The 271,587-nt window shown below is 50.4% G+C and overlaps 1 protein-coding gene across 1 annotated transcript; it reads right to left on the reverse strand.

The window, feature by feature from the left end:
• Positions 1-111,417: 111,417 nt before the first annotated feature.
• Positions 111,418-235,166, reverse strand: LOC144943579 (cyclic AMP-responsive element-binding protein 5-like). The gene is made up of 7 exons (XM_078871181.1): positions 234,683-235,166; positions 202,771-202,929; positions 193,588-193,695; positions 117,456-117,749; positions 115,662-115,880; positions 114,805-114,910; positions 111,418-112,675 (listed from the first exon to the last, which is right to left on the reverse strand). The coding sequence occupies exons 2-7, from the start codon at positions 202,915-202,917 to the stop codon at positions 112,506-112,508; spliced, it is 1,044 nt and encodes a 347-aa protein (XP_078727307.1). The 5' UTR covers positions 202,918-202,929; positions 234,683-235,166; the 3' UTR covers positions 111,418-112,505.
• Positions 235,167-271,587: the final 36,421 nt, after the last annotated feature.

Below are 271,587 nucleotides of genomic sequence, written 5' to 3' on the forward strand. Positions count from 1 at the left end.
GCAAGCGCGGGGCCCGGGGCGGTCGACACCACCCCCCCCCCCCCCCCGATTCGCCGTATTTATCCCCCCCACCCCAAACCCACCACGCCCCTGCCAAGTCGATGTAGCCTCATCGACTTGGGAGAGTCTTTCATCCAGCAGTGGGTCGATCATGGCTGCTGCTGCTGCTGATGCTGCTGCTGATTATTTCAACGTTTTGTATCGTCTGTGTTTTTGTTTGAGGGCTCCGCAATCATGAAGCAATTTTAAGTTAAATTTAAAAACATACTTTTAGAAAATTGCTTTAACTTTTTATTTTTTTAAATATGCCTTTGCTAGCAATTTATGATATTGCGATTTTGTTCTATCTGGAAGTTCATTTTTTATTGTTCTTGCATTTTAGCCTTTTAACAATATTTAGCTTTACCTGTACAGCACTTTCAATTGCATCTTTTGCACGAAACAGTGCTATATAAATAAAGCCTTGATTGATTTATGATTTATCCGGGCTAAACTCTCTGCCTCCGCCCCCTTGCTCCCATTACCTGCACCCGTAAATGTTAGGCCATCATCCCTCCGAAAGGAAGTAAGGAAAACACCCAGGGAGCACCTCCATCGTGGAGATGGAGCGATGGGATGTGAGGGTGGCCCTGGTGGATCGCCAAACAGGCACAGCGCTGCGGCGGCTCGGAGAAGCATTCATCCAGCAGTGGATTGACCACGGCAGGCGGATGATGGTGATCATGATGACGATCTCAACTTGCTCCCCGACGGTGGAGTCTTGAGCGGACTGTTGGGGCAAACTGCTGTCAGCGAGCACCTATTACTGGTAGGAACCACCTGGTTCCACCAGCCCACAGGGGATTATTGTGTCCGTCCGTCCGTCGTGCATCCAAAAATGGGAGGGGTCGGGCTGGGTGGAGAGGGGAGGGTGGGGAGGGGCTGGGTGGGGCTGGGTGGGGCGTGGGAGGGGTGGGGCTGGGTGGGGAGGGGAGGGGAGGGTAGGGAGGGGCTGGGTGGGGTGGGTGGGGCTGGTTGGGGGGTGGGAGGGGTGGGGCTGGGTGGAGAGGGGAGGGTGGGGAGGGGCTGAGTGGGGTGTGGAGGGTGGGGAGGGGTTGGGTGGGGAGGGTGGGGCTGGGTGGGGAGGGGCTGGTCACCCCGTGGTGCCCTTATAAAACTCAACGTTTAACCTACTCACGCCGGCTTGTGCCCGCCCTCACAGTCGGCCATATTTGCGGAATGCACCACGCCGCCGTTGACCCTGGCCATTGACCGAGCAACCCAATGTTCCTACCAGCTCCCTCCGCAGGAATGTGTTTAATGCCGGAACGGCACAACTTGTTTTTCTTGTTGTGTTGCTGACGATGAAGATGCAGATCAGCAACCGACAATGTCGCTTTCACGTGGTCAAGCCTGATACGCGCATCGGGAGCAGCGGGAGTAGTGTCGTATCGCTGCGATGTCTCCTTCGTGTCTGTGGATCGGGTCTTGCGTCGTCATCTGTCGTGTGGTCCGTCACGGATGACCACAGTCGCATACTCCTGGGTCGTGTTTTGTTTAAAATTAATTTCCCACTTGGGCATCAGGTGTCCGCATCTGCCGCTGTTTGTGCGGATGTGACGAACCGTGGCAGCCGTCGTATCCCGCGGTGCCGACGTTCTCACAACACGACGCACACAGGTACCAGTTTAAGGCCGAGTCGACCTAGGGGTAGCCCCACGACTAGTTCAGATATTCGCCGCTTGCTGTTGGCTGTGGCCGGGAAATTGAACTCGGTTGACCGGGCTCGTAGTGCGTAATTCTGATGTCTTTACATTTGAATTTTATCTTCTGATACATCCATTCCTCAAGATGAGTTCCCATCGATTACATGTTTTTGGTTTGCCAATCAATCTGGATTCGAAGCTTTCGTGACTGCAGGAATCCACACTCTTTGGTTCTGCGTGATGACGTCATACACAACCCACAGTGTTGACCCGGGTTGGGTTCTTACGCGCTGACGTCATCACGCCTTTCCCCCCCGCCCCGGTGTTGTATCCCACGTAAAAGCGCTGGCAGTGCGAGTTTATAATAATAACAACAATAGATGAATTTGGTGGCGTTCGTGCCGTTCTTATACAGAATCATCATATTTTTACAATGAACTCTATAGATCGTCATCAGAAGCGTGCTAATTCTAAACCCGGAGGACCCTGAGAAAAATCCACGCGACCACGGGGAGAGAGAGAGACACACAAACTCCAAACATACAGCAGGTTGGGATCGAACCCACGACCTCCTGTGTACCAGGTGAGGTAGTTAACATCTCGCCAAATTACATGCATTGTGAGGATCCAGGGATCGAACCCACGACCTCCTGTGTACCAGGCGAGGTAGTTAACATCTCACCAAATTACAGGCATTGTGAGGATCCAGGGATCGAACCCACGACCTCCTGTGTACCAGGCGAGGTAGTTAACATCTCGCCAAATTACAGGCATTGTGAGGATCCAGGGATCGAACCCACGACCTCCTGTGTACTAGGCGAGGTAGTTAACATCTCACCAAATTAGAGGCATTGTGAGGATCCAGGGATCGAACCCACGACCTCCTGTGTACCAGGCGAGGTAGTTAACATCTCGCCACCCTGCGGTGTTACCAAATTGAAGTGGGTCAAAATTTTTTTTTCATTATTGAGCAAATTTGGACCGTGACTGCCGGCAACACACAACGCCCTAAACTCTTCTTCGAATAACATCACGGGGATATTTAACGTCGCCCACCTCCACCCCCCCCCCCCCCCATTCTGTGATGCCAGACGCGGCATAGTGTACGTATATGCACTGAATAAACACTGCGGTATTAACTAGGGCGCCCGCGTGGGTTTGAACCGCGAACCTCATCAAAACGAGCGCTCAGCCTCATCGTCGCCAATAACTTGTTTTTTTGGAGCGGCATTTTGCTCAACAACTGCGATTGTTTCAAGAAAAAACAAATCTAAATAACAACGGTAATAATGCCACCGAGATGAGATGGAGGACGAGAGAGAGAGAGATGAGATAAATATGTAGGCCGGAGCGAGAGAGCCATTTAAGATCTTTAAAACGGAACACACACGCGCGCGCGCGCGCAAAGACTCCCACGACGATCTTCAACAAACACTCGAGATTACGATCGTGGTTCGCGGAGCAGACACGGGGGCGGCTCCGTGACGAAGACGTAGACAGCGAGGGGCCCAATTTAATTGTTTAAACTGAGAGAGAGATAGAGGCAAAGGTCCCCTCCCCACCCCACCCTCGTGTAGCCTTAACAGACTGTTGGGGCAAGTGCTGTGAGCGAGCACCTATGAAGGCCGGCACGGCACACGAGGGGGGTGGGTGGCCAGCACCGCGCCCGGCCGTCTTTGTCTCCCCCAGTTGCGATGTTCACACACCGCACCAGGTACTCATTTGAGGCTGAGTCTACTTAGGGGAGGCCCAGAACCGGTTCAGATATTTGTCACTGGTGTTGGTGGTCGTGAGCGGGAATCGAACTGGGGTTCGTTGCGCAGCGCGCCAATCGCTACACCACCGCTCCCCACAACCACACACACACACAACCACAAAGACAAAGATCCCCCGTATAGCCTTAACAGACTGTAGGGGCAAGTGAGTTAGCGAGCACCTACACACAACCACACACACACAACCACACACACAACCACACACACACACTTTGGTTCTTTCGTTAAAGTCACGTAGGTAGAAATCAAACAAAATACATCACGACGTTTCGATAGCAACACTTGCCATCGTCTTCAGGTGAAAATCGCGATAGCCGCTGCGAGCAGCACGATGTCTGCTGCCTTGGCAGCCGAAGACGATGTCTGCGATCGAAACGTCGTGATTTATTTTGTTTTATTTCTACCTACGTGACTTTACCGAAAGAACCAAAGAGTATGGATTCCTGCAGTCACGAAAGTTTCAAATCAAGATCACACACATACAACCACACACACAAAAGGCAAAGATCCCCCGTATAGCCTTAACAGACTGTAGGGGCAAGTGCTGTGAGCGAGCACCTATGAAGGCCGGAACGGTACACGAGGGGGTGGGTGGCCAGCACCACGCCCGACCGCCTTTGTCTCCCCAGTGGCGATGTTTACACACCGCACCAGGTACTCATTTGAGGCTGAGTCGACCTAGGGGAGACCCAGGACCGGTTCAGATAATCGTCACTGGTGTTAGCCGTAGAGCGGGAATCGAACCCGGGTCGCCAGGTTCATAGCGCAGCGCGCTAACCGCTACACTACCGCTCCCCTTAACACACAACCACACACACAACTTTGGCGCGGTGAAGCATCGTTTGAGCAAAGCACGTGTGGGAGGGTTCAGTGCTTGGCCATGCCTGATGAGGGAGAGGAGGGGAGGAGTTTGGAGGGGAGGGGGACGGAGGGGGCCTTTACGGAATCCCTGCACTTCGCCGTGACTCTGGGGCATAACAGGAAAGCAAGGCGCGTGTTATTCGCGGTCGTCACCCAGTGCGCCCTGGCACAAGGTCAAAGGGTAAAAGTTCCAGCCCTGCATGTGCCACTGCTCGCGGAAAGGGGTCTCTCCACCAGAGGGTGATTTAGGTCTAATCTCGATGAACGAGTCAGTGAGTAGAGGGGTGAGTGGGTGGAAGGGTGAGTGAGTGAGTGGGTGAGTGAGTGGGTGGGTGAGTGGGTGGGGTGGGTGAGTAAGTGGATGACTGAGTGGGTGGGGTGGTTGGGTAGTGAGTGAGTGGGTGAGTGAATGGGGTGGGTGAGTGAGTGGGGTGGGTGAGTGAGTGGGCGGGTGGGTGAGTAAGTGGATGAGTGAGTGGGTGGGTGGGCGAGCGAGTGGACGGATGGGTACGTGGATGAGTAAGTGAGTGGGGTGGTTGGGGTAGTGAGAGAGTAAGTGGATGAGTGAGTGGGTGGGTGGGCGAGCGAGTGGGTGGGTGAGTGAGTGAGTGGGTGGGGTGGTTAGGGTAGTGAGAGAGTAAGTGGATGAGCGAGTGGGTGGGTGAGTGAGTGAGTGGGTGGGTGAGTGGGTGGGTGGGTGAGTGAGTGAGTGGGTGAGTGAGTGAGTGGATGGGTTAGTGGGTGGGTGGGTGAGTGGGTGGGTGGGTGAGGGGGTGGGTGGGTGAGTAAGTGATGACTGAAGTGTGGGTGGGGTGGTTGGGGTAGTGAGTGAGTGGGTGAGTGAGTGGGTGAGTGGGTGGGTGGTTGGGGTAGTGAGAGAGTAAGTGGATGAGTGAGTGGGTGGGTGGGCGAGCGAGCGAGTGGGTGGGTGAGTGAGTGGGTGAGTGAGTGAGTGAGTAGGTGGGTGAGTGGGTGAGTGAGCGAGTGGGTGGGTGAGTGAGTTAACATCGTAAAGGTGTGCTGCTCACAAGCAGCGGGAAGGCACGACCACTCCCAACCGTATGCCTTGAACGCGTGAAATGTGACCACAGCATTGCACGCACAATGCTCTCCAGCGCCACATTCCGCCAAAGCTCTGCAGCCCCCTATCTATTAAGGCAGGGGTCGGCAACCAAAAAAAACAACAAGAATATAATAATTGTTTTTTTACCCTTCTATCTGGCAACAAAACTTGTTGCCAGATAGAAGGGGTAAAAAACCAATTATCATATTTTTACTGGCAAATGAGGTTCCCATAAACAAGAATATATTTTTTGTTTAGAATTCGGTAAAACGCTGAATATTTCAAGAGCCGCAATGCACTGCGTGGGTGAATACGAGACGGTGATGGTCATTGATAAATAACGTCACGAAGAAGCAGTCCTTGAAGAGCCGACTCCCGCCCATGGTAAACTGGACTTCCATAGTAAAATGCACACCCATAGTAAACCGGATTTACATAGTAAAATGGACACCCATGGTAAACTGGACTTCCGTAGTAAACTGGACATCCATGGTAAACTGGACTTCCATAAGAAAAATTGACACCCATGGTAAACTGGACTGCCATGCTTAGAGGACTTTTTTTGGAATACGGTAAAAAAAAAATAAAAACTCTCAATATTTTCAGAGCCGCGCTGCAGTCGTTAAAGAGCCACCACATGCGGCTCCGGAGCCGCAGGTTTCCGACCCGCGGTCGGATGGGGATGGTTTCGTTTAATTTGTGTGCGCTTGGGTGATTCGTTAATCTTTCTTGTATCAAGCTATCGTGCTGTGACGGTTCCACCAGAAGACGGAAGCTTGTGTTGCCTCCGAAACGTCGTGATTTTTATTTTATTTTTATTTTACTTTTATTAATTTAAATGTTTTACCTACGTGACTTTACCGAAAACAACCTAAGAATATGTCATCATTAACTCAATGAACGCTCGAGGTGCGGTAGGACAAAGCTGTCGCCCTCGTCTGCGGTGCGAACCCAAGTTTGATAGGGCCCTAACTCACCGCGCTGATTGATCGTCTTCTTAGGTTTTTTCGGTAAAGTCACGTCGGTAAAAAATTTAAATTAATAATAGTAAAATAAAAATAAAATAAAAATCACGACGTTTCGGAGGCAACACAAGCTTCCGTCTTCAGGTGGAACCGTCACAGCACGATAGCTGTATCAAGTGAGCTTGTGTTGCCTCCGAAACGTCGTGATTTTTATTTATTTTTTATTTTACTTTTATTAATTTTAATTTTTTACCCACGTGACTTTACCGAAAAAACCTAAGAATATGAATCCTTGCAGTCACGAAAGCTTCAAATATAAAATGATTGATCGTCGTTTTCCTGGTTTGGCGCGTTGGTAATCGTCGCGCCTGTGGGTAGGGGGAACATACAAATACATATCTGAATAAGTATAGACGTGTATTTATTCATATATCAGGCCCGCTATATAAATAACGCTTTTATTTAGAGGTGCGCGCCAATGGAAGTGGTTCGGCCGTGACTCATGCCGCGAGTGAGAGAGGGGATGGGACCCCCCCTCCTCCTCCCCCCCTCCCTCCCCCTCCACCCCCTCACCCCTCCTCCTCATCCACCCCCTCCTCCTCCTCCTCCACCCCCTCCTCCTCCTCCTCCACCCCTCCCTCCTCCCTCCTCCACCCCCTCCTCCTCCCCCTCCATCTCCTCCTCCACCCCCTCCTCCTCCACCCTCCTTCACCTCCTCACCCTCCTCACCCTCCTCCCCCTCCTCCTCCTCCACCCCTCCTCCTCCCCCCTCCTCACCCTCCACCTCACCCTCCACCTCCACCCCCTCCTCCTCCACCCTGCCTCACCTCCTCACCCCCCCTCACCTTCCTCCCCCTCCTCCTCCTCCACCTCCTCACCCTCCACCTACTCCACCTCCCCCCTCCCCCCTCCACCTCCTCACTCTCCACCTCCTCCATCCCCTCGCCCTCCACCCCCTCCTCCTCCACCTCCACCCCCTCCACCCCTCCTCCTCCACCTCCTCACCCTCTCTCGCTCTGACACACCGCGCCGTGGGTTTACGACGCGCGCCATAAACACGGCGAGTTCTTAATTCAGAATTCAAGATCGACATTCCAAATAAAGACAAAGATCCCCTTCTCCCTATCCATTTAGTATAGCCTTAACATGCGTTTGGGGCAAGTGCTGTTAGCGAGTACCTATGAAGGCCGGCGCGGCACACGAGGGGGGTGGGTGACCGGCACCACGCCCGGCCGCCTTTGTCTCCCTCGCGGCAATGTTTACTACACCGCACCAGAATGAGATTATGACATTTTTTTAATTCTTTATACGGGACGAATCCAATGAGATACGCAGCTCTTTACCACAGACATCCAGTGTGGACAGGTCAGCAACCGGTAATAATTTGAGGCTGAGTCGACCTAGCGGAGTCCGAGGACCCGTTCAGATAATCATCGCCGGGTTCGTAACGCAGCGCTAACTGCTGCACCACCGCTCCCCAGTCACACGCGTATTTGGGGTCACATTCTGACCGATTAAAAACAAACCATCACCTTGCCGAGCACAGCAATGAAATATGCCGGTGGTGGTGATGCTGCTGCTGCTCCTGCCAGCGATGCCCCAGCCGTGTCAATAACATCACTGCTTGGCCTTAAAATGAAAATAAATACATACATATACAGGTTGAGTGACGTTTCGGGCGGTAGCCCTTATTCATAGCGCACGTGCATTTGTTGCGCTGTGTTGTGAATGTGTGCTCTGCAGAAGGGCCATTACATGATATACTTTTTGTTTTTAAGGCCACGGTGTTAGTGTTGTATTTGTTGTTGTTGTTGTTTGAGAAACGCACTGTCTGCTTGAGCCCGCCATCATCGTCATCAAGTCTAGCGTTGTGTGAGTCTATGGGCCTCTATGAAATTCCTCTGTTGCGAGTCTATGGGTCTCTGCGTGGCTCTATGTGAGTCTATGGGTCTCACTGTGAGTATATGGGTCTCTGTGAGTCTATGTGTAAGTCTATGGGTCTCTGTGTGAGTCTATGGGTCTCTGCGTGACTCTGTGTGAGTCTATGGGTCTCATTGTGAATATATGGGTCTCTGTGTGAATCTATGAGTCTATGTGTAAGTCTATGGGTCTCACTGTGAGTCTATGAACTGATATCATCATCACATTGAACACAGCACGGCCTTAATACAAAATATATATAAAATAGGTGACGTTTCGGCAATGACCCTTCTTTGCAGTACATATGCCACACATATGGATCATATTAGCTACAAAAACCAAAGGTTGCTTGTTCTCGATTCCTTGCACAGGGGCTGGCATGGGTGGCTCCGCCACCAGCACCACCAGCACCACCAGCACCATCGCTCGCCGATCCATAAACCACGCGTCCCTTGCCATAGCCACTTTCATTAGCACAATGCGAGGCCGAGAAGTCAACGCTTATTTCCTTCAGGTGGGCAGAGCGACATATCTACGGAGAGATACACGCGGGGGGAGTGCGCTCACAGATGGGCAGGCAAGGTTTGGTCGGCAGACCGAGACACAAACAAAACAATACAATTTGGATAATCCGAGATTTCGTATCAACTCACGATTTTCGGATTTTTCGGATTTCATGCGAAGGTCAGGGAAACGTCGGCCTGCTATAGCCGCTTAGGTTTCTTGTTTTTGTTTGTTGCGGTTGCATGGCTCACAGGGCGATACCTAATAAATAAACTGAAACTGGAATGTGCCGTGCCCGCGCTGTTCGCTAAGGGGCGAGGCTCGGGTGGCAGGAGGCGAGGTTTCTAAACCGCGGGTCAAACTCATCAACCGCCGACTCACTCACTCGCCCTCTCTCCCACTCTTCCTGACTCACTCACTCACTCTCCCACTCTTTCTGACTCACTCACTCACTCTCCCACTCTTCCTGACTCACTCACTCACTCTCCCAACTCTTCCTGACTCACTCACTCACTCTCCCACTCTTCCTGACTCACTCACTCACTCTCCCACTCTTCCTGACTCACCCACTCACTCTCCCAACTCTTCCTGACTCACTCACTCACTCTCCCACTCTTCCTGACTCACTCACTCACTCTCCCACTCTTCCTGACTCACCCACTCACTCTCTCCCACTCTTCCTGACTCACTCACTCACTCTCCCACTCTTCCTGACTCACTCACTCTCCCACTCTTCCTGACTCACTCACTCTCTCCCACTCTTCCTGACTCACTCACTCACTCTCCCACTCTTCCTGACTCACTCACTCACTCTCCCACTCTTCCTGACTCACTCACTCTCTCCCACTCTTCCTGACTCACTCACTCTCTCCCACTCTTCCTGACTCACCCACTCACTCTCTCCCACTCTTCCTGACTCACCCACTCACTCTCTCCCACTCTTCCTGACTCACTCACTCACTCACTTTCCCACTCTTTTCCTGACTCACTCACTCGCTCTCCCACTCTTCCTGACTCACCCACTCACTCTCTCCCACTCTTCCTGACTCACTCACTCGCTCTCCCACTCTTCCTGACTCACTCACTCACTCACTCTCTCCCACTCTTCCTGACTCACTCACTCACTCTCCCACTCTTCCTGACTCACTCACTCACTCTCCCACTCTTCCTGACTCACTCACTCACTCACTCTCCCACTCTTCCTGATTCACTCACTCACTCACTCACTCACTCTCCCACTCTTCCTGACTCACTCACTCACTCACTCTCCCAACTCTTCCTGACTCACTCACTCTCCCACTCTTCCTGACTCACTCACTCACTCTCCCACTCTTCCTGACTCAATCACTCGCTCTCCCAACTCTTCCTGACTCACTCACTCTCCCACTCTTCCTGACTCACTCACTCGCCCTCTCTCCCACTCTTCCTGACTCACCCACTCACTCTCTCCCACTCTTCCTGACTCACTCACTCACTCTCCCCACTCTCTCCGACTCACTCACTCACTCTCCCACTCTCTCCGACTCACTCACTCACTTTCCCACTCTTCCTGACTCACTCACTCACTCTCCCACTCTTCCTGACTCACTCACTCACTCTCTCCCACTCTTCCTGACTCACTCACTCACTCACTCACTCACTCCCACTCTTCCTGACTCACTCACTCACTCACTCACTCTCCCACTCTTCCTGACTCACCCACTCACTCTCTCCCACTCTTCCTGACTCACTCACTCACTCACACTCCCACTCTTCCTGACTCACTCACTCACTCACTCTCCCACTCTTCCTGACTCACTCACTCTCCCACTCTTCCTGACTCACTCACTCACCCTCCCACTCTTCCTGACTCACTCACTCACCCTCCCACTCGTCCTGACTCACTCACTCACTCTCCCACTCTTCCTGACTCACTCACTCACTCTCCCACTCTTCCTGACTCACTCACTCTCCCACTCTTCCTGACTCACTCACTCACTCTCCCAACTCTTCCTGACTCACCCACTCACTCTCTCCCACTCTTCCTGACTCACTCACTCACCCTCCCACTCTTCCTGACTCACTCACTCACTCTCCCAACTCTTCCTGACTCACCCACTCACTCTCTCCCACTCTTCCTGACTCACTCACTCACCCTCCCACTCTTCCTGACTCACTCACTCACTCTCCCACTCTTCCTGACTCACTCACTCACTCACTCACTCATTCACTCTCCCACTCTTCCTGACTCACCCACTCACTCTCTCCCACTCTTCCTGACTCACTCACTCACCCTCCCACTCTTCCTGACTCACTCACTCACTCATTCACCCTCCCACTCTTCCTGACTCACTCACTCACTCTCCCACTCTTCCTGACTCACTCACTTACTCACTCACTCTCCCACTCTTCCTGACTCACTCACTCTCCCACTCTTCCTGACTCACTCACTCACTCTCCCACTCTTCCTGACTCACTCACTCGCTCTCCCACTCTTCCTGACTCACTCACTCGCTCTCCCAACTCTTCCTGACTCACTCACCCTCCCACTCTTCCTGACTCATTCACTCTCCCACTCTTCCTGACTCACTCACTCGCTCTCCCAACTCTTCCTGACTCACTCACTCTCCCACTCTTCCTGACTCACTCACTCGCTCTCCCAACTCTTCCTGACTCACTCACTCTCCCACTCTTCCTGACTCACTCACTCGCCCTCTCTCCCACTCTTCCTGACACATTCACTCGCTCTCCCACTCTTCCTGACTCACTTGCTCTCCCACTCTTCCTGACTCACTCACTCGCTCTCCCAACTCTTCCTGACTCACTCGCTCTCCCACTCTTCCTGACTCACTCGCCCTCTCTCCCACTCTTCCTGACTCACCCACTCACCCTCCCACTCTCTCCGGCTTACTCTCCCACTCTCTCCGACTCACTCTCCCACTCTCCCACTCTCTCCGACTCACTCTCCCACTCCTCCTGACTCACTCACTCTCCCACTCTCTCCGACTCACTCACTCACTCTCTCTCCCCTGCTCGCTTAACGGCGGGAGTGGCTCTTCCTCTGCGTCGCTTCTCCCCAGGGAGCTGCAGGTTTCGAGAGCCAGGATCCCGTGGAGTCCCCCCCCGCCGCTCCTCCCTGCCCCCCCCCAGCCCCCCCCCGCTCACCCGCCCCCCACCAGCCCCTCGGCAACGTGGTGGTGAGCGCACTGCCCAACACCCCACCCCGAGTTCGATCCCCGCTCATGGCCACCAACGCCGGTGACGAATCGATCCGAACCGGTCCTGGGCCTCACCTAGGTCGGCTCAGCCTCAAAATGAGGACTCTGATGCAATTTGTAAAACATCGCTACGAGGGAGACAAAGGCGGCCGGGCGTGATGCCGGTCACCCACCCCCTCGTGTGCCGTGTCGGACTTCATAGGTGCTCGCTAACAGCAATTGCCCCCAGCAGTCTGTTAGGGCTACACGGGGGATCTTTGTCTTTGTGTAGGATCCTCATCAAGAGCCTCTTTCCTGTTTTTCTGCACGAACGCACGCCCCTCGTGATTGTGGCAAACAAGGCCCACCTCCTGCTCGTCTACCACAACACTCCTCCCCACCTCCACCTCCTCCTCCACCTCCTCGTCTACCACAACACTCCTCCCCACCTCCACCTCCTCCTCCACCTCCTCGTCTACCACAACACTCCTCCCCATCTTTTCCACCTCCTCCTCCACCTCCTCCACCTCGTCTACCACAACACTCCTCCCCACCTCCACCTCCACCTCCTCCTCGTCTACCACAACACTCCTCCTCCTCACCTCCTTCTCCACCTTCTCCTCGTCTGCCACAACACTCCTCCCCACCTCCACCTCCTCCTCCACCTCCTCGTCTACCACAACACTCCTCCCCATCTTTTCCACCTCCTCCTCCACCTCCTCCACCTCGTCTACCACAACACTCCTCCTCACCTCCTCCACCTCCTCCTCGTCTACCACAACACTCCTCCCCACCTCCACCTCCACCTCCTCCTCGTCTACCACAACACTCCTCCCCACCTCCTCCACCTCCTCCTAGTCTACCACAACACTCCTCCTCCTCCACTTCCACCTCAACTTCCTCGTCTACCACAACACTCCTCTCCACCTCCTCCTCCACCTCCTCCTAGTCTACCACAACATTCCTCCCCACCTCCTCCACTTCCTCCTCCACCTCCTCCTAGTCTACCACAACACTCCTCCTCCACCTCTTCCTCGTCTACCACAACACTCCTCCTCCACCTCCTCCTCCACCTCCTCCTAGTCTACCACAACCCTCCTCCTCCACCTCTTTCTCGTCTACCACAACACTCCTCCTCCACCTCCTCCTCCACCTCCTCCTAGTCTACCACAACACTCCTCCCCACCTCCTCCTCCACCTCCTCCTAGTCTACCACAACATTCCTCCCCACCTCCTCCACTTCCTCCTCCACCTCTTCCTCGTCTACCACAACATTCCTCCCCACCTCCTCCACTTCCTCCTCCACCTCCTCCTAGTCTACCACAACACTCCTCCCCACCTCCTCCTGCACCTCCTCCTAGTCTACCACAACACTCCTCCTCCACCTCTTCCTCGTCTACCACAACACTCCTCCCCACCTCCTCCTGCACCTCGTCCTCTATTCCTCCTCATCCCCTGCCTCCACCACCACCACCTCTTCCACTACCACCTCCACCACTTGCTTCCCCACCTCCTCCCCACCACCACCACCACCACCACCTCCTCCACCGCCTCGATCTTCCCCACCTCCTCCTCTACCTCCTCCTCTAACCCCCTCCTCCCCACCACCACCACCACCACCACCTCCTCCTCCACCGTCCGTGCGTGTGTCGGGGTCACATCCCTGACGCTTTCCCACGCGCTCACAGGTACGGATCTCGCCCATCCCGTTTGTGGCGGAGTCCTCTTCCTGGAGCTCCTCGAGCTGCTCCTCCTGCTGCTGCTGCCGGTCGTGATGCTGATGGTGGTGGTGGGGAAAATATTTTTCGTGGGTGGCAGTAGAATAAAAAAAATTCGGAAGGGCGTTAAAATATTTTTTTTTATAATAAATATATATTTATTTTTATACATAAATGAAATGTTTTTTTTTCACGGATGAAGTGGGTTGAAAAAAAACTATTTTGGACACAGGTCACATTATTTGTTTCGCTCTCTATAACAAATCAAATATATAACAAAAACACGTATATTTTTAGATAATTACTGTGCCAAAAGCAACAACAGAGTGCAATGTTTCTATTCTCAGAGCACGCGGCTAGCTATAGACGGGCACATGCCAGGGGACACGGGGGCGCCACGGTAGCTAGGAGATGTTAACTACCTAGCCTGATCTACAGGAGGTCGTGGGTTCGATCCCGAACCTGACGCCTCTATTACTGGAGTTTACGTGTCTCTCAATCCACGTGCGTTTAAAGCATTTGGCTGCTATACATTTCCACATGATAAGCCACTTCGTTGAGTCATCATCTGTGGCCAGGTCGATTCTGAACAAGTAAACCCGTAAAAACAAAGTTTTTCACTCTAAATACTTTATATGCGTGGCGGCTCGAGCCCTCTCGTCCTCTGGCTTGAGATGGCTGCAATCTATGGGTCAGATGATTGTCTGCCAGTATTAAGCAATTGGTAATTAAATATTTAATTTGTTTTCCCTAAACAGTGTAAAAAATTTTAAAAAAAAATTCACGAAAATTAATTGTCACACACAACGAGTCTGTGTGGAAAATGTCAGCTCGATTGGATCACGGGAAGTGGGTTAAAAAACGCTACTCCGCAACGGCCTGTGGAGGGGTTACGCTCTGGGCTCTAATACTGTGACGTTCAGCCAAAGCGATGAACGAGTTCTATTTGAATATATGTTAAATATTTTTTTTTTGCCTAAAAAGTGTAAAATTTTGGGAATTTTTTTTCACGAACATTAATTGTCTGGCACAACGAGTCTGTGTGGAAAATGTCAGCTCGATTGGATCACGGGAAGTGGGTTAAAAAACGACCGAAAGATTTGCACGGTCGTAAGCAAGCAAGCAAGCACGCAAGCAAGCAAGCACGCAAGCAAGCAAGCGAACTTAATATAAAGGATTTAAAAAGAGCTACATAGCCCAGTGGGCCTTACGTGGTAAAATAAAAAAATAGCTTTTATTTTATTTTTTACACAGGTCAATCCATTGTAGTGGTTTCGACTGGCAGTGTCTCATCAGCAGTGCCAGCCTCGCTTGAATCAATGCTGGAGAATGGCTGAAATGTTACAGGCAAGACTCATCTCCGGGTATTTATGTGGGCGCAAAAAATGATTTGGCGATAAATAATTCAAAAGCAATCGCGAACAACGTGATGATTTGGCGATGCCGGTTCCGTCTTGTGGCGCGCGCATGGCAAGTTACGGTACGCGTAAATTATCCGACCAGATTTAAGTTTGTGAGCCATGTGATAGCTTCTAGGGTGGCGCGACTAATGCTGTGAAATGATGCGTGAATATCTAAACGATATGTACATACACATAAACCATTTTACATAAAGGCGGCGGTAATGACGCGGTGGCGAGATGTTAACTACTCTCGCCTGGTATACAGGACGTCGTGAGTTCGATCCCCACACCGACTCCTGCTGTATATTTTGAGTTCGCGTGTGTCTCTCTCCCCGTGGTCGCGTGGATTTTTCTTCGGGTGGTCCGGTTTTAACGTCCACGTTTAGAATCAACGTCACCCGTTTAAACACATTCCTGCGGAGGGAGCTGGTAGGAACGTTGGGTTGCTCGGTCAATGGCCAGGGTCAACGGCGGCATGGTGTATTCCGCAAATATGCCCGACTGTGAGGGCGGGCACAAGCCGGCGTGAGTAGGTTAAACGTTGAGTTTTATAAGGGCACCACGGGGTGACCAGCCCCTCCCCACCCAGCACCACCGCTCCCACCCAGCCTCACCCAGCCCCACCCTCCCCACCCAGCCCCTCCCCACCCTCCCCACCCAGCCCCTCCCCACCCTCCCCACCCAGCCCCTCCCCACCCTCCCCTCTCCACCCAGCCCCACCCATCCCATTTTTGGATTCACGACGGACGGACGGACACAATAATCCCCTGTGGGCTGGTGTAACAAGGAGGTTCCTACCAGTATTATTTTGTACCTCGCATTTCTCTCCCCGATGTTCCCACATCCGCAATGGGTTACGTTTGAGACCACGCATTTACGTGTGGCCCTAACACTTTGTTAGATATACTGCCAGGGAATATCACAGCTCCCTGCAATTTCTTGCTGCTGGCAGAAAGGCGCCTCCATCCACTCCGTGCACTTTCTAGAGGAGAGCCGCTCTAACACGGGGCAATACTCACGGCCTACTCTTCCACACGACATGGCCAGACGTCCTTTTTGGAGAAGGTGGGAAGAATACCCACGTTTTACCCCACCACCACGCACGCGCCCGGCCTGACTATGGACCAACTTACTGTGGGCGAGAGGACTTCTCCACAATTCTGGCGACATCGCCTGACGAAGCTGGTTGTAGTCACCAGTGACACGTGACAGTTACTCACGTTGTAAATGTTGCGGGTTTAACTCTGCAACACACAAGCGGTGCGCTGAAGTAGAAACGGCTCGGCGCGTTTTGTTAACGTGACAAACCTCACTAATTGGCTGTGTCGGGTGGTGGTGGGTTAACGTCTTAACGACACATCTATACTCAGGCGATCTGGCCCATGAAACATTTTATTATGAATGATATCGGTCACGAAAGCCGACTGCGTGTTAACCTGTGGGACTGAGTTATATCGTGCAGGGTAGACAGAGGCGGGTGGGGGGGTGGATAAAAACTGAGCAAACATTCTATTAGCATCTTCTTGGTTCTTTCGGTAAAGTCATGTAGAAGGGAAATAATAAAATAAGAAAAATTAAACATAATAAAATACAATTCTCACGACGTTTCGGCCACAACGCCAGCAGCCGTCCTCAGGTGAAGAACAGGTCTGTCGGAAAGACAGTGTCTGAATGAACACCACCAAGCTTGGCAGCGTATATTTAAGCTGGGTTAGGGGGGGAAGGGCGCCTTGACAAAGGAATTTGCATATCAACAGATGAATTTAGCATATTTATGGAAATGCAGATATGGGATTTGTCACTACTTGTGAAATGCGTAGGAGGTGGGGGGGGGTCTCAAAGTCATATTATGCCCGTGCATTATGTAGGATTAGCAGCAACAAAGGGAGGAGGTAGGGCTAGCAGTAATAAAGGGAAGGAATTTTAATAGTAAGTAAGCTTTAAATCGAAATTCTATTCGCAATTGAGATAAATAATTCAATCAGCTGTGAGTATAACGGCGCGTGGTTTGTATGGTCGTCAAAACATTCATCATCATCAAAGTCATCATCAATCCACCATGGAAATTCCAATGAACGAATTGACTCAAATAGGAATCTTAACAGCAATCGTCACACCCCCCCCCCATCAACGCCTGTGAATATTTGGCAGTGCCATCCTGAAAATCAAATCTAGTCTCGAGACTCAATGGAGACGTTGTTAGTATGCTCTGGAGTAGACAGGCGAAGTCATAATATTAACAAATCACTGTTACAATGTAGGCTCAAGCTGATCGTGTGCAAATGAAAACTTTGAAACTTGCATTACGAGTTGCCGAGTTGAACGTAAATTATGGGGAAACGCAATGAAAGCCAGCGAAATGAGTAAACACGTAAATAAAATCCCGCGAAATTATGCGGCGATATTCACGTCGCATTTACGTAACCACATGAAAGAGGTTTCGGGAGTTGAATGAGTTATTATTTTGTACCCCTCATTTCAGGCAGCCGAAAGCGTTTTTTTTTTCTCTCTCTCTCTCCCCATGTTCCCACATCCGCATTGGGTTAGATCTGAGACCGCATTTTATGTGTGGCCCTAATACTTTGTTCAATGTACTGCCAAGGAATATTACAAAGCACCGCTGAGAGATACAAGCCTGCACTTGCAATGCCACGTCGAATTCCTCAAACTGCTTGGCGGGTTTGTATGTGCAATGCAAGGGCTTCCCTCGCTTTACGCGGCAGTAGTAGTAGTAAGTAGTAGATGCGTTTTTAAAAAAGGCGCACAAAGCGAACTCGCGTCGCATGGATCGTGCGCAGTGACTCAACCCACAATGCACCGCACGAGGAGACAGCTGCCCGCCGAGTAACGCACACAGTACGCACACTACACACACACTACGCACACAGTACACATAGTACACACACTACGCACATAGTATACACACAGTACACACACACTACACACATAGTACACAACACAGGACACATAGTACACAGCACAGTACACATAGTACACACACAGTACATACTACACACACAGTACACACACAGTACACACACACAGTACACACACAGTACACAACACTACACACACTAAACACACGACACACACACTACACACACACTACACACATAGCACACACACTACACACATAGTACACACACACAGTACACACACACAGTACACACACAGTATACACACTTCACACACAGTACACATAGTACACACACAGTACACATAGTACACACATAGTACACAACACAGTATACACATAGTACACACAGCTCACACACAGGGCACACACAGTCCACACATGCTAATGATCTTCATAAAAATACAGCATCAGTTGATGACGGTAATGATGATGGTGGTGGTGCTGATGGTGAACTAAGTTTGAATCCCGCTAACGGCCAATACCGGTGACGATTATCTGAACCGGTCCTGGGCCTCCCCCCACCTAGGTCGACTCAGACTCAAATATCGTCACTAGGGAGACAAAGGCGGCCGGACGTGGTGCTGGCCACCCACCCCTTCGTGTGCCGCGCTGGCCTTCGTAGGTGCTGCTCGATCACAGCGCTTGCCCCTAGAGCCTGCGAAGGCTACACGGGGGATCTTTGTCTGATGGTGAAGCGCTTCATTTGGCTGTGGAGTCTGTGTCAGTGACTCATCTTCTCTCTCTCTCTGTGTGTGTGTGCGTCTCCCGAACAAGACAACGACCACCCCCATAGAGCCTGTCACAGACTGTGTTGTGTCGACAGACTTGACGAGGGGGGGCTTTCAGCCGACGAGACGAGACGTTGTCGGCTGACCCTGTGCCCGTCGTCAATATGTTGGCAGAAGTCTCCCACGGACACCGACGATGGCGGTGCCTGCCGTTCGAAAGTTGCCGTCGCCTCGGCTTCACGTAGTTTGAATTTTAAGTGTTCGTTGAGTTTGGTTTTTTTTTATTTATAAAACGGGCACGTTGCCAGAGTTGCGCGATGGGTAAGTATAGCGGCGTTGGACTTGCCGCCGTTTCGATCCGATTTCCCGGCGCGGCAGTTGTAAACAAGGGGGGACAATTCTCTTAAATCCCTAAACAAACATTTAGTTTCATTGGCATATTTTTTTTGTTTGTCAGTGATTTGCTTACATTTTCTAGACTTTGCACTGCTAACGCGTTTTTGTTATTGTTGTTGTAACGTTCGGACCCCGTGCTCCTACTGGACATTTTTATAGCTCATCGGATTCCTCCAGTCTAAATAAATATGATGATTCTACCCCCCGCGCAACCGACTCCGTCTCTGTTCACCCAAGAAGTGTCTTCTCGCTGGTGAAGTCGATCGGCAGGTCGGGGGTGTGGTGGGGTCAATTGTGGGTGCCTCGCGCCTCTCTCAACGCTGATGACGAGCGCTCGGCCCGATGCCCTTCGAGAGAGAGGGGGGGCACGCTAGAGCCCCCTCTAAGGGGGGCACGCTAGAGCCCCCTCTCGTCACGGCCCTTCCACCAGCAGTGGCGTGGGCACAGCAATTGCAGAGTCTGCACCTTTACCTTTATTATGACGACTGTGTGTGCGCGTGTGTGTATATATGTGTTTTATAACCTGGCAAATTAAACATTGGCACATTGCGGCGTCTATTTTTTTCGTTCACCCATTTCCTGAACAAGGACTCCCACGGGAATCAAAATAGATCTTGAAGGGGAAAAAGCCCCTGCAAAATAAGATATGTGTTTTACTGTCCCTTGCATTGATGGTTTTGTGTCTTAAGTGTGTGTTTTGCAATTGTCCTTTGTTCTGTTGCCCTCGTATCTATTTACGATGTCTCTCTCTGTCTCTATCTCTCTTTCGAGGTGCTGTGTCCTTTCTCAAAGACGCCGCGGTGGCGAGATGTTAACTCCCTCGCCTGGTGTGCAGGAGGTCGTGGAGTTCGATCCCGACCGTGACGCCTGCTGATGTATATTTGGAGTTTGCGTGTCTCTCTCTCCCCCCGTAGTGGCGTGGATTTTACTCCGGGTCCTCCGGGTTTTTCCCTCTCCACATTTACAATCAACAACACGCGTTTAGAGTATTTGACTGCTATGAATGTCCACACGATAAGCCACTTCGTTCAGCTATCATTTGTGGCCACGTCGCTTCTGAACAAAAAGAGCTGTATAGCTCAGTGGGTCTCACCTGGTAAAATATAAAGATATATTTGTTTTAAATCGCCTTTAGTTTAAAGATGCCGGCAACCGTGGCCTTCCATCCATTCAACTCTGTCCGTGGGATATTTACCGAAGTGCTCTGTAGCAGAGGTGTGGACTCGAGTCATGTGACTTGGACTCGAGTCAGACTCGAGTCATGAATTTGATGACTTGCGACTCGACTTGGACTTGCATAACAATGACTTTGTCCCACCTATGAGATGTGGACTCGAGTCATGTGACTTGGACTCGAGTCAGACTCGAGTCATGAATTTGATGACTTGCGACTCGACTTGGACTTGCATAACAATGACTTTGTCCCACCTCTGCTCTGTAGTACGTACTCCTCCCAGTTGCATGCAGTTGTTCAAATTGCGTTTGTAACTTAATCCGGTGTCTTCTCCCATTGCTTCTTGTACCTACACAGGGGTTCCCCCGCTTTTACGCGGCTTCGGTTCGTGCGATGTAGTGTTTGTACATGCGGCGAGTCAAATTTTCTTCCCAAAAAATTCGCTTTACGCGGTTTGAAGTCACTCACACGCGGCTTTGCGTTCGGACGCGGGACAGCACTGCTCGTGTGCTGCGTGCGCTACTGGGCAGGTAGCTGTCTCGTCGTGCGGTGCATTGTGGGTTGGGTCACGGTGCGTGGTCCATGCTACGCGATTTCGCTTCGTAAGCCCGTTTTCATTTTTTTTCTTGGAAACGCATCTACTACTGCCGCGTAAAGCGAGGGACACCCTTGTGCTTTCCAGATGAATGTACTCCCATGAAAAATAGACTTCTGGTTCTAATGGGGCTTTATCATTATCATGAATTTAAACCCACAAGCTTAGAGCTGCTACCGAATAAAATAATAATGTCACGCTTATTTGTATGCACGTTGAACTTATTTCGCACCGAACGTCGCCAACCATGCTCATCAGAGGTGAGATTTTTGTGTCGGGAGATGAATTGATACTAATCATATATCAAAACGCATGATGACTGTGGCCATGCGACCCAAGCTATGGACCGCATCGTAACCCCATAGAGATGCACAGAGACTCATAGAGACACGTAGAGGTACATTAATGATACAAGCCACTGGAGCTATGCACTTTTAAATCTAGATTTGAAAACTAATTTCTTTCCCACTGATTTTTGTGTTTCGTTTGTTGTCCTTCGCCTGCATCTCTGATTAGTTCAGTAGGCTACGTAAGGTGCGAAAGAAGTTCACCAAACATATACTACGTACATTAAACCCAAGCTACGGACCGCACAGTAAACCCACAGAGACACACAGAGACACACGGACACTCATAGAGGTTCCTAGAGATAGATTCAAGACGCCAGCCACAGCAATGCAACTGTGGACATGCAACCCGCCAGCTCCGGACCGCACAGTAAAACCCACTGTGGTGGTCTGCGCTGCTTCAACAGGAGGAGGAAGAGCGACACGACACGAACTATCTCTGCTGAAGCCCTTTCGTCGTGGTGGCGAGCAGCAGCAGACCTCGACATCGAGATCCTGAACCACCATTGCTGCTGCTCCCATCATCACGCGTAAGAGTAGAATTGTAACGTTGTTTTGTTGCATCTTTTACGTAGCTTTTCCCAAACACACAAACTAAATTACCGTTGCTATTTTATTTATGTGTATTCAGCTCAATGGTTTTGCGGTGGCATTGCAATTGTTTTTTTGCAGTGGCTGTTATTGTTGCAGGAGTCGTAAGGTCTGGCGCCCAGCACCTGCCAGGAAATGCTGTGTGTGCGTGTGTGTCTTCTGTGTGTGTGCGTGTGCGTGTGTGTCTTCTGTGTGTGCGTCTTCTGTGTGTGCGTGTGTGTCTTCTGTGTGTGTGCGTGTGTGTCTTCTGTGTGTCTTCTGTGTGTGTCTTCTGTGTGTGCGCGTGTGTGACTTATGTGTGTGTGCGTGTGTGTCTTCAGTGTGTGTCTTCTGTGTATGCGTATGTGTATTCTGTGTGCGTGTGTGTCTTCTGTGTGTGTGCGTGTGTGTCTTCTGTGTGTCTTCTGTGTGTGTCTTCTGTGTGTGCGCGTGTGTGACTTATGTGTGTGTGCGTGTGTGTCTTCAGTGTGTGTCTTCTGTGTATGCGTATGTGTATTCTGTGTGCGTGTGTGTCTTCTGTGTGTGTGCGTGTGTCTTCTGTCTGTGCGTGTGTGTCGGTGTGAGGCCTTCATAGGTGCTCGCTCACAGCTCTTGACCCAAAAGTCTGTTGAAGCCTTTACGGGGGATCTTTGTCTTCGTTATGTGTGTGTGTGCGCGCGCACGCGTGCGTGTGTGTGTATGTCCAGGCGTGGTGCTGGCCACTCCCTCGTGTACCGTCCCGGCCTTCATAGGCGCTCGCTAACAGCACTTGCCCCGACAGTCTGTTGAACGCTATACGGGGGATCTTTGTCTTGCGTGTGTCAGGGTTGGGTCACCGCGTTTCTAACGTCCAATAGACATCCCCGCCGCCGCCTCAGCCGCAGACAGACAGACACACGGACACAACTCCCAGGTAACGAAAAGTAACCGGATGGTTAACAATAATAATAATATTATTTTTAGATGTAAAGCTTTCGTGACTGCAGGGATTCATCTTCTTGGTTCTTTCGGTAAAGTCACGTAGAATGGAAATAATAAAATAATAAAAATAAAACATAATTTCTTATTTCCATTCTACGCGACTTTACCGAAAGAACCAAGAAGAAGAATATTATTGTTGTTAATAACATAATCATCATCTGCTCATATTTCTCTGCTCACAGCTCGGTGATCCGAGCATCGATGTCTTTGGCGCTTCGCTCCCACTCCCACACTATCTCTCTCTCTCTCTCGTGTGTGTGGCAGAAGTCGCAACCGGTACCCGATACCCGGCTACCCGTACCCGGCCGGGTACGGGTAGCCGGGTACGGGTAGCCGTTTGCGACCCTGGTACGGCCGGGTACGGGTAGGCCGTGAGTCACTGGTGAGTCACCGTTTGTCACTCATTTCCCAACGTCTTGTCTCTTCTCACAATTCAAGTTCCTAGAATCAACCCACCCGCGCCTGCAACATGGCTTCATCCCAGAGGTCGCAATCAGGTACCCGATACCCGTACCCTACCCGTACCCGGCCGGGTACGGGTACGGCCGGGTACGGGTACCCGTTTGCGACCCTGGTGCGGCCGGGTATGGGTACGGGTAAGGAATCAAAACCCGTTTGCGACCTCTGGTGTGTGGGTGGTGGTGACTTTGGGGGAGCGGTGGTGCAGCGGTTAGCGCTACACTGCGATACGAACCCGGCGTCGCGAGGTCGCTTCCCGCTCACGGCCACCATCCACAAGTGACGATTATCTGAACCGGTCTTGGGCCTCCCCTAGGTAGACTCAGCCGCAATTCAGTACCTAGTGCAATATTCGAACCGGTTCATCGAGGCAAGATGTTAACTACCTCGCCTGGTATGAAGAAGGTTGTGGGGTTTTGTTCCGACCGTGACGCCTGTTGCTGTATATTTGAAGGTTGCGTGTCTCTCTCCCCGTGGTCGCGTGGATTTTTATCCGGGTCTTGCGGTTTTTCCCTCCGCATTTAGAATCAACATCAGGCGTTTAGAGTCCTTGGCCGCTATACATTTCCACGTGACGATGATAAACCACTTCGTTGGGCTATCAATTGCGAAGGACAGATCGATTCTGAAAAAGAACTACGTAAAATAAAATAACAAAAAATTAAAAGTTTTTCAAGTTGAAGCACAGCGCCCGCATGTTGGGGCCACGAAGATCCCGGGGTGTATTTTATTGTATTTTCTTTTCCGAGGCGAAATGGAAATATTGTTTTATTTTCCTTTGTCTCGCGTCCCAGAGATGTTGTGGATTTTGTGGGGGGCGTGGGGGGGTGAATTATTGTCCTTGGGTCGTCGTCGTCGTTCGGTTGTATTGTCCGCAGCATGAATAATTTAATGACGGAAAGGGTAATCGCCTAATGAGAATGATGTTACAAGAGGAACAGATGCACACGATTGCAAATTATTATTTGTTTTATTGATGCTGCTGCTGCTACTGCTGCTGCTGCGTTGGCAGTGGTGCACAACCTCAAGTAAGAAGAACAACAACAAACAAACTGAACACGTTCGTGTGACGTTTCGGGCAATGACCCTTTATCAAGGCACATTGAGTGAGGCTTATCTGGCCGCATAGAGAGAGGCCTCTGTGTCCTGCTGCGAATGGTCGTTATTCGAAACGTCGCCAGAGACTCTTGTTGGCAAAGCTGTGCCGTCTTTACTATTTACGATTGTAGATGCTTGAGCTGCTTAGCAAACATTAATGTCACATCTTGAGTTAAAGCTTTCGTGACTACAGGAATCCATACTCTTTGGTTCTTTCGGTAAAGTCACGTAGGTAAAAATAAAACAAAATTAATCACGACGTTTCGAGCGCAACACAAGCGTTCGTCTTCAGGTGAAAATCGCGATATCTGCTGCTAGCAGCACGATGTCTGCTGCCTTAATGTCACACCTTCCAATTGTTTTAAAGTCCCAGTTTTCTGAGATCAAACAGTAAAAGCACGCATGAAGTTGCAATACCAAAACATAACTTTTACAGCTTATTGTTTCTTTCGGTAAAGTCACGTAGAATGGAAATAATAAAATAATAAAAATAAAACATCATAAAATAATTCTCACGACGTTTCGGCCACAACGCAAGCAGCCGTCCTTAGGTGAAGAACACCGAAAGAACCAAGAAGATGAATCCCTGCAGTCACGAAAGCTTTAAATCGAAATTTAACTTTTACAGCTGCTTGTCAATCCGCTGCTGGATGAAGGCCTCCCCACGCGCCGTATCGGTCACGTGGGTTTATTTGGGCATACTTCACCACGCTACTCGATGTGGGTTGGTGAAGAAGGGGGTCACCCAGGACCGGTTCGGTGGGTTAGTGAGTGAATGAATGAGTGGGTGGGTTAGTGAGTGAATGAATGAATGAGTGGGTGAGTGAGTGAGTGAGTGTATGAGTGAGCGAATTTATTAATGAGCGAATGCATGAGCGTGCAAATGAGTTGACTCGTGAATGAGCGAGTGTTTGCATGGAGGAGCGAATGACTGAGTGAATGAGTGAATGAGAGAGTGGGTGAGTGAATGAGAGAGTGGGTGAGTGAGTGAATGAGTCAGGCGGTGAGTGGGTGAGCGATTGAATAAGTGGGTTGTTGAGTGAACGAGTGAGTAAATAAGTGAGTGTATAAACGAGTGAATAAATGAATCAACGCGTGAGTGAGCGGACGAGGGAATGAGTCGAGTGGTCGGATGGATGAGCGAATCGGTGAATGAACGAGTGAGTGAATGAATGAGTGAATGAATGAGCGAACGAGTGTGCGCTGTAGGAGTTGGAGACGAGTCGCATCGTCTGGGTAGTTCGCGTGAACCTGTGACGCCAAGACAGTGCGGACACGGAAACGACGTCGCATTTACATTGCGACGACAGAGCGCGTGCGTTTAACGTTATCTAATTTAAGTTGAACTAAATTTCGATTTAAAGCTTTCGTGACTGCAGGGATTCATCTTCTTGGTTCTTTCGGTAAAGTCACGTAGAATGGGAAAAAAAAAACATAATAAAATAATTCTCACGACGTTTCGGCCACAACGCAAGCAGCCGTCCTCAGGTGGAGAACAGGTCTGTCGAGAAGACAGAGTCTGAATGAGTTCATTCAGTTCATCCTCATTCAGACTCTGTCTTCTCGACAGACCTGTTCTCCACCTGAGGACGGCTGCTTGCGTTGTGGCCGAAACGTCGTGAGAATTATTTTATTATGTTTAATTTATATTATTTTATTATTTCCATTCTACGTGACTTTACCGAAAAAAACAAGAAGATAAGTTGAACTACTTTAACGTTGAGTTACTTTAACGTTGAACGTTAACTACGTTATAATTCATAACAGAGGTGTGCTGTACTAGTGACGAATTGGCACGTTTTGTTAACGTGAGAAAACCTTGCTAATTGGCTGTGTCGGGTGCTGGTGACGGGGTTTCACGCGATGTAACCCCAAAAAATGAACTTCTCTTGTTGATGATATTGGTCGCGAAAGCTCCCGTGTTAATACTTTACTATTTTTATTGTTTTTTGAATCCCGAACTTTCTTTCGTTTTATTTGGTCGTCTGTGTGTCGGTTCACGGGGTTACGGGGGGTAGGGCACGAGGGTGGGGGCCGGGGTGAGGAGGGGGGTGAGATGGGGGTGGGGGCCGGGGTGAGGAGAGGGGGGGCGGTAGGGGGCGGTGGGGGGGTTGAATTTAATTTTGACTTAAAGCTTTCGTGACTGCAGGTTAAATTCATGCGCTTTGGGTCTTTCGGTAAAGTCACGTAGATAGGTTCAAAGAAAATAACAAAACAAACTAAAACTACGACGTTTCGATCGCTTGTGTTGCGATCGAAACGTTGTAGTTTTAGTTTTTTTGTTATTTTACCGAAAGACCCAAACAATATTAATTTAACATTCCAGGTTTTTTTTGTTCCCGTTGCAAGCTGTTCGACTGTTAACCACCTCATGGACCCCGGCCCGAACCTGTAAAAGCGTCTTTATGTGAAACGTCTTTTTCCACGTGGAAATAAAGAAATAAATACACGAAACTTTTTCCATTAAACAAGACTGATATATATATATATTTAATGATATATATATAATAATAGAAATATATAACAGTATATTAAATGTGTATGTAAATGTATATTAACTTAAATATATTAGGAATATATTCGGCATATATATTCAAAACGAATATTTTTCCAAAAATATTTTAATGTTTCCAAAACTTGTGGAAAAGAGTTCTAACTTATTATTTACGAGAATATCCCCCTCCCCCTCACCGCCCCGACTAAGAGGAATAAAATTGTTAACAATAAAATAGAACGATTTACGCAAAACGGCAAGTTTGTTCGTGGTTTTTTTTGCCCGTTTTACAATTTGTTGTAAGAACAAGATAGCGCAGTCGGCTACGTACGGTGCGAAAGAAGTTCAACATACATATTGCCCATAGACTAACACTACCCATAGACTCAACACTGCCCATAGACTAACACTACCCATAGACTCAACACTGCCCATAGACTTAACACTGCCCATAGACTAACACTACCCATAGACTCAACACTGCCCATAGACTAACACTACCCATAGACTCAACACTGCCCATAGACTAACACTACCCATAGACTATCACTACCCATAGACTCAACACTGCCCATAGACTAACACTACCCATAGACTCAACACTGCCCATAGACTAACACTACCCATAGACTAACACTACCCATAGACTCAACACTGCCCATAGACTAACACTACCCATAGACTCAACACTGCCCATAGACTAACACTACCCATAGACTAACACTACCCATAGACTCAACACTGCCCATAGACTAACACTACCCATAGACTAACACTACACATAGACTAACACTACCCATAGACTAACACTACCCATAGACTAACACTGCCCATAGACTAACACTACTCATATACTCAACACTGCCCATAGACTCAACACTGCCCATAGACTAACACTACCCATAGACTTAACACTGCCCATAGACTAACACTACCCATAGACTAACACTACCCATAGACTCAACACTGCCCATAGACTAACACTACCCATAGACTCAACACTGCCCATAGACTAACACTACCCATAGACTAACACTACCCATAGACTCAACACTGCCCATAGACTAACACTACCCATAGACTAACACTACCCATAGACTCAACACTGTCCATAGACTAACACTACCCATAGACTAACACTACACATAGACTAACACTACCCATAGACTAACACTACCCATAGACTAACACTGCCCATAGACTAACACTACTCATATACTCAACACTGCTCATAGACTCAGCACTGCACCTCCGATTAGCACGGTTGGCTACGTACGGCGCGAAAAAAGTTCAATATACATACATGTAACGCAGGAGATCGTGGGTTCTATCTCGACCCTGACGCCTGCTGTATATTTGGAGTTTGCGTGTCCCTCTCCCCGCCACGAGCCACTTCGTTGGGGCTATCGTTTGTGTTGGCCAGGTGGCTTCTGAAAAAAGAGCTCTACAACTCAGTGGGACCTTACCTGCTAAAAATCAAAATAGTTCATTAGTTAGTAACTCGTAGTTAGTTCCACGACGACGTTTGCGGATTGACGCGTGCACTGGGGGTGGTGGACACACAGAATGACGCGAGAGGGGGTGGCGGGGGTGGTGGGGGTGGTGGACACACAGGGTGACGCTAGAGAGGGTGGTTGATGTTTGTGTGTTCCCACTGACTGCGTCGCTGCTGTGTCTCTCTCTTTCTTCTCTCTCTACAGGAACGGCTGCTGGAATGTTTGCGAACGACGTCGCTTTCCCGACTGTGACGGAGGAACCCACACAAGGGGCGTGCGGCGTGATTCACTGGCACGGGCGATGCGGTAGAGCCGTGACTCAGATTAAACAAGTAAGGTACGAACGCAGTGGTGGCTATCCGCGCTGCACGCGTGCGTGTGTGTGTGTTTCGTTTAGGGGAGCGATAGTATAGCGAGCGGTTAGCGCTACGCTGCACTGCGAACCCGGCAACAACACCGGTGACGATTATCTGAGCCGGTCAAGGGCCTCCCCTAGGTCGACCCAGCCTCAAATGAGAACATGGTGTGATGTGTAAACATCACCACTGGGGAGACAAAGGCGGCCGGGCGTGGTACTGGCCAACCAACCCCACGTGTGCCGTGTTGGCCATCATAGGTGCTCGCTAACAGCACTTGCCCCAACAGTCTGTTCAGGCTATACGGGGGATCTTTGTCTGTGCTACGAATCCGGCAACGCGTGGTCGATTCCGGCTCACGGCCACCAACACCCAGTGACGATTATCTGAATCGGCCCTGGGCAACCCCTAGGTCGACTCAGCCTGGTGCCTTGTGCAAAAAAAAAGACATCGCCACTGGGGAGACAAAGGCGGTTTTGGGCGTGGTGCTGGCCACCCACCCAATTGGTGCGACCTGGCCAACACAAACGATAGCCCCAACGAAGTGGCTCGTGATCACGTGGAAATGAACAGCAGCCAAAGACTCTAAACGCGTGATGATTCTCAATGTAGAGGGAAAACCCGGAGGACCCGGCCAAAATCCACGCGACCACGGGGAAAGGGACGTACAAACTCCAAATATACAGCAGGCGTCAAGGTCGGGAACAGCACTTGCCCCGCACATCCTGGTAAGTCTACACGGGGGAATCTTTGTCTTTGTCTGGCTCACTGGCTCTGGCTTGTGGGCCACAGCTCCCTCTACAGGGACCGTCTTTATAGGTTCCCTGCTCATTGCACCGTCTCTCCCCACTCCACTCACGTATCCGATGAGCTCGGTTGGCTACGTACGGTGCGACAGAAGTTCAGCATGCATACATACATACATACACCTTGGCCGCAAGCTGCAATTAGCCACTCGCGTAACGTTGGCTATTTGTCATCATCATCATCAACATCATAATGATCACAACCATCGTCATCTTTGGCTATGATTAACCATCCACTGCTGACTGAACGAAGGTCGTCCCAGGCTGGTAATCCCCCTGCACGCGAAACTCCATGGCTCCATCTCTGCGGTGGTGTTCCAGAGGCAGCCTTTGATTTGGTGACTCGAGTGTGGCGATGAGTCCCCAATTCAAACTAAACCGGACAAACCACAGTCGCCCATCACTGCTTCTGTTCAGTGCCGGATTAAGCTAGTGCGGGGTCTGAAGCATATGCTATAAAGGGGTCCTCGGTAAAAAAAACTCAAACATATTAAAACACACATTTTTTACTTGCGTAGTAAAGTCATTGTATTTTTTCATTTGCCATACAGCCAGATAATACGACAAATCGCTAAGCTTAAACACCCAGTCGATCAAAAAAGTTGAAGGCAGTATAGTACTCTAGTAATAGAGCAAGTGCAGAATCACTGAACCGGAATTCGGGCGTAACACAAGCGTCCGTCATCGTCGTGATTTATTTTATTTTATACCTACGTGACTTTACCGAAAGAACCAAAGAGTATGGATTCATGCAGTCACGAAAGCTTCAAATCAAGATTGAACCGGAATTGATAGCTTGAAAGAATTTAGCCCGGGGCCCTTGAAAGTGCGGGGCCCGTAGCATATGTAGCTACTTGTGCTACTAGGATAATCCGGCACTGCTTCTTGATTCATTGATGGACAAGGGGCGTCGCGGTGGCGAGATGTTAACTACCTCGCCTGGTATGCAGGAGGTAGTGGCTTTGATACCGACCCTGAGGCCTGCTGCTGTATATTTGGAGTTTGCATGTATCTCTCTCTCCCCGTAGTCGCATAGATTTTTCTCCGGGTACTACGCCCCCCCCCCCCCCCCCCACATTTAAAATCAAAGTGTGTTTAGCGAATTTGGCTGCTATACAATTTACAAATGACGATAAGCCACTTCGTTGAGCTATCGTTGTGGCCAGGTCGCTTGTGAAAAAGACCTATACAGCTCAATGGGGCTTTACCTGGTAAAATAAAATAAAAATAGCTTACAGTCAGTTTGGTCGCATTTTCTCACATTTATTTTGATGGATACCATCGGACCCAACAATGGAACTCCATCAGCGTGGTTGCTGATGAGTGTTTTTATTATTACACGCTTTCTATTAACTCACTCTGTCTGTTGTTGTCGTTGTTGTTGTATCCTCAAATCTTGTAACTCAATTTAACACACTTCCCAATGTGGTATCGACTGCAAACTTGGTATACTTGTGTCATACTTATGACAATACTATATTCTATCATAAAAAAATAAAATATAAAAAATGTAAATATTATTTTTGAAATGTTATGTTTCGGCTTGGGTCTAATTGTCCACGGTAAACTGACGTTGCCTGCAATTGGCCACGGCCCCTTACGTTATGGCAAGCTTCGGGGCCACTTCCTGGAGTCGTGGAGTTCTTCCATTACTAGTACGGTACATTTCATTAAAGCGTGTTTTAAAAAAATATATGACTTATTCCCTTTACACGATGCACAGAGGGGATGCCTGCTTGACTCCCACGTGGGTCACGTCTCGTTCGCATGTAGTATCACGTTGAACTTCTTTCGCACCGTACGTAGCCAGCCGTGCTAATCGGAGGTGCAGTGTCGAGTCTATGGGCAGTGTTGAGTCTATGGGTAATGATTGCTAGTCAATGGGCAGTGTGTATGTTGAACTTCTTTCGCACCGTACGTAGCCCACCGTGCTAATCGGAGGTGCAGTTTTGAGTCTATGTGCAGTGTTGAGTCTATGTGCAGTGTTGAGTCTATGGGTAGTGATAGTCAATGGGCAGTATTATGTTAAACTTCTTTCGCACCGTACGTAGCCAACCGCGCTAATCGGAGGTGTGGGGGAAGGATAACACACTACACGTTATCGAGAGTGAGCGAGAGAGCGAGAGAGCCAACCAGGGCACTGGTGCTATAGCAGGGTGGTCAACGTTATGTTCTGTGTGTAATTAAATTGGATCTACTGAAACTCGCGTGTTATTGTGGCACTTTTACGATACTGTAGTTTTTGTTTACTCTCTTAAGTTTTTTTTGTTTTACTGCTCGCAAGAGTCTGAAAAACGGGGGGGGGGGGGGGTTGATGGAGAAAAATGTGTGGTCATTTTAACAAGCCCCCCAATAAAGCATCGGGCTTGTATTACAAAGAGGAGAGCCCTCTCCCTCCACCTCCACCTCCTGCTCCTCCAGATAATGTTTCTCGATTATACTGAGGCCGCTTATAAAACGGCAGCAACCATTTATAAAAGAACATCGCAAAAAAGGCCCAGAGTTCGGCACAGCCATTAATTGCCGTGACCGGCAAAAAAACAACAAAGCCTCCTCCACCATCTCCTCCTTCACCCCCACCACCTCCTGTTCTCTCCCCCTCTACTCTACCTCCACCACCTCCTCCTCCACCTCCTCCTTCACCCCCACCACCTCCTCTACCCCACCTCCACTACCTCCTCCACCACCTCCTCCTTCACCTCCACCACCTCCTCTACCCCACCTCCACCACCTCCACCACCTCCTCCTTCACCCCCACCACCTTCTCTACCCCACCTCCACCACCTCCACTACCTCCACCACCTCCTCCTTCACCCCACCACCTCCTCTACCCCACCTCCACCACCTCCACCACCTCCTCCTTCACCCCCACCTCCTCCTCCACGCTCTCCATCTCCTCCTTTATCCCTCTGCTCCACCTGCCCACCTCCTCCTCCAGAGAATGTCTCCGGATCATACTGCGGCCGCTCACAAAACGTCAAATATATAAAGAGATCCAATTTTCGAAAATCATTCATCGCAAAAAGGCCCGGACTTCGGCCCAGCATTAATTTCCGTGATCGACAAACGACGCCCCCCCCCCCGGCTGCTGTCACACGCGGGGCCAGGGGATTGGCGTAAGTTCGTCAACTCTCGCCGTGAAAGCCACGGCGCGACCGCTCGAGCGAGCGTCGCAAACATCGCCACGAGGGCGACAAAGGTGGCGCTGGCCACACAAGCCCGTCGCGTCGGCCTCAATGGGCGCTCGCGAACAGCACTCGCCCCGACAGATTCTCTCCTAATGGCACATCGTCTGTTCATCGCGTTCGCGTGCAGCGTCCCTCGGTACCTGGGGAGCGGTTTTGAAGACAAATCTCTGAGTCGGTCACAGGCACGCAGGTAGGGCCCTCCATTGGGGGGGGGGCTGGGCTAACTCACAACGTGTGGACCCCCTCCCCCCCCTCGATGCCTTCAAACTTTTCAACTAAACCGTAAGGATGACATCTGACATCGTGACGTCGAAGCGCGCCCCCCCCCTCCCACCCCCAAAGCGCGGGGCCCGGGGCGATCGCCCCGATTCGCCGTTACCCTCGGGACGGCTCTGCACGCAGGCATTCCAGACTTGGCAGGGAAGGATATTGTGGTTGATTGCGAAACGACAGCACCTCTTAATCTCGTAATTCTTAACTCGGCTCACTTCCCCACTCTCTCTCTTCTCTCTTCCCCACTTTCTCTCACTCTCTCCCTCCCCTTCTCCGCCCTGTTCATGACAGCGAGGTCAAACCGGGTCTTCGGTTATACGAAGAGAAAACAGCGTCGCTGTAGATATGTGTGTGTGTGCGTGGCTTTTACAGTTTATTTAGACAACTTTGAGGAACGGCTCTCCGGGTCGTTCCTAGTGGTAGAGTGGCCAAGATTTCCGCCATCGGTTGCCACCTTTTCCACTGTCGACCAAACCCCACACAGAATTGTCAGTCGCCACTAGGTAGGTATTTTTGTACGAGGTATATTATCAACTCTATGTAGTGTATTGTTTGGTAAAGTTAAACACAATATTACGATCAGATCTCCGTACACATCCGTTTCTGTTACTCGAACAACGGGCGCCAATTACTGGACCTTCCGGATTAAATCCGGACAGGTGGCAACCCGAGTAGGTGGCTGAGCATATGCGTGGGTGAGTCAGTGGTTGAGTGAAGTGAGTGAGTGAGTGCCGTTAGTGGGTGAGTTACTGAGTGACCTGGTAGATGGATGAGTGAATGAATGAGTGGCTGTGTGAGTTGAGTTGTGAGTGAGTGATTGGTGAGGTCGTGGTCGGGGTTGCCATCTTTTCCCCACTGTGGATCAAACTCCAGTCGAAGTTCTCAGACAGACGCTAGGTCTATGATTAAAAAAAAACTTTGCTGCCGTCTGCCTACTGTGATAAAGTTCAACACCAGTAAATTGGTCTAGATACAAATCAATTCCTGCCACCCGACACACACAGATGCCAATTCCCGGACTGCCCGGGTCAAACCGGGACAGGTGACAACCCTCCCACGTCCGACGTTTCGTTTGATATCCTCAATTAAATTCCTATCTTTTGCAGATAGATGTATCGTGGATGAATAAACACAAAACGAACTTCAAAGTCTTGCTTGAAAGGAGCACCACGTTGGCGAGATTTTAACTACCTCGCGTGGTCATGGGTTCGATCCCAACCCTGACGCCTGCTGTATATTTGGAGTTTGCGTGTTCTCCCCCTGGTAGCGTGGATTTTTCTCCAGGTCCTCCGGTTTTCCCCTCCACATTTAGGAACACGCGTTTAGGGAATTTGGTTGAAAAAAGAACTCCACGTGATAAGCCACTTGGTTGAGCTATCATTTGTGGCCAAGTGGCTTCTGAAAATGAGTTATATATCTCAGTGGGCCTTATCTGGTAAAATAAAAAAAACATGTTTATAGTTTAGTTTTATTTTATAAACCATTAACGGGGTGGAGCGACGGTGCAGTGGTTAGCATTCTGCGATGTGAACCTGGCCAACCCCGAGTTTGAATCTCCGGTCACGGCCAACATGACCAGTGTGGTGAAGTATGGTGGAGGGGGAGGGGAAGTGGAACCTTCATTCAGAAGTGGATTGACAAAACCACGCGAAGCTTAACATTGTAAACTCATAGCATACACAGTGCGTTGGCGAGCGTATATCGTGCGGAGAAAGCGGCTGACATTCGCTCGGCGCTAGCTTTTAACGTAAACGAGATCGTTAAACACGATTCAACAAATGCCGCAGTGCATTAATACAGGGCCCATTTGGCCACCCTCGTAGACGGTAGATTAACAGAAATAAATAGGCGAGCGGTTCAAAATCCGAGGCATTTAAGACGCCGTTTCTGCTTATAGTAGCATCGCTCAGAATCCGAATATTTATTTATACCGGAGGAGGAATTCGATGGGCTATGAAGCTCTGTTTCGCATATGTCCTGTAGGGCCGCGGTCAGAACGATACAACACCAAACATTACAAAAACACGATAGAAGTTGTTTTGTTTATTGTTTGTTGGAAATGTTCAACGGCTTCAGCGGTTTATTTTTTTTATTTTTGGTCAACTCGCGCTCACCAAGCGCTTGCGTGGGATACACGGCACTGGTGGATTGTGGGTAGGGCGGGGGGTGTGACGTCAACACGCACCACCGACTCAACGCAGTGGGATGCGGATGACGCCATCACGCAGGCGTGCGTGGTGACGTCACCACCGGGCATTTGCCCTGCCAGCCAGCCATAAAACCCGTTTTAATTATGCATATAATATCAAAAGTTCCTTTCTGGTAGTAGTTACTTCTGATATGAAATGCATAATACTTAAAGTATGAAGCAGATACTCGAGTGTGTGTGTGCTAAATTGGGCCCTTCTTTCAGCAGTGGTGTGAAAAGGCGTTTGCCCATTTATACGGCTGGGTAGATAGAAGCGGGAGGTTTAGGGATTTTAAAACAACATTTCTGACCATTTCAATTGCTGTGAAGAAGGGCCATTTCCCGAAACGTCGCCGGTTATGTATATACATTTTTATCATTTGAAAACTACGGTGTTATTGACGAATGTGTTGGAGAAAATTGTTAATCCATTTTCAGAGGTGTGGACTCGAGTCATGTGACTTGGACTCGAGTCAGACTCGAGTCATGAATTTGATGACTTGCGACTCGACTTGGACTTGCATAACAATGACTTTGTCCCACCTATGAGATGTGGACTCGAGTCATGTGACTTGGACTCGAGTCAGACTCGAGTCATGAATTTGATGACTTGCGACTCGACTTGGACTTGCATAACAATGACTTTGTCCCACCTCTGTCCATTTTATATGTCTTACAATGTATTATTGGACGCACAGTATTCACGCAAATGCATTCAACGCATTGTGTTTTACCGGGAGCAAAAGCTGCGTTTTTACTCCGCACACGATTGCACCAATGAATGATTGATATTCAGCCTTGCAAGTGGCGTCACGGCGACGAGATGTCAACTACCACGCATGGTATGCAGGAGGGTATAGTAGGTTCAATCCCGACCGTGACGCCTGCCGTATATTTGGAGTGTGCATGTCTCTCTTCCCGTGGTCGCGTGGATTTTGTCCGGGTCCTCCGGGTTTTACCTCTACGTTTAGAATCATCACGCGGTTAGAGTATTTGGCTGCTTCTAGATTTGAAGCTTTCGTGACTGCAAGTATTCATATTCTTAGGTTTTTTTCGGTAAAGTCACGTAGGTAAAAAATTACAAATTAATAAAAGTAAAATAAAATAAAAATCACGACGTTTCGGAGGCAACACAAGCTTCAACACAAGCTTCCGTCTTCAGGTGGAACCGTCACAGCACGATTGCTGTATCAAGTAAATGGGTAGATAGAAGCGCTTGCTGTATCCATTTACTTGATACAGCTATCGTGCTGTGGAACCGTCACAGCACGATAGCTGTATCAAGTAAATGGATACAGCAAGCGCTTCTATCTACCCATTTACTTGATACAGCAATCGTGCTGTGACGGTTCCACCTGAAGACGGAAGCTTGTGTTGCCTCCGAAACGTCGTGATTTTTATTTTTATTTTACTTTTATTAATTTTAATTTTTTACCTACGTGACTTTACCGAAAAAAACCTGAGAATATTTGGCTGCTGTTCATTTCCACGTGATCCTAAGCCACTTTGTTGGGGCTATCATTTGTGTTGGCCAGGTCGCTTCTGAAAACGAGCTGTACAGCTCAGTGAGCCTTAACCTGGTAACAAAACAAAGTTTCATTGTCAGGGGCTAAACAAATGCCTTCTCAAAGTGTCACGAAACTCTGGCAGCATCTAGCGACACGGCGCAATCAATGCCTGTTAACTCTTCCGCCCAGACCAGACAGACCAAGGTAGGTCAAGTGTAATTTCAGGGTCTGTGTGTGAGCGAGTCTGTGTGTGTGTGTCTGTGCTAGAGTGTGTGTGTATGTGTGTGTGTGTTTTATTACCGTGTGTTTGTGTAAGCGTGTTTGTGTTTGTTGCCAGACGTGAGCATGCGTGCTTGGATGCGCACGTGAGCGTCCAAATGCACTTGCAGGGCATCCAGTGCTAATTGTACCCGTGCGCATGTGTATGTACATGCGTGTATATGTGAGGAGCGGTGGCGCAGTGGTTAAAGCACTGCGTAGCGAACTCGGGTAACCCAGTTCGATGCCAGCTCACGGCTAACACCAGTAACGGATTATTTGACCTCGTACAGGGCCTTCCCATGGTTGACTCAGCCTCAAATTAACACCTCTTGCGATGTGCAGTAAACATCGGCAAGAGGGAGACAAAGGTGGATCGGTCATGGTTCTGACCACCCACCCCGTGTCGTGCCGTGCCGGCCTTCATCGGTTGCTACTCGCTAACAGCACTTGCCCCAACAGTTTGTTGAGGCTACACGGGGGGACCTTTGTCTTTGTACGCGCGCGCGCGCGTGTGTGCGTGGGAGTGCTTATGTGTGAGTGGATTGCATGGGGATGTCCCGTGCCCTGTCGCACAGCAAAGGGGAGCGAAGATGCCATTTCCAAAGTCTAGACAGCCCCACGGTTTGTTTACGAGCAGCCATATAGTGTTTCCTGCTATCCGCCGCACCATTGAGTGTTTTGTTTTGTGCGTCTGCTAACACAGCCCTCAGTCGCCCCCCTTCAAAGAGGCATTAAAACCAAGCAGACTGCCCTGGCCCCCGTGCTTAAGTTGATGGCCACGGTCACATCAAGTCCAGCCTACAGCGGTAGAGCATCACCACCACCACCAACGGCCACCACCACCACCAACGGCCACCACCACCATCAACGGCCACCACTACCATCAACAGCCACTACCACCTTCAACGGCCACCACCACCACCAACGGCCACCACCACCACCAACGGCCACCACCACCACCAACGGCCACCACCACCATCAACGGCCACCACCACCATCAACGGCCACCACCACCACCAACGGCCACCACCACCACCAACGGCCACCACCAACGGCCACCACCACCAACCTACCCCCATCGTCAACCAAGACCTCGACTGTGCCACCTGGTCGCCGACTCGAGTCCCGATTCCCGCTTCTGCTGCTGCTGCTGCCGTGACCCCATCCTGGAATCTCACCCAGAAGCGGAGGAACGCCGCTGCTGGTGCTGCTGCTGATATGCGAGTGGAGCAACGCGGACGTGCATAGACGCAAACATCACCGCACACCTCCTGGCTTTGACGATCCTCCTCCCTCCTCCTCGAAGTCACCGGGCGAACCATCAACCGCTTGAGAACATCATCGTCATCGCCAGGCCGATGTGACGCATCTCATTCACTAATTGACATTAAAAACACGCGCCATGGTGGTGCGACTGTGGCCATGCAACCAAAATGATGGACCACGTAGTAAACCCATTAACGACACATAGCGATACTCATGGAGACCCTTCTAAATGCTGTGCCATGAAGAAGGTCCGTTGCCTATAATATCGCCTCTTCAACATACGGGGTGGTCCAAAAGTCAGGGCACATAGGGTTATTTTATTTATTCCAATATTGACATTACACAATTTGCATTGCTTATTGGGTAAGTTAATGCATCTCTTGCCGTTATTAGTATCAATTTATGTTCTACCTCCTTTGGGGTAACCTCGAGTCCGTCGTTTACAAGGCTCGACCAAGAACCCCGTGAATGAATTGAGACGAGAAAACCAGAAGTGACGAACGGATTACACCCCTGTAATCTTGACAAAACAAACCCATTATCAAATTAATTTCACTCATGGATTAATGTGCACGGGAGTCAGTTTCAACATTTGTGTTTAAAAAAAATGAAACAACCGTCTATGCTTTGATAACAAAAAATAATAACCCGATGTGCCCTGACGTTTATGCTGTACGTGATTATGCATTTGAACGCGCCCGTGCAATAGAATCAATGATGTTGCTGTTATCGTTTGCTGGTGGTGTTTATCTTCATAAGAGTGAAACTGGCTTCCTTTAAGCAGGCCTGTATAATTCCGCACGTCAATATTTACCGTTTTGTTCAGTATAGTTACACAAAGCGATCGGCGCGCTACGTTATAAAATTTCGATCGCAATGTGTGTGTGTCTTGCTTGAACAGATAAGTCCTTTTTTTCTCTCTTTCACACACACATTCTCATTCAGAGTAATAGTTGAAATTGTGATAGGAGCATGATTTTTTTTTGGTTGATTTTAGAAAAAGGAAAAAAAAACGTTCGACAAACTTAAAAAAAAATCTATTTAAAAAAAATTGGCCGCCATTTTATTTATGACGGCCATCTTTGTTTAGGCGGCCATCTTTCATTTATAGGTGACCAACGCAGTTTTCTTAGTCTCATTCAGTGACCCTAGGAGATATTATATAATACGTAGCGAATTTGATGGCGCTTGTATCACCATTTTAACGACGATTCGTGTTTAGCTGCTCCACTCTTTCATTTCAGTTTCATTCATTAGGTATAACCCTGTGAGCCATGCGGCTCTTGACTCGGGTGCAACCGCAACAAAAGAAAAACACTGAGCGTGTGTGTGTACCAGGCAGCCCAATCAGCACCCTGCCCGTGTGTGTTGTTGTGTTTAGGACATTTATCTGATCAGGAAAGGGGGTAGTGGGGGTGGGGGCAGTTTGTAGCGGGCGGGTGGGGGGTAAAGACGGGAGAGAGAAAAAAAATTGAACGGAAACGTCCATAATTCCTCCTTTTTTACGCGTCTGAAAAGCCATTCTCCTCACTCCTCCAGCCCCACTGCGTGGCCGTAAAAATTGAGTGGCCATGATCTTGAGATGTCGAGTCAAGAGATTCCACCAAACGAGCGGCAGGGGCGAGGCCGAGGGGACGAGGGGTGGTCCAGCCATTTGCCCTGCCCTTTGAACCCCCCCCCTCATCACTGTAGTATTGACCCCCCCCCACACCAATGCCAGACTTACCTCCCTCCCCTTCACCCCGCTCCCCACCCCCCAGCTCCACCCCTGCCCCTCAAGCGCTAGCTTCCCACCCCAGACATTTTCTATATAGCCTTGGGCATCGCGTTACGGCAGCGTTCTTTCATTGAAAGGCCACAAGGGGCCCACTAGCGGCCACTGGTGGCCTTTAGTGAGGTCCCCTGATGTGCGGCCCCCCGACAATACAGAACATGTGAACCCTCCCCCCCCCCAATCATCATCACCGTGCTGCTGTCACCCCCCCCCCCACACCCAAAGGTTTCAAATGCGTGGCAGCCACGCATCTCACTCACTCACACTGATGATGCCTTGTGGGCGAAAGTGCTCCCCCCAATCCTCCGAGAATTAGTGAAGAACGCTGGCCTATGGCAATGGTGGTGTGTCTGTTGCGTAACGGTTGTAGGTTTGTTAACTGGTGATTTAGTACGCGACTAGGCTTGCAATTCTGAGAGGTGTCGTTCCGAGTCGATCTCCAGAGGGGGTGGGGGGGGGCAGTTGAAATAATGAGATACGTTTAGTACACCCCCCACACCAACCCTGTAGTATAAATGTGTTACACCGGAGTTTAGTCGATCGGCAGTCGCGTTTGGTGGGGTAAAGTGTGGGAAACTCACAACTCATTTTTAAATCCTTTATATTAAGTTCACTTGCTTGCTTGCTTGCGCGCTTACGACCGTGCAAATCTTTCGGTCGCTTTTAACCCACTTCCCGTGATCCAGTCGAGCTGACATTTTGCACACAGACTCGTTGTGCGTAACAATGTATTTTCGTGAAAAAAATTCCAAAATTTTACACTTCTTAGGAAAATTGTTTTTATATTTAATTACCAATTGCTTAATGGTGCCAGGCAATCATCTGACCCATGGGTGGCAGCCATCTCAAGCCAGAGGACGAGAGGACTCTAGCCGCCACGCATATAAAGGATTTATAGTGAAAAACTTTGTTTTTACGGGTTAATTTTTTTTTGTTCAAAACGGTCTGGCCAGCATCGTAAGATAGCGCAAATACACTCACTCAGCTCCCTCTAGTGGAGTCCCTTCTAGTAGCAGTGGCGTGATAAGGCAATTGCAGGGCTGCGCCTGTGCACCCATTCACACTGCTGGACGGACAGAACATCGCTCATTGTGTCAACTGCCGCTCCGGGAGACCGAACCGGCGGCCTATGAATTGCAAGTCTAGCATGCTAACATTTACACCAAGGCGACATCCCATGAATCACATTATTATATACAGCATTATAATTCGCAATAATACGATTAATGATACATTCATAATGTACAACCTTTTGATTAAAAACTAAAAATCCTATGCACATTAATTCTTTCTCAATTTCACCAATTCCATACTGTCCAGCGTGGTGAAGTATGGTCAACCAATTTTCGACACGGCGTGGCAAACCTTCATCCACCAGTGGATAGACGGGTAACGAAGGGGGGGGGGGGCGGCGCTAGAAAATCAATAGAGAGACATTAGCGCTTCTACCAGAGCCGTCCCTCGGGTACGGCGAATCAAAGCGACTGTCCCGAGCCCCGTGCTTTGGGGGGGCGGGGGGGTCTACACAGTGTAAATTGCAACGGGCCCTGTACACCCCCCCCCCCGCCCCCCTCCTAGATGCGGCCCTGACTTCCACCACTAATACGAACCACATACTTAAGAATCAGAAATGAGAATCAGAATTTGTATTAATAGTGGAGGAATCCGCTGAAAGCGACGGGGCTATGTTTCACCGGTGCCCAGCACCACGTACCTAAACCCACGCACGTACGTGTCGGTTGGAAAGCGTCCGTACCAAAAAAACTCAAAGGAAGATGACAAAGAAAACACTCCACGACTAAAATTCCCTTGGCTGTGCCCCTGACCTTGAAAATTGGTGGGTGGGGTGAGCAGGGTGGATGGGTGGGTGGGGTGAGCAGGGTGGGTGGGATAGATATTTGGTGGTGGGGTGGGTTTTTTTTGTTGCTTATCCAGACAACAGCCCAGCAGGGGCGAGCGGTAACGGAAGCCCGAAGCTTCTCATCCACAATCCGGCCACAGAGGTGGCAAAGAGCCCCCAACACGCCATGTGGCCTTACATGCCCCTGTTGTGTATGTGTGGTGTGTATGTGTGGTGTGTATGTGTGGTGTGTGTATGTGTGGTGTGTATGTGTGGTGTGTGGTGTGTGCATGTGTGGTGTGTATGTGTGGTGTGTATGTGTAGTGTGTATGTGTGGTGTGTGTGGTGTGTATGCGTGGTGTGTGTGTGGTGTGTGTGTGTGTGGTGTGTATGTGTGGTGTGTATGTGTGGTGTGTATGTGTGGTGTGTGGTGTGTATGTGGGGTGTGTGTATGTGTGGTGTGTATGTGTGGTGTGTATGTGTGGTGTGTGGTGTGTATGTGTGGTGTTTGGTGTGTATGTGTGGTGTGTATGTGTGGTGTGTATGTGTGGTGTGTATGTGTGGTGTGTATGTGTGGTGTGTATGTGTGGTGTGTGTATGTGTGGTGTGAATGTGTGGTGTGTATGTGTGGTGTGTGGTGTGTATGTGTGGTGTGTGGTGTGTATGTGTGGTGTGTATGTGTGGTGTGTATGTGTGGTGTGTATGTGTGGTGTGTGGTGTGTATGTGTGGTGTGTGGTGTGTATGTGTGGTGTGTGGTGTGTATGTGTGGTGTGTATGTGTGGTGTGTATGTGTGGTGTGTGGTGTGTATGTGTGGTGTGTATGTGTGGTGTGTGGTGTGTATGTGTGGTGTGTGGTGTGTGGTGTGTGGTGTGTGGTGTGTATGTGTGGTGTGTGGTGTGTATGTGTGGTGTGTATGTGTGGTGTATATGTGTGGTGTGTATGTGTGGTGTGTATGTGTGTATGTGTGGTGTGTGGTGTGTATGTGTGGTGTGTATGTGTGGTGTGTATGTGTGGTGTGTATGTGTGGTGTGTATGTGTGGTGTATATGTGTGGTGTGTATGTGTGGTGTGTATGTGTGTATGTGTGGGGTGTGGGGAGCGGTAGTGTAGCGGTTAGCCCGCTGCGCTAAAAACCCGGTGTCCCGAGTCCGATTCCCGCTCACGGCCACCAACACCAGCGACGATTATCTGAACTGATCTTGGGCCACTCCCCTCAGTTGACTCGGCCTCAAATGAGTACCTGGTGTAGTAGGCAAATATCGCCACTGGGGAGACAAAAGCGGCCGGGCGTAGAGCTGGCCACTCACCCCCTCGTGTGCCGTGCCGGCCTTCATAGGTGCTCGCTAACAGCACTTGTCCAACAGTCTGTTAAGGCTATACGGGTGATCTTTGTCCTTCTCTTTTTTTGTGTACAAAGATGCCCCCTATGGCCTGCAACAAACGGTTGGGGCAAGTGCTGTAAGCAAGCAGTACCTATGAACACGTGGTGATTACAAAGACAAAGATCCCCCGTATAGCTTCTAACAGACTATTGGGGCATTGTGCTGTAAGCGAGTAGCCACCTATGAAGGCCGGCACGGCACACTTGGTGGTTAGATGGTCAGCACCACGCCCGGCCGCCGCCTTTGTCTCCCCACACCGGTTTACATATTGGACGAGGGTACTCATTTGAGGTTGAGTCGACCCACGGGCGGCCCGTGACAGATTCAGATAATCGTCACTGGTTGTTGTTGTCGTTGTCCGTGAGCGGGAAGCGAAACCGGGTCGCTGGGTCCGTCGGGGAGTTCGCTAACCAGGACAAACAGCACGTGACCCAACAGTTTGTTAGGACCAGGTGCATACCGTGCACAGGTCCAAAAACACTTAACATTCCACATTTTTATGAAAAATATAAGAAAAGAGGAATGTGAAGATTTTTGACAGTTTCGTGTTTTAAAGTTATATTTATCCACAGTGAGCCTATGGTTCTCCGTGTATCGCTACGTGAGTCAATTGGTCTATACGTGAGTCGAACGGTTCCTAGTAAGCCTATGGGTCCCCGTGTGAACATATGGGCCTCTTAGTCTGTGGTTCTCTATGTGAGTCTGTGGGCCTCTGAGTCTATGGGTCGCTGTGTGATTCAGAGGCCCAGGACCGGCTCAGATGATTGTCACTGGTGTTAGGGTGGCCGTGAGCGGGAATCGAACCCGGCTGGCTGAGTTCGTAGTGCCGCGCGCTAAGCACTGCACGCCCGCTCCACGGCAACTGATTGTTTTAATCGCTCCATCTCCCAGAGGGCGCGAGGTGGGGGGGGTGGAAGGATATCCTCTCAAATTATAAATCAATCTATCACTTTAATCATTGTACGAATGTCATAAACACAAAACCGTAAAAAAATGAAGAAAAATCACCGCTTCTAAAGCGTCTATCAAAAAAAACACACGCAGCCTCTATTACTGTTATCTCTTTCGTGGCCATTCAAATATAAATAAATACATTTAGCCGCTCAACACATATCTATATTTCCACAGCTTTTCCCTCCATCAAATAATAATAATAAAACGTCTGTTGTCTGTCTCTCTCTCACTCTGTCTGTCTGCACGTGTGTGTCTGGGGAGCGGTAGTGTAGCGGCCACCGTAACACCCAGTGGCGATTATCTGAGCATCCCCCTTAGGTCAACTCAGCCTCAAATGAGTACCTGGTGCGGTGTGAAAACATCGCCACTGGGGAGACAAAGGCTGCCGGGCGTGGTGTTGCCCACCCACGGCCTCCTCGTGTGCCCTACCGGCCTTCATAGGTGCTGACGAACAGCACCTGCCCCAACAGTCTGCTCATGCTATACTTGACATTTTCATATTTTGTCTGGGGAGGGGTGGTGCAGCGGTTAGCGCGCTGCTCTGCGCTCCGATACCCCAGAGCGCCCGCCCGAGTTCGATTCCCGATCACGGCCACCGTCACACCACGCGACCATTCTCTCCGAACCGATCCTGGGCCTCTCCCTCAGGTCGACTCGGCCCAAAATGAGCACTTGACGCGGTGCGCAAAGCACAGGGGTGAGACGAAGATGGACGGGCGCGTGGTTTGTTTGCCACACCGCCCGTGCCGTCCTTCGTAGGAGGTGCCACTCGCAAACAGCACTTGCCCCCAACAGTCTATGAAGGCTATATGGAGGAGGGAGGGAGCGGGCGGGGGGGGGGGCATCTTTGCCTTTGTCTTGTTGGCTTGGCTACAGGGCCCCTCTGTTGCTCGTGCGTGGCCTGGCTCACGATAGCCGAGGAGGTCGCACGCGCGCGCGGGGGTCGGTTGGGGGGGGGGTGCCACGGGGGGGGGGGTGGGGGCTCTCTGGAGATCTCGCGATGATTGACGAGGTGAGCTCGCACATGGTTCGGTCGGTGACTCCTCGTCTCACCCCCTCCACCCACCCCCTCCAACTCCTTCACCCGGTGCGTCGCAGGCGTCCGTCTCTTGCTGTCTTGGTGCGGTTGGGTAGCGCGGCTCGTCAGGAAGGAAAGATCACCCATTGTTCACGGGGGACCCGTCTTCCTTCCACGAGTCCGCCTGTCACAGGCTGATAGCCCGAGGAAGAGAAAAAAAACACGCGCAGAGAGAGAGAGACACACACAGAGGGCAGTGGGATCCAGAGAGATCAGTTAACACCTTAATTTGACTGTTCACACCCACTAGGAAAACAACAGCGGGCTCCGCGCGTGTTGTTGTGTCTGCCGCTTGCCTCCCCGCCACGGGCCCCCTCCTCCAGAGCGCGCTGATCGGTGCCTTTGTCTTTGTGCGGGAGCGGTGGCGCAGTGGTTAGCGCTTGCACTGCGCCACGAAGTCGGCGAGCGAGCCGAGTTCGATCGGCGCTCGCGAGCAAATTTAGAGTCGGAACGTTTATTTATGCTGGAGGAATCGGGTGTCCAGTCGGGGCGGGTTGGAAAGTTAAAACAACAAACAATACAAAAATACGATCGGAGTGCAAAGTATAGGGAATCGAACTCAGATCGGCAGGTTCGTAACGGAATACCATAATCATTCCACCATGCAAGGAATCCCTAAATGAGTCTCAGGACTCTTTGGTCAGGAGGATACTGGCATCGGGATATTTGGCCAATTCCACGCGTGAGAGGTCGGGAGCAAAACTCCGCACAGATCGGCACAATAATCCATTTCCTTCCTGCCATTTCGTGGCCACATGCCAGCCCAATCATCTATTTACGAAAACAAATCCGTGGTCTTATTTTGGCGATGCCGCTATTGCTGCATTGGCAGCGGTGCACAAGCACAGCCAACAATTATAACTCAACAGATTGGTCAAAAGTATGTTTTTAAAGGGAGGCGTTTCGGGCAATGGCCCTTCTTCATAGCACGTATGTAGGATCGTATTTATAGAAAAGATCAAATTTGTTACGAGCAATTTGCCATTGTTTACCTTCCCCACACATCCGATTAGCATGGTGGGATACGTACGGTGCGAAAGAAGTTCAATATACATACATTGTAGAACAATATAATATGTATGTGCTAGAAAGAAGGGTCATTGCCCGAAACGTCTCCTATTGCATATGTTTTCCCTTTTGTGGTCTATGGCAGTGGTTCCCAGATTCTCATGGCCCGCGAAGCCACCTATCAACAACCCTCACTGGAGCGGTGGCGAAACTAACCACACGACCTTGGGAACCACCAGTCATAGACTCACACAGAGAGCCATTAACGAATATTCAGATCCATAGACAAACAGAGACAGACTCACACAGAGACTCATTACATAGAGACCCGCAGACACACAGAGACACCAACCAGTAATATACTCACACAGAGACCCATTACATAGAGACCCACAGACACACAGAGACACCCATTATTCATATACTCACACAGAGACCCATTACATAGAGACCCGTAGACATACAGACACACCCACTATTCATAGACTCACACAGAGACCCATTACATAGAGACCCGCAAACACACAGGGACACCCACCAGCCATAGACTCACACAGAGAGCCATTACACAGAGAGCCACAGACACACAGAGATACCCACTATTCATAGACTCACACACATACCCATTACATAGAGACCCATAGACACACAGAGACACCAACCAGTAATATACTCACACAGAGACCCATTACATAGAGACCCGCAGACACACAGAGACACCAACCAGTAATATACTCACACAGAGACCCATTACATAGAGACCCACAGACACACAGATACACCAACCAGTAATAGACTCGCACAGAGACCCATTACATAGAGACCCACAGACACACACAGACACCCACAAGCCATAGACTCACACAGAGACCCATTACATAGAGACCCGCAGACACACATAGACACCAACCAGTAATAGACTCACACATAGGCCCATTAACGAATATTGAGATCCATAGACAAACAGAGACAGACTCACACAGACAGCCATTACATAGAGACCCACAGACACACAGAGACATCCACAATTCATAGACTCACACAGAGACCTATTACATAGAGACCCATAGACACACAGATACATCCACCAGCCATAGACTCACACGGAAACCCACACACGTCAATATATGCTTATTCTTACTCTTTGGTTCTTTCGGTAAAGTCACGTAGGTAGAAAAAGAATAGATTACGACGTTTTGATCGCAGCGCAAGCAATCGTTATCAGGTGGGACAACCACAGCAAGTTTTTTTTTTGCTGTGGTTGTCCCACCTGATGACGATTGCTTGTGTTGCGATCGAAACGTCGTGATCTATTATGTTTCTACCTACGTGACTTTACCGAAAGAATCAAAGAGTATGGATTCCTGCAGTCACGAAAGCTTCAAATCAAGATGAAACGTATTCTTCTTCTACGTTCAAATGACCGAGAGTTGATCAGGAACATTTAAATACGTTCATGCCCAGGTTCTAGGGTAAAGATGCATATATATAGCATGGTCAGTGGCTTATCTGTAATAATTTAAATCATCGCGCTTGGCTCTGCCAATTTAATGTTTGAATTGATCAATGTTTTTAATTAAATAACTATTTATTATAAACATGTATGCGACGCTTCACCGACAATTGAGGCATTTTTTTGTGTCAATATGTATTATTCACATCCACGCTCCGAGATCGGCGATCCAGCGAGCCAGAAGTAATCCTGGGGAATAATCCTCGAAGGGTTGCCCGTTCACCGGCGGCATTTCAGATCGGGTTAAAACCAAAACAACATTTGACTCACGACATACATCTCTCTCTCTCTCTCTACACGCTGAGCTGATTGATGTGTTTCTTCCTTATGGGAAAACCCATTGGGATATGCCGCCACTAACTTAAGCAATAGGGAGTTCCCACAGGAAGTAATACTGCCTGGGATACTCCCTCGCTGGCAGAAGGGTGGGGTTGTCGGTGGTGGTGGTGGCGAGGAGACATCGCGGGAAGAGAGAGGGCCGATGCGGTAGATGGAACAGGCCGGGGCTGCCCTCTTGCGTGAAATGACGCACGCGCCTATTTTCGTTGTCACCAACGGGACGCGACCTCGGACCGCCTCAAAGACACAAAGACACCTCGTGTCGCCTTAAGGGACTCTTTTTAGGCCACGTTTGCCAGATATTAACTGCCTCGCCTGGTATGCAGGAAGATCGTGGGTTCGACCTCGACCCTGACGCCTGCTGCTGTATATTTGGAGTCTGCGTGTCTCTCTCTCTCTCTGTGGTCGAGTGGATTTGTTTTGTCCGGGTCCCTCCGGATTACCCCCCCCCCCTCCACATTTAGAAGCAACATCACGCGTTTTTTGACTGACATACATTTTCACGTGGTAAGCCACTTCATTGGGCTATCACATGTGGCCAGGTTACTACTGAAAAGGAGCAATGTAGCTCAGTGGGGCCTTACCTGGTAAAATAAAGAACAGCTTTAAATGACGCGTATTTATAAACTTACGTAAAATTCCGCACGCGCCGAATTTCATTTTCACCAACGTACACGACCTCCGACTGCCTCTAGGACGCAAATACAAAGCTACCCCGTGTAGCCTTAATGCACTGTTTTGGGGCAAGTGCTATTGGTGCTTGCAGGAGGACCATAGGGCGAGCAGGGCACACGAGGCGGGCGGGTGGGGGGGGGGCAACACCACGCACCTCCGGTGAGCAAGGTTGGCTACGTACGGTGAGAAAGAAGTTCAAACGCACACACGTACATGAACGCCTGGCCCAGCACCGGTTAAGACAATTGGTGCTGGTGGTGATCGTGAGCGGGAATCGAACTCGGGTGGCCGGGTTCGTGGCGCAGCGCGTTAACCACTGCGCCACCGCTCCCTACAGCGACCACCTCGGACAAAGACAAAGATCCCCCGTGTAGCCTGTAACAGACTGTTGGGGCAAGTGCTGTTAGCGAGCACCTATAAAGGCCGGGACGGCACACGAGGGTGTGGGTGGGCCAACACCACGCCCGGCCGCCTTTGTCTCCCCAGTGGCGATGTTTACAGCACCGCACCAGGTACTCATTTGAAGCCGAATCAACCTAGGGGAGGCCCAGGAGCGGTTCAGAGATTCGTCAGCGAAGAAGACGTTTAAATGTTAAGCCGGTCGCGTTGGGGCATCTGTAAATGGATCATCACCCTGTGTTTGGATTTTATCACTGTAACGTCCAAGTCGTTTGATATTATCCATTATGTTTATCCTGTATATCAAATTTGACATAAATCCTGCACATACGCAATGTCATTTGTTATCTCTATATATATATCATACCGTGTACATTATAGCAGAGAACACCATGTTGCTTGCGTATTTTTACAAATTATTATTTTCTGCTAATGAGTATTAATGATCGTGAGCAATCATAGAACACGATATCATGTAGGTGTGTACGATACTGCTTACGTATATTAAAGAACACACCACTATTTATGCACTGAAATACGATATACTCATGTCATCGTATAACACAACACTGGTTGTATATGTATAATACTGTGTATATCTTTTTTATATATATATAGACATCAAATGTTTACCACGTTGAGTGTAAGGTTCTGTAACGAACTATTTGACAATCTACTGACGGATCTCATTGATCTTATACGTACACGCATATATATCAAATACATTTACAGTATTCAACTTTTACTTTAATCAAAACTAAACGATAAAGTTTCGTGTGAAATGTATGCTTAACGTGATACTAACGGGACACATCTGCTGTTAGAGCTGTATGTTTTACGAGCGAGTTATAATGTTAACTAACTCGCCTGGTATGCAGGAGGTCGTGGGTTCTATCCTGAGCCTGACGCCTGCTGCTGCTGTATATTTTGAATTTTAGTTTCTCTCTCCCCGTGGTCGCGTCGATTTTTCCCCGGGTCTTCCGGTTTTCCCCCCCACATTTGGAATCGATGTGCGTTCATATAATTTGGCAACTGCTCTACATTTCCATGTGATTATGAGAAACCACTTTAATTAGCTATAATTTGTGGCCAGGTCACTTTTGAAAAAAAAAGCTTCATAGCTCAGTGGGCCTCACCTGGTAATATGAAAATAGAAATATACCGTACGATACATTGTTGTTCTTATAAATTGTCTAAATGTAATTATTATTATACTAATTATGTAAATGGCCCACAGTCGCGGTCGTCACACATATTGTTAGCACGGCAATTGTGTTAGTCACAAATTATTCGTTAGTCACACGCATTATTACGAGTGAGTTAGTAGCACATTACGAGCACGGAAGTTGTGTACAGATAAGTGAATGTTATTAAATACCTTCCGCTGTATTTCAATACGCTGGCAAACATAAAGTCAGTTGCGTAGTCTGTAAAAGACGTGGTTCCAGACATACAGTACCCTGGCGTCTACAAACTAAGTTGCCTCTGTGGTAGCAGTTACATTGGAGAAACCAAACAACATGTCTCGGACCGCATCCGTGAACATAAAGCTGACCTGAAACACGGTAGGACAAACACCTCAGCCGTGGCAGATCACTGTTACAATTCAGTGGGTTCACATGACATTGACTTCTCCAAGACAGAGGTTCTCTGCAAGCCATCTGGCTACCATGAGAGATTCGTTCATGAGGCGATCCACATATACAAACACAGAGACAATTTCAACCGAGAAGATGGATTCTGGCTCAGCAATCATTGGAAGGACGTAATAAACCACTTCGGATCTTAACTGATTGTTGTTCACGTTTATGGTGACTTTCAGACCGCAGTCCACTCACTGGCATTAACTGTGTATCTTGTGTTCTCCACAGGGAAGGCTTTATTTGCTCCGCTGCGGATCTCCTGCCACCGTTTTACCATTCACATGTGTCATTGCTTCTACATACTATTAACATGCCCTCCCTTTGTTAATGCTACCCCCCCCCCTCCCTTTGGTGCTGCTGATCCTGCATAATGCATGGGCATAATATGACTTTGAAACCCCCCCGCCCACCTCCTACGCATTTCCCATGAATATGCTAAATTCCTCTTGATATGCACATTCTTTTGTTAAGGCTCTCTTCTTCTTCCACCTCCAACTCAGCTTATATATAAGCTCCTAGCTTGGCAGTGTCTCATTCTTCACCTGAAGACGGCTGCTTGCGTTGTAGCCGAAACGTCGTGAGAATTGCTTTATTATGTTTTATTTTTCTTATTTTATTACTTCCCTTCTACGTGACTTTACCGAAAGAACCAAGAAGATCAGTTGCGTAGTTTTCATTTGAAGCTTTCGTGACTGCAGGAATCCATACTGTTTGGTCCTTTCGGTAAAGTCGCGTGGGTAGAAATAAAATGAAACAAATCACCACGTTTCGATCGAGACACAAGCGTGACTTTACCGAAACAACCAAAAAGTATGTCAGTTGCGTAGCTTTGCGCCTTTGAAGCGCATCATTATCGAACAGTTAATTATAGAAACGCAACAATCATTGATTATATTATATTACATACGGTAAGAAATATCGAGGTTATTATTATTATTCGTTTTAAAGTGGAGACCGATGTGTGAAGGAGATGTTTTTTTAATAGTTTATTTCATTGTTTTTTTAATTATTATTATTTTAATTGGATGGCCATCGAACAATGACGACCACTGCGTCGCGCGGCGCTTTCTGATGCGCTCCTGCGTCCGCCTGGAACGCTCCTCCTTATCAGAATCAGAATATTTAATCACACTGGAGGAGGAATCCGATGAGCTACGATGCTCTTTTGTTCGCTAGGGACACGGGGTTAGAACGTTACGACATCGAGCAATGTCAGCACACACGATATGAGTGAAAAGTAGAAGCATGGTAAACAAATCACCTAAACCATTGGAACCTCATTTGCCAGTAAAAAATATGATAATTTGCTGTTTTACCCTTATATCTGGCAACAAAACTGACACCTTTTTTTTTACAAGGAGTCATGTTTGCATAGACCACAATACCTGCAGCCATAATGCAACTTCAAGGACAGTGCAAATCTATCATCCGAGTTGTGTTTTTTGTTTGCATCATGGCTGCAGGTATTGTGGTCTATGCAAACATGACTCCTTGTAAAAAAAAGGTGTCAGTTTTGTTGCCAGATAGAAGGGTAAAAAAACAATTATCAAATCACCTAAACACAAACAAATACAACACTAAACCATCCCAATCCTACCAGGCAAAGCCCACCGAGGTATGAACTTATTATAGAACGGGGTAAAGTTGACACTAGATTTGAAGCTTTCGTGACTGCAAGGATTCATACTCTTAGTTTTTTTCGATAAAGTCACGTAGGTAAAAAGTAAATAATAAAAATAGGTAATAAAAATAATAGAAATAATAATAGAAATATGTATTTCTATTATTAATATAAATATGTATTTCTATTATTATTTATATTATTTCTATGAATAAAATAAATATTTAGTTATATTATTCTTTTTATTATCTATTTTTATTATTTATTTTTACGTACGTGACTATTATTATTTCTATTATTTCTATTATTAATATAAATATTTATTTCTATTATTTTTATTTTTATTTATTATTATTTACTTTTTACCTACGTGACTTTACCGAAAAAACCTAAGAGTATAAAGTTGACACGTTGCATTTCCATTCCCTTTAATATGCATATCGTGTTGATCAGATGCTGATTCAAGGCAAAGACTACATATGCACGTAGACCACATATACGTTATGTTTAAATTGTATATAGCATCAATGCACTGTTGCATGAAAGCCTCAATCACGTGGTGGGGAGGATGATTTCACCATACTTCACCATGCTGGTTCAGTGTGGCCATGCGAAGTGGGGTGGGAAGGAGTAAAACCGCTTCGGACATCACTCGCCACTGATGGTGGCCGTGACCCGGGAATCGAACTCGAAACTTGCCGAGATGATAGCGTCGTGCGCTAACCAGCACGTCTGAAACTCTCCCCCCACCCCCCCCCCCTGTTAACCGTGTCTAATCAGAGAGAAGAAAAGTCCCATGCCTGATTACTCCTTTGTGAGTTGCGCGTATGATTTACGCTGATTGAAAGTCGCTCGCATTAACGAGTTCATTGGAAGGCACCGAGACTGAGCATTCTACGCCAGTGCCTTCATTAACAGTAAAGTTGGTAACTACGTGGCGTGCGCGCGTGTGCGTTGAATAGCAGATTAGTAGGAAATGGGCGTGATTGGGATGTGATATCACCCAAGGACAAGAGGCAAAGACAAAGAATCCCCGTACAGCCTCAACAGATCGTTGGTGCAAGTGCTGTTAGCGAGCAGCAGCGATGAAGGCCGGCATCGGTGACCAGCAACACACCCGGTCGCCTTTGTCTCCCTAGTGGACATGTTTGCACACCTTATCCCGGGTCTCCCCTAGGTCGACTCAGCCTAAACTGAGTACAGTATCTGGTGCGGTGTGTAAACGTCGTCACTAAGAAAACAAAGGCGGCCAGGCGCGGTGCTGGCCACCCACCCCCTCGTGTACCACACCCTGTACTTCATAGGTGCTCGCACCTGCCCCAACTGTTAAAGGCTATACGGGGGATCTTTGTCTTCGTCCTGTGTGTGTGGGGGGGAGGTGGTTAGCGCACTGCGCTATGAACCCGGCGACCCCGAGTTCTATATGTACTGCGATTTAAGCTCTCACTTTTATGACACTTTTCTGCTTTCTGTCAGTGCAAAGATCAAGCTATACCATTCAAAAACTTCCTCTGTTTGCCCAAGGAAAAACACTTCACAATTATTGCGAGCGGAAACATTTTACGCAGCTGCATCTGGGACGCATCTAGGAGTGGGTGGTGGTGGTGGTGGTGTCTCTTTTGCGGCCGGGCGTGGTGCTGGCCTCCCACCCCCTCGTGTGCCACAGTGCCGGCCTTCATAGGCGCCGCTACTCGCTAACAGCACTTGCCCCAACAGTCTGTTAAGGCTATACGTGGGGGTGGGGGGGGGGTCTTTGTCTTTGGTGTCTCCGCTGCACGTGTCCGCGTGTGATCCATCCCTGTGGACGCAGCAGCATCACAGCTGCTAGGATTGGTGGATCGCCGCACAGTTGCTGTGACAACTTCCTTCCCGTGGGGGGGGGGGGTGTCGTGATGGACGCTGCCCCTTGGTGGACACTTACCTTGGTGGACACTGCCCCTTGGTGGACAATACCCTTGGTGGACAATACCCTTGGTGGACACTACCCATTGGTGGACACTGTCCCTTGGTGGACAATGCCCCTTGGTGGACACTGTCCCTTGGTGGACAATGCCCCTTGGTGGACACTCACCTTGGTGGATACTGCCCCTTGGTGGACACTGCCTATTGGTGGACAATGCCCCTTGGTGGACACTGTCCCTTGGTGGACAATGCCCCTTGGTGGACACTCACCATGGTGGACAATGTCCCTTGGTGGACACTCACCTTGGTGGACAATACCCTTGATGGACAATACCCTTGGTGGACACTGCCCATTGGTGGACACTGTCCCTTGGTGGACAATGCCCCTTGGTGGACACTGTCCCTTGGTGGACAATGCCCCTTGGTGGACACTCACCTTGGTGGACAATGCCCTTTGGTGGACACTCACCTTGGTGGATCCTGCCCCTTGGTGGACACTGCCCATTGGTGGACAATACCCTTGGTGGATACTGCCCCTTGGTGGACACTGCCCCTTGGTGGACACTCCCCTTGGTGGACACTGGTAGTAACATTCACCACCCCACGTCGTCCCATCCCATTCCGTGCAAGGGAGCGACATTGATTGGTGATTAGCAGGAGACAATCGCTCAAAGTTGCCATCGTGCTGTTGAGTTGCTCCGACTGCCATTGTCAGTGCAGTGAAACAACATTCATTGCCATTCTTGGTTCTTTCGGTAAAGTCACGTAGATAGAAAAGAAAAAGAATATATTATTTGTAATTTATATTTTATTATTTTCTATCTACGTGACTTTACCGAAAGAACCGAGAATATGAATTCCTGCAGTCACGAAAGCTTTAAGTCAAAATGTAACTTTCATTGGCCCCATCGCAAGACCACTCAATTCAACTTCGCAAAGTGATCGCACACCAGGGACGCTAATCTAACCACAGACATCTGTATTTGACTATCATTGCTAAACATACTTTATATATATTGTTTGTATTAATGTGAATATCATTTTTATTTGGCGACACCACGTTGGCAGTGGTGGACAATCACTAATACATAGAAACAAACTCAACACATTGGTCAATAACACTGTGGCATTTTAAGGGGAAACGTATAAAATATACGACACTTGAGGCAATGGTCCTTTTTCATATCCATGACCTTTCATCGTCATGTATGTGCCATGAAGAGGGATCATTGCCAATTGCTACCAACGTTGTCAATTAGATTACGTTTGCTTTAACTGGTAGGAACCTTCTGGTTACACCAGCCCACATGGGATTATTGTGTCCGTCCGTCAGTCGTGAATAAAAAAAATAGTTGGGGTGGGGCTGGGTGGGGAGGGGAGGGTGGGGAGGGTCTGGGTGGGGAGGGGAGAGTGGGGAGGGGCTGGGTGGGGCTGGGTGGGGGGTGGGAGGGGTGGGGCTGGGTGGGGAGGGGCTGGTCACCCCGTGGTGCCCTTATAAAACTCAACGTTTAACCTACTCACGCCGGCTTGTGCCCGCCCTCATAGTCGGTCATATTTGCGGAATACACCACGCCGCCGTTGACCCTGGCCATTGACCAACGTTCCTGCCAGCTCCCTCCGCAGGAATGTGTTGTGGTGCAGTCGTGGCAAGCTGTTAATTACCTCTCCTGGTATACAGGAGGTTCGTGGGTTCGATCCCGACGCTGACGCCTGCTGCTGTATATTTTGGAGTTTGCGTGTCTCTCTCTCTCTCACACCGTGGTCGCGTGGATTTTTCTCCTCCTGTGTCTCCCTCCACATTTAGAATCAACATCACGCGTTCGCAGTATTTGGCTACTGCTATACATTTCCACGTGATGCTAATTAAGCCCACTTCGTTGAGCGACAATATAATTTGTGGCCAGGTCGCTTCTGAAAAAAGCTACATAGCTCAGTGGGGCCTTACCCGGTCAAATGAATAACAATAGTTGTCATGGTTTAAGTTTAGTTGTAAGTTAATTTTGATTTGTTGCACGGGTGATCGTGCCGCTTAGCCACTTTACCGGCTATTTCACACCAGAGATCCGTGATTCTGCGTGAGCACAGCAGCAGCAGCAGCAGCAACAACACAATACGAGCGACGTTGCAAAGGACGAGTACACCAGGGTCCGTGGGGGGATATTGGGAAGACTCACAAACGAGGGGTTTAACGCTCGTCCACGAAACGCATGCGAGTCAAAAAAGCAGTGCAAGTTTAACATTAAAAGTGAGACACATGCGCACGTGACCTCGATGTTTTAATTTTCGATTTAAAGCTTTCGTGACTGCAGGGATTCATATTCTTGGTTCGTAAAGTCACGTATAACAGAAAAATAAAATAATAAACAATGAAACAATTACATTCTCATGACGTTTCGATTTCAACACAAGCAATCATCATCTTCAGGTGTGAAAATCCCAGCAATAATATTTTCTTGCTGTGGTTTGTGGTTTTCACACGTGATGATGATTGCTTGTGTTGCAATCAAAACGTCGTGATAATTGTATTGTTTTATTATTTTATTATTTACCTTCTACGTGACTTTATGTTTTGGTCTAACAAAGACAAAGATTCCCCGCCCCCCCCCCCCCCCCGGATAGCCTTAACAGACTGTTGGGGCAAGTGCTGTTAGCGAGCACCTACGAAGCCCGGCACGGCACACGAGCGAGTGGGTGGCCAGCACCACGCCGGGCCGCCTTTATCTCCCCGGTGGCGATGTTCACACAGCGCACCAGGTACTCATTTGAAGGCTGAGTCGACCTAGGGGCGGGGGGAGAAGGATGCCCAGGACTGGTAGAGACAACCTGTCAGTGGTGTTGTTGGCCGTGAGCAGGAATCGAACTCGGGTGGTCGCGCGACGCACTGACCGCTAACTTGTGTACATATATTATGAGATCAAGAGGATCCATAAAGAAAAGTTCAGTGCATATGCGGATAAATGTTCTCTCGATATATATATTCTGGCTTAACGATGTTGTTATTGACGCACGCGTTGAGTTGTTTTGGAATTTGTTTTAGTTATAGGGTTGGTTGAATAATTACGTTAATTCGTCTGGGGATCGATCTGTACCCGGGATATCTGCCAACAAGCTGTGTCCAGGCTTAGGACGAGTTTGAAAGCCGTATTCTCCATCAACGTCACGTGACTTTGTTGAGTCTCAGCCACCGGACATCGTACCTGCGAGCAAGCAGGCTGCCTGTCCTGCCAAGCCAATGCACTTACTTTGTACGCACAGTCAATACAATTATCCACAAGAGGTGCACAATTAAGTTTGGACGGCGCCATCCGACTCGTTTTAAATTCAGCTTTAAAACGTAAAGTAAATTTTAGCTTATTGTCGGATGATCGCGACATAGCACGGGTTAGTTTTCTTATTCTTCCTTGTCTTCTTCATCTTCCTTTAAAGGAGTGAACACAGCGGCAGCAGCGGCGGCTGATTGTTTACGATGCGGTCGATGGTTTGGGATTCGTGGCAGCATCCACTCGCAGGCAGCCGAATCTTTTGATGGCGCCATTTCGTGGCATCGTCAGGTGACCGCATCGGCCACGTGGCCCGGTCCTGATTCGGTTGACGGTCGACCCATTGGCGGCGTGCAAGGTTGAAACCCGGGAGGATCGACGGCAGGGTCGCTGTGTGAGAGATGTTTTTTTTTTGACGTCGGCCGCAGTCCAGGCTTGCTTCCATTTCTTGCGTAGTTCCTGACAGTGAGATAAATTAATTAATTACCAGCATACATTGCGCGGCGTGTTCATATGTAGAATTATTTATTCCTTCATTTTTTTTCTTCCGCGCTCACCCACCGTCCCTTCCAACCACCCACCCAGCCATTCAGCCAGCAAACCACCCACCCATCCACCCAGCCAGCCACCAAACCAGTCATCCACCCAGCCGCCCACTCATCCTGCCACCCACCCATCTAGCCTGCCAGCCACCCAACCAGCCATCCACCCAGCCAGCCAGCCACCCACCCAGCCAGCCATCCTGCCACCCACCCATCTAAGCCAGCCAGCCACCCAACCAGCCATCCATCCAGCCGCCCATCCATCCAGCCACCCACCCATCCAGCTACCCATCCATCCATGCACCCAGTCACCCACCCATCCAGCTACCCAGCCACCAACCAATTCAGCCACCCATCTACCCACCCGTCCTTCCACCCACCCATCCAGCAACCCATCCATTCAGTCACGCACCTACTTATCCCACTGCCAACCCATCAAACTACAAACCCATCCAGCCACCCATCCACAGACGTTGCCCAATGCGTTAAAAAGTTGTGTGTTTTTGTTGTTGTCGGAGGGGCCCTAGGAGCCGCAGGAGCTGTTGTGCCAGAACCCCGTGTGCTGTTCATTTCGCGTTTTTATTCTCCTACGAATTTACGAGAGAAACACTGGGTGCTGCTGCTGCCGCGCGCGAGAGAGAGAGAGCGAGTGCGCAAGAGACGGAGGGAGAGCGAGCGATGGCATAAACCAAGCGGCGATTTCCAGAACGAGCCATCTGGGCTGCTAGCACGGGTCCGCTAGCACGGGGCCTCTAGCACGAGTTCGCTAGCACGGTTCCGCTAGCACGGGGCCTCTAGCACGAGTCCGCTAGCACGGAGCCTCTAGCACGAGTTCGCTTGCACGGGTCCGCTAGCACGAGTCCTCTAGCACGGGTCTGCTTGCACGGGTCCGCTAGCACGAGTCCTCTAGCGCGGGTCCGCTAGCACGAGTCCGCTAGCACGGGTCCGCTAACACGGGTCCGCTAGCACGGGTCCGCTTGCACGTGTCCGCTAGCACGAGTCCGCTAGCACAGGTTCGCTAGCACGGGTCCGCTAGCACGGGTCCGCTTGCACGTGTCTGCTAGCACGAGTCCGCTAGCACGGGTTCGCTAGCACGGGTCCGCTAGCACGGGACCTTTAGCACGGGTCCGCTAGCACGGGTCCGCTAGCACGAGTCCGCTAGCACGGGAACTCTAGCACGAGTCCACTAGACTCCCCTCGACTCTCCGCGTTTTGAGCAATGTGGGCTCCACGAGAGAGTGTGGCCGTGAAAGTAGATTTCTGTTTTTTTGCTGTCCTTAATCTCACTGGCCAGGCCACGTGACCGTACACGTCAATATCTTCCTTCGCCAAACTCCTCGGTACCGCCTGATGATGAGGGTACATTGCACGCTTCTGGATATACAGAAAGTTCAACACATTCGCCAATGTAATATACCATACATACCAAGGGTGAGTTTTACACAGCGTAAACAACACACGTACACGGCAGATGCGTATCCAGACACCACTACACTTTTAAATAGGGCCTTACACTATTAATATTTTGCCTGCTAAATAGCAATGGAATATCGATTTTTGGTTTCCAATGTGCAGAAACCTACGCAGGTTCGCAGATGCACAGCGGACGAGTGGTTAAAGGTCACAGGTGCAGCCCTGCAACTACTTGCTCAGGCCACTGCTAGTGGAAGGGGCGTCATATTTTGGACATTTGACTGATTTGTCTCAATTCGTCATGACTCTTTGGCACTTCCAACGCCCCCTCCTTGTGAAGGTTTCCTGGCTCGAGTGTGAAAAATTGCTATCGTGCTCTGCGATGTTGAAACCTCACGTGGAGAGATGTGAAATGGTATATAAGAGGTCGGTGGGTTCGATCCCAACCACGACGCCTGTATTTTTGGAGTTTGCGTGTCTCTCTCTCCGTGGTCGCGTGAATTTGCATCCAGATCATCTGGGTTTTTCCCTCCAGATTTAGAATCAACATCACGCGTTTAGAGTATTTGGATGCTCTATATTTCCACGTGATAAGCCACTTTGTTGAGCAATCATTTGTGACAGCCTGCAGGTCGCGTCTGACAAAGAACTACATAGCTCAGTGGGCCTTACCTGGTAAAATAAATAGTTTTAGTTGAATGGACTCATTTATCTGGTGTAATAACTGTTGACTTGGTGACCTTTATTTATTAATTATTATTTTTCACGAGGTTTTTCATTCGCTTAATAGTTGCTATATGAATTGGATTTGGGCCCCTTTATATATATACAATGAATGTGCAACGTTGTTGGGATGCAATTAGCATGAATGACGCTATTTAAAATGACATCATCGTCATCCTTATTATTATTAAGGGCGAGACTAGAGAGCTCCTCCCTCTCTAGAGGCTGTAGTTGGACATACTCTGCCACACTGGCTGGCCAGACGTAGTCGTAGCAGTAGTAGAAGTAGTAGCAGTAGTAGTAGCCATAGTCACAGGGGCAGACAATCCATGTAGGGGAAATAGGCGGTCGCCTCGGGTGCAAATTTAAGTGTCGGCGCCAAATTGGAGGGGAAAAACACAAAATACAAATGAAATAACAAAGACGTCATTATTTCAATTCCCATGCGTGTACAGAGGAAAATGCGAATTCCAATTCGTTGCTCAACATTTCCGAGAATGTATTGGTTGGACAGACGGACAAACCGAATAATTGTGCCTCCGTAAAAGTAACGACAACAAAAAACATGAAATGAAATATAAGTGAGCAACATGTTTCCCAGTTAACCAAAATCCTCAGCCTAGATCTGCCCCTTGGGGGTTTAGGGGTCGTGGTGGGGGGGGAGGGGGGGCTCCGATTGCGTGGTTCTCCCGAGGGGGGCGCCAGTTGCGGGCAGCGAGTCCAGGACCGCCCCCAGCATCGTCGCGTGCTTTATTGAACCAGGAGGTTGACGTAAAAAAATGTGGAGGCGTCGTGGAAGAGGTGGAAGTACACCCACAATTTGCTCGCACCGCGCGTGACTTGCCGATCGACTGACTGCGGCGTGCGAATGAACAGATTGCGGAGAGGAGGTTTGGAATTCAAGAAAACTCGCACCGTCCTTTCAGCTGCCGCGCCGCGAGATCGAATGGAAATAGGATTGCTAAAAACGAAACTATGGTTTTTTTAAGGCCCACTGAGCTAGACAGTTCTTTTTCAGAAGCGACCGGCCTAGCACGAATGATAGCTCGACGAAGTGGCTTATCATCACGTGGAAATTCATAGCAGCCAAATAATTATCTAAACGCGTGTTTCTAAATGTGGAGGGGAAAACCGGAGGACCCGGAGAAAAAATCAACGGCACCACGGGAAGAGAGAGACAGGAAAACTTCAAATATACATCAGGCGTTAGCGTTGGGATCGAACCCATGACCTCCTGTACACCAGGCGAGGCAGTCAACATCTCGCCACCGCAGCGCCGATCGCAATTCCGGTGTTCTAACAATTCACATGAAGGCAACATATATTTTAAATATATATATACACGTACTCATGTACGTCTTGATTTATGACGAATAGATTTTATATGTATACACCACCTCAGTGGGGGAAAAAGGAAAGAAAACCGCGAGCATTTTTTTACAAGATCCACTTCGCCAAGGAGGATGCACGACCAGGCCATGGATGGCTTTATTCGAGTCTGGAATAAGATGCGTGCGCGTGTGCATTCCGTGCCGGCATTCATAGGTGCTGCTACTCGCGTGACAGGACTTGCCCCAACCGTCTGTTCAGGCTACACGGGGGACCTTTGTCTTTGTGGTGCAGTGGTGAGCGCAAACCCGGCGGCCCGAGTCACTTTTGGATTCCCCGCTCACGGCCAACATCAGTGGCGAAAATCTGAATCGGTCCGGGCCTTTCCCAAATGAGCGCCTGGTGCAATGTCTAAACATCGCCAATGGGGAGACAAAGGCGGCCGGGCGTGGTACTGGCCACCCACCCCGTCGTGTGCCGTGCGGCTACTCGCTAACAGCACTTGCCCGAACAGCATGCTAAGGCTACACGGGGGATCGTTGTATTTGTGTTTTGTCGACTCAGCCTCAAATGAGTACTCTACCCCGGTACGGTGCGTAGTAGACATCGTCACTGGGGAGACAAAGGCGGTCGGGCATGGTGCTGGCCAGCCCACCCCCTCGGCCTTCATAGGTGCTGCTACTCGCTATCAGCACTTGCCTCAAAAGTCTGTGAAGGCTACACGGGGGACCTTTGTCTTTGTGTTTTTTTCGTGGCGTTTCGCGGTCGTCCCGTTCCTTCCAGCGAAGACGCAAAACACGTGCAACATCGTACTAGCAACATTCTCTAATAAACCCAATATGTTTAAGATCTATCCCCCACCCCCTCCTTGCCCCAAAAAAAATCTATCAATCTCCGCGCATTTAGTTTCTGTGCACTCTTTCCGCCACGTTTCAACCCGATATCGCCCAGGAAGGGGGGCTCGCAGGCGACAGGCCACACGTGGTGCTCTGACTCTGCGGTGGTTCTCAACCGGGGGTTACACGGATCCCTGGGGGGGGTTACGAGGCAATGTCCCAGGGGGGTCGGCGTTAGGTGATTTTTTAAATGTGTGAATGTCCATCATGCGCGATAGTTATTTGGCGAATAATCATGGATGAATTGGCCAAATATAAAATGACGACGATACATTTTGAATCCATGTGATGACCTAGAATGATGTTAAAAGGCTTCATAAACTCGTTGATCATTAACAATGTTGGTCTCCAAGAGTAACCGGCGAGCCGCAACTATCTGTTAAGGCGAGGGGGCTTATCACGTGGAAATTCACAGCGGCCAAATAATTTAAACGCACGTTTCTAAATGTGGAGGGAAAAACCGGAGGACCCGGAGAAAAATCCGCGCGACCACGGGGAGAGAGAGACACGCAAACTCCAAATATACAGCAGCAGCAGGCGTCAGCGTCGGGATCGAAGCCACGACCTCCTGCACACCAGGCGAGGTAGTTAACATCTCGCCCGCGTGGCGGTAGTGGTTGGGGCGGGTCCACGGGCTATTGGAGTGGTGGAACGCCAAGGGGAGATATCCCGCCCGACCCGAGATGAGACGGTGGAACATTACGATCAGCCCTTAGATATGTTCCCGTCACTGTAAAATAAACCTGCTTGTGATATCCGCCTCTCCCTCTAAACAGCTCCACGTTCCATGCAGCCTTCACATCCCTCCCCATCTCCAACAATTTCCCACCACCCCTCCCCACCACCACCACCAACACGGCACCATCTCCCTCTCTTATGCTCCATCGATCAAAGAGGCAAAAGCCTCCGTAGTTATCGCCACGAGAAAACGCACCCGGGGCGCTCGTGAAACGCCGCCAAGTTCTGCCGATTGCCCTGTGTGGGAGTGAGTGTTCTCCACAAGAGCAGGGTTGTCTTTCTCCTTTCATTCGTTCGTTCGTTCGTTCCCGTTAGAGTCATTCTTGTCCCTCTGAAATTGGCCCGCGCGCTAAAAGTGAGTGCGTGATTGCGTGTGGTGCTGGCCACCCACCCCCTCGTGCACTGCCCCGGCCTTCGTAGGCCCTACTCGCTAACAGCACTTGCCCCGACAGACTGTTGAAGCCTATACTGGGGGATATTTTGTCTTTGGGCGGAGGAGCAGTGCGGAGCGGTGGCGCAGCGGTTAGCGCGCTGCGCAATGAACCCAGCTACGACCCGAGTTCGATTTCGCGCTCACGGTCACCAACACCCAGTGGCGATTATCTGAACCGGTCATGGGCACTCTCCTATGTCGACTCAGCCTCCAATGAGTACTTGGTACGGTGTGTAGACATCGCCACTAGGGAGACAAAGGCGGCCGGGCGTGGTGCTGGCCACCCACCCCCTCGTGGTGCCGTAGCGGCCTTCATAGGTGCTCGCGAACTGCACTTGCCCCAAAAGTTTGGTAAATGCTATACGGGGGATCTTTGTCTTTGGGGGAGGAGCAAGGGGGGGGGTGCTCATTTATTTATTACCTCCCTGGTCCATTTGAGAGGGAGGTGAGTCGGAGTGGCGCGTGCCTTATCAGCCAGCCATCGATGTGGTGTGCACTTGGAGAGTAGCGTGGGGGTTTGGCGGAGGCGAGGGGGGTGGTGAGGGGGAGGCAGTGACGCACTCAGCTGAGACATTTCGGTGGGGAGGCAAAACTATTTTTGTAGCAAGAGTGAAAGAAAAAAAGATTCGTGGTATAGGTGCAGCGCTGCAATTTCTTGGAAAGACGTCGACGACAGGGAGCTGTAGAGAGGCCTCGAGAGCAACGGTTTCCAACCTTTTCGTGGGCGCCACGGGGGCGAGATGTTGACTACCTCGCCTGGTACACAGGAGGTCGTGGGTTCGATCCCGATCCCGACCCTGACGCCTGCTGTGTATTTGGAGTTTGCGTGTCTCTCATCCCGTGGTCGTGTGGATTTTTCTCCGGGTGTGTTGGAGAGTAAATCGACAACATTTACATTCACAATTTGAGTATCGTGACGTTTCGCTGGTAATGTAAATGTCGTGGATTTACTCTCCAACACACCGGTAGGGGTGAAGTAGTAACTCATTGGCGCGTTGTGTACGTGACAAACCTTACTGGCTGTGTGTCGGGTGGTGGAGGGTTACGACACATTTATACTTACGCGATCTAAGCCAAAAACCTTTGTTGTGAATAATATTGGTCGCGAAAGCTACGTGTTAAACTGAACGTTTGCCAACTTCGATTAATAACACAAGGCAATGCAGGATATCAAAGTCTTCCAGAAATTATTTTTTTCTCTAAAAACCACCAGTTGCTATTCTATTCTTGCGCACGGTGACAGCAGAATATTCAGGAGCTAGATGAAAAATGTCGAGGTCTGTTGCCAAACGCAAGAAAATATTTTTTCTCAAAAATGATGTTGATGGTGGCCTAGCGCCACAGAGCGACCACAATGCAGTTCTTCTTGCATAATCGACGAAGGCCTGGGTGGTTTGACGCACGTGGTCTGTGTGTGTGTCGTTTCAAACCCATGTTGTTGTTTTTGGCGGACGCACAAACACGCGCCTGTGTGGAGATTGAGGTGTAGGGGAGCGGTGGGTTAGCGGTTAGCGCTACGCTGCCCGACGAACCCGGCTACGACCCCAGTTCGATTCCCGCTCACGGCCACGAAATATCTGAACCGGTTCATGAGCACTACCCTGAATGAGAACCTGGGGCGTACCTGGCGCGTTGTGCGGTAAACATCGCCACTGGGGAGACAAAGGCGACCGGGCCTGGTTTCTCACCACACCCAGCCCGTCGTTCGCTTAACAGCACTTGCCCCAGCAGTCGGCTGAAGGCTCTGCGGGTGATCTTTGCCTTTGGTCGAATGACGCATGAGCGCGGTTGCTCCGTTTGCTTAGCGGCGTCCGCGCTGCCAAGTCCAGTCCCGTGGGGGACGCTCAGCCGCAGCCCCCGCACGCGATCGAGAAGTGAAATTAATAAAAAAAATTATCGTTTACATTGGCCGCGAATCAAATACTTCCCAACACTCAATTCATTACCGTTTATGTATTATTGTTAGGTTTAGTTTTTTTTCTGGGGTGGGGGAAAGTAATTTATTTATCTTATTTTCGCCGTCTCCCGGCTTGGGTCAGGAGTGAGTTGGGAATAGAAATTCCACATTTCCATGGCAGGCGTGCGTCTGTTTACGATATGAGAACGCAGCTGTTGACTTCACAGCAAGGGGTGGGTCAATCCCTCAGCGCCGATTGAACTTATCTCCCTTCATATTGAACTATTTGGCTGAATATTACTCACTCATGATGATGTTGAGTATTATTTTAATATTCCTTTCTCCACTTATTTTGCAATTATAATAATAATATTATTATTATAAATCCGGGTTGTTTATCCGGTAAAGCAATGCTAAGTCCAACGACTCTTTTTTTCAAAAGGGTCCTACTGCATTATTTATTTTTATTTAAAGATATTCACAGCCAATGCACGAGTCGTCGTATATTTTCTTCACGTGGCAGGATGGAAACCGGAGCACCTGGAGAAAAAGCCACGCCTCGCGCGAGGTGGTAACACTCCATCCCCGTACAGATTGAAACAGATGGAGATTACATGGTGCGCGGAGTTCCTCGTCCATCAATGGACTGACAAATGTCTGAAAGTAATTGGATTATTCATATCATACTCCGCATATACATTACTACAAACTATACATGGCAAATATAAAGGCACATACAAATTTCCCCCGTATAGACTTCAACAGACTGTTGGGGCAAGTGCTGTACCACGCCCGGCCGCCTTAGTCTCCCTAGTGGCGATGTGTACACACCGCCACTAGGTACACATTTGAAGCTGAGTCAACCGAAGTGGAGGCCCAGGACCGGTTCAGATGACCGTTGGCCGTGAGCAGGAATCGAACTTGGGTCGCCGGGTTCGTAGCGCAGCGCGCTAACCCAGTGCGCCACCGCTCCCCAACACGCCACCACACACACACACAGCCACAGGTTCATGCCATCTTTGTGTAATTTAGCGCAAGGTGATTGTCAATTGAGAATTACATATCGCGTTGCAAACCGGGTGGAATCAAGCGCGTGGACTTTAACGAACACCGTGATATGTGCCCCCATGCTAATAAAGCAACATTTGAATTAAACAGATGCATTAATGTCGCTTGCTAGGTAATTGGGAATGATTATGTTTGGGTCATTTACATGCACTGCTTCGTCCATCTTTGCACGACGCAACCAATAATTTGCACAAAAGAATGATCATAAAATCAAGTCAACAGCCGAGCATAACGCATTATTACGGCCCTATAAATAACAGCAAAACGCACCACGTCGCAACAAAAGTGCATCGCAATAAACACTAAATATGTGCATGATTACGCGTGTGTATATCTCTCTCTCTTGTTGTTTCGCGCGTGAGAGGAGTGGTGGAGCAGTGGTTTGCACACCACCACCACCACGGGTGATGTCGTGAACGGGATCTGGACTGGTTCTTTTTTGCCTGATGACGGCCGCTTGTGTTGCGATCGAAACGTCGTGGTTTTTTTATTTTATTTTATTTCTAACTACGTGGCTATACCGAAAGAACCCAAGAGTATGGATTCTTGCAGTCACGAAAGCTTCAAATAAAGATTGGGTTCTGGACTCTTCCGGACGCAGTGGTTAGAGGTGGCAGTCGCCCACACCTCACACCCCTGCACGCGACCTGCTGCCGATCGACTGACTGCGGCGTGCGAATGGACAAATTGCGGAGAGGAGGTTTAGAATTCAAGAAAACTCGCACCGTCCTTTCAGCTGCCGTGCCGCGAGATCGAATCGAAATAGGATTGCTAAAAACGAAACTATTTTTTTTATTACACCAAGAAAGGCCCACTGCGCTAGACAGCTCTTTTCAGAAGCGGCCTGGCAAGCACGAATGTTAGTTCAACGAAGTTGCTTATCGTGTGGACGTTGCTTGGTTGGATTGATGGGGCGTCAGAGGGAGGGGGTGGGAGGTGGGTGGGTGGGTGGCAAGGGGGTGGGGAGAGAGTACATGTCGGGGCGGGTGGGGGGTGTTTAAGACATTTCCTAATCGAACCGACCGATCTATGGATTGCAAGTCCAATTTACTGGTCCTTGCATTACTATGGCATGCGGCATTGGCTCGGATTCAATTGTTGCCTTCATAAACCACGCTGGAGATTTCTTACTTGCCACGGTGGCGAGATGTTCACTCCCTCGCCTGGTATACAGGAGGTCCGTGGGTTCGATCCCGACCCTGACGCCTGCTGCTGTATATTTGGAGTTTGCGTGTCTCTCTGCCCGTGATCGCGTCGATTTTTTCCCGGTTCCTCCGAGGTTTTCTCCACATTTACAAACACGAGTTCAGAGTATTTGGCTGCTATACAGTTCTATGCGATAAGCCACTTCGTTGAGCTAGCATTTGTGTAAAAGAGCTTTTTGCTCAATGGGCCTTACCTGATGAAATAAAAAATAGTTTCGTTTACAGCGTGTGCTATGAAGGGTCATTACCCAAAACGTCGCCGGTTATTTATATTTTACTGTGTATACGGCCCATTGTCCGAAACGAAGCCTATCACGTAACTATCTACACGTATAAAAAAAAAACTCGGACAAGAAAAACCACGCGAATAAATTGAGACAAACCCATAATTGATTAATTTTCAACAGATTACATCTGCAATATTTGTTTTAGTGGGCGTATGTGTGTGTGTATATATATATTTACTTGATAGGCTTCGTTTCGAACAGTTAAATTTCGATTTAAAGCTTTCGTGACTGCAGGGATTCATCTTCTTGGTTTTTTCGGTAAAGTCACGTAGAAGGGAAATAATAAAATAATACAAATAAAACATAATAAAATACTTTATTCATAATAAAATATTTTATTTTTTTTATAATAAAATAATAAAAATAGAACATAGTAACATATTAGATTTTTATTATTTTATTATTTCCCTTCTACGTTACTTTACCGAAAAAAACAAGAAGATGAATGGACCACAGAGTTTGTGACGAATTGATTCAGTTTCATATACAGGGACTCCTCTACTTACGAACGAGTTAGGTCCCATAGGTCTGTTCGTAAGTCGATTCGTTCGTAAGTCCAACTTTACTCCTGTCGACCCCAAACATGGTGTACGGCATGCACACTAAACACGGGGAATGTCTTTAAAAGTTGTATGATCTCCTGTAGATGTAGATGCCACTGGTTCTTCACATTCTGCAGATGTAGATGCCACCACCGCCATCTATTGCACGGCGATTGAACTTTCGACTCTCGGTCCGAACAGGCAACTGGACACACCGTATCTCTGAAAGTTCGTAAGTCGAATGTGTGTAAGTCGAGAAGTCCCTGTATATAGACTGTAGATGTTCGGAAAATAGGAACGATCCGGAAAAAGAGGAAGACCTGACAGAGAACGGCCGTGAGAGTGGAGTGCCAGAAAGACGTGGCCACTAACTTGAGAATATTAGCACTACAAGAATATTGGCACTACAAGACAAGAGAGGAAAGTGGAAACAAATGACGAAATGTTGCAGGGGACACCTACGGGGCTACCTGCCCATCATGGATCACGGTGATGATGATGATGATATATAAAATCTCTCTCTCTGCAATGGATCTGTTGACTCCCCCAGTCAGGTGCTTTATGAACAAATAGCGTGGGCAGCAGGAGCAGCAGCAGGGGCAGCAGCAGCAGGGGCACCAGCAGCAGGGGCACCAACAGGAGCAGCAGCAGAGGCACAAGCAGCAGGAGCAGCAACAGAGGCACCAGCAGCAGAGGCAGCAGCAGAAGCACAAGCAGCAGAGGCATCAGCAGCAGGGGCATCAGCAGCAGCAGGGGCAGCAGCAGCAGGGGCACAAGCATTAGAGGCATCAGCAGCAGGGGCACCAGCAGCAGGGGCAGCAGCAGGGGCATCAGCAGAGGCACCAGCAGCAGGAGCAGCAGCAGGGGCAGCAGCAGCAGGGACAGCAGCAGGGGCAGCAGGAGCAGTAGTAGGGGCAGCAGCAGAGGCAGCAGCAGCAGGGGCACCAGCAGCAGGGGCACCAGCAGCAGGAGCAGCAGCAGAGGCATCAGCAGCAGCAGGGGCAGCAGCAGCAGAGGCATCAGCAGCAGCAGGGGCAGCAGCAGGGACAGCAGCAGGGGCAGCAGGAGCAGTAGTAGGGGCAGCAGCAGAGGCAGCAGCAGCAGGGGCACCAGCAGCAGGGGCACCAGCAGCAGGAGCAGCAGCAGAGGCATCAGCAGCAGCAGGGACAGCAGCAGCAGAGGCATCAGCAGCATGGGCAGCAGCAGCAGGGGCACCAGCAGCAGGGGCAGTTCCCCGAGCCCTGTAAAGCCACGCCGTGTTTATGACGTGTCCCAGTGTACCGTACTTGTCAGTGGTCGTTGAAAATAAATAATCTATATAAATTCTTCAGTCAGAGAGCATTGGCCTAACCGTTAATGTATTTGCCGTTTTACAATTGTGTGCAGCACAGAACATGCGGGCTGAGCTGCCCAGCGTGGATTAGCAAAAAATAAAAGATGCCTCCTCCTCCACGTTCGCCGTGCGATGCTCACTCGGACGGCACGCAGAGAGAGAGAGACTGGAGGAGGAGGAGGTTGTAAAATGTCCCTGTGGTTTTTTTTAATCTGGGAGGATGTCCGACCACGTGACGCACGTCTCAGTTCATCCTCGTGCATTGACAATCAACAGCGCCAGACGAGACACAGGAGTCGGGCAAGGTTCACGCAAATGCAGGGTGCAGATCCGTTGCGATATAATCATCGTCGACATCACAGCCACCGTCGATCGATGAACACCTTTCACCCTGATTGACCAACCGCCTGTCATGTATTCACTGCTTTGTGCACGAACTCACTGTCATCGCTCCATCGACTCCTATTGGATGCCCTCTCGACAAGGAGCGACAACCATCGTCACGACACCCCCCGCTCATCCTCGCAGCAGCAACAGCAGCAGCGGCAACGGCGGCGGCTTTCGGCTGCTCTGCCGTCGAACAAAGGCGGCGGTCACCGCATCGCGCGGCGCTTTCAGACGCGCTTCTGGGGCCGTCTGGAACGCACTCTTCCTCCTTGCGATACGAGGAAAGCCACGGGGAGCTGTGGCACTTTTTTTTATCTAAATCGTGAGCGGGAATCCAACTCGAGTCGCCGGTGTTCGTATGGCGCAGTGCGTTAACCACGGCGCCACCGCTCCCCACACCACGCCTCAGCCACACGTTGACAAAGATCCCCCGTACAGCCTAAACAAGCTGTTGGGGTAAGTGCTGTTAGCGAGCACCTATGAAGGACGCAACAGCACACGAAGGGGTGGATGGTCAACACCACGCCTGGCCGCCTTTGTATCCCCGGTGGAGTTGTTTTACAACATCGCACCAAGTACGCATTTGAGGCTGAGTCGATCTAGAAGAAGTCCAGGATAATCGTCACTGGCATCGACCGTGAGCGGGAATCGAATCCGTGTGGCCGGGGTTCGTATGGCGCAGCGCGCTAACTGCTGCGCCACCGCTCCCCACACCCACGCCTCACCCACGCAGTACACACACACGCGCACACGCACCGCGAGGCGCGTGAACGCATTGACAGAGTGCCAGCGATGTCGAACGTTGAACCGTGTTCATCAACGGCTGCGATTCTTGAATTCCTTAACGTGTATGTGCTACGTATGTTGAACTTCTTTCGCACCGTACGTAGCCATCCGTGCTAATCGGAGGTACGGGGGTGGGCGGCTGGGTGGCTGGGGTCGTACAACAAACTAAACACAACAACAAGAAGCAGTTCCATAAACAAATGACGTTTCATTCTACGCGGCTTGAAAGTGCTACAGCCCCGGTGGCTTCCTAATATCGGAAGGCGGAAGAACGTTCCAGACGGCCGCAGAGGCGCATCTGAAAGCGCCGCGCGATGCGGTGCAGTTGACCCCGTTTTGTTTTGTGTGTGCGTGTGTTCCGATGGGCAGCCTCACACACACAAAACAAATATGCGTCGTCAATGACTGTTTCGCGTACGGCACTGCCATCTACTGAGAGCGAGCGGCAAACTGCAGCTGGTGGCCAAAACCTCGGCGCTTCGCACCAGGGGCGTGAGACGCTGCAGCGAGGTTCCCGACAAAGTTCAAAGCCGAGTTGCGGGGGGGGGGGGCGGGGAGGTGGGGCAGCGGACAATAGAAAATAAAATAAAGATAAGATTCATAGCGGGAAGAACAAGCGAATGGAAAGAGTGGCAAAAAAATAATAACCAACCGCGCAAGAGGAGATATTGAAGAAGAAAAAACTGAAGGTAAGAGAGTAATATTAAAGGAATTAAAATCTAACAATAGGTTTGTACCCTTTCTGGCAATAAAACAGGAGGTGTTCAGATGTTCAAACATCAAATATAAATCCTTTGCAAGGAATCAAGTTGCTGCATTAACCACACACTTGTGGTGAGCATGCAAACATGCTCTCATAACACTGGTCAACAAAAAAAACACTTTTTTTTCTCGCCTGGACTTTTGCAGCTGTTTTAGACTAATTTCAAGGTGCTGATTTCAAATCTGATCTCAGATGTGCTCAATCACATCAAATGTTTATGCTATCGCCATACCCCATTTTCATTGATTTAACCCGAAATTAACTCCGTCACTTATGATTGCAAGTTGTTGCGAGTCAGTGACTGCTTTAGTGTTAAAATATGGTGCTGTATTTTTAGGATAGTGTGTTTATAATATAATTTTATGTAGATATCCACATTTATTTAATATTTTTCTTCTGCAGTTTTTATTGAAAAAACACCTTATGTGATAGCCAAACACTGATGCCAGATTTGGAATCAGCACCCCAAAATTACCTTAAACCCGTTGGAATGCCTTATGCCAGAAAAAGTGTGTTGACCAGTGTAATATATGGGCATTTGGCTTTGAAACTGATTGGCCTACACCAGAGAGAGCCTTGTTCTTTATGGCCTCGTCTCACTACCAGTGTCACACCAGAGAACGACGCCAACAAGGCGAACAGCACAAGGACAATGCCACTATCAGAGCATTTATGGCTCGGGGTGAGCAGCTACGAAATAATGGGATACCTTTCTGCCAGTATCAAAGTATGAAACTAATAATAATAATAATAACAGGTTTTTACCCTTTCCGGCAATAACACAAGAGGTGTTAAGATGTTCAAACACCAAATAGAAACAAGTTGTTGCATTAATCACACGCGGTGCTTGTGGTGAACGTGCAAACAAAACGTTTCGCGTTTCACAGCCACACTCCAAAAGCCATTTGCGCCGCCGCATTTTAGCCGGGCACGAACGGCGCTCAAATCATCGAGGGCATTTCTTCCGGCCAACCCATGGCATTCGCTTCCCTTTGATCTCCGAGGCTCTCTGCGTCCCATCGGCTATCTTGCAGCGCGTGGCTATTTCCCGCATGTTATATTTTTTTGCGACGTAGAATTGTAATGTATTACTTACTGTTAGTAGCTCAGCTTATTGGAGAGTATATTTAGTATACTGATGATACTATGCAGTTTATACTTTAGTTTTTTACGTGGTTGTTTAGTAACTGCAGCTACATACCATTAACATTCCTTCCCTTTGTTAATGCTACCCCCATCCCCTCCCTTTGATGCTGCTAATCATGCATAATGCACGGGCAAATATGACTTTGAAACCCCCCGCCCACCTTCTACGCATTTCCCATAAATATGCTAAATTCCTCTTGATATGCAAATTATTTTGTCAAGGCGCTCTTCTTCCCCCCTCCAACCCAGCTTAAATATACGCTCCAAGCTTGGTGGTGTTTCATTCTTCACCTGAGGACGACTGCTTGCGTTGTGGCCGAAACGTCGTGAGAATAATTTTATTATGTTTTATTTTTATTATTTTATTACTTCCCTTCTACGTGACTTTACCGAAAGAACCAAGAAGATGAATCCCTGCAGTCACGAAAGCTTTAAATCGAAATTTATTTCCCACTGATTTGTATTTATTTCGTTTGTCCATCGAGAACAAATGCCACGAGAGCGTTCTTACGACCCCCTCGGTAGCCAGATGATATCGCCGCGGGCCAATTGCGTGCACGCCCGCCTCGCCTGTCCACCCTGTCTATGGAGTCCTTGCGGATACATATATTTTTTTAATTGGTGAGATATAAGTGGGCATGGGTGGCTCTGAGGTCAGAGGTCAAAGCACTGAGATAATCTAAAAACTATTTTACTGAACAATTTTTTCGTACTAGACTAAACTTTTTATTTTACGAGGTCAGACCCACTGAGCTACATAGTTCTTTTTTTGGAGGCGATCTGGCCGCAAATGATAGCTCAACGAAGTGGCTTATCAAGTCGACATTTATAGCAGCACAAATATTCTAAACGCGCGATGTTCATTCTGAATGTGAAAGGATAAACCGGAGGAACCGGGAGAAAAAAAATCCACGTGACAACATGGAGAGAGATACACAAACTCGCAAACTCAAATATAGTGGCGTCAAGGACGACACCCTGTATACCAGGCGAGGTAGTTAACATGTCACCACCGTACACTGGCACCGTCGAGATCCCAGGATCGATTCCAGGTTGCAGCCACTGCCTGTGATTACAGCCGAGTTCTCAAGTCGAGTAAATTGGCGGTCTCTGAAGGCGGAGAGAACCCCCGTGCAGGGATAACGCCCTGCCCCCTTCCTCTACCCCCCCCGCCACCCACACACTTTTCAGGCACATTCTGTTCCCAGATTCCAAGTTGCTGTGTACCCTATCCTGCTCCTCGTCCAGCCCACGCACGTGTCTCGCCCATCACAATCTCCTCCTCTGCCAGATGACATCTCCAGCACTGTCACAGTGTACGCTCTATTCACAGTCTACGTGTTACATCGTGGCACCTCCTTTGCCGGTACCGAAATATGAGAGTAGGTATTCCCCTTTTTTCTGACAACAAAACAGGTGTTAAGATGTTAAAACAACAAACTGAAACCTTTTACGAGGAATCATGTCTGCATTGACCACAATACTTGTGGTCAGAATGTTAACAAAAAACATACTCTGATAATATATGCATTGTCTTTCTAGGCGTCCCCTGGTCTAACACCGTTTGAGACGAGGCTCCAAAGAAAGCTGTCTCTGGTGTGGACCAATAAGTTTCAAGGACAATGCATATATTATCAGAGTATTTTTTTTTTGCATTCTGACCACAAGTATTGTGGTTAATGCAGACGTGATTCCTTGTTAAAGGTTTCAGTTTGGTGTTTCAACATCTTAACATCTATTTTGTTGCCAAAAAAATGGGGAAAACCTATTCTCAGTCTGCATGTTGCTTGCCCTATCCCCCTCGTCCACCCCACACACGCACGTGGCTCACCCCACCTCCACACCGCAACGGAGTTCGCTGCAAGCACAGCGCTGCGTGGTACACAACCTGAGCGGCGCTTCTAGAACGAGCCATCACCCGCAGATTGCACTTCTCGTGACAAGCCCAGAGCGCATGTCGCCACTGCCGCTTTAAATCACAACAGCCAGCAACCCACCCACGCACCCACCCACCTCACCTCACCCACGCACCCACCCACCTCACCTCACCACACCCACGCACCCACTCCCCAACCGACCCATCCCACCCACGCATCCACTCACCCCAATCACACCCAACCCACCGCATCCACCCCACCGCATCCACCCACCCACCTCACCCCACACAACCACCCACCCACCTCACCCCACCCACGCACCCACTCCCCCACCGACCCATCCCACCCACCTTCCCTAACCCGCCCACGCACCTACCCCACCCACCCGACAAACATGACCACGATCATCATGATGATGATTGGGGCGCCACGGTGGCGAGATTTTAACTACCTCGCCTGGTATGAAGGAGGTCGTGGGTTCGATCTCGACCCTGACGTCTGTGTATTTGGAGTTTGCGTGTCTCTTTCCCCGTGTTTTTTTTTCTTTCCCCGTGGTCGCGTGGGTTTTCCCTCCAAATTTAGAAAAGTGCGTTTAGAGTATTTGACTGCTATGAATGTCCACACGATGAGCCACTTCGTCGAGCTATCATTTGTGGCCAGGTCGCTTCTGAAAGAGAGCTACATCGCTCAATGGGCCTCAACTGGTAAAATTTAAAATAGTTTTTTTTTCATGATGATGATCGCGATCTGATCATTACGATCTAACGATCGTGATAACGATGATGACGACGACGATGATGATGATGATGATCACGATGCTGATGACCGTGCGACACCATTCGAAACCAAACCCAACCACCCCAAAGCTCAGGACGCTTCATTTAGTTCGGAGCCGCCACATCGAGCAAATGGGACACGGGGCATCACGGGCGACGGTAAACGTCAACATTTCACGAAGCCGTCTCGTTGGCCCTTTCGCTTTCCGTGAACCGAACCATTACGGGAGCCACGGGGCATGAAGAAGTAAATCATCTTTTTATTGGCCGGTGATTCACGCTCACTTTCCTTCTCTGCCCCTTTCTCCCCTCTCTTTCTCTCTCTCTCACATACACCCTCGCCTCTCTCTCTCTCTTCCTCGCCTGCCTCTCCTTTGCCTATCTCTCTTCCTCCCACTCTTCCTCGCCTCAGTCTCTCTCTCTCTCTTGCCTCTCTCCCTGTCTTCCTTACCTTTCTCTCTTCCTAGACCCTGTCTCTCCCTAGTCAAAAGTCTCTCTCTCTCTCTCTCTTCCTCGCCTCTGTCCATCCTTTGCTCTCTCTCTATTCCCCCCTCTCTCTCTCTAACGTGCCGCTAACAATCATGATGTCTGCCCCAGTGTTCCGCAGAGCCTGAAGGAGGCAGTAACGCGTGGCATGCAATTTGATTTTTTTTACTGTAGGCAACACAAATGGAACAACATAGACGCGCGTCCCTAGGCGCTGCGGTCGTGACAACGATACGGAATGACCCGACATCTCCAAGTCTCCTCCTCCATGTGCTATGAAGAAGGGCCATTGCCCAAAACGTCGACTATTATATGCATCATTTTTTTATTTTAAAGGCGAACACGGTGGTATTGATGAATGTGATATTTGTTTGGTTGTTTACGCAATGAACAGAGGGCATGAGCGTGGTGTACACACACACACAATGCTGGCCCAGTGGTTAACGCACTTGCGCTGTGAAGTTTCCCGGTCAAGGCGAACATCTCCATCAGCAGCAGCATCAGCATCACCGGTCATGCTCAATCCACTGCTGGTTGAAGGCCTCCCCAAGCCGATCCCACCTCTTACGGTTCTGCAATGCAACACTCATCCAGCCAGCAATATTTGCAACACTCATCCAGCCAACAATATTTCAGCCAGCACCGTGATGACTCGTGCACATGAACGGATTTCAATGCTCCCGAGGGAACACGCCCGGACACACTTCTCAGCGAGCCCGAGGTCTCTCCTGGGCTGTGGTCGTCCTTGTAGAAAGAGCTGTTTCGCTCAATGGGGCATTGCCAAGTTGAAGTTCAGTCTGAGACTGTGTGTTTCCTGTTTGTTGTGTGTATAACACGTGGCAGGCTTTCGCGGCCAACGTTATCCATAATAGAGGTTTGCGGGTTAGATCGCGTAAACATAAATGTGTCGTTAAACCTTACTAATCGCTGTGTCGGGTGGTGGTGGCGGGTTTAGCGACACGTTTACACTGAGACGATCTAACCCAAAAACCTCTATTATGAATGTTGTACGTATGTATGTTGAACTTCTTTCGCACCGTACGTAGTATATTTACGCACACTACCGGTAACAAGATCTCAATACTATACCACCAATTATTATTTGTATTATCATCATAATCGTCGTTGTTGTTATCGAGTATTGAGCTCACTTTGCATGCATAGAATCGCACGCGTCACGGCAATTTATGACGTACGTTGCACGCAATGGGTCCACGTGACCTCTGCAGCCACGAGAGGCCGCTACGCGCACCGCACCAACTCAAAACCAAAATAAAAACGCGCGCACACACACTCACACTCTTTAAGCAGCAATCGTGACCTTGAATCCTGGCCGTTTCATCGAATCGCTGGTGTGTGTGTGTTTGGTTGATTGGGGAGGGGGGGTGGGGATATGGAGGGGGTTGGGGGGGGTGAATCATTACACCCCCTCTGAGCCAGACGCACCCTGGCTGAGCTTGCGAGATCTGGTGAGATCACGCAAGCCAGATTTGCTGCATCAAGTTATGCAGCAAAAAAAACCTTCATGCAGCAAATCTAGCTGTGACGGTCCCACCTGATGACGGAGACTTGTGTTGCCTCCGAGACGTCGTGATTTTATTATTTTATTTTTATTAATTTTAATTTCATTTTTTACCTACGTGACTTTACCGAAAGAACTACGAGTATGAATCCTTGCAAGTCACGAAAGCTTCAAATCTAGAATCACCACGACCACTTGCGCGCGTGTGTGATCCACCAACCATCGCTGCCCCCACGGTGCTGGACAACAGGCCACGTGTGCGGCCCACACCGCCCAGCAATCCGGGTGCGATGGTGGTGACAGTCGTGGTGGTTGTGGTGGTTGTGGCTGTTGTGACGGGGGTTGTGGTGGTTGTTAGTCGGTTGGCGGCTGGTGAATATATTATTTCAAAGTGGTGAGCGGTGGTGCAGCGGTTAGCGCGCTGCGCTCCGAACCCGGCGACCCGAGTTCGAATTCCGCTCACGGCCACCAACACCACCAGTGACGATTATCTGACCCGGTTCTGGGCTTCCCCAAGGTCGACTCAGCCTCAAACGAGTACTTGGTGCGATGTGTAAGAACATCGCCACTCGTGAGACAAAGGCGGCCGGCCCTTCGTAGGTACTGCTCGCGAACAGCACTTGCCCCAACAGTCTGCGAAGGCTACACGGGGCATCTTTGGTGGTGCTAGGTGGGGGTATGGTAAATCATTACAAAGTGGAGGGGGCCCACCCACCCACCCACATCACTGGCACGCAATGGCAACAAACCCCGGGCTATGTGACGTGGCGAGATGAAGGATTCCAGACCTCGTGACACCGTGACTGGCGCTGCGAGCATGGTCGTGCGCATTGCTTGCTGCTGCTGCTGCTGTCGATGCATACTCTTAGTTCTTTCGGTAAAGTCACGTAGGTAAAAAATGAAATAAAAATGAATAAAAATAAAACAATGATTTTATTGTTTTATTTTAAAATTAATAAAAATAAAACAATAAAATTATTGTTTTATTTTTATTAATTTTAATTTCATTTTTTACCTACGTGACTTTACTGCTGCTGCTGTCGATGCATACTCTTAGTTCTTTCGGTAAAGTCACGTAGGTAAAAAATGCAATTAAAATTAATAAAAATAAAACAATAAAATCATTGTTTTATTTTTTATTAATTTTGCATCGACAGCTAGATTTGAAGCTTTCGTGACTGCAAGGATTCATACTCTTAGTTCTTTCGGTAAAGTCACGTAGGTAAAAAATTTAATTAAAATTAATAAAAAATAAAAAAATAAAATCATTGTTTTATTTTATTAATTTTAATTTCATTTTTTACCTACGTGACTTTACCGAAAGAACTAAGAGTATGAATCCTTGCAGTCACGAAAGCTTCAAATCTAGCTGTCGATGCAGTTCGTGACCATTAGTGCCGCCATGCCCTTGAGGTATTTGGTCGCGCGAGCTGCCGAGGGTGATTCAGGAACGAGAGTTGACGAGCAGTTTGACGTTCGTGCGGTTAGCAGCAAGTTGTAGGTGATGTGTTCCCAAAACAACAACAACAATCGCACGAGGAGACAGCTGCCCGCCGAGTAACGCACACAGTACACACACAGTACACACAGTGCACACATAGTACACACACACTGCACACACAGTACACACACACAGTACACAGATAATACACACAACAGTACACACAGTACACACACACAGTACACACACAGTACACACACACAGTACACACATAGTACACACACAGTAAACACAGCAGAAACACAGTACACATAGTACATGTGCAGTACACACAGTACACACAGGACACACATAGTACACACACCACACACACACCACACACAGACACCACACACACCACACTGCATACACCACACACACCACACACACCACACACACACACCACACACACACTCCACACACACACACCACACACACACACCACACACACACACCACACACACACACCACACACACACACCACACACACACACCACACACACACACCACACACACACACCACACACACACACCACACACACACACCACACACACACACCACACACACACACCACACACACACACACCACACACACACCACACACACACACCACACACACACACCACACACACACACCACACACACACACCACACACACACACCACACACACACACCACACACACACACCACACACACACACCACACACACACACCACACACACACACCACACACACACACACACACACACACCACACACACACACCACACACACGCGCGCGTCGCCAATGAAGCTGCCGCCCGCCCTCTGCCCGACAGAATGAGACCGTCACGAACACACAAACCACCATTGCCCTGGGCCAGCAGCGTTCATCGCTAATTTTCGGAGGATTGGGGTCTGGGGTCTGTGGCCACTGTCGCCCACCAGCCACCGTCGGTGTGAGTGAGTGAGATGCGTGGCCGCCACGCACATCACAGCAACACGATGATGATGATGATGGTGGGGTGGTCACATGGGACTCGTTCGTGTGCCGATAATCATGCGATGGTGATGCGCAAAATGCCGACTTGTTGTTGTTCCTCTCCACCCCTGTCCCCCCAAACAAAAGCCAACGCCTCTCGGAAACCATTCTACAATTCGGGAGGGTAAATAAAAAAAATTGTTACTAACAATCATCAGACTCTCTGGGAACAAGCGCGTTGTTGCAGAGGCGTAGCTAGGGGGGGACAGGGGGATACATATGTCCCCGTGCGCCAAGGTAAAGGGGCGCCAAAATGAGGCTTACAACGTCACATTATAACTTATTGCGGCGGGCGCGGCAGCCTGAAACTACTGCACAAATCTACACCTCAACCTAAAACTTTATATATCCCGCCACACACAGCCTACATGTCATGTAATTACATGTTGGTATGTGATTAAACGGGGGGGCCGCCAATTTTTTAGTTCGTCCCCGGGCGCAAAATATCCTAGCTACGCAACTGCGTTGTTGTCTCCACGTCACGAGCATTCGCATCCCTCGTCGATGACTCACCAACTGCGCGCTCATTTTGTCCGAGACGGCCACAAGAGTTTGTTCTGTGTGGCGACTGGGAGGGAGGGAGGGGTGGGTGGGTGTTGGTGAGGGCTGGAGGGGGACAATGTGGTGGGAAGGGGAAAAAAACATCTGAGGTTTGTGTCACCCGCAAGAAAGTGAAGATCGAAGTGAAGATCGAGAAGTGGTTGCGCAGTCATTTTTAAGCGAAGAACTTTTTTTTTGCTTCGCCGTGGATGTGAAAATTATGGCTTTGAACTTGTACGTGAAAATGAAGGGGCCTTTTCACGAGAATGTCAGAAGACATTTTAAAGCAACCCTGCCGGTGATTAATAGCCCACTCGGTAGTAAAAGCACCTCCGGCAGAGCCGAGGAGAAAGAGAAAAAAGCCAGCGGCTTAATTGCACGGAAGATTCCAGCCGACATCCCTCCCCCCCCCCTTCTTTTTTAAAAGTTGCCCGTTCATTTTCATCCCATTTCATAATGACACGCTAAAGCAGGTCAGATTGAGTGAATTATCCGAAGGTGGTGCCTGAGTGTTACTTTTTTTTTGTCCCTCGTAATTCAACGAGTTTTTCTTTTCTTTTTTCCAGAGGGCCAGGGCGCTGGTTTGAAAGTTTAGCGAATGATCGACGTGACGAGTTCTAGCCGGCGGTTGTATCTTTTTTTTGGTGGACGGGATGTTGTCAGCTATGGGCGGGGCCACATTTCTCACCGGACATTTGCCGGGAGACTGAAAGGGTAGGCGGCACGCGACTAGCGGTAGTAGCCACCGCGACAGCGAGAAATTATACTGGATGTGGCGTGCCGGGGTGACGACATGAACTAAACTATGTTTTTTTTGTGATAATTGGTTGTTTACCCTTCTATCTGGCAACACAACTGACACCCTTTTTTTTTATAAGGAGTCATATTTGCATAGACCACAATACCTGTAGTCATAATGCAAACAAAAAACATAACTCTGATAATTATATGCACTGTCCTTGAAGTTGATTGGTCCACACCCGAGACAGCTTTCCTTAGAGCCTAGTCTCACATGAGGTTCCAATGGTATGTTTTTTTTTATTTTACCAGGTGAGGCCCGCTGAGCTGTACAGCTCTTCCTCCAGACGTCACGATGACATTGCTATGTCGTCAGCAAATCTCAAGACTTGGTGAATGCGTTCTCCGTTCGTGTTGAGGCCACCGTTTGTGCGTTCCAATTGTCAGAAGACAGCTTCCAATGTAGCTGGGAATAGTTTGGGAGAAATAACGCAACCCTGTCCGACTCTCTCCCCTTGGAACATGGATTTTGTAACCTGTCCATGCAAACTATAAGCTGTTTTCATTTTACCTGGTGAGGCCGACTGAGCTGTCTAGCTCCTTTTCAAAAGCCACCTGGCCACAAATTATAGGTCAACGAAGTGGCTTATTGCGTGGAAATTGATAGCACTCAACTAGTCTAAACGCACGTTGATTATACATGTGGAGGGGAAAACCCCGGAGGACCAGGACAAAGATCCAAATATACAACAGGCGTCAGGGTCGGGATCTAACCCACGACCTCCTGTATACCAGGCGAAGTAGTTAACATCTTGCCACCGTGCAGGCAAGGTAGGTTGCTTGTGACTCCTCGTAGCCACAGCCATAGCGACATATATAGTGGATGGGGTGAGCCGGCTTCAGAAAATGAGCCCTAATCAGGGGCAACCTCGCCTTGACTTTGCGTCACTGCATCACGTGGCACAAGGACACTTGAATTACCGACGGCACGCTACAGGTGTGCTTGTGTAACACCTGTGCACACGCGCAGATCAACGTCGTCAATTCCACCGCTGGCTGCGGAGCTCGCAACCAACCCGTGCCCAGTCGCGCGGGTCATTTGACCATACTTCACCGCTGCGGTCAGGGCGGGTTGATGCAGTCGAGGGGGTGAGATGGCCGATTGGTTCGCACGATAGCGAGAGATGGTGACGGTTATGGGGAGGCCTTCATCCAGCAGTGGATATACCACGGCTCGAGATGACGACGACGGTGGACGTGGTGGTGGTTGCGATGATTGGTACTGAATGACACCCTTCGACATGCCCTTAATGAGATTAAGCAGCGTTCACCTGCATAAAAAAAACTCTTAAAATGTTTTATACAACCCAATCAAACGCTCCCGATTATGTAAAATTATTTATGGCTTGGGAGTTGCGGTCATAATGTTCACGACTCATAGAATCGGAGTTTCCGAGACTCCCAGTGCTGACTGCCCCCCAACTACCACGCTGCGTCGTTCCGCGTTCACCAATTTCACTTCTTCCCATTCAACCACAAATGATCTCGTTCCACGCCGCACGCGCCCGATGATTGTTAAATGCTTCCCACGTGACGCGTGTAGCAATTAACGCTGTGTACCTTGATGGGGCCGATTCACATTAAAATGGAGATCTCAGTGTGTGCGCGCGTGTGTGTGTGTACACGTGTGTGTGTGTGTACACGTGTTCCACGTGTGTGTGTCACGTGTTCCACGTGTATGTGTACACGTGTGTGTGTGTCACGTGTTCAACGTGTGTGTGTGTACACATGTTCCACGTGCGCGTGTGTGTGTACACGTGTCCCACGTGTGTGAGTGTCACGTGTTCCACGTGCACGCGTGTGTGTACAAGTGTTCCACGTGCGCGTGCCTGTGTACACGTGTTCCACATGTGCGTGTGTGTGTGTACACGTGTGTGTGTACACGTGTGTGTGTGTGTACACGTGTGTGTGTGTGTACACGTGTGTGTGTGTGTACACGTGTGTGTGTGTACACGTGTGTGTGTGTACACGTGTGTGTGTGTACACGTGTGTGTGTGTACACGTGTGTGTGTGTACACGTGTGTGTGTGTGTACACGTGTGTGTGTGTGTGTACACGTGTGTGTGTGTGTGTGTGTACACGTGTGTGTGTGTGTGTGTACACGTGTGTGTGTGTGTGCGTACACGTGTGTGTGTGTGTGCGTACACGTGTGTGTGTGTGCGTACACGTGTGTGTGTGTGCGTACACGTGTGTGTGTGTGCGTACACGTGCGTGTGTGTGCGTACACGTGCACGCGTGTGTGTACACGTTCCACGTGCGTGTACACGTGTTTCACGTGCGCGTGTGCGTCACGTGAAACACACGGAGCGCAGACGACAGTGGATTATCTGGGGGAAGTTTCCCAACCAAGATCCTCCAGACTTGCTGGTTGCCTTGTCTTCACATCGAGACTCGCTGACACGGTCTTTCCACAGGTAAGCATACCTGCGTTGCTGTGACCAGTCCTACAAATTCGTTGTACAGCTGATTTGCTCAAATCCTTTCTCGTGACGCTCTACCGTGACTGTCGCCCTTACCGCCACGCCATTTACTCTTAAATAATGCAACTTCATTCATGCGATTGTGTTTCTCGAAATTATGTTTTTGGCCCCCTAACTAAATTTAACCCTCCCTCCCCCCAAAGTGCACGCAGCCTAAATTATTCGAGTATAGTGTTTATTTATATATAATTGTTATAGATTTTTTTCATTAGTTGCAGTAGTTGCATCATTATTAAACGGGCCTTTTTTGTTGCACAAAGCTACAATGATTTTCACTGGTGACCCGTCATGTATTTATCGAGACGCTGCGTGGCGCCGACATGCATGACTTTTAAAGACGACATCGGATCGCAGTTAATTTTATTGGTGTGGCACGTAAAGTCATGTGAGTCACTTATAAAAGAAATGAAACATCTCATAAAAAATTTGGGGGGCGGGGGGGGAACACAAGTGCATCTCTGCCAATGATCCCTTTGTAATTGTCATTTTTTATTGTTCACGTTCATTATCCGACCGCGTGTTAAATATTAAAAATAAGAATAGGTTTTACCCTTTCTGGCAATGAAACAGACGTCAAGGTGTTCAAACACAACATAGACACCTATTGCAATGAATCAGGAACTGCGTTAACCACACACGGTACTTGTGATGAACATGCAAACAGACACGTGGCTCTGATCATTATAATAGATGGGCATTGTCTTTGAAACTGATTTGCCTGCACCAGACGAAGCCTTCTTTATGGCCTCGTCTCACCAGCGTCAGACCTTTTGGCGTCCTCTGCTCTCCAGACTCGATTCCTTGCAAAAGGTTCAGAAATTTGGCGATTGAACATCTTAACGCCTGTTGCATTTGCCAGAACGGGGGTAAAACCCTCGTCTTATATTTTTCATATACGATGATACCGGCATCGGCGACGGTTCGAGCGTCCGCGTGGACAGTGACCGACAGCTTGGGTCAAGACGCTCAGCCCTCCTTGTCAGTCCACAGGTGGGTTGGAAGCCCTTCCCCGCACCTTCGTCTGGCTGGTGAAGGCCGTGGGATGGACGGGAACCCGGCTGGTGACGAGAGCTCGGACCTCCAGGATACCACCCCGGCATTCAGGTGTTCAGGTGTTCAGGAATTCAGGTGCACAACGACTTATTTCAACTGGGGGGGCTATGCAAGATTCGACTATGCCCCCCCCCTCTCCTTTCTCCCCACTCACTGCTACTGAAATACTCTATTATCATATTATGCAAAAATATGTTAACTTTTACCGAAATAGCTACGGATGTTTTTAGCCCCGTATACACTAATATGTAGACTATAACGAAATAAATATTATTTTTTATTGCATCGTGTATTAAGTTGAGAGGAAGACAGTCCCACAGTGACAGTATTAATAAAATCATGTTTAAAGATACAATAGTCACAATTAAGTTACCATGCGCCTTGCTTTCATGCCGGTTCGCAAAACAAGACCGGTGATTATTAACAAACACCAGCAGTAGTGCTACAAGAATTCACGCTAGGTATTTTTTTGGAAATATAATTTTTTTATATTTGTAACAATGTTTTTTTGGCATATATGGTTAATTGTTGAAATTTTTTGTTTTTATGAATTTTCTTAACAACGTTTTACTTGTGAAAAAACAAGAAGAGGTTTTAATCCTTTCTGGCAATAGAACAGTTGTGTTAAGATGTTTAAAACACCGAACTGAAAGCTTTTTCGAGGAATGATGTCTGCGTTAACCACATATACGTGTGGTGGACATGCAAACATATAACACGCTCTGGCAGGAAATGCATCGTCTTTGAAACGGATTGATCCACATCAGAGACAACTTTCTTCACAGCCTCGTCTCAAACAGTGTCAGAGCAGAGAACGCCAAAAGCGAACAGCACAAGGAAAATGCCACGCTCAGAGCATTTAGAGCTCGGAGTGAGCATCGGGGTGATTTTCATACTTCGATACCGGCAAAAAGGTCCCATCGTTGTACTTGTTGATCTGCTGATTCTGCCCCCCCCCTCCGCCCCCCCCCTTGTGGCCGACCGAGTCCCGATGCGCCATTGTCGGAGTACCAGAAGAGGTGGCTCTGCTCATTGGGGGGCCCCCAGAGATCGATCATGTAGGGGGCACGAGTCTCGCGATGAGCATTCTCTCCGTTTCAATCAGCGGTTCTTCACCTTCGCAGCAGCCTTGCCCCCCCCCCCCTTTGGCTCTCAATTGTAAAAAAAATACGTTAATAAACACAGAGGGTTTGATGAAACAAAGTAAGTTGTATCTTCTTGGTTCTTTCGGTAAAGTCACGTAGAATGGAAATAATAAAATAAAAAAAATAAAACATAATAAAATAATTCTCACGACGTTTCGGCCACAACGCAAGCAGCCGTCCTCAGGTGGAGAACAGGTCTGTCGAGAAGACAGTCTCTTTTATTTTTATTATTTTATTATTTCCATTCTACGTGACTTTACCGAAATAACCAAGAAGATGAATCCCTGCAGTCACGAAAGCTTTAAATCGAAATTTAAATTAAGTTGTACTTATGTGTCCGTGCTTAATTTGTGTTTTTGATTACATTAAGAAGAACCACCGCCTTAAATATACAGCGTGTCATCTCGCCCCATGCCGGGCCGATTTGCACGGGTGGCTTACGTACGGTGCGAAAGAAGTTCACCGTACATACGTATATTTGTATATGAGCGGCCGAAGGCTCATAGGGGGAAGAACCTAAGTATGTATTACATTTCGATTTAAAGCTTTCGTGACTACATGGATTCATATTCTTGGTTCTTTCGGTAAAGTCACATAGAAGGGAAATAATTAAATAATATTTTCATCAAACAATAAAAATTATCACGACGTTTAGACTGCAACACAAGCAATCATCATCAGGTGTGAAATCCACAGCAAGAAAACGTCGTGAGAAATTTTATTGTTTTATATTTTTTTTATTTTATTATTTCCCTTCTACGTGACTTTACCGAAAGAACCAAGAATATGTATTACATGTTGCAAATCAAAATGTATGGAGTCACCGCGTATGATTCCACGTACAATTCTTTATTTGACTGTGTGAAATGAACAAAAAAAACTACGTTCGACTCATGGTTAAAGTTCGTCACTCGCTACACTCGTTTCTACAAACGCGTTTGCGCCCCTCTAGCAAAGTCGCGAACGGTGCCGCTTGCCGTCGTAATTCCACGGCAGAATGAAAGGACGTTCCCGATGGCCGCGCCACCGCTACTACCTTCGCTCAGCTGTTCCTTGAACCCGGAACGGAGGGACCCCTAATAGGCCGTAAGGTGAAAACGTTTTACGTTTAATCCCGTTCCCATATATGGGGCACTAAATTCTTTTCGTTTTAATAAAAGGATCTATTGTTTTTGGGCGTGAAAATAAAAGTTCTCCATGTGTAATCCTGCAGTTTATTTTTTATTACTGTTCAAAGTCGGCAATAGTTCTTTCCTCGCGTAATCATATTTTGATCATCAGTGATGAGGCTTCGCGGAACAATCGTCACGTGCTTCCCGCTAGACCAATAAGGTGGCCGCTTTTTTGGGACGACAGGTAAACATTAGTCCAATATGTCTGCGCCCATGTTGTCAATATCGAGTAGCATAGGTGGGACAAAGTCATTGTTATGCAAGTCCAAGTCGAGTCGCAAGTCATCAAATTCATGACTCGAGTCTGACTCGAGTCCAAGTCACATGACTCGAGTCCACATCTCATAGGTGGGACAAAGTCATTGTTATGCAAGTCCAAGTCGAGTCGCAAGTCATCAAATTCATGACTCGAGTCTGACTCGAGTCCAAGTCACATGACTCGAGTCCACACCTCTGTCGAGTAGTGAAGAAGAGGAAATTACGGCCAGACCTCCTTCAAAAGTCCGTAAAAAGTATTTTAAACAATGCTACATGCATCTCACGTCCATAAAGAAAGAAGAAACAAGGGATTTTACACGAGGAGGGCCTGATGCCGTCGATGGCCTTGCGGGTTCACTCGACCGCGCTCCGACTCAGAAGCAAAGTGCATCCTCCGTGTTGGTCAATGCGAGTCGCGCGTTCAGAGCCTCCGGCTGCTGAGACGTGTCCACGTAACGATGGGGCACGTCGCTGCAGCGATCGTTTGGGGGCGGCCAGCTCGCTACTGAAAACGAGCGATAGAGCTCAGTGGGACCTTCCTTACCTGGTCAAATAAAAATATATAGTTTTAAAAGTACCCCCCCCGCCCCTCTCAACTCCTGTCCCTCCCATTGTATATGGCCCCTAGGACCGGGCAGCCAGAGCAGATCAACACCGTGGGGAGTCTGGGGACCTCCGGGCAGGGCTGGCATTCAAGTTCACAGACACCACCAAAGACAAATATCCCCCGTGTAGCCTCTACAGACTGTTGGGGCAAGCGCTTTTTAGCGAGTAGCACCTTTGAAGGCCGGCAGACAACACGTGGTGGTGTCTAGCCAGAACCACGCCCTGCCGCCTTTGTCTCCCACCCGCCAGTGGCGATGTTTACGCTCAAACACGGAGTACTCATTTTGAGGCCGAGTCGACCTCGAGGAGGCCCAGGGCCGGTTCAGATAATCCTCACCGGGTGTTGGGTGACCGTGAGCGGGAATCGAACTCGTAGCGCTAACTGCTACCCCACCGCTCCCCCCCCCCCCCCCCACAGACACCAGAAGCTGCAGCGGCCAGACAAAGCGATTCGCAAGAGCAGACGTCGCGTCTAGACGAGCGCGCAAACAAAACCCAAACAGCGGCAGCAACCCCCAAACGCCCCCCCCCCCCAACCATCTCCCGCCCCCGTCTGAGAGAGCAATAACGGCGACGGAGCGAAGCAAGAGGCAATTCGAGCGAAGCGCGTCGCTGTTTGTGTTGTTGTTGTGTGCGTGTGTCCACTTGCACCTGGGTCTGCCCCGTGACCTCCTGCCAGCGGGCGTTCGACACTTCACGTGGCCTCAAGGTGCACTTGGCCTGGCACAAGCGTCGTGATGACGTCACCGCCACTTAGTGGCGAATGGCGGTTGTTGTTGTTGTTGTCCACTTGCATGCGTGCCCGTAGTTTCTTATCACCCCTTCCCCTCTCGTCTCGACACCTTCGATTTAGCATGGTCGGCTACGTACAGTGCGGAAGAAGTTCAACACACGTACTGCCCATCGACTCAGCACTACCCATAGACTCAACACTGCCCATAGACGCAGCACTGCCCATAGACTATCACTACCCATAGACGCAACACTACACCATAGACTCAACACTACCCATAGACTCAACACTGCCCATAGACTCAACACTACCCATAGACTCAACACTGCCCATAGACTCAACACTGCACCCCCTATTAGCACGGTTGGTTAAGTACGGTGCGAAAGAAGTTCAACATACATACGTAAGTAAGATCACTTGTGAAAGCGCACTCTTATGAGTCCAGTCCATCACGAGTGCGCATCGATCACACATTGGAGTGGGCTCTCTGAACACAACAAAAACACCGGGTGGTTTTAGTTTGTCGCAGAACCTGGCTCAGACTCAGGGACGGATTCCCCGAGCGCGAGCTGGAGCACGAGCCGGCTGCGTGTTCCAGCCCTTCGTGCCGGAGACCCGCGAAACCTGGTGGTGTTTCATTCAGACGCTGTCTTTCCCGACAGACCTGTTCTTCACCCGAGGACGGCTGCTTGCGTTGTGGCCGAAACGTCGTGAGAATTGTATTTTAACACGTAGGCTTTCGCGACCAATATTATTCATAATCAACGTTTTTGGGTTTAGATCGCGTTATTTATAAATGTGTCGTAACCCTCCACCACCCGACACGGCCAATCAGTAAAAAAGTGTCACGTTGACAAAGGACCATTCTGGCGAATTGCCCGATGATGCTGGATGCAATTACCAGCGAAACGTCGTACTCAAATTGTAAATGTTGTGGTTTCACGCTTCAACACACCGGTGGGCTAAAGCAGTGAACTATTTGTCTTTTGTCAACGTGACACTTTTTTACTGATTGGCCGTGTCGGGTGGTGGAGGGTTACGACACATTTATAAATAACACGATCTAAACCCAAAAACGTTGATTATGAATTGTATTTTACTATACTATGGGAACCTCATTTGCCAGTAAAAATATGATAATTGGTTTTTTACCCTTCTATCTGGCAACAAAACTGACACCTTTTTACAAGGAGTCATGTTTGCATAGGTATTGCGGTCTATGCAAACATGACTCCTTGTAAAAAGGTGTCAGTTTTGTTGCCAGATAGAAGGGTAAAAAACCAATTATTGTATTTTACTATGTTTTATTTTTATTATTTTATTATTTCCCTTCTACGTGACTTTACCGAAAGAACCAAGAAGATACACTAAAACGACTCAACTATTTTCAATGTTTTACCAGGTGAAGCTCCACTGAGCTGTCTAGCTCTTTGTGAAGAAGCGACTTGGTCATCACAAATTATAGTCTTCAACTTCGTGGCTTATCGTCGCGTGGAAATGTATGGCAGTAGCCAAACACGCCGTTGATTCTAAATGTGGAAGGGGAGAAATCGGAGGACCCGGAGAAAAATCCACACGACCACGGGAAGAGTGACACGCAAATTCCAAATTTACATGGCGTCAGGTTCGGAATAGAACCCACGATCTCCTATATACCGGGCGCATACGCCGTTAGGCAGCACCAAAGAGGAAGAAATAATTAACATCTCGCCATCGTGGGTGGAGGGGCATGATGTTTTACACACCGTAGCAGGTGCTAATTTATGGCCGAGTCAACCTAGGGTAGGCCCACGACTGCTTCAAATATTCACCACTGGTATTCTTCGTGAGCGGGAATTGAACTCTGGCACGCCAGGATTCGGGGCTTATTGCGCTAACCACTGCACCACCGCTCTCCCCCCAGCCGACGTGTTCTCCCCGTGGTCACGTGGATTTTTCTCCGGGTCCTCCGGTTTTTCCCCTCCACAATTAAAATCACCATCGCGCGTTCAGAATTATTTTGCTGCCGTAAATGTCCACGTGACGACACACCACTTCGTTGAGCTATCAATCGTGAACGCCAGGTTGCTTCTGAAGCTGACGATTGCCTGTGTTGTCGTTGTGTGTTGGGTGTGCGCGTGTCCTCTCTCTCCCTCTCTCCCCGTGCTGGTGGCGTGGATGCTCTCTCCGGGCTCCTCCGGGTTTTGCCCTCCACATCTCAGAAATGTGCGCGCAGATCAGGGATCGGCAACCTGCGGCTCTTTAACAACTGCTTCGTGGCGTTATTCACGTCGCATTGACAGCGGCTCTTCAGATGTTGAGTATTTTGTTCACCGAATTTTGAAGAAGAAAAAGAAGAAGAAGAAAAAAGGGCTCTTCTTGCTATTTTGGTGACCCATGGTGTAGATTATTTGGCTGCTGCTATAAACGCCCACGTGGTGATGATGATGATGATGATGATTCGAGCCACTTCTTTGAGCCATTGTTCGTGACCAGGTCGCTTATGAAAAAAAGCGCTACATAGCTCTGTGGGGTTTTACCTGGTAGGTTACGCGAAATAGTTGACAACCGGATGAATTTCCGTTGCGGCCATTGTCAAGTTGACGTCTTCTCCCGCGGTGCAGACAGTCAACACAGCAGCGGCGGCGGCGGTGGCGGCACACACATACACGCGCACGTGAATGTCGATGTTTACCGTCTAACTCGTGCCATCCGCTAACGCCCACGAGACGGATCGCACGCACGCGCGCGCTGTGGATAATTATCGCAGCAAATTGTGAAAAAGTCACCCCCATTTGTTTTTTTGTGACTTTAAAAAAACATAAAATTCTTCGATAACAGAGAAAAAAATCTGCTCACGGGCATATGTTCAGCTGGTATTAGGGGATTGGGTTGCATTTTTTTTTGTCTTTTAATGGCTGACTTTGACTTAAAAACAACAATTGGTAAAACTGAACTGGCATCTCCATCCAAGCCAACTCTTGGCCCCATTATGTGCTATTAAGAAGGGTCGTCGCCAAAAACGTCGGCCTGTTATCAATGCCCCTTTCATGTTTGCATGGATGTATGTATGTGTGGATGTATGGATGTATGTATGCATGGCTGTATGTATGTATGGATGTATGTATGGATGTATGGATGTATGTAGGGATGTATGTATGGATGGATGTATGTAGGGATGTATGTATGGATGGATGTATGTATGGATGTTTGTATGGATGTACGTGGCCAACCGTGCTAATCGCATGTATTTTGTTGTTTATTGCGCTTGTGCATCACTTGCGATGCGGCAGTAGCAGCATCACCAAATAACAGAGTATCACCGGCGGTCTCCCATCCAAGCACGAAGCAGTCTCAACTTCCACTGAGCTTTGTGAGATCTGGCGAGGTCGAGGACATGACCTGTGATCTGGTCATCAAGAATCGGCTTCCGTTGTTTGTTTCTTTCTTTCTCAAAGGAGAGCGACTCGGTTTTGCCTCTCCACAATCAAAGCGAGAACGCGGGCATCGCTGTGAGCCACGGATGGTCACGTGATGTCACACGGAGGCATGCAGCAGGGCAATGGTTATGACTACAACGATGATGGTGACGGTGGTGATTGTAATTGATGATGATTCTGATGACGATGACTATGATCAAAACGATGCTCATATTCATGATGATGATGATGACAATTAGCGATTATTACGATTAAAATAATTATGATGACAATGATTCTGATGACTATGATCATGTTCACGATGATCATCTTCATTATGAATGAAATGATGATGATTATGTCGATGGTGTTAATGGTGATTGTCATTACAATGACAGAGAGGCCAACTGGCCCACATGTTGAAGACGTTGGTTTTTAAAAAACGACCACAACCCGTGGTGAGACAGCGACCCCTATTGGTCATCGCTGGAGAATTCAACACGTGGCCGATTCACGGCTCTCTTTCGATGCCCATCCGTGCACTCTTATCAGGTCGTCGCGCACGCACGGAGTCGACACACCAGCGAAACACCACCGTGCGAATCATCACTGGTACACGACGATCTCACCCCCGCTTCTCTGGCTCGCTGTCCGGGCAAACATCACCTGGCAATGACCCACAAAATTATTGAAAAAGTCCGCAACTCTCCGCACCTGCCGCTCCACGAGGACCTCTTCAATCCGCCAAGGATGACGCCTCCCTCACCAAGGATGACTCAGCCACCCAGCCATCCACTCACTCACCCACCCACTGAATCACTCACCCACCCACTGACTCACCCAGCCACCCACTGACTCACTCACCCATCCACTCACTCACCCAGCCACCCACCCACTCACCCAGCCACCCACTCATTCACCCACCCACTCACCCAGCCACCCACTCATTCACCCACCCACTCACCCAGCCACCCACTCACCCACTCACTCACCCAGCCACCCACCCACTCACCCACTCACCCACCCACCCACTCACTCACCCACCCACTCACTCACTCACCCACTCACTCACTCACCCACTCACCCACTCACTCACCCAGCCATCCACTCACGACTTCAACACAAATCTCACCTGGACACAATAATGTGTTCCACGTGACGCATCATTGCATGCCTAATGTCATCACCCAATATCATCAGCCGTGGTCAATTCACTGCTGGATGAAGGCATCCCTAAAATGCCTAACATTCATTTAATTTACTGTGGGTGCCACTGTGGCAAGATGTTAAGTACCTTGCCTGGAATACAGGAGGTCGTGGGTTCAATCCTGACCCTGACGCCTGGATATTTGGAGTTATCTCCGTTGTCGTGTGGATTTTGCTCCGGGTCATCTGGTTTTTCCCTCAACATTTAGAATCAACATGCGTTTCGAGTATTTGCCTGCTATCAATGTCCATATGATAGGCCACTTAATTGAGATATCATTTGTGGCCAGGTCGCTTTTGAAAAAGAGCTACATAGCTCAGTGGGCCTTACCTGGTAAAAATAAACCTAGTTTTTTTAGTTTTAGTTTATAATAAACTAAACGAATAATTATCCTCCACCACCCATCACCGACAATTCGACTGTCACGCGGACCAGTTCTGGAATCAGTAAACCAGTATTACAACTAATCTCGACTCAAAGCGTGGAAGGCTATTAACATACAATACACGTCTCCAACACCAGCTGAGATTACTCATCAATAATTATGACGTATTGCTTCGTCGTCACCAGGCCCGATACATAAGCAGCGGCAAACACTCCCCAGCCAAGTTTTGGTTCACTGCGGGATAATGCCTCCCGATCGCGGCAGACGAAACGGCGCGGCGATCTTGAAAGGCTTCGCATTTGAAAACATGTTTTGTCATTTTGACACGTACTAGGTTGTCGCGAACAATATCATTCATAATATAGGCTTTTTGGGGGAGGGGGGGGGTTAGAGTGCGTAAATATAAACGAAACGGGAGGATTTATCCACGTCTGTCTGCCTGATGCTAGTTGTAATTTACTGGAGAAACCTCATACTTCATACTCCGATTGTAAATGTTGTGGATTTGCTCTCCAGCACACAGGTGTGCTGGACTAGTAACGAATTGGCGTTTTCTGTTTGCGTGACCAACCCTTACTAAATTAGCTGTGGCGGGTTTAACGACACATTTACGCGATTATAACCTAAACCTATAAGAAACTTATTATCGTCGCCATCCTCGGCAGCAGCCGGAGATTCCCGGAAAGCCTTCGAAGAGGATGGGATGTCCAAGACAGGAGGTGAGGATGTTCACATCTCTGATGAGGTGTTTATTCTGGATGGAACCCTGATTGTGTGTTTTTTTTTACGAGGCAAAGAAATTGCCGACCAAGCAAAACCAGCTGAGCCACTTGTCGAATTCTGTAACAACTCGGCATTCCAGAAGGCACGATGCACGTGGTCAATACGGAACAGGGGTCTTTAACGTCACAAAGTGGCCCCTTTTTAAGAGCCGCATGCGGCTCCTGAGTTGCAGATTGCCCCCCCCCCCCCACTTCACTGTCAAGGGAGCCCACGAGTTTACCCCCCCCCCCCACACTCCCCACGCGTTACCCCCCCTCCCCACACTACCCACGTGTTTACCCCCCCCCACACTCCCACGCGTTACCCCCCCCTACACACACTCCCCGCGCCGTGCGTCTCTGTCGCAGGGCCGCGGCGGCAATCTCCCCGCGGTAGATTGCGACCTTGCGAGTGGTGGCATTCGATGTCGCGTAAAGCGCCAGGACTCGATTGGGGGCGATGGTGTGGGGGTGCCGCAAGGCTTCTGAGCAACGTTAAGGGGGGGGGGGGGGGGTTTTGTGTGTTTCTCACACGGCGGTCGTCGGTGTCTCGAGCCGCCATGCGGTAATGAGGTCTAATTTCAAATGGTGCGGCAGCAGTAGCGGGCGGTAGGCCATGGTCTATCCACTGCTGGGTGAAGGCTACCCCTGACATGACTTTTGTTGGTTCTTGAGGATTTGTGCTGACGATGGGGGCAGCTTGAAGGAGTGGTGGTGGACGAGGCTCGTTGATAAGCAGTTCGCTGACAACTGCGCCACGTCAGGATGTCGATTTCTTTGAAGCCTCTGGCAAGTCGCCTGTGCAGAGTTCTTGAGTTGCATAACCACCACCACCGCAGCAGCAACCAACATTCTCTCTCCTGCCACTGCCGTCATGACCGCCACTGCCACAATAACCACGCTACCAAGTGATGACCCCCCCCCACTACCGTGACCACTACCATAAGCACCACGCCCGGCCGCCTTTGTCTCCCCAGTGGCAATGTTTACACCACCGGGTACTCATTTGAGGCCGAGTCGACCTAGGGGGGAGGCCCAAGACCGGTTAAGATAATCGTCACCTGGTGTTGGCCGTGAGCCGCGTTCAGAGCGCAGCGCGCTAACCCCCCACCGCAGCCACCATCCGCACCTCCGATTAGCACGGTAGGCGACGTATGGTGCGAAAGAAATTACAACATGCCATTCCCATCGTGAGCACCAACAATCGGCACAAGCAACAAAGATCCCCCGTGTAGCTTTAACAGACTGTAGGGGCAAGTGCTGTTGGCGAGCACCTAGGAAAGCCGGCACGGCACACGAGGGGGGTGGGTGGCCAGGACCACGCCCGACCGCCTTTGTCTCCCTAAGTGGCGATGTTTACACACCGCACCAGGTACTCGCTTGAGGCTGAGTCGACCTCGGAAGCCCAGAACCGGTTGAGATCGCTACCAACAACTGTCATTCGCCACTTAAGTGACAGTGACGTCACCACGGCGCTTGTGCCAGGCTATGTACACGTTAAGGCCACGTGAAAGTGTCGAACGCCCGCTGGTAGGAGGACCGACCCAGCAAGGTGGCATGGGTTGACTGACTGAGATGACTGGCCGATGCACCACCTGTGCCCCCTACTGTGATCAGTGGCGATGTTTACTACACACCGCACAATGTACTCATTTGAGGCTGAGTCTACCTAGGGGAGGCCCGGGACCGCTTCAGATAATCGTCATTGGGTGTTGGCCGTGAGCGTGAGTCGAACCCGGGTAACCCAGGTTCGTAGCGCAGCGCGCTAACCACTCCACTACCGCTCCCCACCAACAACAACCACTAACCACCACCAACCACCTCCACCACTAACCACCTGAAACGGGACAGCGGCGATGCGGTCACAAACACAACCGGTACGAAGGGAGGCGAGGCGAGGCTGCCGTCATAATTGAATTGTCGCCGTGTCGCCAGCCCGCGAGACGCTAAATCACCCCCCCCCCCCCGATGCCCCCCCCCCCAGTCTCTCCCCCCGTCTCTCTTCCCCCGTCTCTCTTCCCCGCGTCGCTCTCCTGCACGCCACACCGCCATTCATCTCACGTATGCCCTCTGCCAACTTTTTTTTTACGGCAATTTCTTGACGGCACGATGTCACCCACAAGGCAGATACATCTGGTCTCGGGTGCACTTTATTTCAGCCCATCAATTATTACTGCCCTCGTAAACCCCACCCCCAAAAAAAGAGAATCCGGAAGGATGGAGGGGGGGTGTTTGGTGGTGTTGGAAACTTTGTGGAGCGGCAGTGGTGTAGCGGCTTGGCGCGCTGCGCTACGAACCAGGAGGCACGAGTTTGAGTCCCGCTCACGTCGTAGCCACCGACATCGGTGACTATCTGAAGCTGTCCTGGGCCTCTCTCACCCCCCCCCCCCCGGGGCGACTCGACCTCAATGAGTACCTGGTGCGGTGTGTGAACGTAGACACGCGGGAGAGAAAGGCGGCCGGGCTTGGTGTTGGCCACCCCCTCCCCTGGTGTGCCGTTCCGGCCTTCATTGGTGCTGCACGCAACAGTCTGTTATAGCGAAACGGGGGGGGGGGGGGGGGGGTGGTGTCGGGGCTGTCGCGTCTCGGGTAGAAGGGAACCCCGGGTCTTGTATCCAGGCAGTGAATATGACCGCGTGATTTCAGCCCCAGCTGTCTTGTGATGCTGTTGAATCCTTAATTGCAGGAATTATTTTGGCTCGCGGCCACGTCGATCAAATACAATACTACATTGCAGTACGTTAATAAACCTGTGCATTGGATTATTGGAACATTTCGATTTAAAGCTTTGGTGACTGCAGGGATTCATCTTCTTGGTTCTTTCGGTAAAGTCACGTAGAAGGGAAGTAATAAAATAATAAAAATAAAACATAAAATAATTCTCACGACGTTTCGGCCACAACGCAAGCAGCCGTCCTCAGGTGAAGACCAGGTCTGTCGGGGAGACAGCGTCTGAATGAATTATTGGAACATGATAACACATTCCTGCGGAGGGAGCTGGTAGGAACGTTGGGTTGCTCGGTCAATGGCAAGGGTCAACGGCGGCGTGGTGTATTCCGCAAATATGCCCGACTGTGAGGGCGGGCACAAGCCGGCGTGAGTAGGTTAAACGTTGAGTTTTATCAGGGCACCACGGGGTGACTAGCCCCTCCCCACCCCTCCCCTCCACACCCAGCCCCACCCTCCCCACCCAGCTCCTCCCCACCCCTACCCTGCACGACGGACGGACGGACACAATAATCCCCTGTGGGCTGGTGTAACCAGGAGGTTCCTACCAGTATAATGCGTGTACAGTATGTATGAACTTCGCGCCGTATGCAGCCAACCGTGCTCAGACATGCGTGCGAAGGACAAGTAAATACAGAGCGGTCCGAAATAAATTATTTTTAAAAAATATCGGATTCTAATTATTCTAATATCGAATTATCATGGATAGGCCTAGCTTTATTCTTGGTTCTTTCCGTAAAGTCACGTAGAAGGGAAATAATATAAATACATTTTTTTATTGTTTTATATTTATATTACTTTATAAACAGGACCCTGCGGGGTGGGCTGGTAGGAATAATACTAATACCGGTACAGGGATATCGACCGCACACACACGCGCACACACACGCGCACACACACGCACATACGCGCACATACGCGCATACACGTACACACGCACACACACACGCACACGTACACACACATGCACGCACGCACACGTAATGAAGTTGTGTTGCTACGCTTCCAGTTCGCCGTGAATAACGATCCGAAGCCCAATAGCGCCCATTCATCACGCCGCTCGAGTGGGCCGGACACGCACGCACGCACGCACACAGTCACACATATACACACACGCACGCACACACAGACACGCACGCAAACACACACGCACACACACACGCGCATACACACGCACACACACACACGCACGCACGCAAACACACACGCACACACACACGCGCATACACACGCACACACATACACACACGCACACACGCGCACACACACACGCACCTCTCACCTGCAAGGCAGCGGTCGCCGCTTCTCCCACATCTCTCGTCGCGGCAGCTGTAACGATGGTGCAAGTTTGTTTTTATCATCAATTCCTCCTCCACCCCTCCCCGCCACTGTTCACCCACCAGAATAAATGAGTTCGCCCATAGTCAGTCGATCACAAAGTTTCGCCGTGAGGCGCCGGAAGCGACGGCCATCTTGTTTAATTCACAGATCGCAGGGGGAGCGGGCGGCCATCTTGTCGGACAGGGTCATGCCAAGTGTTTGCAGTAGGGGGCGATGTTGATACACGGACGGACGGATGAATCTATTGGTGGTCTGGTCCACTTCGTTCCTACCAGTATTATTTCCCTTCTACGTGACTTTACCGAAAGAACCAAGAATATGAATCCCTGCAGTCACGAAAGCTTTAAATCAAAATGTAGGCCTCACCTTGTACTGTATTGTTAGTGGTGGTGCCTTACGTCGCTAAATCCCCACTCCGAGCCAGCCTCCAGCAAGCGGCGTTCCGGAAAATATCGAGCGAGAATTAAAGCCGTGAAATCGATCTCGATACCGGAGGAGAGAGACAAGTACGACGGGGCAATGCGCGTCGTCTTGAGTGGTTCATCGCGAACGTCGTCGTCGTCATTATTAGTAGGCAACTGACATAGACAGCGACGTTTAATGTCCCGAGATCACTGAACAATGAGGCAGACGAGACACACACACGGGTGGAGCAGACGTCGCTGTACAGACAGCGAGTGCATAAACGCGTTGAGCCTCGGTGGTGGGGGTGGTGGGGGGGAGCGTTTCGCGGCGTGCGCTCCGCTCGTATGAGCAGCGGCGTGGGGCCTCTGCGCATTCGTCGGCGACTCGGAGCGTCCCGGCCGCCCTGCTCAATAACGGGGCGACGCTGCCATCGCCCGTAATTGGGGTTGGAGTAGGGGGGGGGGAGCAGGGGGTGGGAGGGCAAAGCTATGGGGGCTGCTGGCACAGTCCCCATAGCTTTGGGGGCTGCTGGCACAGTCGTAACCAAGCGTCTAACCCAGTGTCTAACCAAGCGTCTAACCCAGTGTCTAACCAAGCGTCTAACCCAGTGTCTAACCAAGCGTCTAACCCAGTGTCTAACCCAGCGTCTAACCAAGCGTCTAACCCAGCGTCTAACCAAGCGTCTAACCCAGTGTCTAACCAAGCGTCTAACCCAGTGTCTAACCAAGCGTCTAACCCAGTGTCTAACCAAGCGTCTAACCCAGTGTCTAACCAAGCGTCTAACCAAGCGTCTAACCAAGCGTCTAACCAAGCGTCTAACCAAGCGTCTAACCAAGCGTCTAACCAAGCGTCTAACCAAGCGTCTAACCAAGCGTATAACCAAGCGTCTAACCAAGCGTCTAACCAAGCGTCTAACCCAGCGTCTAACCCAGCGTCTAACCAAGCGTCTAACCAAGCGTCTAACCCAGTGTCTAACCCAGTGTCTAACCCAGTGTCTAACCCAGTGTCTAACCAAGCGTCTAACCAAGCGTCTAACCCAGCGTCTAACCCAGTGTCGTCGCGTGGATTTTTGTTTGTATCTCCGGGTCCCCGCCGTATTTTGCCCCTCCCACATTTAGGAACGTGCGTTTAGATTATTATTTGGATCATTTTGCTGCGATGCATTTCCACGCGATAAGCTGCCACTTCATTTGCGGCCAGGTGGCTTCTGAAAAAGAACACAAGAGCTCAGTGGTGCATTACCTGGCAAGAAATAGTTTAGTTATTATTTTTCAGTGATTCGTTTAACTTTCCTATACTTTGCACTCCCATTCGTGATGTTTGTAATGTTTGTTGTAACGTTCTGACCTTGTGCCCCCACAACACATCTGTGGGGTAAAAATAGCTTCATAGCTCATCGTATTCCTCCAGTTAAACTAAATATTCTGGCGATTCTGAAACTAATATAATCCGCCAGAAACTGCGCAAAAAACTTCATTTGTAAATACTCAAGATCCTGCTGCTTGGACCTGCAGGTTTACAATCGTAATTTTTTTTTATCATGTTAAGAAATCCATTGATGTTTGACAAAACAAAGTAGTCGTACTTACGTGTCCGTGCTTTGCGTGTTCGATTATTTACCTTCCAAAAAAAAAGAAATGCTGGCCTTGTCTCGCACCCTCATGAAGGGCATCTCGTGCCCCCAGGGGGTGGGGGAGGGTGGGGGGGCGTGCACCCCAGGTTAAGAAGAACCACTGGCTTGGGGCCTCATTCCAGTGGCACGTGCAGTGCTGCTGATAATGATGATGAATTGCATGTAGGGGGTGGGGGGGGGGTGCTCACACAGGTGTGGGCCGAGTGCCTCGGCTGGTTCCGTTCTTGCTTATTTTTTCAGGGAGAGGGGGTAGGGAGGGGTTAGGGGTGGGGGATGGGGGGAGGGGATCCTCTGAGTTGGGCAGAAATTGTCGGAATGCCAGGGGGGGGGCGGGGTCCACGTGAGTGCCGCTCAAAGCCCCCCTTCCCTCCACCCACGTCCGCACGTGACCCACCGGCTCTTCCGGACCTGTTGATCAGAGTTTGAATGGGGGGGTGGGAGTGGGCCGGCTTTCGCGTGTGTTTTGAATTGGAATTGCATGGACCTTGTGGTGAGTTGGTTCCCGCTATCCGGGGCTGTTTTGTTACGTGGCTGGGTGGGATTTGTTTTTTGTCAGCTCGCCCCTCTGCAACTGTTTGTACTGCGGTCGATTCCCATTGCTTTAGGGTTAGGACCATGATTCTCTGCGGCTATTTTAGGGCGACGGTCGATGGCAATATGTTTTGTGGGTCGGTGGCAAGATGTTCACTCCTTCGCCTGGTATGCAGGAAGTTGTGGGTTCGATCCCGACCTTCACTCCTGCTGTGTATTTGCAGTTTGCGTGTCTCTCTCTGTGGTCGCGTGGATTCTTTCTGGGGGTCCTCCGGTTTTTCCCCTCCATTGAGACTCAACGTGCGTTTAGAGTATTTGGCTGCTGTGAATTTCCATCAGGTGTGAAAAACACAGCGAAAAAATATATCTATGGGCTCTCGATATAGGATGATGATGATTGCTTGTGTTGCAGTCGAAACGTCGTGATAATTTTATTGTTTAATATATATTTACGTATAGTTGTATTGTTTCCCTTCTACGTGACTTTACCGAAAGAACCAAGAATATGGGTGGTGGTTCCTTAATAAATAATAACGTCACGAAGTAGTTTTTTTTTTAAGAGCCGCATGAGGCGGCGGCCTGCTCCATCGCATGACCGCGGCAGGAGATGGCGACCGCTTGGGAGGAGACCATCCAGCAGCGGATAGATCACGGCCGACGACGACTTAGACGACGCCACGATGTGTGCCGCGGTGTGACACGTCGATGCCCTATGACCCGCGATGGGGGACGCCGTTAATCTCCGAGCGCGTCGACGAGCGCCATCAATCAGGACTCCACGAGAGAAGCACTTAGAGGAATGAAATCAATTAATTGTGGCGAGCTCGCTGCGGCACGTGTCGTGAGTCGCAGTGGCAGCAGAAGCGGTGGTGGACGCGTGGGTGACTTCCGTGGGGGGGTGGGGGGTGCTGAGACACTGACATACCCGCCCCGTCGAAGGTAGGTGGAGTAATGGCTCGATTCCATCCATGACCGACACTGCCACGTGTCCAAAAAAAATCAAAAGCTGACGAATAACGCTTAATGATTGCGTCAGTTGTCAAAAGTGGAAACGCAACGTGGGGAGGTTTTATTCCGTCGTAAATCAATGTTGAGGGTGGAGTGGTAACAACCGCTGCGTTATAAACCTTGCCGACCTAAGCTGGATTCCCGGTGCGTGGCCATCGTGAGTGATGGCTGATATGTGAATCGGGCTTGAGCCCCGTACGTTTTTTTTTTTTACACAAACAGAAAATAAGAAATCCCAAATTTTGTTCTCGATTGCGTTATCGGGGTCCTGCATCGAAACGTGCCCATTTGGATATGGCGCAGTGCAAGTTCTCAAGTCTTGTCGTTTTGGGAACGGCCAGTGGAAGCGGACATAGCAGAGCTACCACCGATAATACTCTTGGGGTTTTTTCGGTAAAGTCACCATGTAGGTAAAAAATAAAATAAAAATTAATAAAAGTAATAATAGAAATAAAATAATAAATCACGACGTTTCGGAGGCAACACAAGTCTCCGTCATCAGGTGGGACCGTCACAGCCAAATTTACTGTATCAAATCTAGAATTGCCACAGATAAATTGCTTCTCGACACTTGTGCTCTGACAGAGCAGTGCTCGGCACGAGACTTTTAACAAATTCTCTAAAGTTGTAATTTAGCCAAATGGAGTGCAAAAACACAGATTTACCGCGGTGGGCATCCATATGCAGCCTGTATGTATGTTGAACTTCTTTCGCACCATACGTCGCTGACAGGTGCTAATCGAAGGCGTGCAGTCCATGCCCTCCTGGGCCAGCCAGCCCCAACCTACTTTAATGAACCCGCAATCACGCGGTGCAGTGAAGAATATGGCACAATCTAACCAACACCACCAAGGGGGTAGGGGCCTTCATCCATCAAAGGCGTTCAGAGGGCTGTAAAACATTGTTATATCTAGAGACTGGGTCACGTCAAATGAATGTGGAATTTGCACCGCTTGCTCGCGGCCATAGTGTGGAGTATTCAAAGTAGCAATTCTTACCTGGTACAATACAAAAAAAACTAAACGCTCTCAAACTATTTTTATTTTGCCAGGTGAGGCCCACTGAGATTTTGTAGCTCTTTTTCAGAAGCGACCTGGCCACATGATAGCTCAAGGAAGTGTTTTGTGTGGACACTTCTAACAGCCAAATACTCCAAACGCGTGATGTTGATTCTAAATGTGGAGTGGAAACCCGGAGGACCCGCAGATGAATCCACGCGACCACGGAGAGCGAGAGGTGCAAACATCCAAATATACAGCAGCAGGCATCGTCAGGGTCGGGATCGAGCACCACGGCCTCCTGCGTACCTGGCAAGGTAGTTAACATCTCGCCACCGTGGAATCCCAAGAATAACAAAAACCCTTTACACGGACTATTCTACAACTGCTGCCTTGCCTGTGCACGTGGCTTTTCTTTTGGCAGCTGCCAACAATTTGTGACCTGCCTTGGCATCGTGGCTATTCTTAGTTTTGAAGGAAATAACTACGGGAAACAAACGGAATATGACCGATTTGCCCTCTTCGTAGGGGAATGCTGCCCGTATGCAAGATTTGCCCACCAATTGACGCCTTTGTTTTGGGTACGAGAGGTTGTCGCAATCACGTACTTCTACGTACGTTGGACTTCTTTGACACACCGTACGTTGCCAACCGTGCTAATCGGAGGTGTGGGGGTCGGAACAACGAATCACAAACAGCACTTTTAAAGAAACTAGTTTTCAATACAGACAAAAGGTGTTCAGGCATGGTGTTGGCCACCCACCCCATCGTGTACCGTGTCAGCCTTAAAAGGTGCCCGCTAACAGCTATATGGGGCATCTTTGCCTTCACATTTTTCACCGGAAGTAGCCAACCGTGTAAATCGGTGGTGCTGGGGAAGCACAAACTAAACACAAAGCAGTTCTAAAGAAATTCATTTTCAATCTAGATTTAAAAGTGCATAGCTCCAGTGGCTTTTTAATATCGCAAGGCAGAACGTTCCAGACGGCCGCTGAAGCACATCTGAAAGCGCCTGCGCGATGCAGCGACCGTCTTTTTTTCGATGGCTAGCCATGTATTGTTACATTTCGTAGAGCACAGGCTGTAAAAGGCCCAGAAGGACAGCCAGCAACAAACAGCACATTTTAAAGGTTTAACAGATGGCAGTCAACACGTTTCTAGAATTGAGGAAAATGAGTGTTACGTGAGCTTGTGGGGGAGGCTCCGGGAGGGAATTCTATAAAGTGGAACCGTGCGAGGGAAAGAAGCACAAAGAAGATTTGTTTGGTGACCTGCAAGTGTGATGGTGGTGGGTTGAGTAAGTGGGGTCGGTGAGTAATTGGGATTGAGTAACTGGGTGGGTAAGTTGGTGAGTGTGAAGCGTCAATACATTCAAGTGTAGTGGGGGGGGGGCGGCGGCGGTGGTGTAGCGGTTAGCGCACTGCTCTACGAACCCAGTAACCCGAGTTCGATTCCCGTTCACGGCCACGAACACAACACCAGCGGTGGTTATCCGAACCGGTCCTGGGCGTCCCCTAGGTCGCCTCGGCCTCATGAGTACGTGGGTTCGGTGTGTAAACATCACCACTCGGGGAGACAAAGACGCTCCGGGTGTGGTGCTGGCCAACCCCCCACCCCCTCGTGTGCCGTTCTGGCCAAAGATCCCAAAATAGAATCAGAGTTTGGGGAATTTTCCAGCCAAAGATCCCAAAATAGAATCAGTTTGGGGAATTTTTCGGCCAAATATCCCAACATAGAATCAGAGTTTGAGGAATTTTTCAGCCAAAGATCCCAAAATAGGAGCACAGTTTGGGGAATTTTTCAGCCAAAGATCCCAAAATAGAATCACAGTTTGGGGAATTTTTCAGCCAAAGATCCCAAAATATAATCATAGTTATGGGAATTTTTCGGCCAAAGATCCCAAAATAAAATCAGTTTGGGGAATTTTTCAGCGCCAGTTTCTGGGCTGCCTTTCCCTTCCCGCTTTGGCTGCAGCTTTTCCCGCTGCCTCCTGGAGCATAAAACTGGCGGCGCCTTACAAATCCCCTGCAGCATTTTATTTTATTTTGTTGACAGGGGGCGATCTGCGTAAATAAAACATACAACAAAAAAAATTAACACTCATGTTGGCCACAAGGTTGGGTCACAAAACAGCCTTTTATTTATCAAATGAGACATTTCGACGACGGAAGAGAGACAATCGACCATAGAGTCCATCGCCCCCTGCCCCCCCCTGCCATCCATCCATTGCAACAAGCTTCAGTAGGCGCGGATCCTACCGTAAGGGGGGGGGGAGGAAAGGGTGGGGGAAGGAGGAATGGGGGGGGGGGCACACACACGCAAGGCTGCTGTGTGCCCTCGCTGGCTGTCGTGAGTATATCGGCACTGTCGGTGCGGTGAGGCTGGCTGAAAGAAGGTCTACATATGCGTACTCTGAACCAGAGACTTTTTTCATGGCTTGGTTCTGGCTTTGCTTGGCAACTCTCCGATGGGAAACCGTCCACCATCCTAGTACCGCGAGGGGTCCCATCTGCCGGCCGGGATATGCCAGTAGAAAACGGGAAGACAAGGCCCCTGTTAACTCACACAGTTTGGGCCGATCCACGCTGGGCACCCTTCACCCCCAATTCCCCCCCCCCCCCCCCCCGATGGTCGTGGAGACACGGCAACGGGGTCACCCAGCGCTCGCCGCGTGTTCTTGCGTGGGCAACGCAAGAACACGCAGTCCCAATTAATGCGTGACACGAAGAGGAGATATTCAAGTAAGACGTTTCTCCTGTTAGAAGCCACCTGGGTGGCACTACGTCTAATACGGCTAGCTCGGGGGTCGGCAGCAAAAAAAAACGGAGAGCCTTCTTTTTCGAATTGGGTAAAATCAAACTAAATATTTCAAGAGCCGCAAATGCACGTGAATAGGAAACGGTGGTGGCCCTTAATGATGTCACGAAACGGTCTTTAATGAGCCACATGCGGCTCTGGAACTGCGAAGTTGCCGACCCCTGCCCATGGTAAAGTGAACTCCCATGGTAAACTCGACTTCCATCCATGGTCAGGAGTCGGCAACCACAAATAACGACAAGACACCTTTTTGTCGAATTTCAAGAGCCAGGCTGCAGTCCTCGATGATCCTCGTGCGGCTCCTGAGCCACAGGGATGCCGACCCCTAATCCAGGTCCTCTTGTTTGTTGAGGCTACAAAAAGCCCCCCCACCCCCACGGGTATTTTTCCCAGCCTTGAGGAGGGGCGGTGAGGACGCGTACAGGTGGTGGATTCGGAAAGTTCTCACAATGCCAGCCAGAGTCGGGCAGATCCATAACACATTGAGAGACCCAGAGACCCAGAACACATTGAGAGACCCATAACACATTCAGAGACCCAGAGTGCCTTACACGCAGATGAACGGACTCGCACAGAGATCCGCAGGCTCGCCTCGGGGACCCCATAGACTTACACAAGACATTTTAAACTGTGCTGGCAGTAGCTGCATCATCATCGTCGGCAGCGCTTTGCTCGCATGGAGATGCAGAAACTCGCTTTTGGACTCTTAGACTCGGGTAGAGACCCCAGTGTCCCTTGTACAGAGACCCATAGACCTATATAGAGACCCATAAACTCGGATTGGGACCCATAAACTCGCACATTCGGAGAACGTGGCATTGGCTGCGCCGTTATCACCGTTTACGCGTCCATGACTTTGCATTCCAATTTACTAACGAGCGGTCCACCTGCACGCGTCGTCAACCGAGATTAGGGGGGGCGGGCGGGGGGGCGGGGGGTAAACCCGAGGTGGACATTGGAGAGGAGCCCTCGCCAATAAGAAACATCGAACCCCCCCCCACCCCCCTCTCAAACTCGCTCTGCTTGGGGCCTTCCGGCTAGGGCTGAACAATTACAAATCGATATCGCAATTTGAAAATATGTGATTAGCAAATTGCAAAGGCTGCCATTTTTGGGGATTTGAAAAGTCCGATTACTTAATGAAATTGTTTTATTTATTATGAGAACTTTATTTAATGTAACAATTGTTCTAAGTTTGATTTTACTATTTCAATTAAAACATTTTAATAAATACGTTGGAATCGAATCTTGGAAGTTCTCATCCTTGCATTACAATGTAAAGAGCGATTCATATATTGATGGTATCATGTGGTAATGCTCCACGTTTTAAATCTATTGCAGAGTGAATGTTGAACTGAGGCATGACTTTAAACATTTTAATCGCAAATCAAATCGCAATATGTCAGACAAATCGCAATTAGATATTTCCCCAAATCGTTCAGCCCTAGTCTATACCAGCATGTGCCGAGATAGAAATTATTCTCAATGCGCCGCGGTGCGACACGGTCACGGGGTCGATTCGTACCAGAATAACGGCACGCTCGTGCAACTGATACATTCCAGTGCTTATAATGTTAGAACTGTCATTATTGTCCGTTTATTATTATTTTAGAACTGTATTATTCGTCGTTAACTTCACCGTTATTTTACGAGTACTTTATCTGGAGAGGGGGGAGAGTGGAAAAAAAAAAACACGAAATATTTTTTGCGGCACTTAAACGAGCGACGATACGATCGCCATCTCGACGATGCTTTTTGCAAACCGGGCGACGCGGGGCATACCGTGGATGCCCGTCATCGCACGGAGTGTCGCGGGCAAGCCTGTTTTTTAAACGTACAAAAACTACGTCTTTCGCGATTTACGGATGCGTGGCCACCGCAGCATTGAGTGCGTCTGCTGCACCACGGAGATGAATCTCACAATCAATATTTTGCCGGCAAGCTGTCAGGCAACGCTGCATTAGAGAAAGTCACGGGTTTATCGGCATAAGGGACTACCACCACCAGCTTACACCTTTACCTGTAAATACGCCTATATTACCGCACCCTACATCACTATAATCCTATAAACATGTTTATAGGAATATAGGGTACTACGGAGGACGTTAATGATAATAACAATAATTAAGGCGAGATTGATGTGGCGTTGCCAAAAAATGCATAGCTGGAAACGGCGTTCCGGATTGTTCTGGCTGAAAGGAAGCACCGATTCGACGCGCTGCTGTTGTATATTCACCAACCCCATGTGTCAGTGATGCAAACCCAACTTATAAAGCTTTTTTAGTTTTTCTGGATATTTTTTTTCCAGGCACAAAATATAGGATTTTTGTTTAATATATATGTTTTTGTTGTCGTAATTTTTATACATAAAACCAAAAGTCAAGTCACAATTATGTACAATATATACAAAGTAAAATCCTTCAAAAACAACCAAGACAGTCTTTGGCATTTTAAAGCGGTAAAAAAAAGCTTTTTTTTTTTGTAAGTGCTGCATCGTTTATACAGAGACGACATCAATGCCTTGCAAACGAGAACGCACGGGGGGGGGCAGGACGATGGTATATTATAACAACAAGGGGATGTCAACATTGGACTTGATAATAACAATAATACTCAAATGTCCTTAAACATTTTTTTACGCGACCGTTAAAAATGCCGCCGCCGCCGCCACCACTTTGAATACTACCCCGACAGTTTTGTACAATAATAATATATTAATATAGGCGACTTACATTGAAAAGTAAAAGTACAGTGAAAAGGACAAGTCCTGTGCAGATTTTAACGTTCCACTCTTGAAACCTTTTCGACTGTGCCCCTCCCTCGTGTCTGTGCGTGTCTGTGTGTGTGTATATTACGTGTCTATGTGTGTGTATATTACGTGTGTGTGTGTGTATTACGCGTCTGCGTACACGCAGTTAACTCTCGATTGTATCCTTGGAGGTGTTATAAAAACATTTTTATCATGATATCGGCAAAAGAGAGATGGGCTTTCACCCTTTCCGGCAACAGCACAAGGACGTGTTTAACACTTTCAACGCTTTCACGCTTCCGATTACGTCATACACGTGTACGTCATACGTTTGCGTCATACGCGTGTACGTCATCGGGGAACGGAACCGGAAGGAAAAAAAACTCAAATGACTTTATCGGTACGGACGCTCCCGCAAGGCCATGCGGCGGGAGGGCGTGTGGCACAGTTTGGCGCCAGCTATCGCAGTGCGGTTGTGTCGTTTCAGTTCTCTGCGGTGAGGAGGATGTCTTTAAAAACAACGGCGCTATGCCTCCTCGAAATTAAAATTAAGGCTAACCGCTTATGCGTTCCGAGATTCAACGGTGAACGGGAACGCACCCTGCAACTTGCAGTTGCCTCGGAATGGGAAAGGGTTTAAAAATATGCAAATAAAAGGCATCAAGTCTGCATTAACCACACATCATGTGTGCGTGTGTAAAACATACAGACATCATTAGATAATGTATGCATTGTCCCTGAATCTGATTGGCCCACACTAGAGACGGCCTTCTTTTTATGGCCTTGCCTCACCAGTGTTAGCATTGCCTTTGTGCTGTTCCACTTTTGGCGTTCTCTGATCCAGCTCTTGAATTGCTGCATCGGGCGGATCGTCAGGGCCAAAGGTTAACCAACCGTGCTCTCGATTTTTTTCATAATCTCTGATAATTAGTTTAACGCGCGCCAGTTCTATTTATCTGCTTGCTCCCCATACGTCACGGGTTTTCCTCTGCGCCCACGTGACCCGACTGGACATCTGTGAACAAAAAGAGCTTTGTAGGTCATCAGATTACTCCAGAATAAATAACTCTCCACCCACCGCAGATAATCCGAATTTCCACCGCTGGCTCAGGGCTGTCATGTAAACAGACGAGCACCAATGCCTCGATGCAAATTTTCTAAGGGAAATCACTTGTTACTTACTCAATAAGTGTTTTTGTAAAGTCGGATTTACACAAGTTTTGCATTATCTGTGTCATTTTTTGTATATTTCTTTGGGCCCATCCATTCCCCAGTTAATCAAGAGTTCACCGTGTGCACAGAGCGATAGTTCAAGAGTTTATACCATGAGCCAAGGGTATAAAAGCTAAAAGTCCGACTCGCACAAATTAATCTATTGCATGTCGACTATGGTTTCTTCATAGTTTATCACTAATGCCTCTCAGCTGTATAAGAGTTACGATCCGTATACCAGAGTACCATAGAGTCCTAAAATATAACACGGTAAAAAAAGTGCTAAAAACAAACCACCAAGAATAGACAATTTAACGCGCGCGAGCTTTCGCGACCAATATTACGATTCCGTCGCCGACCCTTTGGGTCGGGGTCGCGCAAGCACACGATGGTGTCACACCCTCCTCCGCCCGGACCACAGCCGATTTTAATCAAAGTCGTCGAGGTGAGTTGAAAGTGCCGCACTTAATAGTTGGTCTTCGGCTGCACAGTTGATGGTGTTTGGGAGCACGATCCGCAGCAGAAATACATTGGCACATTTGTTCACGCGACTTAACCCCTTTACGTACGTGTACGTCATCAAAACGACATGGGGGGGGGGTGGGGAAGAAACGAAGTAACTTTATTGGTACCGATGCTCCCACAAGGCCATGCGGGGGGAGGCAGTTTGGCACAGTTTTGTCGCCAACTAACGTATAGTGCTGCGGTCGTGCCGCTGCGGTTCTGTGCGGTGAGTCCAGTACAACGCCTCTAAAAACAAGCAAACCACGCTGCTCTAAATAAAATTAATGCTTAACGCTCACGTGCTTCGAGATTCAGCGGTGAACGGGGACTCCAACCCACCGCCCACCCTGCAACTTGCAAACGGTCTCGGAACGGTGGAGGGAAAGTGTTAATTGGCCGTGTCGGGGTGGGAGGAACATGTATCGCACACACACGATCCTACTCCGCGCCGTGATCGGACCCAAAAATCTAACGCGAATGGTAACAATAACCTCGGGGCGGTTCATTACGACGACTTATTGCGTTGAGACAGCCTCGCTCTTCTTGGTTCTTTCGGTAAAGTCACGTAGAAGGGAAGTAATAAAATAATAAAAATAAAACATAATAAAACAATTCTCACGACGTTTCGGCCACAACGCAAGCAGTCGTCCTCAGGTGGAGGAGGACGGCTGCTTGCGTTGTGGCCGAAACGTCGTGAGAATTGTTTTATTATGTTTTATTTTTATTATTTTATTACTTCCCTTCTACGTAACTTTACCGAAAGAACCAAGAAGATGAATCCCTGCAGTCACGAAAGCTTTAAATCGAAATTTAATACAGCCTCGCTCGTCAAAGTTTTTGGGGCGCTTTGCCTGGGTGGATGGACACGCCGTCGTTAGCCGGCTGGGCCCTTTATGCGATATTTTCAAAATAAAAAAAATCCAGTGTCAAGTGCAATTTTAACTTTTTTTTGCGTTGTGCGAGCGACGTCCATTACCCATTGGTAGCGACAGTAATTTTTTTTCTCCATGGAGGGACTACTGTGTGTTGTCTTGGTGTGGTCTGGGACTGCTTTGCTGTTATGTTGCTGCCTTGCGCAACCTTGGGGTATCGGTGTTCTAATGCAATTTGAACTTGTACACTTGATCTACTTTACGTATTTATTTTTAGTGAGTTGCTTACCTTTTCTACACTTTGCATCCCTATCGGTTTTTAGTTATTATTGTTTGTAACTTTCTGACCCACCCCCAACTGTGGACATCTGTGAAAAAGAGCTTAGTAGTCCACGATAAATACAGATTCTGATTTAAGTGATTGTTACGTTGAATGGTATGGGCCACGAGTGGCTGCAGGGTGGCGCTTGGTGAGGGAGGGGGGTCACGTTAACCAATCACTGCACACGTGTATGTACACACAGTGTATATACTGTGTGGCGCACGAGGGAGCAACATGTAATGCATCTACCAGCCGCCGCAGACAGTCAAAACCATTAACACATGGGTCCGTCCTGTAACCAACTCCACACCTAGCCTGGCACGTCGGTCGACCCACAACACGTGGGCCTGTCCATTGACCTCCTGCCGGCGAGTCTTCAACAATTCACGTGAAGGCCTCCGAAGTGCACCTAGCCTGGCACGAACGCCGTGGCGAAGCCACAGTGGCGAATGGGCAGCCGTTTATCGTTTTTGCAGCTTGTTCGCGTGCGTGCGTGTGTGTAATATAATCTATGCGTTCACGCACGTACATTAATATAAACTTAATTTTATTTTCAATATAAAATCGTTGTCTAGGGTTCTCTCTCTCCCCCCCCAGCTTGGTCGCTTCCTCGAAGGGCAAATCAACAGGCAGGCCCGAGTCAGCTGGTCAGGGTCATGCCCTGCGAAACGATGCTCATGCCGAGCTGCGATTGGCCGATGCGAGCCAGCTCTGTCCTGGGGTTGCCGAGTTGCGTCAGCGCAGAGGACACGTGCTGAATCACCTGCTGCTGCGAGCAACTCGCCTGCTCCTCCGTGGGGCTCTCGTCTTCTGCGGCACACACGGACGACGCATCGACACGCGGGGAAACAAAAACGCGCTTCGTTAGCAGCCGTGCGTGTTTTTTTGACATACATTGCCAACACCTGGATCACAGGTCGGGATGGGGCGGGGTGCTGCCAACTTTTTCCCGACAGATTGGAATCTTAATTTATCCTGGAGAAATCCGATGAGCTATGAAGCTTTTTTTTTTATTACACAGGTGTCCAGTCACGGCACGGTGGGTCAACGTTACGACAGCGAACCAATACAACAAAAACACGATAGGAGTGAATGGTGTAGGAAAGGTCAGAACATCTCAACGTGCAGACGTCCCCGGACGGTATGGGGTTGATGAGCGTTCACGCAAGCGAGAGGAAACCGGAGCACACGGTGAAAACCCACGGATACATTGGCGGAAATGACGCTCTATTGCAGTCGAGGGGGTGCCATCGTAACCCCTGTACAGATGGAAACTGACATGGAGATCCGTCCAATTGCTGTGCCGCCTTCCCCTGGCGAGCCAGGGGTTACGATGGCACCCCCTCGACTGCACCACGGTAAGAAGGGGAGTCTAACCAACATCTGTGCGTGCGGTGATCCACCAATCCTCGCTGCTGCATCCGCACACTGCTGGATTACTGGCAAGCCACGTGCAGTGTGTAGCCACCACCACCACCTCATTGAGCAGCGATGACAACGGCTTTTCTGGAGATGGTATTTTGTTTTATTGGGCAGCTGTTCCCAATTGCTAACAACAACGTTCATCAAGCTTAACTCCGTCACATGCTATCCCATTCCCCGTCCGTGGCCAACACCAGTGACCGAATATCTGAACCGGTACCTGGGCCTCCCCTTGGTTGACTCGGCCTAAAATGAATACCTGGTGCGGTGTGTAAACATCGCCCACTCGGGAGACAAAGGCGGCCGGGCGTGGTGTTGGCCATCCACCACACCCCCTCGTGTGCCATTCCGGCCTTCAAAGGTGCTCGCTAACAATACTTGCCCCAACAGTCTTAGGGCTATACAGGGCATCTTTGTCTTTGCTATGGATAGCCAAGAAAACAGGCTGTGTATTATCTGCGTTCCCCCCCCCCCCCGCCATAACTCCTTACACAGGGGTGCACTAAACCTTTAAGAAACGGTAATTATACTACGCAATAACAGTTTATGTGTATATATTTTTTTTTAATGTGCGTCAACACTTTCTCGTATTTAAATGAGAACGTATCATTCCGTTCCGTGTGCCGGCACTTCCATTTTTTTTGTCCGTTCCAGAATCTCGCGCTCGTTTATGACTCCGGGTCGTTAGCGAGTGCTGGTTAGCGAGCGCTGTGTGTGTGTGTGTCTCTGTGTGTGTGTGTGTGTATGTGGTTGTGTGTGTGTGGGGAGCGGTGGTGCAGCGATTGGCGCGCTGCGCTACGAACCCGGCGACCAGGGTTTGATTCCCGCTCGTGGTCAACACCAGTGACCGAATATCTGAACCGATTCCTGGGCCTCCCCTAGGTTGACTCGGCCTAAAATGAGTACCCGGTGCGGTGTTGTTAACATCGCCCACTCGGGAGACGAAGGCGGCCGGGAGTAGTATTGGCCACCCCCACCCCCTCGTGTGCTCTGCTGGCCTTAATAGGTGCTGCTCGCTAACAGCACTTGCCCCAAAAGTCTGTTATATGGGGGATTTTTGTCTTGCTGTGGTTTTAACTCCTTTCAACATATACGACCTGGATATGCTGAGCGCACGGGCCCAGCGACGGCAAAGTTGTCAGCAAGAAAAGGGCGCTGTTAAAGGTGTCAACAGGTGAAAGTTTGTACGTTGCTTGAATTGGAGGGGGCCCCATATCACTGGGGTGGAGGGCCACGGTCATCAAGGTGGAGCAATCAAGGAGTGAGGTTCAAGGCAAGAGCAATCGGAGCAACACACCGTACAGTAATACCGTAGCAACCTATGGTGGTGCCCGTCCGCGATTGCCAGAACTGTTGAAGTATTCCTGATTTCCCGCCTTTAAAATCGAGTAAGGTGACGTCATTGCATTCGTATATTATACGTGTGTGTGTGTGCGTGTTTATAATGGATGACGTTAATTTGACGGTCGGTGTGTGGCAGAGAAATTGGCGAGCGGCGTTCGTGTGAGCGGCCTTACCGTGATAGCCCTGTGCTTTTTTCATGTTACTGACAGGACAGTCCTTGTGCGCCATCAACAGCTGCTTCAGCTGGGAAACCTCGTTTCTTAACAGGGCCACCTCGTTCTGGTGGAGACACAAACGAAGACAGCATTAACAGACTGTTGGGGCAGTCGGTGCCGGATTATCCTAGTAGCAAAAGTAGCTACATATGTAGTAGCTACGGGCCCCGCACTTTCAAGGGCCCCGCGCTAAATGCTTTCAAGCTAATCAATTCCAGTAAAGTGATTCTGCACTTGCTCTGTTACTACAGTACTATACTGCCTGCAACGTTTATGAACGACTGGGTGTTTAAGATTAGCGATTTGTTGTTTTATCTGGCAAATGAAAAAAAACACTTACTTTACTATGCAAGTTAAACATTTGTGTTTTTAATATTTTTTTAAATGTAGGGCCAGTTATAACATGCTACAGGCCCCACATACTAGCTTAATCCGGCACTGGGGGAGCAAGTGCTGTTCTCCACCCATGTGCCTTGCGTGCATATCACATCACCGCTCCCAATCCTTGTCCAGACATTCCTACCGAAAGAAATATCCATTCGGCACTGCATCACTCCACCAGGAGAATAGCTCCCCCCCCCACCCACCCTCTCCCCTGGGGAATTTGATGTCGCAGAACCACTTCTCAAGTCACTGCCACAGGGGCCTTCCTTTTATCCACACTGGAGGCAGAACCCCCCCCCCCGAGACTACCACCCCCCCTCCCCATAGCCTCCCCCACCCCAAGTGAAGCCTTATCACCAGCAATTGCAGGGCTGCTCCTTTACAAAAGCTCCCTTTGTTTTTGTAAGTGGACAGCAACAGCGCGCGTGCACCTGCAGCTGCATGTTGGTCTGCGTCAGCTCCTCGGCCTTCTTCTCCAGCGAGCCCACCCACGCCTTGCGCTTGAGGCGGCAGCGAGTGGCGGCGGCGCGGTTGCGCTCGAGGAACTTGCGTCTCCTCTCGTCGGGGTCTTCGTCCAGGACTCTCCGTCTCCGCCCGCCGCCGCCGCCACCACCACCACCGCCAGGCTGCGGCGTCGCCACGAGCGGCAGCTGCGCGGAAGCCCAACAGCGACGCTCGTCACAGCGATGCATGGTAGTAATAATAATAAGTATTGTTATCACATTCTTGGTTCTTTCGCTGTCTTTCCGACAGACCTGTTCTTCACCTGAGGACGGCTGCTTGCGTTGTGGCCGAAACGTCGTGAGAATTATTTTATGTTTTATTTTTGTTTTATTATTTCCCTTCTACGTGACTTTTACCGAAAGAACCAAGAAGATGAATCCCTGTAGTCACGAAAGCTTTAAATCGAGTATTGTTATCGTTATAACGATAATTATTTTTAAATACTTTATATTAAGTTCACTTGCTTGCTTGTGCGCTTACGACCGTGCAAATCTTTCGGTCGTTTTTCAACCCACTTCCCGTGATCCAATCGAGCTGACATTTTGCACACAGACTCGTTGTGCGTGACAATTTATTTTCGTGAAAAAATGTTTCCAAAATTTTCCACTTTTTAGGAAAAAAAAAATTCATATTTAATTTAAAATACCAATGTGATAAAAATGAAACTCTTACTCAAGAAAAACACAAATGAATAATAAAATAAAACCGATGCCACGCATATAAAGGATTTATAGTGAAAAACTTTGTTTTTACGGGTTAATTTTTGTTATCGACGGTCGAGGGTAATAACGGAGGGAGCAGCAGCCGAGGAATGGAACGCTTCCGGGAGGATCGATTTTTTTTTTACAACGCTGCTTCCGACTAATCAAATCGAGTCTGGTTTCCGATGTGACGTGGCGCTGTTGATTATCTCGAGCGGTATTTTTCGTGTCGAAGTTCACCTGTTGTGAACCCTGTTTTGAATATGGATTTTTTTTTTTACAGAGAAAACGCATCGGCAAGTGGATGTTTGTACTATGGGGAAACATACGGTCCTATTTTTCCGAAGGGGCGCTGTAGAAGCGGTGACAGTGTTATAGACTTAACTTGCTGATCTCGTCAAGGGGCAGAAACCATCAGGAAAACTCCCGGTCATCCTCACAGCAGCGGTTTTTGGCTGGCCGCCGAACAAAGACGGTCATCGCATCGCACGCACTTTCAGATGCGCTTCTGCGGCCGTCTGGAACACTCCTTCGAAAGCCTCTAGAGCTATGCACTTTTAAAACTAGATTGAAAGATAACTTCTTTAGAACTGCTTTTTTGCTTAATGTGTCCTTCCCCAGCACCACCGATTAGCACGGTTCGCTACGTCCATTGAAAGATTTTCAAGACAAAGATGCCCCAAATAGCTGTTAACAGGTACCTTTCAAGGCTGGCACGGTACACAATCGGATGGGTGGCCAACACACCATGCCTGAACACCTTTTGTCTCCCCCAGTGGCGATGTTTTTACACACCACACCAGGTGTTCATTTGAGTCGACCTTAGGGAATCCCAGGATCGGCCGGATAATCGTCACCGGTGTTAGCCATTAGCGGGAAATCGAACTCGGGTCTCCAGGCTCATAGCGCAGCGTGCTAACCCCTACACTACGGCTCCCCACAATATGTTGAACATGCATAAAATGCGGACGTAATAAGCAAAGCAGTAGCGCTGTGTTAACTCCGCGTGCACGCTCGTACCTGCTGCATCGTGGGCCCGTGGTGCTGGTGGTGGGGGTTGTGGTGGTGGTGCTGCTGCTGCTGGTGGTGGTGGTGGTGCTGCTGGTGATGGGGGAGGTGCGGAGGTTGGTGGTGGTGGTGGTTGTGGTGCGGGTGGTGGTGGTGGTGCTGGGCAGGGTGAGCCACGTGGGGCTGGTGATGTAGGGGCTGTGTTTGCCCACACACGGCCATGCCCGGTGCCATCATCCCCATGGTTCCGTTGGGCAGGTGTGGAGGCGGCTGCTGCTGCTGCTGACTCAGGCAAGCTTTGAGCCTCTGAAAAGACAAATCCCGCACCTCCCATTAGCGCGTACCGCGCGCAAAGACGTTCAACGCACAAATGAGACGCAGTTAAATTACCGAAGGCAACAGACTTGCACTGGCATGTGGACGTCTCTAAGAATGGCAGGTTATTAGGCCCCGGGTGGGCATATATCGCGCGATGGGTGTGGGCGGTTAATTGGCCAGGGTGGATATGTTGTACTTCATTGTAGGAAGTAAAAAAAATCGGTTCCTGTGAAGATGCCACGTGGATAGTGATCATAGTGGATGGTGACAGCTTGGGGGGTGGGGGGGGGGGCGAGTCCTTCATCCAGCAGTGGATCGATCATGAATGATGGTGATGACGATTAACGGTAAAGGCGCAGCCCTGCAATTGCTAGGCTCACGCCGCTGCTGGCTTAAGGAAGCCCCCCCATATGGGAGGGTATCTCAGACTCAATGTTCCACAACACCGACAAGGTGGCGGTGTGATCTCCCCCTCGGCTGGTGCGCAAGGAGGTCGTGGCTGCGATCCTGGGCCCTGATGACGGTCATCGTAGTCGTCATTCACCATGATTCATCCACTGCTGGATGAGGGCCCCCAAGCAAGCAGTTGCCATCCCTCACCTCACAGCCCCGAGATAGAACGATTCCACTTCCTAGCATCTGAATGTCCAGACGATACCGATTTAAGTGAGAAGAAATAATATAAACGAGTACAAAAAATTCAATTATAATTTTAATTACAATCCTAAAATCGTGAGAATCTCATCAAATCAGTGTGTGTGGGGGGGAGGGGGGGGCGTTCTCCTCGTTTCCCCTCGCGTGGAGAGTTACCCAGACTTCCTCTGGCATTGCCCCCCCCTGCCTCACCCCCCCCCCCGCCTGCCTCACGCCCCCCCCCTGCCTCACCCCCCCCCTGCCTCACCTCACCCCCCCCTGCCTCACCTCACCCCCCCCCCTGCCTCACCCCCCCCCCCCGCCTCACCACCCCCCCCGCCTCACCACCCCCCCCGCCTCACCACCCCCCCCGCCTCACCACCCCCCCCGCCTCACGCTCCCCACCCGCCTCACCACCCCCCCCGCCTCACGCTCCCCACCCGCCTCACCCCCCCCTGCCTCACCCCCCCCCCCCCCTGCCTCACCCCCCCCCGCCTCACCCCCCCCTCCTGCCTCACCCCCCAACCCTCCACATGAAGAAGAAGATGTAGGCCACTTCGATGCTCCTGCAAGGTCGTCACCGAGCCAGAGCCAACAGCTCGGTGCGCGGCTCTTAAAGACCATTTCGTGTGACAGTCGTGCGCATGAATTGCAGCTCTGGAAATATTGAGGGTTTAACTGAAATTTAAAAAAAAAATTGTCTCCTTTGTTAGTTTGGGTTGTCGACCTCCACTATAGGGGGGTAGCTCTTCCAGAGAGAGACATCTGAGAGGTGAGAGAGGGGTGTATGAATTCCCACACTTTACCCCAGCGCACAGGAACGAGTGGAGATACAGCACCAGGGGTGTGGGAGGGAGCGAGAATATCTTGCGGTGAATGTTTTGAAAGCAGAGTAGTGGCGGCACCGGAGGGGTGGGTGGGTGGTGACCTCCAATCGTGCGGAAATTGATGACAGCTTGAAAGAGGGGGGGGGGGGGGGGCCTGTGCCCTTTACTGTAACAGGAGGACGGGGGGGGGTGGGAGTTCCAGGTGAAGGTGAGATCAGAGGGTTGAGCAAGAGCCCAGGGACTACCGCGGGGATTGTTTTAAAGACGTAACGGACTTAAAACTTCACGCGCAGCTGAAAAGGGGAGGGTGCGGGGCGATGGAGTGTAAAGAATTGATGGTAGATGCATCATCACCCCCCCCCACACACACACAAGCCCGGCTAAGAAAGCTGACAGCTGCACATGTTACATCGGAGCACAAGACTGGAAATAATGGAGCGTACGAAGAGCCCCATAAATACGCGATTGATAATAATTATCGAGGGCGAAAGTGGTGTTGGCGTGAATGACTTGAGACGTGGAGCGATGAGGGTTTGATCAAGGAAGCTTTAAAAATTCAGCCGCACCTAGTTTACACAACAAAGGCTCTTTCCTAGCAGCGTGCTTCAGCCGCACCGAACCTCACAAAAATAATATTCAGGGCCTACCTTGGCTCCTCCCACCCTCAACCAGTATATATATACAAGGACTGTTTTCTTGGAATTTCTCTCACTTGATACAGCTATCGTGCTGTGACGGTTCCACCTGAAGACGGAAGCTTGTGTTGCCTCCGAAACGCCGTGATTTTCCTTTTATTTTACTTTTATTAATTTAAATGTTTTACCTACGTGACTTTTCCGAAAAAACCTAAGAATATGAATCCTTGCAGTCACGAATGCTTCAAATCTAGGGTAAGACTGCGGGTCGGCACACCGCGTGAATGAACCCGGCGAGCCGAGTTCGATTCCCGCCCACGGCTGCCATCGGTGGCGACTATCTGAACCGGTGCCGAGCCGCCCTCTTTAGCCAATCTGCAGTGAACCAGCACGGTGAAGTGTGGTCAAAAAACCGATGTGACCAACAACATGGAGGGGGGCTTCATCCAGCAGTGGATTTACAAAGCGGTTATCATTAGTCTTTCAAAATTGTAACGTGAAAAAAAATGTTTGTATTCCGTGTGAAGATGAGTCATTGTGTAGGGAAAACCCATACGACCACGGAGATAACATGCAAACTCCAAATGAAGTGGTCAGGGATAGGAACAAACCCATGACCTCCTGTATACCATGCGAGGTAGTTAACATCGCGCCATTGACAGATGTCTCGGGCTGAGTGGTGCTAACCATCAAACAAAGACGAGTCACTCCATTGCGCGCTTTCAGATGCGCCTCTGTGGCTGTCTAAAACGCTCTTCCTTCCGAAACAAGGAAGCACTTTCAAATCATCTCAATTGAAAACTCCATTTCTTCAGAACGGCTTTGTGTGTTTCAGCCGTTGTCCCCCCCCCCCACACACCTCCGATTAGCGCGGTTGGCTACGTTCAACGCGAAAGAAGTTCGAAACACACACACACACAGCACATTGTCCCGAAAAGCCCAGGCTGTCAAAAAGCGCCTGTCGGCTCGCCACGATCGAAGTCTGCGCCTGTTGCGTCGTGGCGGCCAGCGGTGCTGGGGGAAGGTGGGGGGGGGGATTAGCAGGGGGCCCAGGTGGCCGCCTCGCTAAGCGCGCACCGCCAGCAGCGAGTCGGAAACTCCGGTCGGAGTCGCAGGGGACACGGCCGGATAATTCCCCACTCCAACTCACCACCACCCCCCACCACCGGGGGCGTATCCACCAGGCCGTCGAGCAGCCGCGGGGCTCACTGGTGGCGATGAGATCACGAAACGTCGTCACTTGCGTGGCGCTTGTGGGGGGGGGGGGGGTCTCAGGGCGAACCGGGTTTCCATTCCCGCTTATTGTCACCAACACCAGGTGAGCATTATCTGAACCGGTACCTGGGCCTCCCCCAGGTGGACTCGGCCTCAAATGACAAATTGAGTAGACCGGTGCAGTGTGTGCGTGTGTAAAATACCTCTACCGGAGAGACCAAGGCAGCCAGGCGTGGTGCTGGTCACCCACCCCCTTGTGTGGCCGTGCCGGCGTTCATAGGTACTACTCGCTAACAGCACTTGTCCCAACAGTCTGTTAAGGCTCTACGGTGGGTGGGGGGGGGGTCATTGTAATTGTTTTGGTGGTGATGACTTTGGGGTCGGACAATAGCCAACACTGCTCGGATCCCTGGGTTCGAATCCGGGGTTTCGGCCATCCAAATCCCGCTTCTCAAATGCAATGGGTGATGGTCTAGGGTACGTGGGTCAGGAATTATTGCGCAAAAAAAGTTCGTTGTTTTTTAAAAAAAAACTAGTTTGGATAGATTACCACTGGGAATTAAACATTTGAGTGTGATTGGCACTTGAATAGGTTTAGCAGGGCATTAACAGGCGGTGCCCCATTTGCGCGGATGAAGTGACCTCGGAGGTAGTTCTGTGAGGTGCTCTTCCGCGGCCGCTATCCGACACGGGGCGATGCACTGCGAGCTGCAAAACGTCGGACATCGTGTACCCACAACAACAACACCTGGGTACAATCCCGTAAACGTAGGCGGAGATCGACACGGGCATAACGGAGGAGGGGGGGGGTGTAGGTATGCAGCGTTAACAGAAATGAATGTAAATTTGCCGTCTGTTAAGACATCAATGTTAATGACGAATGAGTTGAGTTTTTTACGCTCTGGGATTGATGTCTGGGGCTGTTGCTGCTGATGCTGCTCGGTGACTTTGTCGCGAACGACGGCTCTGCCGCCCCCCGCCTGACTCTGGCGCCAACGCGGGTGAAGCCGCCGGTGATTTCTGTCCGTGTCCTGCGAAATTGTCTACAAACTCTTCGTAAATAATCCGCTACAACCCTCCCGTAAAGACTTTGCCACCCCCTTGTTGATGGCTTTAAAAAACGCCCGTCCTCACACATTGATTTGATGCGAGTTTAACGAGTTTAGGGTTAGAATGAAAATAATTGCAAAATTTTTTTTGCTTACTCTTTAAGCCGACTCGTTTGTATTTTTCTCTCGCTTCGTCTGTATCGTTTGCACATCCAGATGCTCGGAAGTGGATCGTTTCATCTCCAGGGCTGTGAGCGACGGGGCAACTGTTTCCTTGGGTTGGCCCCCTAATCCAACAGTGGACGAATCCTGGTCGACGACGACGATGATGAAGGCGACGATGATGAAGGCGACGATGATGAAGGCGACGATGATGAAGGCGACGATGATGAAGGCGACGATGATGAAGGCGACGATGATGAAGGCGACGATGATGAAGGCGACGATGATGAAGGCGACGACGAGAACCGCACGGAAGGAACGAGTGCGCGCAAAGCGTAGACGGTGAGACGGAGGTCAACCGCCTCCGCGTGCACGTGAGTGACGTTTTCACGGCACCCGCGGCCACGCCGACGGTAAAAGTTTCCGCTCGCGCGCTTTTGTGATTTGTGAATTTGTAACTTTATTTTGTCACCTTTCCCGGCCGGTCCCCCCCCCCCACCCACCCCTAACCCTGCGGTGAGGGGCGAGCCTTGCGGGGCTTGATTTACCGTGGCACTCTTAACGTCGGGATTTATCGCCGCGGTAACGACGACAAACAATAACGACAACAACGACAACAACAAAAAACCCACCTGCCAGGAAGGAAGGTATTTAAAAGCGACGCCCTCATCACCGCCGGTAAATAACAGCTCGAGAAATGAAGGAGGCGCTTGCTCCGCTGCTGCTTTAATTGAGATGCACGGCGCGGAATTCGACGGCAAGTCACGCGGTGGCTTTTATATATCGTATTTTTACGCGGGTAAAAGATGGCTTTCATTGCACGCGTTGATTTGTTTATTTACACCAAAGCACCTCCCCCCCCTCCTCCCCACCTTCGGTGATTTGCGTCCGGTAGTGAATTGGGATTTAACGCGTGGACTCCGCCAGGAGCGTGCCAAGCCGTCCAAGCCGAGATTTGCACGACGGGCAAAGCGCGCACCACGCGTGGCGTTTCTACGTTTTGCCCGCGACGCTTTTGAATCGCTTGACGACAATCGAAGGCGGAATTTTGCACCTCTCGTCGTCGTTCCACTGCTCGATTGGAGTCTTCCCCCCCACCCCACCGTGCTTGGTCGGTAACAAGGAGGGGGGGGGGGGAAGGTGACCATACTTCACCATGCAGGGGTCACTGCGGGGCTGTTACAGACGGTGCGGGATGAACCCGAACCCGGTTGAGATATCACGCGCCACCGTTCGCCCGAGGCTTGGAATCGAACTTGTGTCACTAGTTCACAGCGCAGTGCGCTATGCAAATGGCAAGCCGCGGTGGCGCAATGTCAACTACCTCACCTGGTATACAGGAGGTCGTGGGTTCGATCCTGACCCTGACGCCTGCTGCTGTATATTTGGAGTTTGCATGTGTCTCTTCCCCCTCCCCGCCCTGTGATCGCGTGGATTTTTCTCCGGGTCATCTGGTTTTTCCCCCTCCACATTTCGAACCAACATCACACGTTTAGAGTATTTACCTGCTATAAATTTCCACGTGGTCAGCCAATTCGTGAAGCTATCATTTGTGGCCCGGTCGCTTCTGAAATAATAAAATAGCTCAGTGAGGCCTTACCTGATAAAAAAGTTTAAAAGTTCAGTTTTACCTCCCTTATCGTGTTTAGGTAACGAGGTTCATGGTGCAGTGTGCCAACCACTGGACTACCGCCCCCCACCTAGCAGCTCAGTGCGGTGAGTACATTCAGACAATTACAGCTTTAAGTGCCACTTTCCCAAGACCGCAGTCGTTCGCCTAATGTGCAAATTACAACAAAAAAAATAACGTAATTATAAACACATTTTGAGGGTTTAGTGCTGTGTAATTGCAGCGATTTGCAACTCTTGGCTTGACCGAGGACAAATTGTGATCCGTTTTGAATTGCACATCAAGTGGCATTTCATATGCCCCTTGCAATGCCTCCTGAAACTCCATGCCCCTTAAATAAATACAATTGTCGAATTGACAAATCCCGGTCATTCTGAATCCACGACTGGGTGAAAGCTCTCTCTCCCTATCGTGTATGTTCTGGAGGTTGGTTGACCATACTTCACCACGCTGGTCGGTGAAGGTGGTAGGGGTATGTGGAGGCCCCAGGATTAGTTGAGATATCGCTCGCCACTGATATTAGCCGTAAATGGGGAGGGGGGGGGGGGGAATCGAACTGGGGTGGGCCGGGTTCATAGCGGAGTATCGTAACAACTGCGCCACCCTCCGAGCGTCGCGAGGCCACTTGTCAATCCACACGTGATACTCGTGATTACGCACCGCAGCAGATACTCATTCAAGACCGAGTCGACCGCTTCGGTCGTTCGCCACTGTTGTTGGTCGTGGGCGGGAATCGAACTCTGCTCGCCGTGGGCCGTAGGGCAGGGTCCTGACCGCTACTACACTCACTCTTCCCGTATATACATATGAGCAAAGAACACACGCGCTCACAATCCACGTGTACATGTAATTTTCCGCTTAAGCATATTTCCAAAAATGAGCGTGTTTCTCAACACGCACACACGCGGCCGGTTCTCTGTGTGGATGGTGATTCACGTGGGGCGGGGCGGGGTGGGATTGGCGTTCGCTTCCGCTGAACGAGAAGGCGCGCTGGGCGCTTGCTTGCACCACCGTGGCTACCGCTCTCCCGTGAACCTCGCACGCTCCTCTGGTGTGCCAACCACTCGCCCACTCGCCATGCTGCTGGTCACAATAACACCCTCGCTCATTTGCTATGACAACAGCCATCGCGATATGGAGTGCGGTTTTTTTTATAGTTTTTCTCTCTTCTCGCGAAGAACAACAGCGGCCCGTCTGAGTCACGTCGACCATCCCCGTGTCTCACACCCGTCCCACATGAACGTGTTCCACCCACTCGTGCCGCTGGCTACGTACGGCGTGAGAAAAGTTCAACGTGGATACGAGCACACCTGCCCTCAAGCACCGCCTCCGAACGCATCCACGAGCATCCGAGCCGTCCGCTCGGATGCCTCGGGGAAGGGGTACCCGCCCACCTGGCGCGACTGCTCGAGCGAGAATGCGCCAGTGATGGACAACGCTCGGACACGCTGACGACAGCAAAGGTGCAGTGGCTCATTCCACCGCCGGCAGAAGGGCCCTTCGCCTGGGGGGGGGGGGGGGGGGGAAGGTTCTAGAGGGGGCCAGATGAGTGGTTGTTTTTGGCCTACTCTGCTGCGAATCGGAAGACTCGGGATCGTAAGTTTCTTTCCCCCCCCCGGAATAAAAAGCCCGTCGAGCTAAGAAGCGCTGTCATGGGTGACTCGGCCGGCAGACATCTTGCGTACCAGGTACCAGGCGAGGGAGATGACATCTCCCCGCTGCTGCGTGGCGCATCCGGGGAGCGATCTGCTAAGCAGATTGAATTTCAAATCCGGACGATGGAGGGAGACAAATTGAGGTTCGCGATGGCGGAATACAAATCTATTTTTGTTTCCCTCCGGCAAAGGGGACGCACTGCGGCAGGATAAATGGTGCGCGATATGCCGCCAGGGAGCCCGAGGCAAGCGCTGTGGGGGGGGGGGGGAGCAATGTTCTGGACCCTGCCCATTGAATGGCGCCGTCCTCTTGGCATCTCCATCTGCGAGTGGTGGAGCGGTTTCATCCTCGGCACATTCGCAAGCCAAGCAAAACGCATCTGGCAACTGCGGCAGAGAGGGAGGGAGAAGAGCGCGCATTCCCCCCTTTTTCGGTTCGCGAGTTTCCAGCTTCGCGAGTGTCTTCACCCGTCCCCGAAAAAGAAAAAAAACGCGGTCGGCAGGAAGGACAACGAAAACCCTATTTGTAACGCACTCTTGTACGCCCCACGTGTGCATATTCACGTTACGCTATTCCATTGTTATTCATGAAGCTGCTGTCCGCGATTTTCCACCATCCGCGAATGGCATGTGGAACGTGACTCGATTGCATGGAGAGTGAAAGAAAGTGATGAGAAAGTTAGAATGTGAGAGTGAGAGAATGATGTGAGAAAGCACTGAGGCCCAATGGTGAGATTATTTTCACATACAGAAAAACCTTGGGATTGCGAGCATAATTCGTTCCGGAAACGTGTTTTGTAATCCAAAGCACTCGTATATCAGTGGTGATCACGTGACACTCTGCAGACAAAGCGTATACACACGTACTACTCGTATTGCAAGACCTCGCTCGTTTATCAAATTAATATTTATTTTAAAAAAATTGCTCGTCCTGCAAAACACTTGCAGACCAAGTTACTCGCGATCAAAGGTTTTACTGTATTTTGTAGCTTATTTAGGCAATCCATTTGTAGGCCAATATCATTCTCAGCGAACTTTGCTTTTCATGAGCATCACGGCAACGCAATCCTCGCAAACAACGAGGACATCCTGTGGGGTATGCGATGTGTGCACCTTACGCTATATATAGCAAAACGTGTGCATGCGTGTTTGATCACGTAGGTAGCAGGCCTTGGCACTCCCGCCCTCATCGTAGTCAACTCTCTCACGGATAACCGCAGCAGGGATTAAGTCGGCGACGTTTTGGCGAAACGTTTCGTGGTTTGGTCCAACGGCCCACACAGTTTTTAAAAACTTGTGCGTGTAATTTGCGTGGGCCGTAAATACGATGGAGTCTTTGCGCGTGCGATTCTAAGGACGTATCGTGAACATGCGAATCTACTTTCACTGAGCCCATTTGTATGTCCAGCTCTTGGTCCATCTACCCACTTTTCCATCCATTCATCTGTCTGTCAATCTACACATTTGTCCATATATCCAATTGTATATCCATAATCATCTGTCTATATATATATGTCTAGACATCTACCTAACCGTTTGAGTGTCTGAACCATCTATCTGTCCATTCACCTGTCGATTTGTCTATCCATCCATCTGCTCATCTATCCCATCCCATACCTACGCTCAATTATATATTATTATTCTAATAACTGCGACTCGTACTTGCTACATGCTTGCTTTCTGCGAGTCCTCATTTAATGCGGTGGTAAATGCGTTTGTGAAAAGTGCGGCGAGAATTTAAGAATGTCTGTATATCCATGGACGGCACGAATAAACAAATGCAAACAATTAAAATTGGAATCACGTTATGCGTCATAACGGTGGTCGCATTCTGCGTCCGTGTGGAAACGCACCATGGAAACCCTCCCGGGGCGAATACTGTCGTCGAAAAGCGCATCACAACCTGGCACCGACCAGCGTGCCGAAGTATGGTTAAATAACCCCTACCCACCAGCCATGCCATGGGGGAGGCCACTCATCCAGCAGTGGATGTCGAAAGAGAGAGAGCGCGTGTACAAGTGTGCAAACGCACATCGCGTATTATGACAAAACGCAACTGTTTCAGCCGACCGCTGTAACTTGGTGGGGCTAGCGGTGGGTTTTGTTGGAGCGGGGATTTCTCTGCCAGATATTAACGGATTTACATTTTTACTCGGAGTGCTCTGTGGCAATAGACCAACGTTATTGAAGTGTTGCACACTCCGTGCAATTTTCATCGCCGTCTTACCCTGAAATCCAACGAAAATAAAATTTAAATCCGTGCCATTTTACTCGCAATGCTCTGCACCTTTCTTCAATAATTCGGCAATGATTGAGGCTTAGGGGTGGGGAGCGGTGGCGCAATGGTTAGCACGCCACGCTATGAACCCAGAGCCCTCCGGCGGTTCGATTCCCAGCCACGGCGATCATCGGTGGCGAGTGATACTTGGAGCCGGGTCCTGGCACCACCCACCCCCTTCATCAAACCCGCACGGGCCCATGTGGCGAAGTATGGTCAAACCACCCCCACTACCACACAGCGCTAGTATGGGTGACCGCCACGTAGGGCAGCTTGTTTTCGGCAGCTGACGGGCAGTGTACTTCTATGCTCCCGTGTCTGCTTCCCACTTTTAACCACCCGCACTGACTGGTGCGGTGGAGTATTGCCAAGTGACCGCTCCACTACTGTGACATGTGCTGGGGAGGAGGCACCTCATTCAGCAGTGGATCGACATAGGGACTGTACGTGTACACATCGTATAGGTATCATTTCGAAAATATTTTACTTAATTTGCATTGGCCGTGTTTGACTCCGGTCCAACTCTTACAAATGACACTGTATCCTGGGGCGCCGCGGTGGCGAGATGTTAACTGCCTCGCCTGGTATACAGGAGGTCGTGGGTCCAATCCCAACACCAACGCCTGCTGTACATTTGGAGTTTGTGTGTCTCTCGCTCTCTCCCGTGAAATTTTCTCCGGGTCCTCCGGATTTTCCCTCCACACTTAGAATCAACATGCATTTAGAGCATTTGGCTCCTCTACATTTCCACACGATGATAAGCCACTTCGTTGACCTATCAATTGTGGCCAGGCCGCTTCTAAAGAATAGCTATATAGCCTTAATTGGTAAAATAAAATAAAAGTTGCGTTTTAGTTTACTCTGAAATTTCTCACCGCAGTAAAAAAAACCGTTGTATTCAAGTTGTGGCTCATTTTACGAAATGCGTCGATCGGTTCGACACGCGCACTACGAAAACTGAACCAGCGCGGTCAAGTATGGTCAAACAACCTCCACGCACTGACACGACGTGGGGGAGAAGGCCCTCATCCAGCAGTAGATCGGCACACCACACACAAAATCCCCAAAACGTTACCGGTAGGAATTGCACATCGCGAAAAGAATCCACTCGCACTTGAAGTGATAAACAAATGAGCTATTCATTGCGTTTCTCGGGCAACGAATCATAATATTTTCATCGCCCCCCCCCCGCCGAGCGTGACAAATCCCCTGGCTTATTAAGAGTCTTTGTGGCATCTGCAGCGATACGAGACGCAATGTAACACTCCGCACAGCTCACACAACAACGCACACGGCCAGCGCGCGTCCAAGGAACACAAGAGGCACGGGGCGGGATGCACGATTGGCATCCAGTGCTGTCATCGCTGTCACCGCGCCATCGTGATCTATCCACGGAAGTCATGATCTATCCACTGCTGAATGAAGGCCACCCCCACCCCCACCCCACTCCTGTCTGGCCGTCTTCGTGGCCACCTGTCCGTGTGTGACACGGCGTCACAATCATTCCCGTGAAGGTTGAGAACCAACTGGAAGGAATTCTTTACGAAACTCTCTGGTTCTTTCGGTAGAGTCACGTAGATACAACAAATAATAATAGAACGACATTTCGGTCGCAACACAAGCGTCCGTCATCAGATGACGGACGCGTGTGTTGCGACCGAAACGTGACTTTACCGAAAGAACCAGAGAGTAAAGATTCCTGCAGTCACGAAACTAAAGCTTCAAATCAAGATTGAATTCTTGACTATAAAGTGCTGTTGCTTTTGTCGGCGGGGGGGGACTTGCCGTCGAGAAAAGTGGGGGGGGGGGGTGGATTTACCGGGGAAACGATTGCCCAAAATATTAAAACACTCCGAAAGCAGAAGCCAGCCTCCCCGCCCGAACGACCATCGAATCCGTCCCTTCTATCCGTGGCTCTATGGGACGATTCGCGGACGGTCAGCACTAACGGCGGGAGTGGCGGCCAAGGACACGGAGCGCTTCCCGAGGTGGCGTCCCACCAACGAGATGGAGCGACGGAATCGGCTCGTGGGCAGGTGCCGGGTGGAGCATTATTATTATTATTATTGTGTCAGCGGGCTTGGGGGAGGCCTTCATCCAGCAGTGGATTGACCATGACTGATGATGATGACGGCGAAGGATGTATCGTTACACCCATAATATTTGACACGGACCCTCCCGCCGCTCCCCCCAAACCCTTCCCTCCCGTGGCAACTTGGCCCCAAACCTCCAAAAAAATTAAAAATTGTTCCGAAGCATCCGTGCCTACAAGCAAGTCGTGCCAGCCCTACATTAGGGTTGGCAGAGGCACCGCACCGTTGGAAATAAAGTAAAAACGAAAGTTGTGCTTCGTGAATTCTGGTCTATGGTTGAACACTGTAAAACCCCAACTCTCTAACCCATCTGTTATGCTATGGGTCTATATGTCAGTGGATCTCTCTATGCATCCGTGTGTATTCACGTGCTATTCTATGGGTCCTGTGAATATCGATGGCTTTCTGTGTTAGTTTATGCAGCTTTTACGTGAGGTTATTGGTCTGGATTTGAAGCTTTCGTGACTGCAATGATTCATATTCTTAGGTTTTTTCGGTAAAGTCACGTAGGTAAAAACATTAAAAGTAAAATAAAATAAAAATAAAAATCACGACGTTTCGGAGGCAACACAAGCTTCCGTCTTCAGGTGGTACCGTCACAGCCACGACAGCTGTATCAATGTTTTTACCTACGTGACTTTACCGAAAAAACCTAAGAATATGTTATTGGTCTGATTGAGTCCATGGGCCGCTGGGAGTACACAGCTCTGCATGCAAGTCGATGGATTTCTACGTTCGCTTATGGGTCTCCATGCGAGTCCATTGGTCTGTGTGGAATCCATGGATTTTCAGTAAGTCTGTGCGTCTCCGAGCGAGTCCACGAGGTCTCTCCTCTGTGTGTAATTCCAGTAGTCTTTATTTTAAGTCTGCGTTTATCCACGGTAGTTTACGGCCCCTATGTAAATCTACGGCTTCTACGGACACCGTAAAACCCCCCGTGTTCCAGAGATTTGGCGAGCACGCCATGGGGCATGCGATGGGATCGGTGCAACGATGGGACAGGGATTATTTCGCTAAGTGGCGTGGCCTATAGCTTAAGCCCCACCCCCGCGCCCGTCTCTTTCTTACACGAGGCACTAAACCAGGTCTTGCCCGCTCAGCACCCACTAAATAAAGACCCCCCTGTGGCATTTTTGACAGAGCAAATGGCATTTACTACCCCTCCCCTCCATCTCTTCGTTTGCCACGGCCACGAGTCATCTATCAGTGGATCAGCCTGGCGTCATTCATTCAATCAATCGTCTCGTGTCTTTTTTAATTGGGTGCGTGTGCAACAAAACACAAACAACAACAACAATAGGCGTGTCGCTCGCCGCTAAAAATTAACGGTGATATGATTGTCATCAAATCCTGTTCTATCTGCTGCTGGATGAATGACCTTCCTGTCGATGGTATTAAGTGACTGACACCAGGCACGATCTACTACCCACTGTTGGTTTGAATGGCCTTCCCTTTGCTGGTATTAAGTAATCAACATCGGCCATGACCAATCCACTGCTGGATGAAGCCTTCCCGTTGATGGTATGACGTAATCGACATGATCCACGACCTACCCATTCCTGGATGAATGGCCTTTCTGTCGATGCTATTAAGTAATCAACATGAGCCACGGCCTAACCCACTGTCAGATGAATGGTCCTTCCTTCTGATGGTATCAAGAGTGATCGTCGGCTATGATCGATCAACAGCCGGATGAGTGCCTCTCCCCGAGCCAAGGCCATCTCTCACGCTCCTGCGAAACAACGATCCATCCGGCACCTGCCCACGAGGCAACCCCTTCCCCCCCCATCGCTCGACGTCCAGCAGCGAACACACTCCCGAAACATGATCGCAACGACGACGTAACGAGCACCCGTACACCGACGTAATGAAGGCCAATATCACCCACGTGGCCATGCGGGGCCGACGGGGAAGGCGCTCATTGGCGAGCGACGTATTAAGGCCGGCGCAACGCACGCGGAGGTGGTGTGGCCGACACGGCCGGCCGCCTTTGTCTCCCCCGGTGCTGATGTTCATGCACCGCGTCAGTTACTCTTTCGCGGCCTAGTCGAACAAGGGGAGGCCCAGAACTGACGAGGATAGCACTCACTGCTGCTATCAGCCCGGCCCTCGGAATCTGAACCGAGACCGCCAGGTTTGTAATGCGGTGCGCAAACCACCGTGCCACCGCTCCCCACTCTTAAACGCAATCACACACACACACACGTTGGAAAAATTACATTAGAGGCTGTCTATTAAGGATGTATCCATTGTAAAAAAAAAGTTGATAATTAAGACAGAGGATTGAACGGCGTGGTTAAAATGTTACCTACGCATCCACTTTCATTGTTCTGATAGAATGTAGCAGACTGAATGGATAATTGTCAGACGCTCCGGAAAGTAAGACGCACCCCCAACATCAAGCTCCCTGCGCATCCATTCAAATCGGGATTCTCTCGACGGTCACTCGGAAGGTTTTTTTTCTTCCCCCGCAACCATCAGGCGCGTGCAGTGCGTCACCACTTTTGAGATTCGGATGGAAGAACAATTGGCAGACAACATTTGGAAGGGGGTGGACCGCACACGTTGGGTCACAAAGAAAAGACTGGGGGCTTCGAGAATGAGAAGTTATCAAAAGCAGAAGTTAAATTCCCGGGTGTCTACCTCGCCCGGTATACAGGGGGTCGGGGTACAATCCCAACCCTGACGTCTGCTGTACATTTGGAGTTTTGCGTGTCTCTCTCCCCGTGGTCGCGTGGATTTTTCTCCGGGTCCTCCCCGTCCGGTTTTCCCCTTTCGTTGGGCTATCGTTCGTGGCCAGGTCGCTTCTGAATAATAGCTACATAGCTCAGCGGAGCCTTACCTGGCAACAACAACAACAACAAAAGCCCGTCGAGCTAAGGAGGTATTTTATTTTCAAAGGGCTACTCGGCAGGCAGAAACTCCGAGCAGGTTGGCCTTCCACGTCCTTTTGTTCGCACTTACAGCTCAACGACAGCAGAGGGAGATGGGTCAAGAGACAAAGATCCCCCGTATAGCCTTCAACAGACTGTTAGGGCAAGTGCTGTTAGGGAGAACCACTGATTAAGATAGGCACAAGCACACGAGGGGGTGGGTGTCCAGACGCACGCCCGCCCGCCTTTGTCTCCCCAGTGGCGATTTTTTTGGACACTCCACCCCAGGTACTCACTCGAGGCCGAGTCGACCTACGTTAGGCCCAGGACCGGTTCAGATGAACGTCGCAAGTTGTTGTGCCGTGAGCGGAAATCGAACTCGGGTCGCCGAGTTCGTAGCGCGGCGCACGAATCCCCAAACAGACTACAGCTCCCAAATACAAAGACCCCCTCCCCCCAATAGCCTTTAACAGACTGATGGGGCAAGTGCTGTTAGCGAGCTGCCAATCACACACACACAAATACACGCCAAACCGACCCCCCCCCCCCCCCCTTGGCTTCGCTTGGTCTTACTCTGGCGGTCGTAACATCGAGGATGTTAAGAACGCCGGAGCAACACCGCCAACCCGTAGCTTCTCCGAGCCATAATAATCCATCCCATCCGCAAACCAAGCGGATTGTCCGAGTTTAACACGTAGTCGGATTTCGCGACCAATATCATCCATAATACGGGGTTTTTTTTGGGTTAGATCGCGTAAATATATCAACGTGTCGTTAAACCCGTCACCACCCGACACAGCCAACTAGTAAGGGTTGTCACGTAAACAGAACGTGGCCAATTCGTCACTAGTACAGCACACCAGTGTGTTGGAGAGCCAAGCCACAACATTTACAATTTGACATTTCTCTTTTCGGGTTATCTCGCCGGTGTGGCCAGCTCGGCGCACATCCAACGGCCCTCGTCGTGCTGAGCCCCCCACCCCCCCCCCCAAAGGGCTCGGCAACACGTGGTACCACTTTGGCAGGGCAGCGACCGCGCACTCAACACACCGGCGTTGTCGTTGTTGTTGTTGCAGCACTCGGAGCGTGAGCGGGTGGGTGGGCGAGTGGGCGACTGCGTGATTGAGTGGGCGGCTGCGTGAGTGACTGCGTGCGTGGGTGAATGACTGCGTGAGTGGGTGAGTTGGTGAGTGACTGCGTGAGTGAGCGGCTGAGTGAATGAGTGCGTGAGTGACTACATAAGTGAGTGACTACATAAGTGAGTGACTGCGTGAGAGAGTGGGTGGTTGAGCGAGTGACTGCGTGAGTGGGTGAGTTGGTGAGTGAGCGGCTGAGTGAATGAGTGCGTGAGTGACTACATAAGTGAGTGACTGCGTGAGTGAGTGGGTGGTTGAGCGAGTGACTGCGTGGGTGGGTGAGTTGGTGAGTGACTGCGTGAGTGAGCGGCTGAGTGAATGAGTGCGTGAGTGACTGCATAAGTGAGTGACTGCGTGAGTGGGTGAGTTGGTGAGTGACTGCGTGAGTGAGCGGCTGAGTGAATGAGTGCGTGAGTGACTACATAAGTGAGTGACTGCGTGAGTGAGTGGGTGGTTGAGTGAGTGACTGCGTGAGTGGGTTAGTTGGTGAGTGACTGCTTGAGTGAGCAGCTGAGTGAATGAGTGCGTGAGTGACTACATAAGTGAGTGACTGCGTGAGTAAGTGAATGCTTGGGTGAGTGCATGAGTGACTGCGTTAGTGAGTGGGTTGGTGAGTGAGTGGGGACTGTGTAAGTGGTTGGCCGAGTGAATGAGTGCGTGACTGCGTGAGTGAGTGACTGCGTGGCTCAGTGCATGAGTGACTGCGTGATTGAGTGGGTGGCTGAGCGAGTGACTGCGTGGGTGGGTGAGTTGGTGAGTGACTGCGTGAGTGGGCGGCTGAGTGAATGAGTGCGCGAGTGACTGCATAAGTGAGTGACTGCATGAGTGACTGCGTGAGTGCATGAGTGCGTGAGTGGGTGAGCTGGTGAGTGACTGTGTGAGTGAGCGGCTGAGTGAATGAGTCCCTGAGTGAGTGAATGCGTGAGTGGGTGGGTGGCTGAGCGAGTGCCTCGTGTGTTGTTTGAGCACACCGTGGACGAGACGAAACAGCAGCCCGTGGGTCAGACCAGAGCCCCCAACGTGGCCTGAGTAGGAATCTAACGGGGAAACTGCACCAACGCTCTTCTTTAACTTCCCAAATCCCCATCAACATCTTCTCAACATTGCTCACATTGTTGTCACTCACTCAATCACTTAATCACACACTGAATCATGCAGTCACTCAATCACGCAGCCACCCAGTCACTCACACAGTCACTCACACAGTCACTCACTCAATCACTCACGCAGTCACTCACTCATCCACCCAGTCACTCACTCACTCAATCACTTAATCATACACTCAATCATGCAGTCACTCATTCACTCAGCCACCCACTCACTCACGCAGTCACTCAATCACGCAATCACTAACTCACTCAATCACAGAGTCACCCCCACTCACTTATTTACACAGTCACCCACTCACCAACTCACCCACGCAGTCACTCAATCACCCACCCACCTACTCGCACAATCAATTATTCACCCACCCACCCACCCACTCACTCACGGAGTCAGCCACTTGATCAATCGCTAATTCACCCACTCACTCACCCACCCACTCACATCACTTCTCTTTCCGCTTCTTCGCCTCGCACTGCTCCACTCTGGAATTTCTTCCCTGCGTCTCTTTCACCAACTGACAACCTTGCTAGATTCAAGCAAACGTGCTGCACTCTTTTGGATTGCATCTTTAAAAGTGCCGTTTGTTACTGGCCGTTTGTTCGCACCTCTGCTCCGAACCCTCTGTGCCTATCCACGGTGATCATGGTAAAACAAAAAGTTGCGTGGTGGCACCGTGGTTAGCGCGATGCGCTGTGAACCCAGCGACCAGTATCGGTGTAGTCGCTATTGGTTTAGAGGTTCTCTAAAAATGTAAAATAATCAGCCACGATCAATCCACTGCTGGATGAACACCTCCGCCAAGCTGTCACCATCGCAGCCCTGCGTTGGGACAATCCGGTGTCTTCGCACGGACAAAGACAAAGATCCCCCCGCATAGGCTTTAACATACTTTTGGGGCAAGTGCTGCGAGCGAGTAGCACCTACGGAGGCCGGCACTGTGGCACACGAGGGGGAGGGGTGGCCAACACCATGGCCTGGCCGCCTTTGTCTCGCGAGTCGGGCGATGTTTGCGCATCGCTACAATTACTAAATCGAGGCCAAGTCGACCTAGGGGAGACCCAGGACCGGTTCAGATCATCGTCACCGGTTTTGGCCGTGAGAAGGAATCGAACTCGGGTCACCGGTTTCGTAGCGCAGCGCGCTAAACCGTTACACTACCGCTCCCAATGATAGACTCACGTACGCCCGCGCACACATATACAAATATCCCCCGTATAGCCTTAACAGACTGTAGGGGCAAGTGCTGTTAGCGAGCACCTATGAAGACCGGAACGGCACACGAGGGGGTGGGTGGCCAGCACCACGCCCGACCACCTTTGTCTCCCCAGTGGCGATGTTTACACACCGCACCAGGTACTCATTTAAGGCTGAGTGAACCTAGGGGAAGCCCAGGACCGGCTCAGATAATCGTCACTGGTGTTAGCCGTGAGCGGGAATCGAACCCGGGTCGCCGGGTTCATAGCGCAGCGCGCTAACCGCTACACTACACACACACATACACACACACACGGACAGCGCTCGCCTTGAGATTGCCCAGACACGGCAGTAAGTAGTCTGTTGGCTCCCTTAAAACAAGTGAATTACGACGAGGGCAACCTTTTCAAATCGAGTGGGTTCACCCCACTGCACAATTCACCCGCGCTCGCGACGCAGGGTGACCGGTGCGCCCCCTTCAAGCGTTGTCAACCCGATTTAAAGCTTTCGTGACTGCAGGGATTCATCTTCTTGGTTCTTTCGGTAAAGTCACGTAGAAGGGAAGTAATAAAATAAGAAAAATAAAAAATAATAAAATAATTATCACGACGTTTCGGCCACAACGCAAGCATCCGTCCCAAGGTGAAGACCAGGTCTGTCTGAATGGCATTCAGACACTGTCTTTCCGACAGACCTGTTCTTCACCTGAGTACGGCTGCTTGCGTTGTGGCCGAAACGTCGTGAGAATTATTTTATTATTTATATGTTTCTTATTTTATTACTTCCCTTCTACGTGACTTTACCGAAAGAACCAAGAAGACATTGCCAACCCCTCCGCGGCACGAAGGGGGGGGGGGGTGTCTCTCCTCCCCGTGTTCACAAACTACGGGTGTCACCCTCGCCCCCCCCTCCTCGCCCCCCCCTCCTCGCCCCCCCTCCTCTCCCCTCTCGCCAGAGCTGCATGACCCCGAATTAAAATGTGCCCAATTCTATTTTCGAGAAAAGTCTGACTCCCGGATGCACGTGGAGGAGGAGGAGAAGTGCGGTCCACTTACCCGCGTCGCCTCGTCCACGTCAGATGGTCCTCACGGCCGCTATCGCGACCCTGTTGCCCACGACTGAAACTAAACTAAGATTATAGACAAAAAAAATGTATCTTCTTGGTTCTTTCGGTAAAGCCGTCGGCTGCTTGCGTTGTGGCCGACACGTCGTGAGAATTATTTTGTTATATTTTATTTTTATTATTTTATTACTTCCCTTCTACGTGACTTTACCGAAAGAACCAAGAAGATGAATCCCTGCGGTCACGAAAGCTTTAAATCGAAACATTTTTTATTTCAGCAGGGAAGGCCCACTGCGTAGCTCTCTTTCAGAAGCGACCCGGCCACGAATGATAGCTCAACGAAGTGGCTTATCAACGTGGAAATGTATAGCAGCGAATGCTCTAAACGTGTGATGTCGATTCTGAATGTGGAGGGGGGGAAACTGGAGGATCCGGAGAAAAATCCACGTGATCACGGGTAGAGAGATATGCAAACTCCAAATATACAGCAAGCGTCAGGGTGGGGATCGAACCTACGACCTCCTGTCGATCAGGCAAAGGAGATAACATTTCGCCACGACTGCACCCTGGTGGGCGGACAGACACACGGACAGACACACGGATAGACACACGGACAGACACACAGCTTTCAACCCTCAGTTGGAAAGAGTAAGAAAATGGAACTGTGCTCCCATGGGCTTGATGTGTGGCCATCGATTAGCACGGTTGGTTAGGTACGGTGCGAAATAAATTCAACATACATACTGCCCATAGACTAACACTGCCCACAGACTAACACTGCCCATAGACTAACACTGCCCATAGACTAACACTGCCCATAGACTAACACTGCCCACAGACTAACACTGCCCACAGACTAACACTGCCCATAGACTAACACTGCCCATAGACTAACACTGCCCATAGACTAACACTATCCATAGACTAACACTGCCCATAGACTCAATACCGCCCATAGACTCAATACTGCCCATAGACTAACACTACCCATAGACTAACACTACCCATAGACTAACACTACCCATAGACTAACACTACCCATAGACTAACACTACCCATAGACTAACACAACCCATAGACTAACAATACCCATAGACTAACACTACCCATAGACTCAACACTACTCATAGACTAACACTACCCATAGACTAACACTGCCCACAGACTAACACTGCCCATAGACTAACACTGCCCATAGACTAACACTGCCCATAGACTAACACTGCCCATAGACTAACACTATCCATAGACTAACACTGCCCATAGACTCAATACCGCCCATAGACTCAATACTGCCCATAGACTAACACTACCCATAGACTCAACACTGCCCATAGACTAACACTACCCATAGACTCAATATTGCCCATAGACTAACACAACCCATAGACTAACACTACCCATAGACTAACACTACCCATAGACTCAACACTACCCATAGACTAACACTACCCATAGACTAACACTACCCATAGACTAACACTACCCATAGACTAACACTACCCATAGACTAACACTACCCATAGACTAACACTACCCATAGACTAACACAACCCATAGACTAACAATACCCATAGACTAACACTACCCATAGACTCAACACTACTCATAGACTAACACTACCCATAGACTAACACTACCCATAGACTAACACTACCCATAGACTCAATATTGCCCATAGACTAACACTACCCATAGACTAACACTACCCATAGACTCAACACTACCCATAGACTAACACTACCCATAGACTAACACTACCCATAGACTAACACTACCCATAGACTAACACTACCCATAGACTCAATATTGCCCATAGACTAACACTACCCATAGACTAACAATACCCATAGACTCAACACTACCCATAGACTAACACTACCCATAGACTAACACTACCCATAGACTAACACTACCCATAGACTAACACTACCCATAGACTCAATATTGCCCATAGACTAACACTACCCATAGACTAACACTACCCATAGACTCAACACTACCCATAGACTAACACTACCCATAGACTAACACTACCCATAGACTAACACTACCCATAGACTAACACTACCCATAGACTCAATATTGCCCATAGACTAACACTACCCATAGACTAACACTACCCATAGACTCAACACTACCCATAGACTAACACTACCCATAGACTAACAATACCCATAGACTAACACTACCCATAGACTCAACACTACTCATAGACTAACACTACCCATAGACTAACACTACCCATAGACTAACACTACCCATAGACTCAATATTGCCCATAGACTAACACTACCCATAGACTAACACTACCCATAGACTAACACTACCCATAGACTCAACACTACCCATAGACTAACACTACCCATAGACTAACACTACCCATAGACTAACACTACCCATAGACTAACACTACCCATAGATAGACTCAATATTGCCCATAGACTAACACTACCCATAGACTAACACTACCCATAGACTCAACACTACCCATAGACTAACACTACCCATAGACTAACACTACCCATAGACTAACACTACCCATAGACTCAACACTGCCCATAGACTAACACTACCCATAGACTAACACTACCCATATACTCAACACTGCCCATAGACTAACACTACCCATAGACTCAACACTGCCCATAGACTAACACTACCCATAGACTAACACTACCCATAGACTAACACTACCCATAGACTCAATATTGCCCATAGACTAACACTACCCATAGACTAACACTACCCATAGACTCAACACTACCCATAGACTCAACACTACCCATTGACTAACACTACCCATAGACTAACACTACCCATAGACTAACACTACCCATAGACTCAATATTGCCCATAGACTAACACTACCCATAGACTAACACTACCCATAGACTCAACACTACCCATAGACTAACACTACCCATAGACTAACACTACCCATAGACTAACACTACCCATAGACTCAATATTGCCCATAGACTAACACTACCCATAGACTAACACTACCCATAGACTCAACACTACCCATAGACTAACACTACCCATAGACTAACACTACCCATAGACTAACAATACCCATAGACTAACACTACCCATAGACTCAACACTACTCATAGACTAACACTACCCATAGAGTCTATGGGTAGTGTTAGTCTATGGGTAGTGTTAGTCTATGGCATAGACTAACACTACCCATAGACTAACACTACCCATAGACTCAATATTGCCCATAGACTAACACTACCCATAGACTAACACTACCCATAGACTCAACACTACCCATAGACTAACACTACCCATAGACTAACACTACCCATAGACTAACACTACCCATAGACTAACACTACCCATAGATAGACTCAATATTGCCCATAGACTAACACTACCCATAGACTAACACTACCCATAGACTCAACACTACCCATAGACTAACACTACCCATAGACTAACACTACCCATAGACTAACACTACCCATAGACTCAACACTGCCCATAGACTAACACTACCCATAGACTAACACTACCCATATACTCAACACTGCCCATAGACTAACACTACCCATAGACTCAACACTGCCCATAGACTAACACTACCCATAGACTCAACACTGCCCATAGACTAATACTACCCATAGACTAACACTACCCATATACTCAACACTACCCATAGACTAACACTACCCATAGACTCAACACTGCCCATAGACTAACACTACCCGTAGACTAACACTACCCATAGACTCAACACTACCCATTGACTAACACTACCCATAGACTAACACTACCCATAGACTAACACTACCCATATACTCAACACTGCACCTCCGATTAGCACGGTTGGCTACGTACGGTGCAAAAGAAGTGCAACATACATACACACGTTGCCACGGTTTACTCCATGGATGTGTACTTCATCAGAGCCCCCCCCCCCCAAGGACGCGGCTGTACCGACGGCGTGCTCATCAGCTGTCCTGCAACCTGGGCAGCCTCTCGCATGCTGGAACGTGATGAGAATCACTCATCAGTTTCGAGCGGGTTGTTCAATTAAAGATGCAGCGCCTTGAACTTTCACTTTAATCGTCGTCGACATCATCATCATCCCCACTGGTCATCATCGATCCACTGCTGGACGAAGGGCCTCCCTACGCAGTCGCCATCCATTATGATCATTCAACGAGCATAGACCGTCGCATATCCGTCCTGACCGATTGTCCAACCACAGCGAGGGCGGTGTTTTGTGCACGGTGGCCTAACATGTCAATGTTTACAGACGTCCACATATCCGGCCTCGTCACATATCCGCCTATTATACCGGTGAATCAGTGTATATATATTTTTCAGAATCTGAATATGTATTTTTGCTAGAGGAATCCGATAAGCTATAAAGCTCTTTTTCACGGGTGTCCAGTCGGGGCACGGGGGTCAGAACGTTAAAAATACAAACAGCAAAAACACGCGATATGAGTGCAAAGTTCAAATGAAAAGTAAACAAATCATTTACACTATGAGACCTCCTTTACCAGTGGCAAAATATAGTAATAGGTTTTCTCCCTTTCAACTGGTACAAAATCTGACACCTTTATACAAGGCATCATGTTTGCAATAACCACAACACAAGCAGTCAAAATGCAAACAAAAGGAAACAACTCTGATAATGATATGCACTGTCCTTGAAGTTGATTGGTCCACACCCGAGACAGCTTTTCTTAGAGCCTAGTCTCCATTGGTGTTGGACCAGATGATGCCTAAAGGCGTACAACTCAAAGACAGCGCACTATCAGAGTATTGAGAGCTCGGGGTAAGCATTTACACTATGATACCTCCTTTACCAGTAGCAAAATATAGTAATAGGTTTTTACCCTTTCAACTGGTACAAAAACTGACACCTTTATATAAGGAGACTAGGCTCTAAGAAAAGCTGTCTCGGGTGTGGACCAATCAACTTCAAGGACAGTGCATATCATTATCATTATCAGAGTTGTTTCTTTTTGTTTGCATTTTGACGGCTTGTGTTGTGGTTATTGCAAACATGATGCCTTGTATAAAGGTGTCAGTTTTTGTACCAGTTGAAAGGGTAAAAACCTATTACTACAGTAAACAAATCACCCAAACACACACAAATACAACACTAAACCATTCTCATCCTACCAGGCAAAGCCCACTGCGGAGTTCGCTTATTTTTCAGAAGCGGCCTCGCCACAAATGATAGCTCAACAAAGTGGCACCATCATTTAGATTATTTATGGTAGCAAAATAATAAAAATTTATAAAAAGAGATTCATTTCTTTGCCATCAGCAAAAACATTTTTTTTGCGCAACGCACATTAGCGTACGGATGCTCAACAATAAACCAATTTGGTGCCATGCGCTGCTAGAGTGCGGAGCGTCTTGGCACATTTGCCCTTTTTCACGTGTAAATGGAATCCGTTGAGGTGCATTGTACACGGGGCCAGGTTCGTCCAATTAGCTGGAGAGGTTTTATTCGGTACGAAACCCCCGAGTTAATTTGTCGTGCAGCAGAACCAACGGCAACCCCTTCTGTTACGAACGCGTAAACACGGCGAGGAGGGCTGTTAAACGTTCAAGCGCGCTCTCGCGACACGCATCGGCCGATGGGGAAATTTTTTTTACGTTGACGTATCTTAAATGTTTCATTATTCGCGCGCTTAACAATTTTATACGGCCGCTGTCGATGCGTTTAAGTGTGCCGTTTAAATGTTCTATTTACCGTTTTGATATTTTACACGCAAAACACAGAAAAAGTTGCATTTCCTTTCCGGGGACATGAAAAACTGCCGTAATTTTAATTTATCTTGCTTATGAAACTTGTGAAATTACACTTGCTAAATCTAGGACGCACCAATATGTGCGCGCGCGCGTGTGTGTGTGTGGTCGTGGTCATGTGTGTGTGTGGTCGTGTGTGTGTGTGGTCGTGTGTGTGTGTGGTCATGTGTGTGTGTGGTCGTGTGTGTGTGTGGTCGTTTAGCAGTTAGCGCACAGTGCTACAAACCCGATGAACCGAGTTCGATTCCCGCTCATGGCCAACACCCAGTGACAATTATCTGAATCGGTCCTGGACCTCCCCTAGGTCGACTCGGCCTCAAATGAGTACCTGTTGCGAGATGTGTAAACATCGCCACTCGGGAGACAAATTTGGCTGGCCACCAAGCCCCTTGTGTGCCGTGCCGGCCTTCATAGGTGCTAACCGGACTTTCCCCAAACAGTCTGTCAAAGGCTATATGGGGGATCTTTGTCTGTGTATTTATAGGAGAATTGTAGCATTAATGGGCTCTCATCTGGTTGAAATAGCGATCTATAAAACGTACGTTTATATAACACTTAGGATATTTAATAACTAGAACATTTTATAACTCCACATCAATCCACTGGTGGTTGAAAACCTCCCCATGCCGTGTACGCCACGGTAGGGGGTTGTTTGACCATACTTCACCACGCTGGTCAATGCAGGATAGCGCAATTGTGCAGCACTCAGGAACGGTTCAGATGCCGCTGGCTACCGATAACAGCGCACAACCGCGAATACATCTCGGGTCGTCGCGTTCGTAGCGCATCGAGCTAGTCACCAACACACTCCTACACCACTATACCAGCGTGCCAGGGTGCCAGCGTACGTGAAAACATGCCAAGTTGTAGTCATACTTCACCACGCTGGTCAGTGCAGGTTGGCAAATGGGGGACCGGTTCAGACATCACGAAATATGTTCCAGGCCGCATTAAAGACTGCAGTGGGTGGCACGTGACTAGGCACACTGGCTGCGGTGTGCCAGGTACCCAAAATGTTTCCTGTCGGCTGAACTTAAGCAACCGTATAGTCACGAGACCTCTCTGCCTCGTCATTTGATTGGAAGCTTCCAACCCCAGATGCCCACTAGGGGGAGCAGTGGTCAGAATTGTCCCAGAATTTGGATGTATTTTGTTGAACGATCGAACGTTAAGCGCCAAAAACTCTCATACCACAGAGCAAGGCCTTCATTTCAGGAGGTTCTGTCTGGATCAGTGACATGGAAAATATATTAGCACCCAGCACAGGACATTCAGTTGACCTCTCGCTATGGCTGTGGCTGATAGTCACGTGCCACCTACTCCAGGATAAAGTCTTTTTTTGTATTTTACCAGGAAAAGGCCCACTGCGCTCTCCAGCACTTTCTCAGAAGCGACCTGGCCACAAATGACGGCTCAACAAAGCGGCTTATCGTGTGGACTTTGAGGGCACCAAAAATAATCTAAATGCGCGATGTGGAGGGGAAAAACGGGAGGACCCGGAGAAAAATCCACGCGGCCACTGAGAAAGAAAGAGAGCGAGAAAGAGAGAAAGACACACAAACTCCAAATATACAGCAGGCATCAGTCTACTGGTGGCCCAGACAATATCGAGTGAGAAATCAGGCCCTTGATGAACGATGATCAGGCCACATTTTTTTGTGGTAAGGCCCTCCCCCACCATCCGACGGACAAAAGGCAAACGAAACTCCCCCACATTCAAGTGTCTCTAACACGGGGGGGGGGGGGGTCGGCATCATGCTGGCTCTTTAAGGACCTCTTTGTGACGTGGTTCACATGCAGGGCGGCACTTGAAATGTTGAGGGTTTTTTTTTTTTACCGAATTCGAACGAAATGTCTCTCCTTGTTATTTCGGTTGCCGACCCCGCTGCCCGTGGTCTGACGCGTACAATTACGATCGCTTCGGGTCACTCACTGGTGACCGAAGGGACCATATTTCTCTCACCGCCAAATGTAGCAATGCCATTCGACGTTTTATCGCTCGGAGCCTTCCCATGTATCTTCAGGGCAAGTTCCAGGAACTTTAGAATAACTGCGACTCCTGTTCATCCCGGCTTCTTAAACGGATGTCATGACATTGCAGGAACAACCAGCACCACGCCCGGCCGCCTCTGTCTCCCCCCAGTGGCGATGTTTTACGCACTGCACCAGGTACTCATTTGAGGCCGAGTCGACCTAGGGGAGGCCCAGGACCGGTTCAAATAATCGTCACTGGCGTTGGCCACAAGCGGGAATCGAACTCGGGTCGCCGGGTTCGTAGCGTGGCGCGCTAACCGCCGCGCCACCGCTCCCCACACCGCACACTCATTGACAGTCGTCGTAGTCCCCCAACTTCGTCCGTCGATGGACCCCAATTTTTTCTTTTTTTTAAATAAAATCCACAACCCTCGGCCGGCGGGGCAAAGCAACAAACCACCCCCCGCTCTCACGACGTGGGGGGACGGTGGAGAGAAGAGGGGGGGGGGGCGTGGGGCCGCGTCGCGTAACCCCAAGAAATGAAAATGAGACGTTAAACGTTAAACCCCCCCCTCCCAACACACACACACGCGGACAGACAGATACACGCGCCGGCGGCGTTGCAAGCGTCGCTGTGTGCACAGGTGGCCAAGCCATGAAGTCACCGCCACGCATGGGTGGAGGGCAGCCTGCGTGCGCGCGTGTGTGTGCGTGGGATGCTCTCCGACAGCACTTGCCCCAACAGTCTGTTAAGGCTATACGGGGGAGGGGGGCGTCTTTGTCTTTGTGGGTGGTGTGCACGCTTTCGGGAGCGGTAGTTGTAGTGGTTAGCGCACTGCGCTACGAACCTGGCGACCCGAGTTCGATTCCCGCTCACGGCCAACACCGGTGACAATAATCTGAACCGGTCCTGGGCCTCCCCTAGGTGGACTCAGCCTCAAATGAGTACTTGGTGCAATGTGTGAAATATCACCACTCGGGAGACAAAGGCGGCCGGGCGTGGTGCTGGCCACCCACCCCCTCGTGTGCAATTGCCGGCCTTCATAGGTGGCTACTCGCTAACAGCACTTGCCCCGACAGTCTGCACAGGCTACATGGGGGGACCTTTGTCTTTGTGTGGTGCGTGGCGTGTGCATTTTGTATTTTCACAAGTCGCGGCAGGGTGGAGATGGGCTGGATGCTCAATAACAACAACGTGAACCGTTTCCCAGCAGCGTCGTCAATCGCAGTGGGGGTGGTGGTGGTGGTGATGGTGGTTATATTTCCCCAACCCCCCTTCCTTCCACCCGCGCTCACTTTCCGAAAGCAGCTCCATGTGTTGAGCTCAGTGTCCAGGGATGATGATGATGGTGGTGGTAGTGATGACGATGATGCCTTGGGCCTTTCTCGGCTGTGACTCACACCCCCAGGCAGCCTTGTAACCCACGTGGGGGTGGGTGGGGGGGCCGTGACGCTGTGTGGCCCGCACTGACCCGCAGGGCAAACTTTTCAAGAATTAGCAACAACCGTGGCCAGGGCCCGTGGGGTGGCGAGAGGAGCGGCGTTGTGCCCCCGCGTCGCCTTGCGGGTTTCGCTGCCCTCATTTGTTGTTTTTGCCATATCCCTCGGGATTGTGATGATGATGATCATCATCATCGTTTTTGTTGTTATTATTCGACGCTCCAGGCAAGTCCAGACGCACGCCCACAATTTGTGGCCTCGTGCCACTGGTTTATTATACACGAATCTGTCAAGACGTGCGCATACCTGCTTGATTTTACGATTGACGCCCAATCATTTTTCTGTAAAATTCATGGGGGGGGGGAGGGGGGGTTTGCGAGTGACCCTTCACAAATGGAAAACTCAAGACAAGCCAGAGTGACGCGATTGTGGCCACGTGACCCAAACTGTGGACCGTATCGGAATCAGAATCTTTATTTAGACTGGAGGAAACCGATGAGCTCCGAACCCATAGATACACATGGAGACCTCATGGAGGTAAATTCGAGACACAAACCACAGCAGCGGGACTGCAACCCAAGCTATAGACCGCATAATAAAGTCATAGACACACAGAGACTCATAGGGACACACAGAGACTCATAGAGCTACATTCAGGACGCGAGCCACAGCGATGCAACCGTGGCCAAGCAACCCGGCAGCTACGGACCGCACAGTAAACCCCATGCGGTGGTCTGCGCTGCTTCAACGGAGGAGGAAGAGCGACACGACACGAACTCTCTCTCTCTGCTGAAGCCCTCTCGTCGTGGTGGCGAGCAGCAGCAGCAGCAGACCTCGACATCGGCATCGAACACCTGAACCATCATTGCTGATGCTGCCACTGTATGCCAGAAGAGCGTTGTGGACGATGCTTTGTTCATCTTCGTCATGGGCAAAGATCATCCCAAGCTCAAATGAGCAAATCAATAAAATCGAAAAACAAATAACAGACCATCTATGCATGAAATGCCTCGCGGGGGCGGGGAGGGAGTAACAAAAATAGGTGATTGTGACACATAGTTGCTTGAATGATGGACGGCTCTTCAGGGTGAGCGTTAGCCAATGGCTCCAAGGTTAAAACGGATGATCCGGAGAATACGGTTATAAACAGACAACATTTCTTTCTTTACTTTTCTCAACGAAAGCAGTCGCTTCGCAACTGGAGGCTTGGGCAGGACGCGCCGCCCGCCACGGCCTCAGAGAAGCGGTGACGGACGATGGGGAAAATTCACGTCCTCGGAGGAGATGGAGCGATGAAATCAGCCCGCCAGGGTGGATTGTCGCATCGGGAATTGTTGAGAGGTGACAGACGGCGTGGCGGGGAGGCCTTCATCCAGCAGTGGATCAATCACGGCCGATAATGACGATGGCGATGAATAATTATTATTCTTGTGTTTTAAATATCTCGGTTGTGTATTGCTTCCGTGCATCTGTCCTTGCGAGGCGGACAAACGGGTAAGTTATGAGAAAAAGAGGTAATGAAGCCATTACAAAATGATACTTACAACCCTGTCGGCTTCATTAAGTCATGCCTGAGAGTTGTTAACTGTAATAAAATGATAACGCGTTAAACTAATTTACAGCGCTCAGTCAATCGAGGCTTCCCACATCCCGTGCCGCTCATGGGGGTGGTTTTACCATGCTTCACCACGCCGATCGGCGTGGGTGGTTTAACCATGCTTCACCACGCCGATCGGTGTAGGGTGGTTTTACCATGCTTCACCACGCTGATCAGTGTGGGTGGTTTTACCATTTATCACCACGCTGATCGGTATGGGTGGTTTTACCATGCTTCACCACGCTGATCGGTGTAGGGTGGTTTTACCATGCTTCACCACGCTGATCGGTATGGGTGGTTTTACCATGCTTGACCACGCTGATTGGTGTGGGTGGTTTTACCATGCTTCACCACGCTTATCGGTGCGAGTGGTTTTACCATGCTTCACCTCGCTGATTGGTGTGGGTGGTTTTACCATGCTTCACCACGCTTATCGGTGCGAGTGGTTTTACCATGCTTCACCTCGCTGATTGGTGTGGGTGGTTTTACCATGCTTCACCACGCTGAGCGGTGTGGGTGGTTTTACCATGCTTCACCACGCTGATTGGTGTGGGTGGTTTTACCGGCATGGCACACGAAGGGGTGGGTGGCCAGGACCACACCCGGCTGCCTTTGTCTCTCCAGTAGCGATGTTTACACACCGCATCAGTTACTCATTTGAGGGTGAGTCGACCTAGGGGAGGTCCGGGACCAATTCAGATAATCGTCACTGGTGTTGGCCATGAGCGGGGAATCGGAACTCAGGTCGTCAGCTTTCTAGCGCAGTGCGCTAACCGCTACCGCGAGGCGAAATATACAAACACACGCGCACGTGTAAATATATATATAAATACACATGCACTGGAAGTAGTCAACATTAAATAAAAGTCACCGGCCTCTCTCGTATATGTTTCTGAAGCATGGCAGAAGCCGGACGGAACATTCCCGGATATTTCTCTCTCAGCTGCGCCAGTACAAAAAAAACCGCAGCGTGGTTATTTTTAATCGACGCGCTTTGCTCACCGCGTGCAGGTTCAGGGAGGCGTCAAACATTACGAAGCTCACGCGTCAGGCAATACCCCCCCCCCTCCTCTGCTGCGTGTTTTACACTCCGAATAACAGCCACGCTTGCCAACATTCTGAGTTGATTGTATACGTTGAGGTTTATGGAACACTCCGTTCTAATAATAATGATGATGATGCGAGGAGCGGGGGCACCGCGGTTGGCGAACCACGCGGCAAAACCCCGACGACCGGAGTTTGATTGCAGCTCAAGACCAATTACAGTGACGTATATCTGAACCGGTCCTGGGTCTCTCCTAGTGCGGTGTGTAAACATTGCCACGAGGGAGACAGAGGCGGCCTGGCGTGTTGTTGGCCAACCCACCCACCTCCTCGCGTGCTCGTGAACAACGCTAGAAGTTCATCTCAGATTAGCATGGTTCGATACATACGGTGCAAAATCAGTTCAACGTAAACACATACAACATACATACATCTCTACCGCTGGTCCTGTTCTGCATGGGCCATGCCCTGGTGTCCCCTGGTCCTGTTCTGCATGGGCCATGCCCTGGTGCCTCTGGTCCTGTTCTGCATGAGCCATGCCCTCCTGTCCCATGGCCCTGTTCTATATGGGCCATGCCCTCCTGTCCCCTGGTCCTGTTCTGCATGGGCCATGCCCTGGTGTCCCCTGGTCCTGTTCTGCATGTACCATGCCCTCCTGTCCCCTGGTCCTGTTCTGCATGGGCCATGCCCTCCTGTCCCCTGGTCCTGTTCTGCATGGGCCATGCCCTGGTGTCCCTGGTCCTGTTCTGCATGGGCCATGCCCTGGTGTCCCCTGGTCCTGTTCTGCATGGGCATGCCCTCCTGTCCCCTGGTCCTGTTCTGCATGGGCCATGCCCTCCTGTCCCCTGGTCCTGTTCTGCATGTGCCATGCCCTCCTGTCCCCTGGTCATGTTCTGCATGGGCCATGCCCTGGTGTCTCTGGTCCTGTTCTGCATGGGCCATGCCCTCGTGCCCCTGGTCCTGTTCTGCATGTGCCATGCCCTGGTGCCCCTGGTCCTGTTCTGCATGGGCCATGCCCTCCTGTCCCCTGGTCCTGTTCTGCATGGGCCATGCCCTCCTGTCCCCTGGTCCTGTTCTGCATGTGCCATGCCCTGGTGCCCCTGGTCCTGTTCTGCATGGGCCATGCCCTCCTGTCCCCTGGTCCTGTTCTGCATGGACCATGCCCTGGTGTGCCCTGGTGTGCCCTCCTGTCCCCTGGAACTGTTCTGCATGGGCCATGCCCTGGTGCCTCTGGGGCCCAAAACCCTGACGGCCGGAGGGACGAGTCCATACGGCTGCCGCGGGAGCCTTGAGGAGGCGTTCCGTTGCCGCTCTGAGCAGCCGCCCCGGTGCACACTTTCGTCATCCGTGTATGAGAATGCCTTGAAGAAACTCGATAAATACGTGTAATTTTTTCTTTCTTTTCTTTCAAACTTCATCTCTACGACCGCGGGCACGTCCGCCCGGACGGGAGGGCGGTGCGACCTCTTGTGCCGCGGCGCTTTGCCACGGTTCCACTCGAGCGCGCGTGTAAACAACGCTTGGCCGTCGCTCCGTTCGCGCAGTTGCTACGCGATCTGGCGCCCCCCCCCCCCCCCGTTCTATGTTGCACGTTGTAATTCGGCCCCCGTAGCGAATTGAGAAAATAATAATAATTCCGTTTTGAAGATTAAAATTGTTACCATCTGTTAAAAAAAACACGCAATAATTGTGTTCCCCTCCATAGAGTTGTGTACAACTATCCGTAATTATTTCTCTTCAAAATTCTGTTTCCCATTTTCACTTCTTCTCAAGCCCCGAGTCACAATCCCGCAATGCAGTCGGCTGCTCAGAGTTTCTCTCTACCCTGCGCCTCTCCCTCGGCCTCATCCACTCTCCTCGCATCTCGCTCCCCCGCACCCTCCTGTCTCGCCCTCTCTCTCTCTCTCCCTCCACTCCTGCCCTACACCATAGCCCCTCTAATCTGTGAGTCTGTGTGTAAGTCTGTGGGTCTCTGTGTGAATATATGTGTCTGTGTGTGAGTCTATGGGGCTCTCGATGAGTCTATGGATCTCTGTGTGAGTATATGGATCTCTGTGTGAATCTGTGGGTATCTTTGTTAGTCTATGGTTCTCTGTGAGTGTATTGGCCTCTGTATGAATCTCTGGGTGTCTGTGAGTGTATGGGTCTCTGCGTGAGTCTGTCCGCCTCTCTGTGAGTCTATGGGTACCTATGAGTCGATGGGTTTCTGCGTGAATCGGTGGGTCTCTTTTGAAATAGGAATGACTTTAGGCCCGGACTTGGAAGATCCCGACCGGACCAGGACTCCCTTGCAGCCGAAGGGAATGAGTGCCCGTGCTTCAAGTAAACGCACCAAGATCACTCGTGGACTCGAGCTTTGCTCTGGGGGTGGAGAGTCAGAGGAGGGACCTCAGGGTTCTTGTTGGAACGCAACGCAGGGGCGCGTAAACTACCGAGAGACACGCGTGACGACGGAGGAGGTTAAAAACCCTTTCCCATTCCGATGACTATTGGGACGAGTGCTGTTAGCGAGCACCTATTACGGGCCTGCGTGGCACACAGAGGGGGTGGTGTCTGAACACTCCGCCCGGCCACCTTTGTCTCCCCAGTGCCAATGTTTACTCGCACGCTGCAGCAGGTGTTTATTTAAGGCCGAGTCATCCTAGGTGAGGTTAGGTCCGGTTGCGATGACACTTGCCACTGATGTTCGCTATTGCTGACAATCGTTCAGATGTCACTGGCTTCATAGCACAGTGTGAAAAACCACTACAACACACACACAAATCAGAGACAAAGGACCCCCGTATAGCCTTAACAGACTGTTGGGGCAAGAGCTGATAGCGAGCAGAACCTACGAACACTGGCACGGCACACCAGGGAGCGGATTGGCCAGCACCACGCCCGGGCGCCTTTGTCTCCCTAGTGGCAATGTTTACACACCGCACCGGGTACTCATTCAAAGCCGAGTCGACCTAGCGGAGGCCCACGACCGTAACGGAGTATCTCCACCGGTGTCCGTAGCCTGCTAACCGACCACGAGTCGCCGAGGCTTCGTAGGCGAACCGACGGCGCCGAATGCTGGTGACGCGCAGGGCGGCGGCGTTGAACCCGGGTCATCGTCCATCATCGTCCTCACGCTCCATGAGCAGAGAGCACCGGAGCGTGTCGTCCACCGCTACATTGTGTCCTTTGTTTCCACTTTCGTCTGTCTCGCGGTGCCAATATGCTCAAGTTGAGGGCCACATCTTTCTGGCACCAATCTCTGACGATGTCGCCATTGTCATGCCATTCTCCGTTGGGTCTTCCTCTCTTTCAGGTTCCTTCCATTTTTCCGAACAACAACACTTTTTATTTCCCTGTACTTCTTCTTGGTTCTTTCGGTAAAGTCACGTAGAATGGAAATAATAAAATAATAAAAATAAAACATAATAAAATAATTATCACGACGTTTCGGCCACAACGCAAGCAGCCGTCCTCAGGTGAAGAACAGGTCTGTCGGGAAGACAGAGTCTGAATGACACACTCCAGGCTTGGAGCGACTATTTAAGCTGGGATGGAGGAGGGAAGGGCGCCTTGACAAAAGAATTTGCATATCAAGAGGAATTTAGCATATTTATGGGAAATGCAGATATGCGATTAGTACTACTTGTGAAATGCGTAGGAGGTTTGGCGGGGGGTTTAAAGTCATTATGCCCGTGCAATATGCAGGATTAGCAGCATCAAAGGGAGGGGATAGGGGTAACATTAATAAAGGTACTTGTCCATCCCACATATAGTGCCCAGTTTCCTTCTCAACATTGCCTGCATCATCAGGTTTGTGTTCTCGTGCGCGCAACCTTTTTTTGCAGAATTCTCCGTTGGTCACTCTTGGGGTCCAGCTTGAACCCAAAAAGCGCCCGCAGTGAAATCCGCCGCAGGCTGGGATCACCCCGCGGGGATCTCCACGACACCCCTCAGCGCGGGGGGTCGTATTTGGCGAGCGACAGGAGGAGATTTCGGGCAACGGCCGAGGCTTTGCCAAAACAATTTCCTGCAATTTATCAGCTCTGACGGCCGTGCCCGCAGAGGATGATGGGCTGAGGGGCCCTGCCCTACCCATCCGCCGGCCCGCCCCGGGTTGAGAGAGGGTTCCACGTGTCCTCGGCTTTGCACGCGTCCTCCTAGGGCCGACGCGGATCATCGTACCATGCCGCACCGCGCTTGTTGCCGCGGGGGACAGGGGGTTAAGTGGGCGGGGGGGTGGTACGGCTCACGCCGCGACCCGTTCCGTCGTGACGTGCCTACGTCTCGCTCAGAGCGCTTCGCTCAAAATCCTACACTGGATCAAGACGTCTCCTGCCCCCCCCCCAACTAAAGTATTCATTCATTGATCACGCGTAGTCAGTTGAAGGACCCGTTGCGCCAAACGTATGACCTCTTATGACAGCGTCCGCGTGAACTGCTCTTTCTGCCATATACTGGCGTCTCCAGTGATTTGTTTGATCCACGTGGGGGAAATGGAGATGGGTTTCCCGGGATCGCAGCTTCGGCACGCTAACCGCAGCACCACCGCTCCCCACCACCCCCACCAGGCCCTGCCCCCACCCATTCTAACCGATGCACGGTAATGAATGTGAAGAGGCCATCGCTTGGCTCAGCAACATTGCACTGAAGTGAATTGAAAACCCCGGTGGGCAAGGATTCATCGGGTGTAAATAGCGAACGATATTGTCGACGTTGGCAATTCATCGACTTGAGTGACATTTTTTATCGTTCCGCCTTGAAAAAAAACAACAACAACAAAAAAACTAAAAAGGAGACAAAATATTTTTTTAGAACGGAGGGGAGGCCGAGTTCACGACAGAGTGTCGACCCCTCACCGCGAATATTATCCCACTCCGTCATCTCAACGCCGCGCGGCGCTACCGCCTCGGCCGTGCCTCGCGCCGAGACGGGGGGGGGGGGTGTCCCCTCTCGAGAACATTTTCCAACATCACTCGCCAACGATGTTAGCCGCGTCGGGCGATGGAAGGCCGGTTGGCAGCGTCGACGTAACGCGGTGTGCGAACCCGATGCGTCAACGCCGCACTCCATTGTACGATAGATAATCATGGGTTTGTATCCTTTCTGGCAATAAAACAGGAGGCGTTAAGATGTTCAAACACGAAAGAGATACCCGTGTGCAAGGAATAAAGTACTGCATTAACCACTCGTTACTTGTGGCGAACATGCAAACAGACATGCTCTGATAGCATATGGCTTACACCAGCCTCACCAGAGTCTCACTGCCAGTGTCAGAGCAGAGAACGCCAAACAGTACAAAGACAATGCACGTGTCAGAGCGTTTACAAGCTCGGGGTGAGCGGCTACATCATGAGATGCACTTTTTGGCAGTATCAAAGTATGAGAAATAAAAACAGGTTTTAACCTTTCTGGAAATAAAACAGGAGGCGTTAAGATGTTTAAACACGAATGGATCCCTTTTGCAAGGGATAAAGTCGCATTAGCCACACCGTGCGTGTATATACACACACACGGAACGGTTAATGCAGACTTGTATATTACACACACAGTACGTATACACACACATACACAGAGGGTAAAACACCGATAGTTTATGTGTCGTTACGAGGAGAGGAAACGTCGTTTTTGCTCGACAACAACGACGTTCAAGAAAATTTGAAGTTGTTTTATGGAATAATAAAATGGCAGGACAACATTTAATATCGAGGTAGGGTTTTTGTGTTATTGTATTCTCTCGGATTTGAAGAATATTGTGGCGAAAGAAACACATTTAATCGGAGCACAAGTTGCAAAGTTGGAGCGCGATGTTAAATGAGCCGTGGCCCGTCTCCCTGTATCCGTTACTACCACCTCTTCAGTGTCGCTATCGCTAATTAATATCATAATTATTCATCATTATCATAATTAGACGTCTTCCGAACGTCTTCTTCCGCCGTCTCAACTCAACTCTTCAGCGTTCATTTGTTGCACGAAATAAAAGCCCGTGCAGCCAGTTACCCAGCTAGCTTCGATGGTAACGGCCCCCGCGGCAGCCGCGAGCAACAGCGTTTCCTGTTGGGGGTGGTGGTGAGGAGCCCAGCCAGCAAGCTGGAGGCCTACATTGTCTTGATAACCCATTCGCTGGTCCAACACCAATGGAGACTAGGCTCTAAGGAAAGCTGTCTCGGGTGTGGACCAATCAACTTCAAGGACAGTGCATATCATTATCATCATCAGAGTTGTTTCTTTTTGTTTGCATTTTGACTGCTTGTGTTGCGGTTATTGCAAACATGATGCCTTGCATAAAGGTGTCAGTTTTGAACCAGTTTAAAGGGTACAAACCTACTACTATAATTTGCCACTGGTAAAGGAGGTTTCATAGTGAACCCATTCGTTCTTCAGACTTGAACAACAGCCGTGCAGGAAATCGGTGTTTTGGCAACCTGTCCGTGGCGGTTGACGCCAGGGGAGAGAGAGGCGCGGCGTTAACTTCGCCGGGATAAAATTACTCGTACGAATAATTACCAGCGGCGCTGCGTAACGCTGCTGCGGCTGAACGGTGCCCTGGACATTTGTTTGTGGTTAACGGCGCGGGGTTGCGGCAGCGGCGATGGCGAGGGGGTTCCCCCCACCGTCACCCCCCCCCGTCCCCCCACCGCCCCCCACCACCCCCACCCCCCACCACCCCCCCGAGGGGGTCCGCATTCGTGAAAGCCAAGCGGCGGTGGAGATGATGATGATGATGCACAGATGCACTTGGAAATGATCCGCCGTGCTCCCCTCCCTGCGGAGTCGGTGCGTAATTAATTACGAGGCGGCGGCGAAATTACAAATCTGCCAATCGAATTCGTCTCAACTCCCAAGACGCACGTTCGTACGTACGCGCAGTTCAACTCCTTTCGCACCGCGCGTGGCCAACCGCGTTGATCGGAGGTGCCGCTTTGGAGACGATTCGCGCACGCGCATACGTGCACTTTGTGCGCCCCCCCCCCCCCATCCTTGTCAAATCCGCTGACGGATGGAGGCCTCGTCCACACGTCGTGCGGCTCAGAAGTAGTTCTGTGATCCCTCCTTCCTCGGGTCATTTGTGTGTATATACGCAGGTACGTTGACATTCTTTCGCACCGTACGTGGTCAAACCACGCTGATCGGAGGTGCGGGGGGGGGAGGACAACAAGCTAAAACACAATAAGCAGTTTTAAAGAAATTCGTTTTCAATGTAGATGATTAAAGGGTCCATAGCTCCCAGTGGCTTCGTGATGTTGGAAGAAAGAGCATTCCAGACGGCTGCGCAGTGCTCCTTAGCGCAGCATGTGCAGCGATACGAGCAATAAGAACCCCACCCCGATGTACGCGTCACGATTGTGTACAAATACATAAATACACATTCGTGGTAGAGGTGCGGCCCCGACATTGTTTGATCACGCCGCTGCTGGCTCCGAAGGCGTGTCAAGGGAACTCCTCCAGAGGGTATTTGGCCTACTCTTCCACGCTGGCCCAGGCGTCTTGGCAGAGGTGGGAGTGCACCCGCACTTCACCCTACCGCCGCACGCGACCTGCCGGTGGATTTAACCGCGGTGCGGATTCGAGCAACTTTGCCGACTGCTTTCACCGCCAAACGGGCAGATTGAATCCAACCGGCGATGTCCGGATTGCAAATCCGGTGGTGCTCACCGTATTCCCACACTATCCTGCACCGCAGCGTTCTTCACTCATTTTCAGAGGGGGGGGTGGGGAGGGGGCGGCACTTACGCCGATAAGACATCATCAGTGCAAGGGGCCGCCACGCACATCTGAAACCGTTGGGCTTTGTTGACAGCACGACGATGGCGAGGTGTTTGCACACGTTGTGTATCGTTGTTGGGGGGGGGGGGGGGGTGCACATCAGGGGGCCGCACTAAAGGCCAGCAGAGGCCCGCCAGAGGCCCACAATGAAGAGCACTGCCGTTGCGCGCCGTGACGGCAACTCTCTGCTCCATAGAGGTGAGAGTTGGCGAGTCTCTTTAAACAAGGGGTATTGATTAAAAACAAAAATGTCAGTACGTTATCATACTATTTTACTCACAATTACTTATTTATATATATATATTTATAAAGCGACAGAATATACAGGGCGTGCACCGAATGGACTGGCTTGCCAGCTTGTAGGCTTTCTCGGAGCCAACGCAGCCATCTGCTCTCAACTAATGTGCATGTTTAAATGGGACCCACATGCCGCATACTTTAGACCCCGTGCACACGAGTCGAGTCGACGCGCAGAGCCCGGGCTCTCGGTTTGCTTGGCGAACGGCGGCCAGCGCAAAAAAAAGAAACGCACGTATCGGTGGCGTATCGTACGGACGGACGTGCGGTGATCGATCGACGGTCACAATGGGGTGCCGATAAAACAGCAGAAGACCGATCAATGGACATGAATAGTGAAGGATAAATGTGCAACAGCGGCTCGCTCTAGCCAAGCCACTGCTGGCAGAAGGCCCCCCACTACCACACAACAGAGTGTTGGGCCAAGTGCTGTTCGCGAACACCTATAAATGCCGACACGGCACACGAGTGGGGGGGTTGGTGTGGCCAGTGCCAAGTCCGGCCACCTTTGTCTCCCCAGTGCTGATGTTTGCACACCGCACCCAGATACTCAATTAAGGCTGAGACGACCTAGGGGAGGACCAGGTTTATTTCGGGTATTCGTCAACAATGTTGGCATAAGCGGGAATCGAACTCGGGTCGCCAGGTTCGTAGTGCGGAGTGCTAACCACGACGCTACCGCTCCCCACACACAACAAATGTTACACAGACACCCACACACAGGGGTACAACCAATCATTGAGAATCCCTACAGATCAGCACTTTTTGTTTATCATAGGCAAAAGGCACAAGTGCAGCCCTGCAATTGCCTGCGCGCGCCACTGCTGGAGAAAGGCATCCTAAAGAGCCCCTCCATAAGCCTCTTTTGGTCTACTCTTCCTCACTTTACTCTTTGGGTTCTTTGGGTAAAGTCACGGAGGTATAAAATAAAATAAATAACTGGCCAGACACTCTCCGATCAGCACGGTTCCGCTACGCACGCTGCTAAAGAAGCCCAACATTTTGTAAGAGGTGAGAGTACACGCACTTCGGGCCCACCACTCGCGCCCGGCTAATCGATTGGTGGTACCCGTTTATAGGGCGCCACAGTGGCGAGATGTTAACTACCTCGCCTGGTATACAGGAGGTCGTGGGTTCAATCCAGACCCTGACGCCTGCTGCTGCTGTATATTTGGAGTTTTCCCCGTGGTCGCGGGGATTTTTCTCTCCACGTTTAGAATCGACGTCACGCGTTTTAGAGTAATGTGGCTGCTAGAAATTTCCACGCGATGATAAGCCACTTCGTTGAGCTATCATTTGTGGCCAGGTCGCTTCCGAGAAAAAAAAAAGAGCTATTTAGCTCAGTGGGCCTTGTCTGGTGAAATAAAAAATAGATCATAGTTGTAATAGTTTATACTGCGGAGTTGATAGAGGCAATGGGCGGGGGCATTAAGGAAACCTGCCCCATTGTTTTAACTGCCGCGCCGGGAGATAAAAAGGAACTGATGGACCTCTGGATTGCAAGTACAGTGCACCGACGACACTACAGCACTGGGCAGCATCCCACATTGGTGATTACATTCGTGCCAAATTCAAGCCTCGCAGCCAATGTTAGAAAACGTTGAGAAGTGACATCAGTCGCTCGCTCGGTCACAATCATCTGTAACGTAGCATATGCGACCCAAGCATCGTTATCCAATAATAATAATAAGGAAAAAACATCATACCGCATAAGACGGCCTAAATACCCATAGGCAGACCGAGTGTGGGAACACATGTGGGCCTATTTTGGTACGTTCACACTGCATTGCACAATAAAGGGGAAACAGGGCACGGACCGAGTCGAAAGTTGGATCGAGCGCGTTCCAGTGAAACGTGCCCCTGCTGCCTGTAAGGGCACGTTTTACTGAGATCGTGTTGACGTTTTAGCAGTATTGTTTTTTTTAGCTGACGTGCTTCTTTTCTCTTTCCGAGTTGTCAACAGAAGACTTGGAGTGGCATTCCTCTTGCTCGCTCCTTCGTTCGTACGGCTGCTGATGCAGAGCCAACAACTGCAATCTCACATTCAGGTGGTCAGGCCGGATATAACCGCTTCAGGAGTAGCGAAGTGGTGCATCGCTGTGGCGTCTCTCCTTCGTATCTGTGGCTCGGGGCATTGGGTCGTTGTACGGTCTTGTCCTGGACGACCACAGCCGCACATCCGTACTGGACATCTGTGAATAAAGAGCTTCAGAGCTCATCGGATTCCTCCAGTCCAAATATTCACATTCTGACCTGGGCACTCCCATTGCCCAGTCTCCCTTCTGCCAGTGTCCCGTGTCCCGCACGAGGCTGACAAACCGGGCTGTTGCCACCTGTCCCTGGGCAGGGTTGTCACCTACCCCTTGAGACACGTGGCAACACGTGGCAACACGTGGCAACAGGTGACAACACGTGGCAACAGGTGGCAACAGGTGGTAACAGGTGGCAACACGTGGCAACACGTGGCAACAGGTGGCAACAGGTGGCAACACGTGGCAACACGTGGCAACACGTGGCAACACGTGGCAACAGGTGGCAACACGTGGCAACACGTGGCAACACGTGGCAACAGGTGGCAACAGGTGGCAACAGGTGGCAACACGTGGCAACAGGTGGCAACTCTGCCCTCGGTGAGGAAAATGGGGCTCTGCTGCGAAACGAGGCTATGGTTGCTGACGCGATGCGAGCCAGCGGTCGGACGGTCGCAGGCCGAATGACTTCATACAGACTGGAGCGCTATCTTTGCCATATGCGGAATGTGTAGCTGCCGCTTTTTTTTTCTCCTTACAAAACTATCGTAAAGCGGATGATGTAATGGTGGTGATGTCACACCGTTTAGTCCACGTGGGATGGGGTGGGGGTAACTCTCTTTGTAAAGTTTCCCCTTTTTTCAACTCCGAAAGTCAGATTACAGTCAGATTTCTGCAGCTGGGGGCCGTTTGTTACAAAAGGCGACGCCCGTACGATGCGACGTGAAGCAGGAGTGGTGCCGACGCTTTCAAGCAGCAGTTCTTAACCTTTGCTGCAGCCTTGCACCCCTTTGGTTCTCAATCGTAAAACAATTACATTGTGAATACACACACAGGGTTTGATGACAAACAAAGTAGTTGCACTCACGTGCCCGTGCGAAATTTGTCTTTTCGATTATTTGCCTTCTCAAAAAACCTGGCCATGTCTCGCACCCCCAGGGGAGGGGGGGGCGTGATGCCCCCCACGTTAAATTCAAATTCCCACACCTCCCAGTCCACGGTTTGACGGCGGTGGCGAGTGACAAACCGAACCGGTCCTGGACGCCTACAGCTTGACCAACCAGCACCGACCAGCGTGGTGAAGTATGGTCGAACAATCCCCCGTGACCGGCAGTGGATCGATTTGTGGCCGATTTCACGACGACCCTTGCAGCCGCAAGAGGCCGCTGCATTCACCACAATTTTAAACACATTCTAATAGTAATGGAAAACTAAAAACTAAACTATTATTTATTTTACCAGGTACATAAGGCCCACTGAGATTAGTATCCCTTTTGTAGACGCGACCTGGCCACAATTGATAGCAGCCAATGTCTCTAAACGCACGATTCTAAATGTGAAGGGAAAAACCGAAAGACCCGGAGGAAAAACCCACACGACCACGGGGAGAACACGCAAACTCCAAATATACAGGCGTCGGGGTTGGGATCTACTGTAACACCAGGCGAGGTAGTTAACATCTGAATGGAATCGGGATGCTGAATCGCAACAATTAACAAATCACTCAACGGAGGCATAGGAGGGGAAGTTGTCGTTACTCTGACAGTGGTTTTGGTTCAACTCTGCGTAATGCAGGGCTCTCTCAGACGCACACACCGCGCTGAGTGGCAGATGCGGGACGAGTGAAAACACGCCATGGGAAGCTAGGGACATACTTCTGCCTGCCTGCCTGCCCCGATTGCATAGATAGCTTAGGGGTAAATGAGCGGGCCCTGCAATTGCCTGCTTACACTCATGCTGGCGGAAGGCCTTCTGCTGGAGGGAGCTCTACGAAGAGCCGTATACACCTCTGGAAGACAGGTCAATTATTGGGAGGATTAAATTAAAATCTGCATCGTTGTCGTCTTCAGCCAGGGTCAATCCACTGCTGGTTTGACTGTTCAGGATTTCTCTGTCTAGAATCTCACCCTGTGCACACTCTCACCACTGTTCAGACTCTCACCCTGTTCAGACACCGTTCAAGCTCTGGCTCCAGCGCCTCCGAATTTTCAATAGAACAATGCGTCCAATTCACGCAATATGTGTGTATTATAGATCGTGTTTATCATTATAATTATGATTCTTCATACAGTATTATTCAGTATTGGGCCAGTATTGCATTGTTTTGAATCTGGCTGACGCAATGCACATGCGGCCGATGGGAGACACATCTTTCTACATGGACCGGTCCTGGATAGTACTGCCCCCCCCCCCTCAACTTCACCAAGACGCACTTACCAGTTTGTGTGTGTGGGTGGTGGGGGGTGGGTGGAAGAGGTATTTTCTACAGGAGTGGCTTTGACGAAAGGGCTGTAAATAATGATTGTGGTGATTATTATAACTGCACACAGTCCACCACTGTGTTATAATAAGACCTCGTAAGCGAAGACCGAGCGATGAAGAAATATCGTTTCGCAAAGCCACTTTATGCTACCGTGGCATGCAGCATCCGCGTCATTGGCGAACGTAAGCCGGGGAGGTGGGGGGGGTCTTCATTTCAGCCGCGTCCATCAAAACCAGAGAATATTCCACGTACCAGGGGCACGCCGCAGAGCCCCGTATGCCTCTCGCGGTAGCAGCGTTGGCTACGACCACTTTGGTCGTTGGAACACTCCGACTCCAAGTCCCGGGCAATGTCTCGCGGGAGATGGAGCCGTGCCCACAAGCAGCACACTCTCATTAGGCATCGCTCGTATCGCGGAGACAATTTGTTGAGGTTTTTTTTCTTTCCATAAACGGAGAATTGTAAACCGAGGAAGAAATTATCGCTATGTATTTCATTCCGCATATATATTAACGCCTATGCGTTTGAAGCCGACGTGGTGCAACGGTTAGCACACTCGACCGAAGCATTGTCGCCCGTTCCTTGAATCTCGGTCGGTCGATCGGCAGGCGGGTCACGTGCCGTGGGGTAAATTGTGAGCACTTCCCCCCTCTTACAAGACGTCTGGCCAGCGTGGAAGAGTAGGCCAAGCTACACCCTCCCCCCTCTCTCTCTCACTCTCTCTGGAAGAGCTCTCCTTAGCTCCGTGTAGTGGACTCACGTGCCCAGGCGTCAGCAACGAAATTAACAGGCGGCATTTTTTTTTTATTCGGTAGAAGAAAAAAAAATTACCGTGTGAATCACCGTCACAAAGCGATCCGTAAGAGAGCCCGCATGCGGCTCCGCACCTCCGATTAGCACGGTTGGCTACGTACGGCGCGAGAGAAGTTCACCGTACACGCGTACGCACAGGTTGCTGACCGCTGCCCATGCCGCTAGCGGCATTGGCAAGGCAGAGATTGGCAGGGCTGCAACTTTGGCGTTCACATGTATCACGTGGATTCAGTAACGGGGTGTTTTCATGTGAAGTAAAAAAAATAGAAACCTATTTCTGACTTGGAACTCTTAAACTATAAAACCTATAAATTATTTCTATTTTACCAGGTAAGGTCCACTGAGCTATATAGTAGCGACCTGCCCACACATGATAGCTGAACGAAGTGTCTTGTCATGTGGAAATTCATAGCAGCCAAATACTCTAAACGTTAAATTCTAAATGTGGAGAGAGAAAAACCGACGATGGGGAAAACACGCAAACTCCAAATATACGGCAGGGATGGGAGTGAATCCACGGCCTCCTGTCTACCAGGCGAGGTAGTTAACATCTGCCCACCACGGCGCATCTCCTCCACCTTTGTTCGGGCAACGATCCTCCGCTCCGAAATGTTCACGTGGGCGTCCCTCCCCCCTAACCGTTGTTTGTTGTCTCTCGCGTCCCCTGTACACGCACAGGTTGTTAATTTCGCACGCCCGAGAGTTGCAGCCCAACGTTCTGACTCCGCGCCCCCCTACTGGACGGTGTGTGAAAAAGAGCTTTGTAGGTCATCTGATTTCTCCAGCGCGAGTAAAGTTCCCGACCGGGGTTAGCAGTGCGAGCCGTGCGAGCCGTGCGAGCCGACATCTCCCCCCACCCACAACAACAACAGCCGTCACCGAATCACGCGCACCCTCCGGAACACCCATGGCGTCGAGTAGAGTGCTCGTCCAAAGCCTCCCCAACAGAAATTAAAGTTCACAACGAAATACGCGGAGGGGGGGGGGGGAGATGTTGAGGGGATGCATGTGGGGGCGGTGGAGGGGAGGGGGAAACAAAGAGCTTCGTAGCTTATCGGATTTCTTCGGTATGAACAAATATTTTGATTGTGGGAGCACGTGGTCCCCGCCCCCCACGATCCACCCCCCCACCCCGCACGGTCCCCGCACCCCCAATCAGCTGCTCTGCTGCGCGACCAAGCGCACGCGGCGTCACCCTCGCCAAAACCACGAGGGATTGGGGGGGGGGCAGGTGGGGGGGGGATAAAACGACGCTCAATTCGCTTCCCTGGTTTCTGCCCGAGGGCCCACGCCGTTTAAGCGAGATGCCTCCACGCTGCATCCCTCGTTCTCCCCCCTCTCTCTCTCTCTCTCCATCTCTCTCTCTCCATCTCTCTCCCCCCTCTCTGTCTGTCTCTCAATCACCCCCCCCCCTCTCTCACCATCTCTCATTCTCTCTCCCCAACTCTCTCTCCCCATCTCCCCCCCCCCATCTCTCTCTCTCTCCCCAACTCTCTCTCCCCATCTCCCCCTCCTCTCTCTCACCCCCATCTCTCTCCCCCCCCCCATCTCTCTCTCTCTCCTCAACTCTATCTCCTCATCTCCCCCATCTCTCTTTCTCCTCCCATCTCCCCCCCCCCCCCATCTCTCTCTCTCCCCAACTCTCTCCCCCCCCATCTCTCTCTCTCCCCCCGCGAGCACACCTGCTCCTCCAAACCACGCGGCGTCCGCACTGCGGGTCAAGGGGACATCTCGCTCCCTACGCCACAAAGCGCCGCTGCTTTGCCCACTCTGATTAAACAAAACTATTCAGCGACATTCATTTATTGCCTTTTCAGCATCATCGGCGAGCGATAACACGAAGCGGTTTCTCAGCAGCCCCCCCCACACCACTCTGGGGTCAACTCAAGGGGCAGGGGGGCAGGGGGGTGGAGGAGGAGTGGGGGGGCTCCTGCGGCGTGCAAAAAACACCGGCGGTCGCTACGGGAGGACAAAGACGGCCGGGCGTGGTTGCGCTTGGCAACGGTGACCGTGGCGACCGTAACCAGCGCTCGCTAACGACACTCGCGGTCCTCCCCACCACCCCCCACGCCCCCCAACAGCTGTCGACTAAACAGCTACACACGGGGGGGGGGTGTGGGTGGGGTGATGCGTGCGTATGAGCACACTTGTGGCATGCTTCTAATTAGCAGTTTGGGGTCATGGCATCGACCAAGATCCCACCGTATATAGTCTGCTGCAACAGACTGTTGGGGCAAGGTGCTGTTGGAGGGAGTAGCACCGACGAAGGCCGGCACGGCACACGAGGGGGATGGAGCTAGAGGAAGGCCCCAGGACCGGTTCAGATAATCGTCACCTGTGTCGGGTGGCCGTGAGTGGGAATCGAACTCGGGCCCGCCGGGGTTCATAGCGCAGCGTAGCGCTAATCGCGACGCTAACCGCTCCCCACATAGCAACAATGGTGAGACACGCGCGTACACACCCATAGCCTCCACAGCTGTATCCCTCCCTTTGCCGAAACCACAAATTAAAAGCTTAACCTGCACACAGGGCCTAAGCTAAGCTCAGGGTGTGTGTGGGGGGGAGCGGGGAACCAATGCCACGTGGGCCTGAAGCGACCCACGACCTCATGTCAAAAGGCCCCCACGGCCACTGGAAGTCCAAGAGCATTACACCTCGGTCTGTAACCGGCGAAGGCTCTTCACAGGTGTGGCGGAAACTCACGAAATTGTACTTGCACGCTTCATTTAGGTCGCGACGGTTGCTTGGCGAGATGTCGACTACCTCGCCTGGTATACAGGAGGGCGTGGGTTCGATCCCCGACCCTGACGCCTGCTGTCTATTCGGAGTTTGCGTGTCTCTCTCCCCGTGGTCACATGGATTTTTCTCCGGGCCCTGCGTTTTTTCCGAATAAATGCGCGTTTAAAGCATTAGGCTGCTATACATTTCCACGTGATAATCCACTTTGTTGAGGTATCATTTGTGGCCAGGTCGCTTCTGAAGAAGAGCCATATAGCTCAGTGGTCCTCACATGGCGATATAAAATAGCTTCGTGTTATTTACATTTAGTTATTTTTAACGGTACACAACGGTACAGCACACTTAGTCGGTCTTCAGGTTGTGTGTGGTGGGGTAAAGTGTGGGTACTAGCACCTCCTCCAAAGACCTATCACCAATGTGGAAGAGTAGGCCGAAATTCTATCCAGGAGGAGGCCCTCAACAGCTCTATCCACAGAGGCGACTCTTCCTGCCAGCAGTGGCACGTGCAGGAAAATTGCAGGGTTGCAAGCCTTTTTGACTCTCGGCTCTCAATCATCCCGTGGGCGGATTTAGGCGGGGATTGAGGATTTAGCCGCGCTCGTTCGCACCTCGTTAGCGGGCACAGCAAAGTCCTCGTTGTTGGCGGCCGGCTCCCTCACTCGTCCGGGGGACGGCGACGACTCGGGTGCCCACGTGACCGCAGACGCGTGTCGGATAATAAGCAAGGCCGGTAAACTTCTACTAAGCGGTGAGCACAGAGGATTCGTTCAACCCATCGCTCTTCACCCCCCCGCCACCCGCACACCATTCGACACACGTACGTATGTGGAGGTACGTATGCTGTGGGGAGTTGGCACAGTGGGGGGCACAGGTGGTGCATCGGGCCAGTCATCTGTCAGTCAACCCATGGCACCTGGGTCTGTCCCGTGAACTCCTGCCAGCGGGCGTTCGACACTTCACCTGGCCTTATAGTGCACCTGGCACGGTGGTGACGTCACTGCCACTTAGTGGCGAATGGCGGTTGTTGTTGTTAATGTGGGGAGTGATAGTGTAGCGGTAAGGGCGCTACGCTACGAAACCGGTGACACCAGTGACGATTATTTGACTGGGTCCTGGGTCTCCACTAGGTCGACCCAGCCTCAATTGAGTCCCCACTGGGGAGACAACGGTTGTCGGGCGTGGTGTTGGCCACCAACCCCCTCCTTTTCAGTTCTGGCCTTCTTAGGTGCACGCTACCAGCACTTGCCCCAACAGTCTGTTAAGGCTATAGGGGGATCTTTGCCTTTTGTAAGTTGAATTTCTTTCGCACCGTACGTAGCCGAACGTGCTTATCGGAGGTGCGGGGCAGAGACAAACTAATCGAAACACAAAAAGCAGTTCTAAAGAAATGCGTTTTCAATCTGGATTTAAAAGCGCATAGCTCCAGTGGCTTCCTAATATCGGGAGGGAAGAGCATTCCAGACAGCCGCAGAAGCGCGCGATGCAGTGACCACCACCGTCTTTGTTCGATGGCGAACAGCCACAAGTCGCCGCCGCGAGGATGACCGGGAGTTTGCGCGATGGTGGTGTATGCTCCTCGACAATATCAGCGAGGCATTGTGGTGCACGTGCGACACAGGGAGAAGGTCTGGACCGCCCTTCGCAACAAGCTGCCGCGGCGACCCTCACCAGGACTAGCGGATTGAGAAACGAACGAATGAACGAACAATAAATTTGTAAAGACAAATGTATGTTGCTTTACATTACACTTGTACTCGTAGGAACCACCTGGTTACACCAGCCCACAGGGGATTATTGTGTCCGTCCGTCCGTCGTGCATCCAAAAATGGGAGGGGTGGGGCTGGGTGGAGAGGGGAGGGGCTATGTGGGGCTGGGTGGGGGGTGGGGCTGGGTGGGGAGGGGCTGGTCACCCCGTGGTGCCCTTATAAAACTCAACGTTTAACCTACTCACGCCGGCTTGTGCCCGCCCTCACAGTCGGCCATATTTGCGGAATACACCACGCCGCCGTTGACCCTGGCCATTGACCGAGCAACCCAACGTTCCTACCAGCTCCCTCCGCAGCAGGAATGTGTTTGTGATTACGTGCGACTCATCTCTCGCATACTTCCATCACCCCTGAAAAATCGAGAGATCCCTGTATCATCATAATCATCATCATCATTGTTATTTCTACTACGACTGTATTGTCATCATTATCGTCACGGCAAAGAACAGTCGGAGTGAAGCAGGACACTTTGAAAACACAAATGGACCTCGCAACAAAGGAATCTGGGGAATGAGGAAAACTCTACGAACCAATCTGGCTCATCCCAGTCATGCATCCGGCCATTCAACTTTGTGTGTTGTCTCTTGCTCTTAGAGGGGGGGGGGAAGAGCCCCAAAATTCCACCCCTCCCCCCATACACACACACACCCTTCCTACCCCCCTCCACCGTGGTGTAATCATCAAGGGCACTACCACGGTCTGCTTAGTGGTGGGCACAATGTGGCCTTGCAACACAGACGAAAGGTCGCCGGCTGGATTCGATCTCCCGGCGCGGCAGCCGAAACGACGGTGGCGCGGGTGGTTTTCGTGCCTCTGTCCGCCCAGCAGCAGTGCAGCGTAAAGTGTGGGGAGGGGGGGGGGTACTCCTACCTCTCCCTAGACATGGAAGAGTAGACCAACATACCCTCTCTCAAGAGGGGACACCACCTAGGACCCCCTTCCGCAAGCAGTGGCGTGAGCACGGCAATTGCAGGGGCTGCGCTATTACTAGCCCTGCTCCCCTATCATCGCCGCTCAGCCGTGAGACTTGTGGTTCAAAATATTTAATAGGGCCAAGCTATATGGTTAAAACTCAGCCCAAGGCTGTGCAATGATAATAAGAAAATAGTAATAATACAGAATTCACACCTCTCTGTCAAAAACAACTCTTGTATGAGAGCCTCACCCAAGACATGTCAGTTATGGTGGAGGCGGGGGGGGGTGGGTTTACATACTTCACCGCGCTGGTCAGGGCGAGTTGGTGAAAGTGGTGGGGAGAGGGGTGGAGGGGAGAGGGGGTGGAGCAAGAGACAGTTCAGACACCAAGTCACCGCCGATGTGATCCGCAGCTGGATAATCAAACTCACTTCTCAGAGGTTCGTAACGCAGCGTCGCTCCCCCCTACCCACCCCACACTCCCACCCCTCCGAGGCTGTGTGTATGGCTGGACACAAGCTAACTTCACTCAAAGATCCCCCGTATAGCCTTTAACAGACTGTCGGGGCAAGTGCTGTTAGCGGGTAGCACCTGTGTGTAAACATTGTCACTGGGGAGACAAAGGCGGCCGCGGGCGTGGTTGCTGGCCTACCACCCCACAGCTTCACACACTGACACAACGACAAAGATTCCCCGTATAGCCTGAACAAACTGCTGGGGCAAGTGCTGCTAGCGAATAACTTTGAAGGCCGGAACGGTGGATGGCCAGCACTACGCCCGACCGCCTTTGTCTCCCCCAGTGGCGATGTTTACCCACTGAACCAGGTACTCATTTGAGGCTGAGTCGACCTAGGGGAGGTCCAGGACCGATTCAGATAATCGTCACTGGGTGTTGGCCATGAGCGGGAATCGAACTCGGGTCGCCAGGTTCGTAGCGCAGCGCGCTGACCGCTACACTACCACACTGACACACACACTCACAGACAGAAAGACAAAGATCCCCCGTATAGCCTTAACAGACTGTAGGGGCAAGTGCTGTTTGCGAGCACCTATGAACGCCGGAACGGTACACGAGGGGGTGGGTGGCCAGCACCACGCCCGACCGCCTTTGTCTCCCCAGTGGCGATGTTTACTACACACCGCAACCAGGTACTCATTTTAGGCTGAGTCGACCTAGGGGAGACCCAGGACCTGCGTTACTAACCCCCCCCCCCCCACTGCACCAGTTATTGCATTGAGGTTGTTGCAGTTGCTGCACTACAACAACGACCCCACTCGAGTATCTGAGTCACTCCACCCAGGGGTCTCAGCCTCAAACGAGTACCTGGTAAGCAGTGTAAACATCGCCACTGGGGAGACAAAGGCGGCCGAGCGTGGTTGCTGCCCACCCCCCCTCTCTCGTGTGCCGTGCCCCAACAGTCTGTTGAGGCTACACGGGGGGCATCTTTGTCGGATGGTCTTCCCTTTGAAGGAGTGGCGTCTATTTTATCCGGGAGGCCAACCCGGCCTGGTCAAACACACAGCGATTCTAGATTTGAAGCTTTCGTGACTGCAAGGATTCATACTCTTAGGTTTTTTCGGTAAAGTCACGTAGGTAAAAAATAATAGAAATAATAATAGAAATAAAATAATAAATCACGACGTTTCGGAGGCAACACAAGTCTCCGTCATCAGGTGGGACCGTCACAGCTGAATTTAGAGACAGAGACGGAACGGAGGAGCTGGCGTCAAGAAATCGAATCAAGGCGATTATTCCAATTAAACGTTATAATCGACCACTTTTTTGTTTTTATTTTGGCGTGATCGCTTACAACATCGGGTATTCGGACGTGATAATAAAACGGCAGATTAATCGATTAGTGTTCTTTAAAAAAAAAATTGAAAGAATCGCCAGCATCGATCGGCTCAAGCGACCCTGGATTTGGTGCTGATGCTGCTGCTGGTGGTGGTGGAGACGGTCAATGTGGGGAACCGGCCTAGAGCTACTGCTGCTGTTGTTGTTTTTTAACTTGGGTCGACCCAGTGCTGCTGAAATGACGCACCGTCTCAGAGGGCGGTGTGTTCAGTTTGTTGTCCTTCCCCCACGCCGCCGCACCTCTGATTAGCACGGTTGGCTACGTGCGGTGCGAAAGAAGTTCAACGTACACACTGTCCATAGACTATCACTACCCATAGACTCAACACTGCCCATAGACTCAACACTTCCCACAGACTCCACACTGCCCATAGACCCAACACTGCCCATAGACCCAACACTGCCCATAGACTCAACACTGCCCATAGACTCAACCCTGCCCATAGACTCAACACTGCCCATAGACTCAACACTGCCCATAGACCCAACACTGCCCATAGACCCAACACTGCCCATAGACTCAACACTGCCCATAGACTCAACACTGCCCATAGACTCAACACTGCCCATAGACTCAACACTGCCCATAGACTCAACACTGCCCATAGACCCAACACTGCCCATAGACTCAACACTGCCCATAGACCCACCACTGCCCATAGACTCAACACTGCCCATAGACTCAAAACTGCCCATAGACCCAACACTGCCCATAGACTCAACACTGCCCATAGACTCAACAATGCCCATAGACTCAACACTGCCCACAGACTCAACACTTCCCACAGACTCAACACTGCCCATAGACTCAACACTGCCCACAGACTCAACACTGCCCATAGACTCAACACGGCACCTCCGATTGGCACGGTTAGCTACGTACGGTGCGAAAGAAGTTCAACGTACATACGTACAAATGGCTGACGGCATGGGTACAAAATGTGTTCTTTCATTATTATTTGTGTTTTTGACGTGCAGGCACAGGTATTGTCTCGTTGTTTCTATGCTTCGTTTAAGCACTACAGCTCAGCCTGTCGTCATGCATCTAGATTATTTAGATTATTTGGCTGCGATAAATGTCGACGTGATGAGTCACTTTGCGGAGCTCCCATTTGTGGCCTGGTCGCTTCTGGAAACAACGTGAACAGCTCAGTGGCCTCTCTACCTGGTGCGATAAAAGAAATGGGTCACTTTTATTTTGTATAGATTTTTTTTCAAAGTGATTTGTTTACCTTCCCCATACTTAGCACTCTTATCGTGTTTGTTGTTGTTTGTTGTTGTAACGCTCTGAGCCCGTGCCTCTAGAGCAGGGGTCGGCAACCTACGGCTCCGGAGCAGCATGCGGCTCTTTACGGGCTGCTTCTTGACAATATGTACGTATGTACAGTATGTACTCAGATGCATTGCGGCTCTTGAAATACTGAATTTTGTACCGAATTGGAAAGAAATGGCTCTTCTTGTTATTTTGGTTGCCGACCCCTGGAGTCTAGATAAACATCCGCGGGAGAAAAAAATAAAGAGCTTCATAGCTCCTCGGATTCGTCAAATATAAATAAATATTCGGTTGATTCCGACTTATCAGCACCCCAAAACACACACACACTCGACTTTTACTCCGTGCAGCCTTAACCTTGGCCCATGCCGCCCCTACAATCCCCTCCCCCCACCTCCACCACAGCTTTCTCCACCCCCCCCCCTCCTCTAGAGATTAGCCCGGTGTGGGTTAACACTGGCTGGCGCTGCTGCTGCTGTGGTTGAGAGCTGGGGACGAGGCGAGGCTGCAATGAGCTCACCCCAATGGTATGCGTGCGTGTGCACGCTGGCTGCATGCAGACTGTGGGAAAATGCCCCCCCCCCAGCCGAATGATAACTCCCCCGGCCCCACCCCCCACATCTCTGCAGCCCCCACCCCCTATCCCCTCCCCCCCCACTCAATCCCACCTCCTCCTCCCTTCCCGATTGAGCACTCAAATCCACCACTGCGCTCATCACGGCCATTGAATCGTCCCTGCGCGCTGCGAGCGGACGGGCGTGTGCGCGTTCCACGTGGTGGGGAGTGGCGGCGCTGCGGTTAGCGCGCTCGCGCTACGAACTCGGCAGCCCGAGGTTTGATTCCCCGCCATGGTCACCGACACCCAGCAACGCTTTCCTGGGGCCTCCCTCTAGGTCGACTCAGCCTCAAATGAGTACCCGGTTCAGGTGTGTGAACATCGCCACGAGGAAGACAAAGGCGGCCGGGACTTGTGCCGGCCAACCACCCATCCTCGTGTGCCGTGCCAACCTTCATAGGTGTCCGCTGACAACACTTGCCCCAACAGTCTGTTAAGGCTACACGAGGGATATTTGTCTTTGGTGCATTGCTCAGTGTACATAGGTTCCAAATGTCACGTGTCATTGTGTTGTTTCATGTACGTATGTTGAACTTCTTTCGCACCGTGCGTAGCCAACCGTGCTAAATGCCGTGACTTTGAATGCACAATTGGAATATATTTTTTTGGACAAGGTGCAAGTCACCAAAACTGAACTTCGCTTACAACACAAAGCTGCCGGTTAGTTTTCAGGTTGAAGGATCTTTGTTCTATTCATCATGAGCAAACTGCTTTTGTGTATAGTGTGTTGTCACCCCCCCCACACACACACACATCTGATTAGTGCGGTTGTCTACGTACGGTGTGAAAGAAGTTCAACATACATACTCTGCCCATAGACACTACCTATAGACTCAACATTGCCCATAGACTAACACTACCCCATAGACTCAACACTGCACCTCTAATTAGCACGGTTGGCTACGTACGGTGCGAAAGAAGTTCAACGTACATGCAACCGTGAGGCCTGGCTCACAAGTAAAGGCGCAGGCCTGCAATTTCTTGCTCTGCTTCGCTGATGGAAGGGCCTCCTCCTCCACCAGGGGAGATTGGAACACTCAAAGCCGGCATTGCTACACTGATAAAGTTACTCAGCTGGATAATTACTGGACACCTGTAGGAAAGAGAGCTTTATAGCCCATCGGATTCCTCCAGTGTAGGTATATATTCTGATTCTTAACTGTTGCATCTGCTGATGTGGTCATTGCCTTTGCTGAAGGCTTGGAGGAATCCGATGAGCTCTACGAAGCTCTCCGTCACGTAGGAACGGATCAGCAAGGTTACAGCAGCAAACAATGCACATTTTAAAAATGAATTAACGATAGGCGTCCACAATAGAGAAAAGGTAGGCGAGTGACAATAAGCAAATACATCCATAATAAATGGAGTAGAAATAATCAATGGAGTGGAAGTATACAAAGATTCCTGCCGATCTTGCAACACGAAACGCATCGCACTTCTAACAGATGACCCCGTGACCAATATTCGGCCACCCTCTCCCGTTTCGGAAACATGCTTCCCAACTTCTTGGTTCTTTCGGTAAAGTCACGTAGAAGGGAAATAATAAAATAATAAAAATAAAACATAATAAAATAATTCTTAGGTGAGGACGGCTGCTTGCGTTTTAGCCGAAACGTCGTGAGAATTATTTTATGAGGTTTTATTTTATTCTTTCCCTTCTACGTAACTTTACCAAAAGAACCAAGAAGATGAATCCCTGCAGTCACGAAAGCTTTAAATCGAAATGCTTCCCAACTTCAAAGCGTGCGCCTCCCCCGCACTCTTCCACTCGCAAAGGGGCTGTCGTCCCCGTGGGTCTCCGCTCGTGTCGCGTCCGACCTGCTGATGTTGTTGTTGTTACAGTCTGACAACAACGGACAAACGGCGGCCGGGCGTGGTGCTGGCCACCCACCCCTTCCCGTGTGCCTTGGCGGCCTTCATAGGCCCGGTTGTCTATTAACAGCTTCTCGGATTAACGTGCACAATTCAAACAAATGCAATGCCCCAAACTTTTGGAACCACCGAAGTCGCGTCCCTTGGCATCTGCATTCTGTCAGCTCAGTCCTCACTTTAAACCAACTCTTTTTTTATTGTTCCATCAATAAAGTTTAAGCGTGAATGTAATTTCATGACATAATTTCTATTGTTAAGTGCTCTACGTTTGTGTTTTTTTATTTTGAAACCTGTAATTGTGGAATGCTTCTTTGTTGTCTGCCGGCCGAGTAACCCTCAAACAAAAAAAGCTTCTTAGCTCTATGGGTTTTACTCGGTGGGAAGTGAAATTTAGATTCTCTTACTTGCACCCACAATGCAACGTCAATGTCGCTCATTTGTTCCTTGGACTCTCGAGAAACGACAGGACAAGGAATAAAGGCGACGGTTCGTACACGGGAAGTCGAAAGAAACGTTGTGAAATCCAAAGGACGTGCAGCTCGCGAACAAGAGCAAGAGGAAGGTTAGTGTGTATGTGTGTGTTGAACTTCTTTTGCACCGTGCGTAGTCAACCGTGCTAATTGGGAGACGCGGGGGGGGGTAAGGACAACAAACTGAACACAAAAAATCAGTTCTAAAGAAATTAATCAATTCCAAAGAAAATAATTTAAAGGGTACAAGCTCCAGTGGCTTCCTAATATTGGAAGGAAGAGAGCGTTCCAGACGGCCGCAGAAGCGCATCTGAAAGCGCGCGACGCGGTGACCGCCGTCTTTGTGCGATGGCGAGACAAAAGCGGCTGCAGCGAGGGTGACCGGAGCTCGCCCGATGATGGTTCGTGCTCCATGGCCAAGCTCACCAAGGCATCGTGTGGTTCATTTGTGGCACGAGGCGTAGATATGAAGCGACGTGCAATTCAGCAAAATTCCAAGATACTTAAAAAATATATATAATATCGCACACACGTACATGCATATTGCGTCCGAATAACATCACAAACACACGAAAGATTTTTTTTTGTTTCCTCTACGCCGCCACAAAACAGTTTCCCCACCAAATGTTTTGCCAAATACGCGATCTGTTGCCACTACACCTGTGCTATATAGAAATATGTGTGCGTGTAAAATAAATAAATATTCCGTGATTATTATTTTTTGTAGAATCACGGTAAATGCGTTTGTGTCGTAGAAACAAGACAAAGATCCCCCGTGTAGCCTGTAGCAGGCTGTAGGGGAAAGTGCTGTTAGCGAGCAGCACCTATGAAGGCCGCCACGGCACACGATGGAGTGGGTTAGCCAGCACCACGCCCGGCCGCCTTTGTCTCCCTAGTGGCGATGTTCAAACAGCGCACCAGGGGACGCCCATGACCGATTCAGATAATCGTCACTGATGTTGGTGGCCATGAGCAGGAATCGAATTCTTGTCGCCGGGTTCGTAACGCAGCTCGCGAACCACTGCACAATCACTCCCCCACGGACACGCGCATACCAATACCGATACCCGCCATTCACGTCACCACGGTGCCTGTGCCAGACCAGGTGCACTTTGAGGCCACGTGAAGTGTCGAAGGCTCGCTGAAAGGTCACAGGACAGACCCAGGTGCCATGGGTTGGCCGACTGAGATGGCTGGTAGATGCACCAGCTCTATCCGCTATTGTGCCAACTTGCTGCATTTTAGCCACCCAGCGCTCCGCTCGTTGTTGTATGCATCACTCCTCTACCCTCAGTTGTTGGAGGACGACTGCCTCCAACTGTCCAGTAGCGTCCTTCACGAGCCTCCTCCACAGAGGCCGATCTTGACACCGCTGGTACCAGTCATCGGCAAGTCCACTGAGCTCCACATCCTCCCGTACCACATCAGCTCCGTCTCTTCTCCAGCCCGGGTCGTGCTCATTCAGCCCCCTTCTATGCGGCCAAACAGATGCTGCTTGGGCATGCAGTGGCTGGGCATGCGGGCTACATGACCCAGCAAACGCAGCCTTGCCTGCAGGGAGGAGCTCACCGACGGGAATGTGTCCAGATCTTTCAAGGCTTTGTGAGCATACACAGACACACGCGCGAGCGTGTCCGCATTAACAGTCACGGTAATTAAAAACCGCATCTGAAGCCAGTTTATAACGAGCCGCTCAATTCAGTTCCTGCAGGAGCTCCCAGCACATGGAGCAAAACGTCGGACACCGGAGAACTTGGCGAATGTATTGTGCACAAAATCCGAGTTCGATTCCTGGCCACAAAACGAACGCCCCCCCCCCGCCTTCACCAAGCTGCTATGACCGCTGCGATGACCAGCGTGGTGAAGTATGGTCAAACAACCCGCATTGGCTGTCATGCCATGGGGAGGACTACTGGTGACGTGATATGGCTGTAAATCATTTTATTGTATTCTCCGTACACAGACTGCGTGGAATTGTCGGCCAAATACCCTTTAGAGAGAGGCGCTCTCCAGAGCTCCCTATTGTGGAGGCCCTTCCGCCAGCAGCGGCGTGAGCACAGCAATTGCAGGGCCTGCGCCTTTAACCGTTGCTTATGACCCAGGGATATTCCACCGGGTGATGTAATTGATTCGGCTTAACCAGCCGAGGCACCACGCCTCTCCCATGCGGCTCTCCCAGTGCAGCACCTGCACGGGAACGCAAATCGATTACACTGGTCAACAAAAAAAAACTTTTTTTCTGGCCTGGACTTTTGCAGCTGTTTTAGACTAATTTCAGGGTGCTGATTCCAAATCTAATCTCAGATTTGCTCTATCACATCTCATTATTATGCTAGCGGTATACCCCATTTTCATTTATTTTACCCGAAATTAACTCTGTCACTTATGATTGCAAGTTGTTGCGAGTCAGTGACTGCTTTAGTGTTAAAATATGGTGCTGTATTTTTAGGATAGTGTGTTTATAATATAATTTTATGTAGATATCCACATTTATTTAATATTTTTCTTCCGCAGTTTTTATTGAAAATGCAATATTTTATATCTCAAAAACCTGATGTGATAAACAAAAACTGATGCCAGATTTGGAATCAGCACCCCAAAATTACATTAAAAGCGTTGGAATACTTTATGCCAGAAAAAGTGTGTTGACCAGTGCTATCACGTTCCCCCCCCTCTCTCTCTCTCTGCCGGCCGCACACGAACGAGCGCCAGCAATGCGGCGCGCCAGCCGCTGCTACGACACGGACGAACGGGCCGCTGGCGCTCGGGGGAACGCACGGAGTGGGCTGCCACGTGCTGCCACGTGCTGCCACGTGCTGTCGAGGCGCGGCGGCGTGGCTATCGAGCGTTCAGGCGGTGCAACCGCGCCCCCAGGATCCCACCAGCTGCTTTGGAGAGGACGACGCGGCCTCCCCAACTCCGCTTTAACGCTCGCACAACAATGCAGGACGATAACGGTCTAGCTAGGGGCTTGCCACTCGCGCCATTCTCATCGCGCAGCGGTATCACTGGGGAGCTGCGTTTCACGGACGTGTGCACGTATCAAGAGATGTGGATATATGTACGTTTGTTGAACTTCTTTCGCACCGTTCGTAGCCAACCGTGCTAATCGGAGGTGCGGGGGAATGACAACAAATTAAAGACAACAACAGGCAGTTTTAAAGAAATTAGTTTTCAATCTAGAAGTCAAAAGTGCCATAGCTCCAGTTGCTTCCTAATATCGGAAGGGAGGAGCGTTCCAGACGGCCGCAGAAGCGCATCTGAAAGCGCCGCGCGATGCGGTGACCGTCTTTGTTCGATGGCCAGGCGAAAGGATAATAGGACCTGCAGAAAAGAACAATTTAGTTTGTTCAATATTCGCACCATTCTTACAGCGCAAGGCTATCACACGTCGCCGCTACCTTTCACAGCATGTTATAGAAATCGACAGTAGTTTTTCTTGCTTTTTTTTAGCTAGCGGATATCATAGGATCTGCAGATAGGGTCCCCCGGGGCCCATGTCGACACGGTTAACAGGGAGTCTCAATGCGAACGGCACTCCGGCTGCAGCGGCAGAGGTCGCAACCGGGTACCCGATACCCGTACCCTACCCGATACCCAGGCCGGGTACGGGTAGCCGTTTGCGACCCTGGTATGGCCGGGTACGGGTACGGGTAGGCCGTGAGTCACTGGTGAGTAACCGTTTGTCACTCATTTCGGGTAGGGTACGGGTAGGAAACGGGTACCCGTACCCAGCCGGGTACGGGTACGGGTACCCATTTGCGACCCTGGTGCGGACGGGTACGGGTAAGGAATCAAAACCCGTTTGCGACCTCTGTGCAGCGGCCACTCCCGACAAAACCCAAACGCACGCCTGACAACGGTGTGGACCCGGTACACACACAAACTACGAGTCCCTGGGAGAGGGTGGTGCGCGCACGCTTAAAAATTGCCCCAGACGTGCCACGCGTCTACACATTTATGACAAACGCCAAATTCCCCTCGGCGGCCCTTCGCTCCGAAAAAAAACCGGAGCGAATTCAAAGAAAAAAAAGATCGCACGCGTGTGTGCGCGTGTATGCGTGTGTGCGCGTGTATGCGTGTGTGGGGAGCGGTAGTGTAGCGGTTAGCACGCTGCGCTGTGAACCCGGCGATCCGGGTTCAATTCCCGCTCACGGCCAACACCGGTGACGATAATCTGAACTGGTCCTGGGCCTCCCCTAGGTCGACTCGGCCTCAAATGAGTAGCCGGTGCGCTGTGTAAACATCGCCACTGGGGAGACAAAGGCGGTCGGGCGTGGTGCTGGCCACCCACCCCTTCATGTGCCGTTACGGCCTTCATAGGTGCTCGCTAACAGCACTTGCCCCTACAGTCTGTTAAGGCTATACGGGGGATTTTTGTCTTTGCCTGCCTGCGGTAAATTCGCGTTACGACCTCGGGGGGTGGGGGGTGAGTAAGGGGGGGGGGGGTGAGTAAGGGGGGGGGGGTGAGTAAGGGGGGGGGTGAGTAAGGGGGGGGGTGAGTAAGGGGGGGGGGGGTGAGTAAGGGGGGGTGAGTAGGGGGGAGTAGGGGGGGGGGCAATTCGGCGCTGCCGCTCCTGCCACGTGTGATTACGTCAGCGCACGAAGCGACGTGACTCGAACTACTACTACGACTACGCGGCATTTCCGAACCTCGACGGCCCCATTAACGTGCCCAGGGCTCTTGAATTCGCTCCAAGTCTCGTAACGAATTGCGAGCGATGACGGGAAGATATTTTGTTTTTTTAACGTACTTAATGCTGCAAAGTACGCCCCGCACGTGAACGCAAACGTCAAGTCCAATATGGTTGTACGTCACGCGGATTGTTGTTGTTGTCGTTGCTCTTGAGGTTGCACGACGGCTGATTAGTCCGCCCAGACGCTTAATTTTGCTGCAAGTCTCGCTTCCTGATTGAGAGAGGGTTTTGCATTAACGCTTTAATGTTGACATTTAGATTTATTTCGACGCCAGCCAGGATGCAAACACGCAACTTTCCCATTGCGAGCCGTTCTCTCCACCACTGAGCCACCTGGCCGGATCACTCAGCCCATCATCACTCTGGGGGGGGTGGGTCGGCAAAAATTAGTACCACTTTGTCCGCAGTAAAAAAAAAAATCACCGGGTGTGGCGGCGGATGCCCCCCCCCCCGCCCATTTGATCCGCGGGTTTTTTTTGGAGGCGAAGGTTTTGCTTAAAATTCGCATTGAGGGCTGTTGCTCATCTCATGCTTTTCGCCCTGGAACGAGTGGTGGAAATTCCACATTCATATGGCAGGGGAGGGGGGGGCAGGTGGAGCCTCATGTGGTGGGTTCTCTCCGGCTTGCGCCTCCTGAAAAAGCAAGAATCTCGATATTTTCCCAGATAAATACGCGTTCAAGGTGCAGCCCTGCAATTCTCTGCTCATGTCGCCGCCGACGCAACGGCCTCCTCTTGAGAGCACTCCAGAGAGGCACCGCTCGAGGGTACTTGGCCTACTCATCCACACCTTAGTCACATATTCACTTTAAGAAGTTTTTTGTTAATGTTTTTGTTTTTTGTTTGTTGCGGTTGCACCCGATTCAAGAGCCGAATGGCTCACAGGGCTATACCTAATAAATGAACTTGAAATAAAATGAACTTGAACCGGCCAGACGTCTTGGGAAAGAGGCAGGAGTGTCATCCAGATTTCAGCCCCAACGCACTGGGCCTGCTGATCGACTAACCGTGATGTCCCCATTCATACTGCTTGGTGGAGATACGTGGAGGGGGGGAGGAGAAGTGGGGGGGGAGGAGAAGTGGGGGGGGGGGGTTAATTAATTTTGAACATTATCTCAGCTGCCGCGCTGGGAGATCAAACCGAACCGGGGACCTCTGAATCGTAAGTTCCATGCGCCGACAGTCATCACACACAGTCATCACACACAGTCATCACACACAGTCATCACACACAGTCATCACACACAGTCATCACACACAGTCATCACACACAGTCATCACACACAGTCATCACACACAGTCATCACACACAGTCATCACACACAGTCATCACACACAGTCATCACACACAGTCATCACACACAGTCATCACACACAGTCATCACACACAGTCATCACACACCGTCATCACACACCGTCATCACACACCGTCATCACACACCGTCATCACACACCGTCATCACACACCGTCATCACACACCGTCATCACACACCGTCATCACACACCGTCATCACACACCGTCATCACACACCGTCATCACACACCGTCATCACACACCGTCATCACACACCGTCATCACACACCGTCATCACACACCGTCATCACACACCGTCATCACACACCGTCATCACACACCGTCATCACACACCGTCATCACACACCGTCATCACACACCGTCATCACACACCGTCATCACACACCGTCATCACACACCGTCATCACACACCGTCATCACACACCGTCATCACACACCGTCATCACACACCGTCATCACACACCGTCATCACACACAGTCATCACACACAGTCATCACACACAGTCATCACACACAGTCATCACACACAGTCATCACACACAGTCATCACACACAGTCATCACACACCGTCATCACACACCGTCATCACACACCGTCATCACACACAGTCATCACACAGTCATCACACACAGTCATCACACACAGTCATCACACACCGTCATCACACACAGTCATCACACCATCATCACACACAGTCATCACACAGACATCACACACATATCATCACACAGTCATCACACACCACCGTGGCAGCAGCATCCCGGATCAATACCGTCATGACATCATCGTCATTCTTCTTCTTCTTATTATTATTTTTATTATCGTCATCATTTTCCAAGTCACGTTTCACCGTTGGAAATGAATATCGCACGCATCACCGCGCGCGCACACAGCGGTGCATCACAACAGTGCGTCGCATGCCCCCCTCGCTCTAAACCTCATGTTTTGCAACACTGCAAAATGCCAACAATTTTGCTCGTGCGATTTTCTGAAAACGTATCCCGCTCCCCAGCGACTCCGTAGCAACCGGGATTGCTTCCAATTGGCAACGAGGTTTGATTTTTCATTTTAGTTTACCCCTCGCTAGCTAAGCATCTGCAAAGATCCATTTTTCCCCCGAAGACAGAGGGAGAGAGAATATTAAAAAACATTATCCAATGTGCCGCCTTTCCTTTCTGTAGAGAAAAGCCTCCAGGGCAATTTGCTTGTCGTGCCAACCATTCCTTTACGGTCGTGAAGAAAGGTATGCCACGCATCATGAAGTCACCACGTGTTCGCATTAAACCGTGGTGAAATTATCGCACGGCTCCTTGAAAAGTGTTCAATCCGGTGCAAGCGAGTCGATAAACCAGCAACAATTAAATCGAAAGTACAACTTTTTTTGCGGAGGGGGGGGGGAGTACATATATTTTTTTAATCCGTCAATGTGAGAAGGACTTGATGCAAGAGAGCTTGACTCTGCTGCCATGAGACACTGAAGGTCTGAAGGCCTTGGCCAGAGATTTTTTTTAATCGGATATCAGTACATCTAATGCATCTAATCGGCATAATCATTGGTTCGCTGCAGCTCAAAGACTGAGTAGTCCGACAAGGTGTGCGGTGACGTCAGATGTCCATGTGGTGCTCATCATTTGAAGGCCTGAAGACGAGAATCGGTGCTCTCGATACGTTCAGGTAGAGCAGTTCAATCTCCAGACAGCTGAGCAAGGGAAGCTTCTGTCCAGGGAGTAATTGCTCTGGCAACTGTGATTGCGCTCAACAAATAATGCCGCTGATAAGATGCACTTCCCCAGCAGGGCCAAAAACTCGATGAGTTATGACATAAATGTGTGTTTTTTATGTAAAGCACAAAGGCAAATCTGTGAAGGATGCGTTATTAATGTGTTATTAATGTCTTCTTGGTTTTTTTGGTAAAGTCAAGTAGAAGGGAAATAATAAAATAATAATAAAATATAATTAAATATAGTTTTCACAAATTTTATTTTATTATGTTTTATTTTTATTATTTTATCATTTCCCTTCTACGTGACTTTACCGAAAGAACCAAGAAGACGAATCCCTGCAGTCACGAAAGCTTTAAATCGAGAAATGTGATTAATGTGTGAAGGATGCGTGATTAATATTGGTCTAAATCAGTGGTTCTTAACATGGGGTGTGAGATGCCCCTTTCTGGGAGTGTGAGACATGGCCAGATATTTTTAGGAAGGTAAATCATTGAATCACAAATTAAGCATGAAGAACTTTGTCTTCATCAAACCTACGTATTTATTAAAATATTGTGCTTTACGACTGAGAACCCAAGGGGTGCAAGGCTGCAGTAAAGGTTAAGAACCGCTCGTCTCAATCATCGTTGCCTGCAAAAGCCCATTATCAAACCCAGGATGTCAGCAGGACTGGCTTAGTATCAATGACCTCACTGCCACCCAGCCAACTCTATAATTATTAGACAGTTTAATTTCGTGTTTTCAAAACATCTCAAGTGCCTCTTGCATTATATGAGAGCACTTTGAGACACTTTCAAGGGAGACCTGGATCAACATACTGTACCGTATTTTTTTAATCTCTATTCTTCTTCAGATCAAGACTTGGCCAGACAATTGTTAGCCTGATGCGAAGCGCAAATTCGGTCGCAGGCGTAAATCATGTCGTCACATCTGGGGTGGAGTACGCAGTTCCAACTTCACTGCGTTTGATGGAATTTAACGCCCACCGACTCACTCCAGTTGTTCGCTCACTGGCGGTCAGTTGCCTCCTCATCAGTCTCGTATCGCGACTGCCATTGTTACCGTTCCCGTGAACTTCACCCGTTGATCCTTCCAACTATGGGATCGCCACAGCGGCGAGATGTTAACTGCCTCGCCCGGTATGCAGGAGGTCGCGAGTTCGATCCCCACCCTGACGCCAGTTGTTATATTTGGAGTTTGCGTGTCACTTTCCCCGTGGTCAAGTGGATTTTCTCCTCCGGGTCCTGCGGGTTTTTCCCTCCGTATTTAGAATCACGATGCGTTTAGAGCGTTTGGATGCTATACATTTCCACAAGCCACTTTGTTGAGTTATGGGCAGGTCGCTTCTGAAAAAGAGCTATAAGGCTCAGTGGGGTCTTACCTGGTAAAGGAAAAAATAGTTTAAAAGAGAGTTCATGTCGAGGGCTCGTCTGACTTGATTCGTTCGTCTCATCATCCACAAGTTGTTCAACCACCACCACACTCACAATAACAACGAGGCACGCACGCACCTCACCCACTTACTCACCACAATACAGGTCACCTCATCGCTCTCTCTCCGATTATTCCCTCGCTCTGCTCCACTCATCCATCCCTTTTCCCAAATTCGTTTAACATTGCTCAATTTAATAAACGCGTTACATTTCGTTATAGTGGGGAGCGGTGGTGCAGCGATTAGTGCTACGCTGCGCTATGAACCTGGCGACCCGAGTTCGATTCCTGCTCACACGGCCAACACCAGTGACGATTATCTGAACCGGTCCTGGGCCTCCCCTAGGTCGACTCGGCCTCAAATTAGTGCGTGGTGTGTAAGCATCGCTACTGGGGAGACAAAGGCGGCCGGGCGTGGTGTCGCCCCACCGACCCCCTTAGTTTGCCGTGCCTTGAAATAGATGCTCGCTAACAGCACTTGCCCCGACAGTCTGTGTAGGCTACACGGGTGATCTTTGTCTTTGTTATCGTGTTCGTTATTTTAATGGGGGCCTTAGGAGGAGGAAGAGAAAAAAAATGGCTCGTGCAGAGCTATGATGATGTCACCCCCCCCCCGGCCCCTCCCTTCCCCCCACGCGTGGGCACAGGGGCAGTGTTTTGAGAGAGAAAACTTGGGACGTGCAGTGCGTCACCCATACAACACGCACACAAAGACAAAGGCCCCCCCAGCATAGCCTTCAACGGACTGTTCAGACAAGCGCTGCCGTTAGCGAGCAGCGCCTATGAAGGCCGACGCGGCACACGAGAGGGGGGGGGGAGGTGGGGGTGGCCAGCACCACGCCCGGCCGCCTTTGTCTCCCCCAGCCGGCGATGCTTACAACACCGCACGAGAGGCTGAGTCGACCTAGGGGAGGGCCGAGACCGTGTTCAGACAATCGTCGCCGGCGTTTGCCACGCGAACGGGAATCGAACTCGGGTCGCCGTGCCGGGAGCGCAGCGAGGTTGACCCGCTACGGCCGCCTCCGCCGCCGCTCCCCGTTCGTTCATTCATTCACGCGCGCGCGTCCACGTGGAGCGGACACTGCGAGCGTTGGGGCCAAGTATGAGCTCAGCAGACCGAATGCCACACCGGTCACGCTTCATTAAAAATGCTTCAGCGGCCACCACCCCCCCCCACCCCCGTTGCTGTCCGCACGGTCTTCTCCGAAAATCGCCGCGCCCAACCGCCGACACACATCTTTTTTATTATTAATAAATAAATATTTCTGACACCGTTTTTTTTTCGTCCGGTTCCATTTCGTCAATTGTTAATTCCGCTCCATTCTCATCCGGCCTCCACCTGCTCCTGACAACAACAAAATCCTCACCCCCCCCCCCCCCCCGGGCTTCTGCTGCTGCCACATATGGAAAATGCACGGCTGGCGATTGAGCGCAGGGGGTCTGCAGGGGGTCTGCAGTCACGTGACTTTCTCCTGCTGGAGTGAGCGGCGTTGAGGAATTGGTGCTCCCCCCCCCCGCCTCCCCTACCTGGACTCTGCGGTTAGCTGCAGCCCTGCAGAGCCAGTGGTGGAAGTTCCACATTCACATGGTGGGGGGGTGGGAAGAGGGTGAGATTATCCATAAGACGCACAAACCGCTGTTGACTTCTCCGCGAGGTAGGTAACTCATTTTACCCACCCCTAGGAGGGAAGGATGATGGGCCGAGTCAACACCGCCAGCCAGAATAAGAATGATTATTGAGACCGGACGAATCTGATGAGTTATTAAGCTCTTTTTTCACAGTCACAACAACAATATAAAAAAAACGACAGGCGTGGAAAATAGAAAAAGTGATCAAGCCACGAAAAATAAATAAATATAAAACATATTTGAAATATACGAGTACAATTTGCATAAATTCCGGCCGATTTTTCAAAATTTAATGCCAGCTGACCACACCAAGACAACAACACACACCAACGTCACAAATCACATTTGCAAATGCGGTTGCAGCCAGCGATTTTCTTGAGTTCACAAAGCGGCACTCTACTTGTTTTATCGACCCTACAGGTGATGATGGGCCCGAGTTAACCCCCACCCCCAAACGCGGTTTGCGAGCCGCTTGCTCTACCGCCGAGCCACGCGGCCGGCTGTCCGTTGTCGACGGTACACACTCCGGCGCTGTTGATATTATTTTCCTTTTTGGGAGAGAAAAAATAAAAAAACCCATTGTCGTTTCAATGGGAAAATAACAATACTCGCACATGTACAATAATAGCCTTCCCCTAGCTTACGCACATAATGCACACGTGCGGGTGAGCTCACGGTTCTTTTAGTGTCTCTTCCCCCACCACAAGTGATCGAGATCGTGGGTCCATGCGTTACAGGGTTGCAGGGTGGTTCCCGTTCACTGCCGATCCTCGGAACGCGGAAGCGGCTCAGCGTGAACTTGATTTAGAGGCGCGCAGCGCCGTCGTTTTCTAAGACATTGATACTCACCGCAGAGAACTGCAGCGACGTGACCACACTCTACCCAAGCTGGCGCCAAACTGTGCCACATGCCAAAATAATAGGTTTTACCCTTATTTTATACCAACGTGACTTTACAGAAAGAAGCAAAGAGTGTGGATTCCTGCAGTAACGAAAGCTTCAAATCAAGATTTTTACCATTTCTGGCAATACAACAGTTGTGTTAAGATATTAAAACACCACACTGAAATCGTTTTCAAGGATATATGTCTGTATTAACCACATATACTTGTGGTGAACATGCAAACAAAAACATGCTCTGATATTATATGCATTGTCTTTGAAACTGATTGATCCACTCCAGAGACAGCTTTCTTTAGAGCCTCGTCTCAAACAGTGTTAGACCAGAGGACGCCAAAAGGCGAACAGCACAAAGACAATGCACTTGTGAGAGCCTCGGTACCGATAAAGTTATTTTATTTTAGTTGACGTACACGTACGTCATCGGAAAGGGAATGGGTTTACAACATACAACCGCATAGGGGGTGCGGTGGGGGTGCGGTGGGCAGCACGCTGCACTATTAACCCAACCACCCGAGTTGGATTCCTGGCTATGGCTCACATCAGTCGTGCGTGACACAGACCGGTTCCCTTCGCCAAACCCCACGACGACGTCCAGCCGAATTAATTGTGAGATTTCTAACATTTACATAGTTGTCCAATTAGAATTTGGACAATTATATCGTTTGTCACGAAAAATTACAATTTCGATTTAAAGCTTTCGTGACTGCAGGGATTCATCTTCTTGGTTCTTTCGGTAAAGTCACGTAGAAGGGAAATAATAAAATATGTTTTCTTTTTATTATTTTATTATTTCCCTTCTACGTGACTTTACCGAAACAACCAAGAAGAAGAAAGATTACAAGGCGTTGAGTGGCAGCGCAGTGTTTAGCACGCTGCACTGTGAGCGACTGACATCCACACCAGTCCGGGGACGCGCCCTTCACCGACGAGCACGGGACCAGCGTGGTGAAGTATGGCCAAACAAAGCCCCACTGACGAACACGGAGCGCGGAGGCCCCGAATACGTCCAAACCGTTGGATTGACCGAGGGGCTGGTTGCTAAATACAGTTGCCGTCTGCATCGGCGTTACCGTGCGGAGGTGGCAGTGGCATGGCGAGGCATTCACCCAGCAGTGGATGGGCAAAGGGGGTGTCGCGCTCTCTCAAATATTGCCGCGGGGATCGCGAAAGCCCCGCTTCTCTCTCCTGGCACAGCACGTGCTGCGGAAAAGTTCCGCGACTTCGTTTTGCAGCTGTGGGCAGCGGAATTTCAATTCCCTGTCAAGCCATCAACTTGGCCAGGGAGGGACCCCTTCCATTGGAAAGTGGCACTCGATTCCGCCGCTTCACCCCGGGGCAACCTTAGCCGTGCGCTCGCGCACAGCCTGCCGCTTCGCTTCCACCCGTGGAGGAGTCTATGACAAACGGTCCCTCGCGGCAGCGCCTCTCGGCTAACCGGCGAATAAAAGACGGTGACCCGCACGCATCGCGCGCTCATGAACGTGTTTTTCGTTCGGCGAACCGAGGCATTGTGTGGGCTTCGTGATTGCTGTTGCAGTGTGTGCGGGAGGTGGCAGTGGGTTGCGGAGGCCTCTTATCCAACAGTGGAGCGATCACGACATCGCGTCCCCGTGCGATATCAACCGAAAGCAAATTCGCTTCACGGAGCTGGGGGGGCGAGGGGGGCGGGGGGGGCGGGGGGGCAGATGGAGGTGGGGGGGGGCAGGTGGAGGTGGGGGGGCGGGGAAAGACAGGGGGGGGGTGGACGACTTTGCCGGAGCGACTGATCGCGCGTCAATCAACCTTCCTGAAACGTACACGATCACTCGCTGTAAATGCCGGCAAGCAATGTGGTTATGATTTCCTGCACAGTTGCCAGTCTTCTTGCGTTGAAAGGTACACGTTTGATTTGAGCCTTGACAGTGAACGAGAGCGAGCGAGAGTGAGAGCGAGAGCGGAGGACAGAATAAAACCCGCAAAGCGCAGGTTCAATTGAAAACACGTTCTTCTGAGCTCTCAACAAAAAAGCAAAACCCGGGCCAAGACTCGGGTTTGTTTGGAGTGCAACTCCACGGAGAGTTCACCCACACCACAAGCAATGTTTTCCTGGAGACGGTCGTCAATGCACATGAACGTTTTTGCGTCCGCAAAGTCCACGTGCGGATTATTACCGCTGCTCATTGCCACGCGGTGAATCACCGTGGCCCTGTGGCTCCTTCAACGGTGGAGGAGGGAAAGATGGGGGGGGAGGGGGAGGAAGGAGAAAGAGGGAGGAGGAGGGAGGAGAAAGGAGGAAGTGGACACGAACTCTCTAAGACTAAACTATTTTTATTTTACCAGGTAAGGCCCCACTGAGCTATGTAGCTCTTTTTCAAAAGTGACCTGGCTAATCACAGACGATAGCTTATCGCCACGTGGAAATCTATAGCAGCGGCTAAACACCGAACGCACAAAAACGTTGATTCTAAAATGTGGAGCCCCGGAGAAAAATCCACGCGACCACGACGAGAAGAGGCGGGCGGCACGAAGTATTAAGAACCCCACCGCCCTCCCCCCCACCCACCCGTTGCTTCGACGTGGAATCGAACCGGCCGACCTCTGGGCTCGCAACTCCAGCGCGCTGCACACAAACCGTTACACCATTTACGGATGTAAACTCAATCGCAATTCGCCGGTAAACTAAAATGTTTTGGTGATGCTACTGCCGCCGCCGCCACCGCCGCCGCTGCGCTCAACACGTCCGTCAATAACGTTGCGCAGCTTTAAGAGTAAACAAAAAGTTATTTTTTTTAAAATAGGCGACGTTCCGGGCAGTGGCCCTTCTTCACAGCGAGTAATTCACCGGGATATCTCGCTCTAAACGGGAATTTGCATATTCTTGCTTCTTTCGGTAAAGTCACGTAAATAGAAAAAAATGTAAAATAATGATAAAAGAAATAAAATAAACCTTAAATATTAAAAATAAGATAAAAATAATTAATTTGAAATAATAAAAGCAAAAAACCCATGCCGCTTCGATCGCAACACAAGCGGTCTTCATCAGGCGGAGAGAAAATAAAGTAATTTGCACGTTCTGTTTACGTGACAACCCTTACTAGTTGTCGGGTGGTGGCGGGTTTAACGACACATTTATATATTCACGCGATCTAACCCAAAAAAACACAAACCTCGATTATCGGAAGAAAAAAAAATCACGTTTGCCACAATTACGGCGGTGTTCGCCAAACGTTCTGGGTGTAACGTTTTAAACCGAACGGCCAAAATGTGGGTCGATAAATTGTCTCAAGTGGAAGGCGTTGCCGCCCCCCGCTACCCCACCCCTTGCTCAATCCGCTGTCAGCCCGCGCTGATGTTGGCACGGTCAGTCACACGTGTCACGAGCAACAACGGGTCGCCCGTGACACGCGTGACGAGTCCGCAACACGACGGAGACGTTACGCAAGTACAGAGTTATTTTAATTAATATTTTCCCCACCCTCCCGCGCCAGCTTAAAATGTTGTTGACGTTCCTCCAGTTTTGCGCGTGAATGATTTTGTTGTGCGGATTTCTTTTTTTCAAATTTGCCCGCCCTCCTTCCTACATCAACACGGCCTTAATCACGACGACGACGATTATTATCATTACGAGTTTCAACTCTCGAAGTATTCTCAGCAGCCTGCGACAGGTGGAACTGTCCGATGCTTTTAGGCCTTCAGCTCGCTGTGGCTTCAAACGAAGGCACCAACGGGTGACGGACGACACGAGGGATGTCCCCCCCCCCGCCTTTGTTAGGTCAACAACGTAACGCGTTCGTCAAACAAGGCGGGCTCGGGCGACGCGGTGGCAGCGGCAGGGTGAATGGAACGGCCAGGGAAGTGGATTAGAAACTCGGGGCGGTTTTGCGAATCTATTTGAAAATGGGATAGAGGAGGCAGACGGGAACGGATTGGGGTGTTTTGTTGAGTGTCTCAAATGACCTGGACACAGTGAGTGCAGGAATTAGCTTAGAGCGCCGTCCCGGATTAACTACTTTCAAAATAAATAACAACGAAGCCTTGGTATTTTGGGATCTGTACAATTTCGTGACCCCCCCCACACAGCGACGGATCGTCACGGTCAGCGGCGGACGAGACTTCACTCGACAATCCGCGGTTCGCTTATTGTCTCGTTGATCAGCGTTTCGTCTGCATCGATTTTTGGGAGTTTTGTTTGTGCCTCGCTCGCGTTTCAGTTCTGTCCGCTCCGCAAAGCAGAACCTTCGGCGCATCGTTTTTGTTGTAATTGTCGGCCAATAATTAGCAGCGATTGTAAATTAATCGATAGTCCGCACGCGCGACGCGATATGCACGTGCCTGCAAGCGCAAGGATTTATTTGAATCGATAATTCGATGCACATCCTTGAAGCTATTTTCTGTTCTAAAAATATTTACTCTTTTTACGTTCGTCGACGGTAAATATTTTTTGCTCACATTTTCAACGCAGAGTTAACGTGCAGATTACTCATCTCAAACTCCTGCGAGTGCAAGAGGTGGAATAACTTTGCCTTGCTAAGGGGCCGAATAAGACTTTCAGATACCTCTGTCGGGCATAAACAATCGTCACCGACGTTGACCGTGAGCCGGGAACGGATCTTAGCTGGCAGGTCTTGCGGTGCAGTTTGTTTTGGGCTCATGGAGCTGAGAGGCTCTTTTTCGATGGTGACCCGGCCAAAATGGATGAGCATACTACAAGGCGAGGGAGGGTTTTACAGGGGCTGTACAGGACACGAGCAGGGTAATTGTATAAACATGGCGAATACATAATGAATAACAATAAGCTGTAGTAATAATAACAAGAAAATAATAAACAACCAGGATTATGCAGAATATAAATGTTGTAGGAAACTGTCCAAAATAACGGTACACGCATGATGCGAGCGGGAGGAGCTGGCGTACGGGTATTTTAAACGGTATTTATTATGACGGCGAGATTTGCAACCGCCGTTGATGAAAGTAAAACAATTGTAACACGTCGATGAAGGTTTTCGCCACCCAGCCATCAACAGGAGCGGCAGGCAGGGCCGTGAGAGGTTAACACTTCAACTCGTGCAAAAGTTTAACCGTTCGTTTTAATAGAAAACATATATATATTTATTTTGTGTGTGTGAAAAGATAGCTCTTGACGTTCAAGCCGACGAACTTTGCTCTCAGTAAACGTATAAATAATTAATCACGAGGAATGACGACGGATTTTCTTTTCATCTCGACCAACATTTGGCCAAGTAGCCTCCTCCTTTGTCGAACAGTAAATTTAATCCCGCTGGCGGGGAGATCGTGGCTGGGGCGGGGGGGGATGGTCAGGGGTAGCAGCCCAGCCCCAGCCTGCCAAGGTGCCACCTCGGCCGGCTGGACAATCTAGGCGAGGCCGGAGGCTCTGCACGGGACTAGGCCTCACCACGCCACTGTCAGGCGAGTACTTTGTGCTATAGAATCGATACATACTGCTATAGAGTCAGCATGTACTACTGTAGTGATAGCAGGTACCACCATAGTCAGTACGCACTGCTGTTAGATTTTTAAGAGTCGTTTTGAAATATTTTTTTGGCCTGGGCAACGCCGGGTATATAAGCTAGTATATATAAAATTAACCTATTGACCCCCGTTTTTCTGCGACCTAATCACGCTAAGCGGCGCCCGATCCCGTCAAGACCTCAGGGAAGCCAAGCAGGGCCGAGAGATGGCCGAACGCCGTGCATAACCGGTGTTATAGGCTGCTGCCAGTGGGGGGGGGGGGGGGCTACGTACGGTGTGGGAAGGAAAATGCATCGTTGCGCTGCACTATGCCGCGGGCACTTGGCCAGCGTGGCACTTCGGACTCTCGTAGACCGCACAGAAGCTTTCGGGCGTGACGAGATCGTGAGAGGCACGGGGGTTGGGGGGGGGGCAGCCCCGCAACTGCCTGCTCACGCCGCTGCTGGCGGAAGTGCATCGTACTGGACATCTGTGAAAAATAACTTTGTAGCTCATCGGATTCAGTTGAGAAAGCACTTAAAGTCCCGCTCTTTGATAGATATTTTTGAGTTAGATCGTGTAAATATAAATGTGTCGTTTAACCAGCCACCACCCGACCCAGCCAACTAGTAAGGTTTGTCACGTAAACAGAAACATGCCAATTCGTTACGAGTACAGCACACCGGTGTGCTGGAGAGTAATTCCACAACATTTACAATGAGCATCATCAACTCTGGCTGTCACCTGATGATGCTAGGTCTAATTACTGGCAAAACGTCACGGTACTCGAATTGTAAATGTTGTTGCGGGGTTACTTGGCCTACTCTTCCGCGCAGGCCAAACGTCGTGGAAGAGGTGGGAGTCGTGATTACACTGGGGAGCCGGACATAGCTCCGTACATCCGGTCACCTACACGTGCTGGAACGACAACTCATGCGCTCCCACACTACATGCCCATATGCATGTGCAACGGCGTTGTGGGCAGCGGTGGTTGTAGCGGATGGCACGCGGCGACCCAACGCCAGTGGCAGACAGCGGGTGTCTGGTTGGATAGAGGTTACAGCTGGCTAGTATGGTCAGGCTTAGCACTTATGGCTGGTATCTAGTTTTTCAGAGGCGACCTGGCCACAAATGACAGCTCAACAAAGTGGCTTGTCACGTGGAAATTTACAGCAGCCTAAACGTACGTTGATGCTAACCGTGGAAGGGAAAGACCGGAGGACTCGGAGAAAAATCCACGCGACCACGGGGGAGAGAGCAGCAGGCATCAGGGTTGGGATCGAACCGACGACCTCCTGCATACTAGGCGAGGTCGTTAACATCTCCTAGCCACCGTGATGATGATGATGAGAGAGAGACACGCAAACTCCAAATAAACAACGGGCGTCAAGGGTTGGAATCGAACCTACGACCTCCTGCATACCAGGCGAGGTAGTTAACATCCCCTAGCCACCGTGATGATGATGATGATGAAAGAGAGACACGCAAACGCCAAATATACAACGGGCGTCAAGGGTCGGGATAGAACCCACGCCCCTCCTGTCTTACCAGGAGTTCGTGGGTCAGTCTAGCTAAAGCGAGACACTTGTAGGGTTAGTGTCTAGTTGGCAAGAGGACCAGTGTCAAGGTCGCACTGACGAGCTGGTTTGGAGCCCGTATAATACACCCCCCGCCATCGCCGAGTCTAAATTAAACAAATCATTTGGTGGCGATGCTGCTGTTGCTGCTGCGTTGGCAAATGGTGCACAAACGCGTGTAACAAAGAGAAAAAAAACTGCGACACACACTCGTCAACAACGCCGCGGCCTTCAAAGAGAAAGAACAAAAACAAACATGTGATCGGCGACGTTTCAGGCGACGGCCCATGGTCATGGCGCTTAAATCCATGGCCACGTCGGCCCCTTTTCCCTTCCAATTGATTTCCGCGTTGGTTCCCGCGGCACACCCTTCAAGCGAGTCACACACGAGTCTCGTACGCGGCGAGAACCCCCTGACCTTCGCAGCTGCGTTATGAACTTGTGCCAGCGGCGGGGTGCGGTGGGGGGGCACGGGGGGGGGGGGGGCACGGGGGAGACGGGGGGGGGGCAACACGACACAGACAACGTTAAACAAACTTTAAACAAACACAACGACGTACGATGAGTCTCGATACAACACTGCTCCCACTCTCACCCCGCACGTGCGTGCGTGCGCGCGTGTGCGTCGTCGCAGGAAACAGCTGAAGGAAAACCGGTCAACATTCCGCCGACGGTCACCAGACTTGACCAAGCTTCTTGCAAGACGGTCCGCCCCCCCCCCCCCCCCCCCCATTGCAGATGAAGCTTCGCGGTCGACCGTAAGGAAGGGAGGACGGACGATCGCGGAGGGGAACGAGAGAGAGGGGGGGCGGGGTGGCGCGGGGCTAGGCACTCACCATCTTGGCCTCGGAGTGGTTGTGCGGAGGGGTCGGTGGGCACGCAGAGTTCATGTGGGCGCCGTGCATCCCCGGCACGTTCTGCATCATCCCCACTCCTCGGTTCATCTGCATCGCAGCGGGACGACAATGGGCAAAGCTTCGTACGAACGACGTCAAAACCAACGCGGCTTTAATCCCCGCTTGGCAGCCCTGAGACTGACCATAGCGGAGGGGGGGTGGGAATCAACATTCCAAACCCACAAACGTCAACAATTGGGGGGGTTCTCTTGATCGCGACCGCCACGCGACCGCCACGCGACCGCCACAACACCTGTGCCTGGAGCGGCGTGCGCTCTACGTGGTGCCGCTGTGGGTTTAATTGCACGGCGTGACACCAAATCGCCGGGTTTAGCAATTCAATAATTGAGCCGCGACTGTGCAATATGTGCACTCCTGTTGGCCCGCACCTAAATACCCCCCTATCCCATCCCCCCTCCTATCCCATCACCCCCCACCCCTCCGTCCCATCCCCCAACCCCATCATCATCACGGTCCATGGGTAGTCCACTGCACATTGCGTCATTTGTTTCCACCCTCATCTGTCTTGTAGTGCGCCAATATCCTCAAGTAGTGGCCACATCTTTCTGGCACCAAGCTCTTACGATGTCGTTGTCAACCCGTTCTCTGTTAGGTCTTCCTCTCTTTTTGGTGCCTGCCATTTTTCGGAACAACAAAAACACCACATTTTTTATTTGCTTGTCGTTGTCCATCCTATATATATACATGCGTACAAATAGTGCCCAGTTTCCTCCTCGTCACTGCCTGCATCATCAGGTCTTCTTCTATGTGCCACCTTTTTCTTCTCACTTCTACGCCGGTCACTCTTTGGGTCTAGCTTACGTGCAGTAATCCTTCTGTAGCAGTACATTTCGAACGCCAATATCTTGTCCCAGTCGGTCGTTTTTCAATTTTCCAGGTCTCGCAGGCATACGAAGCCGCACTCAACACGCTACCTTGCCCAATTAGACACAACGTGTGACACGTGTGCGCTGTGAATGCGGTTCTTCGTTAACATGAACCTGGCTTCATGAAGATGGCGTTCACAGTCGGGTTGACACCTGCCCAGCTGTGACCAGGACAGTCCAGAAATTGGCCTCTGCGTTCGGTCGGGTGGCAGGAATTGATTTAGCGCTCCGATCGTTTATTTTTTTTTCATTGTTTGTTTTTGTTGTAACTCGCTGACGAGCCCGCCCATACTGGACATCTTGTTGAAAAAGAAAAAAGAAAAAAGCTTCATAGACTCATTGGATGCCTCCCCGCGGTCTAAATAAAGGTTCCGATTCACGACAGATTCCGATTCTGATTTGTACCGAGAGCTGGTGACCAACCGGTCCCGTGTTGGACTTCAAATTGCGGTAAGAGCGGCAGCGCGGCCCCGTCCATCGCAGACGGAGCGCCCACCGAGAAATTGCGCTTCCGGATTTTTTTTTTTGGGACCGCACTGGAGAAGGTGGCAACTCGTCGTTGGCAAAAACAACACGCAACTAACGGCAGGAAGTAAAATATAAGCTTCTTCAGCTTCAGTATATTTGACTGGAATAATTGTAAGCATTGCGAATAATTATACTCTTACAGAGGGGGGTGGGGGTGGCAGTCAGCGGGGCTTTGGGCCACTTCAGACCATCATGTGGGCTCTCCGATGTGTTTTCAGTCTGTACCGCGCGCGCCGTTCTGGTACGATGTCCGACGTTTCGCGCCACCCGCCGACCGCACTGGAGAAGGTGGCAACTCGTCGTTGGCAAAAACAACACGCAACTAACGGCAGGAAGTAAAATATAAGCTTCTTCAGCTTCAGTATATTTGACTGGAATAATTGTAAGCATTGCGAATAATTATACTCTTACAGAGGGGGGTGGGGGTGGCAGTCAGCGGGGCTTTGGGCCACTTCAGACCATCATGTGGGCTCTCCGATGTGTTTTCAGTCTGTACCGCGCGCGCCGTTCTGGTACGATGTTCGACGTTTCGCGCCACCCGCCGGGCGCATCTGCCGGAAACTGCAAAAGCTCCGGGCGGCCGGAGCAAAACGTCGGACGTCGTGCCGAACGACACTCGGTTACCACCATCATCATCATCATCAGCAGCAGCAAAAGGTCAATCCCACCGCTGGATGAAAAGCTACCGCGCCAGCCACCGCTCGCTAAGACGCTGCGATCCACCCGGCACCTGCTCCATCTCCTCCCTTCGAGCGAGAGACCGTCCCGTCCAGTCGCCGCCGCGTTCCATCCCCCGGCCGTCGTCGGTTCCCCTCTTCTCCCCGTGACCGTGCCCTGCCCAAGCCGCTCCCCGCCGATTGCGTTTCTAGAACACTCCGGGTGATGTCACCGCGACCCCCCCACCCCCACCACCCCCCCCCGGAATGATGTCACCACGACGGCGGAGAGTCGGGGAGGCCGCTGGTGGGGCACGGCCGGCCAAAAACCCAACGCAGCGAGAGACGCGTGCGTCCGCCGTTGCGTTTAAGCGAAAGCGCGGATGGGCGGGCGGGCGGGCGCTACGTACTTTTCCCTTCGCTCACAGCTCCTAAAGAAAAAAAAATCGGTTTCCTGTTACGACGAGCGGTCCCAAAACGCTACGCTTTGGAGAATTCAGAGGTGTCTCGTTTTACCAGCCCCCCCCCGCCCCGGCTGCCCTCCCCTACCCCCCCCTCCTACATCCCAGAACACCTCTCCCTTCCCTGCACCACAGACGCTCTCCGCTTTCTTGACGCTGCTGTAGCTGCTGCTGCAGCTGCTGCTGTAGCTGCTGCTGCAGCTGCTGCTGCAGCTACTGCTGTAGCTGTAGCTGCTGCTGCTGCTGTAGCTGCTCCTGCTGTAGCTGCTGCTGTAGCTGCTCCTGCTGTAGCTGCTGCTGTAGCTGCTGCTGCGGCTGCTGCTGCTGTAGCTGCTCCTGCTGTAGCTGCTGCTGTAGCTGCTCCTGCTGTAGCTGCTGCTGTAGCTGCTCCTGCTGTAGCTGCTGCTGTAGCTGCTGATGTAGCTGCTCCTGCTGTAGCTGCTGCAGTAGCTGCTCCTGCTGTAGCTGCTGCTGTAGCTGCTGCTGCGGCTGCTGCTGCTGCTGCAGCTGCTGCTGCGGCTGCTGCTACTGCATAAGCTGCTGCTGTCGCTGCTGCGGCTGCTGCTGCTGTAGCTGCTGCGGCTGCTGCTGCTACTACGGCTGCTGCGGCTGCTGCTGCTGCGGCTGCTGATGTAGCTGCTGCTGCTGCTGCTGCGGCTGCTGCGGCTGCTGCTGCTGATGTAGCTGCTGCTGCTGTAGCTGCTGCTGCTACTACTGCTGCTGCGGCTGCTGCTGCCACTGCTGTAGCTGCTGCTGCTGTAGCTGCTGATGTAGCTGCTGCTGCTGCGGCTGCGGCTGCTGCTGCCGTTTTCCAGCAGGCAACGGACTCCCGTCTCGCAAAGTCTCGGCGCGGGAGGAGACGGGACATGGCACATTTCAGACCGCGGTGATTTATGAGCCCTCTTCCCGAGGAGAGACCCGAGATCAAATTGCGACCAAAAAAAACACTCAAAGTCAACTCCTTGTGTTTGCCTCGCGTTCACGCCGGTAGTTTTCACCGTATCGGGCTGTTGGCTCGCCCAGTTTATTTATAAATTTCCCTCCTTACCTCGATTTGCTTTGCTCTGTGTGTGTGTGCACATGCGTGCATGTGTATGCAAGCGGGTTAAAATAAAAATATACAGTTCCCGGGGCCTTCCCCCTAGGTCGACTCGGCCCTAAAAAGGCAGCACCTGGTGTGGGTGTGCAATAACACATCAGCACCGGGGAGACAAAGGCGGCCGGGGGGGGGGCGTGGTGGCAACCACACCTCACCACCTTCCCCGCACCGGCCGTTCACACACGTGCCCGCTCGCGCTAAACGTATGACACAGCGCTTGCCCCCCCCCACCCTGCCAGACGGCCCGTTAAAGGCTATACGGGGGATCTTTGTCTTTGTGGGCGCTCTCGGGATTTGTTTATTTATTTATTTATGCCGTGTGCAAGTGGTGCGCGTTAGCCGGGGTGGGTCGCCTAATGCGTGCCAGCTTCAGAGACGACGGCGCGTTGCTTGTGCAGGTGCGCGCGCGCGCGTGCCGTGTGCCACTGAACAAATGGGTGCAGTGTGGAGGGGCACGTGGGTTGCCCTGCACGCAGACGCAGCAGCAGCTGCTGCTGCTGTAGTGGCCGCCACCTTCAAAACTGGCAGGACCCCCCTCCCCCCCCTCCCCACAATCAATCAGTCTTCTGGCTGTCCGTACAAAGGTGCCCCCGCTATTGGCAGTGTTGGTTGTGAGTATGGCAGTGTTGTGTTGGTTGCGAGCATGGCAGTGTTGGTTGTGAGTATGGCAGTGTTGGTTGTGAGTATGGCAGTGTTGGTTGCGAGTATGGCAGTGTTGGTTGCGAGTATGGCAGTGTTGGTAGTGAGTATGGCAGTGTTGGTTGTGAGTATGGCAGTGTTGGTTGCGAGTATGGCAGTGTTGGTTGTAAGTATGGCAGTGTTGGTTGTGAGTATGGCAGTGTTGGTTTTGAGTATGGCAGTGTTGGTTGTGAGTATGGCAGTGTTGTTTGTGAGTATGGCAGTGTTGGTTGTGAGTATGGCAGTGTTGGTTGTGAGTATGGCAGTGTTGGTTGTGAGTATGGCAGTGTTGTGTTGGTTGTGAGTATGGCAGTGTTGGTTGTAAGTATGGCAGTGTTGGTTGTGAGTATGGCAGTGTTGGTTGCGAGTATGGCAGTGTTGGTTGCGAGTATGGCAGTGTTGGTTGTGAGTATGGCAGTGTTGGTTGTGAGTATGGCAGTGTTGGTTGCGAGTATGGCAGTGTTGGTTGTAAGTATGGCAGTGTTGGTTGTGAGTATGGCAGTGTTGGTTGTGAGTATGGCAGTGTTGGTTGTGAGTATGGCAGTGTTGGTTGTGAGTATGGCAGTGTTGGTTGTGAGTAAAGCAGTGTTGGTTGTGAGTATGGCAGTGTTGGTTGTGAGTATGGCAGTGTTGGTTGCGAGTATGGCAGTGTTGGTTGTAAGTATGGCAGTGTTGGTTGTGAGTATGGCAGTGTTGGTTGTGAGTATGGCAGTGTTGGTTGTGAGTATGGCAGTGTTGGTTGTGAGTATGGCAGTGTTGGTTGTGAGTATGGCAGTGTTGGTTGTGAGTATGGCAGTGTTGGTTGTGAGTATGGCAGTGTTGGTTGTGAGTATGGAAGTGTTGGTTGCGAGTATGGCAGTGTTGGTTGCGAGTATGGCAGTGTTGGTTGCGAGTATGGCAGTGTTGGTTGCGAGTATGGCAGTGTTGGTTGCGAGTATGGCCGTGTTGGTTGCGAGTATGGCAGTGTTGGTTGTGAGTATGGCAGTGTTGGTTGTGAGTATGGCAGTGTTGGTTGTGAGTATGGCAGTGTTGGTTGTGAGTATGGCAGTGTTGGTTGTGAGTATGGCAGTGTTGGTTGTGAGTATGGCAGTGTTGGTTGTGAGTATGGCAGTGTTGTGTTGGTTTAAAATACAAACGGGTTTTCTTTGTCGTCAGCTTTCCGCGAAAATATGTTTTTTGGGGGATTTTATGTTTTTAAATGTTTTATCGATTGGCTTATTTTACTCATTTGAAATTAGATGTTGTTGTTGTGTTTTCCAAGCGTTTATGACAATTTTTGTATTCTAACCCCATCCTTTCGTAATGTTTTGCTGCTATTTTATATTACATCTCTTTAACATATTCGATTTTGTCCCTTTTCCACAAAGGTAATGTCAGAGGTTTAACTTATTTCCCACTCCCCCCCCCGACGGCTTTTACTCGACTTTGAAAATAAGAACGTTTTTTGGTGCGGTCGTCACAGGCGTTTGTCATATCGTTGTGTAACCGAAACTGCATTTCTCACCCACGGTTAGAGTGCTTCAAGCGGTAACAGGCGGTCCTCTCATCCCCAACGCTTACGAACGTGCGAATTAAGAGGCCGCCAACTGTGACGTTTGCGGCATGGGCGTGCGTGCGTGCATTCCCACGGTGTACGTGAAAAACACAGGCGGTCCCCCGCTTTTACAACGTCACGATGCGGGTCCTGGAAACCCCGTCGTCGTAAACCAGACCCCCATTTTTCCCGCGGATGGTAGAAGCAGCGGAAACGTGACTTGCGCCGAAGCTTTGCTTTGTTTTGTCACTCTCATCGGCCGTATTTAACGAGGTTTTCAAATAGACTAAAATCTTCTTGGTTCTTTCGGTAAAGTCACGTACAAGGGAAATAATAAAATAATAAAAATAAATAATAAACTATTAAAAATAAAACATAATAAAATACAATTCTCACGACGTTTCGGCCACAACGCAAGCAGCCGTCCTCAGGTGAAAAACAGACGCTGTCTTTCCGACAGACCTGTTCTTCACCTGAGGACAGCTGCTTGCATTGTGGCCGAAACGTCGTGAGAATTGTATTTTATACTGGTAGGAACGAAGTGGACCAGACCACCAATAGATTAATGTGTCCCCTACTGAAAACACTTGGCATGACCCTGGCCGACAAGATGGCCGCCCACTCCCCCTGCGATCTGTGAACTAAAGAAGATGGCCGTCGCTTCCGGCGCCTCACGGCGAAACTTTAAACTTCGCTTCAAATTTACTTTACTGAAACGCAGCACGTTTTTTTAACACAGAGACAAGATACATTTATTAACACAGAGACGAGATACATTTAATCGCCTTATTTGTGCACGAAAAGTACGGCACGAGGCCTAGTGCGGCAGGCTTCGCGTGGCCTAGTGCAGAAAAGGCATCGCGAGGCCTACTGCAGAGAAGGCTTCGCGAGGCCTACTGCAGGGAAAGCTTCGCGAGGCCTACTGCAGAGAAGGCTTCGCGAGGCCTAGTGCAGAAGGCTTCGCTAGGTCTACTGCAGAGAAGGCTTCACGAGGCCTAGTGCAGCAGGCTTTGCGAGGCCTAGTGCGGCAGGCTTCGCGAGGCCTACTGCAGAGAAGGCATCGCGAGGCCTACTGCAGAGAAGGCTTCGTGAGGCCTACTGCAGAGAAGGCTTCGCGAGGCCTAGTGCAGAAGGCTTCACGAGTCCTACTGCAGGAGGCTTCGCGAGGCCTAGTGCAGGAGGCTTCGCGAGGCCTACTGCGACAGGCTTCGCGAGGCCGTCCGTCTGTCCGACAAGATGGCCGCCCGCTCCCCCTGCGATCCGTGAACTAAATTAACTAAACAAGATGGCCGTCGCATCCGGCGCAGCCAATGACATCGCCTGTTGCAATCATTGCTCTGTGGGCGCGCGAGTCAGTGGGGAGGGGGGTGTGGACGTCATCGCTCACCCCCCATGCACAAATCATTTTCTTTTTAACTCCTCTATACCCGGTCGGTATCCCTGTACCGGTATTAGTATTATTCCTACAGCCCACCCTGCAGGGTCCTGTTTATGGTTTATTTTTATTATTTCCCTTCCACGTGACTTTGCCGAAAGAACCAAGAAGATGAATCCCTGCAGTCACGAAAGAAGCTTTAAATCGAAATTTAGACGAAAATCATTCACCAAAAAAACGCTCGAGAAAAACCAAAAGCTCCACGCCAAGCCACGTCGGAAAGCGGACGCCCCACTCGGCTCCAGTTGCGTTCGGGAGTCGCGTCGGAAGACGCGTCGTTCAACCGAGCCTCTGCGTCGTAAGCCGGTCCGTGTCGGCGGCGTGATACAGACGTCGTGAACGGGGAGCGTCTAAAACCGGACGAGGCCGCCCGTTAAGCCCGATGAAATCTCCTTCATCCCCCGATGTAGGTCGAGCCTTCAAGCACTTGAAACGATCATTCATTTTATTTGATCGCCAGTGTGTCCGTCGTGCAGCAGCAACAACATAGCCCCTTTGTAAAGGCGCTGCTGGACGAACGTGCTTGCGTCCGAGAAGAAAACACTCTCCAGTCTCCTTTTTGTCAATCCACTGATGGACGAGGCCTTTTTTACGCCGCGTCGGTCCGTGGGGGTGCGGGGGAGGGGTTGTCGATTGACCATACTTCACCACGCGGGTCAACACCGGTTGGTGAAGGTTTGGGGGGGGGGGGTTCGGTGTCTGTGCCGCATCTTGAGATGTGGTCGCATTCAGCCGCTGTCTAAAAGTGTTTACCTTTTCTCTACTTTGCACTGCGATCGTGTTTTGTTTTTTACTGTCCGTCATAACGTTCTGACCCCGTGCCCCTACGGGAGATCTGCGAAAAAGAGCTTTATTGCTACATCTTAACAAAACTTCGGTTTAATTGCCCGAAAGGGTACCAAACCTATTCTTAAGATCGTGATTTTTTTTTGCGACAATTTAAAAGAAGAAAAACCCCAGCACCTCGTGCAGTCGCCAGTGAGTGAAGGGGCAAGCTGGACACGGCTCTCACTGCAAGTCGCCCCCACCACCTACAACGTGCACTTAGATCTCACAGAGCCGGCTAGCCGCACCGCTCGCCACCTGGCTCACGCCGTGTGCCCTCCCACACTGCATGCCTTTGAAAAGCACGTGTGTGTGTGTGGGTGTACCGTGGAGGCGGGGGGAGCGGTGGCGCAGCGGTTAGCGCAACGCGAGCGAGCGCTATCTGAACCGGCCTTGGTATCGCGCCTGGTGCCACCCCCACACCTCCCCGTCCCCAACGACCTGTGGACCCTGATAACGACGGCGCTGTCCAACCCCATCCTGTGCCTCCCCCACCTCTACTTTAGCCGCTCGGCTGTGTTCTTGGGAAAGAAGGACGACCGGGGGATTGGTGCTGGCCACACCTCCCCCAAATACCCCCACCTATCGTGCCGGCCTTCATAGGTGCTACTTGCTAACAACACTCGCCCCAACAGTCTGTTACAGGCGACACACGGAGGGGGTGGAGGCGGGGCAGAATCTTCCGGTCATCCTCGTAGCAGCGGCGGATTTTGGCTACTGATCATCGAACAAAGGCAGCGGTCACCGCATCACGCGTTTCCAGATGCGCTTCTGCGGCCGTCTGGAACGCTCTTCCTCCTGCCGATATTAGGGAGCCGCTTTGGAGCTATGCACTTTTAAATCCCCTCGGATTGACAAACTCATTTCTTTAGAACTGCTTTTTTTTCGTTACCCCCCCACGCACCTCCGATGAGCACGTTTGGCCCACGTACATAACGGCGGTGCGACAGAAGTGTAACCGCGCGAATACGTACGTACGTATGTATGTACGCATGCACGCGCATCCTTGCGAGTACTTACGTGCATAGAGTGGTGCGGAGGCATGGCGGGGCTGCTGTGGACCGAGTGCACCGAAGCTGGCGCGCCCCCGCCGCCCATGGGCTGGCTGTTGGGGAGGTGCATGTACCCCGGCAGGGAGCCCGGCACTGGGCTGTGGCTGTAGTCCATGCCGCACTCAGCCTGAGCAGCAGGGGGGAGACAAGATCACCAGGACACGTATGAACATCCGCAGCCCTAATGACACCGCTACCTCCCCCCTCCCCGCCCCGCCCTCCTTTGCCGTTCCGACGACGTCGAGCAAGTTGCAGGGTCACATGGTGGGGAGGGGGCGGGTGGTCCCGTTTCACCGCCCGAGTCTCGTGCACGGCGTTCGTTTTACTCGAACCGTAGTGGCGCGACCGCTCCTTCTGCGGTCGCCAGCGCCAAAGACTGCGCCGTACGCACGATGCTTCCGGAACGGAATCAGAAGAAAAAGCGTACGCGTACGTCATCGGTTTGGAACGGTTAAAAGAGTTCACAGGCTTCATATTCTTAGGTTTTTTCGGTAACAGCAATCGTGCTGTGACGGTTCCACCTGAAGACGGAAGCTTGTGTTGCCTCCGAAACGTCGTGATTTTTATTTTAGTTTTTATTTTACTTTGATTAATTTTAATTTTTTCCCTACGTGACTTTACCGAAAAAACTTCAAATCTAGAGTTCACAGGCTGTTTGGGGCAGGTGCCGTTCGCGAGTAGCAGCACCTATGAAGGCCGACGCGGCACACGAGGGGGTGGCCAGCACCACGCCCCCGACAGCCTTTGTCTCCCCGGTCGCGATAGTCACACACCACATCGGGTAGTCTTTTGAGTCCACCTCGGAGGGTGGCCCAGGACCGGTTCAGATGATCGTCATGGGTGTTGGTTGCCGTGAGCCGGGAATCGAACCTCGGGTGGCTGGGTACGTAGCGCAGCGCGATAATCGCTACGCTGCCGACACACACCCACACGATTGCTTCCACCCAACGAAAATCATGGGGCGCAGGTAGCGTTGGTGGGGGTGCTGAATGGCTATACCAACCGGTCCTACTTTGGGGTGGGTATAAAATAAAATAATAAAATAAAGATGCAACCCTGCAATGTCTTGCTCACGTCACTGCTGGTGGAGAATCACGGCATTTGTGAGATCTGATTTGAAATCGCACCGACGCAGCCTGTAACTGCATTATTTAAGATGTACGCAGTCGAGATGTGTACGTGTATAGGAGCACGTGCAGACGATCGTGACCGAGATTCTCAGTGAGGGGTAAAGGTGCAGCCGTGCAATTGCTGGGCTCACATCACTGCTGGCAGAAATGTCCTCCACTGGAGGGTAACTCTTTAGAGATCTCTAGAGTTCTCTAGAGCTTCCGTCTAGAGTGGCATTCGGCCTACTCGTTATACTCTTTCACGCTGGCTAGACATCCATGGCAAACGTCGGAGTACCCACACTTTACCTCACTTTACACGCAACCTACCGACCGATCGACCGCTGGGTGGACTGAGGCAGAGCGGGGGCGGGGGGGGCATTTGGGAGACCTGCACCAACCCGGCGCTGCGGTGGTGAAATGTTAACGACCTCGCCTGGTTTGCACGAGGTCGTGGGTTCGATCCCGACCCTGGCGCCTGCTGTAGATTTGGAGTTTGCCTGTCCCTCTTCCCGTGGTCGTGTGGATTTTTCTCCGGGTCCTTCGGTTTTTCCCTCCACATTAAGAATCGACACGCGTTTCGAATATTTGGCCGCTATAAATGTCCACGTGATAAGCCACTTTCGTGGGGCTATCGCTTGTGAAAAAGAGCCGCATAGCTCAGTGGGCCTTACCTGCTAAAATAAAAACGTGGTTTTAGTTTTAGTTTAACGCGCCGTCGCAGAGCTGTGACGGCCAATCGCGACGGGGCAAGCGGATCGATCGCTCGCCGTTTCGTTGACGCAAAGCGGCGGCTGCTGGTCCCGCGCACGCAGTCACACTTGTTTGCTCCGCATTGCGCGCTTAATGCGGATTAGCGCTCGCCGTCTGAACCCCCCCCCCCCAACCTCTTTTGGCTTTGACCGGGCTGCTCGGCGCAAATGCCGCAGCCGACACGAGGAGGGGGGGAGGGTCACCGAGGAGACCCCCCCCCCCCATGGTGGCGGCTCTATCCTCAAGCCACAGAAATAGAAAAAGAATCGCCAGTGGGATGCGTTGGTCCGTTTGGCGCGCGAGCGCCAATGTTCGTGTGCGTGCATGGTGCCATGCGTACGTCCGTGACGGGGCCAATGCTGACGTAAAGTCCTGTGTGTGTGTGTGTTTAGTTTGCCGTAGGTCCCACCGAGCCATGTAGCGTTTTTACAGAAGCGACCTGCCTAACGCAAATGACAGCGCAAAGAAGGGGGGCTCATCGTGTGGGCATTTATATCAGTAGCCAAATACTCTGAACGCGTGATGTCGATTCTAAATGTGGAGGGGGAAAACCGGAGGACCCCAGAGAAAAATCCACGCGACCACGGGGAGAGAGATAAAGGCAATACATGTGTGCGTCTCTAAGCGATGGACAAGGACAAACACATGCCCCGTGTCGCACCCCCCGTAGAATGCTGGGGTAAGAGCTGTTAGCGAGCACCCATTGAGGCTGGCATGGACGCAGGCGGCGGGCAGCCTGGCCGTTACGCGACCTTAAATGTGTACCTGCGCGCCCAGCCACCTTTGTCTCCCCACCAACGACGTTTACAGGTGCGCTCTCACAACGGGGAGGGGGGGGGGGGCTGTGTCACACGGCCTGGCGGGAGCTCGGCCGCTCGTACGTGGAGCTTCGGCGGTTCGAATCCAGCGGCCGCCCTGGCTAATACTGCATGGTGCGCGATGAACCGTCGCGCTACGGTGGACGTCAAAGGTCCCCGTGACGTCGTTCGCAAGAGGAAGCCGTCGTGTGTAGGCGTCACCCTCAGATTTGTCCAATTTGGTCAATTTGGAAATGTCCCGTAAATGACTCAAGTGGGACTCCACATTGCCCCCTTTACTGGCAGACTAATACCCTACCCCCCCCCCCCCCCCGGGGTCACTCTCGCTCATGAGACTATTGGGTTCTCATCTGGCTCAACAGTCAACCGGAGTGGAGGAGGAGAGGAACTGAGTGGTGGTGCAGCGGTTAGCACACTGCGCGACGAACCCACTCGACCTGAATTTGATTCTCCGCCACGGCTGACGTCATTGACGGAGCGATATCCGAACCGGTCCCGAGTGCCCCCTCAATGAACCCCCCCCGCTGACCAGTGTGGTGAAGTATGGTGAAACGACCACCAGTGTGGCGAGGGCCTCATCCAGCAGTGGATTGGCTGTACCACCAAAGGGGAAGTCCGGGATTATTTCCGATCTTACCCATGACCAGGAATTGAACCCTTGGTTTCACAGCCCCCGGGGGGGTTCACGGCGCAGCGCGTGAAGTCGCGATGTTACCACTCCCCCACACCCGCACGATACGCACGGACGTCCCCGTATCTACGTTTACCGGGCAGACGTATCGACGTGCAGACGTCAGAATTGAACGCTGGGGGGAGGGGGAGAGAATGCGAGCAGCTGAGAAGCCCCTCCAACTGGGGTCCAAGTCCACAGCTACGGACCGCAACGGTGGGAAATTGCAGAGGAGGTGACGCAGGCAGACGCATTACAACGATCGCACGTGAACTCGAACAGAATAACATTGGGGGGGGGGGGGGGATGGGGAAACGATAGCGGCAATAGTTGAAAGTCACATGAAGAGAGGTGGATGCATTACACTTGTACACTCACAGTTGCACATTCACACAACACCGCATGATACGTACACACACGCACACGAGCGCGTGGGGGGGGGGCGCAAGCAGAGTATTTACATTTCTCCGTCATTTCTCGTAATTGTATTGGGCTACCTATATATATACAGCTGCACGTATGTATGCACGATATTATTAATTTATTTTCTGTGTATGTTGAAGTTCTTTCACACCGTACGTAGCCAACCGCGCTAATCAGAGCTCGGGGGGTCGGCGGGGGAAGGACAAACTAAACACAAAAATCAGTTCTAAAGAAACGAGTTTGCCAATCTATATGATGATTTAAAAGCGCATAGCTCCGGTGGCTTCCTAATATCGCAAAGAGGAAGAGGGCGTTCCAGACGGCCCTAGAAGCGCGTCTGAAAGCGCCGCGCGATGCGGTGACCGCCGCCTCTGTTCGACGGCAGAGCAGCCGAAAGCCGCCGCCGCTGTTGCTGCTGCTGCTGCCGCTGCGAGGATGAGCGGGGGTTGTCGTGACGGCCTGCGCTCCCTGACGAGACCAACAAGGCAGTGCGCTCCATTCGTGGCAAGCGCATTTTGTGTGTAACGAGTGCCGTTAACAAAACTCAACAAGTCCACCGTCAACTTGGGCGGTACATTAAGTGCCACGAGTCGGTGCCAGGAGGTGCTGCAATTGGACAACAGTACAATTCTTCACGAACTGCTGCTGCTGGGAGGTTTTTGTTGTTGTTTTCATAACGCACACAGGGCCCCCCACCCGAGTGCTTCAGTCGTCCCCACGTGCAGTGCTTCAATAGTGGGACACCCCCCAGACGATGATGGAAGGCTTCACACATCACAGGGCCCACACATTCCGCAGCAGCCCCAGCTGTCGAGAGTACAGCAGCGCCGACCGAGTTCAACGATGACAAAGATCCCTTTCCGCCCGTGGAGCCTCAGACTGTTGGGGCAAGTGCCGTTAAGCGAGCAGCACCCTACGGAGGTCGGCACGGCGCACGAGAGGGTCGGTGGGCGGAACCACGCCCGGCCGCCTTTATCCCCCCCACACCGCGCCCAGTACCGGTGCAGATAATTTATCAATCGTCACTGGCGGGAATCGAACCCGGGTGGCCGGGTTCGTTGCTCAGTGCAGGGCTAACCGCTAAACTACCGCTCCCCGCTGTTCCTGTTTCAAAATATATCAGAATGAATATATTTATTTATACTGTTTATTGTAAAGAGCACGAAAAAAAAGACACAGAAACCAACGATCGCCAGCCAACAAGCGAGCGAGCGAGCTCCTGACCAGTTCAGACATTACTCACGAAGCTCACCAGGTCATATTCTACGCTAACCAACACAACGTGCTAACCGCTGCACCGACACCCCCCCCGCCCCCATCTGCACTTAGTTTTATTCGGAAATAATCTTGTCATATTGTACTACAAGGGGCAAAGCGATCTCCTGCTCGAATAAGCAGTGAGGCATCGGTGCTCACCTCGAGCGTATCCGTAAGGCAACCCACTGTTGGCTTGGCCACAAAGTGGTGCCGGTTTTACCCGACCCCCGGAGGAATTATAGGCTGAGTGAACTCCGCTAACCTTTCTTCCCATTGCTCTCATTGGAACTCGTTTTGCCAATGAAGCCACCGTCGCCAGCTTCATAAATGACGCTTTGGTAACATCACCTGCTCACGCAGTCGAGACAATTGTGAACGAGTGATGCCAAATTCTAATACTGTAACGTTCTGAAAGGGGGCTAAGCGAGCAAAAGAGAAATTTGGGCACAAATACAAATCGGGTCTATGCTCATTAGCTTTCAAAATTCTAAAATAAAAACCACGGCGCGGAGGTTCGCCAATTGGTTTCACTCACGGACTGGGGGGGGGGGGCAGCCTCACTCAGCCTGTAGCTCCCCAGCGCTGCTCCGAGTCTCGTGCCCTACACGAGTCCCGTCGTCATCAGCAGCAGCAGCAGTAGTGGACTGAGTAATTCGCCTCGCGTCGAGTGTGACGCTGAAGCCGATTGAAAACGCACGAAGCACGCTCTCGCCTACCAGTAACAAGTCTGGGAACACATACGCCGACATACCGACGTACGTGCGTGCATGCATATCCTCGACACTCACGCGGACACGAGCAAGGTCATCATCATGCATCATCAGCAGTACTGGTGGTGGACCGAGTAATTCGCCTCCTCCTGTGGAGTGTGACGCCGACAGAGATCACACCAGCCGGACCCAGCCGTGACTGTGCGTGGAGCAGTGGCGCAGAGAGGTCAGCGCGCAGCGCTCCGAACCCGGCGACCCGGGTTCGATTCCCGCTCACGGCCAATGCCGGCGACGATTATCCGAGCCGGGACGCGGGTCTACCCTTAGGTCGACTCAGCCTCGAGCGAGTGCCTGGTGCGGTGTGTAAACATCGCCACTCGGGAGACAAAGACGGCCGGGCGTGGTGCTGGCCACCCACCCCCTCGTGTGCCTTTCCTGCCTTCATTGGTGCTACTCGCTAACAGCACTTGCACCAACAGTCTGTTAATGCTACACGGGGGGGGGGGGGGGGATCTGTGCCTTTGTACGTGCGAGCAGTGAGAGTGGCCCGGGCCGATGATGTAATGGTGAACATCACAGGGCCACATTCCTCCAGGGGTTTATTTATCCAAGCGCAACGCTGCAAACAAACGACTGCTCTCGTCCGGCCCTTCCCGACGCGTTCTCGGCTCTCGTGCCGCGGTGTTCTTCGCCGCGACGTCCCGACGTTTCGCTCCACCGTCCGGGGCAGCTTCTCCCCGAAACCGAATTGCACCGCCCCGCCGGTGTCCGAAGAATCTCTCGGCGTGGCCTACTCTTCCACCGCCGAAGCGGTGGAAGAGTAGGCCAGAAACGCACGCTTAGATGGGCCCTCTCTCTCTCTCTCTCTGGCTGGAAACCGTTCTACCAAACTGTGGCCTTCGATACTGGATGTGGTGCGGTGGAAATAAAGTTTTCCCAGCTGAAATCAAATTCCCGCAGGGCACGCGCTCGCTATGGCCCCCGACGGCCACGACAGTCGGGGGGCTACCCCAGGCGCCACGACGACGACGGTCACGGGGGGCAGCAATAATGGCAGACTGCCGCCTTCGCTGCGACTCGTTGACCGAGCAAAGTAGGAGCGGAGGAGCCCAGCGGGCGGGGGGAGGGGGAGCGGCATGGCCGCCGGGTCGATGAACCTGCCGGTGTCATCCCGGCCCAGCGCCGTCGATTAACAAAACCCAGCGGCGGCGTAACCCGAGCGCTCGGCGCACCGTCGTCGCTCGACAGCACCAGACGTGACGACACGCGATACACGGAGTGGGCGGCCGGGTCCTGAGACGCTGCTCCCCCCACGCGCCTGTCGCGCGCCGCTAAGTGCTCTCGGCCGGCTCGAGCGTTTATCCGAGCGGCCGTGCGAAGATGTTGTTGTCGGCGTTTTCGATAACGGCATCGTCCGGTGGTTGCGTGCGGCCGCCGCCGAGCGGGATCCGGCCCGCCGATGCGGTGCGCGACAACGGAAGCGCCACGCGTGCACGGTCGCGTACGTGTATGTTGCACGTAGGTGCTGAACTTCTTTCGCACCACCGTACATAGCCAGCCGTGCGAATCGGAAGTGCGGGGGAGGGGAGTGGACAACAAACTGAATCGCAAAAAAAGCAGTTCTAAAGCAAGCGAGTCTTCAATCTGCAATGCCGCCGTGCGGCGCGATGGGTTAACAACGCGCCGGGATTCTACGGCTGCCACGGCAGAGGCCGCCGGTTCGATTCCACCCCGCGGTGCGGCCGTTGTAAAGACGGCCGCAATTTTTTTTTTTTAACGCCATTCTTGGATGGAACCGCGGCAATTCTTAAAATCGCGGTCGGGAGCGTTTCGAGGTCACTTTGCTGAACCTTGAACCAGGCGGGAATTTCGTGAGACCGGGACGAGTCGTCAGCTTCGCGAGTGGCCTGGCGCATTAAGTCTGCCGCTAAGCAGGGGAGTGACGATTGCCGAGTGCAATCCCAGTCGAGTGAGCCGCGGGTCATTGTAATATGATAAACATTTTAATTCATAAAGCTCCCAGCAAATCACCATTCTCACGACGCAGGCACGCCAATGGCCAACTCTCGTTGTAATGACGCCAGGTGATCTTTAACGTCGCCTGCGGGCGGAGCGGACGGATGGGCTTCATACGCACGGCCGCAGCGTTAACCCGGCGGCGGCGGTGGGGGGGGAGGGAGGTGGCGGCCGCTCGATTTGAAACCGCGAGCCTCCGCGGCAAAAAAAAACTGCGATCGCGCTCCCGCGTTAAGTAGAAAACAAAACTCTTCTCGTTCACACGACGGACGACTCTGCCCGCCTCTCCTCCAACGTTCAACTTGCGGTGCAAAAAAAAGAAATCAACTCCCCGCTAAGTGCTCTCCCGCCGTCGAATAATGAGCACGATGCATCCTATCGCTGGTGGCCTGCGCCACGTCCGAGACTCTTTATCTTTAATGGACAGTGGCACGTAGCACCGTTGTGAAGGGAGAATGAGAGAATTAGAGAGCGAGAGACCAGTAATTATCCAACAAACGCTCCGAGCACTTTGCACGAGCCGTGTCAGATCGGTGCGGGCGATACACACACGTGCGATACGCACACGCACGCGATACGCACACTGAACATCTGTGATTTAAAGAGTTTCGCAGCTCATTGGATTTCTCCAGGATAAACATTCTGATTCTGACACACGTGCACGCGATACAAAACAAAGACAAAGATCCCCTGCATAGCCTTAACAGACTGTTGGAGCAAGTGCTGCGAGCAAGCGCCTATGAAGGCCGGCACGGCAAACGAGGGGGTGGGCGGCACCACGCCTGGCCGCCTTTGTCTCCTCAACGGCAATGTTTATACACCGCACCAGGTACTCATTTGAGACCGAGTCAACCTAGGGGAGGCCCAGGACCCTCTCAGATAATCGTCACTGGTGTTGGCCATGATTGGGAATCGAACCCGGGTGGCCGGGTTCGTAGCGCAGCTGCGAGCTAAACGTTCCGATACACACGCACAAGCGCTACACAGACATGTGCACATGACACAGACACACGCACGTGATATACACATACACACGCGATACTCAGACACACGCACACACGCGTGCACGCGATACACAGACAAGTGCGTGCGCGCGCGGCAGAGCCGTTACGAGCAGCGCGGCTCCGCCGACAGCGCTGTCCCCCGCTCTCGCGTTCCCGACCGCTCTCTCCTGCCCCGTCAGCTTCAATTTGAGCGACATTTCACAGCTCCCAGCCAGCGGCGAGGCTCTCACAAAGGGCCGCAGTGTCTCCCCCGGCAAGCGGAGGTGCAGAGGTCCGTTCCACATCGAGACAGAACCATGTTTCTCCTCCTCCTCCTCCACCCCCCGACCTCTGGTTCCGTCTGTTTCTCGTAACGCTTTCCAACTTAAAGCGTTGATGCATGAGCTCCGTCCGTACATCCGTCCGTCCGTCTGTCTGTCCGTTAGGTTGTCTGTTCGGCAGTCTGTCCACTTCTGCCCGTAACATCTGTCCCGACATCCGTCAGGTCACGTGTCTGGTCCGTCAGTCCCTCGGTTCATCTGCCTGTCCGACTGTCTGTCTGTCGGACACAGGGCTCGGTTTTGTCATATCCGTCCCTCAAATGAGTTCCTGGTGCCGTGCATAAACCAAGCACTGGGGAGACAAAGGCGGTGGTGCTGGCCACGAACCCCCTTCGTGTGCCTTTCCAGCGTTCATAGGTGCTCACTAACAGCACTTGCCCTAAATGTCTGGGAAGGCTATAGGGGGGATCTTTGGCTTTGTTGGTATGTGTGAATATGGTGGTCTGTTTTGTGAGTGTGTATGAATGCACCTTGCCTGTGTCTTTATGTCGCTGTAAAAAATACCTCTGGGTTTATGACCAGGTCAGAACCCATCGAGTCCAGAACCCTCATCGTCAAGGGAGGCACACAGACTGCATTATAACGCCTCGTATAACAACCGCTGAAATCAGTCAACACCTATGAACTATTTTTATTTTACCAGGTGAGGCCCACTGAGCTATGTAGTTCTTTTCAGAAGTGAGCTGGCCGTACATGATATAGAGGGGGAGGGCGGTTTAAGAAACATCATCATCCTTGAACTTTACCCTTTATCATTCCCTTGACGTATATACATACGTGTACATCATCGTTTTTTCCTTCCGTTTTTTGTCGTGTCTTTCTCCTTCCGATGCCGTCCCAATGACGTACACCCACGTAAGGCTATCTCCGTTCGTCAGTCCACGCGCGTGCATCATCGGAACGGAATCGGAAGAAAAAAAACTAAACATTGAAAAACTTCATCCGTACTCTTGTTGAATATAAAAAAAACAATACAGATAGGGCTCAGAGTACGCGGACCCGCTAATAAGCGATACCCCCCCCCCCCCAGATTCATACTTACACTTTGCGACTCGTACTTTCGCTACACGCACGGGAAAGCGAGTCAAATCACCCCCGCCATCACGGCGTGTAACTCTGTCGCCAGCGCAAGAAACGAGTCCGACCAGCTCGCATCTTTCGTATTTATCAGATACAGACGATTAGTGAATAATTTACTGTAAAGTACTATACTTTAACACGTATGCTTCCGTGGCCAATATTATCCATAATACAGGAGGTTTTTTTTGTGTTAGATCGCGTGAATATAAATGTGTCGTTAAACCCGCTACCAACGAATTCGTAAGGTTTGTCACGTAAACAGAACGTGCCAATTCGTTACGAGTACAGCACACCGGTGTGTTGGAGAGTAAATCCACAACGTTTACAACGAACATCATCAACTCTGGCTGTCAACTGATGATGCTAGGTCTAATTACTGGCGAAACGTCACGATACTCGAATTTTAAACGTTGTGGGTTTACTCTCCAACACACCGGTGTGCTGTACTCGTAACGAATTGGCACGTTTTGTTTAGGTGACAAACCTTACCCATTGGCTGTGTCGGGTGGTGGTGGGTTTAATGACACATTCATATTTCCGCGATCTAACCTAAAAAAAGCTATATTGTGGAGTACTGCTCTTCATTAAACATTCATGTACATTTATATACATTTTATATACACTACACTAGTATAGGCAAACCCAAATTTACGTGAATTCGCGCTGACGCGGGGGCACACGGAACCTAACCCCCGCCGCGTACTCTTAGACTTCGCTGGATATATGAAAAAACCCGCACAAGAGTTGTAACCGCCACGCCGGGAGATCGAATCGAACCGGCCACCTCAAGACTGTCAAGTCCTGTGGCGGTGATAACCGCTAAACCACAACGCCCCCCCCCCCCCATACAGTACCAAGGACTGGGACTCGAAGTGAATGAGAAGATTTGGTTTGCAAAAACATTCTACAGTAAATCTTGACTTAAAGCTTTCGTGACTGCAGGAATTCATATTGTTTGGGTCTTTCGGTAAAGTCACGTAGATAGGATGAAAGAAAATAACAAAAAAAACTACTGCTCCTGATGACGATGGCTTGTTGTGTGATCAAAACGTCGTAGTTTTTTCTTTTTTTCTTTCAACCTATCTACGTGACTTTACCGAAAGACCCAAAGAATATGAATTCTACAGTAAATGTGGAAGTCACTCATGAGGACCTCACACGCTCTGGCTATTATAGGCCAATGAAACCTTTAAAAAGATTGCTTTGTTTCAATATACACAAGTACCCCCTGGCAATTAATATATTTCTTTCTCAAGTCCGGTTTGGCTAACGTCAATGCGTGCGCTTGCGTTTCAACGTGCATCATTTCGCACGCAAGTGTGAAATTCGCAATAACAAGAAACGGCAAAACTTGCATGAAGTGCAGACATTAACCTCTTCTTTTAATATCCCAGTTTCCCCCCCCCCCCTCACCGGAGTAATGCACATTTATCTTTCCAATAATTTCGTAAAAACACGCACACACTTAGGGCAATAGAATTCTTCACTGCCAAGCCATCCGTATAATACAAAACAAAACGTGTGTTTCATAAGAATTTCATTTTATACTTCGAGCCCGAAAAGACGTGGCTTGGGAAAGTCTCAAGCCGAGATAATTGTTGCCAGATTCTGTTATCTTTTTTCCATGAACCATGCAATTTTGCCGGCAAACTTTAACATTTGTGTCATCTCCCACAGTCCTAAACATGCACGAACACGTCCTCTCGATTTTGCTCAAACTGCGGATTCCCCCCCCCACCCCCCCACAGAAACTCCAAAATCCCTATAAAGTTACAAAGTACAATTGTTTTAAGTGTGTGATTTTTAATCTTCAGAAATTGTTAACAAGGAAAGGTCAAAGTCACGTCCTGCAGCCCCGAAGGGCCATTGGAAATTCCACAACCCCATGGTGGGGGCGAGTCTATCTATATGTTGACTTCCCTACAAAGTTGCACCTAATTTTATCGACCCTGTAGTGATGATGGGCCGAGTCAACTCCTTACCCTACAACCACGATGTAAACTCGCCAACCTTCAAGTTGGGAGCCATTCGCCCTAACCGCCGAATCGTACGGCGCGTTGAAAATTCTGCATCATTTGTTGCGACGGCTTTCATTCCGCAAACAGGGAGACCAATTGTCACAAGAAACACTCGCCCATGAATAAAAAGACGACGACGATGACAACGATGATTACGAACCTACGATTAGCACGGTTGGCTACGTACGGGGCCGCAAGAAGCTCAACATACATACGCACGTTACGCGTGCATTTAAAAGGGCTGTTTTGTACACTCACAGTTCATAAATACACGGATTATACACCGCGCAAATCACCAGCCCGTCATGACAATCATACAAGTGTAATATACTCCACCTTAAACACAGTAGTGCTGTTCGTTGCTGGCCGCCTGGCGCTTCGGGAGTCTTTGCTATGCAAGGGGCATTTCAATAAACGCACAAACGAATGTGAACCCCCGCGTCGCCGGCCGACACCGAGACGACGATAGGCGACCGAGCGACGACGGAGAGACGCGCGAACAAAACGTTCGCATTGACGCCGCGTGTCACGAACAGCAGGCCGGCTACAGGGGGCTGCTGCTGACACCCCCACCCTCCCCCCAGCTTACCAATCACCCCGCCACCCACCCTGTCCACCCCCGACACCCCCCCAATCCCCTTGACCGTCGCACCGGGCGTGCGATTTGACCCAAGGAGCCCACCGGGGTGGCACTCATGCGGAGAGGGGGCCGGTGTTGGTGCACGTGCGTGGAAGGGGGGGGGGGGGGCAATTACCGAGCGCGCCTGCCCAACATATGTATGTTGTATGTATGTTGTATGTCTTTCGCGCCGTACGTAGCCAACCACGCTAATCGGAGGTGCGGGGGTGGGAAGGACAACAGACGAAAACACAAAAAGCAGTGAGAAAGAAATGAGTTTTCAATGTAACCTCCGCAGGTCGTCGACGACGACTCCCTCCCTCCCTCTCTCCCCTCCCCCATTTGTTTGCTTAAACCAAGGGGTCAGGCAACCAAAATAATAAGAAATTAGCCGTTTTTGTTCGAATTCAGCACAAAAAAAACCTCAATATTTCAAGGGTCGCAATGCAACGTGGTGAATGCGAGACGGTGGCAAGAATCAGGATTGTCATGTCTATGCGCCGCTTCTCGGTGGCAGCCCCAACAGTCTGGAACGATATCCCTCTGCACATTCGCAGCATCACCTGAATCGCCTCCTTCAAGAGAGACTTAAAAACTCACCTCTACAATCATGCTTTAGAGCGACTCTGAGCTTGGCTCCGCGCCTCTGAGTTGCGGCCACAACGTCTGCAAATTTGCGCGCGTTACAAATTGAACTATTATTATTATTAATAAATAACGTCTCACGATGCGGTCATTAAAGAGCCGCGGACTTGCGGCCGCAAGTTGTCGACCCCCCCGGCACAGACAAATGCCGCTGGGATGTTATTGGTCCGGGATGATTTTTGGTTCGTGAAGTCAAAAGCCGACGGACTAAAGCGTGGTTGCATCTTGTACTCTGGCGACATAAGGATGGAGGAGATCTGCGTACGTTTAACTCACAATTGATATGCTCCACATATTATCGGAGGGGGAGGGGGTGGGGCGACAGGAGGTTTTCTATTCACGCACGAGTCAAATATTTTATACGTATAGAATTTTTTTTTTCATGGACAAAGTGCCAATTCGCCTGGGTTCCAGCAAACTACCCTACAATTAAAAAGTTCCTCTGCGCCCAGTCGCTGTCTCCCCCCACCGTGTGTTCCATGGGATGATTTCCACACAGATCTTTGCGTAATTCCTGCACATCTGAAATTGCACATACGCCGTGACCAATGACAATGACAAAGATTCCCCGTAAAACCTTTAGCAGGCTGTTGTGGGGCAAGTGCTGTATCGCGAGGAGCACCTACGAAGGCCGGAACGGCGACGCGAGGGGGTTTCATGGCCAGCATCTCGCTCGGCCGCCTTTGTCTCCCCGGTGCCAAAGTTTTATACACTGCACCAGGAACTCGTTTGAGGCTGAGTCGACCTAGGAGAGGCCCAGTACCGGTTCAGACAATCATCACCGGTTTTGGTGGCCATGAGCGGGAATCGAACCCGGGTCGCCAGGTTCGTAGTGCAGCGCGCTAACCACTACACACACCTCCACACTATGATACACACACATACGCACAAGAACTCGGCCAGAGAGAGTAATCTCCCCGGTACCGCACCAGAACCTCGTTTGAGACGGAGTCGACCAAGGGGAGGCCCATAAATGGTTTAGATATTCGCCACCGTTATTGGCCGTGAGCAGAAACCACGACTACACGGCCACAGTCACAGCTAAAATCCTGTCAAAGGCTATTTGGGGGGGGCGGGGGGGTTGATCGTTGCCTTCATGCGACCATGAAGGTTCCGTCCACGTACAATCCCTCTGTGTTTCTTGTGAATAAAAAAAAATCACAAGAATCGGTATTATATTTCGATTTAAAGCTTTCGTGACTGCAGGGATTCATCTTCTTGGTTCTTTCGGTAAAGTCACGTAGAATGGAAATAAAATAATAAAATAATAAAACATAATAAAACGTCGCGAGAATTATTGTATTACGTTTTATTTGTATTATTTTATTATTTCCATTCTACGTGACTTTACCGAAAGAACCAAGAAGATAAATCGGTATTATTATTTTATTATTACTACGCGGCCACGATAATCACCGTATTTCAGCCCCCCCCCTCCCCCGAGCATCTGGATCGAGCCGAGCAAGCGGCGGCACCGGCGCTCAGAGCGGTCACGGTACTTGCACGCCCAGACGCCGCCGAGCGAACGCCCATCTCGCCGATTTCCCCCGTCGCCTAAATGCCCACGTTGGGAAACTCGAAGATCGTTAATGGACGTTGGGCGCTGATCTCACAGAGAGGAGCCCTTTACAGCTATCGTGCTGTGACGGTTCCACCTGAAGACGGAAGCTTGTGTTGCCTCCGAAACGTCGTGATTTTTATTTTATTTTTATTTTATTCATTTTAATTTTTTACCTACCAACATCCGGCAGTTCTTTGAGCGAGCGCCGACTCTGCTGAGGAAGCATTCAATGTCGAATCCTAGTAGGTAGGAGGTCGTGGGTTCGATCCCGATCCCGACCCCGACGGCTGTATATTTGGAGGTTGGGTTGCGTGTCTCTCTCTCTCCCCGTGGTCGCGTGGATCGTTCTCCTGGTCCTCTGGTTTTTCCCTGCACATTTAGAAACGTGCCTTTAGATTATTTGGCTGCTCTAAATGTCCACGTGATAAGCCACTTCGTTGAGCTATCATTTGTGGCCAGGTCGCTTTTGAAAAAGAGCTACATAGCTCAGTGGGCTTCAACCTGGTAAAAATTAAAAAAGTTTAATTTAGTTTTAGTTTAAATTTCCGTGCTGGAACGATAGCATCGCTATCTTGTATTATCCATAAGTCAATTAAGAAAATTAAGAAGCATCAGCGTAGCCCAGGAACAACATCCAACATTCACGTGTGGACGGACAGACAATAATTTAACAAACGTGGCAACCTACCCAAGCCTGACCGTGACACCACTATACAGAGCAGCCTGAACTTGAGTCCGACATTGTGGAATGTTTCACATCCAGATTTTTAAACATACTTCTTCATAACTTATTTTTGTTTTTAACGTTGTTGCCACCCCCCCCCCCCGGCACCTCCGGTTGGCTACGTACGGTGCAAAATAAGCTCAACATACATGAACACAACATGAGATGGTGCAGTGCCTATCCTCAACTACTAAAATAAACTTTTATTTTACCAGGTAAGTGCCGTGCAGGGAGATGGCCACAACCAGACACCACGTCAGTTCGCGACGACTCGTAAAGCATTCGACGTTGACCAAGGGAATGGTTCAATGAAGGGCCAAAGAGTTCGCAATTTGCACCGAGAGAGACAGGAAGAGGAACACGCGGATTGGAGATTGTAAATGTTGTGGATTTGCTCTGCAACACACCGGTGTGCTGTTCTAGTAACGAATTGGCACGTTCTGGATACGTGACAAACCTTACTAATTGGCTGTGTCGGGTGGTGGCGGGTTTAACGACACATTTATATTTACGCGTTCTAACCCAAAAAAACATGTATTGTGGATTGGAACACACGGGCACGCTTAAGATAGCGTTGTGACCGGCGGAGAAGAGCGAGTGGGTTTGGGCAGGGCACGCTTAGATCTAGAAGAGACGCTGATGGCGGATGGTCGAGACTAACGATGGAGTGGCAGCTAATGGAGGGACTCATCCTGGCCAAGGGAGGGATTGAGCGACAACGATAGAGGACACTTAGAGATCACGAAAGGGGAGGGGACGGGAAGGAGTGGAGCGGCGAGGGAAGAGGAAGAGGATGGTCGATGGAGAAGCGGTGAGGCTTTAAAACGCTCACGCCAAGTCGCGCAGTCAAGGTCGACCGAAGACCCAGCACTCACCTCGCTCACTCACCAGCCATTCGTTGCCTCCGTGTCACCTCTTCTGTCGCTACTAGCACTGCGCCCCAGTGCGGGCAATGAGCCGCCAATGCCGACGCAGCATAACCCAATGGGACATCGCGATGTGGACTTATCACAAGAAACCTCAACATCTACGCCGTCGAGTTGGCTTCCTGTGCCGTCACATAATCATGGCACCGGATATACAGCGCGGTGCTCCAAAGCTCCGTAAACTGCACCACCACTACCACCACTACCACTGCCCAGCTTTCACACAACGCAGCTCATCAGCAAGCCCACCACCACGATACTACCCAGCTTCCACAACACACGGCTCATCAGCGAGCCCACCATGATACTGCCCCAGCTTCCACAACACACAGCTCATCAACGAGCCCACCACCACGATACTACCCAGCTTCCACAACACCCGGGTCATCAGCGAGCCCACCACGATACTACCCAGCTTCCACAACACACAGCTCATCAGCAAGCCCACCACCACCATGATACTGCCCCAGCTTCCACAACACACAGCTCATCAGCGAGCATAATGCCCGACAACAATGGGCAGCATTGCAACCGGATCGGCACAAACGACGGAAGACGCAGTTGACACCTTATGCACGAGTGAAGATGAATAATATATTTTGTTAAACTTTTTTAAAAACACGCTTTAATGAAATGTACCGTACTAGTAATGGAATAACTCCACGGCTCCAGGAAGTGGCCCCGAAGCTTGCCATAACGTAAGGGACCGTGGCCAATTACAGGCAACGTCAGTTGACCGTGGACAATTCGACTCAAGCCGAAACATAACATATAAAAAATAACGTTTAAAAATACATATTTTTATTTTTAACGATAGAAAGTAGTATTGTCATCAGTATGACATAAGTATACCAAGTTTTCAGTCGATACCACATTGGGAAGTGCGTTAAAATTGAGTTACAAGATTTGAGGATACGACAACAGACAGAGTGAGTTAATAGAAAGCGTGTTAAAAAAAAGCTCCCCTCTTGCTCTATCTGCCGTGTGGGACTGTGGCTACAAAAACCGAGCCGTGGGGCCCCCTTTCCAACTTCACACTGCCCCGGACATAAACTAACGTGGCCCGCAGGAGAGCAGTGCGGTGATTTAATCGCCAAAACCGCACTGATCCGGCGTGGTGAAGTATGGTCAAACGCACCCCCCCACCACCACCAACCCCATGACCCACGTGAGATGGGGAAAGCCTTAGTTCTGCAGTGGACTGACAAATGGGCTGGACTACGATGTGCATCATGATACGAGTGGCTAGGTGCTTATTATCTCTTGTGCCAATTGGTATGCCAATTAAATCTAGATGGGGAGCTCATTTTTTGTTAAACTGCTTGTAGTGTTTTAGTTTGTTTTCCACCCCCCCCGCACCTCCCGATTTTAGCACGGTTGGCTACGCGCGTGCGGTGCGAAATAAGTTGAACAGACATGCACACACATCTTAGCTCGACACGTTTATTCAACTAACATCAACCACAAATACATAAACACACAAATGGCCAAACCTAACGGGCAACGTCACCAAGCGGTCGACCTACAGCCCTTCTCGGGCGACGTATTCTTTTTTGATTTGCCGTTTGAATTTTTCCTCCGGTCTGCAAAACACTTCCTGAAGAAGGCTGGCAGCCCGCGGGAGCGAAACGTCGGGCGTCCGCCAAGCGACGCGCGGCACGAACCCGAAAATACATGGTGGGGGGGGGGGTGAGGGGGGGGGCATCCAACACAACTTCGGAAAAAGAACAACCTCGCCGCCGAGTCGTCACCCCGATTGCACGCGACCTGCTGTGACCTCCGCCTTGGGCGCGCCGTGCGGGGCGTTCTTACAGGCGTGGACCGTGACCCCCCCCCAACTCCCAGCGTGACCGTACAGAGACACGCAGGTGTCGCGCGGTTAAACAACGCGGCGCATTCATACCTGCTGCTGAGATCGCGATATCGCGCTCGCTCGCTCGAGCCGACAGCAGGTGTGACGTGGTGTGACGTGGTCCAGCGGTTATCGCCGTCCTGTCTCCCTACACCACGGGTGGGGAACCTTTTTTCTGCCAAGGGCCATTTGGATATTTATAACATCATTCGCGGGCAATACACAATTATCAACTTAAAAACTTGCCAAACATTTCATTAACTCGCCCCTAATGCGATGGGCTGGAACCGCTTCTCTTTGGTGAGGCGTGTGATGTTAGCTCGTATTGATGATGTTGCTACTCGCAACTGCTTTTCCAGGTTTGCTCCTAGATTTATTGGATTTCGAGTCCCTCCTGCGGTTGCCTTGGCAGGGCCACACCAAATGATTTCGCGGGCCTCATACGGCCCGCGGGCCGGACGTTCCCCACCTCTGCCCTACGCGGTGGTAACGCGTCGACTGCAAACGCAGACACTGGGGCCACCCGCATGTGGGTTTTCACGCGCATTTGAACACTGCGACACGTCTAAATCGTGTCGATTGAATTCTTATAAATTAGTTTCTTTAGTACATGTTTTAGTGTTTAGTTTGTTGTACGCCCCCCTACACCTATGATAAGCACGGACTGGCTACGAAACTGGTTAAACATACATACACGAATATGGGTCTCTGTGGGTCTCTGTGGGAGTCTGTGGGTCTCTGTGGGGGTCTGTGGGGGTCTGTAGGTCTCTGTGGGTCTCTGTGGGTCTCTGTGGGTCTCTGTGGGTCTCTGTGGGTCTCTGTGGGGGTCTGTGGGGGTCTGTGGGTCTATGTGGGTCTCTACGGGTCTCTGCGGGTCTCTGCGGGTCTCTGTGGGTCTCTGTGGGTCTCTGTGGGGGTCTGTGGGTCTCTGTGGGTCTCTGTGGGTCTCTGTGGGTCTCTGTGGGTCTCTGTGGGTCTCTGTGGGTCTCTGTGGGTCTCTGTGGGGGTCTGTGGGGGTCTGTGGGGGTCTGTGGGGGTCTGTAGTTCTCTTCCTTCCGATAGTAGGAAGCCAACTGGAGGCTGCGAACTTTTAAATCACCCAGATTAAAAACTCGTTTCTTTACAACTGCTTTTTGCGTTTGATCCATTGTCCCTCCTCCACACATACGATGAGCACGATTGACTACGTAGGGTGCGAAAGAAGTTCACATACGTACAACACGCAAATAAAACGCCGTGGTTTTTGCAACCGCCTGTTTTACGCGGTTGCTTCTGCTGCTTGCGTAGCTTTGCCCCTACGCATTTTCGGCGCGAAACCGCCTGTTGTTTCGGCACGATGTCCGACGTTTCGCTCCAGGGACCGAGAGCTTCTTCGGGAACTGAATTCAAGCAGAAAACTCTCAGTCAGAGAGCTTTAGGCTGACACCATTTAGTGCCACTGGATTCGACCGTAATTTGCAATCTTCCGTTTCGTAGGTCTTGTCGAGCAATGGATCCCAACGCAAATTTACGATGAAAGCGAAGCGGCGGACCAACTGCAGCGATAACTCCCCTTTAAGTCGTATCATCATAATCGTGCTGGATAAGAGACTCCCTCAAGCCGTCGCCTAAATGTCACACTCCTGCGACGCGACCGTTCATGCCAGCAGACGGACCGATCGCACCACTCCATCTCTCCACGGCCGACGATCCTCTCAGCCTTTCCCGTCGTTAACCTCGAGGCTGAGGAGCTCCTTCAGGAACGGCACCGGTGCAGCGCCTGAAGGAGCCCCCCAGCACGCGGAGTGAAACGTCGGACAATCTCGCCTCACAACCCCGTACGCACACACGCGCACGGAGACAGCGTGGACGGCCGCTCTGCGTTGGAAATATTTTCGTTAAAACTTTTTTTTATTTCGCCGCCGGCGCGGACTATTAAAGTATTTATTTATTTTCTTCCCACAAAGCCGCCACGACGCACACATTTACCTGCGCCTAATCATAGCCGGGCTCCGGCAAAAAAAAACAAAGGCGTTTTTTTTCTGCAAGCCCTCACTTGCTTGCGGAGAAATGACTCCCTTTCGCTATTCTCGCTCGTTTGGAACGCGACCGCATCCAGACCCGCCCTGGGCGTACTGTATAATGGATTCGGAGCGGCAGGAAAAGGGCACTCGCACGCATCCGCTGGTTAATTCTCAACAAAAAAGAATGAGTCGCCAAACAAATTAAAAATGTTAAACTATATCGAAATAATGGTTGGCGGGGAGGGGGGGGGAATCAATTTTTTGCTATCCCCCCACGCACCGACCCCTCTTCAAGTTTTCTGATCATTTGTTAATTTCTCGCTGACGGATGAAAGCGCACACGACGAGACCCCCAACAAAGCTCGCAGCCGAATCGTTTGGCGAGCAACCCCAGGTGGCAGTCTGGTGCGCCACAAAACACCGACACATTGCCGAGGCGTAAACCACCAAGAAAGAATAACGTGAAGATGTTTAAGAGTTTTTAATGCCTACCCGCTTTCGCGTAGCCGCCGTCCGACGCAGCTTTGCGGCGGGCGTTTCACTCAAAAATCCGGAGTTAATTGGGACTTGGCAAGTTTTTAAAACGCGCCTGGACGTGCGCTCGTTTAGCCGGGGATAATAATTTTTTCATCGAAGCCACAAAAAACGATTTAAATGACGCACGTGCACTCCGTTGTGCGTTAACGCCAATTACAACGCGGTGCCGCGGTAGCGAGATGTTAACCACCTCGCCTGGTATACAGGAGGTCGTGGGTTCGATCCATACCCCGACACCTGCTGTATATTTGGAATTTGCGTGTCTCTCTCTCCCTGTGGTCGCATGGATTTTTTTCCGAGTCCTCCGGTTTTTCCCTCCACATTTAGAAACACGCGTTTAGAATATTTGGCTGCTATGAATGTCCACACGATAAGCCACTAAGTTGGGCTATCATTTGTGGCCAGGTACCCTTCTGAAAAAGAGCTATACAGCTCAGTGGGCCTTACCTTGGGAGAGAGAGAGAACATGCAAACTCCAAATATACAGCAGGCGTCACGGACGGGACCGAACCCACGACCACCTGCATACCAGGCGCGGGAGTTAACATCTCGCCACCGCGGCGCCCCAGCTACACCCAACGAGAGAACAACTCCCACACAATTCGAATCCGTGAGGTCAGCTCACTTCTCCAAAGCCCCCACAGCGGCCATCAAATGGCTTAATAAGCTCGCTACGCACGTACACTGTTGCGAAACTTCACCTCGCCAGTACGCAAGAAGACGAAAAAGGATCCTAAAAGTAGTGCTTAGCTCCAGACTCGTTGTCACAGGGACTGCGTGTAGGTCGCTGCTTTGCCTAAAAAGGTATATGAAGCTAAAGGTAACGGCCATATGAAGGTAACAGCCGTCGAGGTAACAGCCATATGAAGGTAACAGCCATGCAATGCTTTCTTCACGCCACTGCTGGCCAAAGGGCCTCCACTGGGGAGAGGGGGCCTCGAGAGAGCCTCTCTCTAAGTGGCTACTTTGGCCTACTCCTCCACCCTAGTTTACCCCCCCAAATTCTCTCGAACAAAAAAAAGCAGCGCACGTCGTGCGATTTTTTTCGTCGTCGTTATTATTTTTCAAATGACGACAGCTCCCAATAAACGCCTCCGAATGTTAAATGAGCGGTTGAATCAACTGCCGCCGGTACGCCACGAAAGACAACACCCCCTTGTTAATGAGTAGCAGCAATCATCAGCAGTCGCAGCAGCAGCAGCAGCAGCACCCGGACAAGTTCAGTCAAGCCAAAGAGAGCTTCGTTCCCCAAATAACCAAAGTGGTGGCTCCCAGTCTCCCGTTGGCGGCCTTGAGCCGGTGTGAAGATTCCACATTCCCAGATGGCGACCGCTTGTGAACGCCGCTTACAATGTGTTACCGACTTTAGTGACCGAGCGGGGATGATAGGCCGAGTAAACACCCCACCACAACCAGGGTTGGGACGAACAACCTTACAGCTGTTTAACCAACCACCCCGCCCGGTTAAGCATCATAATATTTTGCCATGATCTAGCCACTGCTGGATGAAGGCCTCCCAAAACTGTCGCCATCCATGCAGAGTAAACTGATTCTATTTATTTCCAGCTGCTCAGCTCCATTTCATCTGCCTCCTGCGACGCAACAATCCGTTTGGAACACAATCACGAGGCTGATTTCATCGCTCCATCTCCATGCTCTCTCCGGGACGTTCCAGTCCCTGGGCTGCCACTCCGCGGTTAGTCTCGACCACCGGCCATCGTCGCCTTCAAGCCGTGACGTCTCCTGCCCAAGGCCCACTCGCCTCAAATTTTGGTGGCCAGATGTTAACCGACTCACTTCGTATTCAGGAGGTCGCGGGTTCGATCCCGACCCGGACGCCTGCTGTGTATTTGGAGTTTGCGTGCCTCTCCCCTCCGTGATCACGTGGATTTTTGTCCGGGTCCTCCGGTTTTTCCTCCCACATTTAGAAATATGCGTTGAGAGTATTTGTTTGCTAAAAATGCCAATATGATGAGCCACTTCGTTGAGCCATCATTTGTGGCCAACGTCGCTTCTAAAAAAATATTAATAGCTCAGTGGGACTTACATGTTAACATAAAAATGAAAAAGTCGTTTTTTTACTGGTGCCTATAACCTGCATACATTATCTAATCCATGTATTCCTGTTGCTTTCTCCCAATGAAATTCAAAGCACGCATCTAGAAAAAAACATATTCATGTAAATATATTCACGCAAGTTAGTTTTCAATATCTAAATTGATTAATCGGTTTTTTTACTCACAAAAATAATTGTTGCATTTGCTAACAGACCCCATCATGAATTAATAAAAAAAACACATTAGTAAGTATTAAATATCACGGTTGTGAAAAAAAAATTACCACTGAAAATCCACGGTAGTGCTGCTGTATGATTCATCTAGGCGTATAAAGCAGCGTCTGTTTGTCCATACTGTGAAAATGTATGTAACTGTGTACGAGCATGTGTGTGTGTATGTGTGTATGTGGGGAGCGGTAGTGCAGCGGTTAGCACACTGCGCTATGAACCCGGCGACCCGAGTTCGATTCCCGCTCACTGGCCAACAGCGGTGATGAATATCTGAACCGGTCCTTGGTCTCCCCTAGGTCGACTCAGCCTCAATCAAATGGGTACCTAATTTGATGTGTAAAACATTGCCACTAGGTAGACAAAGGCGGCCAGGAGTGGTGTTGGCTACCCACCCCCCTCGAGTGCTGTGCTGGCCTTCATAGGTGCTTGCTAACACCACTTACCCCAACAGTCTGTTCAGGCTATACGGGGAAAATTTGTACGTGTAAGAGCATATGTGTAAAAGTATATGCATGTTTTGCGCATTTAAGCATATGCTATATGTATGAACTGTATATGATTCCACGTGCGTGTATGTGTATTAATATGCGAGTTTATACAACGTGCGTGTGCGAGTGCGCATAACCAAGCCTGTAGGGAATACATTGATCAGACTGAAAGGACTGAAACTGTTACATTTCAACAGAAATTCTCGAACTTCATAGACACTCATCTTCGTGGTTCTTTCGGTAAAGTCACGTAGAAGGGAAGTAATAAAATAATAAAAATAAAACTTAATAAAATAATTCTCACTACGTTTCGGCCACAACGCAAGCAGCCGTCCTCAGGTGAAAACCAGGTCTGTCGAGGCGACAGCGTCTGAACATTCAGACGCTGGCCGAAACGTCGTGAGAATTATTTTATGATGTTTTATTTTTATTATTTTATTACTTCCCTTCTACGTGACTTTACCGAAAGAACCACGAAGATGAATCCCTGCAGTCACGAAAGCTTTAAATCGAAATTTTATTATGTTTTATTTTTATTATTTTATTACTTCCCTTTACGTGACTTTACCGACAGAACCAAGAAGATGAATCCCTGCAGTCACGAAAGCTTTAAATCGAACTTCATGGACACTCTTGCATGAATTCCAGTCAGCCGCATCATCCCTTCTTGGGCCAATAAAAATTAACCCGTAAAAACAAAGTTTTTCACTATAAATCCTTTATATGCGTGGCATCGGTTTTATTTTATTATTCATTTCTGTTTTTCTTGAGTAAGAGTTTCATTTTTATCACATTGGTATTTTAAATTAAATATGAAAAAAAATGTCCTAAAAAGTGGAAAATTTTGGAAAAAAAATTTCAGGAAAATAAATTGTCACGCACAACGAGTCTGTGTGCAAAATGTCAACTCGATTGGATCACGGGAAGTGGGTTTAAAAACGACCGAAATATTTGCACGGTCGTAAGCGCGCAAGCAAGCAAGCAAGTGAACTTAATATAAAGGATTTAAAAATAGTGTACCACTCTGTGAGACATCAACTGCGGTTTTACAATGGATCGACCCGACATGAACGTGGAATTTCAATCACTGGATAAGAGCTGCTTGCAAAGATAAGCAACCAGCTCTCTCACGTGTTTCTGCATGGGTCACGTTGCATTTTCTTAAAATATCAAACTTTTTTTGTTGTAAAAGAAATACATGTGCCTGGATACTTATGCATTCCCGCTCACAGCCAACACCAGTGAAGATTATCTGAATCGGTCCTCCCCTAGGTCGACTCAGCCTCAAATGCGTACCTGGTGTAGCGTGTAAAACATCACCACTGGGGAGACAAAGGCGGCCGGGCGTGGTGTTGGCCACCCACCCCCTCGTGAGCAGTGCCGGCCTTCATAGGTGCTCGCTAACAACACTTGCCCCAACAGTCTGTTACAGGCTACACGAGGGGTTCGTTGTCCACGTAGTCATCATATGTATTGAACTTCGTTCGCAACTCACGTATCCAACCGTGATATTCGGAAGTGCGGGACAAATTGTCCCCCAATTCAGCGAGAGAGCGAGAGCCTTCACAGAGTCTCTCGAGATGCTGTGTTGTCAGGAAGAGGCTCCCTGCTGCTGCCGCCGCTGCCAGAGGTCGCAACCGGGTACCCGATATCCGTACCCTACCCGATACCCGGCTACCCGTACCCGGCCAGGTACGGGTACGGGTACCCGTTTGCGACCCTGGTGCGGCCGGGTACGAGTACGGGTAGGCCGTGAGTCACTGGTGAGTAACCGTTCGTCACTCATTTCGGGTAGGGTACGGGTACGGGTAGGGAACGGGTACCCTGGTGCGGCCGGGTACGGGTAAGGAATCAAAACCCGTTTGCGACCTCTGGCCGCTGCTGCTAACATTGCGAACGCTTGGCCAAGACCGCGAGCGAATGATTCGCTCCGTGTGGCAGGGAACTGGAGACCAGCGGAGAAACCCCACCACGCACACGAAGGGAGGGAGGGGGGGGCGACGCTCCGTGCTTTGCACCAACAGATTTTCGCTTGTGTGTGGGGGGGGGGCAGTGTTAGCGGTTAGCACGGGTTTCGATTTCCGCTCACGGCAAACACCGGTGACGGTTATCAGAACGGATCATGGGACCTCCCCTAGGTCGACTGGGCCTCAAATGAGTACCTGGTGCCGTGTGTAAACATCGCCACTGGGGAGACAAAGGCGGTCGGGCGTGGTGCTGGCCACCCACCCTCTCGTGTGCCGTGCCGGCCTTCAAATATGACGTCAACAAAGCTCTGCTCCCCCCCAAAAAAATATATAAAACATGCTTAAAATCGCCTTAAACTATTGTCGTTGGAGTGCGTATTTAATTTGGCGCTGCACTCTGAAGTTGTAGGAGAAAACATTTATGAAAAAGTATATTTAATTAAGTAGAACGTGTTGTCTACATTTATTTAAAGTTTTGCATTTTGATGTGCCGTCACATTTCTCAACACCCCCCCCTCGCCACACATCGTCACAAATGTCTCACCCACCCCCGCCCATAGGTGCGTGACGTCATTTATGGACGGCCCCTAACCTTCTCATTATCTCTCGGATACCGACTTGAAGTCTGCCTTCATAATATCCCCGGGTAGCTTGGTTTCAACGGCTCATGACAATCAACCCACGCACAAACTCAACTCACTACAACGGGCAACACCTTAGGCGCCGTCCAAAAATGACGTGACGCGATTTTGGACGATTTTTGACTACCCCCCCCCCCCATCGTCACACGGCGTCACAAAAAGTCAGACCCCCCCCCCTCAAATATGACGTTACAAAGCTCTGCCCCCCGAAAAAAATATAAAACATGCTTCAAATCGCTTTAAACTATTGTCATTGTAGTGCGTATTTAATGTGGCGCTGCACTCTGATGTTGGAGAAAACATTTATTAAAAAGTCTATTTAATTAAGTAGAACGTGTCGTCTATATTTATTTAAAGTTGCGCAATTTGATGTGACGTCACGTTTCTCAACCCCCCGCCCCTCGTCACACATCGTCACAAATGTCTGACCCCCCCCCCCCCCCCAGGTGCGTGACGTCATTTATGGACGGCCCCTTACACAGCCTCCAAAGTTACACAATTGTCAACTGCGAGCGCGTCGTACGACTGAATTGATTAACTGCCCTCCCCCCTTTCTCATTGCACTGCCGTATGAAGACCCCACACACACACCTCTACACCTTGTCACGGGGCTTATATGACCATACTTCACCACCCCGGTTAAGTGCGGGGTTGGTAAATCGATTCGGATATCGATGGCCACTCGTGTTCAGCCATGGCAGGAAACTGAACTCGGGTGGGCAGGTTTGTAACGTATTGCACTAGCGACTACATCACACGCGGTCCCTGTTAGAAATGACACCAGGTATTTCCTATGTATCTGAATTTTTTTTATTGTAATGCCTTTCCAAACACTTAACGTACTGTATCTGTCACTACCATCCAAAAAATAAAAATCAGCACATTCTTATTTAGAAAAATGCTGTCGAGATTATTTTGATGATTTGGCTGCTATAAATGTCGACGTCATAAGCCACTTTGTTGAGCTATTATTTGTGGCCGAGTTGCTTCTGAATAATTAGTTAATAGCTCAGGGGGCTTTACCTGGTGAGATAAAAAAAACATTGTTTAGTTGTATTTGTGTATTATTTTCAAGACATTGGTTTAACTTTCCTATTAACTGTTTGTTGCTGTAATGTTCTGAGACGCCCCGACTGGACATTTTGTGGAAAAAAAGAGCTTCATAGCTCATCGGATTCCTCCAGTATAAATTAATGTTCTGATTCTGAAAAAGGAAATGTATAATATCGAACATAATATTGCAGACAGCAGCAACTTCTTCAAAGCACATTATCACAACTATCTGATCAAGTGGCACAGGGGTTCATAGTCCATGATTTGTCAATTTTAAGGTTTAAAATACACATTTTGTGTCATATCAGCTCATCATTCCTTTTCGGGGTCGATAAAACTAGTACCACTTTGTGGGAAAACTCAACAGTCCCGCGTCTCGTATGGATGTGGAATTAACAACACTGGCTCAGTGCTGTAAACGGAAGAGATGAGCAGCAGCCCACGCTTGCTAGACTGAAAACAACTTTGACATTGAGTCTGAGTTTGTTCTTGGGATTACAAAGGTGGCATGGTGGAGCGGTGGCGCAGCGGTTAGCGCATCGTGCTACGAACCCGACGACCCGACCACCACTCACATCGATGGCCGGGTTGGTATCTGAACCGGAGCTGCGCATCCGAGCCCTTCGCCAACCCGCACCGACCAGCGTGGTGAAGTATGGTCAAACAACCCCCGTGACCGACAACTACGTGGTGAGGTCATCATCCAGAAGTTGATTTAAGAGGGGGGGGGGCATCTGCGCCTCCTGCAGTTTGCAGAGATGTTGAGACCCTGATAAATTTATTGTGCAGCGTCTTATCATTTCGAAAAACCACGCCAAAGTGATTTAAAACTTTCGTGATTGCAGGGATTCATATTATTGGTTCTTTCGGTAAAGTCACGTAGAAGAGAAATAATAAAATAATACAAATAAAACATAAAATAAAATTGTCACGACGTTTCGGCCACAACGCAAGCAGCCGTCCTCAGGTGAATAAACAGAGCTGTCTTTCCGACAGCTGGCCGAAACGTCGTGAGAATTTTATTATATGATGTTTAATTTTTATGATTTTATTATTTCCCTTCTACGTGACTTTACCGAAAGAACCAATAATACACACCAAAGTGGTTTCCCCACTCGCCTGGGAGCGGTTTACCACCCTACGACCTCAAGCCCTGCTTCAGTGGTGAAAATTCCACATCCCTATGGCAAGGACAGTGGGCGCAGTAGCACGGATGGCATGGGTCCTGGTGCAATGAATAAAATTCCTTGTACCAAGGCGCCGTGGTGGCGAGATGTTAACTACCTCGCCTGGTATACAGGAGGTCGTGGGTTCGATCCGGACTCCGACACCTGCTGTATATTTGGAGTTGGCATGTCTCTCTCCTTCTGGTCCTCCGGGTTTTTTCCCTTCACATTTAGAAACATGCGTTTAGAGTATTTGTCTGCTATACATTTCCACACGATAAGCCACTTCTAGTTGGGCTATTGTTTGTGTTGGCCAGGTCGCTTCTGAAAAATGAGCTATATAGCTCAGTAGGGGGCCTTACCTAGTCAAATAAAAACACGTTTTTAGTTTGGAAATTGCCCCCCTCACCCCCTCCCCCCAACGTCTTCATAGCCTCGTGCCCTGTGCACCGCCTTCACACTTGATATAGCTATACCGGTGGGGCAGAACCGAGCGAGTACTCCGTCCACACGATACGGCTGATTTCCAAAAGTGTGGTACTTGTTGTATTCCCCCCATCCTCCGCAGTGCGGTGACAGGCGGAGTCAACCGACCCGGACTGCGAGTTGGTCTCAGCAATGATCAGAATGTTTGGATTGGAACCCATGAATTCTCACCATTCTCACCATTCTCACGAGATGATTTTCTTATTACCTAATAAAGTTTGACACCGTATTCTGTTTACATAAGAATTATGAATATGCAAATGACCAACGCTGTACTGTATCTGCGTGTTTGGATGCAAGCGGCATTACGCCGCAGGGCGCTAAGAACCCGGAAACCTGAGTTCGATGCCAGGCCACGGCTAACATCAATTGGCTAAGAGTGACGTCTAAATCAGAAGGATAACCCCCCCGCCTCCACGCCCAACTTCACCAAACCAACAGTGACCAGAGTGGTGAATTATGGTCGAATAAACCACCAGGCGCCAACAACGGACACGGTTCGGGCAGGCGCTCATCCAGCAGTGGATTGACAGGGCTTCAGTGCAACACTGCAACACTTTATCACACGATCAGAGCCACGCAACGAGTGGTAGCAACGAGACGGAACTTCGCAGCCTTGGGGGGCCACCCCCTGGCATCTTTTAAAATCAACAAAGAAAGCAGCTATTAGTGTAAGCGTATTAAAGTGTTTCGTGGCCGCCCCACAGCTATCAGTTTTAGCCAAAATAATGTGACACCCCCCCCCGCCCGCCCCCACGGTTTAAAATAAATATTCAAACAGAATGAGAGAATACAAGGATGTATAATGACGCGCACACACACACAGAACTCAACGTTTGTATGGAGGACTATATATTTTTTAAGTATTTTAAATGGTTTGAAGTATTACGTTAATTTGACGAAACGTTTAGAGATGCATTGCAAATCCTGGTTTAATGTAAAGCCCTAGCCCCGAAACTGTATCAATCACGACGGTTGTTTGACCATACTTCCCCACGCCTGTCAGAGCGGGGTTGGTGAAGGGCCGATCCAGATGTCACTCACCCACTGATTTAAATTTCGATTTAAAGCTTTCGTGACTGCAGGGATTCATCTTATTGGTTATTTCGGTAAAGTCACGTAGAAGGGAAATAATAAAATAATACAAATAAAACATAATAAAATAATTCTCACGACGTTTCGGCCACAACGCAAGCAGCCGTCCTCAGGTGAAGAACAGGTCTGTCGGAAAAACCTGAGTTCGATACATGGCATTAATCAAGAACAGGTCTGTCAGAAAAAAACTTTTTCCGACAGACCTGTTCTTCACCTGAGGACGGCTGCTTGCGTTGTGGCCGAAACGTCGTGAGAATTATTTTATTATGTTGTATTTTTATTACTTTATTATTTCCCTTCTACGTGACTTTACCGAAAGACCCAAGAAGATCACCCACTGATGTTAGTCGTGGCCAGGTATCGAACTCAGGCCGCCACATTATTCACAGGGCAAGTGCGCTCACCGTAATGCCACCACCGCAATACCACCACCGCTCCCATTCCCAAATACGAGTGCTGCGTGATAAATGTCACGGTTTAGGATAGTCTCGTTTTGTTATTTTTATAAGTGCATTTATAAGTCCCCAGGGAGAAGTGTCTTCTTGTATGTTAAATCGCAATAACGTATCACACAGGCATGACTCGCTCAACCATCTGGGACTTGTGGAAAGGGGAGTCAAAACGTTGCGAAAATATGCGATTAAAAGGTGTCTCCACGCTGTGGAAGTGAGACACTGCGTTCATCTCCACGAGCCAGGGAGGTGGAAATTCCACATTCCTTATGGCAGGCGCAAGTTGCTCCAATCCGACTGCTTGTACTGTACGCGATTAAAAAAAAAGTCATAACCCGAATGACAGGTTTATTTTTCTTCCAACAGCTTATCCTTACGTAAATGGCCTTATTTGCTTAAATAATGTACGTGTCGGAGGTGGAATTATACAATCTGAACACGGTATTTTCTCTGCGTGCCTACAGACGTCGCACTCGACAAACTTTCCAAACTACACCTTGTGTGTGTGTATGTATCTGCGCGCACACACACACACGCGCGCGCGATATAGACACGGCTGATTTTCCTGCAGGACAAGTTTCCCGACTTTTTAAAGTGTCGCAGTTTATAAAAAGGTCATGATGGCATTTATCATGTATGCATTCGTCACGTGCGGAGGAAAGCCCTTATTCGTCCAGCAGTGAATAGACACTGGCTGACGACGAAGATTAACGTGTGGAATTTTACACGACAGGTCCAGACACAATCGCCTACAACTTTTGATTTCGTTACAAAATTCGACATTAGTTATGGATTGTCAAAATTTTGCATCAAGTGCACGCGTCTGTGTAAACCAACAGCCGGCTTTAAACGCGTGCAAACTGTTACTACGCTTAAAAGATAACAGCACCGGTGAGTCTGTAAGGCTGATAAACAATCTTCAATCGGTGGCGGGTGAGAGAGAGAATCTCTTATCGGTCTTTGAGAAGTGATCACAACAAGCGGTGATCTCTAGTCAACGAACACCCGCTATGATCAGCGTTCCAACAATGCAGTTGTAATATTTCAAGGTTTTCAAAAATACACGTAAATATATTATACGTGCATCTCACTTGTTGGTGCAAAGTTGCTGTTAAGCGAGATGACAACCACACAAACCACGCAACAACCATCATCGCATCAAAAAGACATTTAAAAAAACCCCGCACGGGTCGAACTCACCTTAGTTTGGTGGAGAATCTTCTAATAACTTGACAAGTCACGTCTTCTTCTCGCGATGGGGGGAGGGGGGGTGGTGTTTGTTTTGGTTGTTGTTGTTGTATATACGATCTCGTAGTTAAAACAACACACGCAGCAAACAACGACAACAACAATTTGATCCCACAACTTTGTAGCCAACATGAAACCACCGATGCAGTCCACCACAGTTTGATGTCCTCCTACTTGGAATATGCCTTTGCTTTTTTTTAAACACCATATACTTTAAACTGTTTCACGACCACCCCCTCCCTAACCCCACTGTGTGTGTAAGCTATTGCCGCCGCTGCTGCTGCTGCTAGTGGTGATGGTGGTGATGGCAAGACTGAGAGAGCAGCAGACAGAGACCTTCCGCCTACAAACTCTGTGTGCCGGTCGGCAGGGATGGGGGGGGGAGGTGGTGGAATTAAAAAAAAGTTAAGCAGTGAAAAACATCACTTAAACAATCCCTCCCTCTCACATCCTTCCTTACTGGCTGTGGAACAAGAGGCTGATGTAATCCCATAAGGCTTTGCTTCAACTGCAGATTAGCCCTCTCCCCCCCCTCTCTCCACTCCCTCCCCCTCTCCCCTGCCCCCCCCCCTCTCTCTCTTTCGTTTTGCCTCTCTCACTCTCTCTCGCGTTCGTTCGCTCTCTGCACCCGTGCGCAGCACCACACAGGCGCGTGTGTGGTGTGGTGCTCTTTCTGGCTCAGTTGCTTCTGCGCGTGTGAGTGCGTGTCGTAGTGTGGCTGTGTGTGAGTGTCATAGTTTGGCTGTGTGTGTGAGTGTGTGTCGTAGTGTGGCTGTGTGTGTGTCGGAGTGTGGCTGTGTGTGTGAGTGTGTGTGTCACAGTGTGGCTGTGTGTGCGAGTGTCATAGTGTGGCTGTGTGTGCGTGTCAGTGTGGTTGTGTGTGTGAGTGTGTGTGTCATAGTGTGGCTGTGTGTGTGTCGGTGTGGTTGTGTGTGCGTGTGGCTGTGTGTCTGTGTCAGTGTGGCTGTGTGGGGGTGCGGTAGTGTAGCGGTCAAAGCCCTGCTCTACAAACCCGGCCAACACCAGTGACGATTATCTGAACCGGTCCTGGGCCTCTGCTCGGTCGACTCAGCCTCAAATGAGTACCTGGTGCGATGTGTAAACATCGCCACTGGGGAGACAAAGGCGGCCGGGCGTGGTGTTGGCCACTCACCCCCTCGTGTGCCGTGCCGGCCTTCATAGGTGCTCGCCAACAGCACTTGCCCCAACAGTCTGTAAAGGCTACACGGGAGATATTTGTTTTTGTGTGTGTGTGTCACTTGAATGTGTTTATAATTATTGTTATTGACAGTACAGTATCACATCGTGTGTAAGCGAGTGATGGGTGTGGGTGGGTGTGTATTAGTTTTGTTGGGAAGTTTTATTGGGTATATAAAATAGTGTATGTGTATGAGTTTCTCAAGTGTGCAGTCAATGTATATGGTGTGTGTGTATATAGCAAGGGTACGTGGGTGGGTGTCATTGTATCGGTGTACCCGCTCGATGTGGATATATTATGTATGCGTGTGTGTGTATACAGTATAACGTTGTGCGTGTGTCAGTGTGTTGGTAAGTGTTCACTGGGTGCTCATAATGTGTGTGTGTAAAGAGAGTGTGTGTGGGTGCGTGTGCAAAATTATTCACAGACACGTGAGCCCCCAAAATCTGTGCGGCAGAGAAATACTTTATTCTGACCATCGGCTACTTGCATACCCAGTTTCAAAATCATTTCCACCTGCCCACTGAATTTACGAACCGGCGAAGTTGGTTTGGGTGTGTGTGAGTGTGTGTGGGCATTGTGTGCGGTGGTGGAGTGGAGTGGTTATTACACAGCGCTGCGAACACGGCCACCCGAGTTCGATTCCGGCTCACGGCCAACACTGGTGGACGAATGTCTGAACCGATCCTTGGCGGCCTTCCCCCCTAGGTCGACTCGGCCTCAAATGAGTACCCGGTGTAATGTGTAAAACATCGCCACTGGGGAGACAAAGGCGGTCGGGCGTGATGCTGGCCACGCACCCCCTCGTGTGCCGTGCCGGCCTTCATAGGTGCTCGCTAACAGCACTTGCCCCTACAGTCTGTTAAGGCTATACGGGGAAACGTCTTTGTATATATTGTACTGTATGTGTACCTATATTCCACGTACAGTATATTACATACACGTGTCCGTCACATACGCAAGCCGGCAAAGCAAAAGACAAAGGTCCCCTGTGTAGCCTTCGCAGTTTGGTTGGGGCAAGTGCTAATAGCGCGAAACTATTTTGGTGCACACAACCCACGCAAACACGTGTGGGAGCTCGGATGAGTAGGCAGACGTGCGTGTGTGTGAAGTGTAAATGAGTGTGCCGGGAAAGGTCCTGGCAAGGATTATTGCCAGCCAAGCCTTACGGAAAGGCTTGCGGAGCCCCAATGTGGTTTCAGGCCGGGTCAGTCCAGCAGACGCCATCATCTGTTCTCGTCCGCTACAGCAGAGGTGTCGGGAATTTCAACAGGACCTATAACGTCTCTGCTTTATTGACCTGGTCAGGTGGCTATGATACCATCAATAGGCCAGGGATCTGGGTTGTTGGGGGTCCCTGACCCTCTGCTCACAATCATTCAGGGCCTGCATGATGATGGGCAGGCCCGAAAACATCTGCGTGGCCATAAATCAGAGCCATTCCCTGTTCACCTTGGGGTGCGACAGGGATGTCCTTTGGCTCCTACATCATTTAACATATTTGTCGACCATTTAGGACGGGAACCTTTCCATGTCTGTACCCGAGGAATTTCCATCTGGTACAGATATTGATGTCCGGGTGCGGTCAAGGGTTGGCTCCCTTTTGGTCAACCGTGTTGTGTGTGCTCATGATCGGTAACTGCTGTCCACTCTGAGAAGGAATTGGAGATTCTGCTGCTGGACTTGACGCGTGCCACGATGAGATGGTCCCCTACCATCAGCCCCACCAAAACAAAGCACATGCCTAGATATTTTCTCTTATCAAACACTCCACCCCTTCAACTCTCCCTGAGTGATGGGGCTAGTTGTGGAGAAGGTGGGAGCGTTCTCATCACTGGGCAGTGTGTTTATGACCAGCTCTGGCTTGGAAGCAAATATCTTCTTAGAATCAGTTGAGCGGCAAATATATTTTCATCTGCTGCACAACGCTGTGTGGAAGCTACGTGGCATGTTGCTCCGCACGAAGCTTCAGGTCTTCTCGACCAAAATCATGCCCTCCCTTCGCTATGCTTGTAAAACGTTAACCTATCCAAGGGGACATCTGTGCCAGTTTGAAACATTCATGCTGACCTGCCTACGATCCATCCTAAATTTAACCAGGCTGGATTGTGTGAGGGGCCTACACATCATTAAAAGATTCGGACACAGTGCCGTCAGTGAGCTCCTCCGGCAAAGCGAGGCTCCGTTGGCTGGGTCATGTAGCCCGTGTGCCCGGCTACCGCATGCCCAAGTAGATTCTGTTTGGCCGGATAGATGGGGGCTAAACGGGCGCGGCACGGGCTAGAGAAGAGATGGAGTGACGTGGTACAGACTTTTGACTTTTGAACAACTTTTATTGCCGCCAGCAGCAACAGCACTGGATGCGATTCCGATACGAAAAACACAAAGTCTTCAGCAAACAAATTAACAAACACTATACATCCACGCGCTGTGGCGCTACAGAAGGACGTGGAGCTGAGCAGACTTGCCGATAACCGGCACCAGCGGTGTCAAGATCAGCCTCTGTGGAGGAGGCTCGTGACGGACGCTGCTGGGAAGGTGGAGGCAGTCGCCCTTCAACATCGGACCGGCAGAGGAGCGACGCTCACAACAACGATGAAACGCAGCAAGCGAACACAGTGTGGAAACACGGCTGGTGCAAATGCCAGTCACAAAAGTCAAACCATACCACATGGGGACTGTCCCGTGACCTCCTGTCAGCGAGCCTCAAAGTGCACCTAGCCTGGCACAAGTGCTACGGTGCCATCAGCGCCACTTGCTGGCCAATGACGGCTGTTGTTGTGAGGGAGTCAGTGTCGTGGTCCGGGTGACCCGAGTTCGATTCCCGCTCTTGACCAATAACTGTGACGCATATATTGATCCATCCGTTCGGTAAGAGCCCGGCTCCGTGCGCGGTTAGCATCAGCAGCCGAGAAGACAAAAGCGGTCGGACGTGGTGCTGCCCCCCCTCCCCCCGTGGATGCGCCGCGTCGGCCCTCAATCAATAGGTCCTCGCTAGCAGCACTTGCCCCCCACCCCCCAAACATTCTGTTCAAGGCTATACGGGGGACCTTTGTCTTGTTTGAATGAGTCAGTGCGCGGAGCAGACACGGGCGGGAGGGCGGGTGGGGGTGGGGACTGTGCAGTCGGGGGGAGGGGAGGGAGGGGGAGGGGGAGGGGAGGGAGGGGGAGGGGAGGGGGAGGGGAGGGGAGGGGGAGGGGAGGGAGGGAGGGGAGGGAGGGAGGGAGGGAGGGAGGGGTGCGGGGGAGTGGGAGCGAGAGGCGTTGCCACCTTAGCGGGCACACTCCTCTTGACATTTCATTCAAACTTCGCTCGGTGAAGGGGGGCGGGGAGGTGGGGGGAATAAGAAGGGTGGGAGGGTGTAGTTGGGGGGGAGGATGGGGGGGCTAGAATCCACCTGTAGCGGCGCTGTCGGAGACAGAGCACGACTTCATCAACCCGCACTCCGACCGGCGGCGAGTTACATCTTTGAACCGACCGGTCCCTGGCTTCCCCCACTCAACTTTACCAACCAACCACACACGCACGCCGACCCCGGCGTGGTGAAGTATGGTCAAACGACACCCCCCCGCCCCCACCCCGCAAACCCTCCCCCTCCCTACTTCGCCACGGAGCGAAGCGGTGTAAACATTATTTGATCCAACAGTGGATTGACAAAACGGTCTGTAGATTATTTTGTTTGCGGGCTTTAAACACTTTGGGGGAACAAAAAAAGAAAACACCGTGGCAACCACAAACCAGGAGGGATCGGATCAAAATCCGCGGGACCACAGGCAGAGTGAGAGAGAAAGAGAGAGAAAGAGAGAGACACGCAAACTCCAAATGTACAACAGGCGTCAGGGTCGAGATCTAACCCACGACCTCCTGCATACCCGGCGAGGTAGGTCCTTCGGATCTTCTGATATCCAACCGCTCAGCACTCCCAGGTCTGGCGCTTCGTGGCACCCAAGCTATGGAGGGCCTTGCCACTTGAAATCAGGCAATCGGGTTCGGGAGATATAGGTACAAGTCTGCTTTGAAAACCCATCTCTTTAAATTGGTCTTCGCTATTAGTTTTGGTCGGTTGCCCTGGTTCCGTATTTGTTTCCCGATTTTCATCCTAGAATGGAATGCCCATTCTAAATCTGAATTATTATTCGCATCTCGTCATCGCGGCGCCACGCGCTGGCGAGACGTTACTCTTCCCCGGTGAGCAGACGTCTTGGGAAGAGGTGGGACTTACCCACGCTTTCCCCCACCGGCTGTCTGCTGATCGACGACCACATTCTCCGGATTGCTAGCAATGCACAGCACTCGACTGTGCTGGCAATAGGGGCGTTACGTGTACGCGGCCTTCAATATTTCGTCAATGAGCAGACGTCTTGGGAAGAGGTGGGACTTACCCACGCTTTCCCCCACCGGCTGTCTGCTGATCGACGATCAAATTCTCCGGATTGCTAGCAATGCACAGCACTCGACTGTGCTGGCAATCGGGGCTTTACGTGTACGCGGACTTCAATATTTCGTCAACAAAATTGCTCGCGCGAGACGACGCCAGTGGAACGATCTCTAAGTTGCATGCAGCTGCTGCTCGATGTGCAATCCTGCCGGGTGGACAGCGGAGGCCAAGATGGATTTCGGGAAGTGGCCGCCTGTTGGTGTTTAACTGCCGCGCCGGGAAATCGAACCGGCGACTTCTTGATTATTTGGCAGCTATATACATTTCAACATGATAAGCCGCTTCGTTGAACTATCATAGTTCGCTTCTGAAAAATAGCTGTATAGCACAGTGGGCCTTACCTGGTAAAATAATATTTAAACAAATTGTTGTTTATTTTAGTTTAAATAGTAGTGCGTGGCTGACCGTAACATCGCTGTGGTGTGTGAGCTATGCCAGAGAGTGTTTACCAGTCGTTATTAACCTTCACTGCTGCCTTGCACACTTTTGGTTATCAATCGTAAACAAACATTTTTTTTAGATATATAATCTTAATTCATACATAGGTTTGATGAAACAAAGTAGCATTGTTGGTTAAGATAGAGACACTCCTCGAAACCTTTCCCAACGCAATGCAAGGCGCAGCAACGCGTCCGACAGGCGACGTCCACACACAGCGTTGGAATCAGCTCGCAGCGTTGAAATCAGGTGCCGAGTAGATTGTTACATCGCGGGAGCGTTGGGGGAGGGGGGCGGGGGGCTTCATCCAGCGGTGGATTGACCACGGCTAACGATGTTTGGGAGAGCGTGCGATGATGACGTCGCGATCACCGACCTAAAGGCGTTTGTTTAACACGTAGGCTTTCGCGACCAATATTATTCATAATCAACGTTTTTGGGTTTAGATCGCGTTATTTATAAATGTGTCGTAACCCTCCACCACCCGACACGGCCAATCAGTAAAAAAGTGTCACGTTGACAAAAGACAAATAGTTCACTCGGCTAAAAGCAGTGAACTATTTGTCTTTTGTCAACGTGACACTTTTTTACTGATTGGCCGTGTCGGGTGGTGGAGGGTTACGACACATTTATAAATAACGCGATCTAAACCCAAAAACGTTGATTATGACTAAAAGCGTTTAACCGCTGGCGCGTAACATCTCACACCTAACATTGTCCGGGTCGCTGGGAAGACCAGCGTAGATGGCACGCGACTAGCGATACGGTACTTAGTACGAAGCCACAACGAGATGTATACTGGATGTGATGTGCCGGGTTGGGATTTATGTATTCTCTCCTAGACGGTGGTCGACTGGAGTAGACACATGACTGACTAGTGGCAACAGCCATAGCCATAGGTATTCTGGATGTGGTATGCCGGGTGTGGATTTTTTTTTTCCTTGTCGCCAAACCAGGGCAGACACGGCTGAAATGGAGCTCTGCATGGACGGCTCGCGTCTCCGGTAATTAAACGAGCCTCCTCCTGTATGTATATATCGTGTGTTGAACTTCTTTTGTACTGTACGTAACAACCCGTGCTATTTAACCGTAACTCACCACGTTCGTCAGTGCAGGTTTGGTGAAAGCTAAGGTGGAGCACAGACCTTGACAGAAAAGTCCACAGTGGCGAGATGTTAATTACCTCGCCTGGTATGCAAGAGGTCGTGGGTTCAATCCCAACCCTGACCGCCTGCTGTATATTTGGAGTTTGCGTGTCTCTCTCGCCCCGTGGTCGCGTGGATTTTTCTCCGGGTCCTGCGGGTTTTCCCTCCACAGTTAGAATCAACATCACGCGCTTCGAGTATTCGGCTGCAATGCATTTCCACGTGTCGTGCTACGAAGTTGAGCTGTCGTTTGTGGCCAGGTCGCTTCTGCAAAGGCGCTATATAGCCAAATCGGGACCTTATCTGGTAAAATAAAACATAGTTGAGTTTAATAGTTTAGCGTACCATGGATGTTTTTCTGCACAGCCCTCTGCTGCTCACAACGAAAAACCTCCATCCTCGTAGCAGCGTACAGCACCCGGTGTATGCGTGGTGGTCGTCCATGCCAAGCACTCCATCCTCCAGGCTAAACACATCTGCTGAGGTTTCCCAAATCTAATGACATCAGGCTCATTCCGAATGATGTGCTTCATATAGCAATGACATTTGGACGTTTCATAATTAATCACAGTCATGATGATGATGATGGTAATAATGTAATTAACAGCCCTCTGTCAACCCACTGCCGCATGATGGCCTCTCAATGTAGTGCTGTTGATCGTAGAGGTTTGTTTGACCATACTTCACCATACTGGTCAGTGGGTGCCTTGCGTAGGCGCGCCTCGGCAGGCAATGAATAACGCGCTATAGTATAATCAGGGCTAATGGATCGCCATCAAAACCGTTGCGCGGTCTTTGACAACATTGACAGACTCATTTAGTACAGCAGCTTGATGTTGTTAGCATAAGTGGCGATTCTATGGTGGGGTCGAGGTGAGAATGCCCCCCCTCCCCCGCTTCTCCCCCATAATGAACATCACAGCCGCCCCCCACCTCCCAATTACACTCAAGTTCAAGGTCAATAAGTCACCGTGGCTAGTGTCCATGATACCACGCCGTCGCTTCCTTCCTTCTGCCAGATCGATTATCAGTCGTACAGTCGACATCAAGGGAACTCGCCAAGGTCTGCTATTTCAAGTTTCATCATCACCACCAGCATCCCATCATCATCTAATCATCATCACCATCATCATCTAATCATCATTACCACCATAATCTCATCATCACCACCATCATCTCATCATCACCACCATGATCATCCCATCATCACCTTCATCTCATCATTATCATCATCATCATCATCCCCATCATCATCATCACCACCATCATATCATCACCACTATCATCTTATCATTATCACCACTATCATCTCATCACCATCACCATCATCACCGCCATTATCTCATCACCACCACGACCATCTGGCTTCAGGCCTTCATCCTTGGGCACCCACCTCTGGGTGCCACTCTGATGCCCGTATCGGTGACCCGCCCTCCTCCACCACCCTACCCGCGTGTCCTGATCACGACTACCGCCACCACCACCACCACACTTTCCTGCTACGTTCTAATCCCAACCTCCAAGTTCGCTCTCGCCCAATCCTGCTGTGGCATTCCAAGCATCATCTACACACAGTGCACCGCTATGGGCACAGCAGCTCCTTACAAGATGTATGGTGCCCCGTTCGGTGTGCCTTTACTGTGTGTCTAGAATTACTTCCAATTAATACCATTACATATCTTACATTGAAAAATATTCTTTCGCGCTTAAATATAAAAGAGCTTTTGAGGTCGCAATTGCAACGTCTTGTTTACTCAAGGGTTTTCTAAAATTATACGTTTGTATTAAATAAACAAAAACTGGAAGTCCACAGCGTTTCTGAGTTGGACAGATGGTTCTGGTGTCAAAGGACTGAGCTGGTAACGGTTGAGTACTTGAGTTCGAATCCGGAACCCAGTCGCGCCCATGGCTAAACCCGCTTCTCAAACTGGGTTCCCAGCCTGGTCATCAAATTAAGACATTAAAAAAATGATTATTCGGCAGCCACCGTGAAATGACACAGAATTCATGAACGGAATTAGACGTGATCGAGTTACGCTTGGAATGTATTGTTTATTCCGCTGCTTTAATAAAGGAATTTTCGTTTTAATTTAATTTTGGTTTGACTGTCGTGCGACAAACACCGATCTCATAGCAGAGTATGTGGGTAAGTGTGCCCCCTACCGTGCCAAGATTTAAATGCTACTCCTAGGCGGTGATCTCAGAAGAAGTTATGTCTAAACCTCTTTCGCAGTCATCCTCGGGTAACACACGGGCAGTGGTGTAGTGACTACATTATCAGTGGCGTAGTGACTACACTATCAGTGGCGTAGTGACTACATTACCAGTGGCGTAGTGACTACATTATCAGTGGCGTAGTGACTACATTATCAGTGGCGTAGTGACTACATTATCAGTGGCGTAGTGACTACAATATCAGTGATGTAGTAACTACATTATCAGTGACGTAGTAACTACATTATCAGTGGTGTAGTGACTACATTATCAGTGGCGTAGTGACTACATTATCAGTGGCGTAGTGACTACATTATCAGTGGCGTAGTGACTACATTATCAGTGATGTAGTAACTACATTATCAGTGGCGTAGTGACTACATTATCAGTGGCGTAGTTACTACATTATCAGTGGCATAGTAACTACATTATCAATGGTGTAGTAACTACATTATCAGTGGTGTAATTTTGATTTAAAGCTTTCGTGACTGCAGGGATTCATCTTCTTGGTTCTTTCGGTAAAGTCACGTAGAAGGGAAGTAATACAATAATACAAATACAACATAATAAAATAATTCTCACGACGTTCCGGCCACAACGCAAGCAGCCGTCCTCAGGCGACGCTGTCGAGGCTGTGACGTCATATTTGAGGGGGGGTCTGACTTTTTGTGACGCCGTGTAACGAAAGGGGGGGGGGGTCAAAAATCGCCCAAAATCACGTGACGTCATTTATGGACGGCTCCTTTATGTCAATAAAACAGATGTTCAAACACCGAATAGATGGATACCTTTCACACGGCATTAAGTCTGCTTAATGCAGATCTGAACACCTGTTTTATTTCCAGAAAAGGGTAAAGCCCACTCTTCTACGTTTCATCAAATGTTACGTACGCAAAGCTTTCTGCCCGTGGCGAATAAAGCCCAGTATGTTCTCCTATCACGCGGTCGCAGTTACGTTCCTGAAGAACGCCGCGTTATAGAAAACCCGCGTTATAATAAATAGTATAATGGGGGGGGGGGGGGGGGGTTACAGCACAGTCCGTGATAACACGTGAGATGAGTACGCAAGCCGAACAAAGACTTGAGGCGCGTGGGCAGCGTATAGAAGCAATCCAGCAGCATCCCGCCTTGCGCGGCAATGATGCTGATGATGATGATGCTACGGCCGAGGCAGCCGTCACAACCGCTTGTTCCGACTCGCGCTGCCACGAAGTTCCGTTCCTCTCGATCGCGTTGTATCCAATTCGCGTCGTGAACAACAGAGCGTGCTGCCCCGTTGGTCGACTCTGGCCCCACGGTGGATACGGAAGAGAGAAAAAAAAAATTCCACCCCGAGGTGCTAACCCGACAAAAGCGCATTGCCTCGTGCCACTAATGGAACGGGGCGAGCCTGCAATCAGCGCACTTGTTTTGATTTACACTCGGGTGGGGTCTTTGCGCACTTATGCCACGTCATATCAAAATCACGCTCCCTCTCTCTCTCTCCCTCTAAACTGCCACTTAGCCTATTAAGTCCGGGCTGATGTTGCAATGATTGCCTTAATTGCGAGATGCCAAAAGCCATTGATTAGGAACGAGAAAGAAGGGCTGTGTGCAGGACCCAGAAAAACATCCGTCAGAGTAAGCTGACCGCACCGATTAAACCTCAGAAACGGGCTAAATTGGGCCCGACTGCTCAAAAGTGTTGAGCAATGCCCTTTGGAACTGTTTAAACATTCCAAGTTTTCTTTTTACGTTCGAGTGCTAATTAAGTATTTTTTTTAAGAATTGTAGTTCAATGCTGTTGCTATTAAGGCTTCGTATTTTTTGGTTTTAAAAAACTAAACCGGTTTCTATTTTTATAACTCGTCGTAATTTGCGTTGTCGGTTTTCGAAACGCACCGTTACTTCACTTGGAGCGCGTAGAGTAACGTCCATGTCGCTTGCCACACGCCGTGTCGGCTGGCCGCGATGTTCTTTGACCATACTTCACCACGCCGGTCGGTGCAGGTTGGTGAGGTGTGTGTGTGTGTATGTAAACTATGAAACTAACAATTTTTTTTATTTTACCAGGTAATGCCCCAACTGAGCTATATAGCGTTTTTTTAAATCAGAAACGACCTGGCCATGACAAATTATAGCTCAGCGAAGTGGTTTATCATCATTACTACCACCACCGCCATCTTTAGTCGGACGGAATCATTTAAACGGCGAAATGAGAGGCAAATGTTGAACAAGCCACTCGTTTCAAAATTGGCCATCACGTCATTGCACTGCTGTTGGCCACATCCAGAAATCTGGAACCGCGAAAGTGATGCCACCCCGGTGGTGCCGGCGAGGAAACTACAGTCGGCTCTAGATTATCCGCGTGCGGTTAAATCAGATTTGCGGATTAACCGCGCACCTGAGATTTTGACACGGGGGGGGGTGGGGTATTTTTGTCTTTGTTCTTGTCTGTGCACATTCACCAATCAACACGTTCACAATCAGCACCTTCACCAATCAGCACGTTCACCAATCAGCACATTCACCAATCAGCACATTCACCAATCAGCACATTCACCAATCAGCACCTCCACCATTCACCACGTTCACCAATCAGCATGTTCACAATCAGCACCTTCACCAATCAGCACCTTCACCAATCAGCACGTTCACCAATCAGCACCTTCACCATTCACCACGTTCACCAATCAGCATGTTCACAATCAGCACCTTCACCAATCAGCACCTTCACCAATCAGCACGTTCACCAATCAGCACCTTTACCATTCACCACGTTCACCAATCAGCATGTTCACAATCAGCACCTTCACCAATCAGCACCTTCACCAATCAGCACCTTCACCAATCAGCTTAGGCAGCACTCTCAGCCATAGGCGAAGTTTGACTTCTTATATTGGGGGGGGGGGCAAGGGGTTCGCTTTCTTTAGACTATTCAGATGATTCTTGCTGCTATTAATGTCCGAATGATAAGCCATTGTGTTCAGCTGTCATTTGTGGCCAGGTCGCTCTTGAAAAATAATTGCACACCTCAGTGGACTTTACCTGGTAGGATGGGGGATGGTTCAGTGTTGTATTTGTGTTTGTTGTGATTTGTTTGCCTTTCTTGTACTTGCACTGCTATCGTGTGTTTGTGTACTGTTTGTTGCTGTAACGTTCTTAGCCGCCCCGACTGGACATCTGTAATAAAAAGAGCTTCATAGCTCATCGGATTCCTCGAGTATACATACATATTCTGATGCTGATTGTTCCTCACATTAGGAGTCGTGGGTGCATAGAATTAATGTATTTCTTTTTCATATCAATTTTAAAGTACTGAAAATAAATTAATAAAGGTCCTCAGTTTGAGAGGGGGCTAAGCCCCCCCCCCCCCCCCAAATTTCGGCCCATGCCATCAGCATTGTCGCGCTCCTCTCGCATCGTCCACGGTTGCCTTCCGGTTTTTTTGTTTTTTGCTGCCACAATGGACGGACGAATGAATGGCCTGCAAATCAATCCCCACCTCTTTTCTCTTTTCGCCTGGTCCAAACCCACAATCCATTGCTCTCGCTCTTCGATGTCCGGTTTGACACGTAGTAGGATTTCGCCACCGATATTATTCAAACATAAAAGGGGGTTTTTTTTGGTGGTTAGATCGCGTAAATATAAATGTGTCGTTCAACCCACCACCACCCGACACGGCCAATTAGTAAGTTTTCGTCGCGTGAACAAAACGTGCCATTTCGTTACTATTTCAGTCCACCGGTGTGTTGGAGAGTAAACCCACAACATTTACAATTTGAGTACTGTGAGGCTTCGCTAGTAATTACATCCAGCATCATGGGGCAATTTTTCCAGAATTGGGCCTGCACTCCCCACACTCTCTCTCTCTCTCTTCGCCTTGGGGGCCGTCCATAAATGACGTCACGCGATTTTGGACGATTTTTGACCCCCCCCCCCCCTCGTCACACGGCGTCACAAAAGTCAGACCCCCCCTCAATATGGCGTCATAAAGCTCTGCCCCCTCCCCCCCAAAACCATATTTCCATTTTGAAAATAAAACATGCTTCAAATCGCTTTAAACTATTGTCATTGTAGTGTGTATTTAATGTGGCGCTGCACTCTGAAGTTGTAGGAGAAAACATTTATTAAAAAGTCTATTTCATTAAGTGGAACGTGTTTATTTATTTAAAGTTGCGCATTTTGATGTGACGTCACATTTCTCAAACCACCCCCCCGTCACACATCGTCACAAATATCTGACCCCCCCCCCCCCAAGGTGCGTGACGTCATTTATGGACGGCCCCTTGTCCAAACTCACAACCCTTGATCACTCGCCGATATTCGCTCTCAATATCTCTCCAGGTCAGATCATCAGCCCCCCTCCCAACCCCCTCAATTTTAAATATAGGACTCACATTTTGTGAAACGGGAATTGTAAATTGTACAGATGCAGGGGAACATCACATATCCGACCTTCGCAAGTCAAACCCTGACCAATTAACCGCCCACACCCAGTGCAGTATCGGTGAATGGGGTAACTGTCATGTTCTAACATAGATGTTCACAGATGTGACCTTTCACGTACAATTGCTCATCGTTGTCCATCCTTGTGCTATTTTCGGTTCTCAATTTCACAGCGCAGTGACGAGCAAAACGTCTTTCAACGGTGGCATGGTGGTGATGATGCGATCAGCCATTGAGTTATGCAGTACGTACAAGATTGCCTCGTTTTTTTTGCGAGGGATACGTTCTGGAGATGTTCGTGAATAGCAAAATTCGCGGATTATGATATTGCCACTCCGAAAACCTACCTTGGTAATGAATTAATCACCTTAAATATATTCTTGGTTCTTTCGGTAAAGTCAGGTAGAATGGAAATAATAAAATAATAAAAATAAAACATAATAAAATAATTATCACGACGTTTCGGCCACAACGCAGGCAGCCGAAAGAACCAAGAAGATGAATCCCTGCAGTCACGAAAGCTTTAAATCCACCTTAAATATATTTGCTATGAAATACCTTAACATTATCTGATCACTTTATCTGATCACTTTATCTCATCCCTTCTTCTCATCACGTTCCCTCTATTCACTTCATCTCATCACTTTATTTCTCTCCCCCCCCCCTCTCGATGCAGTTGTCGTGTAGAGTTCCACATGCGATTCGCGGATAGTCAAAGTCGCGGATAGTAAGTCCGCGAATGGCGAGGGAATGCTGTGTATCACGCTACCCAAAGGGTAAAGGTCACTATGCCAGCTTCTCTCGCAGGGAACACCTGGTACCAGCATGAGGATCTGACTACACAATCGGATCTTCCTTCAAAACATTGCAGTATAGCCAAGCGGCAAAACAATTCCAGGAATGTTTGTTCAAACTTACTGAGTCACCCATTGTAAATATTGTGACATCTCCAGTGCTAGCAATTACACATGTAACATTCTTCCAATCCAGCGGTCTCGGGCGAGCCGATGAGAGGTCAGGTGGACTGATGAGAGATGTCTTGCGTTGTGCAGATAGGGTGACCCAGGTGTTCTGTATATTTTCATAAATTCTTGATCACTCTAAAGTCTCAACTTTTTTTATATTTTACCAGGCAAGGCCCACTGAGCTATATAGATATTCTTCAGAAGCGACCTGGCCACAAATAATAGCTGAAAGAAGTGGCTTATCACGTGGACGTTTTCCCCTTCTAAATGTACATTTATTCTATTGATGGAGGGATTATCCCCACATCTTCTTCCTCCTCCTCCGGGTGGTATTGGTGTTGTTGGGACGCGATCGGGAGTGGTCTCCTGTAGTCAGGGTAGCAGAGAGAACCCAGGCCATTACTTCATTCCTTCGTCTGCATGCTTTATCATTTGTATTATACGCAGATTAAAACATTATCTTCAGGTGTGGTGAGTCGGTGGATCTCAGCCAGGTCACGAAATTCTGCTCACAAAAAATGGTATTAGACAAAAAACTCAACACATTCGTCATTAACACTTTGGTCTGAAAAGTTAAAAAAAACATATTACGTGACGATTCGGGTAATGGGCCTACTCCATGGCACATACGACAATATGTTTTGTTTTCAATTAATTTAGCTCAATTCTAGCTCTGATAATTTCTTTCTTTCAAATCGCATTTCCTGTTTAACAGTCGCGTGACGAACATATCTAAAGCAGGGTATGCTGGAACCTAGAACACCACGATTGTGTAGCGAAGAAGACAGTTGAGGGGATCCCGGAAGTAGTTCTGCCACATCAACTTCGAAGGACCGTTCTGTGACACCGCAGCGTCAGCAACCTAAATGGATACCTCCAAACTTCAACAACCCGCGCACAGACCGGCATGGCGAAGTATGGTCAAACAGCTCTCACGACCGCCACAGTTGTGGGTAGGCCTTCATCCAGCAGTGGATTGGCAAAGGTCGCCCGTAAATTACTTCTTCATCAAACTCCATGGGTAGAAAGCCCGTAGGTGTCCACTGCATTTTTTTGCAACTAGTATCCACTTCCCCCTATCCCGTGCCAACACGCTGAGGCTATGCCACATCTCTCTGGCATCAATCTCTTATGTCATCCAGCCATTCTCGACAGGGTCTTTCTCTTCTTACACTGACATATATCTAAACACCGCACAGCACTTGATGTACTCGTAAGTATTACATGTAAATCCGTCTGGTTATAGTAACAGGTTTTTACCCTTCCAACTGATACAAAACTGACACCTTTATACAAGGCATCATGTTTGCAATAACCACAACACAAGCAGTCAAAATGCAAAAAAAAAGAAACAACTCTGATGATGATAATGATATGCATTGTCCTTGAAGTTGATTGGTCCACACCCGAGACAGCTTTTCTTAGAGCCTAGTCTCCATTGGTGTTGGACCAGATGACGCCAAAAGGCAAACATGATGCCTTGTATAAAGGTGTCAGTTTTGTACCAGTTGAAAGGGTAAAAACCTATTACTATATTTTGCTACTGGTAAAGGAGATGTCTCATAGTCCGTCTGGTTAATTGATAATTACACTGTTTAACGGATATTTTTTTGTTTGTTCCTGGGTAGTAAGTGTTATTTCCTAATTACTCATGCCTTAAAAGTACAGAAAGGCTATTATTCCCCAAGAACTTTGCTTTTGTGACCAGAACAGTGATATGTTTTAAATTGATCTATTTTCCAGAATTCCAGATAGATTCAGTGCTGAGTAACTTCTAGAACATTCTAGAACTTTCCAGTAATATAAATAGTAGTATAAATACAAGGGCCTTAAGCCCACCAGTTCAGTTTAGTTCCAGCTGCCTAAGTGGATACATATCTGCATTTTCTGAGATGGAATCAAGAGGCTGCAAGCATCCGGCAGACGCATTTTGCTATGTCTGCGGCCAATTTATCAAGACAAGAGCGAAAACGTACTCTGTGGAAGCATCTGCTAAGATGTGTGAGGCCTACAAGGCATATTTCGGCATGCCTGTCGGGGATCAAGACAAACCCTGGCCACCTCATTTCACCTGCGAGCAATGCAAAAAAACTCTGGAAAGTAAGATGGACAATTGTTGCTCAGAATTTAATGTTTAAATTAGTTTTAAAAAATTGTACAGTATTGTAAAAGTTTTACATTTTTAAATGTTTTACAATTTTCAATGTTACTGAAACCATATATCATTTTAAAAAATGTTACGATAATCTCTTACACATTAGACATGAGTGAAATAAATGTATTTTTGTAGGATGGTACGGAGGGGAAAGAGAGCCATAAAGTTCGCTATCCCAAGAATTTGGCGGGAATCCACTGACTACTCAATCAACTGCTACTTCTGCATGGTGGACCCTTTCAAACGTCGAACTGGCAAGAATGCACATGCTATCGCCCCGGTGCCACACTGCCATGAGCTCCCCATCCTCACTCCTCCAGAGAGAGAGAGAGAGCTTTAGAAGAGAGCAGCAAGTCAGAGAGCCAGGAAGACGTTGTATATCCAGATGACAATTTCAGACGTGGAGCTGAGGAGAAAAACCCATACTACCCCAACCAAAAACACCTCAACGACTTGATCAGAGATCTTGGTCTCACCAAGTCCAATGCCGAACTTTTGACGTCGAGGCTCAAGCAGTGGAACTTGTTGGATAAAAGTGTGCAAATCGCAGATCGGAGGAAGCGTCACCAACCTCTGTGCAGCTTCTTCACCTGTCAAGATGGGCTCTGCTTCTGCCACAATGTGACCAGTCTGTTCGAAGATCCTGGAGTGCAATGAATTCCCCAAGAAGCTCACTAGTAAGGAGAAAGGGGCTTGGAACAGCTTTGTCGCAGTGGTTTGTGGCTTCCTGAGCAATCACAAGGTCGAAAACTATGTGGAGCTGGTTGAGACTCTGGTGAAGAACTACAGCGCAATGGGCTGTAGGATGTCCCTCAAAGTCCATATCCTTGATCCTCATCTTGATAAATTCAAGGAGAACATGGGCGCGTACTCGGAGAAGCAAGGCGAGCGCTTCCACCAAGATATACTGGACTTTGAATGCCGCTTCCAAGGACATTATCACGAGAACATGATGGGAGACTACATTTGGGGGCTGATTCGTGAAAGTGATTTACAGTATTATCGTAAATCTCGAAAAACTACTCACTTCTAAGTCTTTTGTAGTCATTTTTGTATTACTTTAGTATAAATACATGTTAATTTTTATTAAAATTAGTTTTTTTCTGACTTGATGTGAACGAAAAGACACAAATTTGCCCGTTTTCTCATTTAAAACAGGTACATTTCAAAATATCACTGTCCTGGTCACAAAATCAAAGTTTGTGGGGACTAATAGCCATTTTCTATACTTTTTAGGCATAAACAATTACGCAAAAACACTTACTACCCAGGAACAAAAATTGTGTTACACAGTGTAATCAGTCACTCGCTCCGATGTGGTCAGTTGACCCCTTGAGATGTTAACTACCTCGCCTGGTATACGGGAGGTCGTTGGTTTGATCTCGACCTTGATGCCTGCTGCTGTATATTTTAATTTTGCGAATCTCTCTCCCCGTGGTCGCGTGGCTTTTTCTCCGCGTCCTCCGGGTTTTCCTTCCACATTTAGAATCAACATCAGGCATTTAGAGTATTTAGCTGCTGTCAATGTGCACTTAATAAGCCCACTTCGTTCAACTATCAAGTGTGATAGCCAGTTCGTTTCTCACTGAGCTACAGCTACGTAGCTCAGTGAGGCCTTGCCTGGTAACCTAATAAAATAGTTTAGTTTTAAAGTTTGAATTCATCACGACTGTATCGCTACTACCATAACAGTGTGCATGTTTATCTGTCACAAAGTTGATAGTGATGTGTGCCTCTGTCTATTGTGACGTGTTTGGGGCCTCTGGCTCTGTGCTCAGCGATTCAAAACATCTAAAGATGGAAATACCACAGTGGGAGTAGCATAATCATCATCGTCGTCGTGTTGAGAGCTTGCCTTGTCCAAAATAGTTTCGTTATTAAGCTCAGCAATTGTATATATATCAAATATCCCCATGGGTGTCAAACCGAGTCAAAGGAAGCAATATTTTTACTTGTATTGGTGCTAAGCGAGCATTGTTTTTTGGTAATTACACCATTGTCATCCTCCTTTATGCTAAACATGGCATTGTGGAACGATTGCCAATTGGAAACTTCCCTTCGGCTCGTAGGGGAGTGTGGTTTGGGGGGGGGGCGATACATTGGCAGGGAAACACGAAAGAAAGAGTCCATTATGTTTCCTAATTGAATTATGAATGTGTACACAAAAGGGATGCTGCCACAGTGGTGGAATGAATGTTTCAGCGCACCGGGCATGCGGTCGGGAGGTGCACCGGTTCGATTCCATCTCCCTGCGTGCCAATCCCTTAAGCCCACATCCGAACCGCACCTAAAGACAAAGATACCCCGTACAGCCTTCTCTCCCTCTGCTCACAACGTATCCCCTTCGGCGGTAAACATCACCACTTATGCGTACGTGGGGAGCGGTCGTGTTGTAGCGGGCTGACACTTTCGCCCGCGCTACAAACCGGGTGACACGAGTTCGATACCACCGACGCCGGTAACGATTATTTGGACCGGTCCTGGGCCTCCACTAGGTCGACTCAGCCTCAAAATGAGTACCTGGTGCGGTGTGTAAGCATCGCCACTCGGAAGACAAAGGCGGCCGGGCTTGGTGCTGGCCACCCACACCCCTCGTGTGCCGTGTCGGCGTTCACAGGTGCTACTCGCTAACCGCACCTGCCCCAACAGTCTGTTCAGGCTGTATACGGGTTGGGGAGGGGCAGATATTTGTCTTTGTGATACGTAGCCAAAGTTACATTGGTGATCATCTCCTGGATACAAACCATGAGCCAGCGGCGGACATTCCATATTCCTATGGCGGGGGCGAGGTCTATCTCAAGGACAACCGCCGTTGACATCCCCACGAGGTGGGCCACTCGCTTGTGTGTGTCCTTTATCGGCCCCGGGAAGGAATGATGATGGGCTGAGTGAACTCCCCGAGCTCACGACTGTGAATTTGCAAACGTTCCCAATGCGACGCCCCTCGCCCGGGAAACTGTAGCCTGCATCACTTTAGAATCTAAAGTTTAGATTATCAGAGCCGATCACGCTTTATAAACTGTTTAATGAGCCAGATTGTGTGTGTCCCCCCACCTCCACCCATCCCGATGCGGCCGTGCAATTGAAGTATTCATCGACTCGCCGATTCACATTGATTCCCGATCATGTGCAGTATATAACACCTTGTTTTTTTTTCTCTCTTTCCCTGCGTCCTTGTTTTTTTATTTGGATTACACTCTACCAAACAGCCCCACGGTAGTTGAGAATTATCTAATGCGTCCGTCCGTCTCCCTCTCTCTCTCGCACAAAAGACAAAGATATCCCCGTGCTCTTAGCGAGTAGCACATATGTAGACCGGCCACGACGGGGGAGGGTGGCCAGCACCACGCCCGACCGCCTTTGTCTCCCCAGTGGCGATGTTTACACACCGCACCAGGTACTCATTTCAGGATGAGTCGACCTAGGGGAGGCCCGGAACCGGTTCAGATAATCGTCACGTGGTGTTGGCCGTGAGCGGGAATCGAACCCGGGTCTCCAGGTTCATAGCGCAGCGCGCTAACCGCTACACTACCGCTCCCCACGTACAACACGTTCACACACGTACGCGCGTGATACTATTTTCTACTGACTGGCCACACTGCTGGTATGCGCACTAATAACTCGAGAGCCACGGGCGCACAGCACACTCACTGACTGCCGGCACTGAGAGCGCTGACAGACGGCCTCATCCCCCCCCCATCCAGAGAGCGGCCACCCGACTAAAACAAAGATCCCCCGTATAGCCTGAACAGACTGTTGGGGCAAGGGCTATTAGCGAGCAACCTCTTAAGACCGACACGGCACACGCGGGGGTGAGTGACCAGCACCACGCCCGGCCGCCTTTGTCTCCCCAGTAGCGATGTTTTACACACCGGGTATTCATTTGAGGCTGAGTCGACCTAGGGGAGGCCCGGGACCGGTTCAAATATATACGTCACCGGTGTTGGTGGCCGTGAGCGGGAATCGATCCCCGTGTCGCCGGATTCGTAGCAGCACTGCTAACCACTGGCCCCACCACTCCCCACGGTGCCACCTAACAGCAACACCACCAACCACCACCACCAACACCACCAACCAACCACCACCACCAACACCACCAACCAACCACCACCACGCGTGTGGCCATCAAGGGCTGGGCACTGCCAGGGAAAGCCACGTGACTTTCTTCCCCCTGACGCGGCTGCCCGCACTCAGACAATGGCATTGGGAGTGGAAAAAAATGAAATTAGTGTTGGTGAGAGGTGGATTTCGGGGGGTGGGGAGGGGGAAGCGATTGTAAAACAATAGAGATAAAGGTGCGGCCCTGCAATTGTTTGCTCACGCCGCTGCAGCAGCAGGAGGAGGAGGAAGGTGCTTCTGCCGCATTGAACTGTAATATTGAAGAGCCCCACTAACGGAGGGGATATTTTGCCTTACTCTACCACAATACGAGCTGGATGTGTGTGTGTGTGTACGTGGGATCAAATTTGTATCGCTTTATTGACAAAGGGCACACGTTTTGGGGTGAGGTCTTACTTTCCGGCGCTTCTTATCATCGGTATCTGTGGTGGACCCCCACTTATAGGGGCTGGGTGGCCAGGGAACTTACCCCATTGATTCAGGGGCCGCGCCGGGGAATCGAATCGAACAGGCGACTACCGGATTGCATGCCCGGTGTGCTGACCATAACTTTCACTGTAGCAGCATCCCTCGGTGCGGGGGGGGGGCTGGAGGGTGGAGGGCTGGGGGGGGGGATTATTTTCATGGATCGATTTCTCCATGAATGTTTTCCGGGGTCGCGGATAGACTCGAGTGTAGGTGTGGCACGTGGCTGGCTGGCTGGCACTGCCACAACGAGCGGTGTACCCAAGGACGGATTCAGATTTTGTAGACCCCTGGGCGACAGGTACTGTGAGGGCCCAAAGTAATATTTTCCAAAGGAAAACAAAGTTAAAGAAAAAAAATAATTTACAAGGCTAACAACAAATAAAATGCAGCATTCACAAATGAAAAATCACTTTTCACTTCATCTCTGGGGGTCCTCCTGGGCTGCAGCCCCCTAAAGCCCCCGTGCCCTAATCCGGCGCTGGGTGTGCTGGATGCGGTGTGCTGGGTGTGGCGATATTTTACGGGTGAACGACCCGGACAGACCCGACTGAGACAATTTAATAGCTAGGTAGGTCGGCGACATGTTATAAAATCATGGACGGTCGCTAATTCCACGCTTGGAATTAAAGCGGTGGTTCTTCTTCTTCTTAACGTGGGCGGCATCACGCCATCCCCTGGGGGTGCGTGACATGGCCAGGTTCTTTTTTTTTTGAAAGTAAATAATCGAAACACACAAATTAAGTTCGGGCACATGAGTACAGCTTGCATTGTTTCATCAAACCCTCTGTGTTTATTAACATTTCCATTTTTTGTTACGACTGAGAACCAAAGAGGTGCAAGGCTGCAGTAAAGGTTAAGAACCACTGATTTAGAGTGATTAAATATGTTATATTTTGATTTAAAGCTTCCGTGACTGCAGGGATTCATATTCTTGGTTCTTTCGGTAAAGTCATGTAGAAGGGAAATAATAAAATAATATTAATATTATTATTTCCCTTCTACGTGACTTTCCCTTCTACGTGACTTTACCGAAAGAACCAAGAAATATGTTATGTTCGAATAATAAAAGAAAACAAGTTTGTTTTGTACAGTACATTGACCATATGTGAGTGACGATGATATCCATTACCCTGGTAAGCCTCGCTGAGTCTCAAGACAGTTTTGTTTCATTGTCAGGGATGGTCCTGCGCGTAGCTGTTTGGCCTATTGCACTCATGAAGGGTCTCGCTTCGTGTGGGACGAAGCCAGATGAATCATCGCACCCAGACGCATCAGCAGAAGCAAATGAGTGAGTGTGGCTCCTCTTACTCGTGGCAGCGTGGGGTTGTCGCTATACAGAGCGGTGGTGCAGCGGTTAGCTCTACGCTGCACTACGAACTCGGCGACCCAAGTTCGATTCCCGCTCACGGTCCACCAACACCGGTGAGGAATATCTGATTCGGTCCTGGGGTCTCCCCTAGGTTGACTCAGCCTGAAATGAGTAAATCATCCTTCAAAAAAATATCTTGAAGCAGAAGCGTAGTACAGGATTACAAATCACATTTGCAATGTGATTTTTACAAATCACATTTGCAATGTGATTTGCAATGTGATTTGTAATCCTGTACCCGTGTATCGATTGTTCAATTTTAATGTGCAATTTTATTGAGCGATTGTGTGTTGTCTTGGTGTGGTCTGGAACTGTTTTTGCTGTTGTTTTGCTGCCTTGCCCAAGCTTGTAAATTTATGTACTTATGCAATTTGAACTTATATACTTTATAATTTGTATTTATTTACTTTTAGCGATTTGCTTACCATTCCAATACTCGGCACGCCTATCGTTGTTTGCATTGCTGTTGTAACTTTCTGACCCGATCCTCCTGGACATACGTGAAAAAGAGCTTCACAGCACATCAGATTTCTTCAGGATAAATAAACATTCTGAGTTGAAGAAAGACACAAATGGACCACAATACCTTGCTAATCTCGTCCAAGAGCATAAAAAAACATCGTCACGCACACCCCGGTCATCCTCGCAGCAACCGGCTTCTGGCTCGCCATCGAACAGAGACGGTGGTGACCACGTCGCGCGCTATCGGATGCGCTTCTGCGGCCGTCTGGAACGCTCTTCCTCCTTCCGATATGAGGAAGCCACCGGAGCTACGCACTTGTAAATCTGACAAAAAAACTCATTTCCTCGGGACTGCTCTTTTGCGTGTCAGTTTGTACTTTACCCGCACCTCCGATTGGCCACGTACGGTGCGAAAGAAGTTCAACATAGGCACATGCGAGAGTGAAGCAACGCTGTAGCTTGGCCTTGTTTAAAGAAGGCGGGGGGGGGGCATACACACGCTTCGGGGGTGGGGAGGAGCATTGCACAGTGTTAAACAAACTTTAAACAAGTGTTAAACCCTAAACATTACGAGTAATGCGATATGCATTTGCCCTGCATTCCACTCTCACCCCCTTGTGTACACGCGGAACTGGCTGTTGAAGAAGACAAAAAGCCGGCCACTGTTGTTAAATAATTTGACTGCCCTTCAGTAGTGAGAGGTGTGGGGGGCAATCCCCCCCTGCTCCCCCCCCCCCCAAAGCTACGGGGATGGGGGACTGATGGATTGCTTTGAAGATGGAGAGAGGAGAAGATGAAGGGAGAAAATCGAGGAGGTGGAGGCAGACTTTGGGTTTTGAAATCCATTGCATTGCTTACCAGAAGCAACTTAAATCCATCGGGAAAATGTACAATGTTAATAAATAAATAAATATTAAATATTACACGTGTTTCTTGGTTTTTCTAAATGTATAAAACATGCGAGAGAGATCTAGGTTGGGGGATGAGTGGGAGAGAGAGTGAATACAGCACTAGTGTGGTGGTGGTGGAGAGTGAATACAGTACTAGTGTGGTGGTGGTGGTGAGTGAATACAGCACTAGTGTGGTGGTGGTGGACAGTGAATACAGCACTATTGTGGTGGTGGTGGTGGTGGAGAGTGAATACAGCACTAGTGTGGTGGTGGTGGTGGAGAGTGAATACAGCACTAGTGTGGTGGTGGTGGAGAGTGAATACAGCACTAGTGTGGTGGTGGTGGAGAGTGAATACAGCACTAGTGTGGTGGTGGTGGTGGTGGTGGTGGTGGTGGTGGTGGAGAGTGAATACAGCACTAGTGTGGTGGTGGTGGTGGTGGTGGAGAGTGAATACAGCACTAGGGTGGTGGTGGTGGTGGAGAGTGAATACAGCACTAGTGTGGTGGTGGAGAGTGAATACAGCACTAGTGTGGTGGTGGTGATGGTGGAGAGTGAATACAGCACTAGGGTGGTGGTGGTGGTGGTGGTGGTGGTGGTGGTGGTGGAGAGTGAATACAGCACTAGTGTGGTGGTGGTGGAGAGTGAATACAGCACTAGTGTGGTGGTGGTGATGGTGGAGAGTGAATACAGCACTGGGGTGGTGGTGGTGGTGGTGGAGAGTGAATACAGCACTAGTGTGGTGGTGGTGGAGAGTGAATACAGCACTAGTGTGGTGGTGGAGAGTGAATACAGCACTAGTGTGGTGGTAGTGGTGGTGGAGAGTGAATACAGCACTAGTGTGGTGGTGGTGGTGGAGAGTGAATACAGCACTATTGTGGTGGTGGAGAGTGAATACATCACTAGGGTGGTGGTGGTGGAGAGTGAATACAGCACTTGTGTGGTGGTGGTGGTGGAGAGTGAATACAGCACTAGTGTGGTGGTGGTGGTGGAGAGTGAATACAGCACTATTGTGGTGGTGGTGGTGGTGGAGAGTGAATACAGCACTAGGGTGGTGGTGGTGGAGAGTGAATACAGCACTAGTGTGGTGGTAGAGAGAGTGAATACAGCACTAGTGTGGTGGTGTACGTATGATAACGAGGATGCACGCAGCCCCGTGGTATCGTGGCTGCTGTGTTGGAGCAGGAGGGAGATCGGGCGAGTGAATGCATCTATCCGACGTGTACAGGGTCCTCCCCTGCTGCTGCTGTACAAGTTTAAGCATGAGAGAGCGAGAGAGAGAGCGGAGGCCCGGGCTGGCTGCGCGCCACGGCATGAGCTCATCGCTATGAGCTCATGCCTCTAAATATAATCATCGCGCCTCGCCATGTAAGGCAAGCGCCAGACGGGAGGGGCAGCGAGGGGATGACGGAGGGGCGAGGAGGGGGGGGGCGGGGGAAGAGAGAGCGGAGGGGGGGAACGGATCTGGGATCAACATTTTGCTGTACGCATGAGTGGGGGTATGTGTGTGTGTGGGGTGTGTGTGTGTGGAGTGTGTGTGTGTGGGGTGTGTGTGTGTGGGGTGTGTGTGTGTGGGGTGTGTGTGTGTGGGGTGTGTGTGTGTGTGTGGGGGTGTGTGTGTGTGGGGGTATGTGTGTGTGTGGGGTGTGTGTGTGTGGGGTGTGTGTGTGTGGGGTGTGTGTGGTGTGTGGGGGGGGGGGGTGTGTGGTGTGTGTGTGTGTGGGATGTGTGTGTGTGGGGTGTGTGTGTGTGGGGTGTGTGTGTGTGTGGGGGTGTGTGTGTGTGGGGGTGTGTGTGTGTGGGGGTATGTGTGTGTGTGGGGTGTGTGTGTGTGGGGTGTGTGTGTGTGGGGTGTGTGTGTGTGGGGTGTGTGTGTGGGGGGGGGGTGTGTGGTGTGTGTGTGTGTGGGATGTGTGTGTGTGGGGTGTGTGTGTGTGGGGTGTCTGTGGTGTGTGTGGGGGGTGTGTGTGGGGTGTGTGTGTGTGGGATGTGTGTGTGTGGGGTGTGTGTGTGTGGGGTGTGTGTGTGTGGGGTGTGTGGTGTGTGTGTGGGGGGTGTGTGTGTGGGGGGTGTGTGTGTGTGGGGTGTGTGTGTGGGGTGTGTGTGTGTGGGGTGTGTGTGTGTGGGGTGTGTGGTGTGTGTGTGGGGGGTGTGTGTGTGTGGGGTGTGTGTGTGGGGGGTGTGTGTGTGTGGTGTGTGTGGGGTGTGTGTGTGTGGGGTGTGTGTGTGTGGTGTGTGGAGGGTGTGTGTGTGTGGGGTGTGTGTGTGGGGGGTGTGTGTGTGGGGTGTGTGTGTGGGGGGTGTGTGTGTGTGGTGTGTGTGGGGTGTGTGTGTGTGGGGTGTGTGTGTGTGGTGTGTGTGGGGTGTGTGTGTGGGGGGTGTGTGTGTGTGGGGTGTGTGTGTGGGGGGTGTGTGTGTGGGGGGTGTGTGTGTGTGGGGTGTGTGTGTGGGGGTGTTTGTGTATGTATGTGTGTGGGGGGTGTGTGTGTGTGGGGTGTGTGTGTGGGGGGTGTGTGTGTGGGGGGTGTGTGTGTGTGGGGTGTGTGTGTGGGGGTGTTTGTGTATGTATGTGTGTGGGGGGAGTGTGTGTGTGGGGTGTGTGTGTGGGGGGTGTGTGTGTGGGGGGGTGTGTGTGTGTGGGATGTGTGTGTGTGGGGTGTGTGTGTGTGTGGTGTCTGTGTGTGGGGTGTGTGTGTGTGGTGTGTGTGGGGTGTGTGTGTGGGGGGAGTGTGTGTGGGGGGTGTGTGTGTGTGGGGTGTGTGTGTGGGGGGTGTGTGTGTATGTATGTGTGTGGGGTTGTAACGTTTATCGCGCTGCGCTGCGAACTCGGCACAGATCCAAGTTCGATTTCCGCTCACGGCCAACACCAGTGACGATTATCTGAATCGGTTCTGGGCCTCCCCTAGGTCGACTCAGCCTCAAATGAGTACCCGGTGCTGTGTGTGAACATCGCCACTAGGGAGACAAATGCGGCCGAGCGTGGTGCTGGCCACCCAACCCCCTCGTGTGCCACAGTGACGGCCTTCATAGGTGCTCGCAAACAGCACTTGCCTCCACAGTATGTTAAGCCTTCACGGGGGACCTTTGTCTTTGTCTTAATGGGAGTGGTAGGGAAGTGGGAGGGGGGTTCGGGATATTAGGCAACTCGAATGCAATGTGACAGCCCTTCATCACTCCACTGCTGGATGGAACCATCTCCTCGCACGCGGGGATGCTCGTGTGACGCGTGGCGCAGCGAGAGCCGAGATCGACTCATCGTTGCGGGGAGGGGGAGCGGTGGCGAAGTGGTTAGCGCCGGCAGTGGCATGAAAGAATCCAATGGGGGGGGGGGGGGGGTTCCGTAATTAACCAACCCGCAGCGACCAGCGTGGTGAAGTATGGTCAAACGAGCATTATGGCCGACACGGCTGTTCCAGGCGTGTCGTGCGTGACGATGGTTGGAGTCGCACAGAGGGAACCGTAGATTCACACGAGGCGACGTGCAATAGAGACCCAAAGACTCACATAGAGAAGAAGATTTGTATATATATGCACAGTACTTCAAAACTGACCAGCGTGGTGAAGTATGGTCAAATGACCCCCAAATGTCGCGCATTTATTCAGCAGACGAATACTAAAAAGGGGCTGAATATTATATTTCATTTTTTAAACTATGTTGTCATTCTTTATTTATTTATGTTAAGAGCTGACAATCGTTTCGTTTGTTTTCCTTCACCCCCCCCCCCGCACCTCCGATGATGAGCACGGTTGGCTACGTACGGTGCGAAAGAAGTCCAACATACACACTACCCATAGACTATCACTACCCATAGACTCAACACTACCCATAGACTCACACTGCCCATAGACTCACACTGCCCATAGACTCAACACTACCCATAGACTCAACACTGCCCATAGACTCAACACTGTCCATATATTCAACACTACCCATAGACTCAACACTGCCCATAGACTCAACACTGCCCATATATTCAACACTACCCATAGACTCAACACTGCCCATAGACTCACACTGCCCATAGACTCACACTGCCCATAGACTCAACACTACCCATAGACTCACACTACCCATATATTCAACACTACCCATAGACTCAACACTGCCCATAGACTGACACTGCCCATAGACTCACACTGCCCATAGACTCAACACTACCCATAGACTCAACACTGCCCATAGACTCAACACTGTCCATAGACTCACACTTCCCATAGACTCAACACTACCCATAGACTCAACACTGCCCATAGACTAACACTACCCATAGACTATCACTATCCATAGACTCAACACTACCCATCGACTCAACACTACCCATAGACTCAACACGGCCCATAGACTCAACACTGCCCATAGACTCAACACTATCCATAGACTCAACACTGCCCATAGACTCAGCACTGCCCATAGACTAACACTGCCCACAGACTCAACACTACCCACAGACTATCACTACCTATAGACTCAACACTGCACCTCCGATTTGCATGGTTGGCTACGTACGGTGCGAAAGAAGTTCAACATACATGCGTGTACATACATACTGACTGTGAAACTAGAGCAGGTTTGGTGATATGCCTGCGAGACAGAGAGACACACGCATTAAGAGAGAGACATATACACATTAAGAGACACACACATTAAGAGACACACACATTTAGAGACACACACATTAAGAGACACACACATTAAGAGACACACACATTAAGAGACACACACATTTAGAGACACACACATTAAGAGACACACACACAAATTTAGCACCTCTGGAACATCCTCTGGAACTTCCAGAGGTGCTAGGAAAACGCCGGCAGTGATCGGGACACGCCGATTCAGAGTCGCCGCGACACAACAGAGGCAGCGCTTCACATCATCATTCAGAGCGCTCGCGAGAACAAAACAGCGGGGGGGGGGGGGGGTGGCGGGGCTTAGAGAGGGGTTGAGATTGAAGTCCGACGGTCGAGGAACGTGCCCGCGAGAGTCTGCCCACTCACGGTGGAGACGCGAGCGATGAGAACGCTCGCTCGTGCGCAGTTTACTCGCTGGATTATTGGCCCGAGTCATCGAACGTTGGATGGGTTCGCTCCGGTTTCCTCCCACATGTGAACGGTCGTTTTGGAATGGCCGATAGCAGCTTCATATAGAGAGAGGACTGCAGAGCGTGGGCAATCGTTGTTGTTGTTGTTGGCGCCGGCACACGCTGCCTTCTCGCTCGTCTGTGGTTCCTCCTCCTCCTGGCGCCTCGGAGTCATCCTCTCTCTCTTTTTGAGTCGTCCTCTCTCTCTGAGTCGTCCTCTCTCTCTGAGTCGTCCTCTCTCTCTGAGTCGTCCTCTCTCTCTGAGTCGTCCTCTCTCTCTGCGTCGTCCTCTCTCTCCGAGTCGTTATCTCTCTCTCTGAGTCGTCCTCTCTCACTCTGAGTCGTCCTCTCTCCCCAAGTCGTTCTTTCTCTCTGAGTCTTCCTCTCTCTCTGAGTCGTCCTCTCTCTGAGTCGTCCTCTCTCTCTCTCTCTGAGTCGTCCTCTCTCTCTGAGTCGTCCTCTCTCTCTGAGTCCTCCCCTCTCTCCGAGTCGTTCTCTCTCTCTGAGTCGTCCTTTCTCTCTCTCTCTCTCCCGCTGAGTCGTCCTCTGTCATCTCAACTCTGATTATCACACAACGCAGGGTGCGTGAGAGGTGACGGCTTTTACGCAAGCGACGCCTTCGCGTCCAGCAGCGGGGTGACCGGGGCTGGTCGACGGGCCGCACGCATTGACATGGCGAGACGCGTTTGGGGTTTTTCGTCGACGAGCTGAGCTCACCAACACCGCCCGCACTCGACAAACCCCGCCGGGCACAGTTTTTGTCCACCTCCTCCTCCCGTAGCACATGGCCAACGGTTGTAATAATATTGACATTATCAAGTCGCTTCGCTCGAGCAGAGCCGTCTCAGATCAGATTTCAGCTGGAGATTAAGGAGCGAGTGCGCGTGTGAGCGTGTGTGGAAACACACGCACGCTCGAGCCGGTGTCGTCTCGTGGACGGGACAAATGCTCCCATTGTTGCGTCTCGCCAAAGTGGCGACGCGGAAACGCCGTTGCAGAGCACTCCCACTGTGCCCCCCCCCAAAACGCGGGGCCCAGGGCGGTCGCCCCGATTCGGCGTGTACCCTAGAAACGGCTCCGCCGCACACCGCCCCCCCCCCCGGCCCTGAACCCAACCCCAAACTTGTGCCCGGTGCCAGTAAAGTTTTACAAATCTCGCCTTACAGAGACACAATTCCTCCCGTGTAGCCTTCACAAACTGTTGCTCAAAGTGCTGTTAGCGAGCACCTATGAAGGCCGGCACGGCACAGGAAAGGGAGCGGGTGGTCAGCACCACGCCCGGCCGCCTTTGTCTCCCTCGTAGCGATGTCAAAACACAGTACTAGGGTGCTCATACTTACAAAAAACAATAGATTGCTTTGAATTGGCTCAAAGAATAAACTATTAAAATGTTTTAATGCCATTGTTAAATTAAATAAAATAACCCCGTGCGCCCTGACGTTTGCGCCACTTAGTCACATATTCACTTTAAGATGTTTTTTGTTCATATTTTTTTTGTTGCGGTTGCAACTGATTCAAGAGCCGAATGGCTCACAGGGCTATACCTAATAAATGAACTTGAACTTGATAGTTATGCGAACTGGCTGCCACCGTCAACTCGAGATGACTCGTCTCTCGCACAAGCCCGAACAATTGGAAAGCTGAATTTCGATTTAAAGCTTTCGTTACTGCAGGGATTCATCTTCTTGGTTCTTTCGGTAAAGTCACGTAGAAGGGAAATAATAAAATAATAAAAAGAAAACATCATAAAATAATTCTCACGACGTTTCGGCCACAACGCAAGCAGCCGTCCTCAGGTGAAGAACAGGTCTGTCGGAAAGACAGACGCTGTGGCCGAAACTTCGTGAGAATTATTTTATTATGTTTATTTTTATTATTTTATTATTTCCCTTCTACGTGACTTTACCGAAAGAACCAAGAAGAAGAATTGGAAAGCTGTCATCATTGAGTTGTGTATGTCCTCTAATCCGCGTGTTCCTCGTTCTGTCTGTCAGAGTAGTTCCAAACATGCATCTCTCCAAACTACCCTAGTACACAAAACAACAGGGGCTCAAAAGAAAGCTGTCTCTGGTGTGGACCAATCAGTTTCAAGGACAATGCATATATTATTAGAGTGTGTTTTTTGTTTGCATTTTGACTGCAAGCATTGTGGTTAATGCAGACATGAATCCTCGTAAAAAGGTTTCAGTTTTGTTGCCAGAAAAAAGGGGAAAAACCCTATTATTATATTTTGGTACTGGCAAAGGAGATCTAATGATGAACCAACCAGGTGATTTAATATATTTCTATACATATATCCCGTCCCTTCAATTATATGCGAACTTGTTATTTCGGCGTCGCGTCAAGTGACAGCATAAATGTTTCGCTGAGCGCTCTGCATGTAGCAGTGCATCATCCTGTGCCAGAGAAAGGCCCTGGGTAAGATGTTCGCGCAGTACGACTGCTTAGACCACTTCACAGTGAGCCTCTTTAATCGCACGAGTGGCACAAACTTCTCCACGCCTTGCAAAGAGTGTGTCATTACATGCCAATCAAACTGAAAATGGTAAGTCTCAGAACTGAAATTGAGCTCAATTACTTTAAACACAAACGTAAAGTCGTGGGTGTGTTGTTCAGTCTCTGCTAATCATCTCTGTCCTCTTAGTCTACTCCCCTCCACGCGCTCTCCTGCCTCTCCCCTCTCATTTCACTCTACTCTCCTCCACGCACTCTCCTGCCTCTCCCCTCTCATCTCACTCTACTCCCCTCCACGCACTCTCCTACCTCTCCCCTCTCATCTCACTCTACTCCCATCCACGCAACTCTCCTACCTCTCATCTCGCGCCCAGCAACCAAGCCTTTCTGTCGACCTCCACTCCGTGGGAGGTTACTCCCTCTCTGCTGCTGCTCCCGCAGAGTGGAACTCCCTGCCCCCCCCCACAGCCATCTGTGCTCTCCGCGCCCTTCCCCCCCCCACACACGTACGTCCATCCTCGAGATGTTCCTCTTCTCCTCCGCCTATGACTGTCTCCCGCCTGTGACGTGTCCGCAATTGGAACTGACCTTCGCAGGCCGCTACACTGCACCTTCCTTTTTTTTCGCTCAATGGCACACGCCGCGCTAGCTCCGCGCTACGTCTTGAGACGCCGTTTCCCCTTAACGCTCCAGAAAGCTGCCCCCCCCCACCTCCCCCATCACTCTCCTCCCGCGGGCACCGTTGCTCGCTCTTTGCCGCGAGATGAAAACTCTCGCCCCTTTGAATCCTCCTCTGCCTCCTCCACCACCCGGGGTGAGGACTCGGTCCACCAGACGGACTGCTTAGTCGCAGTCACCACACTCGGCCACCACTCTGCAAGTCGCCACGACAAACTCACAACATTCACCTGCTCTCATAGTCAAAACGACAACCTCACCCACTCACCACTCTGCAAGTCGTAACCATAACCTCACCCACTCACCCACTCTCATAGTCACAACGACAACCTCACCCACTCTGAAAGTCGCAACCACAAACTCACAACATTCACCCACTCCCATAGTCACAACGACAACCTCACCCACTCACCACTCTGCAAGTCGCACCGACAATATAAATTTGTCGTTATACCCACCACCACCGACACAGCCAATTAGGAAGCGGTTGTCGCGTAAACAAAACATGCCAATTAGTTAATATTTCTGCACACCGGAGTGTTGGAGAGGAAACCAACAACATTTACAATTGTAAACCCATAACATTTACAATTGTAAATGTTGTGGGTTTACTCTCCAACACACCGGGGTGCTGAACTCGTGACTAATTGGCACGTTCTGTTCACGTGACAAACCGTACTAAAGGGCTGTGTCGGGTGGTGGTGGTGGTGGGTTTCATGACACATTTATATTTACGCGATCTAACCGCAAATAAAAACCTCTTATGGATCATCATCATCATCATCGTGGTCGTGGTGGTGGTGGTCGTGGTGGTCGTGGTGGTCGTGGTCGTGGTGGTGGTAGTGGTCGTGGTGGTCGTGGTGGTGGTGGTCGTGGTGGTGGTCGTGGTGGTGGTGGTGGTGGTGGTGATGGTGGTGGTGGTGGTTGTGGTGGTGGTGGTGGTGGTCGTGGTGGTCGTGGTGGTGGTGGTGGTGAGGGTGATGGTCGTGGTGGTGGTTGTGGTGGTGGTCGTGGTGGTGGTGGTCGTGGTGGTCGTGGTAGTGGTGGTCGTAGTGGTGGTGGTGGTGGTCGTGGTGGTGGTGGTCGTGGTAGTGATGGTGGTGGTGGTTGTGGTGGTGGTGGTGGTCGTGGTGGTGGTGGTCGTGGTGGTGGTGGTGGTGAGGGTGTTGGTCGTGGTGGTGGTTGTGGTGGTGGTCGTGGTGGTGGTGGTCGTGGTGGTCGTGGTGGTGGTAGTCGTAGTGGTGGTCGTGGTGGTGGTGGTCGTGGTCGTGGTGGTGGTGGTCGTGGTAGTGGTCGTGGTAGTGGTGGTGGTGGTCGTGGTCGTGGTGGTCGTGGTGGTGGTTGTGGTGGTGGTGGTGGTGGTGGTTGTTACTTGCGCCGTCCTTGAGAGAAGGCGAAGGGCAACGACGTCAGAACTCACATCTGGAAACGCGCCCTGAACCCCCCCCCCCACTGCACCCCCCCCCCCCCCGCTGCACCCCCCTCACCCCACTGCACCCCCCCACTGCACCCTCCCACCGCACCCCCCACCACAAACTAGCGCCCGTGTCAGCCAAGCCGAACCCCGCTCGCAATTTACGTAACGCATCCCGGGCGACTTCTGCTCTTACAATCAATGCCCCCCCCCGCCCATTACACAGGCGGCTATTAATGCGGCCGGGGGTACGAAACGAATTCTGCAATAAAGGGGCAGTAATTTCGTTCTCTCTGTGTTTTCCTCACACCACCACCCCCCATTTCCCACCCTCCCCTCTTTCTATCAGCCCATTGCACATGTTACTATTTAGTTGTGTTTTTTTTTAAATAACGTCACGAGGAAGCTGCCGTTAAAGAGCCCCCCGCACGCGGTTCCGGAGCCGCAGGTTGCCGACCCCTGGCGAGGAGTTATCGAGGGGTGGACTCTGTGCCACCCTCCAGCTGGGAGCTCGCTTGCACTGCTGATCGCTCTGTGGGTTAGCGCCACGGTGGCTAGGAGATGTTAACTACCTCGCCTGGTCTACAGGAGGTTCCTGGGCTCGATACACGGTGGCTAGGAAATATTAACTATCTCGCCCGGTCTACAGGAGGTTCGTGGGTTCGATCCACGGTGGCGAGGAGATGCTAACTACCTCGCCCGGTCTACAGGAGGTTGTGGGTTCGATCCACGGTGGCGAGGAGATGTTAACTACCTCGCCCGGTCTACAGGAGGTTCGTGGGTTCGATCCACGGTGGCTAGGAGATGTTAACTACCTCGCCCGGTCTACAGGAGGTTCGTGGGTTCGATCCACGGTGGCTAGGAGATGTTAACTACCTCGCCTGGTCTACAGGAGGTTCGTGGGTTCGATCCACGGTGGCTAGGAGATGTTAACTACCTCGCCTGGTCTACAGGAGGTCGTGGGTTCGATCCACGGTGGCTAGGAGATGTTAACGACCTCGCCCGGTATACAGGAGGTCGTGGGGTTCGATCCATGGTGGAGAGATGTTAACTACCTCGCCCGGTATACAGGAGGTCGTGGGTTCGATCCACGGTGGCTAGGAGATGTTAACGACCTCGCCCGGTCTACAGGAGGTCGTGGGTTCGATCCACGGTGGCGAGATGTTAACTACCTCGCCCGGTCTACAGGAGGTCGTGGGTTCGATCCATGGTGGAGAGATGTTAACTACCTCGCCCGGTCTACAGGAGGTCGTGGGTTCGATCCACGGTGGCGATGAGATGTGTAACGACCCTCGCCCGGTCTACAGGAGGTTCCTGGGTTCGATACACGGTGGATAGGAAATGTTAACTACCTCGCCCCAGCACTTGCCTGGAACGTCTGTTCGAGACTATCCGGGGACATCTTTATCTTTATGATTGCGACCAGACTCGAATACACTCTATTAGGGGCCGTCCATAAATGACGTCACGCACCTAGCGGGGGGGGTCAGACATGTGTGACGATGTGTGACGAGGGGGGGGATTGAGAAATGTGACGTCACATCAAAATACGCAACTTTAAATAAATATAGACAACACGTTCTACTTAATTAAATATACTTTTTGATAAATGTTTTCTCTTACAAACATCAGAGTGCAGCGCCACATTAAATACGCATTACAGTGACAATAGTATAAAGCGATTTGAAGCATGTTTTTTTATTGGGGGGGGGGGGCAGAGCTTTGTGACGTCATATTAGAGGGGAGGGGCTGACTTTTTTGTGACGCCGTGTGGACAAGGGGGGGGAGGGGGGTCAAAAATCGTCCAAAATCGCGTGACGTCATTTATGGACGACCCCTTGACACAGGGCACACTTTGTGGGGTGCGTCTTACTTTCCGGAGCCTCTAATCATCCGGAGAAGACGATATATCTCCCCACCCACCCAGCCACTTGTCTACGTTGTTGATGACGCCGCTGATAATCTCTCGTGTCAAGACCTGTTCATTAATTTTCTGCCGCATAGTCATCGGCGCTCCAGTTATATCGATCTCAGCACATTCGCAGGTGTTCAAAGATGCGGCTGTCTCCCCACCAACTCGCCCCCCACACCCCACCCCCCGCCGCCCCACCCCTGCATAACAATAGCGGGCTCGATTTAAAGCTTTCGTGACTGCAGGGATTACTATTCTTGGTTCTTTCGGTAAATGTCGCGTAGAAGAGGAATAATAAAATATAAAAAATAAAACATAATAAAATTCTCACGACGTTTCGGCCACAACACAAGCAGCCGTCCTCAGGTGAAGAACAGAGCTGTCGGAAAGGACGCTGTCCTGTTCTTCACCTGAGGGACGGCTGCTTGTGTTGTGGCCGAAACGTCGTTGCGGCAGGATGACTCACGCTCGCATCCAGTGCGCATCGTTAGCACCCTGCATCCTCCCCAGATGATGATCGGTCGACGACATCCCCCGAGTGACAACGCAGAGAAAGCCCCCGAGTTTCTATTCCCGACGATCAGACGGCGCGGCACGAACTTCGGTTCAGTTATCATGCCAGTAAATATGACATTTTTGTATTGTTTCATTAAAATTATATTACGTATTAGTATGTGCTCCACCGTGAAATATCCAACGTGTGGTCATTTTAGACTCCGACACTTTTCTCCACTGTAGACAAAACCCGGATATATTTCTCAGTCAGCCGACAGTCTTTAAAAAATTAAGTATTAATTTGAATCCGCATGGCTACAAATACAAAGATCGCCCGTATAGCTTTAACATACTTTCGGGGCAAGTGCTGTTAGCAAGCACCAATGAAGGCCTGCACGGCACACGAGGGGGTGGGGTGGCCAGCACCACGCCAGGCCGCCTTTGTCCTCCCCAAGTGGCGATTTTACACACCGCACCAGGTACTCATTTGAGGCTGAGTCGACCTGGGGAAGGAGGCTCAGGACCGATGCAGATA

Source organism: Lampetra fluviatilis, chromosome 31 (assembly GCF_964198595.1).
Source record: "Lampetra fluviatilis chromosome 31, kcLamFluv1.1, whole genome shotgun sequence".
In the NCBI taxonomy this organism is placed as follows: domain Eukaryota; kingdom Metazoa; phylum Chordata; class Hyperoartia; order Petromyzontiformes; family Petromyzontidae; genus Lampetra; species Lampetra fluviatilis.

What these genes read in the sequence shown, in the direction of transcription:
- LOC144943579 (XM_078871181.1), bottom strand. Translation starts at nt 202,917, where the DNA reads ATGGACTACAGCCACAGCCCAGTGCCGGGCTCCCTGCCGGGGTACATG. An exon ending in ACGGGCCCACGATGCAGCAG is followed by an intron (nt 115,881 to 117,455) that starts GTACGAGCGTGC and finishes GCTTCCGCGCAG; the next exon opens with CTGCCGCTCGTGGCGACGCC. An exon ending in AAAAGCACAGGGCTATCACG is followed by an intron (nt 112,676 to 114,804) that starts GTAAGGCCGCTC and finishes TGTGTGCCGCAG; the next exon opens with AAGACGAGAGCCCCACGGAG.